The 275,154-nt window shown below is 50.1% G+C and overlaps 18 protein-coding genes across 37 annotated transcripts; 5 read left to right on the top strand and 13 right to left on the bottom strand.

The window, feature by feature from the left end:
- Positions 1-510: 510 nt before the first annotated feature.
- Positions 511-12,327, bottom strand: BAIAP2L2 (BAR/IMD domain containing adaptor protein 2 like 2). Its single transcript, XM_054839931.1, has 14 exons — positions 12,126-12,327; positions 11,110-11,185; positions 10,720-10,806; positions 9,535-9,596; positions 8,866-8,937; positions 8,128-8,244; positions 7,570-7,716; positions 6,943-7,095; positions 6,546-6,684; positions 5,537-5,762; positions 4,497-4,568; positions 3,973-4,153; positions 2,095-2,135; positions 511-1,296 (listed from the first exon to the last, which is right to left on the bottom strand). The coding sequence occupies exons 1-14, from the start codon at positions 12,162-12,164 to the stop codon at positions 1,221-1,223; spliced, it is 1,488 nt and encodes a 495-aa protein (XP_054695906.1). The 5' UTR covers positions 12,165-12,327; the 3' UTR covers positions 511-1,220.
- A 1,249-nt stretch (positions 12,328-13,576) lies between these two features.
- Positions 13,577-29,784, bottom strand: PLA2G6 (phospholipase A2 group VI). 4 transcript variants are annotated; one of them, XM_054849829.1, is made up of 17 exons: positions 29,070-29,206; positions 28,807-28,950; positions 28,318-28,533; positions 27,304-27,484; positions 25,563-25,750; positions 24,214-24,310; positions 23,068-23,250; positions 22,748-22,856; positions 22,002-22,151; positions 20,226-20,316; positions 19,309-19,472; positions 18,638-18,788; positions 18,327-18,463; positions 17,530-17,684; positions 16,622-16,789; positions 15,380-15,453; positions 13,577-14,861 (listed from the first exon to the last, which is right to left on the bottom strand). In XM_054849829.1, the coding sequence occupies exons 4-17, from the start codon at positions 27,415-27,417 to the stop codon at positions 14,720-14,722; spliced, it is 1,923 nt and encodes a 640-aa protein (XP_054705804.1). In that variant the 5' UTR covers positions 27,418-27,484; positions 28,318-28,533; positions 28,807-28,950; positions 29,070-29,206; the 3' UTR covers positions 13,577-14,719. The 4 variants fall into 4 exon arrangements, with proteins under 4 accessions (XP_054705804.1, XP_054705774.1, XP_054705794.1 ...); XM_054849799.1 differs by lacking the exon at positions 28,807-28,950 and having other exon boundaries at positions 29,070-29,783; XM_054849819.1 differs by lacking the exons at positions 16,622-16,789; positions 28,807-28,950 and having other exon boundaries at positions 29,070-29,784.
- A 419-nt stretch (positions 29,785-30,203) lies between these two features.
- On the top strand, positions 30,204-33,714 carry MAFF (MAF bZIP transcription factor F). Its single transcript, XM_054812621.1, has 3 exons — positions 30,204-30,351; positions 31,475-31,528; positions 31,615-33,714. Exons 2-3 carry the CDS (start codon positions 31,493-31,495, stop codon positions 32,026-32,028), a joined length of 450 nt encoding a protein of 149 aa, XP_054668596.1. The 5' UTR covers positions 30,204-30,351; positions 31,475-31,492; the 3' UTR covers positions 32,029-33,714.
- Positions 33,715-34,754: 1,040 nt separating this feature from the next.
- On the bottom strand, positions 34,755-59,659 carry TMEM184B (transmembrane protein 184B). 2 transcript variants are annotated; one of them, XM_054821986.1, is made up of 10 exons: positions 59,486-59,659; positions 52,475-52,735; positions 49,851-50,016; positions 45,763-45,853; positions 45,143-45,218; positions 41,959-42,050; positions 41,493-41,662; positions 40,085-40,279; positions 39,169-39,192; positions 34,755-38,111 (listed from the first exon to the last, which is right to left on the bottom strand). In XM_054821986.1, the coding sequence occupies exons 1-10, from the start codon at positions 59,642-59,644 to the stop codon at positions 37,870-37,872; spliced, it is 1,476 nt and encodes a 491-aa protein (XP_054677961.1). In that variant the 5' UTR covers positions 59,645-59,659; the 3' UTR covers positions 34,755-37,869. The 2 variants fall into 2 exon arrangements, with proteins under 2 accessions (XP_054677961.1, XP_054677970.1); XM_054821995.1 differs by lacking the exon at positions 39,169-39,192 and having other exon boundaries at positions 59,486-59,507.
- Positions 59,660-67,717: 8,058 nt separating this feature from the next.
- On the bottom strand, positions 67,718-90,567 carry CSNK1E (casein kinase 1 epsilon). 2 transcript variants are annotated; one of them, XM_054802513.1, is made up of 11 exons: positions 90,301-90,567; positions 86,141-86,228; positions 80,005-80,115; positions 79,694-79,842; positions 78,773-79,001; positions 72,873-73,043; positions 71,195-71,343; positions 70,493-70,685; positions 70,250-70,389; positions 69,799-69,864; positions 67,718-69,260 (listed from the first exon to the last, which is right to left on the bottom strand). In XM_054802513.1, the coding sequence occupies exons 2-10, from the start codon at positions 86,214-86,216 to the stop codon at positions 69,832-69,834; spliced, it is 1,251 nt and encodes a 416-aa protein (XP_054658488.1). In that variant the 5' UTR covers positions 86,217-86,228; positions 90,301-90,567; the 3' UTR covers positions 67,718-69,260; positions 69,799-69,831. The 2 variants fall into 2 exon arrangements, with proteins under 2 accessions (XP_054658488.1, XP_054658480.1); XM_054802505.1 differs by having other exon boundaries at positions 67,718-69,165; positions 90,301-90,541.
- Positions 90,568-106,317: 15,750 nt separating this feature from the next.
- KCNJ4 (potassium inwardly rectifying channel subfamily J member 4) lies at positions 106,318-122,350 on the bottom strand. Of its 2 annotated transcripts, XM_054813434.1 has the most exons (3): positions 121,983-122,350; positions 109,884-110,062; positions 106,318-108,621 (listed from the first exon to the last, which is right to left on the bottom strand). In XM_054813434.1, exons 2-3 carry the CDS (start codon positions 109,919-109,921, stop codon positions 107,292-107,294), a joined length of 1,368 nt encoding a protein of 455 aa, XP_054669409.1. In that variant the 5' UTR covers positions 109,922-110,062; positions 121,983-122,350; the 3' UTR covers positions 106,318-107,291. The 2 variants fall into 2 exon arrangements, with proteins under 2 accessions (XP_054669409.1, XP_054669408.1); XM_054813433.1 differs by lacking the exon at positions 109,884-110,062.
- LOC129201758 (endosome-associated-trafficking regulator 1-like) lies at positions 112,606-113,724 on the bottom strand. Its single transcript, XM_054813435.1, has one exon. It carries the CDS (start codon positions 113,722-113,724, stop codon positions 112,606-112,608), a length of 1,119 nt encoding a protein of 372 aa, XP_054669410.1.
- A 5,147-nt stretch (positions 122,351-127,497) lies between the features above and the next one.
- KDELR3 (KDEL endoplasmic reticulum protein retention receptor 3) lies at positions 127,498-134,365 on the top strand. The gene is made up of 5 exons (XM_054811072.1): positions 127,498-127,968; positions 128,950-129,050; positions 129,661-129,819; positions 130,138-130,390; positions 133,538-134,365. Exons 1-5 carry the CDS (start codon positions 127,878-127,880, stop codon positions 133,576-133,578), a joined length of 645 nt encoding a protein of 214 aa, XP_054667047.1. The 5' UTR covers positions 127,498-127,877; the 3' UTR covers positions 133,579-134,365.
- DDX17 (DEAD-box helicase 17) lies at positions 134,364-155,097 on the bottom strand. Its single transcript, XM_054811056.1, has 13 exons — positions 154,595-155,097; positions 150,226-150,376; positions 148,035-148,134; positions 147,765-147,898; positions 146,960-147,025; positions 146,522-146,663; positions 144,265-144,425; positions 144,004-144,176; positions 143,567-143,677; positions 143,081-143,142; positions 142,645-142,704; positions 138,203-138,442; positions 134,364-137,532 (listed from the first exon to the last, which is right to left on the bottom strand). Exons 1-13 carry the CDS (start codon positions 154,636-154,638, stop codon positions 137,009-137,011), a joined length of 1,968 nt encoding a protein of 655 aa, XP_054667031.1. The 5' UTR covers positions 154,639-155,097; the 3' UTR covers positions 134,364-137,008.
- Positions 155,098-157,118: 2,021 nt separating this feature from the next.
- DMC1 (DNA meiotic recombinase 1) lies at positions 157,119-190,705 on the bottom strand. Its single transcript, XM_054811162.1, has 20 exons — positions 190,472-190,705; positions 187,794-187,894; positions 186,707-186,874; positions 185,920-185,993; positions 184,010-184,045; positions 181,333-181,405; positions 173,198-173,301; positions 168,744-168,834; positions 168,073-168,117; positions 165,050-165,196; positions 164,665-164,747; positions 164,017-164,069; positions 163,076-163,117; positions 161,793-161,865; positions 161,071-161,162; positions 160,167-160,240; positions 159,953-160,067; positions 159,040-159,100; positions 158,374-158,490; positions 157,119-157,684 (listed from the first exon to the last, which is right to left on the bottom strand). Exons 6-20 carry the CDS (start codon positions 181,393-181,395, stop codon positions 157,615-157,617), a joined length of 1,230 nt encoding a protein of 409 aa, XP_054667137.1. The 5' UTR covers positions 181,396-181,405; positions 184,010-184,045; positions 185,920-185,993; positions 186,707-186,874; positions 187,794-187,894; positions 190,472-190,705; the 3' UTR covers positions 157,119-157,614.
- Positions 190,227-193,729, top strand: CBY1 (chibby family member 1, beta catenin antagonist). 3 transcript variants are annotated; one of them, XM_054811148.1, is made up of 5 exons: positions 190,227-190,366; positions 191,140-191,300; positions 191,756-191,861; positions 191,946-192,061; positions 193,117-193,729. In XM_054811148.1, exons 2-5 carry the CDS (start codon positions 191,223-191,225, stop codon positions 193,195-193,197), a joined length of 381 nt encoding a protein of 126 aa, XP_054667123.1. In that variant the 5' UTR covers positions 190,227-190,366; positions 191,140-191,222; the 3' UTR covers positions 193,198-193,729. The 3 variants fall into 3 exon arrangements, with proteins under 3 accessions (XP_054667123.1, XP_054667115.1, XP_054667105.1); XM_054811140.1 differs by having other exon boundaries at positions 190,236-190,366; positions 191,062-191,300; XM_054811130.1 differs by lacking the exon at positions 190,227-190,366 and having other exon boundaries at positions 190,856-191,300.
- Positions 193,730-193,911: 182 nt separating this feature from the next.
- Positions 193,912-196,014, top strand: TOMM22 (translocase of outer mitochondrial membrane 22). The gene is made up of 4 exons (XM_054811116.1): positions 193,912-194,068; positions 194,182-194,300; positions 194,658-194,775; positions 195,261-196,014. Exons 1-4 carry the CDS (start codon positions 193,961-193,963, stop codon positions 195,333-195,335), a joined length of 420 nt encoding a protein of 139 aa, XP_054667091.1. The 5' UTR covers positions 193,912-193,960; the 3' UTR covers positions 195,336-196,014.
- A 179-nt stretch (positions 196,015-196,193) lies between these two features.
- Positions 196,194-206,058, bottom strand: JOSD1 (Josephin domain containing 1). Of its 3 annotated transcripts, none has more exons than XM_054811083.1 (5): positions 205,997-206,058; positions 204,774-205,586; positions 200,390-200,518; positions 200,079-200,273; positions 196,194-198,682 (listed from the first exon to the last, which is right to left on the bottom strand). In XM_054811083.1, the coding sequence occupies exons 2-5, from the start codon at positions 204,956-204,958 to the stop codon at positions 198,583-198,585; spliced, it is 609 nt and encodes a 202-aa protein (XP_054667058.1). In that variant the 5' UTR covers positions 204,959-205,586; positions 205,997-206,058; the 3' UTR covers positions 196,194-198,582. The 3 variants fall into 3 exon arrangements, with proteins under 3 accessions (XP_054667058.1, XP_054667078.1, XP_054667068.1); XM_054811103.1 differs by lacking the exon at positions 205,997-206,058 and adding an exon at positions 205,885-205,986; XM_054811093.1 differs by having other exon boundaries at positions 204,774-206,019.
- A 1,457-nt stretch (positions 206,059-207,515) lies between these two features.
- GTPBP1 (GTP binding protein 1) lies at positions 207,516-227,221 on the top strand. 5 transcript variants are annotated; one of them, XM_054818437.1, is made up of 14 exons: positions 207,599-207,737; positions 208,320-208,377; positions 213,375-213,486; positions 215,980-216,160; positions 217,178-217,526; positions 217,977-218,100; positions 220,047-220,161; positions 220,622-220,766; positions 220,911-221,093; positions 221,899-222,034; positions 222,607-222,785; positions 223,141-223,338; positions 224,461-224,502; positions 224,936-227,221. In XM_054818437.1, the coding sequence occupies exons 3-14, from the start codon at positions 213,381-213,383 to the stop codon at positions 225,026-225,028; spliced, it is 1,851 nt and encodes a 616-aa protein (XP_054674412.1). In that variant the 5' UTR covers positions 207,599-207,737; positions 208,320-208,377; positions 213,375-213,380; the 3' UTR covers positions 225,029-227,221. The 5 variants fall into 5 exon arrangements, with proteins under 5 accessions (XP_054674378.1, XP_054674387.1, XP_054674412.1 ...); XM_054818403.1 differs by lacking the exon at positions 208,320-208,377 and having other exon boundaries at positions 207,516-207,737; XM_054818430.1 differs by lacking the exons at positions 207,599-207,737; positions 208,320-208,377 and adding an exon at positions 208,398-209,283.
- A 1,435-nt stretch (positions 227,222-228,656) lies between these two features.
- Positions 228,657-239,162, bottom strand: SUN2 (Sad1 and UNC84 domain containing 2). 6 transcript variants are annotated; one of them, XM_054818369.1, is made up of 18 exons: positions 239,086-239,162; positions 238,379-238,557; positions 237,628-237,800; positions 237,347-237,481; positions 237,080-237,175; positions 236,796-236,889; positions 236,505-236,575; positions 236,120-236,244; positions 235,520-235,750; positions 235,358-235,435; positions 235,227-235,270; positions 234,606-234,771; positions 234,293-234,520; positions 233,143-233,227; positions 232,918-233,033; positions 232,572-232,739; positions 232,060-232,152; positions 228,657-231,945 (listed from the first exon to the last, which is right to left on the bottom strand). In XM_054818369.1, exons 2-18 carry the CDS (start codon positions 238,498-238,500, stop codon positions 231,832-231,834), a joined length of 2,139 nt encoding a protein of 712 aa, XP_054674344.1. In that variant the 5' UTR covers positions 238,501-238,557; positions 239,086-239,162; the 3' UTR covers positions 228,657-231,831. The 6 variants fall into 6 exon arrangements, 4 of the variants coding, with proteins under 4 accessions (XP_054674344.1, XP_054674324.1, XP_054674354.1 ...); XM_054818349.1 differs by having other exon boundaries at positions 236,796-236,897; positions 237,085-237,175; XM_054818379.1 differs by having other exon boundaries at positions 239,046-239,161.
- Positions 239,163-241,357: 2,195 nt separating this feature from the next.
- On the bottom strand, positions 241,358-247,242 carry LOC129214526 (extracellular serine/threonine protein kinase FAM20C-like). Its single transcript, XM_054846334.1, has 10 exons — positions 246,764-247,242; positions 245,083-245,258; positions 244,917-244,995; positions 244,335-244,427; positions 244,036-244,151; positions 243,543-243,723; positions 243,308-243,417; positions 241,879-241,960; positions 241,679-241,738; positions 241,358-241,592 (listed from the first exon to the last, which is right to left on the bottom strand). Exons 1-10 carry the CDS (start codon positions 247,240-247,242, stop codon positions 241,358-241,360), a joined length of 1,611 nt encoding a protein of 536 aa, XP_054702309.1.
- Positions 247,243-251,763: 4,521 nt separating this feature from the next.
- Positions 251,764-256,740, bottom strand: DNAL4 (dynein axonemal light chain 4). Its single transcript, XM_054813281.1, has 4 exons — positions 256,681-256,740; positions 255,084-255,290; positions 254,163-254,246; positions 251,764-252,973 (listed from the first exon to the last, which is right to left on the bottom strand). The coding sequence occupies exons 2-4, from the start codon at positions 255,153-255,155 to the stop codon at positions 252,809-252,811; spliced, it is 321 nt and encodes a 106-aa protein (XP_054669256.1). The 5' UTR covers positions 255,156-255,290; positions 256,681-256,740; the 3' UTR covers positions 251,764-252,808.
- A 5,354-nt stretch (positions 256,741-262,094) lies between these two features.
- NPTXR (neuronal pentraxin receptor) lies at positions 262,095-273,407 on the bottom strand. The gene is made up of 5 exons (XM_054827082.1): positions 272,554-273,407; positions 265,046-265,268; positions 264,681-264,925; positions 264,168-264,347; positions 262,095-263,782 (listed from the first exon to the last, which is right to left on the bottom strand). The coding sequence occupies exons 1-5, from the start codon at positions 273,142-273,144 to the stop codon at positions 263,558-263,560; spliced, it is 1,464 nt and encodes a 487-aa protein (XP_054683057.1). The 5' UTR covers positions 273,145-273,407; the 3' UTR covers positions 262,095-263,557.
- Positions 273,408-275,154: the final 1,747 nt, after the last annotated feature.

The following is a 275,154-nucleotide window of genomic DNA, read 5'->3' as shown; positions in this document are numbered from 1 at the left end:
AGGCTAATCGGCTAAAGCCCTGGCTGTTGCTCACGCTCCCTCCCTCATTGCCTCTCCCTTCAGCCTCTGATGGCGGGGCCAGGCTGGTGGGGCACCCACAGGCCCCCGGGGAAGCATTTCCCCCCCCACCCAGCAGCCCCGGGGCACCCCTGATGCTCACAACCTGGGCCAGGAGAAGACAGCCACCAGGCCATGTCCTCCCTGGCCAGCGCTGCCAGTACATGGTAGCCAGGAAGTGGGGGCTTGCTGCCCTCCAGTGGCAGGACAGCTGGGGGGTCTGGGGGGTGGCTGGCCGTGGGTCATGCAGCCCTCCTGGTGCCCTCCATGTCCGCCCTGGCCCCCTGGGCTGGCAGCTGCCCTAGCTGGAGCCACGGCACTGTGGCATTCAGCACCCCGACCATGGGCAGCCATCATGGCCCCAGTGCTGGCAGGGACCCCACGTCCTTCTCCCCCTGCATCGTCTGGCCAAGATGATGTCCCAGCCACTGGGATGGCTACAGAAGCGGCATTCTCCATTTTATTTAAAAAAAAAAAACCCAAACCCAAACAATTTTTTTTCCACAGGACAACAGGTGAAGGAGCAGGGCAGCAGCACTGGGCACTGTCACCTGCCCCAGCCTTGCCCAGCAAGGGAAAGGGCTGTGCCGGGGATGAGAAGGGGCAGATGCTGCTACAAATTGACATGGTTGCCAAAGGGGCTGAGAGCAGAGAGCTACATGCTTCAGACCCCGTCAGCTGGACCACATCGCTGGAAGCTTTCTTGTGGCCTTCTGCCTTTGAGGCTCATTCTTCTGGTAGCAAAGGGACTGTTCAGCGAGTGTCCTCTGCCCACAGTAGGGCTAGGAAAGCTTCGCCTTCCTCATCCTGCTAGCACTGCCCCACACTGCAGGTGATCTTACCTATCCATCCCTCTGCCTCCCAGACCAGCAACATCCCCTCTCCTAGGCCACCAGCATCGGTAACACCAGACTTCTCCCACTCAAGTACAGTAACATCACACGGGGGAGGGGGGGCAGGAGGCAATCCAGAAAAAGCAGCAGGGATCTGCTGCTGGCTAAAGCGTGCCAGATAGCCAGGCGAGACGAGTCCCCATGACCTGGAGGGAAGGGAGGGGAAAAGTAAATGGTAGCACTAGGTTGCTGCCCAGCTGGGGGTCACAGCCCGTCACTTGTATGCCTCCCCTCTCCCTGCTGAAATTCTCCGCCGTCCGCAGCCCTGATTCATCGGATGACGGGTGCCGAGCGGTCGTTGGTGACCGTGGGACGCAGCTTGACTGTGGCAAAGGGGTTGGTACCTCTGGAAGGGGAAAGGAAACAGGCAACCATCAGGAAATCTGCAAAGACCATGCAAGGGACTCGCTGACCAAGGAAAGACTATTTAGTCCTGCCAGACATCTCCTCAGCGTGGAGGTGGCTAAGTGTGGTAAAGGTTTCTGCTGAGTATGTTTTCTCTCCCCTTAACACACCTTGCTGCAGGTTCCCTTGGGTTCGCCTCAGGGCTTCTTGCCCTCCCTCTTCCATCTGGTGACAAAGGGACACTAGCGTAAGGTTGTCCCTTGCAGTAGCACTCTACGCTTGTGGCCCTTGACCCTCAACACAAGGAGTCAGGGAGCAGAAAGAGGCCACAGCACCATGGCAGAAACATGGAGATACCAACCTGGCTGCAGGAGGAAGGAAAGCAGGGATTTATGGCAAGTCTCCTCTCCACAGACCTGACTCATCAAAGCTAAAAGCCATATCCCTTACACCTTAGCCCTTTCCAAGCAGGCAAGAGCTGCACAAATCATGTAGCTCCACGCTCAGGCTGCGAGCTGCAATTGTGGCTCTTCCAGGATGGAATAGAAGGAGCATGCAGGTCTGGCCATCTGCTCAGGGTGCTCAGGTCCTACCTCATATTACCAGAGGTAGGAGAGAGCTTGCCCAGTTAGCCAGAATGGCCCACCTCCTGTCCTGGAAGGTGGGTTGTGTATTGCTTTCCTCCAGATGCTTCCCTGTTCCTCCCACATTTGATAATCCAAAAGAATAAATAATACTAGTATTGTAATGACATCCCCCCATCTGATGATTCCAGAGCACAGCTCCACGCCTCACTCACCGTGGGAACAGCTCAGGGGGCTGGTCAAATACTCCTGATTTCTGCAGTGAAAAGAAAGGCAGCAGTGAGCGATGTGAGGTAGGGAGGAGAATGGTGAGACAAAAGTGGGGCAGGACACACAGCACACATGGAGGAAGATTTTTATAAAACACTTAAGTGAGTTAGGAGTCCAAGTCCTATTAATGGGGCTCTGACTCCTTATTCATTCAAACTTTGCATTATTCACCGCTACAGATAACACCCTGATTTCTGTGGTGGGGGTTGTCCTTACACCACAGGTTCCCTATTCTCCTAGGACACCTCCCTTTGTCTTGGGGAAGAACAGAGAGGCCTCAGATCCCCAAAGTGTCATGTCTGAAGAGCACAGCAAACAGTGACAGTCTGAGCTACATTTCACCCTGCCAGCACAGCCAGAGATGCCCCCCTCACGTTGCCCGCACACCCTGGCAAAGAGTTTATCATCAGTGCTTTCACATGCCTCCTGCATCCATGGGGAACTCAAGAGCTGTAGTGCTGCACCCTACCCTACACCACATACTGCTTAAATGTGAACCAACCGCCCTGCAGCCCTTATTCTTGGCCAGGAGATAACGAAGGATCAGCGACAACTGGCCTGCTAAAGTACACCGGTTTCTGTAGCTGGTGGCAGACAGGAAAGCCATGTGTGGCTATCTGTTCCAGCTGGGAAGTCCAACACACACCCATATGCTGCTGGCTCAACTGGAGAATGTCTTGGGCAGAAGTTTATAGCAAGGCTGAGTGTTTCCAAACTTCTAATGAGGCTCAGTTTCTCTGCCATGGTACTCTAAATGTTGCACATGCTTCATTGCTCAATCCCAGGTCTATCCCTACACCTTAAACCTGGGACTTCATGGAAACCAGTGACCCAGAGGAGAAGATAGCCTGCAGAGCCTGTTCCCCTCTGTGTTGTGCAGCCTGAGGCTCCCTGAAACCACAGGGAAGGGCATGAAGGGAAAAAAAAAGAGTAATTAAATGTTACTTTTTTCAGTCCTTTGAGCCATCTGGTTGCTCGCAACCTCACGCTGGCCTGGAACCAGCAAGCAGAGATAAGGTTTCCCAGCCTCCTATAAGACTGAGCAAGTAAATGGCCCACAGGCAGTACCGTCCTTCCCTCTCCCAGGTCCTTATCTATAACTGTTATCAACTTTAACTTTGACTGTCCTCACCAGTCAATTCTCCACAGCTGGAAGCAGTGCTAAGTGGGGCCAAAAGCCATGAGATGGATACAACTTGTTCTAAGGCTCTCCAAAATGGCTGTGGTCTCAGCCTTTGCCCCAAGCCTTTCCCCTATTCAGCTGACTTTAACCCAACCCTTGCTTGAATTTACAAGAGGAGCCCAACGAAACTCCTCTCCATTCTCTGAAGGGAGAAGAAGGATGGCATCTCTGTTAGCTGGTCACCCACCCCCAGCCCAGCCTGATCACTCCATGGTCCTACTATTAGCAGAAAGAGGTGCTGCCCTGGAGCCACCAGAAATCAGGCTGGGAGGTCATGGAGAAAAGGACTGAACTGAAGGGACCCTGGTGAGCAAAAAGAGAGAGAAATGACAAGGGCAGTGCTGGAAAAGCAGTCCCTCAAAGGAGGAAAGCCAGGCACTGAGGATCTGCACACACAAGGATGACTGGCAGAGGCCACCAGGACATGGTGACATGGGAACAGGCTGGGTGAGAAAGGCCTGTGCTAACAAGACCCCTTAGCTCAGGAAGGGAGAAGGTCACACACCAACATCTGGAAGGTGTTTTTTTTCTTTCTCAACAGGCCAATGCAGAAAAGGTGTGCCTTGGAGGATGAAAGTTAGCACTGCTAGAAAGATGTGGTCCACTCCACACACACATTGGTCACTCCTCCTGCACTCACCTTGGAGCCAGAACTGACTGGGGTGGCCACCCCACTGTGGTGACTGCTGGCACCCACTGACAGGGGAGGTGGGTTCGGCAAACTGGGCTGAGCAGCAGCAGGCCAGTAATTGCTAGAGGAAGGGGTGCTGGGACGGTCCAGGATGTCATCCATACTGTGACTGCTTCGCAATGGGAAGGATCTGAGCAAGAGGAGAAGACAGTGGGGTGAGAGTCAAAGAGCAAGGAACAGGGAGCAGCACAGGTGCTAGCCACAATATGTATCTGTGGGATGTCTCTGGAGAAAATAGGCATGGCTTGGGCTGCCCCAATCACAAACTCCTTGGAGAAGATATTGCATGTATTAGGGGAGCCATCTAGGGTAAGACGATGAGATCTCAGGGCACAGCAAGGCTCTCAGCAGATGCTCCAGCACGGGAGCACTGCAGCTGTCCATGGGGCGCACCCCAAACAGGTAGCCCACTGGCATTAGTGACCTACAAGGAGCCACTCCAGCTCCAGCCTGGCCAAATGCTCTCCTGTTACCTGGTGGCTGGCTCCTCAATCTCCCTCGCATCCTCCAGAGGCTTGACATAAGCTTCAGGGAACCAGCCGCATCTAGGGCACAGAAACAGACATGAATGAGCTCCAGGTAACCATGGTTTGTGGTTCTTCAGATCCGGCTGCCCAGCACCCCTGATCTACACCCATCCCACACATCAACCAAGCCGCTGCTGCCGCTACCACATGTGACAGGGTTTCTGCACATCTTTCACCCTTTGGTGGGGCACGGGGTTATTGTGAGACAGTCCTTGAGCCTGGAGCAGAACTTGCTTATCTCAGCGGCCGTGCAAAATCCCTGCTCCCGGAAGCAATGCTGGTGCAATTCAGGAAGAGATGCTCTGAGCGCAATCACAAGGAATCCAAGGCCAGCACACAAAGCAGCTGTGGAAATCCCTTCTCCTCAGGGCAAAGCAGCTCTACCTAGAAAACCCCCCCAAAAAGAAAGGCACTGCTCTTGCTCATCTCACATCTGACTGTGAGCTTCCCTGCAGAGCATGGTGCAGGAATGCCGTGTGGAACAGGGCAGGCTTTGCACACAGTTGTTGGCCAGCAATGCCACGGGGAGTAATTCAGTAAGCGCTGGGGTGCAGCAGTTTCCATGCCCTGCCTGCGCTGGAGGCTGTGGCGGCAGTTGCAGCGTGAGCTGAGAAATGCCAGACCTCTCAGGTAACTCCAGCAGTTCATGGCCCCAAGCTGGGTCCCATGACAGGAGTCACTCAGTCATGCAAGCCGGGAGGGGGTCACTGCATCCCTGGCTTTTCTACCCAAAGCCCCCTGGAGCTTTCTCAGGCAAGCTCATCCATGCTCGCCCTGCCCCACCGCATCTCCTCCGCTTGGAGAGCCCCCGTGCTAGGCACAGCCCATGGTTAAGGACACCGCAATGTCCCACCCAGATGGTGGGTGAGACACAGTGCCCAGGCCACACCAGGAGAGGAGGGCGGAGATAATTTTGGGCTTAAGCCTCCCAGCTCCAGACCCGACAAGCCTGCATCATGCCAGTTTACAGCACCAAAGTCACATACGTGGACGAGCCCTCCAGCTTGCCATACAGCCAGCCATTCTGCGCGTCCGGCATCAGCACCGTGATGACATCCCCGGGGTCAAACCGTAGCAGGGTCCGGTTGGCACCCGTTGTGTGGGGCACGATAGCCTGCACTCTCACCATGCCACTCCTCCTCCTGCCTTCACTGCCGCTGCTGGCCTCACCGAAAGAACCCGAACGGGAGGTACGGCCCGTAGGGAGCAAACCTGCAGGGAGGCATCAGAGGGGTCTGGCTGGGGTCCAGCATCTTCCTGCAACACCCACACTGCCTCGAAGGGACCAGAGCTTTCCCAGTCAAGTAATTATCCTAGAGGAGCAGATGGCCTTTCGCTGCAGGCAGGGAGCAAGGCATAGCATGAGAAAGGGTAAAACATTCATCTCGCAGGAGAAAAATTACCTCAAGCTGAAACCACTTGCTTTGCACTATGTCCTCTTTGGCCAGATGTCTAGGGCACAGGCACTGCCAGCTAAATGTCCCTCTTCCCAACCCTGCTACAGCAACTGAAAATTTGGGTCGTTTTCCTCTCCCCTTGCCTTTTTTTTTTTTTTTTTAACAATTAAGCTGAAATTTTTCAGGAAAGAAAAGCAGGTGAGACATGAGGTTGGGGTTTGTAGGGCAGGGTAATATTTCATCTGGTAACGCAAGGGAAGGTGCATTACTGAAATGGAAACTGCAGTAAGAACCAGTCCTTGTGGTTCAAGGAGCCTTGAAAACTGCACACCTGTGGGTTCCACCCCTCACACAACCAGCCAGGAAACCTGGTCTTGTGCTGGATGGACCCTGCTCTGGAGGTTGTGCTCAGCCCCTGCTTCACTGAGCCTTGCCCTCCCCAGCTCCCCTATGCACTGTCCTCTCACCATGCCCAGGGATGTGGCTGAGGACCAGTGGTCTGACAGAGTGGTGGTCCCTCCCCAAACCCAACCCTGTTCCCAGAGAGACCCCAGCCACTGTGTTGCTCCTCAGTGTTTCTCCCAGACATGGGTCATACCGGCTGATGGTGTCCTCCGCAGTGGTCGCCTGGGGGGCTCTGGTTGAGGAGACAGTGTCATTTCTGGAGGCTCCGGAGAGAAGATGCTGGATCTACTCCCAGTCATGGGAGAACCAAAGTCTCCAAGGGGTCTCTGGGGCTGTTGGAAGGAAAGGAGACTGAATCCACAGGGGCTGTGTCAAGGGGGAGATGCTCTGAGAGATACCCAGTCCCTCTCAGAAAGCCAAACCCAGCACGTTCCCCCGTTGCAGCCCATACACATGCTTCCTTTCCTCTTGGCCAGGAAAGGACACAGCAAGTGCCATGGTCGGCCAAGGACTGGCCTTGCCCTGCAGCCTGAAAGGGGCAGCTGCAGCCTCGCCACTGCTGAGGCAGAGGCTGCCCGTGGGCTCCTCACCGTGTCAAGGTGGGTGGGGGTGAGCCGTCCCGATGGATACCCCTGGCCGTGGGAAGCCGTGAGAAGACCCTGCGAGTGGCTGTTTGAGGGGTTGCGACTGGCCTCCAGCTGCTCCTTCCACCGTGGCGCCTTGGTCTGGATCATGCCCCGGGCCTGGGGAGAGAGAGAAGAAGAGGGGGTGACGGTCAGGGCAGAACAGCTACAGAGAGAGCCGAGGGCTGCAACATGCATTAGGTTAGGGACCAGGTCCTCCCACAATGTTTGTGGGAATGGCTAAAGAGAGCCCCGCAGGAGTGAATTTCTAGGATGGCATCCTCCAGCAGAGACCCTGTGGCTCCGACAACCTTGCCATAAACACCTACATTGCCCTTCCCTCTCCCACCCCTCACACACCCAGCTAACCCCATGTCAGCACCATCCTCACCCCTGGCCATGCTCTCCCAGCCCAGTACAGTCAGCCTGCACCCCACAGCAAGCAATGAAATAGAGTTTCATGCCCAGTCCACACACAGATGCTGCCTTCACCCAAGGGGCAGCTCAAACCCTGGCTCCCTCCTGCCTACATGCCCCCCTCCAGCCACGCTGCCTGCTCCCCCAGCTCCGCTCCCCGGCACACCAGGGCTGTACCCTGCTGTAAAACTGAAGGAGAGTGTTGTAGAGCATCTGGTGCTTTTCAGCCAGGAAGCGGTAGCGGCGTTTCTCCTCCAGCTCAGCCTCCCTCTGGCTCTCGGAGACAAATGCCTGCATCTCCGAGCGCAGTCGCATCACGTTCTCCTGGGCCACAGGGGAAAGGAGGAAGGGATCAGTATAAACCCAGCAAAGTGGGCTCACACACGGCGAGGGAAGGGTTAAAACAGGTCCTCCTGTCCACCAGTTTCCCAGTCCCCACTCAAGGTGCTGGAGCAGCACAGAGGAGCTAGGGCAGAGTGCCAGGGATTAAGTCCTTGCACGATGAGGCTTGTTAAATGAGGAAAGAACTTGGCAGGAGTGAGCACCTCAGGCCAGCAATACCCTGTAGGAAAGGAGTTTCCTCCTTTCCAGATAAGCCTGTTGCCTTTTGAACGTTGGGGTCAACCCCTCGGCTTTTAAGGAAGGACAAGGTTTCTGAGAAATCAGCCCTGGCTGATTTTCCAGAGAAATCATTCTGTTCTTCTTCCAACTCCCGTTCCTGCAATCAGTGCTCACCTTCATCTCCCGGACATTTTTATCACGGGCCCTCTCCATTCTCCACAGCTCTGCCATGCACTTATCCAGGTTGGTGGCTCTGCGCTGGTACTCCAGCTCGTACTGCTTCTGGCTCTCCTGCCAGGGAGAAACCAGGCTCAGTGAGGAACCAGAGACCCAGCCACACTGTGATGCAGCAAGGGTCCTGCTCTGATGGGTGGTTGAACATCTGAGACCCCCTGAAATCAGACTTCACCTGGACCTCTTATAAAAAGTCTTTCTTTACCTTTCTTTTCATTTTGAAAGGCCCCAGAGTGCTGATGAACCTCAAGATCTTAGGAGCAAGAACTGGCACCCAGCTTCCCTGGCACTGGGAGCAAGCCCCCAGGCTTCTGTCTCCCTCCGTGACACTACCCACCAGCATGGCCAGCTGGGCCACAACAGCACAGGACCCACACACATGCAGAGGCTGTGGTTTGGGGAAGCTGGGAACTCTGCTTTTGGGATGCCGAGTCTCTCAGCCCCATTGAAGTATTTGGCAAGTCCCACTGCACAAAGAACAGTCACCTGCTCTCTTTCGCATCAGCCTTCTCCATCATCAGACAAACTAGGGGTCCATGACTGGAGAAGAAGATAAGTCCCCCTAACTTCTGCTGAGGAAAGTCAAGGAAACACCTCAAGTGCTCAAGCAAAAGCCCTTGCCTGGAGGGGAGAGGGAAACAAGGAGGGTTGAGGAGGAGAAGGGAGTTCATCACTCACACTGATGAACTGCACATCCATTTTGGTGTTCTTCTCCATGTGCTGCAGCAGGTCCACGTGGAAGGTCTGAGCCTGAAAGAGGTGAAGGAGCCATCACCTTCGTCCCTTCGCCATACAGGGTGTTACACGCACTGCAGTGAGGAGTGGCTCATACAACCCACAGAGCTAGCGACTCTCTTGCCACCTGGACCCCATACAGAAGCCAGAAATGGGCACATCAGGGCTACCATGGAGTGGCCCTGCAGTCTAGTGGTTGGCACTCAGCTGACCATTAACCCTTGAGCTTTGGCACAAACAGCAGTGTCTGGAAGAGTTAGCATCCCCTCCACTCCTGTCCCACCACTGCCACCCAGGGAAAGGGAGGGCAGCCTCACCACATCTTCAGAGCCAGGCACTGCTCAGTCTACTGCACACCTACCACCGTGGTTGTGGAGAGGTGGTGACAGTCCACCAGTGGCACCAAACACTGAACACCAGCCGGGCTCTGGGCATGCCAGCTCTGTAACACGCCTCTCTCACATGCAGCAGGGATAGCAGGGAGGCAGGCGCCTGCCAGCAGGCAGGCGAGAGAGGGCGGGAGATGGGGCAAATTGGGCAAGTGCTGGCAAGCTGTGGTTAAGGAAGTCCCTTTTTTCCCCACCTGCACCAGCCCTGAGGAAAACCACTCACCACAACCTCCAAATCAGAGCTCAGGAGTCTCTGCATGTCGGACATCTGCATCAGAATTTCACCTTCAGGGAAAGAGACAGGAGAGGGTGGAAAAATCCTGTAGGTCTTTCCTTGTGTGTCCAAGGAGGCAGACCAGCAGCGTGCAACTCAGGCTGATGATATATAGGTGTGAAAGTCCAACAGATATCACCACACACTGCTCTCTGCACCCTGAGAGGGGCTGGTAGCCTTCCTCCTCAGGGCTCAGCTCCACCACCACTCACCAGGCACTGACAACACGAGGTTGCTCCAGCCCCCAAAGCTGCCAGACCAGTACTCTGCTACAGCCCCAGGTGCCGGCAGGCAGCCTCAGCTCTGCCGTGGGCTCTGGGTGCCGGGTTTCCGCTCTGCCATAGCCCCTACAAGCCCCATTTCTAACCCCAGTGGCAGCCCAGCTGCGGTGCATGGATCTGATTGTCCTACAGAAAAGCAGCTACAGCACCCACTGCTGATGCTGTGCACAGTCCAACTTCATCGGTGTTGGTATTATGAAAGCGGGAGAGGAAGAGCCTGATGACAGGGAGCAGAGGAGCGAGCTGGGTGGTGCAGATGATGATAGGAGTCTGCAGAAGGGACACAACTGCTGGAAGCTTTTTACTAAAATGTTTAGCAGTAGAGCAGTTCCCTGAACATATTTTCAGCAGCCGTCATCAGGCTGCAGAATTATTTGTGCTGCTGAGTATAAGCCCCTCAGCTCTGAGCTGCCATTTCAGCTGGCTGCAGGCTTGGGAGGACAACACCCTATCAGCTGTTGTCAGTCCATCCTCTCCAGCTTTTCCCTCACACCTGCAAGGAGGAGTAAAATGGTTCCTCCAAGATGAAGAACTTCAGCTCTCAGGGTGGGATGCCTCAGCAAAGACTGTTTTCCATGAGAGGTCCATTACTGGAGGTCCAGCCCAGGAGCTGGGCTCAGTCATTGATCTCAGAGAGATACAGGAGAGAGTGCTGAGGCCTTGGGGGATATTCAAGGCTACATAATAATTTTGACTCTCACTGCCTGGACAGGGCCTGGCACTGTGAGACACCATTTAGAAAAGGTGTCTTCCTTCCTCCAGTACCTGGAAAGGGACCAGCTAAGGGGGAAGGCCAAAAAAATGTAACTGTGGCTCATCACAGGACAGAGGATGGTGAGCAGGAAAGCCTTACCCAGCATGTGTGAGGTGGAACTCTGCAGCGCTTGCTCCCCAATCTTCTCGATTGCCTTAAAATACACTTCAGCTGCTTTGGATAATGCTGTGAGGAGAGGAGAGGGGAGGTAAGGTTCTGGCCTGCCTCCCCACAGTCACCAGCCCCAGCAAGCAACGCTCAGGACAGCCACCCCCTGGTATCTCACCTATAGGCAAGGGCACCCCGTCTACCCCCATCTGTGCCTAATAACAGCAGTGGGTCCCAAAGCAGATGAGTACTTAAGAGCAGCTCAGGATATGTCAGAGGGAGGGGACACCAGCAACCTTGCCTGGGGTCACAGTACAGCGGACGCCCAGGATGGATGCAGCAGCATGGTCTGGAGCCCTGGCTATGTGGGACCCCACTCACCGTGGAAGGCACGCAGGTAGTTGTTCCCCAGGTACACCAGGTTCTCCAGCGCAGGGTTGAACTGCTCCAGGATGCTCTGTGGCCAGGCAGAAGCACGTTAATGCCAGTCTTCCCCACGCTCCGGAGGCCTCAGCAGGTTGATACCCTCCTGCTGAGGACCCAGAGAACTCCCCCAGCCACAACGCTGGATGGCTGCGGTGATGTACAGCCGTGCACAAAGTCAGCTCCCTGCATCGGAGCTAGCTGGGACCTTCGTCCACTCTGAGCAATGCCAGAGGGCAAGGTAGCCTGCTGCAGAGCCAAGTGGTCACCTGAAAATGGCTTTCTCCCAAGGTTCCCCACTTGCTGCAGACAGGGGAGTAACTGCAAGGAGATCTGAGCAGCTTTTTCCCTCACCCCTGAGCCTGTTGGGGTGAGGGCCACTGCTTAGTATCCAGGCACGAACATGAGTATTTCCCGGCCAAGATTTGGTGTGTTGCCAGAGTCGGCGGCTTGCTAAGATAACGGATGGACTGCTTCATACCAGCCTCTCTGCTCTTACCTACTGTACATCTTAAAGGTGTATTTTTCCTACAGCAGAGAAGATCACAGGCTGGAATAAGCAATTCCCCCTTCTCCCAGCCCTCACCGCCTTGGTGCAGCACCGATGTGCGTAGGGAAGCGTTCATGAGAGCAGATCGCTCTTTCCAGCAAAGGGGAAAACAGCTGACAGCTCCAGCTTCCTACCAGCAATCAAGGCATGTCACCCTTCGTAAACGTGCTGCGTCCAAACCACCCTGGTTGCCCAGTTCCTTCCCGGATCTGCCTTAAGACCCACACCACCCTCCCCTCCTGCCAGCCATCTGTTCTCAAACACAGCCCAGAGCCCATAGGAGCTGCTGCAGTTCAGCCCAGGGATAGATCCAGCCCTCGGCTGTCCACCCTTCAAGGCAGCTTTTGGCAGAAAACAGCTCTTCTCCTCCAACCCATCTGTCTCCCCTAGGCATACAGGAGCAGCCTCTGGTGTTGGTACTCACCTTATAGATGGAGATGGTGGATCTGTAGGACAGGTCCATCTCCAGAGCCTTTTTGCTCTCCCACGGAGAAGCAAGGAGCAAAGGAAAGCACAGAGTGCTATACTGGCCCAGAGGACTCTGCTTCTGCACAGCCGGCTGGATGGAAAGAGCCCGTCAGTGGCAAGGTAGGACAGGAGGAAGACACCGACGTGGTACAAAGGGAACGGAGCACTGCTGGAGTTTAATAATTCACTAGCCAAGAGGCTGGAACTTGATCTCTGGAAGTAACCAGACTCTGGGGAGAGAGGAATCCTGCAACAGCCAGCAAGGGCATGTGACCACTTCCTTGAATTATTGATTGCCAGCTCAGTACCCAGCTCTGCCTGCCCTGACACCTGCGGAGCCAGCCACCTGCCAGAGTAACCGCCTTATGGCTCGCTGCCTCCATCACTGCCACCCCTCGGAGGTAGCTCGCTTGGCCTCACTGCACTAGCAGAGTATCTTCAGGTCTCTCGCACACAGGCACCACGAGTCAGGAGATCCCTATCAGATTGCGATTACAGGCAGCAAACAGCAGGAGGGGATAAAAAAAAAAAAAAGTAAGGAAAGCTCAAAAAGGGTTTCACCTCTTTGCTGCCACTATGCCCCCACCCCAGGCCTCGGCCCTCTGGCTCTTAGCATCCCTCCCACTCCCAGCGAGACTCCCTAACGGCAGGCAGGAGCTTGCACCTGAACCCTCCTGCTATCCCTGCCTGCACACGTGGAACAGAGCACAGCACTGCTCTGGGAAGTCCCTGCAGATGGTGCAGGGTTATAGAGGGGCAGAGTGCAAACCAGGGGCAAAAAGCAGAAAGGAGCTCACGTTCTTCCCATCCCAGGATGTGGACTTTTGTTTTTCCACAGGAAGGTAAGCCCCTCCATTACGTAGGAAAAAGAAAACCTTTACTCCACATCAAAAGCCCCTTAATTCCACAATCTCATTTGTGAAAGAAAAGATCAGAAGACAATCACTTTTCCACCCTATTTGTGACTCAGCACCCACATTCTGGCCAGCAGCATCCCCTAGGTATCAGTGGGCACCGGGTCCAGCAGGCCTGCAGCAGTTACTTTGTCCAGGAACCACCTGGAGATACCAAAGTTAAAAACCCATTTTGTCTCCCAAGGGTTTTCAGTGTTCCTCTTTTTAGGGCAGACCAGCTCCAGGAGGATTCTCACATGGGAACAGGCACAAAGCATCTCCACTGGCTGCAACTGGTAAGCCCAGCGTGCAATGCTGAGCTTCGTGGGACAGCCAGCCACTTGCACCACACGTACTCCCAGTGCTGGCTGCAAGGACTGGCCATTCACCTCTTCAGCCCACACAAAGGGTATAATCCTGTGTCCTTGTTCTCTACCTGTAACAAATTCAAAGGCTGCAAGCTCAGAACCCCTCAGGGACCTTGCAGGATGGTGAGAGAGACACGACAACCATGGACTGCATGACAGCGGAACCAAATCCAAACCTCTCTTTATTTCAGGTCATGTTAGTTTTGCGTAGAAGCACTGTTCACAACAGCAGTCCATCCAGGCAAAAGCAAATGATTAAGAATTCAGTTTTTCAAGTTACCCTTCAAAACTCCTCCAAATAGATACATAAATTATTTATAAATCTGCAAAATTTACTGCAGAAACACCAAGCAGCATGGCATTCACAATGGAATTTCCAGCAGTAAAAAAAGCAAATCCAAACTGTCACAGGGTCAGCTTCTTCGGTAGGAACAGTTCTCAGAGCATTTCAATTCCACGTTAAGAACAAAGAGAAATGAACTCTCTACCAAGCCAAGGCTATTGTCCCTCATCTTCAGCTTGCTGCAAGCAAAGACAGGCTTTCACATCTCAGCCCTTGAGCAAAGAGTAGCCCAGCAAGTCAGGTGGCACAAAACAGCCTCGGGGTGGGGGTCTGCTCCCACCCTGGGCGCAGTCAGTATCTGTGTTGCCAGCCCACCTCAGAGGAGAAAGGGGAAGGTGCTACAGGAGATAAGTGGCTCAGGAAAGGTACCCCCTTCTCCCAAGGCCAGTTGCAACGTTCTGCGTCGTTATCTACTCTGGAAAGTTGCAGCGTTTCTGCTCCCCTTCAAACTGGGCATGTTGAGGGAAGAATAATCCCTTTTCCCCACACGATACACTCTGAAACACCTTGGCCCCGGTGGGCCAAGTAATCCCTGATGCTTTATCTGGCCTTGGCCCATTCTGTGATGTGGGAAGGCGCACAGTGCTTTGTCAATGCACAGACAGGAGACAGACTCCAGCTGCTACAGCTCAAGACAGGTAGGTAGGTGGGGGCTGTGGCTTTTGGGAAGGGCTGTACGGTCAGATAGCAGGGCAGCAAAACCGAGCACAGATTGGGCTACAGTACAAAGATAACTGTCAGCATTTCACAACTGTCTGGAATACATGGGTGTGTCCTGGAATACAAGTCTGTGTGCACTGTTGTCTATTAAATATCATTAATTTCTCATTATTAGTAGTAGCAGTCCCTCCCCCACCTCAACATCTTGGTTCAAGGGCAAATCCAAGCCATTCCAGCGCCTGCTGCTCCTTGCCACGGGGATGCTGAACAGGAACCTTCAGGTCAGTCATCGGCAGAGATGTTGCACCAGCTGCTCAAACTGCTCCCGCTGCTGGTAGATGTAAAGCTGGGTGTCCCAGAGCGCGTTCACCAGCACTGTGTCGTTCACCTCATCCAACATCACCTCCGTGTGCAGCTGAGGGCTGAGCCTGCATACAACAAGACCGCATCACCAGCTGGGCACAAACATGAGTGTGACAAGGCAGCAAGCCTGCCAAGCACAAGACTCGTGCGAAGTGGCTCCTGCCGTCCTGGGTGTTCACTTCCCCTTATCTAGCAGGCTTGCAGAGCGGAGGCTTTCCTCCTCCTTCAAGGCAAAACCACAATCAAGGTTGAGAAGTTAGTTCAACAACCGCACCACCTAAGGCAAGAGCCTCAAAACACGCTGTGCGTGGTGGGATAGGGCAGGATGCACATCCCCTAAGGACCCTGTTAGACAGCATTCCCCGAGCCCCCCACTAACTGACCCCAGACAAGGTGTGCTCGGTGCACCAGCTCACATCAGCTCCGATATGTCACTGAGGCGTGAGGAGAGGGGGCAGGGGGACAGGTCTGGGCAGGCATGCCGCTGGAGGAGACACGATTTGGGATGACACATGCCACAGCCAGGTCTGAAGTGAGAGGGCTAAAAATAGGTCTGTGAAGAGAGTGGAAAGGAAGCTCCTACCGGAAATATGGGACATCTGTCATCTCACACCAGGCCCTGGCACGATCCACAGCTGGGCCATCTGCGTCAGTGCACTGCAGGAGAAACAGGCCCACAGTCAGAGCCTGACTGTCACACTGCTCTCCCCCTGCCTGCAAGAGGCTCCCCTGGCACCAGGCTGAACTTGCACAAGCCGCAGAGGGGAGAGGGAAAACCAGGAGCAAGTGCATCCTGGATGGCAACGGTCACCATCAAGAGTGGGGGAGGCTTTCTGTTTGTGGGTGTTTTGGGGTTTTTTTAACATAAAAACAGTGCTCCTGCTCCTGGACACAAGGAATCACACCATACAGATCCTCCATCTGTCACAGCATCGAGTGGACTCCCTTAAAGAGATCCCCAGGATGATGTGAATCACAGCTTCCTTGGGATTTCATCTCTATCCATTTCTTCCCAAGCCTAGTACCAGTAGAGCCTGTGACTACTGCAGGCTTTCTGGGCTGTCCTGGGACAGCTTCCCTGGGAGCCCTGAAATAAAAGGCAGGGGAAGCAAAGGGACCTCTCTGGGTATTTTCCAGCTTTAGGAAGCCAAGAGGAGATAAAGCGTCCAAATTAAGATTATAGTCAAAACCTCAGTTCTGATCTTTCTGGTTTTCATTCATTTGGAGTGTTTTCATGGACAACATTTAATGAGCTTCTTTCTGAAGCATCCAAGAACAGATACTTATTACACATTCCTAACCACAGCTCTGAACTACTGCTTTTTATTAGTGCTACTCCCACGTCTTTAGTATTTCCTAATTTCCCCAGTGGGGATAACAAACCTTTTCTAAAGAAAAATGAATTGCTGTTTTCTGAGGCTTTTTTTTTTTTTCCTGGTCCAGGTTGCTCAGATGATAATAAATGCTCCCTGGAAAGATACTGAGTTTCACAAACTCACACCTGCAAACATTCCTGGGGGTCACTGACCACCATCCCGTTCTCGGCTCTCCCACACCTTAGCTCGTTACAGCAGCAGGAACTGCACCTCCCATGGCACTTGAAACCCTGAACAGGCAGACAGGGCTTCGGACCTACTGTGCTTATTGCAGACCTACTGTGCAATTCTTAGGTTGCCCACTAAATCCCTTCCTGGAACATGGTCAGAGCAGTTCCAAGGAAATACAATTTTCTTCCAAAAGGAAGAAGCTGAAGACTGGAAACCTTTGCTTCCTCCCTGCAAGCAGCCCCAGGGGTCTTTCCCCATCCCCTCCTCACGGTACTCACACAATCCACCACCATCTTGCCAAGCTCCCTGGCCCCAAAAACAGTCTTCGCCAGCTCCCAAGGGTTGGAGGGACGGAAAACATCCACAGAGCTCACCGGGACCTGCGGAGGCTTCCCCGTCCCCAGGGAGACCACCAACCCCAATTTTCTTACTTTCTGCCTCTGACCCTGTGGACAAACAAGATTCATTTGCAAGGACCAACAATTAAGGCAGAGCCTGTATTTCACAGCAGTCTTGGGGAAGCTCTGAAAGCCAAGGCAAAAGGTTCAGTAGCCTTTTCTCTCCCCCATCCTCCCCCTTTAGTACTGCCTGGTGAGACAGGTATAATCCATGTGACTTCAACAACTGCACTGTTCTGTCCCTTACGCCCCTGGCTGCACCCAAACCCATGGGATCACCCCAAAGATGAGTCCTGGGACCAGATGACTGTGAAACACTCCCACTCTTATCAGTCATTTTGGCAGCACACCTCCCCTTTCAGCTACCAGGAGCAGTAGCTGCTAGGAGTTAGTCATCTTTCTGAGGATCTTGCCACACGACAGGTGGCTTTCACTCTTCAGCCTTGCAGAGTGCCCTACCATTGTCTTCTCCAATTATTTTTGGTCAGAAAAAGACCCTGCAGAGCTGCGTCAAGGGCCACACACAACCATCAACTGAACCATCCTTGCTCAAAGTAGCAAGGACAGGCTGATGGGGCTGCCTCCCCGTCTCACACCCTTGTCAGAAGAGATATTTCACCTCTCGGCCACCATTGCCAACACATATCCCCCTCCATACACTCCCTTCTAGGGTGCTGCACTGCTAACTTGTTTACCCACTACAGAGGCATCCATTCCCAAACCCTCTTCCCCTTCAAGGGAGGCTCAGTGGAGCCTCAGTTACCAGTCAGGGCCAGGTTTTCCCTCACCTTCTTGATCAGTGTCTTGTTGTACTCGTGGATTTCCGCCATGGCATCAAGGGTCGGGTTGTTGGCTAGCAGCCCGCCATCCAGAAAGCGGCCTATTGGGCGGAAATAAGTGGGAGCCGCACCACTGCAGCGGGCAGCGCGCCATACAAGTTGGTCTGGAGGGAGAGAAAGCATACGGCCTCTTGCAGTAACTGTCCTGTGTGCAAGAAGCACCCCACCTTCACCAGACAAAGCAGGAGGGCTTGCAATCCTAGAAGGCCCTGCCCTAGATAGTTGTGCCTCTTTCTCCCAACAGTAGGCCCTTTGCTTGGATGCAGAGGATTATTTTGGGGGACTTTAAAAGATGTTCTCACCACTTTCTATGTATTCTGGGGCAAATTCACTCTCTAGCAGCTTCATTGCTGCTATACTGATGCTGAAACACTTATGTTTGCTAGACGAAGAAAGAAGCAAGCTGGAGGGGCTATATGCTGCAGTTACACAGCTTTTATGTGTTACTCTACTCCCAAGAGCCCAGGGAAAGGTACTGACTGTACACAGGACTCCTCCAGCAGACCCCTTCCTCATGAACCTCGCTAGCCACCCCCTGCTCCTGGTACAAGAGAAGCTGGGGGAGGAGGAGAGAGGAGAAAAAGGAACCATCACTAGGACCAAGCTACAAGTCAAGATCAGGGATAAGCCATTGCTGGGACACGCTGATTTTCAGAGCAATGGGAGGAAGAACAGGAAATCTTCTGTCTCTGAGGGACGGCCCCCTCCCCTGCCAACCAGCTGGACTGCTGTGTGCCAGCATTTACCTTTTGGCTGAGTGAGTGGTTTGAAGGATGCGCTTGTCTTGTATTCAGTAGAGGTTTTTGTCTCTGGTACAGGGTAATTCCGGAAAAGGTGGAGCTCAGCTGGCTGCCGGTCACACAATGTCCCTGTCACCATAACCCTGGGGCATGACAGGATAAGAGTAAAATGGAAAAAAACTGTACTTATGGCTTCAACAGCCTGTACACCACACTCCTCCAGATCTGCTCTAAGGAGAGGCTGAGCAATTCTGCTGAGAGGGGTCTAGAGCACACTCAGGAGAGCATCAACCAGCACAGCCCCCAGCAGGACTTACTTGGGTTTTTGGACATCTGTCATTTTGGTGTTTTCCCCAAATTCCTTCTTCAAGAACTCATCCAGGGGTTCCGACTCATAGGGCCGAGACCCCCGGAACACCATGTCCTTCATGCGGAAGTACAGGCAGCGCATGTAGTCCATGGACTTCCCTGAGACAGGCAACAGCATCAGCAGGAGCAGGGGGTGGGAGGAAGGGAAGGCAGAAGAAACAGCATATCAGAGCTGGGACCTTCCAGGACTAGCGGGAGATGGAAGGCACCACTCCCAACCCACCCCCTTCCCAGGCTGCCTGTCATCTGCTCAGACCTCAGCAGCACGACTGGGAAGGATTAAAGAGGAAGGGCAAGCTCAGAGCATGGGTTCCCACTACCAGAAAGTGCTGATCACCTTGCTGTAAAACCCCCATGAAGAGAGCAGGAAGAACAGAACATTGCATTCTGCCACCATGCACTTCCCAAAACCCAGAAAGCTGCTCAAGGCCAGCTGATGTGAGAAGCAAGCACAAAGTCAGGTCTAGGCTTTCCTTCATTAACAAACATCCCTTCCCTCCTTTGACAGGGACAACAAATCTCAGTTGGGACCCAGAGAGGCAGCTCCCACCCCACATCCACTCCCCATAGCTCAAGTGTAGAGGAGCAAGAAGGGGCTCATTAATTGCACTGTCCTCACCGTGTACAATAGCCAAGGCCAAGATGCCCCCAGTGCTGGTCCCTGCGATCCAGTCAAAAATCTCACGAATGGGACGGCCCGCAGCCTTTTCGATAGCCAGGAGGAGTTGGATGAGCACCAGGCCCCGGATGCCCCCTCCATCCAGGCACAGGAGGCGGTCGTGACTGGAGAGAGACAGACACAGATGACTGGGAGCTGTGGGACAGCTTACAAATCGCAGCAAGCCGTGTGGCAACACGGCCCTGAGGATGGGAAACTAGGCCAGTAACAAGAACACCGCTGTGGACAGTGTAATCAGTGAACAAATAAATCCAGCAGTGCTTCCTCAGATGCAAATAAGACTGGACATGGCCATGTCTGCCTTGTCAGAGCTGGTGCAACACCACTTGCTCTTTTACCCATCTCTAACCTCTAGAGTACAGAGACATTCACAAGCCAAAAACACATCCAAGTTCCTGACTATGCAGTAATGTAGACTACATCACAAATAAAAAGCAGACAGCCCTCAGCTCCTGCTAGCAGCGCTTCAGCACTAAGCCTCCCTCCGTTCCAAGCAAGGTGAGGTGCAGGCACTGCCAAGGCAGTGCACAGCCTGGCAAAGGAGCTGGGTGAGCGTCAGGGCAGCGCGTAGAAATAGGGAAATCACAAAGCCAAAACAGTGGTTTGTGCCCAGCAGCAGAGGAGGGACAGAGCAGGGGTTTCACCTGCTAGTTTGGGCTCCACTGCAGCTCCAGGGCTGCAGGCAGGAACAGGCGGTGGTCGTTTATGGGAACAGAGATTTATCACAAGGTTCTGGCAAAAACTGCAACATCGATGGACACTAAATAATGTCAGCTCTGAGGATGCAGGCAGAATTCACACACAGATTTCACCCTCCAGTTGCATGGGAGCCTGGACAGAAGCTGTTCCTCACTTACTTTCTTCTACCCTCACTGGGTGAGTCCACAACATCTGGTGCCTCCAACAACTGTCCGAGCGTTGCGGAAACATACAGAAGGTCCTTGTACCCTAGAAGGCCGTGAACATGCAAAAGTAAAAAAATTAGAGACCACTTTGCTACCTGAACCCTCTGATGTGTGCCTCAGAGACAGCAGTAAACCAAATTATACTTAATCAATTAGAAAAACTTCAATTATTCTTCCTTCTTTCTCTCTGCCCCCAGAAAGCTTGGTCAGGGTACCCAAACCTCCCACCCCTGCAGTAAATTATTTCCACCATACCAATGATTTCCATTCCATGGAGAATATCCAACTCCCCAGTTGAATAAAGCTCCCTGCAGGAGACGCAAGCCATCTTACCCATAGCCACCAGGTAGCCCCCCAGATTAAACTCCACCAAAGAGGAGAAACCTTGTCCTTTAGAGCAGGCAGCTGGAGGCGCACTGGCAAAGACAAAGGATTTGTAGAAGCAGATGACGAGCGCAGTAAGCAAGAGAGAAGGCAGAACCTAGCAGCGTGCCCACTACGCAGTTTACTGCAAGCTGTAAGATAAAACCTAAATCTACTCCTGCAAGGTAACCTAGGCAGGAGAGCTGTGGGGACAGGGTGGCTTGTCATTACCCCTCAGCCGATGTACACCCAGGCCACCCTGGGTGCAGGGCACCAATCCAGCCTAGGTGAGAAGCCAGCCTGTGAAACCAAAAGAAGAAAGAACAGGAGGAGAGAAGTTAAATATTCCTGCAAGCACCCAGGCTGCAAGGTGGCTGTGGAGGACAGTGAATGTGGTGAGGAGTTTCTTCAAGGGACAGAGTCCATGACAAAGAAAAGCCTTGCTCTGTAACTGCATCAGAGCTGAAACTGGGGGAGATGCCTTCACAAGGCCCTGGTGAGAAGAAAGTCCCGGTGTTACCAGCTAACGAGACTTGCGCTGACACAGACGCACTCCAGGGCCTGGGAGGGTTCCTCTAGCCCCACGGGAGGGCCTTTGCAAGGGACACCACCAACCTGAGAGGGGAAGTGGACCGCAAGCGGCCATTTTCTGCCTGCATGCCCCTCTCACAAGGGTCAGAGCCTCCCTCCAAGCCAACTCACCCACTGCCCACCCCGCAACCTCTCATGCTGCCTCTGCCTGAGCTCCAGAGCTCCCCAGAGGGGGAAAGTCCAGCACTTAGAATAGACCCACAGGCTTATTCACACAGTCTGGGCAATACAGAGCACAAGCTACGACACAATTATATGTCTTAAGGTAGGCTTTTCCTATGTGTAACGTAAACCCCGTGACCAGGGTCGTTTAGCCTTTGGCTTCATCCCTTCCCTCTCCCAGCTGCTGGCCTCCAGGATGTGAATGAGCGATGCTTCTAATTTCCTTGTGCCGAGCAAGACACCGGGAGAGCCTCAAGGCAGACCAGCAAATACCTCCCCTTCTATACATGACCCAGCGGATAAAATGCATGCAAGCAACTAAGTCCTACACCTCTTCCAGAGGGGTGAGGGAATCAGTCTTCCCTTTCCTTTTTACAGAGCTGCATTATGTCAGGTCTATAAAATAAAAGTTTAGAGTACAAGAGTTTAGAGTACACACACAGGAAAAACAGAGAAAAGAGACAAGATCCTGCAACAGCTGAATGAGGACAGAATCAGCAAAAACTGAGAGCTAGGAGACAGTCCCCAGAGCACAGCCCATCTGAAGAGATCTGAGACAGCGCTGTGAAGCAAGAAAGAAGGAGAGCAAGGGAGGGCCAGGGGAGGCTTTACCTAAGCTGTTGAAGCTGCTCCATGAGGAAGGTTGGCCTTCCAGGAAGGAGGCGGCAGATGGTGCCAGGCTTGGGGACTCGAGATTGGGTGGGCGGCAGCGTTCGGTCCCTACAGTTTGCAGCAGGTCTAAAAGCACTTTCCGGTTCGCACCTTAGGTGACGAAGGGGGAGTCACAGATCAGAAAGGGAATCAGTGCACACACACACCAGCGGGGGGGGGCGCTCTGCTAAATCCACAGCAGCCCCGACCCTCATTAAAGTTCTGGGATGACCTGGGGAAGGGGAAAGCATGTCCCGGGTATCTCTTCCCTAAGACCAGGCAGCAGGACTTGTGCACAGCAGGGTACCCAGTTCTGTGCAGCTTCAAGTGTGTGCGCCACACACTTCTTGTCACTGAAGAACTGCCCATGTCTACTTATGCCTGGGTGGTTCAGCAGCATTGCGTCATCCCGTTGTGAGCCTGCAGTGCCCAACACTGTGGCTTGAAAGAGGGGGAGTGTGTGCCAGCCTTTCCTCTTGCATCTCTGTCTCACAGAAGAGAAATTCATCAAGGGCTATTAATACAAGGCCTACGCCACTAGCTCAGGAAGTACCTGCCCTGCGAGCAACTACAAGCTGGGAAAGCATGTTGGAGAAGCAATACCCACGCTTAGCATGTTTTCACCTCTCCCCAAGACACTGTTTTGGCCACCAAGGGGAGACAGGAAGTCAGGTTCACCCTGCAAGGCTGCTGACATGCTCCCTCACCTTTACTGCTCCTGGCTGCCAACAGCCCTGGTGTCTCCCCGAAATCATTGGGGATCTCGACATCTCCTCCAAACACGACAATTGCCTTGATCATATCCAGGTGGTCATGCTAGGGGACAAGAGAAAGCTCAGTCAAGAGCCACGCTCCCCTTGGCTACATGATCCCTCATTCTCTCCCTCCTCATTAGCCAAAGCACCCAGAAGGGATCATCCAATGAAAGACAACAGCCAGAATTTCAAAGGACTCTGTCCCTGCCTCAACCCTTCAAGAAAATCCTCTCTCTCTCTCTCCTTCCCAGCAGCCTCTGTAGAAAACTCACCTTCATGGCCAGGTGCAGCGGTGTGTTGCCATCCTGACCTCTGGCATTGGTGTGGGCGCCGTGTGTCAGTAGTACCATGGCACAGTCAAAGCGTCCCCTCTTGACTGCAATGTGCAGAGCCATGTCAGCTGTCCGGCTGGTCAAATTCACCTCAGAGCCGTACTCAAGCAGCAGCCGTGTCATCTGTGCCAGGTCAAGAAGAGAGAAAGAGATCGTGAGGACAACCGCCTTGGCGCTCAAACGATCTGGGCCTCATGGCAAGCAAAGCAGGGGAAGAGGCAGGACCCTTAGCCTGGACACGGCTGGCTGGCAGATGCCAGCCACATTGTTCCAAGCACTGGAGATGGGGTTTCTCTAACTTTTATCACAGAAGTAGTTGGTGGTTTCACAATCTGGCTAGAGCTTCTGGATATTTTGGGACTTATATGCAAGCTTAGCAACTGGCTGAGAATAACTGAGAAAAAAAAACATTTCCTACTCAGGCCAGAATCCTTGCCGATTGGAGGGGAAAAGTCTGCTTTTTGATCTTCTCTTTATAAGCCAAGCAGATTTACGTTTCTCTGAAACTCCACAGGACATTTCTGAGAGGGATGTGATACTGCAGGAGGGAAAACAGTCCTGCCATAGGAACATCCTCTGCTTGCAACAAGCACCATTCAGGTGCTCCAGCATGGCATATCACACCACTGATCTGCCCATCTCTGGCAGAAGATGGACCATAACTCACATGCCACCACCCTCTGCACACCTCACACTCTCCCTGCAGTTTTCAAGGCATCAATCTGCTTCCTTCTGTGCAATTGTCAGTAACGAGAAGAGAGCTCCCCCCAGGGGTGGCAGTGACGCTGCTCCAATTTCCCCAACCAAAAGGGAAAAGGGACAAGCTGAGAGTTTCACAGCCAAGCATGACATACGAGGGATGAGCCCCACCAGTTTGTTTCACTGCAAGGCTCCACTGCTCCGTCCCCCGTGGCAAACAGCACTGATCAGCACAGGGCAGAGAATCAAACACCAGGCTGCAGGGTGGGCTCTGACACTCCCAGGGCTCCGTACATGCACTCAGGAAAGGGAGAGGTCAGCAGCAGGAGGAATTAACCGGGTGCTGGCTGGCAGCACAGACCCTTGCCACAGATTGGCTCCATTTACCTCTGCCTTCTTTGCCCAGTGCAGCGGAGTGGCTTCATAGCGCGGGTCCTTGGAGCGAACCTGGCTGGCATCCACCTCGAGGATGGCCTGGGCACACCTGGCAAAAACAAGGAGATGAAGGGACGGGCAGCCGCCGTCTTCACTCAAGACCTCCACTCATATCAGCGCCTGCCTCCTGCCCAGAGCCTTTCAGGAAACCGTTCAGCAGCAGCAGGCTCTCTGCAACACCTGCAAGTTCCTCAGCTGCAGTTTTGTTTTGCTCTTTTTAGAAAGGAAGGGCGCAACAGGAAGCATACAAGCAGCACAGTGTTCAGAGGAAGCAGGAGAATCCCTTCCCAATTCCAAGTTGCAAAGCAACATCTGAATGCTTCTCCAATACAGGAATATGGCATTTCTGGAAACTCTCAAGACCTGAGGGGAAATTCTTCTCTTCTCCCTTTCTCTCCATGGAAACATGGGGATAAAACTGAAATAGTTAAATACTTCCTGAAATTAAGAATCTGTGTACTTCCCTATGAGTGACGAATCACATTTATTGTGACTAGCATCTAGTGCCTGGAAAGTGTGGGCAGGTAGACTTATGAAACAAGCATAAGCTCTCCACTCTGAAACAGCACCAAATAAATCATGTACAAGAGATTGAGCCCCACTGCAAAATAAGGGACCTAAGCACATTTTTGGCTTGTGAATGTATCTTTAATGTTGGAAAGCACTTTTCAAAATGCTGAAAAATTAGCTAGCAGCAGCTAGTGTTGACTTGAGAGCCCTATTTGTAGAGCACAGACGCTCTGTCAAAATCAAGTATTATAAAGCACATACAAAGAGAATCAAATTTCTCCAGGGAAAACAAAACAGGGAGTAAACATAGTGTCTCTTTTGATTCAGTTCCAGAGTGTGTTATTAAGAGTCAAGAGTACCTTTGGCCCACAGGAGACGGGAATAACTAGGCTTTGAAATGAAAGCTTATTAGGATCAGAGCACTTAAAAACAGAGGTATAGCAATTAGCAACACTATTTAAGCACCAGTAAATCGTCTTCTCACAGCTCATTCTGAGAAAAAGTATTTCACAAACATTTTTTAAAAAAAATCTGTGTCTTTCTCCTAATGTCTGATACTAAACAATATAGATAGATAGATTCAGGGATTTATTTTTTTTTTTCTGAAAGTGTTTCCTTCTTTTCCACACCAGCACTTATCTGTTCTTTTGCCAACTCGGTGATGCAGCAGGGGACATCTTCCTACTGAGTGCTGCCCTGAAAGGGGTCCAGTCTTGGACAACCCTGAGCAAGCAGACAGGTCCCCAGACTGGAGGAAGAGCCCTGTTCTGGCAGCCCAAGCGGTTACTCACCCCTTCTGGGAGAACTTCAGCGCTGTGTGGATGGGGTAGCCCAGTGTCCCCACAACGCTGCAGCTGGCACGGCATTTCAGCAGAGACCGAACCATGTCTTCTTTGCCCAGCTGACAAGCGAGATGCAGAGCAGTCAGCCCTTCACGGCTCAGGTGGTCCAAGCCAGCAGTTGGGGTTCTGCCCAGGAGCTGGGAAGAGGAGACAACAGATAAATAGACAAACATGGAAGAGCACCGTCTCTCTTCCTGAGCTCCAAGGACAGACTCTGGGTTCCTCACAATGCTAGAGTCTGTCCTCTCCACCCCTGCTTCCAACACAGTAGCTATGGAAGCACTCCTTGTTTTCTCTCCCCAAAGGGTTTATCGCTGCTCTCTGTGCCCTCTTCATCTGGCCTGGGTGCTTCTGAGATTCCCCTCAGCCAGAAAGGGTTCGCACCACCTTGAGTAACACAGCCCAGTAGACTCCCACCGCCTCCCACCGTGTGAGCCAAGCTCAGCCCAACCAAATGAGGGCACTAACCGAAACTAGTTTCCTCTCCTGCTGTGGCCCCATCAGTTACCACGGCCAGTCAGCAGGCAGGAGCTCAACCGCCCCTGCAACTCCACCATTGCTTTCAGATACAGACAGAATTCCATTTAAAATATACATGTGGGGATATGTTTGAAGGAATTTTCCTATTCTCCCCATAAATTTTAGGCCTGTTACCTGCTGATTGGTTTGTTACACAAAAATATCCCACTGCTGTACTAGGGAAACACTGCAAACCCTGGTGCACACAAGAGAAGTGGGAATTTAGAATTTCTTTTCTCTGGTTTAGCAAGGAATCAAGAGAGAAAAGAAACAAACAGGAGACAGATCAGACCTGGAAATATTTCTGTAAAAACAAGCCAAGTTGCTGCCATCAGACAAATAAAGAAAGAGGATATATTTTTAATACAAAGGTCCTAACTGCCCTGCTCCACAGCACGGCAAGCCCAGATTGTCATCCCTCACCCATCACAAATTAGGAAACCCCAACACAGTCCGGCAGGCAGAGGGAAAGCTGTCACAACAGGTATTAGGAAAATGTGGGGGGGTGCAGCTGCAGGGGAGAGCCAGTCTTACACTCGCACTGGGGAGCCAACAGACCTGAGGAACCAAGGCGGAAGGCCACCCACGCATTATGAACCCTGTTACTCTGCCCAGCACTCCTCAGCAATCCAGAACACCCCTGGCTTCAAACCGTCTCTGCCTTGAGGCTCTGATCGCTGTCCCCCATGCAAGGCTGCTCAGTTCAAGCAACAGGTTCCGCAGCTCAGGAGAGCCCAGGGCAGCTCCGAACTGTCCTTCAGTCTGTGGGCAACACACACTCCCCCACGGGAGCCGAAACACATGCTCCCCCACAGCAGCGCTCTGCCCAGAACTAAATACCCTGCTTGGAGGAGCTGGAAAAGGGACAGCCAAGGCCTTGAGGAAAGGTAGGATGAAGGCCTGATGCAAACAGCAATGAAGGACACTTTCTGAGGAAACTTGCTTAATATCCTTGTTCCACTGCAGGGTGGAATCTGGAGCCTGCTTAGGGGAAACAGCATCAGTAAAGGAGGAAGAAAAAGGCTGAAGTCAGCCTCAAGCATTAACTCAATGCTGCAGAGGGAACTGACTTTCTCCTCCCCTGTCAGCAGTTATTTTCCTGTCTCCCTCCTCACAGCAGAGAGGACTCATTCTAGTCCCACTCCCCCCCCAGCTTTGAAACTGCTCCCACCTCAATGATCTGGGGGCTGTTCCCTCGCACAGCATAGTGGAAAACGGTCTCCCCGTTCCTGTCAGTAACGTCCACCCTCGCGTGGCACTCCAGCAGCTCCAGCAGGCACTCCATGTCTCCCTTGCGGCATGCCAGGTGCAGCGGGGTGCAGCCATCCTCATTGTCCGTGTCGTTCACGCAGCTGCAAGGGAAGAGTCAATGTGAGGCCAAGGAAGGGCTGCAAAGACGAGGACATGCGGCTGCCCTGGGAGCAGATACGAAATTACCTTCCATGTCTGCGACAGACCCAGCTGGTGCAAACCAGGAGGTTCATGAAAGCCTGGCCTCCTGCCAGGGAAGGAGCACGGGGAAGGGCCACCAAGCAGCCCTGCCATGGACCCTCCCCCTGACACGCAGCCCCCTCCTCTGCCCCCCATCTGGGAGCAGCTCCCCCTGCCCAAATGAAGGCAGGAGACCAGTTATAGTCAGTAACCTGGTGGAGGTGCTGCAGTTAGTCCCCCAGTCCCTTAACTCCTCACTAGACATACCTTATCCTAAATAAACTTCCCTATGGAAAGAGGGCAAGGGCTTGTGGCTAAAACTGTTTCCAGAAAGACAGTCTTACTGTACCTCCTTTCTTGTGGTTTACAAATTCAGCCACAAACTCCTCCGACAAGCAGCTCCACGAAGACTGTAATAGTGCCTCTAGCAACAGTTCCATCCTTTAGCTCAAACACCAGAGCTTTGGGCTTTAACATCCACAGCAGCAGGTTGAAAGCCCACCAATAAGCTTACACAGTGACTGTCAGACCCCCTCTGCTACTGCATCTGTCATTCAGGCAAGACACACCAAGGCCAGCACTTTTAAACTCGAAACACTCCTGACAAACCAGGAACCACAGGTGTTGAGGTCCTCCAAGCAGCAGCCCCTGTTGCTTTGGTACATCAAGACAGGATACCCAAATTTGGCCTGGCCTGACCTCCCAAGGTCATTCCTAGCACCAGGTCCACTGGAGACCCCTCCCCGCCCCTTGCCTCAGAACACGGTTGTGCCGGAAGCTCTCACGACGGCCGATTTCCACCGCGACGTGTGCCGAGGACCAGCTGGGATGGTTGCGGAAGCAATCACTGAGCTGCTGGAGATCCTCCAGCGACAAGGGCTGGTGCGAGCTCTCGTAGAAAGGGCGCAGCTGCCCGGCATACTGCTCAAAACGCACCAGGGCATCTGTTTCATTGTCGAGTTGGAAGAGCCTGAAGGAAAGGCAAATGCAGCATTAGTCCTGCTCAAAGCAGCAACCTCCATCCTGAGGTTGTATCTGAGAGAAACAGCTCTTCTCCAAACATTAGTGCTAGGGACCTTCCTATTCCTCCTCATCTGGTGTCATACTTGTTCCAAGGGAAGACGGGAGCCTACTTCATTAGCAGAGAGCATCTCCTCTTCCTGAGGAACGTTAACCTTTGGGATGAAGTGTCCTATGCTCCAGATGCTAAAGCAGCAACGGGCACGAGTGGAAGCACATGTACCTGAGGATGTTCTGACCCAAGTCCCTATTTCACAGTTGCTGGTTTTCAGTGTTTGGACTCTGTCCTGCCCTGTTCTTACAAGCTGTTTTGATGATCCAAGGTCATCCTTGCAAGGCAATGGCCTCCCACTCCTCATGAGCCCACCTGCTGATCAAACGCATCGTGCCAGATCCACAGCCATGAAGCGCTGCGGTTCTGAGACAGGAGATTTCGGGTCTTTAGTTTCACGCTTGAGTAGCAATTGCTAAAGGTCTGTCACTTACCTGAAAGCGACCTGGGGGCTCTGGGGATTCACCAGCAGGCAATCCCACGAGCGAGCGAGGCTGTTCGTATACAAGGCCACCCTGCCTTCCTTCCTCAGGCAGGTGTGAGCAGCATACTCTGCAGCTGGCACTTCCTTCACCCGGTAAGGGTTTGTGAATATTTGGGTGACGCTGTTGATGGTATTCACCAGCCGGCCAAAGAACTGCATCTTTCTGGAAACTCAGGCGGCTGAGGAGGTTTCCCGTCCTGAGGCAAACCCGGCCACAGGCTGTGCCCGGCCCGGCCCCTGCCCTTCCCTGAACTTTGCAACCCAGCGCCGCGAAAGGAGAACCGAAAGGCGCCGGGGTGACACACCACCCGGGAGGAAAGCCCAGCACCTGCGGTTCCTTTCCTGGCTCCTCCGGGAAGAGCACCCAGTTCTCCTCAGCGCCTCACGGCGACCTCCCTCTCATGGGCCTTATTCCATCACCCCTCCCCTCCCCTCCCCTCCCCTCCACAGCCAGCCCCGGCGTCCTGCCGCCTGCCCGCGCTGCGAAGAGCCGGCCGCCGCCGGGGGAGGCGGAGCGGGGCCCGGCGGGCCGGGGCTGGGGGCGGACCCGCAGCTTGGCAGGACCGGGCCCGGCGCCCGGGGTGCGGCGGCGCCCGCAAAGCACGACGGGACCCCAACGTCCTCCGCGCGGGGCCCCCAGGCCGCGTCGCCGGCCGGCCGGCCGCCCGCCCGCCAATCTCTGCCCCGCCCCCCGGGACGGGCCAATCAGCGGCGCCGCGCCCGGGGAGGGGCGATTGGGACGGGGGAGCGCGGCGAGCGCCGCTGCGTCACGCCCGCCGCCATCGCGGAGGAGGGCGGAAATGCAGGGGACGCCATCTTTGTGAGGGGGGGCGTTCTTCTTAAAGCGGCAGCGGCCCATTCCTCTGGGGTTGGGTGGGGGTGTTCTGCGGCCGGGCATGGCCATTCCTTGGGCGTGCGTTACCCCAAAATTTAGGGAAAAACATCAGTTTGGGAGAGTGGCTGCATTCATACGCCGGTGCGTTTAATACTCTGGCAGCGTGCAAGGCGGGGATGTCATCTCGGGCGTTTTAAGGGCAGAGGCCGCTTTAAGAGCAGGGTCCGCCCTGCGTGGCGGTGGCGGCGAGGGGCGGGGCGAAGGTGATGTCACCGCATGACTGTGTTTTTATGAATGAAAAGAATCCGCGGGTGAGTAATCGCGGGGAGCGGGGTTGGAGGCGCCGCCCGACGGCCCGACCCGGCAGCGGCCCCGCGGGGACCAGCGCAGCCTCCCGGTAAGCACGGGACGGGGCGGAGGGGAGAGACCCCGCCGGGGCGCCCCTTCCTCCGCCTCCGGCTTCTCCCCCCGCGGGCCGGCCGGGAGAGGGGGGCGGCGGGGTCCGGCACTGGCTGGAGGCCGCTGAGCGGTGGCTGAGCGCGGGGACCGGGACCGGGCTGGGGGGGGGGGGAGCGGGTGTCGCCGCTCGGGGCCGTCCGCGCTTCCCTCCTCAGTCCCGGCTACCGCCCGGAGGGAGCCGCTGCTGCTTCCCCGGCTCCGGCGGCGGCTCCCCGGCCCGGATTGCATCAGCTTCCAGCCGCCCCGTCTCCACCTTCCCCGCCGTCCTCTCCAGCCCCTCGCCTCCCCGTGGGGCTCTCCCGGCCCCGTCCCGACCCAGTTCGCCCCTCTGGGGGCTCTGCTAACGGGGAGGGGGCTCCCCGAGGTGGGGAGAGGCTGCTCAACTGCAGCCCGGGCTCCCGGCCCTCTCCCCGCTCTCTGAACCCAGGGACGGGGAGGGACCGGCCACCGGCGAGGGGACAGGCGCCGCTTCGGTGACTTTCCCGCCGCCCCCCCCCCCCCCCCCCCCCCGCCTCCCCGGGCTGCTGAATCACGGGGAGACCACTTGTCGCCCGCCCACGCTGCGTGGCCGCGGCCCCGACCGTTCACCCTCGGAGCTTGCGGACACCCGGACCTTGCTCCGGGAGCCGCGGTGCCCTCGCCCGCCGGGCACGGGGGCGGTGGGGTGACACCTCCACGCGGGTCCCGGCTGGGTGGCTTCGCCACAGTTTCGCCCCGTGGGGCTGCTGCTTTTACTTTCTTTTCAGCCTCGGGCGGGTCTCGCCTGAGTTTCGTCCCCAGGGGGAAGCTTTGGCATCCCTGCAGCTCAGCTCGGGCGTTTTGGGTCCCCTGGGCAGAGCAGCATCCCGACCACCTCGGGGCGGGATGAAGGACAGATGGGAGGTCCAGCCTTCCCCCGTTATTATTACTTTTTGCAGTCATTATTACTATTATTATCGTTATTATTATTACTACGTACTTTTTTTTAAAGGAGTAGGGATGAGTCACGCGGCCGGCGGGGGGGATGTGGGCACCGGGCAGGGGGCCAGCAGTAACCGGCTTTTCTCCTGGCTGCTTGGCAGGGCCAGTGCGAGGCAAGGATGGCTGCGGACGGGCTCTCCAGCAAGGCCCTGAAGGTGAGCACCAGAGGACTGGAGGGTTGGGGAGAGGGGGCAGGGGTCTGGTTTTGGGGGTCTCAGGCAACCACCCCTTTCTCTGGCAGGTGAAGCGGGAGTTGGGGGAGAACACACCGCTGCTGTCAGATGAGGAGCTGATGGGGCTGTCGGTGCGGGAGCTCAACCATCACCTGCGGGGCCTCTCCAAAGAGGAGGTGGCAAGGTTGAAGCAGCGCCGGCGGACGCTGAAGAACCGGGGTTACGCTGCCAGCTGCCGGGTGAAGCGCGTCTGTCAGAAGGAAGAGCTGCAGAAGCAGAAGATGGAGCTGGAGTGGGAGGTGGACAAGCTGGCCCGGGAGAACGCTGCCATGCGCCTGGAGCTTGACACCCTCCGTGGCAAGTATGAGGCCCTGCAGGGCTTCGCCCGCACCGTGGCCGCCCACGGGCCCCCTGCCAAGGTGGCCACTGCCAGCGTCATCACCATCGTCAAGTCCGGAGCTAACCAGGCCGCCTATTCCTAGTGTCGGCCTCCGTCCCCTGGCTGGGCATGGCCCCCCAGGGTGCCTTCCCCCACAAATCCCCTCTTACACCTTCCCTGACCTCCTTCCACCAGGAGCTGTGCCTGAAATCCTCCTTTTCCCACCCCTTGACCTCCAGCTCCTCCATGTACACAGAACTGCCACAGTGTGGGTGCTGAGGTGGAGGACAAGGCCCTGCTGGTGACCCCCAAAACCCTGCAGCCCCCTCCTTTCTGACTCAGCCCTGTCCCCTGCTGCAGCCCCCTGGCCAGGCACCCCTCATCCTGGGGGGGGTGCAGGCAGGAGAGGGCAGGCCCACACAGGCAGCAGTGGGGAAACATCCCTGGGCTCCAAGCTGGCAGGAAAACCCCAGGGGGCTCTCTCCTTTTTTTTTTTTTTCCTTGGGAGAGGGCATGGGAAAGCTGAGTGTGGGCCAGGCGCTCCTGGGAGCATGTGCCAGGGAGAGAGGTTTTGTGGTGAGGGGCAGAAGGTATACAATGGAGAGGGGGGTTGGCATTGGCCCTGCAACTTGGACCATGGCTGGAGCAGGGAGGGAGGTGGCAGCATGGCTAGAGCCTCTGGGGATGGAGATGGTGAGGGAAGGTGGCAGGTCAGAGGGGGGGAGAAAGTGGCTTCAGGTTGGTGCCTGGTAAGGGTGAGCAGGATGGGAAAGTGCCGTGGCAGCCTGCGGCGCTGGGAGAGCCCAGAGGCAACGGCGATGGAGGAGGGACCTTTGGGCGGGGGAGAGCTGGGGCATGTGAGTGGGTCAGCCCAGGCTGTCGTATGCAAAGGGGAGAAGCTGTGGTGCTGTTTTATCTCCCTCCGTCACGCACATCCTTCACGCCTCTTCCTGCCCACGGGACGCTCAGCCTGGCTGGGTGTCTCTGAAATGCAGCAGCACTGGCAGGAAGGAAGCGGAGGCAGCTGGAGCAGAGATAAACACTGTTTTACTCAGCACAGGCCAACTTGTACAGCCCCACTAAGTGCTCCCCAGTGCCCCACCGCCTACAAAGCCCGTGGAAAGGTGCTCCTGGCCCTAAGAGTCAGAGCTGTGGAGGCAGAGAGAGGGGTGGAGGTACAGGAGGTAGGAAGCAGGGGTGGAGAGCATCCCTGCCCCTGGGAGTCGCCTGGCAGGTAGGTAGGCTCCTCCCTTTGTTTTTCCTCCAGCTTGGATACCTGTATGGGACAACTGGCTCTTCAGCATGCTGAAATGCTAGAGAAGAGTTGGTTTTGCTAAATACAGGCAGCACAGGGCAGGTAACAGGAGTCGGACCCTTCTTGGCATCTACTGCTGTAGATGATCCCCCCCACCACTCCTTTCTGCCCCTTCCTGGGTATTGCCACGCCAGCCGCCCTTGGCTGCAGCCTCCATCCCTCCCTGGAGAGAGGTGCCCACCGCTTGTGGAAGGGGCACTGGTGAGCATCCCCCCACCCCAGCTCCTCTTGTGTTTATTTATTGCACGAACATAAGTTATTTTCACGTCCTCTTTGCCATTCCGCCTCTCGGCACAGCCAGGATGTTGGTACAGAGCCGTACTTTATATTTTATATATGCAAATCACATTTTATCTTATACTTATATAGAGCAAAAAAAATACTTATTTATTTTCTGACTTACAGTATGTGTCCTACCTGACTCCTCTGTATTTTGTAGACTTTACAAATAAAGCAAGTTCTTTTTTTTCCACAGTGAGAGTGTGTTTGGTCATTCTTGAGCTTCAGGGTAGAGCTGTGTCTCAGTGAGACCAAATTTTCTAGTTCCCTCTAGCTTTGCTGCAGGACATGTTCAAGAATGTGCCCAAAAAAGAGGGGATGGGGGACAGCTTATGACTTTTTCGAACACACACAGACTTGTACTCTCTGGAAGAAAAGGGGCTCAGTAAGCAAGCTTAATGCTGAACATCACCCCCCACACACAGCACTTGCTCTCAGGAGCAGTTCAGCTGTGCTGAATCAATTTTTCCTGGGAAAGATAATATTTTTCACTAGAAATATTCCCTCCAGGTTGCCCTGGGACCTGCTGTGGGAGGAGAGGCAGGTGCAATCAGGGCAGCTCTACCCAAAAACTTCCCTGCTGAGTGACCTCACTGCCTGACTCAAGAACAGAGAGGAGGAAAGCAGGGAGCTCATGCCCATGGGTGGCAAAAGAAGGGGAAGGAAGCATAGCAGGTGCCTTACCCAGAGGTGAAGCCCAACCTCCTCCCCCTGGGGAAAAAGCCACCCTTCCTTGGAGCTGAGGTGGAAGCAAAGAGCATGTTACCCTGATGCCTAGGCAGGCCAGGTCTCAGCCTCCCAGCAGCTTGCAGCGCTCGCATGGTGGTTCTGGGTTTTACATTCATGCTCCCTCTCACCACTCCAAACTGCCCCATGCCCACTGCTGCTCCTGGAAAAAAAGCCCTGAGCTGCTGTTTGCTGTGGCCCTATCAGAGAAAGCAGTCCCCTTTATCCCACAGGCGTTTTGCAAGATCAGGACTCATCTCTACTCCAGGTTTTTGGCAAATGGGTTTTGCTCCTGCCCTGGGCCATCAGTGATGTCTCTGCCCCAGGCTGCTGTAGCACTGCTTCTCATCAGCTCCTGCCTACGCAGACAGCATGAAGCTTTCCTCTCGAGAAAAGGACAAGGCAGACAAGACACACTGACCCACTAAGCTTTGGCCTCTGCAACAAGCCACAACTCAAAATCAGTTTGGAGAAGTCACCCACACAGCACCACACAGAGGCAGCTTAAGTACAATCTATATTATCTCTATATTTTTATTTGTCATCATATTTGCTCATTTCTGCAGAGTATAACATCACAAAGACCAAAATAGAGAGCGGCTTGTCGCTGAGCTCACATCAGTTAAACACGATAGGTACAAAACTAGGTGACTCTGTCTTATTTATCATACATTTTTTTTTCAGTTGTTTATATACAAAGAACTACTCTATATGGAAAAATAATAAACAAATCCCATGGGTATGTTACATGGTAAACAAAAAGGAAGGAAGGAAGGAAGGAAGGAGAGGGGAAGCAGGTGAGGGAGAGCAGCTCCAAGGGCCTACTCCTGGAACCAATATGTTTGTTGGGGCCCTGGGCCATCACAAGCAGACCTGCAAGACCACGGCCATGCCCTGGCCTCCTCGGTCTCAAGCTCTGGGTCTTATAAGATAATGTGTTTCTCCAAGCCAGAGCAGCTTCAGAGCCAGTCCTTGCTCTGGCACTTACCTGTTTAGGGAGAGCAGGAAGCTCAGAGATGATTTTGTGTGGTGTTAAAAATATATATATAAATATAAAATTATAACACATGGCAGCTGGCTGTTGTTTGGGCGCTAGTTCTTCATCAGGCTTCTCCAAAGGCAGCTAGTGCAAAAGGGTTATACTTTAAACCACTACATACAGGAAGCTTCGAGAATATCCAGATCCTCTGCACAGCATATATATGCAGCATATATTTCAAAATAATTTTTTAAAAAAATGCTTTCCCAAGCCTGGATCATCTTCAACAGGGCGAGCCCAGAGATTTCAGGTCTTGGCCACCCAATGCAACAAAGATTGGGGAGAGTCACCAATCAAGTGACACTGGGACATCATCAAGGCCTGCAAATGCAAGGAAGGAGGAGGAAGGGATCATGTCCCATGCCCCACCTTCCCAAGAGAGACAGGGAGTTTAACATAAATACCTCACACTAAAGGTCTATCAATCAAAGCCATGGAAGATGGAAGGAAAGCCCATTCAATCTTCAGCCCTGCTTTCCAGGCGGCTTACAGTATGAGGAAAAGGGAAGCTTTTACAACTTTTACACCAAGCCCACACAAAGCCTGGCACATAGCATTTGCATGTCCAATTAAGCAGCAAAAGATTTAGGAAAAGCAGTAACTAACTGCACGGCATCACAGGATGCGTGCAAATGGGGAAATCCAGCAGCAGAGAAGCTGCTGGATCCACTGACCCTACCTCCAGCTCCCTCAAGAGTCAGCAGCGTTGCTCCCACCTGCTTCACTGTCCCCCCAGACACGCAAGGGCAGACAGAGACACCATCCTTAAGCCTTCCCCTCTCTTATCCTCACAGCAGGGAGCAAAGCCGCCTCTCTTCAAGCTCTTTTCCCCTCCACTCCTGACCACACGCTTGTGGCAGGGGTGCTGAGGAAATGAGGTGCTCTTCACTCACAGTCGCTTCTGAGAAAGTGAATGAGCAAGCACAGAGATTAGGGTACAAGAGGAAAGGTAAACTCCAGGCAGTAAACCAGACCTCACTTCTCCTAGCAGAGCAAGGAGGGGCAATCTGGAAAGGCGCAGGTCCGCTGATGGCAGGGTAGGCATCAAGCAGGAGAGGAAGAGAGAAACTACAGTGAAGAACACAGCAGCTTGCTCCAACCGCTCCGTTTTGCTTCCTGCTTGGGGGTAGGGGCATCTCATCTGTGGCACCTGAGGGTGCTCCCCACTCCTCCCCTAGACAATTTTAAGCAAGCAGAGAGGCATTTCCTGGTCCCTGGACAGATCTACAGAGGAATAATTTTTATTCTGGCTCCACTAAATACCTAGGGGCCAATCCAAAACCCAACAAAAGCAAGGGGAAGCTTCTTTTCCCACTCCTGTGGATGCTGACTCCACCCTTGATAGCATTGCAGTTGCCTCAGGGTCTGTGAAATGTGCAGCAGCAACTGCTGCCTGGGAAACTAAGAGGGACAGTTTTAAGCAGCCAGGTTTCAAGTTTGCTCCAGTTTGGCCCCAGAACAGCTATGGAGATAAAAAGCAAAGGAGGAGTGTGCAACATCCCTTCCTGAATACTCCACCCTAAGGGCAAAACTTGCGCAGCTGTCATGGGAAGCCAGACATGACAAGCATGGGGCGAGCTACCTGCGAGAGACCAGGACCTGTCCTGGCAGCTACCTGGTGCAATCCGCACCTTTAAGAGGGGCAGCTGTGTCAGTGGGGGACAGGAAACGAGAAGAAAAAACATTTTAGTGTCTACATATCTTCCTTTCCCAAGGAGGGATGAAAGGGTCAGAGCTTTACAAACTTTCACCACCTATCACGGCCAGTTCTCAGTCTTGTTAGCAGGAGACAGATGCTCCAGGGAGGCTTCTTGCCACAGGAATGCAGGGGAGATGGGAAGCTTGGACACCTGGTGATTAGACAGTCCTGCCCTTGTGAGACAGAAATTCTGTCCCTGCTGAGCTTCAACAAGCATCAGCTTTGATGGGGAGCAGGGGGGATGCAGGGAGCGGAGGAACAGGAAGAAAGTCCTGGCCTTTTCCCCTCACTCAAGTACAGGACTGCACAACCAGGCGCTTAGGAGGCTGGGGCAGATATTCCTTACTAAGCATTCAGGGCAATAGCTATAGAGAGACCAGTCTCTGGTTTGGTCCTCAGGAATGCTTATCGCTGCGTCCTAATCCCATTTCCCAAGAATCACAGAGATGTTAGTACCAGGGAGCTAGGGGAGAAAACTGTGCCTACATCAACCATTCGGGAAGAGGAATTCAAAGCAGTCGACTTGTCCAGTTGGAAAAAAAAACAAAATAATTTTTGGCCGCAACTCCAGGCTCTGGCCAGTCATGCTCCACACCAAGCTGGGCAGGTGTGGGAGGCCAGAGCCCCAAACCCTGGAGCTTTTCTTCAATTAATTCCAGTCAATTGCTGCTGTAAAGAATGGGCTTGAGAATGGAGTCCTGGCCATCCCCCCACCTCCACACTGCTCATTGTGTCCGTACCCACAAAAGCTAATGAGAAGTGCCCACTTCTGCAATCTGCACTCTCTAGGGAGTGATATGACTTGCGTGTTTCTGCTTCAATAAATTAAAAAAATAAAAAACAACAAAAGAAGGAAAATGACAGCCTGTGTTGGCAGTTTCCCCTCCTAGAATTCATCATCAGAGCTCAGCAAGAGGGTCTTCTCGTTGTCGCGGGCACCCGAGCAGCTGTGGGAGCGCGAGATAACGTGACTGCCGTTGCGCCAGGGTGGACCATGCTCCAGCGTTGACTGCTGGGTGTACTGCTGGTAGGCTGGGGAGAAGTTGTGGATCGCATCTTGGACAATGTCGTGGGGGTTCATGGTCTCCTTCAGGCTGCTGGAGATGCTCTTCATGGGAGCACAGCGACCTGTTGGTGCAAGATGGGGAGGGACAAGTGAAGAATACTGCTGCCTTCCCCCACACCCCTTAACGCGAAGGTAAGGAGATCAGGGAACATGCACTCCTAGATCCTGCAGAAGTTACTTTACAAACTTCCTTAAGCAGCTGCTGAGGAAATGCCACGCAAATGGTGTCAAGTTTTACCAGTAGTGCTCCTAAATCCAGCCACTGCTAGCCAAGTGAATCCACTGCAGCACCAAATGGGAGACATGCCATGAGAATGGGACATACCCACAGCCACAACCTCCACTACACACTACCTGTGCTGGCTTGGGCGTGCAAAGACAGTAAGGCAGGGAGGCGCTCCTGTAAAGGGTTTCAGAAGACAAAAACTACGGAAATTCTAAAAATATAGGAGAAGTGGCATTTGCCATTCTCACTCACTGGAAACTAGACTGATAGGCAGTATCGATGTGCCCGCAGGAAAGAGATCATAAAAGTGGAAAGCAGCACAAAGGAGGGAAAGGAGGGGAACAGGCAGTATTAGAGACAGAACCACCCCATGGGTGGAGGGCATCACAGTGATACTGTGAAGGAAGCAACAGTTGGAGATTGTCCCACCCAAGCGCTGAACACAGAGGAAGGCTGTGTGCCCTTCTAGGAGCTGCCATTTCTCACGGCTTCTAGGTCCCATTTCCAGTGTGGGCTTCTGGCTCCGCTCAGTCCTGGGGATGAGCTCCCCAAACAACCAAAGCATGCTGATCATCTGTGGCAATTATGAAAGTGAAGGGATGCTGGGGTGAGAGAGCAAACTGGCTCACTTGAAAGCCTGTGCAACTCTTTGGAGAGAGGTTCACACAGTACTGACAGAAACGCTCTAAAGCTCGGTGTTATGCCACTGCCCACGGGGCTGTTTTACAACTTAGAATCCAGACAACCCTAAAGCAGCTGCGTGAAGCAGTTGAGTTACAGACCTACAAGGAAGGGGGAACAAGGGACAGAGCAGGCAGTAGGCAGGCTGGGAATCAGGACAGAACAACATCACAGTTAAAAACCAACAAACACACAGAGCATGCTGTACCTACCGTATGGCCCATATGATGGAACAGCTGCATCAGGGACCAGTGGCCAAAGCAAGGGAGAGATAAAAAGAAGAGGACAGACAGAGAAAGAAAGAAAAAGAGAGAGAGGGGAAATAACAAGAACTGAACAAGACCCACCACCAAAACATCCCCCACTGTACTGGCCAGCAGGTTACCCTTTCATCACCCACAGATCTCATCTCCCCCAGCTGCGGCCACTGTCCTTCCAAAACCTCTGGGCTGGCTGGGATGGAGGGATCAACTACATGATCACTGCCCAAGGGCTGCTGTCTTCCTGCACCTCAGCACAGACTCCCCCCGGCAGGAAGGAACCCCTTTATTTGGAGAACATTGACTGTACTTGCATACACTGGGCACAAGAACCCCCTTTCCCAGAGATAACATCCACCCTCCTCTTCCCCAGAATAAGACTTCTAGCAGCCCAGCCCTCACAAAGTCATTACGAAAAGATCCTCCTCCTCCGAGTCAAACATATTGCCAAAGCACAGCCTCATCTTCCTGAGCCAGATTCAAAACAGAGCCTGTTTCAGGCCCTGTCCCTCCTGCCTTCAGTCTGTTGCACAATCTGGAGCAGTGGAGTTCCCCTTTGGGGAGACAGGAAGGAGGACAAACCCACTCTACCAAAAGGATGCAACTTCTTGCAGTCCTCAGGTCTGCAACAAGCTGTCGTGGGTGGCATACTGGGGAACTGAAAAGGGAACGATGCAATTCAGGCAAGGTTTCTGCCCTGAGGAGCCATTGCACAATGAATCTGTTCAGACACCACAGAGGAGGGGATGTGATGTTTTCCAAGCATTCAGGTTGGGAGTCATATCAGTGTGCGGGCTGCCAAAGGGACCAGTCTCCACCCAGTCTCGCTACCAAATAGACATGCCATATGCGCTGGCATATTTCCTACCTTGGGCATCAAGTCTCTTGTCCACATACACCTTGTACGTGAAGGCATGGCGCAGGGCGATGGCTGCAAAGAACATCTCCACGCAAATGATGAAGTCCTGATATCCAGCAGCTACTGTGCCTTCACCCACAGACACACTGGCAGAGTGGATTTTGGGGATGGCGCCACACTTTTCCAAAATGGCTAACAGCATCCCTAAACAAAGCAACAAGCTCATGTAAATGTGCAGAAAACATGATCGCATACTAACTGTAAGGAATGGAAATAACTGTCTGTGCTGCATATGCTAGATGCAAACCCATTTAACACAGGAGCTACAAACAGAGCCCGCTAGATACTCCCATCTACGCTCATCTGTACAACAGAGAAAGGAGGAATAAATGAGACAAATACGTTTAAGCAAAGAATGTTCAAACACTGACCCTCTTCTAGTCTCAACTGACGCACAGTCTGTGGAACTAGAATCAAGTCCAAAAGGGTAAGAAGCAGTCAGATATTTCTGTGAGCACTTCTGTGATCTCAGTGCTTCCACTAGCTAGAGCAAAAATTAAAGTAACAGAGCTTTTCATTTAAGCATAAAGTGGTTTTGACACACCATTGCTAGAAAGATGTTTCTCCCTGTCCATAGCCAGGTGGCTGAAGAATTCCAGAGAAGGCAGAAAGCGTGTGACCAGATGGCTCAAGATGATAACCTAGACAGCTTATTAGTTTGTCTGTCGACAGGGAGGATGGGCCACACTCCAACAGCCTAAATTCCACCTTAGTTCCTACTCAATTAGTCTTTGAAGTGCAACTCAGTAAACCTAAGTAGGGCGTTGAACAGGGAAATGCTTAGAGCCAATTAGTAAGAAGCACTAAGCTTAGGTGGAATTTCAGCTTTCTGAATGTGCCTCTGCATCATGTGTACGTATTCTGAATGTCCTTCCACTTGGTGGTAATTCTGTGGCAGCACACACTGCATTCAGCCAGCTTGCTGCTTCGCATGAATCACAGACATACCATTAAAATTTTATTTATGGAGCACTAAAAAAAAAAAAAAAAGTCCTAAAAATCTTTTTTGATGTACCACTTTAATCAATAAAATGGCAGCATGCAGATAAAATGTTGGCAGTTTGTGCTTTATGATTGTTCCAGGAATGCAAAGGACTCTTCATCCAAACAGCTGATTTTGCCAGGCAGATATGTGCACATGCACAGGGATAGTGAGGATTCAGAAGCATAGAAACAAAGATGAAAATGAGCAAAACAGGTTTCCCAGAGAAAAGCAATGAAGGACTGTAAAACAAATATAATAATAATAATACAAAAAGACATTCTGGCCATTAATCAGCATCTGCTCTATCAACTCTAGTGCCTGAGCCCCTACAGAGAGCTTTGTGCCTACCAAGGGAAGGGAAAAGCAGCTCACCTTGCCAGAAGGACAGGAATATGACAGACTTCACCATGAAGAACTTGAGGACTGGGCTATAGGGACTGAGCAGGTCACGTGTGGCAAAGTAGAAAAGGAAAAGGGCGTACAGTGCCAGGCTGACGGAGATGTTGTAGATGATCGTCACATAGAGGTAGCCACTGGTTACACTGAAAAGAGAAGATATATGAATGCTTGAATTTTCAGCATGATCTTTTCCCCTTGTTGCTGTCACTGGGGTGTTCTAAGACTCCATTTCCTTCCTGCCTCCCTGTCCCATTCCCTCCTGCAAACTGAGGTAGAAAAAAACCTGAAACCAACAGCCTTACCCCCGCCCTCTTTTCTTACAGGCATATTCAGCCCGTGTTGTCTCCCTGTCTTTTCCCATGGCCCAGCACACACAAGGACCATAAGCACAGCTGGGCAGAGAAGGGGCAGCTGAGACTTGGATACTAGACAAACTTACTCAAAGTCACCATCCTGGTACTTGCCGAAGGCCTGAAGGATGACTGTGCTGATCGCCATGAGGGGCTTCACCACACAGAACTGAAGGGTAGCCTACAAGAATGAGAGACAAGGAATGAGGAGGCAGGAGGTGCAAGAGGCCAAGTTCCCAAACCAGCACCATGATGAAACGTCCACTGGGACAACACAGCAAGGTAACGCAGTCCAGCCCCAACAAGGAGTCTGACCCTGCCACTTGCTAATCGATTGTGCTTGAGGACTGCAGCACCTAAAAGGAGATAAAGAAGATTCAGAAGTATGTGTGCTATCTACTTGCCCTGAATGGGAAGAAAAATCTCTCTGTAGGTTGCTCCTAGAAGCTGCTTAGCTGCTCTCTTCCAGAGCTGTTTCTCATAGACTGCTGCAGCACATTTATGCACGGTAACAGCATGACAAACAAAATGATCCCACCCTGTGCTATGGTACGGACACAGCAAGTTTAACAAAGGGATACTGGGGAAGGGAAGCAAACCCCAATCCATAGCTGCCATAAAGCTAGGCAAGAAGGTCCCCAGGATAGGAGGGGAACCCAGCTCTCCGAGGAGGAACTTTGACAACTGCCACCTTATTAAGGCATTTTGTATGCACAGCAATGTGCATTGCCAGATAGAAGTTAAGAGCTTCTGTTGTCACCCACACAACCTTTACTGCATCTCCCCGAAGGCTCTGTGGCACTTGGGATCAGCTCTATCCATTCTGCCAGTATCAATCACTGCTCCTATTGGGACGATTCCTCTCTCAAAACCACCCCATTCTTCATGTTTCTGGAGACGTTGAACCTCAAGGTCCTAGGAGAGTGGAGGGTTGTGACCCTAAAAACATCACTCATGTCTCCCTGAAGAAGGCTGGAAGAGCTTGGGGAGGTGCTGACCTGTGCACATGTGGGGAGGGCTGCGTATGGAAAGAAGGGAAAACCAAACAGGAATAATTGCTTTGGATACGATGCAATTTGTTAGTGGTCATAAGACTTCAAGGAGATTAAAAACCCCAGCACATGCCAGTTAGTGAGTCACTGTAAATATGTGAACTGAAAAAGGTCAAGCTAATTGGTAAACAACTGCGTCCTTGGAGCTTCCCCTCCTTCCAATCTGGGGATGTTTTAACCATTTCCCTGCAATCCAAACCACCACGTCCTATTTTTAGTTGCTTCCCTAGAAGACGCTACAGCATACAGGAAGCACATGGATGGTGTGTGACCCATCTGTGAGAAAGAATCTTGACCAAGACATCTTTAAGGAAACAAGCTGTCCAGATTTTACACCACAGCCACCAGCACACCACCTGACTGCTGGAGGGCCGCAGGCAACACAGGAAGACTGACTGACCCCCAGCAGGCACCTGCCTGAGAACAGCCTGGGGTAGGGGTGAAGATAGAAAGAAGGAACAGTTATAACATGCAGATTCCTTCAGGATGAAAGGGGCTGGAAAGAGCAGAAAACGGACAGGTGGCAGTGGGAGGCAACAGGAGTGCTGGAGATGCTGAGAGCCGGGATAAACTGGGCAAGGTGCTCTTCCAGCATATTCCTCTTCCTGATCACCACAATGGTGAATACTGCACAGATCAGCACTGTTGCCCTTTTGCACCAACCTACCCAGGAATTAGCCTTGAGAGGTCTTCCTCAGCAATCCTAGAAGTACTAGAAAGTGAATCTTGGTGCCGAAGATTTCTCACCAAGGCAACATTTAAGCTTGAGCCAAGAAGGACGGAAGTACTTAAGCATCCCTTTGCAAGACACCTCCCTCATAGTTTCCACAGCAGAGTTAGCAGTTTGCAAAGGACAGGCCTGACTAGAAGAATTGCTGCCAGATAGCAGCAAAGCAAAAGCAAAATACCCACCTAAGCCTGAGTTACCAAGTGAGCTGAGGATTTGTGGAAGCAGGCAGAATCCCGCACCATAACAGTGCTTCTAGTCTTCAATTGTTGTGAAAAGAAAAAATTCCAAGCACAGCCAGGTGCAACCCAAGTGGACATAACTGCCAGAGGCTGCGGGACATCGAGAAACAAGAGGTCTAAGGGAAATTATTTCTCCAGCACTCATTCACCTTGATGGGTGTTACGTTTGCTTATGATGAATTTAAAAGGTAAAAGTTAACATTAGGAGCAAAAAGAACAGATAACGCATCAGATCAAACACGGGGTGTATAAATGAAGCCCAAGAGAAACAGGTGAAGCAGCATAGTGGGAGCAGCTTAGAAAATAAAGTATCAGGGAAGAAAACACGAAAGCCATGAGGAAAGAATATGTGACAGAGAGAAACAGAGCAGCGAAAAGAAATATGTGATCCTTTGAAAAAGGCCAATCGCGCTGCAGAGATTAACACTGGATATTACTATGAGGCTGCATTGTACCTTTGATGTTCTTGCATATTGGTCAAACACAGAAGATGGGGCATGAAGTGGAGGAGAAGCCACGGCAGGTATCTAGACCTGGTGACTAGAATTACAGTGACCTGAGGCCTTTCAGAGAACCAGACCTGCTTCACACTGTCTCCAGAGAAACTTCACGTGTTCATTTCAGCAAGTGAGCAAAGCCTTGAAACCCACCTGCTGTTTCATGGCAGCCAGAGGTGACTGACCTGGGCTGAGCAGACGAGGGCTGTATCAAGGTTTAGATCTCCCCCATTCCCTCCCCCTCGACATACCCAATTCAGCACAGACACACACAATGAGCAATACTCTGTTCCTCCTGCAAAGCGTTGTGTCACGCTTAACCTCCACCCCCTCCTCAACTCCAAACCACAACAGCAGCACTGGGAATTCAGGAGGCTGTTACACAACTGCGGGGTGTCTGCAACACAACACAGCCATCAATTTCTTAAAGTTGGGACCTCTGCAATCCAGAAAGGGAAGAGGAAATCAGAATTTCTTCCCAGGGCTAACATCAGATCCAGGAGATAAATTTGGTCTTTTGCTAAGGCCTTCCTGATGCGGGGTTGAGTAGAAAATGTTATGATCATTCAAAACAAGCAAACAAACCAACTCTGAAACACCCCCTCTTTTCAGCAGTCTGCAGGCCTCTCAAAATGATATTATAAATCCCCTCAAAAGGAATGCTCATCTCAGCTGTTCAGCAGCAAAAGGCACCATTACCACCCACACGTGCTTCATTCATTTCTAGAGGATGGCACAGTTCCTCCAGCCCATACCTGTTTGCAGAACCTCAGGAATCCAATTGAATAGGTCTTTCCCCACAGGCAGCAAGTCCCATATACACAGCTGGACCTGAAAGAGCCAGCACAAGATGACAGGGTTCAGAAGTAAGATTTGGGCTAGAGTGCAAGATTCCTACCCTCTTTGTCTACCTCTCTGTAGCAAAGTTGCAGAACTGATGCTTTCTCCAACCATGATTACAGTTACAGCCACACCCTCTTTCAGAGACTTGTTTAAAACAACACACTCCACACTCCAATCATTTTTGGTTGGTTTTTTTTTTCCCAACTGAGTAGCATGGGGAGAAATACAGATCCTAGAGGAAGCACACACAAGCAACTGAAGATAGAAAAGATTTAAAGGAGAAGGGAATAAGAAAAGAAACGAAGGAGTAAGCAGGTGTCCAGAAAAGCAGTGAATCAGCCCAGCTTGCCTAAGAGGATGCGATCAGCCTGATCTGTCTCAGAGCAGGGTATTGGTAAATCATCACCATCCGTGCTGCCCAGTCCCAGTAGACATTTGCAACCTGACACAGTTTTTCAAGGCAGGAAGAGAGGCATGGTAGATGGGCACAGAAGGAGGAGAGCGTCATGCTGTAAGCACAATAAATACTCACTCAATTGTTTTCCCTCTGATCTCAGACATGATGGAGCTCTCTCCTCCCAAGTACTCATAGCAGAGGCTGAGAAAGTTGTATATTACAAAGGCTGCAAAGACATCAGAGTAAAATGACAACCAACTTCAAAACAGGTGCAAAGACCAAGAGTACAGGCAACAGACCAAACATTAGCAGGGACTGCTTATGCAGCATCTTTCCCTTCAAAGCACTCCAGATTATTTTCACTGTATTTATCATCCTACCTCAGCACTCACAAGACCATCTGAACTGGAGTTTGGCCAAGGTCCCAGGCCAGTTCCATGACTCATGCCAAAAGGGTCACAGGACCATTTAAAGCCATGGTCAGTCTCTGTTTTACTTGGCATCTGTAAGATGCCATTCTTTACAGGGTTTCTGTGCATTATTCCAGGACATTACACTGGTACTAAATAATTTGGAAAAGTTATCTCTGATCCATCCACCATATCTTATCTCCTGTATTTAACCTTTTAGGTGATGAACCCAGTTTCTTTCTCCGAGGTAACCAGACTATAAACATAAGAGCTGGAGAAACAGAGGGTTTTACCAGTCAGTGAAACTCTATGCACATGCCTGGTGGAGATTTTTGAAAAAACAGGCTCTGTGCTTCATTTCTTCAGAAAGCTGAAATTTCTTGCGTACTAAATAGCCACTCCTTGGGCCACCTCTTTTCTGCCTTCCCCAGCAACCTGGTACAGATGAGGAAGAGCCTTCTCAGACTGACCGCTAATACTCTACCCCATTTCAATTCTCCTCGAGGCTCAGTTTTGCTGATACATACAAGCTGAGGTGAAGACACTGTGGGGAAGGCTCTCATCATAACTACAGCCATGTTTCCTTTTCACGGGTTCCAAACCCACTTAATTGTGCATGCAGTAAGGCTGTACGTGCCCTGTCTGCCACTCTCTTGACTTGTAATCACTGTTGGACCCTCCCCACAGTTGTGAGATTTTACAAGGACTGTATTCCTATGTTTGCCATACAGCCTTGGGGCAAAGTGACAGACCAGGTGACCCTTCTTTCAACATTATTTTCGATCATATCTGTACCTGGACATTCTCTGGAATGTCAACTACCCAAATCCTGGTTTTGGCCCCCAGCACTGACATAATACAAAGAGAAAATAACTTGGGATGGAAACAGAAGTCTCAAGGAACTTTGAAATAAGAACGAAAGCATAATAATGTACAGCGCTAAGATGACCTCACCAAGCAGCCAGTTATTAGACCTGAGGTCAATTTTCCCACGTGGATGGACTTTCAAAGTCAGAGACAGACATCAACTCTAATTCTTCTGCAAGTATCCAAACTACACCCTGGAAAAGAGGTACTCAACCCTCCTCAAAATGCTCATAGTCTCAAAAGATTATATTTATGGCTTGTAGACATGCCTAGCTGGCAAGAATGCTACAGCACATAAAAGCCAGTGGTATACCTGCTTCTATGTATGTAATTGGGATATTGTTATTCCATCTGTAATCCTTGTTATTGAACAAAGTTAGGTATGTTCACACAGCAATGATTTCGTGAAAGCTTTAATTAGGACAGAAAACATCAACCATGGAAAACTTAAATAACTGTGGTAACCCCTTTTGCCTGCAATTTTCCTGCAACTAAGCTGACAGCTTCCAGCATCCAGAGGAAGAAAAGTTGAGCTTTTCCTATTGTCCTCCAGTGACCCCTGCCCTCTGATATGGTCATTACAATACTAGTTGCCCATTCCACAAGCACTAGGGAAGAGATAACATCAGAAGAAGAAAACAAAAAAGAAAAAAAAGGGAGGGAGAAAATCCCCCCCAAAAGAAATGAGTGCTAACTATCTGCCCTGGTTTAACCCAGCAGGCAGCTAAAACAACCACGCAGCTGTTCACTCACTCCCCCCTCCCAGTGGGATGGGGGAGCGAATTGAAAAGAAAAAGGTAAAACTCATGGGCTGAAATAAAGACAGTTTAATATGACAGAAAAGGAAGAGAATAATAATGATAAAAGAATATACAAAACAAGTGATGCACAGCACAGTTGCTCACCACCCGCAGCCAACACTGAGCTAGTTCCTGAGCTGCACCGCCTCCTGGCCCACCCCCCATTTATTTACTGACCATGATATCATATGGTACAGAATATCCCTTTGGCCAGTCTGGGTCAGCTGTCCTGGCTGTGCCCCCTCCCAGCTTCTTGGGCACCCCCCGCCTTCTCGTTGGCAGGGCAGTATGAGAAGCTGAAAAGTCCTTGACTGCTTGGAAACAACTAAAACATCAGTGTGCTATCAACATTCTTCTCATCCTAAATCCAAAACACAGCACTATACCAGCTGCTAGGAAGAAAATTAACTCTGTCCCAGCTGAAACCAGGACACTATCAAAGCTCACCACACCAGCAAAAGAACTTTTCTCCCATTCCTGATCCACATTCATCAGATGGTGCTCATGATATCAATGTAACAAAAAAATCTACTTTTGTCAGTGTTACTGACACCCAGGTTTGTACAGAAGCAGAGTCACTTGAAAGAACAACACCAAAATATGTTCATCCTAAGGCATACTACGAAGCCCATAAATGGTCCAAGACAGCCCATAAATGGCTCAAGACAGCTTTCAAAATTTATTAACAGGGTCTTTTCCCCCTGTTCCCTAACAGACCTTTCCCCATTTTGCAGCCTAATACCTTCCCAAAAATGAAATTATAAGGTGGATAGCAAGGGAAGGCAGAGAACAAAAAGACTGTCTCAAAGCGGTCCCCAGAAAAAGTGAGGGAGAGAACCTGCTTTCACCTCTACCTGTAGCCTTTTCGCACAGCCCAACATACTGAGGTGAACTCTGGAGCATGGGCTGCCTCCTGAGCAGATGCTCAGATGTTTGCAAACTTCTTGAGCAAGAGAGGCAGAGGGATACTGGCTGTTGCTAGGAGAGGAGTTTCGCAGAGCAGCAGGCTTCCTGATAGACCTACACACGCATGCAGGGAGGGGAAGGAGGGAAGAAAAAAACCCCAGGCCCAAACAAAGACGCCTTCTGAATCACGTGCGCACATTTGCCATCTGCTCCTGCATCCCAGAGTGTTGTCATGGATGAAGGAGGGCCTGCTGGTCCCTTCAGCTGATTAACTTGTTCACATGGCCAGGGGCACCTCTCTGCAATGCAGATCTCACCAAAAACAGCTGCACCAGCAAGTTATGATTTAATGAGGGTATGGTAATAAACTGTCCTCAAAAATACACTGCTAGAGTGCAGTTTCTCCTGCTGGATGGGTAGAATGCTCCTTCCTGGATGAGATCAGAAGGGAAGTTTAAATAGCATTTACTGGAGAGTAACTATTTCCCTCACATAAAATGCTGGTGGTATCATCTGCAGCAGGTGACCAAAAATCTGCAGCAGATAACAAAAACGAAGCAATCAGTAACTTATCCTGAACACAGCACCCTGTCTCCCGCAAGACTCCAAAGCACTTTACACCTCACCAACACCAGCACACAGTGGCTGTGCTACCCTGCATGATCACACAAGTGGCCGCAGGATGGGACCACAAGAATATGTCACTAACAAACTGTGTCAGGAAAACAGGACAAAGCAAGTGTCTGGCCACTACGTAAGTGTTGTTCCAAGAACCGGGAGCTAACCTATACCTCCCTTTACACATCCAGTTAGAATCAGATTTTTGGCTTTACACCTTCCTAAAGCAAAGGAACCAAGAAAATCACAAGCTTTGTCTCTACAGAACATCGGAGGGCAGGCTCCACACATCTTGTCATGCTCAGAAGCCAGCAAGGGAGAAGGCCGGGTTGGACGAGGCTTTGAGCAACCTGACCTAGTGAAAGATGTCCCTGCCCATGGCGGGGGGGGGGGGGGGGTGGACTAGATGAGCTTTAAAGGTCCCTCCCAAACCAAATCATCCTATGACTCAATGATTTTTTTTTTCAGTCAGTGAGCAAGCCATGGTCAACCAGTCAGGCACACCATAAAACTTTGTCTCAGTAGGTGACAGATGCTTTCTCCATGTTCCCAACCAGAAGCAAAAGTTCTCTCAGGTCAGAGACTTCCCACCTCCCCCATTTTCTGTCTGACCCCTCCTTACCTTCATAGCAGTCCCGCACTGTGCCAAAGTAAACATAGTACTGGTCATTGGTGAAGAACAGGAGACTGAGCCATGAGTCAAAGGCGTAAATGGGCACAATGAAGAGGATCCGAACAATGTAGCGCTGTTCATTTGGGCAGCTATAGCAGCGAAGATGCATGTAGATCTGAGAGGATGGAGAGGGGAGACACTAGGATCAGCAGTATATGGAGTAGAGAGGAGAGAGTGGAACTGGAGAGTCAACTGGGCCAGGAAAAACAAACTCAGTAAATCATCTCTTGATTGCCTCCCGCAGCCTCAAGGTGATAAGCATTAAAAAAAAAAAATCAGTTATCTGATGGCATCCATATAGCATCTCTTAGTTTGCAGAGAGGGGGAAGAAGGAAGAAAAGTGGAAGCATTTCTCATCTAGTTTCTTATAGGCAATTAATTTACTGTCATTATCATCACCTTGCCCGTATTCTTTTCTTCATACCCTTTTCCTCCTGATTATCAATCACATATTCCTGCTATCCTGTTTTAAGTACCTAAGATTCACAATACTGCAGGCTGCTTTTCACTGAAGAGGGAAGGAGCATACACTTATGCACACACTCATTGTAAACACTCTCACACTCTTGGCTGTTTTGGATGCTTTCAAGACTTGCACCTGAAACAACCTAAGAGAGTTCTTCACAGCACTGCCAAGAGCTGAGAAGCCACAGCCCATCTGCTCAAAAAGAACCATTCTGCACATCAGTGACGGCACGGCCACAAAGTGTCAGCCATCAAGCAAGCACCAAGCTTATGCACCGTGCTCAAAGGAACGAGGCAGCCACACTGCTTGTTTGGTCTGACTGTCTGCACACATGCCAATCCCCCTAAGTCACTGGCTGAGGGGACTGCAATGTCCGCACCCTACCCACTCCCACTGCTCAGTTTGTTAGCTGTCATTAAATCCCACACCTAAGATGCTTTTTCACAGAATACCCACCTCCTGGGAAAGGTATTGACCACAAGCATACCCTGAAGATGAGCACCACTCCTGTAATGGCCAGAGCTTCGGCAAGAGTTGCGGGTACGCTCTGTCGGCCATGAAGCCAGCAGAGGGCATGTTCTCTGAAGGCAAGGCCTCTGTATTGCAACCCTCACCAAGCTGCTGCCCCGACTGCTGGGATTAATAACAGCTAGTTTATTACATACGTGCCTCATGACTGACCGATTTTGCTGCCCAAAGAGGCACAGGCTGCTTCACCCTGCATTTGGGAGTGCTGTGAAGTTTCTCCAAGGTCTAACAAAGCATACACTGATGGTCTTGCTTTTCCCTCATAAGGGAGAAGGGGTTGTCTCTCCCCAGCTGTCTGTTGCTCTTCTCTCACTGCCTCTTGGCCAGATCTGGGCAAAATCGACTGAAGGGCTCAGAATACTTCTGTTTCCTCTCCCTGTCCCACAAGGAGGTCACAAAAGCCTCATTTCCTGAGGAGAACAGGTTGAAAATAAACTAAAAAACCTTAGGGATATTTTTTCCTTGTGACAATCCCAGTGACACACCTCACCCAGCACAGGGACAGCTGACACTGGAGTTCAGATGTCTCTAAGCTTTGCCCTTGGGATGTCACAAGAGCCCTGCGATCCACGCGCCTACAAGCACAGAACTGCTGCCTTGTAACAGGACAACAGCGCATTTCAATCAACAGTGTCTCTCTGGCGCTGACCTCCATTGCTTTCTTCAGAGAAGGGCATTAATGCCTAACTGTGCAATGCTATACTGCAGAGGAAAGATTTCTTCCTACCCTCAGTAGGCAATCAATTTGTGCTCTGAAACAGGAGGATCCATAGTACTTGTAATTGTTACCCAAGCTGGTGAAACTGCAGGTATTACTCTTATTCATCAGTGACTAATCCATTTTTGAACTTCACTAGCCCCTGTATTTCATCAATAGGCTGTAGTTTTCTAGATCCTAGTCATCACTCTGGAATCTACGGACCAACAGGTACAAAACACAGGTTGATAAATAACAGGGCTTGCGTTTCCCCACTGTTTTTTTAGTTCACATGACAACCGTATGAAAGAGGTACAGAACAGGATGCAGGGTTTGACTTGTTCTGGCTCCCAGGACACCTGCCCCAGAAAGAGGGGAGGGGAGAAAAATTAAAATAAAACATTTCCTGCTACTCCTTTCCGCAGCGGAGTTCAGCCTGTGGAATCCACTGGCACAGGAGATCAAAGGAGGTATGTCAAACAACAGATGACCACAATCATTTAGCTAACAGCTGACACAATAACAAAATGGCTAGATTCAGCTACAAGACCTGGGAAAGGATGGCTTGAGATAACACACCTTTCTGCAAACACTCGAGATGGCCAAATGTTTTACACCTGCTAGTTTTAAAGAGTTTGCTGCTTCTCCATTCACACTATGGAAATAGTCTGAACCTGGGCAGAAAAGGCCTTCATATAAAAGTTACCACCTTCATCAGCACAGATAATATATTAGACCCCAAATAAGAGGTCCTGGTACCACTCCAGAGCCTGCAACCCTCCATCACACAGTTGTATATGGCAGAGATATGCCAGGGAATCATACACATTCCACCATGTAGGGGAAAGAAAAGGATGAGAAGTATGAGTGACAAGGTTTTACCTGATGGCAGGTGATGAGCAAAGCTGTCCATACAAAGAAACCTGAGATGGCCTGAGCAGCGGTGGTCATGAGGAATATTGGCTGCTCCACAGCTGTGGGGCTGCCATCCTCTGGCATCCAGGAGAAGTTGGGAGCCACAGCTGGAGTGGTGGCAGTTGACCCCAATCTGGGGGCTGCAGTGACATCAGTCATCACTATCATGGTGCCTTTTGGTGTGAGATGCCAGTTGGGATTGCTAAATAGCCGCCCACGAGCCAAGATCTGTTAAGGGAGAGAACCAAAAAGCAATTGAATCCAGCTGAAAGGACTCAGGAGCGTAACAGTAACAGTACTTTGCATCTCTCACATGCCTTTCACCGGGCTGCTCACATGCTTTACAAACAGGACCTGGGTAAGTCTGCTGCTGCCACCCCTCGTGACACAACAAATCATGTGGTACCCAGGAACCTCTCTACCACTCACAATACAGCCTCCCCAAGATCATGAAACACTGCTACCACCATTGTCACCATCCTTCTGCAACAAAAATATTTAAGAACAAGATGAACACAGCATTCACCTGAGATCAGAAGGAAGTATCTAAAATGCCATACTGGGAGATGACAGGCACACCTAAGTTAACAGCTCTACTTTCCACGAAAGCACTGGCTATTCCGCTGTGTCCTGAAAAGCCAGAGTCTTAGTCTTACAGTTTCATGTGGAAGGCAGCAGAACAGGCAGCAGCAGGCAACAAGAACATGCACCACAAAGCGTCAGTGCACAGCAAGGGGGAAAGAACATCCTTATTCTTTCAGTGAACAATCCCCACCTCTTCTACCGCCATTCTGAAAACCACACTCGGTTCAAAGCACCTTCATTGGAAGGATATGCGCTGAAAGCTCTCCTCACCAGAAAGAAGAGCACTAATGTGATACTTTTACCAAACATCGTATGGCATGGTACACTTAGCCAGCCTGTCATTAATTCTACTAACTTAGCATTGTTTTCTACATGACATGAATTTAACCTGACTGGCTTTTAAAAGCCAGTTGACCCATGAAAACACACCCAGAACACAAGGATATGCAATATTTCAAAGCAGCATGATCTGTGGTCATTTTCTGGATGAAAAGCTATTTTCTTTCTATGGAACAAATTTTTGAAGGTCTAAGATCTAACGGAGCTATTATTTTCAATTTGGTTGTAAGCAGGCTCTAATGTGACCTCTGAATCGGAGGAAGATAATCCACTTAAGCCACGATCACAAGCAGGCAGCCATTGGTTCTATCCACCAGAAGAGCTGCTTCTGATGCAGTTGTAGCAAAGACGTGGTTATCAAGGGGAAAGGCATTATATCGCCTCCTCCTGATAACCTCCTAATAGTTTTTGGGATGGCCTTTCTGTAAAAGTGCAAGACGTAGCTCTTACACAGGCCTTTAAGATCAGCAGATGGAAAGGGCTTTAGAAAGGCCAACGATCCATCGCCACAGTTTACAGCTGCAGCAGGGAAGGACACGTCTGTCATTTACTGACAGGTCACAGCACAACACAAAAGAGAACATACATCCACAGATGAATGGCTCTAGCCTTGCTTCACCTGAAGCCACAGCACAAATCAAGGAACAGGCACCCAGTAAAAGCAGAGGGCCAGGAGTAAATAATTTCCACATGCACACTAAGGTGTGCAAATGGCCCCTCTACTACATGCTTTTCCAAAACACACACTTGCACTATCGATGCACATCCCTCTGATGTTACTTATGCCACATTCCACCTCATTTCTGCTTTCTTGTGTAGGAGGAAGAGAACAAATACAAATCCTCGGAAATATCCAGATTTGTTTAAGCCGGCATTATCTTACTATAGAGGGAGCTGCACAACTTTATGGTTTAGTTTACAAAATAATCACCAAACTTGGCTTTTCTTCATTTTTTCCAGTCATTCTTTTCCCAAAATATCCCTGCTCTGAGTTACAGCTTTCCATAACTGCACGTACTGAAGGGTAATTCCTTTCTAGTCCTGATCAGCACAGGAAATATAACTGTTATGTTTTGAGTTTCAAAGCATACACACACACACACACACTACATTATCTATACTATATCTAAAAATTTGGAGAGATGAAGGCTGGATAGAGATGTCACAAGGTAGCAATTGCTTTGAGAAGAAAGGGATTTCTACCCAAGTGACTTCTGAAGCGACTGCACACTTACAGTGCTGAGAGTGCTTCCACTAAGCTCACAAAGGGCACATCTAAAATGAAATCAGAGCAGATGCACCTGTGGTTAACCTAGCTCTAAATAAAGTCCAGCCAGCTGCAATCCTGCACATCCCAGTACACTTTGGAAGCTATGCAAGAGAGGAAGCTGCTAAGCTCTTCCTAAAGTTCATGGGGTAAAGGATCTCTACTGCAGACCACCAGTGACAGGACCTGGAACACCATGCTCCAGCTAATCAAACTGCACCAATTAAACAGACCCAAATGTAATGCCAGTAACGTCAGCAGAACTGAAGATCTGAAAGGGAATTCCTCTGCTTCTCTGCACTCATTTTAAAAGAGGCTGAAATGACAAAAAGTAATCAACAAGCATTTTGACATGTCAAGGGTTACATATTCAGGAGCAAGGACACTTACAAGTTCAAGTAGTATATGTAACCTTAACACTGCCCCCTTGTGATTATATGTCAACTGTCATTAATTACATGATTATGCATCATTCTTCACCTAATCCCCTTTAATTCACACAGTCATTGAAACTAATAGCTCTTTCCAGCACTGTGTTCTGAGAGAAAATATATAAACTTTCTTAACCAAGGCTCCACTTCTCTTCTCCTACCCCAATCCACCTCACCCATGAGCACCCCCCTGTTCCTCAGAGTTGCCCCTGAAGACAACTTCTTAATCGATTTATACTTTTTATTGGTTGTAAGCATCAGCTCGCAGTTCATTCTCCTTGCTAGTGAAACACAAAGGAACACTGTACTCCCAAATCTGCAAAATTAACATATACCTTCCAAATCATCCCTTCTAATCTCCTAAGTCCCATACACTATTGCTAGTGATGGGTATAAGCAGTGCACAAAGCTGTTATGAAAGACTACTGTATGCAAGATGCTGAAACTGTACGAGCAATTCTGTACTACATTTAAGAAACAGATAATACCACAGATGACTAGAGCCTTAACCAGCTGAGTGGATTTCAGCTCGTTCACTACCACCAGCTCAGAGTTTGCTAGCTCCTCTTTTGCTTTGTTAAAAAGAGCAACACAAGGGCAGGCTACGGCAACTATCTTAATAGGCCTTGTTTCTGAGATGCCTCTTCCCCACCGTGCAACAGGACACAAGCCCAGCACAGGCTTCCAGCAAAGGCGGTGCCTGGGAACACATCGCAGCAAACACACTGCCCTGACAAGCTACAGATCCACCACCCTGGTGTAAGCAGCTTCCCTCTTACCTGGCACAGTGAATGTGTTTTCATACTTGTTTCTTGAACACCTACCTCCATCACAGCCCATGTCAGTACCACAATACACACCTTCCTGCTTCCTCTCATGCCCAGGGAAGAAGGTGCTTTCCAACAGCCACAAACCTGTTCCATATTCACCTTGATTTTCTCCATTCTCCCACTTTGCTACTCTAGCTGTGCAACAACCTGACAACAGTTAGGCTGCTGGCTGTGATCTCTCTTCCATGTGCTCCTCCCAATTGGCTGTATTTCTCTGTTGTTTCTTGCGCATTTTAAGCTCCTTGGGACAACTATCTGTTTGTTCTCCGCCTGTACAGTTCCCAGCACTGCAAGGTACCAAACCATGAGGAAGGCACTTGACATTACCGTATGGCAAATTAGGGGCATTTAGAAACCTGAATTACCAATGCAATACAAACCAGACTAACCCAACACATAATAAATTTTGAAGAGTTCTTCACTCTTCTGCCATATCCTGTTTTCTCTGCCCATCTCTTTCACCTCCACCTCACTGCTTCCATTTCAAGGGAGAGTAAAGTTACTTGCACACTTATTCTCCCTCTCTGGAGGGCTCTCCTAAATATATCAAAGGAAAATATTTCAACACTTCTAGATTTCACTCTTGAAGCTTTCCCCATCTCCAACTGACTATCTTGCTCCCCCCGGAGGTAACCTGCAATATAGCATGTCCCAAGCAGGACCAGGAGAACATACAGCCAGGAAAACCACCAAACTTTGGAAACTGGCAACATGCACGCAGGAAAATACATCTGGGTAAACACACAGGGCTTTTGGATAGGAGCCTAGGTGTATTTCAGGATGGCCGCAGGAAACTTGGATCTGATAGTACAATTCCTGTATGTGGGCTACGTGAGCTTCAGGCACTCCTTAGGTCTGCACCCAACAACCCCGAACATGGAAGGCAGAGATAACACTCCCATCCCCAACGAGTTGTTAGGTGTTCCTACCCAGATGCCATTACAAGTTACGCACATTAGAGCGAGACAGGACCTTGTACTGCTAGGGCATTAGCTTAAACACCAACCTAGTGCCAACTTAAACTTATCTAACAGATCTTCTGAAAGCACTTTAGGAGTATTAGGGTCTGCTCTCAATGCAAGGAGGAAAAAAGAAATAAAGCAAAGCATGTGCTATTTATGTCAAGATAACTATCCTGATAAAAACCTAGAGACGCAAAACGCCATTACTGAGATTCTATGATAGCGAAGGGGCTACAACCCACGTGGGGACCAGTTCCATTACAGACACCACACCAGTGTAAAGCTACTGGGGATGTGTCTGCAGGGCCTGCATCCACAGAAAAACAGCAGCACAGTAATTCTCGATCAGGAGCAGATTTTGCCATTCCTGTATCTTTTGGAAACAGAGGCCTTCTGTCTCCAACATTAACATGGCAGCTTCTTCCACTGAAAATAAACTCAGAACATAAACAGAAGGGATGTGGCACAAGTGAAAACAAAAAACTTCACTTTTGGCTTGCGTAAAGGCATGGAAAATGTTACCACCGAGGAGGAGCTATTTCTACATAAAGGTAAACATAAATACGTAACCCCCATTTCTGATGCAACAAAAGCAATGTAAGAGGAGGGAAGAAACATTCAAGCTTGGTCCTTCAGTTCCTAGGGGTACTTCTGAACATACATGCAAATAACAGAGCCTAGTAAAGGAGGAGCAGGCTGCCTGCTCTGAGCAAGACCTGCTCCGTTGTGCTGCTGGTTACAGCATGCTCGCTTTGCCCTGATGTCGGTAGGAAAGGAACCCCAAAATGACATGACTCTGAAGCCGTTCTCTGCCATCTGCAAACGCAATCTGTCGTTTTAAAATAGATCATCTCCTCCGAGGCTAAAAGTATTTCATTTCTAAACTGCTGAGAGAGCAAAGAATGACACACAAAGTTATCCCATGAAAGAGTCTTAACAGCTAAGCCTCCTTCTGCTGTACAAGATACGATCCAACAAAACATGCATGACCTGGCTGCGAGGTTCTCCTGCACAGCTACCAGGCAAGAAATTGCTCCACCTTAAAACCTACACCACACTTACTGTAATTTCAAATATCCACCATGCTCAATTTTGTCTCTGTTAAGATACCACAAAACCATGTTCCACTCCCCTCTTAACTTCTTATTCCTCCAAGATTTTCTCTATTAAATTATCCTTAGTCTGAACCCAAAAAGAACAATGCAGAACTGCCATGTGGTAGGTGATTTAAAGTCTGAATTTTCTGCACCTATTAAGGACAGAAACCAGAGCTTTACATTAATAAAAGCAGGAGCTTTATGGTTTTCAGAATGCCCCTTGTACAAGGTGTACAAGAATACATGACAAAATGGTTCAAGATTTATTTTAGATTATTTTAATTATAAGAATACCGAGAATTGCCAACTGGGATCAGCTCTTTCCATTGTGCTAGGTATATATTGCAAATTCATAATTGATTTAAGATCTTTTCAACCCCCCAAAAGCGTGGCATCATCAGCTGATCTGGCAAAAAAATAGGAAAAGGAGGAGGAAGAGAGTCAGGACAAAAGCGATGTAACATCATACAGTAACAGAGCCACTGGTGTAGCTCAAATCGGTGATAGCAATAAAAGAAAAATCAAATGCTTTTAAATTTATTACCTCTTAAATTGCCTTTGCTCTCTGGGGTGGCATCTAGTTTAGTTAGCTATATGAGACATGAAAAGATCCCAACAGTGCATTTTTAAGCTCTCCAGTAGCATTCCCAAAACAAGCTGTCAGTTAAGTATGTGACCCGGCATGTAATTTCTACTAGTGCAACTTATTTACATTTTATTATTCATGCTGGGCAAAGCTTTCTTAATCTCAAGTCAGTGAAAGTAACCCCACAGCACGCACTTCATACACATGCACCCATACGTAACTCCAAATACGCATGAGCAATAACACCCTCAGCTAGAAGACTGGCATTTGACAAGATTTGCAAAAACATGCTGTGATCGAATCTACAGTTGCTGCGCTTATCAGCTTAATGCACAACTTCTCTCTCTGCACAACAACTTCAGATCCAAACGCAGTTCTTCACAATGTTATTTCTCCAGAGGTGTAAGCAGTCTGAACACTGGAGAGATTTTGCCTGGTCACAATTTTCAAAACGGCTGTCAGTGCAGTCAGTGAAACAAGACAAAAGTGTCACTGGGACATAAAACAAGTAGTGGCAGCACGAGTGGAGCAGGAAGACCATTAGCCTCAGAAGCAGAAGGCAGAGGAGTCAGGCACCTAGGAGGACCAAACCGCAGGGCAAGGTACACACCCACTAAGCCATATTCAAGAGATGATCCGACGCCTACATACACAGAAGAGCATACCATACACACAATTTAACCTTCAACAAGGCCATGCAACTTCTTTTCTCGTTTTAAAGAAATTAAACTCCAAGAATACCACAAAAATCTTTTCCACTTCCTGCTTACACAGCCCCCCATCCATTTTGCTAATCCATACACAGTCATCCAAAGAGAGAGCAGCTTCCCCTTCCCATGCACCCATTTAAAAACTCGGAATCAACAATAAAACCCTTTTACCCTGAACCGTGCACTCTTCTTTCCAGAGTTTTTTTCTGCTCTATTAATTTCTGTTGTCTCGCTGTACTCACACAGCCCTCCTCCCCCCATCCTCCTCCTTTTTTTTTTTTTTTTTTTTTGTGTGTGTGTGGACTGACCCACACTGTGATAGGTCAACATCCAACATCCAGTCCCTTTTTTGGAAGGAGAACAGAAAAAGAGAGAAAGGGGGAGGGAGAGGAGGAGAAGGGATGTTCCCCACCTTCCAACCTCTCCTTTGAGAGCAGGACCAAGCACACTTGGGCCATGTGCTGCGTCCCTTTCCCATATTCCCAGCAGTCCCACTCCACACAAACCAGTCAAGCCCTCTGCTCCCAGGAGAGAAACACAGAGAGACTATAAAGATGTTCTGTAACTGGCAGAGGGGAAAGAGATGACGAGAAAAGGGATGTGTTGTAAACATTTGTGTCCGGCATGACAGAGGAAGTTTGCATTTCATTTTCCAAATTCTCAAGAACAAAGTCAAATCAGAATTTATTCCACCACTACTTGCATCATCCTTCCCTGCCTCCAAGGGCTGAGACAGAGGATACAACAGTTTTAAAGTTGCCACAGGGTATACAGTTACTCTAAGAAAAATCAGAAGTCAAACTCCACAGCAGGATCGAAAGCCACTGAACTTGTGGTAGTCAGTCACACATGGAGGTCAGTTTTTTTATATTAGAGCATACTTTTCCACACAGAATATAACATACAGAATCTATCAGATCAGATCCATACTTAAATTTAGCAAGTAAATGTGCTGGAAGAAGCCAGACATCTTATCACAAGCCTAGGCAACTGTGCAGCGATGCACATGAGGGAGATGGCACATCTAACTTCCCTAGAAATCATTCTCTGATGCAAATATGTAGCAGTGATGAGCATTACAGAAGTAAAAACAGCAATTCTCAACAAAGCACCCAAAGCCACTCATTATGGAGCCATTCTGTTATTGCTAAAATAACATCTGAACTGTTTATTTTTGTTTGTGGGTTGTTGTTTTGTGTTTTTTTTTTTTTTAAACTCTGGACGTAAGACACATACATCCTCTTGTTAATTCCCCAAAATCACTGACTCCTAATTTCATTGCTCCCTCCACACTTGTCTCCTGCCCTGCTACTCCGTCGAGAAAAATAAAAATCCTACAGATACAGACTTCTAAAAGCAAAATTAGGAGCTTTGCATTCCTGGACTCCTCGGAGAGGAGAGTTCCTCCCCACACAAAAATGCCAAGCCCTAGATAAATCAGGATTACAGCTTTGCTTGTTAAAGAATGAGCTCAGACACAGCACTTCCCTTACAGAAAAGTTACCTCTGGAAGTTCACAGGCAGAGAGGAATGCCTGGGGGAGGAAACCATTCTCACCCTTGCTGGCTAAGGCACAGCAAGTAAAGACGGCATCAGAGGGAAAAACCTTGCCCATCATCATCTTCCAAAGGCTACTTACGCCACAGAGGTGGCTAGAAGCTGCTTGCCCTTCCCTGACACAGCACTGAAGGTGACCACAGAGGTTTGCAGAGAAGTTGCCAACACTGTTAGAAGTTGGTGGATGCCAACAGCTACTAAAACACAGTTTGAAGAGATCCTGAAATCCCCCCTCTCTATCCCGGAAGTCAGCAACAGCAATGCATTTTCTCTATACAGAAAGAGGCACACTAAGCGTCCGCCTGAGAGGGTATGTGCTTAAAAAAAAAATACAAAACTTCAACCCAATTTTTCCGGACACTGTAACATTAAATTACCCAGTTGAAGTTGCCTAAATGGGAATTTATATGAGTAACTTCTAGCTTAAAACTCTGCTGTAAAATCAGTGCCATCCCAAAGCCATTGGGACAGGGGAAAAAAAGTCTGAAAGTCAGGAGAGTTTGGAGGAGGAGACAGGTCACTCCCAGCTCCCATGTGACAAGTACCTGCAAATAGCTTTACCCACCACTAACCAGCCTTTCCTAGCAAAACTGGCAACAAGGAGACAAGATGTGATGAGCCATGAAGAGAAATCCATGCTTTCCTAATCTGCCTCAAGTGACTGGCTTGTCCAGGTTCATTTTAAGTAACCTGGACAGAGGCAGAGCTACTTACATTGCTGCTGCCTGTGCTGGATCTGTGCTGGAGATGACCAGGCAACTGCAGGCTCCCAAGCAATCAGCTCAGCAGCCTCCAATAGCATCGATGTCATGTTTCACAGCCTGGGGAGGGAACAATGGGCCGGCAAGGTCAGCTTTTAAAGGTATTATTTCATCTCAAAGCCTTGCTGCTGCACTAGATAACATGTTGCAGTCATTTTCTTTGCTGAACCAGAGACCTTTTTTTACCTTTTTGCCACAGAGTTGATCGAGGGCCAGATGTACAATATACCCAGGTAGAGAGGAACACTTTTGGGTTAGACACAAAAAACCTGAGGCCATGACGCATCTCTATGTTCTTGGTCACTGTCCATTATACAAAGTCCTCAAATAGCTGATCCTTTCAGTATCATCAGACTCCCAGACACTGTGACTGTAAGATAATAATAGCAGTATTCCCATCCTTTCAATACAGAGACAGACTTGACAGTGGGGAGACAAATATCCAGGTATTCCATGAGTTAAAGGACATTCAATGCTGCAGGTAGAGCATGTAAGTTACTTCCTCTTCAGGTTTCCTGTAAATTATGCCCCTCAGGGGGTATAAAGACCTAGTCACACCCAGATACAGCACAGTTCCTTGCCTATACACTGCATTTTCCCTGGACACAGCTTGCTCTGTTGCCTTCCCAGACATGTTAGTTACACCGTCTCAAACAAAAACCCCATTGAGGTTGAGCTGATTTTTAAAGACTAGAGAGAACCTGGCTATAAGCAAGTACTCCAGTTTCCTGCCTCTTCATAGGAAGAAGACTCTGAGGCTGAAGACTCCTGGAGCGTGCCTGCAGCTCACTGCTTTAGCTGGCAGAATTTCACCTCCAAACCCTTCCTGGGGAACTGCTGCTCTGAAAACATGTCCAGTTGCTCTCTCCCAAAGTAGTCCGTATGGGGGGGGGAAGAAAAAAATACCAAAAACTTTTTCATAAGGGTGTTTCCAGTGCAAGTCCTATCATTTTTTACAGTTGTTTTAACTAAGTGTTTTAATCCATCTTATCACAGTGTCAAACCGCTTTCAGAGTCCCAAGCGTTCTGTTAGGGTGTAATGTCTTGGCAGGAAACGGCTCTTCCACCACAAGAAAGCAAACCCCAAAGAGTTTGGGAAGAAGCGAAAACAGCACACAACACATACACCACTTCAAGCAAACAGATGGGCAAGCCAGCACACAAAACCCAAATGCAACGCTATTCTCTACAACACCTCAATTTTCCAGGGCCTCGGCGAGTGCAATCAATCACAAGCTCTAAAACAGAGAAAAGCTTCTGCCCCCAGCCCTGGCTGTTCAATAACACACAGAAGCTTTGTTATGCGGATAGCTAGCAGCATGTACTAGGAAAGCTCTACTGTGCAAAGGTTAAGTGCAATTTCTCTCTGAGTCTGTACTATTCCCTTGATTCCGCAGACTGCCCAACCTGTACATTCACTGCTACTTTATAACCTTGTTTTCCTCAATTTTAGCCTGAAAACCCTGTGAAAACTAGTCACGGCAGTGGCCCTTCAGAATCAATAAGTCTGATTTGCAGCTTCGTATTTTACCTCAACGATCAATACTTTGAACAATGCAACACGGGGCTCCTAAAGCACCTAGGACCAAATAACAAAAATCTCCTGAGAAATTCACTGCTCCCACCAGCCATTGCTGCAAGAGCTCAAAGATATCTTTTGAGCTGCTGGAAAATGAAACAGGTACTTCTGCTAGAAGGAACAAGCAAGAGCTCATCTCCATCACTGCAAACATAAGCCAATTAAACACAGACCCAAAACAGGAGGGGAGCAGGGATGAAGGGTAAGTTCCATTGCATGGAAATAAAAAGGTTGTTGTCTTAAGTCAAAACACGATTATTAGATGTTTTGGTTAACTCAGCAGTAGAACTATGTAAAGAAAGGGACTCACATTTTTAGGGGTGGGGAAAAAATGTTTTAAAAGTTAATTTAATTATGAGTTGGAATAAAACCTAAACCAACCCACCCTTCCTTTATCCATGAGAAGAAAAGAACCCTAATCCCACAACTGTAAACTGCAAAAGCTCATCTTCCAGCCTGCTACCAGCAAACAGGCAAACAATCTGACACGGAACAAGGCAATTTCTAGCTGGATTCTGTCAAATCGTTAGAAACCAGCCAGCTCAGAATGCTTTCGTTATGCCAAACCAGGTAGTCATGCTGAACTTTATTTTCTGACCAGCTTGTGCACATCTAAGAACCTAACCTTCCCCTTTTAACTGCCACGTGTCCCAAGCAGACCAACAAATAAAAGTACAAAAGATGCCCAAGTGATTAAGAGACATTCTTCCTCTTGCCCCACATTTCCAAACACAACCCGTTCAGCACTCTGAACTGATTGTGGAGGCCTGAGCAGAATACAAAGAAAACCATCTTCCCACACCACTGAAGTGGTTAGAAACGCTGACTTCAGTAGCAATGCTTTCTCAATCATTTTACATCTGCTCCAGATGCAGAGGTAGCCACCTGCTGCATACATGCCACTTAAGGTTTACAGCACAACCATAACAACGATGGCATTAAGGACTTAAAAACTGCTCCACTAGACCAGAGCAGATTAGAAGCCCATTTTCTTGGGGACAATGGTGAAAAAAAGCCTGAAGTAGGCCTCTGTGGAATACCTTCGCCATAAGAAAAGCTCTCCCTAAAGCCCTATTGTTTAGTACTTAGCAAACATCCTAAAAGTATAAGAGTTTATTTTTTCCAAAAGTACCACACAAATACAAACCTTTAGTATTAGAAACCCGAATAACATGAGCATTTCTAGAGAAATCTCTGGTCCCTTTTAGGGAGGCTGCTAAGCTCTTAGACTCAAGTGCAACTTCCAGCAACACAAATTCAAAGGAACAGTTAACTGTTGTGTTAAAAAAACAAGTCTTTGCCAGTCAGATGTATGCTTTATTACATTCTCATTGATTGTTGTCTTTTTCTTGCAGGATAGGAAATAGACATTTCTATTCATGCTGTTAGCCTTCACTCTATTATTGATCAATGCCTTCTATTTTTCTCTTCAACAGAAATAAACAGTCTTCTCTCCAGGGAAGCCTGTCTATGTCTTCAATAATTATTCAAGTTCCTTATGTAGCAAGAACAGTTTCAAACTTTCTGTAAGCAGGAACCATCTTCAGTATTTCCTCTAGATTTCCCACTCCTCCTCCCACTCTTGACAGCTTCACAGTGTTCAAGGCAGCTTTCATAGAGCTGTCCCTGAAACCACTCCAGTCTCTTTCCTGGATCACAATTCATCAGAACCCAGTCACGCACACATTCTTCCAAAGCCCTCCTTCCGCTACGCATTGCCATTGCCAAGACTGAATTAGCCCTCATAGAGCAATTGAGATTTCAAGCCACCGCGAGCATCCAAACAAGACCCATCATAACTCACCTGTGATACAGGAGCACACAGGCACAGTAACAGCCTCCTCACACACCTACAGCATCAGCACATATACCTGGTGTCTGTCAGCCCATCCACCCTGAACCACAGCAAACACAAACCTGGTACCCACCACGCTGCTGGGGTCTACTGTGCTGCCAGCCTGCCTGGGGCCAAACTCGCCCTTGCAGACAGTGACACCCATCCATTACCACTGAAAAGCGTGACCGTACAGGGAGTGGGGAGGGTGCGGGGGCTGTGCTGGGGCAACGCGTGTGTGGGCATGGAGAAGCTGCGTGGGCTGCAGCAGGGAAATGTTCTGGAGGGGGAGGGAATTGTGTGGGCTGCATCGGAGGTGGGAGGGCGGGATTGTGGGGGCTGCACTAGGAGCTTCTGGGGAGGCGCAGGGGGGTGCGGGGGGAATGTGCGTGGTGGGGGCAGGCTGTGGGGGCCGTGAAGGGGGAATGGCGGGGGACACACCGGAGATCGTGCGCGGGCTGCACCGGGGAATGGGGGGGGGGGGGGCGCACCGGGTGGAACGTGGAGGCCACGCCAGGGAGCGGGAGGAGGAGAAGGGATTATGGGGGGGGTGGAGGGAGCGGAGGTCGCGACCATGCCGGGCCGATACGGGGCGTGAGTTTGTGGGAGCCTCACCGAGCTCCCCTGCGTCCCCCCCCGCCAGCGCGGCCCCTCAGGCCCGCTCCGCGCGCCCACAGCCGCCCCCGCGCCCCGGCTCCGCGGCCCCCTGCCCCCGCTACGTCTTACCTCCCGGCGGGCGGGCGGGGCTCGGCTCTGCTCGGCTCGGCCCAGCCCGTTGGGGTGAGGAGGGGAGGGGTCAGGTCAGGTCGGGTCGGGTCGGGTCGGGTCGGGCCCTGCCCCGCTGCCCCGCGGGCGGGCGGGCGCCGGCACCGGCGCGGAGGCGCTGAGGGCCTCAGGAGCCCATGGCGACGCCGGGCCCACCCCGGCCCTCCGCGCCTGCGCACGGCACGACACGCCCCGCCCACTCCCCGCGCCGCGAGGGCGGGGCGGCGGGCGAATTGGGTGACGTAACCGCCCGGCTCTTAAAGGGGCAGCACCGCCGCGAGGGTACCGAGGGGGCTGAGCTGCTGCCCCAGCCCTGGCTGTGCTTCCCTGAGCTAGGCACCTGGGGATTTCAGTGCCTCAGCAACTCTTTTACCCCCCCTCCCCCGGCCAGTTAAGGGCAGGAGGGTCCCCCAGGCAGATTGCCCCCCGTACCTCAGGGCCCTTTACCCAGAAACGCTGAGGGGAAAAAACCCACACATAGAGGTGTTGGAAACCAATGCCGTGCCTCTGCTCAAGGCAGAACAATGGATTTTCAATTTAAAAAAGAAAAAAAACCTCCAAAAAACCCACAAACCAAGCCCTAAAAACCTTTAATACACAAGCAAACTGCTTGCAGCAAGGATTGTGTTAGGAAGAGCAGCACTTGCTGAGACTCTCCTTCTTCCTTAGAGGGCCACTTGTCCTCTTCTTCTGACGCACGGATGCCCCCACAGAGCTGCTACCCCCCATCTCCCAAAGCCACAGCAAGTTTCACTCCTGTCTCAACACAGAGCTCCAACCCAAAACCCATCACCCTCTCCTGAATGCAGCCAGACCAAAGCTCTGCCGCCTCCGCCACACGACTGCGAGGCCACGCGCCGCACAGAGCGAAGGCACCACACGGGGATGGGTGTGGTGTTCCACAGAGGCAATGCTCCTCTTCCTCACAGAAAACAAGATTTATAAGGGAAAGAGAGTCCAGTTTCATTTTGATCCCTCAAAAACACACGCAAAATGGAGGCAGGACCAACATGGGATAGAGGCAACAGGACAGTACCCCCACACCCCTGAACTACCCTCCCCTTCCCTCCTACTCTTCCTCTCTCATCTGAGGAGCTGGAAGCCCCACGCAGCAGGCAAACGAAGGAGCAGCTCTTCCTGCTCAGCTGGCAGAGAACAGGCTTGGAAGGAATTTGCAAAGTCACCAAGACCCATCATTTATTCCCAGCAGGTGTTCCTAAAAGTCAGTTTCAAGAGTTTTACACAGGCTGCAAGAAACAGGCCTCTCATCTGGATAATGCAGGAAAGCCTAACTATAGGAGGAGCAATTTAGAAATAAATCAGTATTAAAATTTACTAACGTATTGCCAGACAGGTCAGGCAACCAAAGGAGAAGCCCAAACAAACCACACCACCGCAGACACCAAAGCAGCAGGTGCCACTTTACAGAGAGTTCAGCACGTTTGCACCAGGCACAGCACTGCTGACGGGCACTCGGGATTGCTGCTCTGACCCCTCTTCCTTCCCCTTCCTCCGTGATTTAAGTCCGAGGATAAAAGAAAGCAAGAAAATACAAAACCCACGGTCCACCTCTGTCGAATGCAGTGCACGCTCAAAGCCAACAGCATGGAAAGGTCCGATCTCACTCCTCCTGAAGGCCAGACGCACGAGACACTGGAGGCTCAAATCCAGGAACCGAGAGATCCTGAATCGGATTTCACATAGCTCTCTCGCTGTTCCAAGGCTGCAACTGCAGAGATCAGCTCAGATTTATTTTTAGGTGCTCCAGCCCTGTGCCTTTTTTCCAGTAATTCTGATCAAACTCGTTCCTGGAACTCAGGAACAGGTTCGACTACAAGACAGCGCTTCCTGCGTGTAAGATGTCACACTCAACAAGGATGCCAAGGAAGAAATGACAGATGCTGGCGTCACTTTATCATTTTCTACTTTATTACTTCAAATTAACAACCACGATAAAGCTCAAAAAAGTCCAATATTTACACAGGAAAAAAGTACAAAATCCCCCCCCAAAGTTCTTCAGGTTTTTTTTTGTTTTTTTAAATTACAAAGTAATAAAAAGTTTTGCTCTTTAATTAAAAAAAAAAGAGACAGTAAGAGAGGTAAATAAATTAGGAAAAAAATAGGGAGGAAAAAGAAAGTGTTAAATAGAAAGGATAAAAACAAACAAAACAAAGACTAACCCCACCCTCCCCGCCCTGCCAACAACCCATCGGCTCCACACTACAGTGACAGTGTGTCTGCTACAGGCCATAGGTCGCAGTGGTGATCATTGTGTTTCAAAGCCCCAAGTGCCACAAAGCAGCTTGGGTATTCCTAAATTATATTTAAAAACAACTAAAGTGGGGGGGAGAAGGGGGGGGAGGAGACAGGGGGGAGAGGGCAGGAAGGGGTTGTGCATGTATGGTGGATCTTACTTGGGGTCGCATGAGGGAAGGAGAGAGCAAGAGCCATCGCTCTGAATGAACACCAAACTCCAGTTTCTGTGCGCCCCTCTCTTCTCCTCAAGTCCCACACTCTCTCCGCAGGAATTAAAACTTGTTTTAATTAAAAAATAAAAAAATAGAAAAAACCACGCACAGCCAGATGAAAAAAAAGACCCCGCTGCAGGGATGGGAAGTGAGTTCTCATCTCCCTGTATTTCAGCTCCAGCCTTCCCATCCTCCATGGGACCAGGTGCCTCTCCACAGAGATCCCTTGGTGCGTGAGGACCACTCGGATCAGGGAAGTCTGGCACTTCTGACAGCCAGAAAAAAAAAAAACGCAGAGAAGCCACCCAAGGAAAGGAAGCCCAAGTCAATGATTAGGCCATTGCCACAATTCCCCTCACAGCTTAAAATTCGTTTAATGCTTGAGAAAATAAATTCTATTACAATAATAAAAATCAGACTTCTACCAGCAAGTGTGGCTGGAATCTGATTCCCTCCTGACCCACAAGGCTCCTGGGGAAAAAAAAAAAAACCAAAACAGAAAAAACCCAAACAAAATACCAAACCCCCCCCCATCCCCTGCCCTCAGAAAAAAAGGAGAGCAAAGTTAAAATTTCTATGGCTAAAAACCATATGATTTGAAAATTAACAAAAAAAAAGCAGAAGAAGATATCCAAGAAGAAAAACAAACAAAAAAAAGAAACCAAAAACAGGAGCAGAGAATCAGGAGAGGGAGCTGGGGGCAGCCAGTGGGGGCAATGGTAGGGCCAGAGTGGGGCTGGGGGGGCAGCGGAGATGTTCCCGCACGGCTCCCGCGTCGTCAGCTTCTCAGAGGTGCTCGCGCTGGGGGATGCAGGCAGCCCTCTTGAAAACGGCTCACAGCAGTGCAGGGGCACAGCTCGACTCCTCGTCGTTGGCAAAAAGAAATTCTGTCGGGAATTTTTTTGTTGGTTTTTTAATCTTTTTTAGTTTTTTGTTTGTTTTTGAGTTTTTTGTTTTTTAAAAGAAAAATACAGTGAAGACACTAGAAAGAGAAACAAAAAAGAGAACAAGGGAAGAGGACATTAGGAGAAAAGGCTCTTCCCAGCATTTCCAATGCCAACTGGAGTGTAACAAATCAAATCAGCCCTTTCTTCTACTCTCCTGCCACCCCTTGGAGCTACCTTGTCCAGCTACTGTTGTTTCCTCTAGAACAGGCACTCACTAGCTGTGCCAAGTCTTGCACACCTGATTACACGCTCAGCATTCTCCTCCCCAACACTATCATGCCGTCAGAAAATCATTCATTAGGGACTAATGAAATGGCTCCCCAGCCCAGCACCTTCTCCATCTTTCCTACCCTCCTGGAGAAATGGAAGCTACCTTCACACCCAAGATAATCCATCCCCCTAAGGCTTTCGCAACCAACCTTAATCTTCCCTCTGAAGCCAAAAACCCATCTCCAAGTAAGGTGAAGGGAAAGGAAATGTACCGAACCCCCACAGCAACATCAAAGCTTTACCCTAATCCCCAATGTCATCAATTCCCTCCTTGGGGGATCCCAGGCACAAGGACAAGCTCACCTAAGCAAACACTGGTCCAGTGGCAATTGCTCCTCACTTCCCAAGGTGATCAAATGGCACACTTGTCTATGAAAGAAGAGGAAGAATAGGTAAGGGATGGAGAGGGAGAAAAAGGCATGAAGGACACCAAAACACAGAGGCTGCTTGTTCCTCTCAGGATGTCCTCCCTCCCAGAAGTTTACTGTTTCACTTCTCCAAACCACTGCAGCCTGGAAGACAACCAGATGAAGGCTTACTCCAAGCAAAGCAGAGCTAAGACAACAGTACTGAGCATGGCCCCCAGAAAATATGTAACTAAAGAGCAGAGGCGTAACTTGGTAGCACTCCCCTCACCACACTAGAAGCTTTAGGCTCACATTAGCTCCAGCAGATCAGGTAAAAATGGCTGTGGGACCCGTAGTCCTTCTGGAATATCCAGGCCAAGGCCACAAACATGGCAGCATGGACTCACCTGTGATGCTGAAATCCGTGACACTTCTTGCCGCCCTGTGAGGTCAGATGAGGAGACGTTGGCAGGAGCTCCTCGGTGTAACCTCATGCTGACCTTCCGCTCCCTGTCCACTCTTGAGATTGCTCTGGGGGACGTGTTTCCTATTGGGGCAGAGAAACAAGAGACAAGAATATCAGTCAATAGTTTTAGTTTCCAACCAACAACAGAGGTGGCACCCTCCTCTAGCTCTCCCACCCCACTCACCGGACTGTTGGATTCGGGAGGTGGGGGTGGAGGCCAAGGGCTCAGTGACATTGCGAAGACGGTTGGCAGTGGCTCCAGCAGGTGGGCCGGGGGGCAATGCTCGCGTGGCTGACCCACGGAGTTGCCCCATCCTCTCTTCTCGCTCGTGCTCTCGCCGCTCCCGATCCATATCCTCAGGGTTCCGGGCTGCTCCCTGAGGAGAGAAACCCCCATGCTGTGCACGGCTGTCAGGCAGGAGAGACAGCAGCAGCTCCGGACAGAAAACACACAGTGCTCCATCACACCAAGAAATCAGAGCTCCATCCTCAAAACACCTTCTCCCCCCACCATCTTTCAATCCACCCAGAGGGGGCCTCATTCTCTTCCATGAAGAAACAGGGAAGAAAGTATGCAGTACTACAGCTGTTATTTCAATCCATGTCCGTGTCCCACCTTCAAATATAGTTCTCTCCTGAAAAATTATCTCTACCTACCTATAGCTATGGATCTATTGACACACATGCTCCATCAGACACACTCACTAACACAACAGTAGCAATACCCCCCCAAACAACTCTGCCTCTTTTCACTCTATCTGGTCCCCTGTCTCAAGTTACTCACCAGGGTTAAGTACAAACAGCAGGCAGTTTCCAACTTTCCTCCCCCACCTCCATGATATGAATCAACCCCTGTCCCTCCAGCCCTTTCCCCACACACACTCACAAATTTAAGCATGTTCCAGTCAAAGACGTAGTCATAGGAGAAGCCTTGGCGGTGGAAGAGGTTGCGGAAGAGCTGCCGAAGGTACGAGTAGTCAGGTTTGTCGTCAAACCTCAGTGAGCGGCAAAAGTTGAGGTATGTCGAGAACTCAGCTGGAGGGAGCAGAGAGCAGTTGGTTGTTGAACACCGCCCAACCCTCCTGGTCCCACCACAGAGCTGCCACAGCCTTTCAGCAGCAGCGTGCTGGACCAGGACAGCACAAACACAGAGCTGTGTAACGAAAACAGAGCCTGCTGGTTGCTGTGCTATGGCAACCAAGACAATCGCATCCCTATTTTCACCAGAGGAAATGCTCATGCATCTTTTTTTCTGGCTGCTTCTCCAAGCAAGAGGTAGCAAGTCTGCTGAAGGAGAGTAAGAATGTAGGCCTAAAGAATAAGTGAAGGTGAACTTCCCAAAGCTCACCTCAGACCAGAGGTCCTCCTAGTTCAGTAGCCTGTCTTAAGCAGTGGCTAGAAGTAGACAGCTACAGAGGAGAAAGATCAGGGCAAGCGTGTCTGACGTTCACTAACATTAGCCCAGCCTCCACCTACTTTCAGCTCAGAGAGCTTCCTGATCTGGATGTGGTTTCCAATTATTTAGTAACCCTCAGGAGATTTCTCTTCCACATAGTTGTTCAATCCCTCCTTGAACTCCTGTAAGCTTTAAGTATCCACAACATCTTCTGGGAACGAGTTCCACAGGTCTACTACTAGCTGTGTGAAGAACCACATCGTTTTGTTTTGAAGCTAGCAGGAACCAGCTTTGTTTCTCTTCCAATACAAGAGCTGGGGTCACCAAATAATCAGTTCACATCCAAACTTGTGGAAGCATAGCAAGAGGGTAGATTTCTACTATCTCTCTAATCATCTCTTTTCCAGGTTCCAACAAACTTGTATAGAAATCACCTCACCTCTGATCACCCTTTTGGCCCTTTTTCCAGTTCTACCTCATCCTTTCTGAAATAGTGGGATGGACCAGAGCTGCACGGTGCATGCAAGGTGCAAGCTAGCCATGGGTTTATTAATGCACACTGTTTGGGTTTCTTTTCCTTCCTAGAAATTCCTAACACCTGATCCGCTTTCCTCAGTAGCCACTAAAAGCAAAGTTGATGCTTTCACAGAACCGTCTAATTGCAACAGCTCATTGGTGAGGGACACTGGTCAGCTCAGAGCCTACTACTCTGCACATGACACAAGGACCGAGCCTTCTCCCTCCTCTCACATACATTACTCCATGTTTACCTACAAAGAACTGCATTTGCCACTTCATTGCCTGGTTACTTCTGGGATTCATCAGTCAACCCTCATCCTCGTTACCCAGTAAAAACTTAGGATCATCAGCACACCTTCTCACCTCACTGCCCACCCCCCCTTCCAGACTGTTTCTGAGGTCCTGAAGATCCCTCTCAGCACTCTCATACCCTTACTAACACAAGGCTCGACTCTCCACAAAAACACGTTTCCCACTTCTGAACCAGAACTGTATCACCACCGGGCTCTTATCCTTCTCATCACTGGCGTCAGTAGGACATCCTGGTCTGGGGGTACAGGGCATTGCCGTTCAAGACTCGAAGCTCCACAGGGTTTCAGCAGGAGAGCAAGCCATCAGACAAGACAACCATCAAGATCAGAGCACTTACAAGGGTACCCTTTGCAGAGCACCTCAATGGGCGTTGACATCTTTTTCTCGCTGATCCTCTCGTACTTTTGGCGCTTGGTGGCAGCCTTGAGGCCCTGCCAGGGCAGCGAGCCCAGGTTGAAATACATGAGCACGTAGCCCAGGCTCTCCAGGTCATCACGGCGACTTTGTTCTGTGAGAAGAAGTTACAAAGGGACAAGGAGTGAGCGGCAACCAAAACTACTTTGGCAATCACACAGCTTTGGAGATGAACACGGAACAAAAGAAACAACCCCTCTCTCTTCTTTGGTAGACTTCTATGGATAGACAAACTTGTAGAAGACATTCCTGTGGGTATGTTCATACTGCAAGAGTTAAAGTGCTCCTCTCCCCATACAGCCCAACCCACTTCATAAATGAATAATTACTCTGACTACCTCCTCACCTGAACAAGCGTTAACTCACACAAGAATTCAACAGCTCAAGAAGCGCTGCAGCCACACTGCCTACTTTGCTCTTCCCAGTCCCAGAGGAAGGGCACCTACACTTCTCCACCCAGAATGATACCTCACCCTGGGGATTAGTCATGACAGAGGTAGTCACAGAAAGACAAAGCTAACAGAGGTAAGCCCAACACAACCCTTTCAAGCACATTTTCTAATTAACCTGCTGATACTCTTCACACAGGGCAGAAACAAGGAACTAGCAACCCCTTCTTGTGGTAAACAACTTTGTTGGTAGTTCAGAGAAGCCTAACATGTACTACTGTGCAAGATCTTCCTGGATTGGTGGCATTTTTCAAGCTGTGGAGGAAAGAGGCATGAATACAGAGGTATACTTTGAACACAAGACTCCCCTCCAAACAGGGAATGACTGTGTAACTGGCATCACTACCAACTCTACTCAGAGCAAGAGTTGCCCTTAATATGCCACTGTAAGGGCCTGCTTTTAGATGCTTATTTACAAAAGCAAAAAAACCTGTTTCCCAAACAAAAGCATTCCACATTGAACTTGTTCTCTGGAACGGCCAAGCCATTTTAACTTTGGGTCAAAGCACATGAAATGCCATAAAAATGCCATGTTTCAAGACAGTAGTAGAGGAGAAAGCAGCCCTGCAGATCCCCAAAGCATCTTACTTTGAGCATGCAGAAATAACTGCATTTTTTTTACCTCACCAACTTACTGCCTCAAGTTGTACACTATAAAGGGGCTAATACTTCCTAATCTTATCAGGCTGCTGCCAAAGATAACTACATTACTGGCTGGGAGAAGTTTAGATGCTATGGAGAGAGCAGGGAAAAGAAACCCCACAGTTTTGCATTTGACCTAAGGCTGGGATACCAGAGGGCCACGATTACACACCATGTGTATCAAATAAATAAAACTAAACAATATTTGATAATGACCTATATCCTAAGACAGGAGGCACGTGGAAATGGAGTCAGAATGCAAATCCAGGGCCCGAAAGCACAGGATTGAGGTTACCCTCATCTCCTGCAATTTGCCAGCCCTTGACTTATCCATGCTCTAGCTTTAAAGCCTGTAGCTGTGGGTTCCCCATCTAGAGCACGGTGGTGTCCCTCAGAGGACTAGGGAAAGGCAGAGCAGGAACCAGAGAAACCTACTGAACAAGCAAATCAGCCTTTTATGAATAAATCATGATCTTTCCTCCAAAATCTTACTTGAACTCCACACTGCTTAGTGCAGGCTGGACCACACACCTCCACTTGTGTAGAGCACAGCAGCTTTGAGCAGAGCCACCAACCCTATCCAGAACAGGAGACGTTCTGTGAGCATATGCTTAGGCACAGTCTTAGTGATTTGGGGAAGGCCAGAATTAGAGACTTGAGGTTTGGGAGCCTGAAGTCAGTGGGGGATGCTACAAGCCCTTACTGGAGGCAATGAGAGGGGTTACGAAACAAAACTGGGCAGCTCACTAGTATCCATTACAAGCATGCAAACATACCTTAACTGTGCCTTAACTCAGCAATATGATCAAGGAAAAACAACTGCAGGCACAACACCTAATTATTAAAATGCTGAATGATATGTGTCTGATTGCATTGCATCCCCAATATCCAATATCTCAGGTTCATGTGGTCATTGTAGCCCACTTAAACAATTTCAGTGAGATTCAAATCTATGATGAGCCTGAAGCACGAACATGATAGGTCACAGTTGTCACACTACCTCAAAACACTGTAGCAAAACAAGATCCTGAATTAAACCTTGGGGATGTAGGAACTGTTGTTCATCATCATTGTTTGTTTCATCTTCAGTTACTGTTACACATCTCCAAATTTTTAATCTTTTTTTTTTTTGCCTGACTTCATATACCAAAATCCTCAGAATACTAGGTAACGTTAGCCAGCAAAAGTGGAGTAATTAAGAGTTAGGAAAAAAACCGTTCACCTCTACGCACCAAAGAAACATTATTTAATATCACTACTTTCCACTTCTAGGTGCTTGACAATCACTGACTAACTCTCACAGCATCCCTGGGACATAGATAAAAAAAACAAATAAAAAGAAATCTCACTTTACAATTTGAAAAGAGAAAGAGAAACACAAGTGACGTGAATGCGTGCCCAGAGGAAGTCAGTCCAGAAGCAGGATTACAGTCATGACCTGTGACATCACATCACACTTCCTCTCTCCATTTTATTTCAGATTCTCAGCTCTCCTACAATACAGGGGGAACTGCTACTTTTGTAAGACACTCATCCTTTCCTCCCTCAACCACAAAACCCTCTCCAATAGAAAACACAAAGTTGCCTTCCCACGCAACCCAGTATGACCTCTCAAACCCAACCCACTCTGCAAGCCATCTCCTGCAAGTTCCCTCCCACTCCCAGGGAGGTTCCCAGCCAGCCCACATCCTCACTCCCCTCCCAAAGCAAGGTCCTCAGAAGGAGCTGAGTCAGGAGTGAGTAGTAGGATGGTGAGTTACCTGGGGAAGACATGCTTGGGCAAAGACAGGAGACTGAAGACTGGTTGCATTGGACACAAAGTTCATGGCAAAACTTTCTTTGCAGTTTAAAGCGCCTCCTGGTCCCCCAGGACAGTGCTTCCCGCCACCCCTATCCTATCCAAAGTGATGCTGTTGCCATGCAGGGCTCCCTAGAAATCAGTTGTCTTCACTGGAGCAAGCCCAGCTGCAAGCAGTCTTAACCAAGCAATGTTTTCCTGATTACATACTCAGATCTGATTTTGCACATACTGGGACTATACTTCCCCTTTCTCTCCCCACTGCATGGCAACAGCCTTTAAAAACACACAAAAATCTGGAACGAGTGACAGCGGGCAGGATGAGCAGAACAACTTTACGATCTGCACAGCCTACGCTAATGCCATCTAAGACACACGTTTGGGGAGGAACTGCCCCCAGCCCCCTGTTATCCAGACAGAGCCTACTAGGCTTCTTCCAAGACTGTCTCCTGGGCACCCCAGGCATCTATTTCAGACTTTACAAGCTCTAGAGGGTGCAGGGGACTCTCATCCCCAGAGTATGTGAAAATTGACTGGAATGCGTGAACCAAAGCCTGCACAGTCCAATGACTCCCCCAACAGCAAGTCTCCAGCTGTGGAAACCCTCCCAGATTTCGCCTCCTACTTTTTCCCCCCAGTCACTTGGAAAAGAATGTGTTTCCTCCAGACATCGGAATGCCCAACCCTTAGCTTGCACATTCAAATAAAGGCATTTATTCATTTGCTATTCCCGTCAGACAAATACCCCAGCACCTGGTTCCTTCCCTCTCCCTAAACCACATTAATGTAACATTAAGACAGAGAATTTAGTCTCTGAAAAGCCAAAAAATTCAGAGTGACGGTTCCCATGGCAATGCTGCTAACTCACAAACGTGTCTGTCACACACCCTGTGGCAAGGTCTTGAGAAACAGGAACTCCAGCTGCAACCCTGACGCCCCCATCCCCTTTCCTCCAGGCAAGTCAAGTAACCTTTATGCCATTCAGGGGAACTATCTGCAACGTGGAGATAATACTCTGTGCAACAGGTCTCGGGTGTAACACACCCAGACTTTCCCGAAGCAAAGGGCACGAAGAGACCAACGGCTGTGCTCACATCAATGGCACATACAGCTTACCCTTGGATTAGCGTTCAGACATTGTTTGTTCATCCTGATACGCAAGCCAAGCACCAATAGTAAAGGGCTAAGTTGGGGTGAGATGATAATAAAGTCCTTCAAAAAAGCCCAAAAAAACCCAAAAACACCACCCCACAACCAGACATTTTATCCTCTCATGATCAGTTCAGACAGAGCAGGCATGCACAAAAGAATCGACAGAGATAGTAGTGAGAATTATTTTGTGCACGTCTCCTTGTGGCAGTTACCATGGCTGAGGAAATCTTGACTGAGAATTCAATGGAGAGTCAGTTATATATAAGCAGGTCAAGCCAAAATACAGAAGACCAAGTTGGAGAGCTCTACGAGAACTATTTTTACTACATAGAAGAGGTCAGGAGATCACAGCCCACTCTCAACACACAACACTCCCCATTTTGATATAAATAAAGCATTTTCACAATTTTCACTCTACAGTTATACAGTATTAAGCAAGGAAGACAGTGGGAAACTATTTTCTGCAGTCAAGTCTTGACTCCAGATTTCTAGGAAACTATCTGCAAGAAGGGAGAACAGGAAGCTTTCCCTAAGAAGAACGAGGACATGAAATCTTAAGGAAGCTGTTAGTTTAAAAGGTTTGAGTTCCCTGCTCTGATTTTCAAATTCCCAGTTTACATATTTCAGAAGGTGGTCTCCCAGACACAAACTGAGCTGTGAGCACAGGAGCTGCTTTCCTGGGTCTGCAGGCAGGGCAGCTTCAGTGTTTCTGCTGCTCAGATTTGCCAACCAGTAGCAGAACCAAGTCAGCCTGCTCAGAATGGACCCTATGGTAATTATGAAACTCTCACACTGCGGACAGACAAAGTTTAGCCCAAGCAGGGGTAAGAGGTCACACACTGGAGAGAAGTATCTGGTCAGGGAATGGAAGAGAAAACTGCAAGAGGTTTTCATCTCTGTTCCTCACAGCAAGTGTTGTGCATCAGGGGCTCATTCCCAGGACAAGAGTTTGTGTGACTTCAGGAGGTTTACATGTGGTGGATACTAACCTGCGTGAGGTATCTACAAAGCCTGCAATGGTGCCCATCACCAGCCTAAGACCTGGCTAAACTCTCAGCATTCTTTCCCAGCCTAGTTTTATCCCCACAGTACTAGCCACAGACACTAAGGGCAGAGGCCTACCTCCCTAAAGCTGCTTCAATCCCTCTCAGTGGTGAACAGGGTAGTGTGGTTCACAGACACACACGTATTTTTGAAGGCCCATGACAGCCCATCCTCAATCACAAAACCTGAACGTCCAGGCAGCAGGAAGCCTCCCCTCATTCCAGCTTGTTGTACACTTCCAGCACATGGCTGTCCCTGTCCTCAGCGGTGGGTAACAGGAGTATGACCATATTGCAGTGGGCCTGTATCCTCCAGCTCTGACAGCTACAGAATAAGCACTGATGGAGGCACTCAGGAGTCAACAAGAGAGGTTTCAATTGCACGTATCCTTAAAGGCTCAGTGCCTGCGAGCGTCTCCTTTACATCTATTTAATCACCCTGCAAAAATTGTGCAAGGCATAGTTTAGTAGCAGTAAAATCAGGGAGGTCACAAGCCTTGCTGCTGAAATAGGGCCCCACTGTACTAAGCAGCGCACAAACACAGATCAGTACATAATTTCTGCCTTCAGGAGCTCAGAGTGCCACAAAAGGCAGGAGAGGTAACACAGGCATAACAGTCATTTGCCCAGCATCTCAAGGCAGGTCAGCAGCAGAGCCAGGCACAGAACCCAGGCCTCTCCTTCTGGAGACACACTACCTCCCCTGGAAAGCCCCACCAGTGGGCAACAGCAGACTCACCGATTCCCAGGTGGGTGTTGATAGAGGCATAACGGGCTGTGCCAGTCAGATTCTTGTTTTCCCGGTAAGGGATGTGCTGGTGAGTCCGGGCATCTCGGTACTTCTTGGCCAAACCAAAATCAATGATGTATACTAGGTTGCCTTTTTTGCCGAGGCCCATAAGGAAGTTGTCTGGCTTTACATCCCGATGGATGAAGTTCTTGGAATGAATGTACTCAATACGGCTGATCTGGAAGGGGGAATAAATAAATAGCAAGTCAAGGAAGAAGGAAACTTAACATAACTGCATCTGTTAAAAACAGTACCCTGTCCAGCACACTGGCCTATCAAGAGTAGGGAAAGGGACACTTTGCAGAGAATATCAGAGACAACAGTCAAGGAAAAGACACCCTCTGGAGGCAGAAGTATCTGGAGATGGAATTCAACCCTGCACACCAGCCCAGCCCTCAATCTGGGGAGGTCACCATTAGCACCACAAGGAAGGATGGGAAGCAAGTTTGTACAGACTAAAACTTTGAGCTTCAGCATTGATACCAGTCAATTTTCAAACTTAGCCAGGCTGGTAAAGGAGAGGGTCCGGAACAGCTAAGGGTCTTAAACCCAGGGCATGGGCAGCTGAGTCTATATAGGTAGCAATGCCAGTCATTCATCACCCAGGCAAAAGCATCTATGCATGCAGCACTAACACAGGGTGAGTAGCAGGGGAAGGAAGGAGGGATGGAGATCATGGAAAAGCCAGGAATGCCTAGGTTCCAGGCCTCCAGCTTCATCAAGAAATAGAAACCTGGCAGCCACTTGCTGCAAAATGAAAAAAGCCTGGGATATAGCAGTTCTTGAGCAGAGGGGATGGGAGGGGAGAAAAAGAAAAAAAAAAAGGCATGGAAAAGGAGAGTAGGCACAAATGCTTCTGAGGAAACTCACCATCTGGTCTGCCAGGAGCAGAACTGTCTTGAGACTAAATTTGCGGGAACAGAAGTTGAAGAGATCTTCCAGGCTGGGCCCCAAGAGTTCCATCACCATCACGTTATAGTCCCCCTCTGCTCCACACCACTTAATGGAGGGGATACCCACTGGGGAAAGAGAAAGATTAAGCCCACAGAACAGAGAAAAACTGCTGCATCCCCTGCTGAGAAGATCATATGTAACACCAAATCATTTCCTTTCTAAGGCCCTCCAGAATAACTTCCTTCTTCAACCACTCCCCCAGTCCCATCCTTTCCTTCCCATCTCACCTCCTCCCTGCATCATCTTGTAGAACTTGCTTTCAATGTGGAGCTGGGGATGCTTGGTTTTGACACATTCCAGTTTGATGGCCACCTCTTCACCAGTCGCAATATTGGCTCCTGCATAGAAATGAGGGTAAAATTAAGATTGCGCAAGCTTCCACTGAAGCTAAACACTTTTAACAAGGCCTGTACGGATGCCAAAACCTTAAGATTTGCCCTGAAATCTATTCTCTGTGACAGAAATGAGATTCAGCCACTTCAGCTTCATATAGTTTCCAGCACTGCCATTTGCAAAGGCAAGCCCAGAGGAAGGCACGTGAATAGGAAACCACCTCTGATCCTGCAGACAGGCTAAACCAACAGTCCTACAATGTGTTAACTGCCTCGTTATCTCAAAAAGCACCAGACTTCAGCAGGTGAACCTGTACGTATTAAGCAGTACCTAAACTGTTTGAAAGTTTTAGCTGTCCCTGATCACTAGCCCCTGAACCCACGTTCCCTAGCCCCTGAACCCAAGCCGCCCCCACGGCAGCGATATGGAATACCTCTTCCTGAGCAAAATTAGTGGTTACCTCGGGTACATCATTTCAAAAGAGACAATTAGTTCAGGAGGAGACATTGCTAACATTCCCAGCTACCTCTGATTTCTCCACAGCCCTGACCTGCTCAATACAGGCAATTCCCAAATCTCAGCTTCTCCCTCTCCTGAGAGCTTTAATAATACCTTTATCTTTTGCCAACACAGAAACATTTGCTATATCCTAAATTAGAAGCATGAAGAAATAAACCGAATCTGGTACTGAATTAAGCTACTCAGACGCCTTTGTTGAAGGTATTGCTAGATAGTTTGCGATGACACAAAACCACCACCCCACGCGCTTCTTTCTGAAAACAACTGAGCTGCCAGCCATAAAAGCCAGCAGTCTGGTCCCAAAGTGCACTGTCAAAGGAGGAACGGGCTGGTCTTTCTCTCGTACTAGCTGAGAGGATTCCAGATGTTTCACATCATCCTAAAATGGAAAGAACGAAGATCTGTGCACAGGTCACGGGAATGACACTCAAGATTTGCTTCTCTCTGCTCCCACTCCCATGCCTGCCTTGCACACACAGACAAGCCCTTCCTCGTATCAGGAACTATTAAAAGTTGCACTCAAGCACAAATCAGAGAGCAGCTCTAATCATGAGCAGCTTACGAACACTGTCATAAAATAAACTACTCCATTACACGCATGCTAAACATGAGCTGGAGTCAAAGGTGATGTTTTGTAGATATCCCACAGCTAGTTTTGGTAGGTCTGGCTGATTTGTGCCTCCTGATCCCTGTGTTAAGGCTTCCAGAGTCCACAAGGCCGGCTGCAGACTGATCTCTCCATCCATCCTCTTTCATACACCGCCTCCAGAGCCAAGGACCAAAGAGAAAAAGGAAATGTTCATACAACTGGATCCCTTCTTCCCCTGGATCCTAAGGAGATCCATCTCCTGTTGAAGAGTTCTGGCTTGTACACAAAGTTAGCCAAGAGCTGCCTGCTAGCAAAAAGATGTCATCTGGATACTACAGCATCAGGTCGAGACAGACAAGTTGCTAGGAATTTGTAAGAGAGGAACAAAAATGATTGGGGCCTAGAGGGATTGATTTACTAAGAAAGATTAAAAGAGCTAAATACGTAGCATAGACAAGAGATACAACTAAGAAGGGTGGGGAGGAAGAATGGGACATGACAACAGTCTGCAAATATTTGAAAGCTGTAAACAGTAAGGAGGGAGAGAAATTATTTAGGGTACTCTGAGGGAGGGGAAGGAGGAGCAATGGCATGAATTTAATAAGGGTTTTTACTCAACAGTCAGGAGAGGGGAAGGGGAAAAAGCCATCATGAGAGCTAGAGCCATTTGTCTAATAGTTACTTTTGGAAAGATGCTGGCATTTTCCACTTAAAACTGCTGGCCAGCAAAACAAGTCTGTACATTCCCTTCACTCCACCGCAGGACCCTTCTTACAAGCATCAGGAGTGCAAGGAGGAAAAGAGCAGGAAAAGCGGCTCAGATCACAGTAAGAATGTGGCCCTGAACTATTATTTACCTTCTAAATTAGTGTTCAATCACTGGCCCTCATTCAGCACAGAAACACTCAGGACATCTAAATAGATAAGAGCGCTTCCTCCCCTTCTCTCTTTCCCCGCCTTTGTGAAGACTTTCCTCCAAATCCTCTGCACCAGCTCTCTTGTCTGTTCCCTGGGGGGATTCTTCCCTCTCCTAGTCCATCTGCTGACACACAAGCAATGATGAGTCTTGCTGACTTTTGGCAGCAGTAGCATTAGCATTTCGAATGAACCCTACCCCCCGAAGTTGAACAGTGGAAAGATGAATGAGTTCTCATCTCCACACTACCCTGTGTGTTTAGGAAGATGACGATGCATCCATCTACTAGGCTGTCTGCAGGTGGGGAGTGTTATGTGTGAGCATGTAAAGCAGGAAAAGGGGGGGGGGGGGGGAGGGAAGCATTGTGAAAACTTAGGATTCTGCAAAATGTGAATATGCCATTCAAATTATCAACACGGCCTTCAGCCCTACACTCTCCATAGCCCAAACACAGCTGTTAGTCTCTTAGGAAAAGAAGAAACTACTCTGTGGCCTAGAACAGTAAAAGTAGGACCAATCGGACCTAACGAGGAGTTATTCTTTGCTGAGGGGGTCACCAACTGAACACTTCAGGCTCACTCTTGCCCCAAACCCCCATATGTCTTCAGGCTGCTCCCTCTACCATTTTTTGGCTAGAGATCTACCCAGACAGAGACTACCACACAGGAAGGAGTCTCTCTGATCCTTTGTTCCACACTTTAACCACCATCTTTAAAAAAAAAAGATACAAGTACAAAAGCAACAGTTCTTTGCTCCCTCTCCAGACTGGAAAACACCACATTTCAGACAAATGCAGCAGAGCCTGCCTAGCTTCAGCCACTTGAGAGACGTATGTAGGATTGGGGATAATTCCTAACATCCACCCCCAGTCTCGCTCCGCTGTGGGGGCTGCACAAATTCAACTCATTCATCACAAGCTGTTTGAAACAGGGCCCCAGGGACAGAGGATGTCACTGGCTAAACAGGATCTTTTCGGAGTGGAAGCCTTGCTGCATGCCTGATACAATAAACACCACCCTCCCCGTGCTTCGGGCAAACCAACAGGCACGTTCCCCCACCCACCCTCCCTGCTCCCCAACACCCACTCCCCTCTCCACAGCTTGGCGGGGGAAGAAAGGAGGGTTAGGAACAGATGGAAGAAGTCAGATAGGGCGAGAGAGAGTTAACAGGCCAGGAAACAAAGGGAAGGCACTCCCCTCCCAGCAAGGGAGGAGCCTGCCACCAGGAACTGTCCCCAGCCAGCGCAAGTCCCAGCATGCTTTGTCTGCCCACCGTCCCCAGCTCCTCTCCCCAACCAGCGTCCCCTCCAGTGCATCCCGGCCCCAACCCCAACAATTCATACCATGTCCAGCAACCCTGCCCGGCCTCTTGGCCAAGAGCTCTGACAAAGCACCTCTCCTCTGATGGCCCAAAGGTCTCAGCAATTCCTCTGCAAATTGGGTTTTGCTCTTCTGAGTGAGCATTTTTAGAGGCAAACAGAACAGCCAAGGCCCAGGACAGCTGGATCTCATTTCCCACCCTGGCAAGCCAACACTAGGGGAAGCCCCCAGTGCACATCTATCCCCCAACGTAGAGCATGGAAGCAAGGCATTGTGCTTTAACCCCCAGCCAAGGATTAACAGGAGTCCATCCTTTGTGTGTGCCCATGTGGAAATTTGAGTTTCCTTCTGACAGAAAACCCAAAAGCAAGTCCGGAAGAGCACAGCATGAAGCACCCATTGGTTACAGAGTGGGTGAAGACACTAACATTCTGAGACGGAGAAGCTGGGAGCGAACCATGTAACGCATCCTTGCCTTCAGAGACAGACAGGGCTTGTCTGGCTCTACACCATTATCAAGAGAGAACTGTGAGGTGAATCTGGTGCAGGAGAGAAGTCCTTGTGAATGAGTCCCTCTGCAGAACAGACCGTGAGAGGATAGCATGAGCACAAGCGTCCTCCAGACACACCATCAGAGACTACATGCTTTATCCCTCCAGGCTGGGGAGTCACCCAGGCTCCAAGAAGTCTCGCTATCACTGCTTCAAAACACACTGGCTTGCACCTCAATGAACATCACAAGGGCTTTGATACTGCATTCAAGTAACTTGGTTGAACTCAGCAGTTGGAGGCATCCCGCTGTGCTCACCACACTAGTGCACTGGGGCTTCCTCTGCCTCTCATATTGTTTGGTTACGGGCAAGGTGGGCACAGCCTCTTCACCACCACCTGTGGTTTTTGTGTCCCCTTTTGCACAGGTGTATGACCTGTTATGCAATACAGAGGCCTTTCCATTCAGCACCTCCCTTCTTTCTCCACATGCTTCCCAGATGTTTTTGCAAGATCCTGACAACTTCCACTGTCCTAGAGAGAGTCTGGAAGGCTTTGAGCCATAGCACAGGTGGAAAATGCTGTGTCCGGGCTATCACCCCTCAATTCCCAAGATGTCAGAACTGAAAGCACTGTCACCTGAGACACAAACTGGCTGGAGGGCCACAGAGGAGTGACATACAGGAGTAGGCTGCAGTGAAGGCAGCACACAGTGGAATTGGGATCCCAGATCCATCATTTATCATCTTTGTTCGTGCTCTGGATAAAGGCGGCAAAAAAGCCTGTTACTGATGATTCCCACAGGATACTTAATCAAGAGAGGCTGCCAACACTAATCAAGAGAGAATAATAAAGCAAGAGGGAACTGGAGATAAAAGGCAGAAGTAGAAAACAGAAGGTGATTTACAAACACGGGGAAAAGTAATCCAAACTAGAGGTATTCAACTAAAGGAACTCAGGGAGGGATGGGAAGACACTGCAGAACCTAGAAGAGATCTCCTACAATACAGCTGACAGGGTGGTAAGGCCAATTCTGCAACCCGATACAGTGTTGGTGATTGGGGAAGCCAAGGAGACACAAAGCAGTCTATGCACAGGCATCACGTTACAGATCACTCAAGGGTAGCCCTTTGCTGCCCAGCACTGGAAATGCCACACCTCGAACACTGTGTAGGCTCCAAGCTGCTCAGCAGATGGACAAACTGGGAAAAACTGAAGGAGCAGCAAGAGTGAGGATGGTGGACGTACTGGGAAGCAAAATACAACTCAACTGAGCAAATTAACAGTCAAGGAGCATATGACAGCCATCTGCAAGTACCCAAAGCGTGCAAACACCAAGAAGGGAGAGGGCAATCGTTCTGCAGGCCTGCAGGACTACTGCTAAACAGGTAGTGGTGAGAACTAGATGACAGGAAAAGCCACGCCAGCTCTCATGGAGGGATTGATCAGGCTGCTGGGTAGTCTCGCCACTCCAGCCCCACATGGTTTGAGCCAATAAAAACCATTAGCAGGCAAAGCATCAAGGAACATATCTACACATCAGCATGCTGGTTTGGAAGAACTTCTCCCCAAGTGACCTGCTGTGGTACCAGGAAACCCAGCACCTCATGGGCTCTCTCCACTGAGCTCCCAGTTCAGGTCATTCCAGACATTAACTCTAAATCCCATTACAGATCTAACAGATCTGGGCCCCAAGACTTTAACCAGGCCAGCCTCTCTGACCTGTTCTACACCTCCTGGTCTCAGACCCCTCTCTCACAGATGCTAGACCACCTCTTCCACTACAAACCTTCCCAAAACTTTAGTCCTTCTACCCTGAAGGAACAGCCATCTCCTTCCTTTCCACCACCCACTCTTTACAGAGTTTATATCCACACACACCCAAGCTCAAGAAAAGGAAGCGAGAGAGCTGGAGTAGGGTGTATGACAAATATGTCCTGAATAGTCCAAATCTAGATCAGTCTGATCAAACACCACTGTCTCTCCAATACCTGTGAGGCAAAGCTGAGCTCATCTCACTTTGCCATCAGAAGACCGGCAGCAACTAGCAGTATTCCTTGAAGCTCGCTCTTCTCTCCACCACCTTCAACCTTACACGGTGCCCACAATTATCAACAGGCAAGAAAAACAACCCCAAAACAATGACACAACTGAGGAAAAACAACCTCGCAGGTGGAAGGACAGAGACTCACACTCACCTAGGTAAATGTCTCCAAACGAACCGCTGCCAATCTTTCTGCCCAGCCGGTATTTGTTCCCCACTCGAAGCTCCATGGTTCAGTCGTGCTGAGAAAAGAAGCACAGAAAGCGCAATGTCAGAGCAGAAACAGGAAATGAATCATGTAAGACTACATAAGAGACCTCAACACTTCACCCAAAGGCTGGGTACAGTTTTTAATCTTGAAATACTTCACTTTCTACACAGCCTCTATCACCTCTCCTGATCTCCTTGGATGTCCAGGGACAGCATGAGCTACAAACGCTGCAGGAACGTGACCCTTTCAAGCATGTTTTCCATATTCCCATTATCGGAATGAATAAGGATAGAATCTCTTCCCCACCATTTTGTTCAGAGACTGGGAGGGGGCAGGAAATCCCTCCTTAGAAGGTTTCAGTTGGTGATCACTTCTCACTGAAGTGAGATGGTACTTGCTCCTCGTTACCTACAGTACCTGGCACCAGGACACCGGTAAGCTCGTGAGGCACCAGAAGGGACAGGCATAATGAACACTATGAGAAGGAGCACTCTCTGGCCCAGCCCTAGCCCAGCACCTCGGTGGCGGTGAAGCACAGGACCCAAGGGCTGCGAAAGACAGACAGACTGCCAGGAGCAAGCGACTCCATCGCCCCCAGGCAGGGGCTGGCACAGGGGACAGGGAGGAGACATCTCGCTGAACTGAACCCTGCGAGGCACGCACTGACTAGGAACACCATTTGCTTATCTCCACATGCTTCTACTGATTGGATCACAGCCTCCTTTGGTCTACCTGAGCCTCTCCGTCTCTGCTGCCTACCCAGGTGTGCCAGCTGTTTGTTTTTAGCAGCTCGGGCCTTTCCTCATCCCTTTACCTGAGGTGATTAGCTAACCCTTTGACCTGCTATACCCCATCGACATGCCCAGGCTTAGCCTACTCACCTTGCACAGAAAACCAACTAGGTGGAAGGATCATGACCACAGAGTTTGTTCTCATCGCCAACCTCAACTTCTACTGCAAACACCTTGGCCAAACATGATTCCAGCAGTTCCCCCCTTAATAGCCCCTTTTCCCTTGCCCCTTCCATGGCCACCAACTTATTCTAGGAAACGCAGCTCTTCCCAAGACAGCCAGCATGGCTCCTTTTAGAGGGATTTGCCACAGTCCTAATTTATGCAATGCCACATTATTAGTGTACAAAATGCAGACACAGAGCCTGTTGGGGACAGGAAAGGTGAGGAATGAATCATGTTTTCACAAGTAGGTGAGAGGAACTTTCCCTTGCTGGAACTTGGTGGGAAGGAAGCATCACTGAAGGAAAGAAGGGAGGAATAGCCTTGTGAGGCACCAGCAGACAAAAAATAATCCCAGCTGCTGGATTCTGAGCACACTATAAACCCAGCACTGCTCCTCCTGCCCCAGGAGACGGGATTACAGAAAGAGGAATGGACGGGCGGCAGAGACGTACAGGGAAATAATCCTATCAAGGTATTCAGGGGACATTGTGAACCCTGAAAGCAGAGCTCTTGTCACCAGAAACCACACACAAAATACTCAGAGGTGGAGTCCCCTCACCTAGTATTTACTTATACATGTGGGTTTCTGTGCGTGTAAAGTCTACAAAACCCTGTGGCTATTTCTGACTTTCTTACTACAAGGAATGTAGGCAGAGCCTTGGGAACCGAACCAGGAGGCAGGCGTACCTGGGTGAGGGCGCAGCAAACAGACATGATTTTTATCCGCTGCCTGCTGTTCTGTATAACCACATTAACATACATCTGACTTGCTTACACTCCTACTCCAGTAAACGATCAAAGGTCTGCGTCCCCAGGAACCCGTCACACCACCATCAGGAAGACGGTTCTCCAATCTCCTTCCTTCATGGCCGCGTTTGCCCGGGCCTGCCAACCCTGAGCACTTCCCACCCGAGTCCAACTCCTAGTCGCGACAAGCACAGCTGAGCAAGCTGTGGGTTCCCTCCGCATCAGGGCACAGCGGTTACTGCTCTGCAACACCACAGTCCCAAGCCTAAATTTGGTCCCACCCTTCTGGGACAGGCAGGAGCCAGGTTAAGAAGGGTTTCCTCGCACAACGAGGCAGAAGTCCTTCTAGCTGATTAAGCAACAGGCTCCAAAGGGGAATCTAAAAAATGCTCCGAGGCAAGGGGGTGGAAGCGGGAAGCAGGATAATGGAGTGAAAAATCATGGTCTCGCACAGCTGTCATTTTGCCTTATCTCCCCCCCAACACACACAAGTGTGCTTAGAAAACCTGGGTGGAAGACAGCCAGAGAGCAACAGCCCGGATTCATTGTAAGGGGAGCAGGCAGGACACACACTTCCCACCCCCCAACAACTGCTCCAGGAGTTCAAACATCCACCACATTTGCTTCTACTTCACACATGTACCCCCACCATCTACAGCTTCCGCTCTTATCATCTGATCTTCAGGTCTACTATTACAAGATGAAGAAAGAAAATTTTACATATCAAATTTATATGATTATATATGAAATTTATATTACTCCCTATATATTATTTATAAGTGTAAAATTTAAAAAGCCCTCCCCCCAGCAGGCTTAACCCCCCCCTGCCCTGCCACCCTTCCTGCGCTCTCCGGTGTTCCTAGGGGCTGCAGGGCAATCATTTAGTTAAACCATTTAGTTTTCCATAAGGGATTAACACACATACAACCTCAAAGCAAGTGTGTGCTCTACATGATCGTTTGCATACGTGAATATCCAACATTACACAGACACCTACAATATACTACACAGCCTAAAAAAAAAAATAATAAAATTACTATCCAGCCGCCAGCACTGCTTCCCCACACACACCATTTTGCACCAATCCCCTTTTATATAATATAAAATACCCACGTACAGGCACAAAGGCCATTATATAAACACACGACAGAGTTGATCTCGCTCTGCTGTGCCAGCACCGATGGCGACCGAAGATGCAGGGACCATCTCGGGGAGGTGGGGGGGACGACACAACAGGAGGGCCACCTCAGCCCCACCTGAGGGGGTCGGGAGTGAGAAGATGCCCTGGCTAGCAAAGGCCACACAAAACCAAACCCACAGCTCCGTAATGGAGGCTGCCGAGCCCAGCACCGCTCTGGCGTTCAGTGGAAGTGTGGGGAGTGGGGGCTGTTTTGCCTATAGACCATAAAGGATTTACATGGGTTTTGTGTGTGTGTGTGTATGAGAATAAAGGAAGAGGCTGGCAAAACAATAATCTGAACTGGTTTAAAAATGGGAAGGAAAAAGAGAAAAAAATCACATTTTGATTGAAATGCAAAAGATCAACCACCCCACCCCCCCCCCAAGACCCTTTCACACTTACAAAAAGGAGAGGATCTAGCAGCAAATACGATGGGTGAAGAGAAACCCCACAGAGAGCACTTGGACTACATTTTAGGAACAAATAGCCACAAGAAGAAAACAGGGGGAAACGAAAATAAAAAAAATATACATATATGTCCCTTACACCCCCACCCCCTACAGGCAAAACACTACGCGAAGACAGCCTTACCCAGGCTGATATTTTTCCGGGTAGGTAACAAAAAACAGCCACCCCCAGGAACGGCGGTGAACTTCTCCTCGTCCTCGTCCTCGTCCCCCTCCCACTCCGCTCCCGGCCGTGGACCCCCACACCCCTACCGCCCCCCACCCCACACAAAAGGAAACGCCGACCCCCATACACCACCTCCCCACCAAACGCGGACCCCTCAAACAGGCGATGAGGGGAGCTGGAGAAGGAGACAAGGAGCATCAGCGAAGCACGAGGGGTGGGGGTTAAACCACCCAGGGGCGGCCCCCCGCGGGGACCCCCACAGCCCTCCGCCGAGAACGGCACGTCACCCCCTCCCCGTTCGCCCCGGACCCGCCGGCAGGCAAGGCACCGGCAGGGGGAGAAGCGGGACAGAGGGGAGCCCCCACCCCCCGCAAAATCCGCCGCCGCCGGAGGGGACGACCCCCTCCCCGCGCCCCCACAAAGGGGCTTTTGTCCCCCGCTGCCCCCCCCCCCGGCCCGGCGCATCGCGCCCTGCTCTCCCCTCCCCCGCCCCCTCCCCCTCCCTCCGCGCACACAAAGAGCCGGAGGGGCCGCCTTTCCCCCGGGGTTTGCGCCCCAAGATGGAGGCGGGCGCCCCCCATACCCACCCTGGCGGGAAGGGGGCCGTGTGGGGCTGCTGCTCCGCCGGCTGTCAGGGGGCCAGGCGGCCGCGGCGGGAAGGATGACGGAGGATTGGGGAGGGCTGGTGGCGGCCGTGCCCGGCGCGTCCCTCCTTCGCTCGGCTCGGCTCAGCGCGGCGCGGCGCTGCCTGCCGCCTCCCGCCCGTTCGCCGTCCCCTCCAGCCGGCGTGTGCTCGGCACAGCCCGGCGCTCACCCAGTTTCCATTGAGCCCCGGAGCCAAACCCACTGATGTCACCCAGCGCAGCCCCGGCCCTCCTCCTCCTCCGCCCGCCGTTAAAGGCGCAACCGCCCGCCGCTGTTCCCGCTGCTCTCCCACCCGGCGTCCCCCCTCAACCCCGGCGAGGGGGAGTTCTACTCCCACGTACAATCGTGGGGTGGGGTTTGGGGGACGTTTTCCCTCAGCGGCCCCCGGGCTCCCCGCTGAAGATTTCTCCTTAGCAGGGTGCTGCAAGGGGGAGTGGGGCAACAGCCCACCTGTGGCACCCCGTTGCAGTGGGGGGGAAGTGGGGCAGCCTCAAAATGGTGCCATCAGTCCTCATCCACTTGGGGGTCCTCACCTGAGGGTACGGGGTCCCATCACAGTGGTGGCAGATGCCAAGGGGGGTCTAGCAGGATGGCCCATGAGGCATCATAGCCACCCTGACCCCACAGAGAGGGTCAGGGCTCCTCAGCCTGTGCCCCTCTGGAACAGGGGGCAGCCCTTGGGTAAAGCAGCTGCAAATCCACACGAATGTCAGCAGGCAGACATAAACCCTAACGTGGATGGACAGAGGCCCATGGGGCGTCCACCAGCAGAGAAGTGCAAAGCCAGGGGTCTTTGAGGGCCAGGTGGCCACCGTGTACTACAGAGCAGCTCAGAAAGAGCCAGCTGCGTCAGGGGGAGGCAGCCAGGGTGTATCAGACCCGCTCGGGGGGTGTAGGAGCGAAACCCAGGCTGGGAAAGTGTTTGGCGGCTCCCAGGAGGTGGGAGGTTGGGGCTGGGTGTGCAAAAAGGAATGAGGTGCCGTTGCGAGCTTGGGGAGCAGGAGTGCGGGGGGAGGCTGGAGGCCAGCGCGGGGTGAGAGGGAAGGGAACAGTGGTGGGAACTGTGGAGCAAGAGCCAGACACTTCCAAGCTTTGCAGGCACTGGGATGCCTCATTAGGGAGGAGCTGCTTTGGCACAGTCATCAAAAGTCAAGAAGTGCAGTTCCTGTGGTCGGGCTGAGGGTGGAGGAGATAAGTGTGATGGGGGAGAGCTCAAAGGCCCCCATACCAGGCCAGCCCCTATGTGCATCTAGGCCAGGACCCCCATGTCAACTTCCAAATAACGCAAGCACGGGCTGTTGGCACCAAGGAGCCCAAGTTGCAGCCCTGCTGTGCAGAAAGCAGTCATTGCTTCAAGTTGTACCAAGATGGTGGTCCGCAACGCTCTGAATCCCACTGGCAGTCAGCGCCCGCACTGAGTTGATGGGCCATTGAAACCTGGGAATAGTTCCTGTTTTATGCAACCCTTTGGGAAACAGCACCGTTTCTTTCTCTCACTGCCAGGCCGGTTTTATCACAGAACTTCGTCTCCATTCCGAGACGTTAAAATTTAATTGAGTTTTTCGTAGTAATGACATTTCCTTACACATGCTCCATTGAACCTCTGTAGTTTCACAGCTTACGTAACAGCGAACAGATGGGAAGGTAGGTAATAAAGTACGCGGCCGTTGCTGAATCCGGCCGAGGGCTTGCCCTCCTACCCTGGGTGGTAGAGAGAATTTGCTGGAGCCCGACACCGCTCACAACTTTGCTGCAAGAGGCAGGCCCGTACGGGCACTGAGCGAGGTGGGATCTGCCAGAGGGGCTCCTGGAAGGACGGATCTGAATTGGATCCCAGAGGAGTGTGCTCTCAGCGTGGCAGGTGGGAGCGGAATTTGGGGTGACGCTGCTTGGCAGGTGGGTGCAGGGTCTGGGGGGATGGTGGCCATGCCAGCTCTCCCCCTGTGCTGGCCGAAGTGGCACGAGGGAATTTGAAGAAATTCTGAACGTAGACACAGCCCTTGGGGATGAAATCAGAATGTGTGTACGGACACTTCAGCTACCTTTATTTTAATCATTTAGGGCTTAAAATAAGAAGTCTTTAATTAGAAACATTCCCTTAATTGAATTGTAATCAAGCTTTTAGTGCTGTTAGCCTGGCTAACCATGTGATCTAATAACACCCACCTTCTTCTCTCCAAGCATTGCCTAGTTACACCTCTTCTTATGGACTGATTTATATGAGGGAGCCTGGGCCAGAGGCTGCTGGTTTTGGCTATGTGTGTAGCAGCCAGTGCTGCAGGGACCCTGTCTCTGTCAGGACTGTCAGTGCTCTGGTGGTACAACAGGTAACTCCTGCGCCAGTGTCTTAAAAAAAGGTAGGTGTTATGTATAACACAAGCAGCTGGACCCGAACGAGAGAGGTTGGGTTTGGGTTGGGAAGGGAAGAAATTTGAGGGACAGGCAGAATCCATGCTCACAATCTATGCTCAATTATCTCCGTTCCTCTCCAGTTACCAAACTGGTGTGCAGCAGTAGCCACAAGCATCTTTTCCTCTTTGTGCCCCTCTCCAAAATATGAACATCCCCTCAGGTCTAGCCCTGTATTAGGCACCAGAATACAACAACAAAGATGCATTAAGACTTTGTTTAAACTACAGCACCTGGACTGCTGTCTAACCTCCCAGACCCAGTAGTGAGCTGCAGCTGCACTCATAACCCCATGCCAGGATAAGACCCCAGGAGGCCTTACCTCATCCCTTCTCCCTGGTTTGCCTGGGAAGGATCTTTGGCTGTAGAGCATGGAAGGGATTCAAGGCTCCAGCTGAAGCCCTTAGCTCAGCAACCAGGGGACTTGCACCCGGGACACCTCATGTCTACCTTTCATGGGGTTCAGACATGGCCAAAGCATCCCTAGATGATGCAGGGAGTGCTGCTGCTGAAGGCAGGCAAGCAGAAGATGGATTACACAGGGTGGCTCTGCTTGCAGGCCCTTTGGCTGCTGTCCTGTTCATGTGGGAAGGTCCTCGGGCAGTCCCCAGTGGCTCACACTGCAGCACCCATGGCAGTGTGTCTTGGGCTGAGTCTTGTGGGCTGATGTACCCAAGGGGGCTACACTGGACACCCACCCAGCCTCAGCACTGCCCGCCATGTCATTCCTCAGGTAGGAAAGGAGATGAAGGGCTAGAGTTGCCCTGTTTATTCACAGTGTCCCTGCTGGGTGGCCTTCCAGTGTCACCGTATATGATATTCATAGCACCTAGTAAAACTCGTGGGAAAGCTGAGCTCCAGTGACCTAGGAGACCTGAGAGAACTGCCAGGTTGCATTTGGCAGCTCTGCCTGATCCACAGTGAGCAGAATCCTCTTTCACCCACTATCCAGAGAGGGACATGCTGCTTTGAAGACCAAAGCCACCTCTTCACAGACACATGCCTGTGCTAGGGAAGTGTGAGGAATCAGGGAAAAAGCAGAAAAAACTTCAGCTCTGTGCTGAAGTTCTACTTCTGCAAGGCCAGTGAAAAAAAGCAAGAAAAGATGAGAACAAATGCATTTCCCCCTGCAATTCAAGAGCACAGGCTCCCGAGGAGGAAGGTACCTGTGACTTGAAACATCCAACAGGCAGAACAGAGTTGTTCAAAGCATTAACTCACAGTTTATTCAGAACATGCAGCCCCCACTCAAAAAAACAATGATTAATGTTCACAGGGTCTTTTTACGGGGAATACCACTCTAGTTACATACTCTAGTTTCTCAGTACTTCCCAAATAATAATATATTTGCTGTTTCAATACTCATACCAAGGAAGAGAGTAGCATTTTAGAGAGGACCCAGCATTCCTGGAGGAAAGGCCAAAGGCAGCCTGCAAGGTGGCGATGCTGTTCTGAGCACTTTGCCAGAGCACTCTGCATTTTAAAGTCTTTTCCACAGTCAAGTGCAAGTCCCCATTCACATGCAGCAGGGAGCAGTAAATACTCCTGCAAATGAGACACCAGGATCCCAGGATAGCACAAGGCTACAAACAATGCCAAATGCCAAAAAAAAATAAAACATAGCTAATAGCTACCTCTGAAAAGGTTGCTGTGAGTGACTCGCTCAGCATCAGGTAGGAAATCCGCGGCAAGGGCAGGGATCCAGGCCAACACACAACTGTCTCAGCAATGAGTCACTCCTTTTTCTTCACACTTTTGGGGGGGAAAAAAAAAAAAAAAAGATGATGCTGAGTCCCTGCAAAGAGCCTTCCTTCTTCGTGACACAGCCCAGACTCATCCAGAGCACCATCTAACCTGTGTGCTGCAGGTGTCCTGTGGAAAATAAATCTGCGGCCACATAATTAAAGACTCAACTGTAATTCATATGCATGAGGACATTGAAGGGCAGTTGTACAGCCAGCCTTGGTGCTGCCATTTCTCAGTGATGAGAAACGTGTATTCTGATATAACAGATAGCAACAGTGGCCTGTTGTCCTCAGTGAAGAGCAGAGCTGGTGAGAGGTGAGACTCACTGTCAGGTGGCATTTGGGAGTAGTAAGACTTGGGAAGAAGACTTGGGAGAAGACTCTTGTTCAGGCACTGGAGAAATCTGTGGTCCCAGAAGCACAAGCTGATATGGCTGTCCTCCCTGCTCCACTTGGCCCCTCCAAGCTTTACCACTTTTGGCTTCCCTTCTTCAGGCTTGTCACAAAGCCCTGGCCTCTGGGCTTGGCCATTGCCCCCTCCCAGGTTCACCTCACCTGCCCTTCCCTGTCTCTTCCCCACCACAGCCTTGGGCCCAGTCTCCTGCCTAGACAGGACCAGTCTGGCTCAGGCTCAGCTGTGTGTCCTTGGCCAGTCAGTCCCAGCCTTCCCACCACATGCTGTCCCCCTCCACAGTTCAAGCCTTCCTGGGCAGTTGGTTGGTGGCAGCAACCCTCCATCCCCAATCCCCATCTGTCACCAGAATCCCCCACTCTCCAGGCAAATGGTTTGAGTGCTGCCTGCCTCCTCCCTGTCCACCCTGCCCACCCCACTGCCGATCACCTCTCCTCTGCTCTTCCGACTCCCCATCTCTCTGCCCCAGCCAGCTTGCTTTCTGCTCCCAGTTCCCCTGCTCAGCCAGCCCAAGTCACTCCAGCAGCTCCCAGGCAGTAGCCCCTGGCCAACCAGTCCCAGCAATTCCCTGCAGCTCCCAGTCTCATCTGCCTCCTTGTCTCATTTGCTTTTCCCCAGATTTTCGGTCCTTTCCCTTCGAGTTTCATCCCTTCCCTATTCAAATCAGGGGCTTTCCTCCACCGGGCTTCCCAGGAACCAAAAGAGAGGTGGCCAGGAGCACAGAGCAGAGAGAAGCATCGAGGGAATCAGCCCAGTGCCTGATGCAGAGCAGCAGGATGTGACCCTAGAAGGGAAAGCCCTCCCAGTTTCCTTCAGCCCTGTTCCTCTGTGGGAAAGCCCATACGCCATCACTCCAGCCTCAAAAGCCAAGGGAAGGTTGGGCAGGTTAGCAGAGGCTGAAATCTTTGTAGCTGTGAAGCTGTGACAAGTCTTCCTCCCACGCTTAACAAAACCATGTAATTTGTCCACGCTGGTGGGGGAGAGCTGTGGTGTTTCATGGAACCGGCAAAACACAGCCTCCATGACACAAAACCTGACATCCTGCCCAAGGCCAAGCCCTTACCTGAAAGCCCAGAAGATCCACAGCTTTCATCCCCTGGGCCATATATATACTTCCTGCAGCCTGGGAAACCTAGTGGTGGGCCAATGCTTTCAAAAAGCACTAAATAAATGTGCCAAATTCAAGCTGAGGCAATCACTTTCTATGGAAAATTTCTGCTCCAGTGGTGCAACTTTTGTCAAAGTTATAAGCAAGTGAAAACAGGGGCTCAAAAGGGGAAGTGTCTTCAACCTTAATAATAGGAGCTGCTCCTGGCCACACCTGTAATTAAGGGCCTTTATTGCTTTTTTCCATACACTTCACCTTTTTTATCCTTGTGGTATTCCCAGCTTCTGTCAGTTTGCAACTGACTCTCTTTATTACACCCACATTGGCTTGCTTTGGTTAAAAAAAAAAAAAAACAGAAAAAACCCCACAACCCAATGGAAAAAACCCAAACAAACAGGAATATTCAGGTGCACCCTCACAGCCGTGTCAGGCAGACATAGCAGAGGACCACAGGACAGGGCCAAGATTCCTTGGGAGGAGCTGGATTCAGGGCTGAATCAGCAGGATCTTGCTTGAAGACACGTAACCTTGTCCTCCTCCTCACCTGCATGCTGAGTCCTGGGCACCAAGACATCTGAGTACCTTGAGGGTGATGGAAGAACCTGGCCCAGCAGCCTGGGTAAGATGCAGGGATGCAGGGGAGGTACCACCTCTGCCTTGCCAAGTCTTGTGGATTCCTCCTCACCTTGAATGCAGCACATCTCCTTCTAAGAAACTGCAACCCTCGTATTTTTTTGAGAGAAGGAGCTGAACTGGTCCCTCTCCCTGTTTGGACTTTTGCCCCATGGCCATGTCCTGTGGCAGAGCCATCAGCTGGGGCAGCCCCGTCCCATCTTCCTGAAGGGGTGGGATCAGGCTGCTCTGCTCCCCTCTCCCTTTCTGCATGGCACTGGGGTTGGCTTTTGGAAGCAGTGTGAACTTCTCAAAGCCTCTAGTGAGAGGATGTGCAGCCCAAGGAGAAAAGAAACAACCCTGGGGCTCAGAGACACAGCCCTCTGTCTCTCTTAGGAACAGCGGAAGCAAAGCAACAGAGAACTGAGAAGCCACATTCGTCCCTGTAGGAAGATTTGCAGGTCAGACCGAATGAAGTATAGAATCATAGAATCATAGAATCTTTAAGGTTGGAAAAGACCTCTAGGATCATGAAGTCCAACTGTCAACCCAACACCACTACATGTACTAGACCGTGTCCTGAAGTGCCATGCCTACACACTTTTTGAACACCTCCAGGGACAGTGACTCCACCACCTCTCTGGGGAGCCTGTTCCAATGTCTGACCACCCTTTCAGTGAGGCAATTTTTCCTAATATCCAACCTAAACCTCCCCTGGAGCAATTTAAGGCCATTTCCTCTTGTCCTATCACTTGTTGCTTGGGAGAAGGACAGGTCAGCTGTGAAATGATTTGTGTTTGGGCAGCTGGTTGGAGGAGAGACTGGATACAGAAGTACAGATCAGAGGAAGTCCCCCATGACTGGAGAAAGGCAAATACTGTATTATTCTTCAAAAAAGGCCAAAAAGTTGATCCTGGGAAATACAGGCTGGTCAGACTTGTCTGAGCCCTGGAGCGGGTCCTCTAGGAGCACATTTCTGGACACATGAAGGAGAAGAAGGTGACTGGCAACTGTCGGTGTGGATTTACCAAAGGTAAATCATGCCTGAACAACCTGATCACCTTCTTCAATAAAATGACTGGATTTGTGGGCGAGGGTAGAGTAGTGGAAGTCATCTATCTCTAATTCAGCCAGGCTTTTAACACCATCCCCTGCAACGTTCCTGTATCCAAGCAAAGGTGTTGCAATCTCAATAGGTGGGTAAGCAGATGGGTGAAAAACCTGGTTGGCTGGTCAGGCTCGGGGGGTAGTGGTGAATGGGTTGTACTCTGCTGGTACCCAGTGGGGTGCCTGTCCTGGGACCTGTCCTGTTTAACATGGTTGTCGATGACCTGGAGGAGGTGATGGAGCACACTCCTGCCAGGCTGGCAGATGACACCTGGTTGGAGAGGGAAGCAGCCAAATTTCCTGAGGGCAGGGCTGCCTCAGAGGGACATAAGCAGGCTGGAGGGTTGGGCCTGCAGAAACATTGCGAGTTCAGCGAGGGCGAACACACCTGGGAATGAAGAAGCCCTGGCCACGGTACGGGCTGGGGACCAGCCAAATGGAGAACAACTCTGTGGGAAAGGACCGGGGAGTCTTGGTAAAAGACAGACCCAAGGTCTTCATAGTGGTGCACGAGGGGAGGATGAGAGACAACGAGCGTAAGTTGAAACAAGAGAGGTCCAGCTTGAATACAGGGAAGATCTTTCTGTCCCCAAAAGCAGTCAGGCATGGGGAAAAGTTGCCCAGAGAGGCTGTGCAGTCTCCATCCTTAGAGGTTTACAAGACCAGATAAAGCTCTGAGCGACCTGGTTTGACCTCTTTGCTGACCCTGCTTTGAGCAGGAGGCTGAACTAGAGCTGTCCTGAGGTCTCTTTCAACCTGAATCATCCTACTATCCTATGATGCGCAGTGCCCCATTTGTGTATGATGTGTATTTGGCATGTGCCAGGTACATATGTGCCACACATGTGTCCATGGCAAGGGTGAGCTGCAGGCCTGTGTCCCATGTGATGGGTGTAGCTGAAGGGGTACAAGGTGTCACACACATGATGGGGGATGGGTGAGGAGCACACCGTGGCACAGGGAGCAGCTGAGGCGGTAGCTCTGAAGGCCTGTGACAAGCGTGCCAGTTTTGCGTGTACCAGTGAGCTCGCCAAGCGTCACATGCGTGCAAAGCGCGCTTGCCAAGGAGCTTGCGACGTAAGCGTGCAGTGGGAGCGTGCGGGTGTGTGCCAGGGGAGCGAACATGCGGCCATAGTAGCGAAATGCGTGTGCAGCGTGCAGATACTGCGCGCGTGGGAGGGGGAAGAGTGGCGTTTGTGTGGGCTTGTTATTCACAGTGGTGCAAATCAGTGGTAGCTAAAAAGCCTCCCATGTACGAGCATCTCCCATGCGGGCTTGGGGGGTGGGGGGACGGGACGTAGCACAGGCAGTTATGAAACTAGCTTGCCCAGTCAGGATAATTCACGTACTGCTGTGGGAGGGACAAGAGAGATAAACAACGCACGGGGAGACGGGAGGGCAGGGAGAATGGCTTAAAATGCAGCTTCCCAGCATGCCCTGGTGGATTAGTTCAGCATCTCAGCCCAGCTCCTCTTTAATTCTTATGCAAGGGGTTTCTCTGGAAGGGACAGCCTGTCCTCGCCAGCTGAACACCAGGCACAGGGCACCGATTAACAAAAGGCCATCTCACCACCCGTCCCACGCAGCGAAGGGTGAGAGGCAGCTGGGGACTCGTTCCCTGCAAGGACTGAGGTTGTGGATTTTCATTTCTGCTTTGCTGTTGCTCATCAGGGACCTCAGAACATGCTCATCGGAGCCTGCCATGGCCTCCTGTTCACTTCTGGGTGTGATTGAAAGTACTGATTTGTATCTGCAAGGCCCCGTGTAGGGTATTTTGGGGGAAGCACTGCAGCCCGATGGCTCCCAGTTCCTACATCTGGATGTCTGGAGGCCAAGGATGTCTGTCCATCAGAGCTGCCATTTGGAGTCATAGGCAGTGGTACGAAGGTAAAGGGTGTTGTATATGTACCTAGGGAGGTACAACGTCCTGGCCATGGCTTCACTGCAGCAGAGGACGCAGAATGGGCAGACAGCTATTCCAGGAACCACTCCTGGTTCATTTACCATTCAAAACGTCCCTGGCTGTGCAGAGAGGTGACAGGTTAAACTCACAGCAGCAGGTTAAATTCCTCCTTGTGCCACTGGCTGCTTCGTGATCTTGGGCAAGTCACTTTGCCTTGCTGTCAGCTGCTTCTGTCCCCTTTTGCTTTCTTTCTGGCCAAGACTGGAGACTTTATGGAACAGGAGCTGCCCCTTCTCTTGTGGCTGCAGGAGCAAGCACAATAGGGCCATGGAAGGGCTGAGGGCTCTGGAGGCTTCTCCATGGGATAAATTATCAAAAAAATACAATCACTCAGAAATTCCTGTGTTTTTTACAAATTGCTCTTCCATTATAACAGCTGACAATGCATTTTGAGCTCGTGAGACCATCTGACCGCTGCAGGAGAGCTGTCTCTCAAACAGAGCAGCAGGGAGCATGCAGCTTCATCTGGCCAGTACAACTCCACCAACGCACCTTGTACCTCCTCTGCAGCAACTGCTGCCAGCTGCTCTCACCCTGACTTCCCTCCTCCACTGACTTCAGATTGCTCTGTCCCAACAGCCCCTGCCAGCTCGCCGAGCACTGCTGGTTCCTTGGCACTCCAGGGATCCCAATTACTTACCCCTGGCACTCCGAGTGCAGCCAGTCACCCCACGGCTGCAGCACTCCGCTCCAGAGCTGCTTCTCATCACAGCTCCCCGCCACTTCCCCCACAGCCTCATGCAGCGCTGGATGGGTCACATAAGTTTCTCTATTCAAGGCAGCCTGGTTGCCAGTGAGCACAAAACTGTCCTGGAGAGCAAAAGGCACATGCTATAACCTGGCAGCCTGGAGCTAAAGGATGGCTCGGTTTTGCTTGCATTTAATCAACTCCTTCTGTGTTGTACCAAGTGTTCTGCTATAGGTCTGCATCACCTGTCATGTGCTCGCACCCACTCTACAACTGATTCATTATTTTATCCCTGAGAGAAGCACGTGCAGGCTGCAGGTCATGTTATATATATATATATCTTCAAAGTCTTCTCTGGAGTTTCTGCGTCAGTTCGTCCTCCTCTTTCCAATACCCTGGGAGTGGTTGCCAGGCCTGTGTCGGGTCCCTGATAGAGGTGGAGGGTCTGTGCCTGGGTGAGCATCTATTCACCTGTCAGGAGCAATTTCAGGGTCCTTATTCTCTCAGTTGCACAGCCTCTGTAACGAGGCTTTTTATCATACAGGGCTTCAGCTGACTCTTTCAGTGACTGTAGCACTGGGATATTCAAACAACTCTATCAATGCACTACAGCCAGGGACCTGAATATTACCAGGTCCCAGGTTTCAAGACGTGCTATTTAAAATCTGGGGCCAGCACCAAAATAATCTTGCTAATTTCAGACGTCAAAAAAAAACTTTTAAAGCTCAAATATCCGGTGTCTCACAGACTATTTCAGGATGGTGTTTGTGTCCATCCTGAATTTCTTTCCAGGCATCAGGGCAGTGAAATCACATGGCTCCTCTTAGCAACATGCGTTTCCTCTTTCCACGCTGACCTGACTTTGACAGCCAGTCACTTGGGGTTTGTGTGCCCAGGCTGCTCAGGGAGCAGAGGCATTGCCCACACTAGATGCTTCTTTCTGGAAGAGATGTCTTAAAGGTAAGCAAATACACTAATGGCCCACTGACTGCTCTGCTGGTGTTGCTTTCCCCGGGAACTGGAAGAACTCGAGGAGCTGAGGCTCTGTGCAGTTTGCAAGCCAGGCTGTCGTTATCTAATGTCCCAAGGGGGTATGAAAAGGCTGATTGCCAGAAGAGCTCTCGAGGCATTGCAAACCCTCTACCTGAGAGCCCTCGTGCTGGCGAGGACATGTTTCAGCGGGGCATTTCTCCACTTCCATGCAGTTTCACTGCCCCTCTCCCGCCAGGGGAGAGTGCTCGCTGGCCGCCTGTGGCAGGGGACAGGCAGCAGCACCCTGCTACAGCCATAAGTTGCGTGTGCCGCATCGAGGGACCAAATAATAAGAAAAGGGGAGCAAATCTCATACACTGAGCACATGCAACCAGACAGGGCTGTGAGGCATCATCTGAAGGGCAGGCAAGCAGCAAAGTGACAACCAGAAGGAACTAACTCCGAACCCAGATCGTCTCTGCCTAACTTCCCAGGGCTGGAGCGGCTTTGCAGGCTTCTCCCCAAGAAGAAATCAAAGTGGTAGTGGATAACTGAACTGCTTCCAAAGTCAGTGGCCGTGCTGTGAAAGCCATGGCCTGTCTTTATTGCAGGTTATGGGTGCAGGGCTGGCGGTGGGTACCTGTCCCCTCAGAGCCTGCCTTCCCTCAGAATCAAACGCTTCCACCCCCGACCCCCGGCTCTGACCCACGGCACCGCCCGGGGAGCCAGCCCCAGCCCCAAACCCAGCCCCGCCGTATCACGCCAGCGCCGGGGCCGGCGGTAGCCCTGGGCCAGCCCGGGTAGCCGGGCCCCGCGGGGATGCCGGGACCCGCAGGGATGCCAGCCTTGCTTTCATCTCTAGATGGTGCTCTGAGGCCGGGCAACGGCCGGGCTCCTCCGGCGTGTGCCATGCCACTCAGCCTCCCTGCGAGGCGTCCTGCCGGCGGGAACATACCGGGGCTGGGGACGGCAGGATCCCCCACCCTGCTGACCAAGGCAGGAGGAGAAGCCTGTGTAGCCCCTCCAAGAACCCGCTACGGTCTCAGCTCCTCCTATTGTGGCATCCCCCGGCTGTGGGATACCGTGCCATGGGCGGCTGCATCAACAGACTGCCTCTCCTTCATCCCCATCCTACTGCTGTCCCCCCTTACCTGCCCCAGCGGGGCTGCCCCAGCTGGCCCTACGCTGCCCCACGCTTTCAGCATCCCAGCAGGCTGCCTTTCCTCCTCTCCCCCTCCTGCGCAGCCAGCGATAGTCCGTCCTGGCTCTGTGGATTTAGCACAGGGCCGGTGCCTGCGGGGTTTTCCGATAGTGGTGCTCCATTAGAGCCCGGCTCTGCTCTTACCACAGGCAATGGCAAAAGTCCCATTGACTTCACGGAGGCAAGAGCAAGCCCTTAATGGCCTGGGGCTTTTTTTTCTGGTTTTGTTTTTTGTTGGTTTTTTTTTTTTTCCTTTTGTGACATTTAAAACCATGGCCACTTCATATTGCCTGTCCAAAAGCTGGCAGGGACCTCAGGCCCTCCTGCAAAGGCAAAGAAGGGCTGCTAAAGCTCAAAGCGAGCAGAGGAGGCATTTTGCCACACAGAGACCACGAGCCAGCATATAGCTGCTGGGGCAGCGCCATGTGCCTTGCTCCGCTCCTGGGCAAAACGTGGATGAAACCGAGCTGGTTGAAAAGGAACGTGTTTGTTCAGCAGCACGGACATTTTCAACACCATTTCCTGATCACGGAAATCCAAACCCATTTTCTCCCCGTTTCAGATTATTGTTGTGTTTCTTGAAAATATTTTTAGTCGCAGTGTGTATCAAAATGTTTTGCTGAGCAAGTTTTGGGTGAGTTGAAAGGTGCCAATGACAGTTTCTTTTCAAAAGGGTTGTCCAAAAGTGTCACCAAAAATAAAACATGAAACAAGTTTCTCAAGTGTCATTTAAAAAACCAACAACATTCATCTGAAAGCTGGGAAGAGTGACAGCAGCGTAGTTAGTTGTCATGGGGTGGAGGATCTGAACCAGTGCCTGGATCTTATTCATAGGGAAAAAGTCCTTCCTCTCCCCATTATCTTTCTGGTGTTTGAATAGCTTTCAATAACGAGCCAAGGAAATCATTCAGAAGTAAGACAGGAAAAAAATATAGGTTATGGGCAGATAAACAAAGAAGCAGTGTCTTCCTGCTGAAAAGCAAGCTGCCGGCCCCTCAGGATTAGGGGCAGGTCTTGGGAAAGCAGTCCCTCCATCAGATCCTGGAGGAAGGAGGGAGCCTGGGAACGTCGTGCCCTGATGTGCAACAGAGGTGTCTTCTCTGGAGAACACAGGACAAGAAAGTGTCACTTACCTGAAAGGTGATGCTCCACATATCATTTGTAAAAACCAAAATGTCAGATGTGTTTACGGCTTGGAGAGTCGATTTGCAGAGTCCTTAAAAATATCCAGTCTCCTTTATAGCAAACAGCCTTCCAAGGTGGATTCTCCTGGTGGTCTTTCACGGGTTGCAGAAAGGAGTCCCCAGCCTGCAGCTGGAGTGGTGCTTGTTGAGATGGATGCTGTTGTGACATGGTATTTGTGTGTATGTCATTGGGTGTTTATGGGATAAAGCTGTGATATAGGATGGGTAATGCCCACAGTGTGGCATGCACATGTAGGTACGTGCAGTGTGTACTTGGGCACAAGTACTCTGATTTGAACATGCAGGTACAGAAGTACCCGTGCAGTAGGATGTATGTACTGCTGTGTATCAGCAAAGCCTATGGGCACGCGTGCAGCTTGCAGAGGCAGAAGAGCACTTTTTACTGGGAGGAATGACCGCATCATGCCATCGGATGGGCTATGTGTGCCCAAGGAATGTGCCATTTTGGCAACATAAGCACAGCTGTGGGAAGAGCGCCTGATGGGCAGAGGTTTACCCATCATCTCTGTTCTCCTGTACTCTAGCTGTTCTCCTTCCCTCTGCCCCTTAAGACCCCTTCTTGATCCCCTGCCTCTCCCTTGGGCTCTCTCAACTCTCTAACAGTGTGATGGCGTTGCCAGCTTTCTTCCAATTTTATTGTGAACAGCGAGGGTTTAGCTGGGTTTTCTTCAATGCCTTGTTCTCGGCTCCATCGTGATGCCAAGTGTGGCTGAAAAGGGCCAGCAGGTTCAAACATACAGAGGGAGCTGAGATACCACTGTTCCCTTAGCCTTATTGCAACCTTCTCCCATCTTTCCCCCAAGAATCCCACCATCTGAAGTGAGGGGTGGCAGTGCTGGCTTGTGTGCCACCTCCACTGCCCCAGCTGTACATGCCCATGGCCCCAATGCACCCTAGCTGCCCCATTCTTGCCTGGGCTCCCTGCACGCTCGCTCCTTGGAGATGAGCCTCCCAAGAGCTAACGGGCTGTGGGCACTTCATCTCCACTGGGTGCTGCCATGTGCCTCTGAAGGATGCCGTACCTCTGTGAGGGGGTGCCCACCCATGTGGGTTCCCCCTCTCCTGGGAGCCACGACCCCAATCTGTGTCCTGGATGCTCGTGTCCTCGCACAGAGTCCTTCTCTCTCGGTCCATTAGTTTGTTTCCACTGCCATGGCCAGTGGCAGGCACCCAGCTCTGAAAGCTATATTAAAAGCCAGGTCAATACCAGTTCCTGCTTATTCCCTCTGGGGAACATAAATAAATAATAAAAGGAGGGAGGGACTTCATTAATTAGCAATGGGGAAGAGAGGTGGGACAGCAACCCATGTGGAAAAACAAGGCTGCTTATCAAGTCATACATGGGAAAAGCCAGGAGACACCAGGATCCATGAGATCCTGTCCCCACTCTGTGTCCGATGGGAGGAGACTGAGGCATCAGGAGCGATGCCTTTCCTTTCCCCCTGCCCTCTCCTGATGCTCTGCTCTTCGGATGTCACCTGTCTGCTCTTCTCTCATCCTCCTGCCGGTTCCTCTTCTGTTCTTGGCAAGGCTTGCCAAAGGTGTCAGATCACTGCTTGGGTGCAGAGCAAACCTATGCAGGGCAGCTGTCCCCCCACAGAACCTATGCACCAGGACAACAAATGGCCACGTCTGGGTCTACACCCGTCTTGTTAGTCTATCCCTGCTCTTTCTCAAATGTACTCCCATATTACGTCACTTCCTCATCTTCTTTTTCCCTTCCTCCTCCTCCACCTGCCTCCTGTGCCTGCTTCTTCTTCTCACTCCCACTATTTCCTTCCTTCCCCTTCTGCTTCTTCCCCCCTTCCTCTTGCTCCTTGAACCAATTCCAAATTGATATCAAGATGATGTTTTTCTGCTTTGTAGATCAGGGGTTGGGTGGGACATCGTTTCTTCAGCCATTCCTCCCATTGCACAACTGTTGGGTGTCCAGAGCAGCTTCCTGATCTACCTGTTTCTCCTTCTGTCCTCATATCATCTACAGTTCTGAAGGAGTGATTCTGCTGCTCCTAAAGGAAAAGGCTTGCCAGGTTTTCATGTCTTTCGTGAAATGACAGCAAAGTGATGTTACAGGTCTAGCTCTGGTTGATGCCCTCATTCATTATTTCCCCTAATTCTTACTTGCTTCTAGAAAAAAAAAAAAAAGAGGTTTTGGTGGTTTTTATATGGGGTTTTTGAGCCTTATTTCTAGAGCAGTGTCTTGCATGTCTCTGCCCATACAAGTATATCTATAACCATTCCCTGGGCAAAACTCTAGTTATCTCCAAAGCAAGTAGGATTGTTTGACCCATCCTACTGGTAATTTTAATGCAAATGCTTCCCTCTATATCATACATTTTGTATTATCTTCTCCCCAAGCAAATTCTCTGAGCCTCTTATTGTAGGTCTTTACCAGGGAGGCCCAGAACATGGGAGCCCTCGTGGTGGAGTTTCCAGGCACCAATGCCATACAAACAGCAAACACCAGCACTAATAACTCTCATCAGTCTCTATACCAACCTGCAGCCTTGGGGTCTCTCCTTTGCTTCCAAACCTCCCCCTGGGATATTAGACTTTATTAAAAATAAATAGTTACAAATTCAGTTTTACAGCTGATGGCAGCAGGGAGAAGAACGGAGGAGGTGAAAGGAGCAAGTTGAGGGTCTGCTGTCCAGTCAGGTCACTTGTCTTGTCATCCTGGCCACGCTATGCCAGGGAGCAGTCTGAGTGTGCAAGCACAGGGCCCTGCCTCCTCTGCCAGGCGTCTCAGGAGAGGAGCAGGATGTGTTTTTCAAGAGGACTGGGAGAACTGGGTCTGAGTCCGTGGAGCCGAGCTGCTTTTGGAGGTGACAGATGCCAAAAGCCAAGGAGAGTGCAGAGTAGGCTACGTAGAATGTCCTTGTCTCCTAGCTTGGCATTTGCAGTGGAAGAATATGGATTTCAGTTCTCGTTCTGTTTTATATACAAAGAGAGAGTCATGTGCAACAAGCAATAAACATGCAAGTAAACCCCTCCCTTGAGATCCTTCCCCACTCCCTCCAGGAGTCCTAAACATTCCCGTCCATCCTCATCTGGTCAGTGCTCGGGTATCGCTCCTCTCCTAGTGATGGTCTTGACTCTTGACAGCCATGGGGCCTACCCACGTCAAGAGGGAACAGAAAGTCTGCTGTTGCCTCAGTAGCAGAGATACTTGCTGCAGGTCCTGGTCTGTCCTTTGAGGGCATGGACTCCTGTTGCCTCTCCAGAGATGAGAAACCAGGCGTGCTGCTCTCCTGCCTCTGGGCAGGAAAGGGATCCTAGCACAAGCTGCGCACACTGGAAGAGCAGTGGATCCTCACTCCTCTTCCAGGCAGTACGACTTCATGGGAAAGGGAATATATCAGAGCAGCTCCAGGCCTTGATATAGTCAGGGGCTGAGAGGCAGTCACGGGAGGCATTTTTTGGTGGGCAAGGGACTTATCCAGCTACGTACAGGTGCAGAACAGAGGAGGACACGGTGGGCAACAGGTGTGGAACGGGGAGGCTGGAGGAGTTAGATGGCCGACTCCCTGCGGTATGAGATTGTATCTAGGGGCAGAGTTGCCTGGAGCCGCTCCAGGTCCAGGTGGCTTCCAAAATCCATCATCTGAATGACGCCTCCCTCTTCTTTAGTGCTGCCCCCTAACACCACACCCACTTCGTCATCATCTTCATCTTCGTCTTGGCTGACGAGAGCCAGCTCATTCTCGTAGCAGAAGGCACTGGGAGGTGGGGGAGAAGGTAGGATAGTCATCTTGCTTTCTTGCAGCTCCCGGGCTGAGCAGCAAGGTGTGCCGGCTACCTCGTAGGTCTTGTGAAAGCGTGAATAATCCACTTTGTAGTGGTTCTTCTCCTCAAAGACAACTGGTTCAAAACGGTGACCCCAAAGGATTTCACTAGCGAGGTAAGAGCTTCGTGCCTGTGTGGTCATGGCTGTGGCTTCCACCATTCCCTCCAGGATAACAACAATCTCAAAGTTCTCCGTTTCCAACTCCTCCTTGCCAATCCCATAGAGCGGGCTCTCCTCATCAATCTCATGAACAATAATAATGGGTGAGACCAAAAATATACGATCGAGGCCCACGTCATAGCCCACATTGAGGTCCCGCTGGTCCAGGGGGAGGTATTCCCCTTCCTCTGTCATGTAGGGCTTGATGAGCTGGGCTCGGACATGGGCCTCCACAATGTGGCTCCTCCTCAGGTTGCCCACCCGCCACATGAGGCACAGTTTGCCATCCCGCACAGAGATGACTGCATGGTGACTGAAAAGGAGGGTCTGGGCCCGCTTCTTGGGCCTTGCCATCTTGGCCATGATGGTGCCAATCATGAAGGAGTCAATAACGCAGCCCACGATGGACTGGACCACAACTGCCATGATAGCCAGTGGGCACTCCTCAGTCACGCAGCGGAAGCCGTACCCAATGGTTGTCTGTGTCTCCACTGAGAACAGAAAAGCCCCTAGGAAGCTGTTCACGTGCATGATGCAGGGTTTGAGGAGAGAGGGACCGCCTCCCACTGCCGGTGCATTGAGGTCACCATGGAAGAAAGCGATGCACCAGAAGAGGAAGCCAAAGAAGAGCCAGGAGACCAGGAAGGCGGCGGAGAAGATCATAAGCATGTACCGCCAACGTGTGTCCACACAGGTGGTGAAGATGTCGGCCATGTAGCGCTGAGATTTGTTGCTCAGGTTAGCAAAGTAGACGTTGCACTGGCCGTTCTTCTTCACAAAGCGGTTGCGGTGCTTCCGCCGGGGGGCATGGCCCTTCCCGTTCCGGCTGTGCCCATTCATGCTGCCCAGCGCAGAGACCTTGTGTCCATCCTCTTCAGTCGAGACGATGCTGTACCTGGAAGAGAAGAAACAGGCATTTCCAGCAGAAGTACATGAAGAACAGCAGCAACCACCGAGACAGCGAGGGCGGGAGACACGTGGGTGGCTCACAGGGCTAAGATACTATGGTGTTGAATATCACAACAGCACATTTCTCTGGTTATTGCACCATGGTGCCACCCTGACCAAATTGGTGGAGCTCGGCTGCCATATTCACCGAGTCTTGCTGCCAGGAGGTTGTATCTGGCAAAGTCTAGCAGGGCAGCAAAGCAGGAGAAGCTTGTAGCACTGCAATTCCTTCCAGCCTTTGCGGTGAGGAGGGACCCAAGGCTTTGAAACCTGACAGCAGCTGGGAGAGCCAGGAAACCTGGGAGCAAGCGCCCGCGGTCTGGCCACATTTTGGCCCTGACATTATATAATGCTGTGAGTTTCTATTTTCTCCTCCGTTCTCCTCACTGATTTCATGGTGCGTCGGTGACAATGTTTATACACTTCCTGCGCTCAGGACAATTCTGTTGCCACAGCAACGTGCGTGGCTCCCAGCATCCCGCATCCAAAGCCAAAGGTGTAATTTGGAGATCAACAGACAAAATGCTGGCAGATTTCCCTGGGAGAAGCTCCCCACACACTTTCTGGGAGACGTTTGCCCCTCCAGCTCCCCTCCCTCGCAGGAGGCACTGCTGCTGCCCCTTGTGTGCTGCTGGGTCTATGGTTGCAGATACTCCTTAAAGATGTGATGGCAGAAGATGCTCTGACCACTGAGGAAATCAAAGGAGTACGCAGACCCACCAAGACCACTCTTCCCTCGTGACCACCAAGCCCTGGCTTCCCAGGACCTGTCGGGCTGTCAGTGCCTCCCTCCCACCCCATAGTGTTGACATGTCAGCTGGAGCCCTCCAGCATGGGCTTCGTGACCCTCGTCCTCCTCTTGTGGGAAGAGGGAGCAGGGGAAGCACGTGTGGCTGGAGCTGCAACTCCCGGGGAATCTTGGGGATAGGGGGCTTCTGCAGCACTGTTTGAATCTGTAATTTCTGATCCAGAACCATGCAGTGCTTTGCTTCTCCTCTGTAGCACTCCTCCTCTGAGCACTGCCCACATGTATGGTGTGTCTTGGATTGGAGAAGGAGAGAGGAGCCATATCTTGGAGCAGAAAAGCCCCTGGCAGATAATTTGAGAAGAATATACCAAAAGGCAGGCTGAAAGTAGGGCCTGAGGGGCCAGATGAGGAGGAACAGGCCACCCTGGGCAGCAGCAGTCCTTGAGAAGTGGGTTACTCACCGGTTGACTCGGACGCTGCCCATGGCTCGCTGTATCATCAGGTGTCAGGGGGCCGCGGGAGCTGGGAGCACACGGGATCTCATGCAGCAGCAGCACTCACATGGGACCAGGCGGCTCTGGGTTTCACCTTTGGTGAGCTGGGAGCCGTGCTGCCATTGTGATTGCTCCTGGGCACGTGCCTTGCAGAGAAGGATGAAGCAAAACCCAGTCAGAGCCTCCCTTGACAACACCCGTCCCAGTCCCGGAGCTGGGGGGCACAGGGCTCCCAGCCTTTTGCTCAGGATGGGTTTGGAGGTGTCTGTCAGGCACCGTGCTGCAGCCTGGCTCAGGCAGGTGAGGAGCTGATGGATGCAGACTGGGTTGCACAGCCCACAGCCCCCACAGTCTCCAGCATCTACCACCAAGAAAGGTGCAAGGCTGTTGCGGTCACCGCTCTCCAGATCAAGGGCACAACGGTTGAGCAGCTTGCAGGGCCCTTGCCCTGAGCCCTTTTATTAATATCATAGCTTACACTAGGACAAGAGCTCAGCCAGGCTAAATACCTCGCGCACAAGGACTAACGAAGCACGGACATGCACAGCAGCCCTCAGGGATCCGCATCAGTCCAGCCTGACCCAGAGGGAATTTATTTCCAGGGGGTGCAGAACATCGCGCCCGTTTCAAAGAGGAGAAGAAAAGCGATGGGTAGAGACAGAAAGGAGAACTGATGGAAAGGAAGGGCTTAGGGGTAGCCAAGGAGAAGCCAGTTAGAGCAAACAGACCTTGTGATGTGCCCTGTGTACAGCATCCAAGGAGCGGCTCAGCAGCAGAGCCCTGGGGAGGATGTCCAGGAGATGTTACGTCCCGACCCCGATCCTCCCCGAACTGAAGAACGGGGAAACCGAAGACTCAAGAGGAGACCTATCCCGCCTGCACAGAGCTGCTGGGAAGTGAAATACAGTGAGGGGGTAATGACTCACAGATTAGGAAGGGCTTTGTACACCCATGCTAATCCTGCACTGTAACCTTTGGATTACAGCAGCCAGTGTGGAGTGCAGGACACAGACACAGCCAGCTAGTTCGCTTTCCCCCAGCCTCACCGATGAGCAACCAGTGGTTGCCATATCTGGGACAAATCCAAGGATTTTGGGGTCAAATCCAAGGTTTAGAGTTGCTTGCAAGTAGTCATGCACAGACAGGAGAGATGAACAGCAAGCAATGTTGTCGGGGACAGAAAAGCTGGTGAGAACCATCCTGGTCTCATCATCAGTGATGATGAGTGAATGGCAGAACGGGGCTTCATGTGGCTAAGGGTGACCACTAGTTTTCAGCAGTTAGGAGCACAGACTAGAAAGCAGCAAGTAATGATCTCCAGACATCACTTCTGATGTGCAAGCACTGCCATTGTCATGTCTGGGATGAAGATTAACCAGTAGTATCTCCTCCAGAAACCAAGGTTACTTGAGGCAGTTTAAGCCCTGTGGCAACACAAACATGGTTGTTCAGACCAGGGATATTATAGGACCAGGAGAGGACAGCAACCTTGTAGTCCGCAACTCACCATATAGAGGTAAAAGTGAACCGCTGCCCAAAAAATTCCCATCAGGAAAAAGCGCTTTGGCACTGAACTCTGCCAGCACCCACCTCCTCACTGACCTACAGTGCCCAAGTCTTTAAGGAGGGTCAGTTTGGCCAGATACGAGAAATTTTGTTGTGCAGCTGGGTAAACCTACAGCAGAAACTGGGGTTGGTACCTAAATTCACCAGAAATGTTGAGGCATGGCCAGCTGATGAAGCATCTTCATGCCCACAGATGGCCCCACTAGGATAAAGCTAAGATGTATCTTCAGTGATTACATGGTGAGTTTGGACTGCAGGGTCCCACAGGTCTTTAGGAGGTGACAAAGGTGGGTATTTTAGGTACACTCCTCTATGCCAGCTCCAGCCAGGAGAGGAAGGGCATTCTCTCCAAATGTTCCGTTCCTTAAGCCAGCCCGCATAAGCCAAGCTCATCCTTAGCCAGCACTGACACTGACGCCGGAGGAAAGGCACTGCCACAGCTCACGTACGGATACTTCACAACTTCCCAAAGGTTTCTGACCACCACTACCACCCCTTTCCCCAGCTCCAGGAACAGGTGCACAATTTCTAGAGACTTCGGATTTCTGGCCCAGGTGGTGGTCAGCTCCAAAAGAGGAGGAAGACCAAAGGAGCTTCTGCCCACTGCAACCATGTCTAGCAGCACCCAGATCTCTGCTCTCATCTTCCCCAGCTCACCGAGAAGGGGCAAAGGAAGCAGATGAAATGTAGGTACCTCAAGGGCTGGGCTTGTCTCCGGTTCTGGCTGGTACAGCTGAGGGAAGGGATGGGCGCACTGTTTAAGAGCTCTGCATCCCATGCTGCTGTGCTTCCTCCTGGCTCCCACACGGGAGCTCAAGTCAGCCAGAGCTGTGGCACGGCCTCTTGCGCAGAGCCCACCACGGCTGGACCTTGCAGCTCAGAGCCTGGAAAACGTTTGCTTCTGGCTCCACAGTGCCAGAACAGAGCATCAGCAGCTAAAACCACATCACTACCTGCAATTTGTACTTAATCACAAGAAAACTATTTCCATGAAGAATAAAGGCTAACAATTTGAACACACACATTCCAGCACATGAGAGCAAATTATTTTAGTACAGGCTGTAGTGGGAAACTGGTGGTCTTGGTCCATGTAATCATGCATAAGACCCACACAGAATTAACTTTATAGCTCTTTTTCTCCTTCAACTTCGGAAATCTTGCCAGTGGATTGAAGGACCTCAGCAACAAAATGCAGGGACTCTGCTCCAGAGACAAGCTGTCTGATGGACCAGTTTGCACCCGTTATTATCTTGTGGAGGTTCTGCAAGGCGAAGTTTATGTTGTGCTTCACAGCCCCTAGGTCAGTCATTTGGCCCGCTCTCAGGTTTTCATTCTCCACCTTGGAGCTCTCCAGCTCTCCCTGGAGAATAAAGATCTCCTGCTTCAGCTTCTCCACATTGCTTTCTGCCTCCAGAGCCCGCTGGGTCATTAGCTGGAGACTCCACTCTGTCCGCTGGACAAAGGACTGTAGCTCTTGGGCTTCCCTCTCCTCTTTGGCCAGACTGGCCTTCAGCTGCCTCTCCAGCCTCTGCACTGTGGATGCCTGGCTCTCCAAGGAGCTCTGCATGCTCCTGACCACCCTCCTGAGCATGGCGTTCTCCTCCCTGAGCGTGTCATGGGTCAGATGCAGGGATGGGAGCTCCCTGTCCCCGATGGACTCCTTGTGCAGCATGTGGGGCTCTGCTCCCTTGGTGCGCTCTGGGTACCCCAGATAAGGGTCACTGGCATGGGCCCATGGGGCAAAGGCATCCATCCCCAAGTGCTTGCCCGCGCTACACTGGAAAGAGTCGTAGGAACCGCATGGTGCCATACTGGCAGTTCGGAGAACGTGAGACTTTTGATGCACAGGAAGGTGACAGGTCCAGCTGTGGTCCTCATCTTCGGACAAGCTGCCAGGCATTTCTGTGTCTTTGTAACATGGTTCCTGAAACTCCTGAGCTTCCTCCTCAAGCTCCAGTGCATGCTTAGTCACCCTCTTGGCATATATTCTATTTTTCACTCCATCGTCTTTCACCATGTAAGAGTGCCTGGGATTTAGGGAAAATGGGACGGGTTCCCCTAGATCCTCCACCTGACTGTCACCCGAGCTGTCATGGCTCTTGCACTGGGGTGGAGGACGTGTGGATTGGCAGGGGTAGCTGAATTCGTCATCGTTGTCATCGTCATCATCATCATCTTCCAAGCCTTGAGATTCTGGGCAGACCCTCTCCGTTGTCCCAGAGATCCCAAGCAGCCATGACATTTTTCACAACACTTGGGGCTGCAGCAAGTGGAAGGATCCAAATTATCCTCCCAGAGCCCAGGTCACACAGGCAGGTGACACTGACAAGCAGTGCACCAGCTTCTGCAGCCTTGGCGATGCTCGTGGGGCAAGAGGCAGTCACCAAAATCCCTCCATTTAGATCACCAGGGTGTTTGGGAGGGAGCGGAGGGGAGGACCAGGCATCTCTGTGTCTTTGCTATGGGGAGAACAGCAATCACCAAGGTCTGTGATGTCATCGTGTGACTCACTGCCTGCTGTGAGGTCATGACCGGGGGAGAGGAACCGATCAACTGCAAAAGTGCTTTTTTGGCAGCAAGAGGATGAGCCGGGTCCCCATGGCTGCAGAGGCAAGCCCAGCTCAGGGATGCTGCCAGTGGGCAGAGAGGAGCTCATGAAGCTACCTGAGACCTCCAGCATGCATTAGGGACAGCCCCGGGCAGGCAGCATGGGGCAGAGGGGACAACCATGGCCCAGCAGGTCAGCTGCGGGAAGGTGTGAGATGAGACCCAGAGATCTCAGGCGGTGAGATCAAGCCACTGGCATTTTGGTGCCAGGGCTCACCCTGGGCAGAGGCAGGAGACATCACCAGCAATTTGGCCAGAGGCATCGCACCAAGCTGGCCGGCCAGCGAGGGGTTCGTGCCATGGTGCTGCCGATCTGATTCATCCCCCGCTGCCAGCTGGCGCAAGGAAGCGTTAGTAATACCGGGCGCCACAAACTCAGAGCGGCAAGAGCCAGGAGACGAACGAAAATAAACCCACTTACTGCTTCCACCCCAACACACCCCCACAGCGTGCGGGGACGCCATGGGAAAGACAGACAGGCAGGCAAGAAGCCCTGGGCTGGGGACTGCCATCACATTGGGCCAGCGTTCACATTAACCCCCCCAGAGATGCCACGCCAGGAGGTGATGTAGCCACCATCCCTCCTCAGCAGCTGGTGGCCCAGGGCCATTGCTGACGTCCCTGACTACAAAATGGGTGCCACCAGCTCGGCAAGGCCAGGGGCTAAACCAGGAGCCCAAACTCTATGCCAGCTCCTTTCAAATGGCTGTGAAAGGGTCCCATTGCTCCTTGGAAACCTGAAACACAAATGGGATGAAGGGGGAAGGCTCAGAGATGCCTCTGGCAAAAGGGGACGCTATTCCCATCCTGAACAGGCAGCTGCCTATTGCACAGACCAGGGGGAGGAAAGCCTGGCCAAGGACAGAGGTGCAAATCCTGGAGCATGCCCGAGGACCTTTCTTGGAGGTTTTCTGCCTCCTGGGACCCACATGTGCCCAGAGGAAGCTGGGGAGTCAGCAGCAGCTCCTGGGGAGTGGGATGAAACCCCACCAGCGGGTGCAGCGTGGGACACCCTGGGAGATGCTAGGCAGGAGACTGCGGTTCTGAGAGAGATGCCTCTCCACCCCTCCTGTCCCCAGCATACATGAACACCCATGTATTTCATGGCCTGAGGTAGCCCCCCGGCACTTCAGGAAGCCGCTGTAGTGTGGGCATCGCAGCCCCTGTCTTGCAGCGTTGAAGCTGTCAGCCAGGTGGGTCTCCAGGGGCCAACAGCCGCCTCCTGCCCTGCAGCCTGGGCTGCCCTTCCCTCCTTCCCAAACGCTTTCCCCCTCCTGTGCCCTAGATTGAGCGATGCCGGGGACACCACCGTCATGCTGCAGTCATCCCTGCCATCCCGGGTGATGCCACGCTCCAGCGGCACAGGCCATTGCACCAGCCCACGCTGCCGCTGCAGCGCTGCTCTGACCCCGAGCAGATGCGTGGGGCCAGGCTGCTGCCATCGCTTTCCAAGGGATCTGCGGGCTAATAATAACGTCAGGGCACGTGGTGCTGATGCAATGCCTCCATCGCTCCATCCCAGTGCACGGTGCAGTGCCTCGCACATCCCAGGCTTTCTCCAGCCCCTGCCAGAGCAGATCATATTTGACAATCCTTCCTTAAATTTGCAGTGGAAGAGTCTCATGAAACAGAACAGAAAAGTCCACGCCGAAGTACTCCCCCACTTCTCTTTTTATAACAACCGTATCTGGTGCTCTGGGACGTACACCGTGAACGACGATGATGGAAAAATCCCAGAGTATTTTTACACTCTTAGTCTTTGCTTTATCTGGAGTCGTCTGGCAAATGCTTCCCTCCTGTCTGTGGTCAATACTGCAGCCGCTGGTTGTGCCGCACTTTGTGCCTTTATTCCTCTTACTGACTGGGCAGCACCGTCCGGTTTTGAGATCAGCATCCACAGACCCATCCTGCCGGCTCAGGCATGGTGACAACACGGCAGTTGTCTTCTCACCTCTTGGGGAGTCAGGGTGGAAACACCCACAGCAGAGAGGGGACCCCTTTGGCTTTTTGCAGAGCAGACCCATGACATTTGGTTTGTCCTCTCCATCCTCTTTGTAACTCCATCTCGTATCCTCTTCCTCACAAACACTCCCGGGGTTCATGCCGGGGCTCAGAGGGCAGCTCGGTGCCGTGGGGCTGTCTCGCTGCAAGAAGCAGCGGCCAAGCTCTCGCTCCTCGGTGCCGGCAGGGCTGGGTGCTAGGTGCTGTACAAACACGCGCAAAGGCACAAGTCACCGTGCGGGAGAGTTTTACCATATTAAAAAGGCAAGTGACATATGGAAGGTGAGGGGAGGAAGCTGTAATCAACTCTATACCATTTTTATATACACACTTCTGCCTTTTCGTTCAATAATTATAAATAGATCGAGTAAGTGCCAACAGTCCCCATCTGCCCCGCAAGGCATGATCCGCTGACCAGTTTCTCTCTCCAAAAGAGGATTTTATTAATGTGCCTCTGCCCAGTTCATATTTTGGGGTGGAGTGAGAGGGGGGGATTTTTTCCCCCCACCCCGTGAAGCCCTGGAGCCTGGGGATGGGTAATATGAAAACAAAACAAAATGATTTGAAGTTAAACCATCTCAGTGTGTGACTCAGAGCTATTCATAGCTCCCTGAAGCCAGCTGCAGCAACGGAGCCAGAAGGATTCTGCCCGTATTATTATTCCAATTACCATCTGAATTAAAAGTTTGAGCAGTGATCAACCCACATACTGACGGGAGGGGGAGAGAAGAAAGCGAGAGAGAAGGAGAGAAAGAGAGAGAGGGAGAAAACACAGATAAAAATGGGATCCACACAAAGGTCCCCAGGATGACAAAGTCGGGAAGAGGCACAGAAAGGTGACAGCGTCACCTCCCGCCTGCTCCCACACCGCCCCGGCAATCCCTGCTCCGGCTGCACCGGCTGGGCAACGGCGCTGCAAGAGCGGCCGTCTGCTCCCTGGGATCCCGGCTGAGAGGAGGGGGACCCCACAGCGGGGCTGGTGCGACTGGCATGGACGCTCACCTGCTCTCCTCAAGCCAAAATGGGGCTGGGGGGACAAGAGGCAGGGGCTGGGGAGCGGCCGAGCAGGAGCGTTAAGAAGATGCTGCTGGGGCGGCCGCTGGGGGCAAGTCCCCACTTTTTCTTGTCGAGTGAGGCAGGTGGGTGTTATTTTTTGTGGCTGGCATCACAGGGAAAATTAAATGCTCAGGAGGCCCCTGGCCTTCCCTGGCTGGTGGTCTTGGCCAAAAAGGAGCCGGGCTTTTGTGGCAGCCAGGGCGCAGACCGTGTCTCATCTGCTCCCAGGGAAATGCTGGGGTTGACGTCTGCCCCGGCAGCCGTCCTGCCAAAACCATGGACTAGGCCCTGAAGGGTTGGTGCAAAACCCGCAAAGCTGAAAAAACGAAGGTGCTGGGGTGTTCCCAAGGTCCCCACGTCCTGGGCAGCTGCAGTGTGCTCAAGTCACCTCCTCCAGCTTCTCAGCACGACTGCACCAGTGAAGAGGTCATCTCCCCTAACCCCCCCAGCCCAGGAGCTCCCTTTACTGAGCACCCTGCCCTGCAGGAGCCTTGCCGAAAGGCTGTCCCCAGCAGCGTCCCTGCGCCTCAGCATCTCTCCAGCACGGAGTCCCTCCTGAGCCCATGCCGGCCTGGCCAGGAGGGCTGCCTACATGTGGCCTCTCGATGGCTTTGGGCTAGTTGGGACAAGGATTGTTATCGGTGCACAGGAATAGTGGGGTAAGGGTAGCCAACATCATCTGCCTGCCTGCTGCGGTTGCACTCCTGACAGGGCAGGGACGGTCTGCTGTTGCCTCTGCAAAGTGCCAGCAAGGCAGGTGCCTGCAAATGGGATATGAACAATGATAACAACAGCGACAGCAGCAAAGGGCAAGCAATAGCCGAGGTGAAGCCAGCTCTGCACCAAGCCCCTGACTGAGAGAGGCTGCAGCCGTGGCTCCACACTCAGCTGCTGCGTGAGGGCTGAGTTCCCAGCCTGGCCTGGCTGCTCAGCGCTAACCCATCAGCGATAGGGGGAAAAAAAAAAATCACCGCCCAAAACCCTTGTTGCTACTCTAACAAGGAGCTCAGCAGAGCCACCAGCCTCCTGAGGTGGTCCCAACTTCTCCCCTTTCAGTTATGCCTGCTGGGCTTCACAAACAGCCGAGGGAGCATCCCAGGTAAGCTGCAAAACTGCACTCTGCAGAGAGCGGATCAACTATTTTGCTACAAGCCTGCTGACTGCAGCTTGACCAGTTAAACAAATGCACCTGAAAGACATCAAGCCTAAGCGCTGCCCAGTGCCTGCGGTATGGAGCACCATCCCCCCCTCCTCCCACCTGCCCCCTGGCTCCCCAACATGGTGGGAGCTGCCAGCGTGGACAGGCTCAGGTGCAGGGGGACAGCGGTGTGAAGCGGGACACACAGCTGCATTTGCATGCTGCTACGCCTGCAATATCCCCCCCCCGCCATCACTACAGGTTGCTGTCGTACCCCTGCTCCTCCGGGCTGCGATGCTCGCTCCCGCTGGCGCCCTGCCTGCTCACCTGCCTCTCGCCCGCCGGCACTCGGTGCTGCCCGCAGCGTCTGCCTGGTCGCCTCCACCCAGACACGAGGCTCTTTCTTGGTGGTGGGAGCGACGGGGACAGGAGAGGAGAGGACTTCTGGGACCGCCGGGTCTAGTCCCGTGGCAGGCACCGCCTCTTCGTAATGCCATCGAGCTTTTCGGAGGGATGCAGCGCCTGCCTGTCCAGCCTCTGGGATCCCCGGTGCCCTTCAGCCACTGTGCTCACCGTGCTGCTGGCAGGACCAATCTATACAGTTCTCATGGGGCTCCAGGGCTGCTTTACCCTCCTCTATAGAGGAGTCACTTTTGACATCCTCTTTCTATAAGTCTCTTTTCAGCTGGCCCCTCTGCGTGGGTGCCTAAGCAGGCTGCCAGCAAATGCCATGGCCCGGAGCAGAAAAGGAGCTGGCGAGAAGAGAGGGGAGAGCAAAGATGAAGGCAGGGGAAGGGAGAACAGGCAGCAGAGAGGCAGACGGGACGAGGCCGACAGCTCATTGCACCAGTGCCGCTGGCGGGGGAGGGAGGGAATGAGGTGAGGAGGGAGGCAGGAGAGGTGTCGGGGTCTTTTCTCCAAACCTTTTGCAGGGCACAGAGTGGGGGACGCTGCCTCCCTCGTTTTCCAACAGCACCAGGCTCCCTCTGAAGCATTTCGGGAGAAATGTTGCCATAGAAATAAACCAGCCGTCCAGATTGCGAGGGGCAGGCCCGCCGCCATGGTGGCAGGGGCTGGCGCTGGCGCGGGCAGAGTGGCAGCAGGAGTCCCCAGCCGGTGGCGTGGGGCAGTGCCGGGGCAGAGGATACCTTGTCCTCCATCCTCTGCTCCCCCCTCTCCGGTGAGAGCGGCAATGGTGCTGCCGTGCCAGCGTGGCTGGTGCCAGCCCCAGGCAGCATCTCCTCCCCAAATGCACCGGTGAATGCTGAAACCAGCCCTGCAGGCACGTTGCCTGCCAGCCGGCTCCCGAGAGGACGGGCATGGAGGTGCACGGATGGCTCTTTGGGGCAGTTGGGACAGGATCGCACTGGATCCCATCCCTCATCTGCCCGGGCCACGGCAACACCTTCACAGCTGGAGAACAAGCCTGAGAGGTCTGAGGGTGAGAACCAGCTCAAAGACGGCCCCTGCCCATCCTGAGCCCCCCACTGCCAGAGGATCGGCATCTCTCCCGAGGAAGGGGCTTCAAGACCGACCATCCCCAGTCAAGCCACCTTGTCTGGGGAGGAAAACCGGTGCTGTTGCCTCTGGGGGCTCCATATGAGGCCCCTCCACCCTGGTAAAGCCATCGAGGAACATGAATTTAGCCTGATGGGGTTTCGCAGCAGTGCGAGGCAAGCGCAGACGGCTTCACTCGGTCCTTACCATTCACAGAAAAAGGAGCGCCAGCGGGAGGCTGGGGAGCCGCGCGTGTGAGTAAGGGATCGATCGCTAAGACGCGAGCATCCATCTATTGATCCCCAGCCACACTGTCGGGTTAAGCCAACCCAGCGCAATAACGAGACAGGACAGTGGGAACTTGCTGAGGGCAGATTGCCATTAACCGCTCCGCTCTGCATCTGCACTGATGTCAGTGCGCAGCAGGGACAGGTATCCATCACCGTGTCCTCCTCCCCCTTGCTGGCACCCTACCGCCAGCGATACCACCCTGGGAACACAGCTGCTCCTGGGGTGATGGCCAGCAGCTGAGCTTGGGGTGGCCAAACGGCCGGAGGGGCCAGCAGGGACCCATTCTGACAGCTAACTCCATCCTTCCCTGGCCACCTCCTCGCTTCCCGGCTTTCCTTGTGAACTATGGCAGGGGTCTGCGAGGGGCAAGGACTGCTGCCAGCCCCTTGCCAGCGCAGCACAGCGTGGCGCTCGGTCTTGGCACCCAAGGAAGGGGAGAGATGGAAGAGGACAAAGGTGGAGGAGAGGGAGCTCCACTTCCCTCCGGATCAGCCCTCTCCAGCTCATCCTGTCTGTTGCCAACCCCAGCATCACTCCTCTTCCTCGCCATCCCCTGTCCCCAGCAGGCTCACATTTCCCTCCTCAGGCACATATTCCCCCTGTACTTATTATTATTGTCAGCGGCTACAAACAGGGGTGGCCACGTGCCGGGGTGACTCAGGCATCTGTGGGCGCCACTTCCGATGGCGAATGGAGAGGGGGCACGTCCCCACATCTTCAGCGAGATGTGCTCCCCGTGCACCCCTCCGTCCCCTCCTGGGCTCCAGGTGACCCCAGGCCCTGGGTCCATCTCTACACCTCCCACCTCCCATGGACACCTCCTCCCGAGAAGCCGAGGAGGGCACGGAGCAGGGGTTGAGGGTAGTCTTGGAGTCATGTCACCTCCGCCATGCATCCCCCGCGTGCACTGTCACCATCTGCCCTTCACTGTGCACCCCTCGGCGGGGGCGAAGGGAGGAAGGGGTGAAGAGAGAGGCCCTGGAGCCACCGTTTGCTTTGCCATTGGATGGAGCTAGAGCTGGGTGGTGGGGACAGGAGACTCTAGGCTCTTGGCAGAGGGATTCAGTTGTCTCCAGGTGATTTGCCCAGGAGAGAGGGCATCGGGGGCTGAAGGTGGCACCAGGCATGTTGGAGGTGACCTGCCCACGCCATGCAAACCTGCCTGCCGGCTCCTACCCTGGCAGAGACACTGGCCTTGCCAACAAGGAGCAAGGGCAGAGTTTCTCCTGGGCTCCTTCACCCACACCCAGTATCCAGAAGACCCTTTGCACCCTGCCTGTCTGGAGGATGTTGGCCCATCACCAGCAGGATCAGCCATTCTGGGACTAGAAGAGCTTGAAGGCAAGGGAGAGGGGGGCAGGTCTGGAACCTGAAAAGCTCCACAGGCAGCAGGAAAGCCAAAGCGGCCGCTTCGGCCCCGGTCACACCCCAGTGCTTGGAGAATGGGTGTCCAGCTCCATTCTTCTCCAGGCTGCCTTAGGGAACCGGCCAGAAGCATTGCCCATGCAGAGCAGGAGAAATGAATGGTGAGCAAGACCCAGCTGAGGGCGAGAAGGCTCTAAGAAAACACGGGGAGCCGAAAAAATGAAGAAGTTACCTGCAAAGTGACCGAAGTCAGGGCAGCGAGGGAAGGGGAGGGAAGTTGGGGAGGTTGACAGGCGGGTACCCACCCCTGCCCCTCGGCCCGCAGCCGCCCCGGTAGCCGTATGTGCATACGCCGTGCACACAGGCAACTTTATTATTCACTGGCACGCTCACATGAAGCCACGCATCTCTCCCTAAGTTATATTTATAGCTGTTCCTCAGAGCGAGCGCAGATGAAACAATACATTATTTTCCTAAGGAAAAAAAAAACCCTTCCCGGTCTCATGCCGGTGAGGGGAGCAGCGCGCCCCGGCACCGCCTCTTACCCGGGTCCTGCCGAGGGCTGCCGCCTGCTCCAGCCGTGCCGAGCCAACATCAGAGGAAGGGGAAAGCGGCCGGTTTCTCCATCTCACCATGAAACGTCTCAGCCAGACCGGAGGAATCGGGGAGGTCTCTCTGCAGCCCTCGCTCGCCTCTGGCTTGGGGTTTTCCCCCCCCCCGCCCCCGAGGAGCTACTTCTCCACCGCGACCTGCTCCTCTCCTAACTCTGTCTTGCCCACGCCAGCGCTCTCCTCCTGCCTCTGCCTCTCCTCAGCATTTTTTGCTCCGGGGAGTGTCCATCCCACGGAACGCTGATGTGCCTTCGTGGCTCGGCGACGGGTTCAGATCTTCCCCTCCTGCCTGGCTCCCTCCTTCCCTGTCGTTATTTGCCCATGCCCCTCGCTGCCCCCCTCCTTTGGTCCCCAAATCCCCCCTTTCCCTTCCACTCTTCCTCCCTTTGCGCTCCGCTCCCTTTCCCTGGCTGCCTCTCCCCCTCGCTGATTGCTATGCAGTCTGTAGCTGAGAAGTCAGTAACTCTGTGGTAGGATCCAGCAGCTTTCCGCTACTTTAGCCCATCCTCGTGTGTGAGCTCAGAGCCACGGAGGCACCGCTGCGGAGCTGCCATGGGGGAGACGAGAGCGCAACCATCGGCAGCGAGAAGGGGACGGCGGGGCCGCTGGATGCCCTGGGGAGGTGAATCCTCCCGCCGGGCTGGCACAAGGGGATGAAATATCCACTGTCAGGGGGTTTTTTCCCACCTGGATTTGGGGTGCTGGGCTGACACCTCTCCCTGAGGAAGGACCAGGCTCTCTCGGCTCGTGCAGAGCATTTGCCGCGGGGCATCACCTCTCCGCATCCACAGCCCGGCCTCCCCATCCTGCAGCGCTGGGGCTGTCCTGCGATGCCAGGGACGGGAGCACAGGCAAGGAGGGACCCGACCTTGGCGCTCCAGGGTGGTGCGTGGCCACCCCGCTGGGAAACCTGACCCGGAAACCTCTCCTGGGTCTCCATGGCCGGCAGCATCTCAGGGGCTTTGAAGAGGTCACTTCTTGGTGGCAAGGCGAGGGGCCAGGGGACCCTGCGGCAGCGAAGCTGCCCCTTTCATGCAGGAGGGAAGCCTGACCCCCCGAAGAGAGCCCTGACCCCGCAGGCAGTGGCTGTAGCACAGGCTCCCGGGGACAGCCTGCACCAGGCCAGCGGGGTCCATCGGCATACTTTCCATCTCGGTGTCTCATCTGCCATCTCCAGCATTAAGGCCTCTGCTGGATAGTCAAAAAAGATCAAAAAACCCACTTTTTGAGTGCCCTCTGGGTCTCAATGCTGCAGCAATCATGACCCTCCCTCCCGAAATCATCCCAAGATCCCCTGGCACAGGGATGCCCCCTCGCACAACATGCTGCAGGGACGGCCATTCCCCGCCAGCATCAGTGAGCACCGCTGCAGCGAGCGCAGCCCGCTCTCACCTGGCAAACCCACCCCAGGGGGAGCAGAGGGTATTTTTAGCAGCTCTTTGCACAGATAAGCAGCTGCAAATGGGGAGCATGGCAGCCTCCTGCACCAGCCACCTCACCCCAGCCCAACCACAGCTGCTCCTCACTGTTCAAACCGGGGGTCCTGGGGAGCTGCGGCACCCAGATGGAGCGGGACCAGCCTCCTCCCTCCATCCCCTCTGCAGCCGTCTGTACGGCGACCTGTTCACGTTCCGCTGGGGGCTTGCTTTCCCAAAAGACCCATCCCCAGGGTCCGTGGGGCTGCATCCCAAGAACTACTGTCTGGGAGCTGCACGGGTACCCGGCCGGAAAGCATACCGGCCCTCTGGCACCTCAACAAGCCTTTTCCCTCTGTGCAGTAAAGGGATGAAGATGCTGCTGACACATCTTGCTCCTTCCTGGGGTGGGTGAAGCCGCCAGGCACCCGTGTGCCCCTGCAGCCCCCTCGACTTCAGGTTGGCTTTCACTCCCTCTGCCTTTTGCTCCTCATCGCCGGCTCCCCCCAGACCTCACCGCATTTCCCTCCTCCTGGGCAGCAAGAGGATGAATAGCTGCACCTTGTGCACGGCACGGCACCCTGGCGTAGCCAAGAGGCAGCCGGCACAGCCGGGGCCATCAGGAGGGACATGGAGATGTTGCATCAAGGATGCCACCAGCCCCTCACTGTCCTTGTACCCCTGGGGTGCCATGACCCGGCTGCCCCAGGCTCGCCGGCCCTGGCAGCGGGGTGGCTCACACTCGCCACCCCCGCCCGTCTCCACCGGCACCGTCTTTAATAAGAAGCATGGAATATTTTAGCACCTATGGAAAAGCCACCACAGACGGTGGTGGCAGCCGTTGCCAGGGAGACGCTCCCAAAAATAGCCCCACTCCGCCAACCTTTCCCGATGCTGCTGTGGGGATGGGGGAGGCAGAGGGGCGGAGGGATGGAGGGATGGAAGGGTGGAGGTATGGATGGAGGGATGGAGGAAAGGAGGGAAAGAAGGATGGAGAGATGGGTGGAGGAATGTTTGGAGGGATGGATGGAGGGGTGGATGGAAGGATGGCTGGAGAGGGATGTAGGGGGAAGCAGGAGCTCCTGGGAAGGTGAGCAAGTGCTGCCTGACCTCTCTGCTCCCTGGGGATGAAGACAAGTGCAACCTCCATGCCAGTAGCCCCTGCTTGGGCACATAAGGTCCCACTTTCCTGCAACACCAGCTAAGCCAGCATGAGCCCTCTCTGCCCTGGGCGGGTCTGACTTTGAGTGCTTAAACCAGACAACACAGTTTTGGACTCCTTAGCACCTGCCTGGCTCCCTCTGCCGTCCTCCTCCGGCTGTCCCATCTCTGCCCCAGTGCTCCAGGACTGCCCCGGCCGAGCTGTCCCGGTCACGGGGGCAGAGGTGATGAGAGATGGAGGTGGCCTATGGTGTTCAACCCCATCATGTTCCCCATCCCCTCTGGGAATGACGAATCACTTTCCACTCTGGTCCACTCTGGGATGAATCCTGGGGGTCTGGATGCGGCCTGAGCCACAGCCTGCAGCAGAAATGGAGGGGGAGTCCCAGCCAAGCACCTCCAAGGGCAAAAGCACAGAAGCCTTCCTGCTGGCAGGAAACTAATGCTTTAGTGAGAAGGAAACCCCCTTCTCCCATCTTTTCGCACCATTGCCATCGCCTTGCAGGACAGGCAGAGGTGGGAAAGAGCCCTCAACAGAGCTGCTGCCGCATGGCCCAGAGGCTCTGCAGGAGAAGGAGTCTTCCAGACCAGCAGAGAGAGAAACCCAAAAATAGAACTAAAGCGGGGGGGGGGGGGGGGGAAAGAAACCCAACAACCCCAAATTCCCGTTTTTAATGCCAAATCCTGGCTCGCTCGCCTCCCTGTCACCCTGGCGACATTCCTTGCAGTCACCATGGAAACGGGAGGCATGGAGAGAGCATCACCGTGTGGGGCGGTGGCAGCGCCCGGCATTATTTCGGGAGGCAGGGAGACACCCGGTGCAAGGCGTTTCGTGTTGCGGCAGGGAGGGAGGGAGGAGGGAAGGTTTATTTTTACTTGCTCCCACTTTGTGTGCCAGTTTTTCCTTCTCTAAGCGTCCGGGTGCCCCTCACCCTCCCGGCAGCCTTGCCAGGGCCCTGCTGCATGCTGCACGGGGATGTCCCATGGGGAGATCCCAGCCCCACCACCGTGTCTCAGCTGGGTGAGCTCAGCTGGGCTGCTCCGGTGAAGTCCCTCTCATGGTCACCTCACATGGCGGTTCCTGGTAGCACAGCAGGAGATAACGCCGTGGCTTGGGGCCGATTAGCTCTTCTTGGGAATGCACAAGATGAAGAGAATAAACCTTTGCCACCCACAATGGTCTTACGCCTCTGCAGGCGGCTTCTTTCCCTGGGTGGGACAAGAAGCTGTGAAAGGGAGCAAAGGGACCAAAGCATGACTTGGAAGGGGATCTGTTGGCATAGAGGACCCTAAACCTGTTCCCCCAAAATCTCCCATCCACATCTCAAACCTCTCTCTGCCCACCTGCAAAAGGACCTCAGACACCTGGGACCGGCTGGGTCACCAGGGCTGGGGCTTGGCTTTCACCAGCACCTGCGTGGCCTTGCAGAGCCCCGCTGAAACCCCAGGCGACTCCGCTCTGACGGCTGGAAACCAAATTTCAGCCAGTCCCTACCCCGTCGCTCCTTTGCCAACGCTATCCTTTGGTCTCTCTTCTCCTACCTCCCCAACCTCTGCCTCCGTGCCGTCAGGGGTGGGCAGGGCCCTCCCCGGTTTCCCGGGGCCAAGGGGGTGTTTTCCAGCCCGGCCTGGGAACGTGGTTGGAAAAGCCCGGTGCGGCAGGTGCTGGAGTGGCAGAGAGGGAAAACACGGCAGCCAGCCTAATGGGCAGAGAGAAAATATATGCAAATGTATTCAGAAAGGAATCCGGTGATGCTAATAGACTTGTTAGTCCTCTCAGTAAGCACCGGGAATAATATTTTTATGCTTTAATCATTAAGGATTTTACTCCAAGCGAGCCCATCAGGACGTGCCGACGGAGGGAGAGGCGGAGGGGACGGCTGCGGGTGAGGCTGGGGACCCGGAGGGACGGGGAGGGCGCAGCCACAGCCAGCCCCGGGGCAGGACCAGGCAGGGTCACACAACCCCGGAGTAACCAAATTAGACCCAAGGCCAGACATGATTTGTTTGGGGACAAGGTGATAATTTGAAACGTCCATTTGGTTGTATTAAAGCAGCTTTATATTAGTGATTAGATAATGACTGTCTAATGGTCCCGTCTCAATGCGGAGGTCCACTCACGCTGCCGTGAGACCTCCCTGCATAACCGCGGCTGCAAGGACAAGATTTATCCTAACCAGCCTGGTCAGCCAGGGCTGTTTCTGAATATCTGAAAACTTTATAACCATCACTAGTAAGTTCCTTTCTGTTAAACCTATAAAAACCAGCAGTACCTACGTGCTGCTTTCATGTTTGTAATCCACTTCCAGGAATCCAATTAATATTTTCAGCAAAGTTTGTTTCAAACCAGCCCTTGGGAGGATCTTTTTTCTTTCCTTCGGGGCTGGGCTCTGCACCACTCCAGACAGGACACCCGCGACGGTGGGGGCGGCTGGTGGGGGGCTGCCAGGGAATGGTTGTGCTTGGCCCGCTGTGGAAGTGGGATGTGACATACAGCCGCAGCGGCCCGATAATTCAGCTCTCTCCCTGCTTCTTCGTTTGCTTCAGGAGACAAGAGGCAACACCGAGGAGAAGGTGCTGGAGGCAGGACGGGGCTGGGAAGGGCAGAGGGCAGGAGGGTGCCAGCTGGGAGCAGGACAGAAGTTGATGCCCCTACGGAGAATGTCCCTGGAAAGGGTGCGTCCCCAAGGCCAGAGGATGGGGATCCCTTTCCCTCTGCCTTTTCCCCTTTAACGACACTTCCGTGTGTAACTTGAGACAAGTTGGGGAAGAAAAAAGAGGAAGGGAAAAAAAAGAAAAAGGGAAAAATAGCACAGTTATTCCCGCCTCCGCCTCCTCCTCCCTCTCCTCCCCGGCCAGCCAGGAGCCACGTCACCGTCACCCAGCGCTGGCTTCAGGGCTGCTCAGCAGGCTCAGTCTGGGGCTCTCCAGGGGACAACCCCCAACTTTTGGCCCGGAGCAGGGAGAGGAAGGCCCCAGGGGAGAGAGAAAATCCACCTTGGGGAAAAGTAAGCAAGGGAGACGTCCAGCTTGAGTGCCTGGCAGGGAAACGGCACTTGTGGCCAGAGGAGAGGGGAGCCTGAACTTTTCTCTGCCAGAAAAGAGGGCTCCATACTCGGGGAAAAAGAAAGGTTGAGCCAGAGGAGAGCATCCGCTCGATCGAGGCTCAGGGGTGAAAAACTCCCTGCCCTCGTCCTCCCTGCCTGCAGAAAACACCTCGCTCCCTTCCCTCCGGAGGAGCCCCCCCAGCACCATGAACGTTTTCCGCATCCTGGGGGATGTCTCCCACTTGCTGGCCATCATCATCCTCCTGCTGAAGATCCAGAAGTCCAAGTCCTGTGCTGGTGAGTGCTCCTACACCCCGGGGAAGGAGGAGGGACCTTCTTTGAGGCTCAGCAAGGGGTGCGAGCAAAATGGGTGCCAAAAAGGCTAGCTATACCCCATGCACAGTGGCAGCCCTCCCCAATGGGCTTTTCAAGGGAAGTCATCCTCCTCCTCCTCCTCAGGGAGGTCTCCCTGCCAGGAGGAGAGGGCTGCGTTGGAAGGATGTGATGTGGCAAGGCGTATGGCCTCGTGCAGGTGTTGGTCTTGGGGTGGTGAAGCGAAGGGGAGGACAGCAGGGCCGGAGAGAGGTGGAAAACAAGCACAAGAAGTTGTGGCGGCACCAAAACTGATGATCTTGAGAGAAAGTCACTTTAGGTCGGAGGTCCTGCCAGCCGACGGGCAGGCACCAGAGGCTGCCCTGTCCCTGGGTGAGGAAATCAGGGCAGCGGCTTGCCACAGGAGGGTTTTGCTCAAAGTTCAGGATTTCATCCCCAAGAGACTTCGGGGCTGGGCTGCAGCACCACGGCTGTTATCACAGGTAGAGAAATAGGAGGGTCTGACTGCATCTCCCTGCCAGCGATGACTAAGCTCCGTTAGCATCCCTGGGCCAGTCCCTGATCCCACAGCTCTGCCCTGGTGCGGCAGATGTCACATCACGCAACCCCCTGGAGAAGTGGGCAGGCGAAGGGGGCGAGGGAGGGACGAGAAAGGCATTCTGATGACAGTAAGGACTGAATTGGCCAAAGCAGTGAATGCGCCCACTTAGCGCTGGTCCGTACGAGCCGAGGCAGGGCTCAGGGGCGTCAGCAGCAGCCTGCCCTGTGACTTGGGAGACTCCAGCCAGTCCTGGGGTAGGTCTAGAGCTACCACAGCACCTACACGCCCGACAAAGCAAAATGCATATGTACAACCATTTCCAAAGGAGGCGTAAGGGGAAACCACCATCCTAAGGGTCTTTCCTCTCATCTGCCTTACCTTCCTTTCTTCTCCCTGCCATGCAGGTATCTCTGGGAAGAGTCAGATTCTTTTCGCCCTCGTCTTCACAACCCGCTATCTGGACCTGTTCACCACCTTCATCTCTGTCTATAACACCGTGATGAAGGTAAGGAGAGGGCAGTGTGGAAGCAGAGGTTCCCCTCAGCTCGCCATGCTTTCTTGGGGAGGAGAGGTTACGCAGTCACTAAGTTTTTCAGCCAGAGGGAAGAAGGAGAAATTCTCTCTTTTTCACCTGTCACCAACACTACAGGGGGTTATACAGAGGAAGGGTGGATAAAAATGCTTCTTTTGGTGTCACTGGCCCTCCATTGACAGAAAAAAAAAAACCCTTGCCGCAGTCAGTGAGCAAGCTGAACCCACCACATTTAGTACCACCAAACCAGAAAAAGATGCCATGAAACAAGCCTGGGTGTCCTTGCACAGCAGGAGTGCTGACAGACAGCTGCTACTAAGCCAACCTCTTCACACAGAGTCCTAGAGGGCTCAAGCAAGTGTGATCCCCATGGTGGGGCAATCTTCAGTTGACCACTGCAATATCTCCAGCAGAAGTCAATCCACAAGCCAGCGCAGAAAAAATCATTCACCACTATCTCACTCTGGCACGGCCCCACCAGAACTGAGTTAAAAGATCTTGATTTTGCCAAAGCCGTCCTCTCTTCAAGCACAGAAGGTGTAATCACAGGTAAGGTCTTACCATCTCCCTCCCCCCCCCCCAGGTCATTTTTTTGATATGTGCCTATGTCACCGTGTACATGATCTACGTGAAATTCCGGAAAACATTTGACAGCGAGAACGACTCCTTTCGCCTTGAGTTCCTGCTGGTCCCTGTCACAGGACTGTCATTCCTGGAGAACCACAGCTTCACTGCCTTGGAGGTAAGGAAAACCTGACACAGGAAAGGGGAGGGGAGCAGCAGCCTGACACCAGGCAGCAGAGTTAGCAGCGTGTTGAATAGTTGAGATTTTTAACAGCAAAAGCAGGCAGGAAAGGCAAGGTTGGCAGGCCTTGAAGACCATAGCATCTATAGAGCAGCACAGCGCTGTCTTCTCTCAGCCCCAGCACAGCAAGCTCATTTTCCCCAACTCCAGCAGCACCACTCATCCCGCTCGCACATCGGTGCTCTGCCAGATGAAAAGCTTTGGCTCTTAACACGTATTAACCAGCACCGACTCTCCACTGATTTCACTTTGCAGATACTCTGGACCTTCTCTATCTACCTGGAGTCCGTGGCTATCCTTCCTCAGCTCTTCATGATCAGCAAGACGGGGGAGGCAGAGACCATCACGACACACTACCTTTTCTTCCTGGGCCTCTACCGCGCTCTCTACATTGCCAACTGGGTCTGGCGCTACTACACGGAGAATTTCTATGACCAGATCGCTGTAGTTTCCGGGGTGGTACAAACCATCTTCTACTGTGACTTCTTCTATCTCTATGTTACAAAAGGTAAGTAAAGGGGTTGGTATAAATCATTTGGCACTCTTGCAACGTACGGTGGAACTGCGGCTTGCCACGCATTAATCCTTATGTGGCTTTATTCTTTGCTGTGTTTGTGATGCACGTTGTCTGCCTAAAATCCAGTTTAAAAAAACCCCGTATCTGTTGAATGCAAGTGGACATCTCTGCTCACAAGGCTGTAGATGTGCATGTGAAACAAAGTAAAAGTTAGACCAGAGCTAAGCCTGGTTTAACCCCACCTTGGGAAGTTAACAATTGAGGTATATTCAATTCTACGTACATTTTGAAAGATTATGAATCACGCAAAAAAACCTTTGAGGGGAAAAAAAATAGCTGTAGGCAGACAATGTACCTGAGAAAGCAACTGCAGACATATGGAGATATTATTAAGCCTACTTTTTCTTTTGATGGAAAAGATGTAACATTCTCAAAAACTGATTCTGTAGGAAGACGGGCATCTGCACGGAGAAGACATCCCTTTGTTTCCCAAAATCAGATGCCCCTTCCACTTCAGTGCCGGGCTTTGGTACATGGCTACATGCCAGAGCTAACAAGTGCATTGAGGGCATAAAATTTGGTAGAACACGGTATGGTTGGCTGAGGTTGAAGTACGCTTTAAAACACTTTTCTGTTGAGGAGGATGGAATTTGATGAAATCTAGCTGGGAGAGCAAATATTTTCTTCCTCCTTCATGTTCCTGAACTAGTCTGCCAAAAGCAGGAGTGATGGCCCCCATTTGGTGTTTCAAGGGGTGGATCTTTGGTAGCTTCATGCAATATACCCGCTGATAGAGAGGTGACAGGAGCACTCGGCAGGTGGCTGGCCTTGGCAGATTAAGACTTCCTTCTGTCATTAAAACATTTTTGAGGCCAGAAAAGTACTTTGTAAAACTGCCATCAAGGTGCTCCACGTCAATTCCTTTTTTTTATATATATATTTTATTTTAAACTAATTCCCATTTTAGCTTCACTCAATTCATGTGTCCTGTGTCCTTCTGCATTTTGTGAGAAATCCGTACCCTTTGTAGTTGCGGATGGTGGAACAAAAGGTGGGAAAAAACAACTGCTGGCTTTCAGTCTCACATTGCTAGTGATAAAACTGTGAAATTTAGATGATACGGGAGGCAGAAGAAAAAAACTTTTGTCGCTGGGACATCTCAGCAGGAAGAGAATTGCTTTTTTTTTTTTTTTTTTTTCTTTTACACAAATGTTCTGGATCATGGGAGAGAAAAGGTGACTGAAGATATGCAAATGCTTTGCAGTCATTTATGAAAACTAGCAATATTATAGCAGGTTACATCTCTCATACTCTTGCAAAAAAACATCTTTTCAAAACATTTCTAACACAGAAGAGCTCAGACAAAAGGGCAGCAATGCTGCAAAAAAAAAAGCAAAGATGCATTATATAAAGAAATGTATTTAATCAGACTTCAGAGCCTATACCAAAGCATTGTAAAGGGATTTTTATAGAACACAACTTTTCTTTATCTTGTTTTCAAAACTAGATGTGTTCCTTTCTGTTTAACACAAGGGCCTGAAAGAGATTCCGAGGAAGTTTTTAGCTCCCCAAAGCTGGTATTTCACAGAACAGCTGAGGTTGGGTGCAGCTTGAGGGGGGAATCATCTAACCCACCCCCCTGCTCACAGCAGGATCACCTAGAGCAGGTCGTTCGAGGTCCTGGGTCCTGTCCAGTCAGGTTTTGCGTATCTCCAGGATGGAGGCACCACAGCCTCTCTGAGCAACCTGTGCCAGTGCCCGACCACCCTCACTGTAAAAAGTTTTTTTCTTATGTTTCAGTGGAATTTCCCATTGCCCCATCACTGGGCACCACTAAGCAGAGTCTGGCTCTGTCTTCTTTACTCCCCCATCAGGCATTTATACACATGGAGAAGATGCCCCTGAGCCTTCTCCAGGCTGAGCAGTCTCTTACATCGAAGGCTTAATCATCCTTGTGGGCTTTCTGGACTTGCTCCAGTATGTTCTCATCTCTTGGACTGGGGAGCCTAGAGCCAGACCTGTCGCTCAGGCCATGGCCTCACGAGGGCTGAGCAGCAAGGAAGGACCACGTCCCAGCGGTGCAGCTCCGGAGGCGGTTTGCATTCTTTGGCACCAGGGCACACTGGTGGCTCACGTTCAACTTAGCGTCCACCAGCGAACCCAGGGCTTCTGCCAAGCTGCTTTCCAGCTGGGCAGCCCCCTGCTCCACCCCAGGAGCAGGACGTGGCCTTTCCCTTTACTGACCTCCATGAGACGCCCATCAGCCCATTTCTCCAGCCTGGCACAGTCCCTCTGACATCTGGTGCATCAGCAGCAGATCACAGAGGGTGTACTCTGCCCTTTCCTCTGTCGCCAAGCAGTACTGGTCCCAGTTGCCACCACCAGTGCCAGGCCACCAGCTGGACCCCACACCGTTGACCACCGCACGGCTGGGGCAGACGCTTCTCCATCCACCCCACCTAAACCCGTGTGCTCCAGGTGTTTCCAAAAGTCCTCCCATCCCAGCTTCAGTGAGATGAGGTGGGGCAGGCACAGGGCAGTCTGGCCACACGTTTATTCAGGTCAAGTTTTTAAGAAAAGGAGGGGAGGAAGCAGAGAGTACAGCAGATAGAACAGCAGACTCCATATACCATTAAGAAAAAAATGGGGAAATTAAGAGGGTCCACACATGAGAAAGAGTAACCATGGAAGAGGAAACAACAAGAACCTTTTAAATAGATTTTGGGAGTTTTCCCCCCTTAAAACTTTGTACTGATTGTCTCCCCTCAAGGATCACATAAGTTCTTCTCTTTTCTCTGGATTCCTTAATTTTACCCTTCTCACTAAATTTTCCCAGATGCTCCTTCCACAAGGCACAGGATTCTCGGGAGCCGTTAGCGTACGTACAGTCACAGCCGAGGCCAAGCAGTTGTTACCTAAGTCAGGTACAGGCTTATTCCTCCCCGCCTACAGCGGCACACGGAGGGTGCCTGAGAAGGCCCATTCAATGCAGTAGCCGTAATTTCATTGCCATTTGCAAACCTGGCCATCCCCTACCAAACGCCCTAAATAGAGACTCCAGAAAAATAATTTGTTGAAACAATGAAATGGTTTAATTCCCCAGAGTTCCTTCATTACTTTCTCTTTCTCTTTGCACAGTCCTAAAAGGAAAGAAGCTAAGTCTTCCCATGCCCGTTTGAAGACCTTCCCACAGACAAGGCAAGAAATCCCAAAGATGAAGCTCTTAAGATCACAGCTTCCCTTTCCTGGCCCTTTTTGACCAACGGATGGCTCAGCCGAGTTTCACTCCAGTGCCAAGAAGACAGTGAGGCCTGGAAAGCTGGTGCGCTTGGCATCTGTATGAGACTTTCCCTGGTTTTTTTTTTAATTTTTTTATTTCTTTACTTGAATTTGGTGCTAGGTAGTGCTGGCCAATACCAAAGTAGTGCAAATTACTCGCTCCCGGCTCTTCCCAGCACCTCCAAAATGCACCTCCACCTTGACTGTGAGGCAGCACAAGGAGTGCAAGGGAAACTTACTATCTTTAGTCCTTCCGCCCTTTAACGAGCACCTATGGAAAAGGGAACGTGGTACCATAAAGTTCGATATCATATGCAAAGGCCACCGACCCACGTCACACGTGGTCACTTCTGACAGAGCAGATGCTACAAGCTATTATTTTAACTCTGTATGAACTAATATCCTCCTGAAAGTTACCTCTGCCTGACCCCCTCATTCGACTCAAGTCCAGTAACATTCAGGAAAAATACATTCCCTTCAAATGACATCAATCTTCCAATTCCACAGGTATCCAAACACTTTCGGTTCCTCATACTCTACAAACAGGGATCATTTCAATTAAAATTCAGTGGGTTGCCAACAGGTGTTTCCAACTCCTTGAATTTGACTTTTTTTTTTTTTAAGAACTGGGAAGAACGGGGGCAAAGATGGTTTTACACTCCACAAATAAAGACAAAGTTCACAATTTATTGACAACAGTGTTTTTATTTATACCTACAAAAGAAAACAAGATGGTATCAAAAGGACAATTTACAAACTAAGAATAGTAACATAGCTCTTAGTATCCTGTGTCTGAACACCACAGATCTATGAATCTCTCAATTCAAGTCTTCATTAATACAACAGGAATGTGTTCAGAGACCAGCAGGTGTGTTAAACAAAACGCTGATCCCACACAAAGCCACTAACCCTTCCATTGTTCAGAGAAGTCCAAACAGTAAATTCCTTCAGGAAGTGGGAGGGGAGGAGACACCCAACTCATCTGGCACTCCCACAAACTTTATACAGATTGAAAACAACGCAAACAATACTAGACACTAATGCTCTTATCAACAAGGGCCCTCCAGCTGGTGTACGGAACAGAGCGGCGAGCACCAGGTGGGACAGGGGCAGCACACGCCATGGTGCGTTTATGCGTTCAACAGCCTGGTTAACACTCTGAACTGAGCCGAGACCCTGGACTTCAGCTGACCTTGATGGCAATAAAGCACTGCAAGACTTGGCACAGATGTTTACGTGTGCCAAGTTCCCCCCAAAAATAAGTGAAAGCTATAGCAGACTATAAGGCAGCTTTGGCGGTCCAGAGACCCTTTTTAAAGCCAGTCGGTGAGATGTCCTACTCCTACACCCCTCAAACACATTTCTGCATTGAACTTGAAAATTTAAAAAACCAAAAAACCCTCCAAAAAACCCAAAAGCTCTACATTTGCTTGTGAGGGAGGCCAAAGACAAATCAGTCAGTGCCTGGATAAACGAAATGTTTCTGGCTTTCATTTATCACAAGCAAAGGAACTTCCTGCCCCAAGTACTGGAATTAGAAGACGGGACGAGGGAACTGAGTTTCTGGAAGATCTCTCCCTTCTCCCTCTGTGTCAGCAACCTACCTGTGTACTGCACACAAAAAATGTGCATTCATCCCCCAAAATTTTACTCTGGGAATAAATTAAATTAAAAAAGAAATCACTTCTGTATAAGCAAGCTCTTTTCCTGGGCTATAAGAAGTTCCACTCTGCTACAGGAGGAGTGGGCTGCCTTGTTCATCCATATGCAAGAATGCCAACAAAAAAAAAAAAAAATCCACAAAACCCTGCACTCTCATAATGCAAAGATTATGCTTCACAAACCAGGAGATGTATCCATTCTTTTGTAATGTTACCAGATCAAGAGCAGCCAACTCCTGTTATCATCTACTGTCTCTGAACCGTCTGGTATTAGAAATAACAAGTCAACAACATGCTTTACTAAAGGGGAAACCCCCCTCACACCCACCTTAGCCTGTAAAATAAACAAGTTTTATTTACGTATTTACTAAAATTTCACTCTTCTCTAACATTTTCTAAAATGCTACCTACCTGCGAGAGCTCAGCTCAAAGGGACCAATGGAGCAGGGAAATGCACTCAAAGCCAGGAAAAGCAAGAGTCAGAGCAAGGTACAAAAGAAATAAAGCTTCAGAATCAAGATGCACTAACCAGCTCACCGCTTACCTCATGGAAAGGAGATTCCAGGCAATCTCCTCCTCCTCCTCCCCTCCTCCCCTCGCCCTCCCCCCAGCCCACCCTATTCAAACCTCTTTAAGTGTGGAAAACTCAGTCACGTGTTATTCAGCATAGCGGCATTCAGAACATACCCCCTGGCAAAAGGTACTTTGTTTGTGAAGGACAAATGAGACGCGCTGTTCATCTCGGTTCTTTCTCGTTTCTGGGCTCTCAAATAAGACTTCTCTCAATAAACCCACCAACCAAGAATTTGAGAGCAGAAACTAATTTGAGGATAACCAGGCTCCACCCATGTGCAATGCTGCAATTTAACAATCATAGGGAAAGAACTTACAGCAGCGGTACCTACAGTCACTATCTGGTTTTCAGGTATTGAATCCAAGACAGGTTTGGTCTCAGACACTGGGGTTTTATTAATCCTAACTTCCCTACTGCAGGCTGCTACGGGTACCAGAAGATGGGGCCACTGCTTCCAGAGCTGCAGGAAACGCCAACAATGTACCTGGGTCATTACTCTGAACACCGCCCAGCTCAGACAAATGAGCAGAGTTTTCTCTATAGAAAGTCACCTACAATAGATTACAAGCAATAATTGTGAGCTATTTAAAAAAAAAAATTAAGATTAGGAGAAGTGAGCATTGCTCCCTTGCATTTATCATTTTAAATGAAGTGCTTTTTGGCTCCTCAAAGTTTCCCACCTCTCTTGATACTTCCTGAAATTAAGTTAACGTGTTACAGAACAGAAACTTCCTCCCCTCAAAAGCAAGTTTTCACACAAACCTTAGACACCAAGATGATCAAGCTGGGACCTATCTGCCTTATACCCATTTCTTTTAGAGAAAATAAAATTTCCAATTTCCTCACATGCAAGACAAAAAATAATAAATTTTCCAGTCAACTATATATATCTCTTAAAAAAAAAAAAAAAAAAAAGAAAAAAGAGGACAGGGTCAGTAATGTGGACTGGGGGCCATTTTTTGATGGGCTTGAGGGATTTGAATGGTGAATTCTAAGTCTAACCTGCATGAGAGAGACATCACAATGGGAAAGAAGAGAAAGAAAAGGTTCCTTTAAATGCAAGAGGTCTACACTGGTCACCAGTGGGGAGTGGTCTCATTTGCGGGAGGGGGGAGGGGGAGGGGGAGGGGGTGGATACTGGTAGGTGGCAGTCTGTCCCATATAGCCCATCACGTTAGTGGCAGGGGGCTGCGGAAACTGTTGTGACATGAGCGGCTGTGGCTGCTGGCCCGAGCGCCCCACCATCCCTGCATACTGCTGTTGGGTAGTGCTCTGTGAGGTTCTCCCAGCGGTGGCAGCTGTGGTGCTGGCACCATAGCCACTAGCACTGTACTCTGCAGTGCCATAGCCACTCGTGCCATAGGCAGCTGCTCCATAGCTCCCTTGAGTGTAACCATACTGGCTCTGTGCTGCCCCAAAAGCAGAATTTGGGCTCCCGTAGGCACTGCCATAGGTCTTGTTGGCTCCGTTGGCATAACTGTCACCACGCTCACGGTCTCTGAAGCCACCTGAGTCTCTCCGGCCCTCTTTCACTCCCCGGAGCCTCCTGTCACACTCTTCCTGGTACATCAGGTTAGGGTTGTTTACTGAACTGCTCGTTCGGTAACGAGAACGACCTCCTGGCGATGAATATATTAAGATTTAGTACCATGAACAAGTTTTAAACAATGAACTCTGGTACAATTATGCCACCCTTTCTCCCCCTTCTACATCCACAATTTTGCCCACAAGGAGCGAGTTCTCTTGACTGACTGTAACTTCCCTGCAGAGCTGTGCGTATGTCTGTTCATTTTGTTCAAGGTATAAATATGAAGTTCAAAAAGGGTTCTTAATGCCCAGAGACAAACAAAAAAGAAATTCAGGACTAACTTGGAACACAAAGAAACTTACTACTGCTTCAGGGAATGGGAGCAAAAATAGTCCCTGAAAGTAAAGTCAGTGTATCCCTTTGCTGATTTCAATTTCACATGTGTATGCACACACATCCTGCTGCCTATGCTTAGGTAGGAACTGCAAGGAATTAATTAAATTCAAGCATTAGCTCTGCGAGGGCCTTATCAGGAGAAAAAAAATTCTACAGCTAAGGTGAAACAGTGGACTGCCTCTTTTTTGGACAGAAATCTACATCTACATAATGTGTTGAGATCTCGGGTACGAACCAGCTTTATTACTAATCAGCTGTTTGTTACCTTAGACTCACACTTACTACTTTCCTACCTTCTTTTCACCTTCCCTCCCTCAAAAAGGGGAACCTATTCCCTCTGTAGCCCTTTTCCCAGGTGCCTTTACCTCCACCACCACCTCCTCCTCCTCTGTGGTCCACAAGCTGCATCAGTTTTGGATTGATGGCTTGATTGGCTTCTTCCAACACTTTGATCAGCTCCCTGGCTTGTTTCAGGTTTCCTGGTGTGAAGAAGGTGTAGGCAGTACCTTTGTTGGTACTACGTGCAGTACGGCCAATACGGTGCACGTAATCTTCAGAGCTGTTCGGATAGTCGTAGTTTATCACAAATTTAACATCTTCCACGTCTTGAAGTGCCCAGGTGCGAAGCACAGTGAAGGGGTGGGGTTGAGGAAAGGGGAGAAGAAGAGAGGACGTGCCAACGAAAGGTGGGGAGCACGAATGCAGGTGACAGTAATAAGAAAAAAAAATACAAAGTTAGTAATTGCACAGAATAAATACAAGACAGACTCATCCCAAAAGAGTAGAAGACTCCAATTTCAGATCATCAGGAACAAAGATCAGTGTCCTGAGATACAGTGGTAATTTTAAAGCAGTTTTGCCCTGCACTCAAATTCATCCTCCCCGGAAAGCATTTCTCCATCTTCATGTGTCAAAGACACTGATGCTTGTGAATGAGCTAATCAAATTTCCTATTTTTTAAAAAGCCCACAATCTGGAAAGTGAAAATGCCACCATCATACAGAGCAAACCGGGGCAGAGGAAGGGCAGAACTGCCATGGTAAAGCTTTTACTCTGTTGGGAGAAGTCTAACAAATAATAACGGTAATAAGATCACTTACCTTCCACTTGGTAACATGAAACAAAAGGCAATCTTAAAAATATTTACTTTTACAGTCCTAATAAAATACAGTTAACTACTTTCCCTAGCCTTAAGACACTCCAATTACATTAGTATTATTCAGCCAACTTATTAAAAATTATTCAGACCTAGAATATCTTCACTTAGCTTTCTAGTTACCACCAGAATGCATTGCACTAACATTTCACCATGCTGTTCCGTCCAGTTCTGGCAAGCTTTCGTAATTTGGACAATCCTGAATGCCATTAACAATTCCCTACTTCCAGTGACAGATGAAAGCAGGAAATTAAATTCTCAAAATTGCTTTATATACAAAATAACATTAAAATTCAGGAGATCAGAACTTCACGCCTTTTGGAAAGTCAGATTTCATAGGGGACAAAAACAAAGTAAATGTTAGTGTAACACTTCAGTGAAAGCACCTCAAGTACCAAAAGCACCTATTTGCTATAGTATTTGATACTTTAAAAAGCACGGTATTACAGTAAGTGCCCTAATAGCTCATTAAAAAAAAATTAAAAATCTGCATTTTAAGAAGAATATTCTGAAAATATCCAAGATAAAACACAGATTTTTGTGATTTCTTTTTTTTTTTTGTTTTAAAGAGAGAAACATTCTCTGTTTGTTACCAGACCGATGCACACTCCCTCCTCCTGTGGGAAACCGCTGCAGCCGATCCCGTCTCTTTGCCTTTTATTTTTGGCGGCCTCCTTTCGAAAACTCCGCCCTCTGACACGGGACCACTGGAGCGCGGGGAGCATGCATCAAGGGTCCATGGCAGCGAGAAGTCCCCACACACGCTCGCTCTGTGAACTGGCTTAGACGCTTCTCTGTAGCCCCATTTGGTTGTGAAGCGCCGGAGAACCTGGGTTCAGGTAAAAGTTTCAGGTCCTCCAACGCTTTTTGGCCCCTACTCGGGGTTCTTAAGGGGCAATTGTCAAAAAAATGAAGATACAAAAATTACATCCAAAGGGTCAGACTGCATCTATTGCCCAGACTGCATCAATTTCAAAGGGGTTGTAGGAAAAATAAAAACAAGAGGGTTGTAGTGACAAGAGGGGGACTTTATGTCTGTTTCTTATTACAGCAAAGGGGGGGGCTCCTCAGTCTTTGCTGACTCCAAAGTCCTGAATCACACCAAAAAAAAGGGAGTGAGAAGGCAGGTTTCACAGGGGGCTGCGCGAGTCTCCAGCTAGGGTCCTTGATGCAACAGAGTGTTTTTTTTTAAAAGGGGAAAGCAAAGTAAAGAGAGGAGTACATATGACAGATTGCATCTTCACAGCCAGGGTTGTAACTAGTCTGACAAGCTGCAGGCTACATGATCCTCAGTCAGTCCTGTTTTGCACATCCATCAGTAGCAAAGCGACTTGAATGACCACAGAGGATACAAGGACGTGCTTTCCCGGCAGAAAGCACAGGGAATTGTAGCTACCAATGTAGACGGAATTGACTTGACTGGGGAGGAGCGGGAAGAATGGGAAGGCAGGAAGAGGAAAATGCAAGGGTGTTTTCCAGACTAGAAAGTGGTCCTGGTAGAGCACACAGCTCGCTGAAGAAAGACCAGAGCAAGTACAAGACTCTGCTTCTCCAGTCTAGCATGCTCCAAAGTCTTTGCACACACTCGCAATCTTCCTGCGCTATTAGAAGATAATGTAGCAGGATCAAGAATTGAAACTGTACATCATTTTTGACAGCTACCTGGGAAACATTCCCTTTGTCAGACCATCAGAGTACCCTAAGGCACAGACAGTCTCCAATTATTAATCAGGAGAGATATAAACTAGCAAACATGCTAGTCTAGAGAGCTGTTTAGACCATCAATGTAGATGTGCCCCCACCCCTGCACTGAGAATGATCTGCAGCTGATATCAAAGCTTCTGTTAAAGAAAACAAAACAAAACAAATTCAATGTTTTTAGTTTAATAGACTGAACAAAAAAATAAAGTAAAAAAAAAATATCAGTGCAGAGAGAGGACCTCACTCCAGGGAATTATCACAAAGAAGTCATTATGGGACTCAGAACTTACCTGGAAGAAGCTTTTTTGAAACCAATGTTCCATTAGGAAGAGGGAAAGCCCTGGTGACTCAGCCAAAAGGCGCGCGCCCCTGTTTTATGTTATTTAGGTAGAAGCCTTCACTTTCCAGGATCTTGGAGGAAGTCGTCCAGAAGTTTGCCAGTTAAGTGACTTATTTTAAGAAGCAGCAAACTCAGGGCCCCAAAATAAGCAGAGATGTTGTTCAGTAACAAGAAACAGACTCTGGTACCTTTCCCCCTTAGCTCAGGTGAAGTGGAAGACGGGAAGTGGGGAGACTGTTTTCTGAAGTGTTATCCAATTGAGTAGTTTTGGGGGGAGTGGTTTTTTGAGGGGGGTGAGGCCGTTTTAAATGTCTAGGCAAGATGCACAAAGAAGCTACCAGCACATAGCAAGCCTGTTTAAAAAACGCTGCTAGAGAAAGCAGCTCTCTTTCATACAAACTGGTTTCAGGCCTCAGTCCCTTCTCCCAACAGGCCCAAGTTCTAACTGCACAGGTCCAGACATGACCCTAGAGGGCAGAGACTGAAGTCCATACAATCACCTCTCCGAGGAAGTGTTGGACATTTTTTGAGGGGGGAGGGGAAGGAGGGGTGAAGGTTGTGTGAACAAAGGCTGCCAAGTCTAGTAATGGTCTGCCTGTATTAAAGTGACCATGTGATGCACAGCACAGCCACCCTTTCCACACATGAAAAAAAGAGAACTCAGATAACTGAGATGTTTAACAGCTAGAGATTTTTCTGAGCTTATTTGCAATGACTTGCAGTAATTTTGTCTAAAATTTACTACAGTGAGACATCAACCCCCAAGTAGTTCATCTTCTACCAAACTCAGGGAGGGGACAATATTCAATGTCCATTATTAAACTCAGAGCACTTCAGAAGTTATCCTCCTCTTCTAGAGGGGACAGATGTGTAAGAACTGTGCTTAGCACACAAAGTGTTTCACAATACAAATATGGTTCTTAAAAAAGGGGGCACGACTGATGCATCCAGACAGATCATTTTCATACCACCAGAATAGAGCTGTGGAATTTTGATTCAATTACACATTTGGGTAACACGATGTTAAAGGCCATATATAATCTCAGTGGTCCTGCCTAGAAGGAACACAGAGGAGGGAAGGTTATATGTCAAGACCAAAGATCTGGAGCAGTGCTTTCTCAGATGTGAATACATCTGGGGGCGGGGGGTAAACATGCATGTACACTGGGGTTGGTATGTTCAAATCTGTGGTGTGTCATATGGGGAGAATATTAGCTATTTGCTGTTGAAATGCTCTCCCACAACTTCCTACTTGAACTTTATCTGACACGCTCTGAACTGAGAGCAATCCATCCCTATCATCCAGCAACAAAAGCTGGATTTGGGGAAGAAGTGAGTGTGGTGGAAGGGTTGGGTTGCATAATTGGACGTCTCTTCTCCCTCTTGGCGATCGATTGGTCATGCCTAGGCCTTGCTGCAGACCAAAGCCTGTTCATTAGGAGCAGGAAGAGACTTTGAATATGAAAGAAAAAAAAAAGATTAATGTTAAAAAACGTATTTCACATGTGGGGGAAAATCACGCTTTGAATTTTTTTTTTAAAAGAAAACATATTTCAGTCCAAAGAAGAAAAATATGCAGCAGTAGGCAAGAGTGGTCTATGTGTACAAACCTAGCCCACGAGATGCAACGTCGGTAGCAATGAGGATAGGAGCCTTTCCAGAACGAAACTCTGTAAAACAAAGCATGCTATGAAGTAAGATTTTTCAAAAAGGTAAAAGTTACCTGAACTTGATTTACACTAAATGCTCACTTTCCAGAATCTAGGGAAGATGGGTCAATTTCAGAAACCCCAGCAAGTCAGGATATAATGTGTCAAGTATTTTTTAAAATCCAGCTCTCTGGGTTAAATAATTTTTCAATTGTGTTGTCAAAAAAAAAAAAGTAAACACAAATACTGAAATTAACAGTACAAAGACAAAGGAAGTTCTTTTGAAATATATCTATTGGATAAAGAAACAAACAAAAAAAAGACAACTGGAAAAAAGCACGTCTTGGTAAATTACGTACAGCAGCCCGAGTTATTGTCCCCTCAGTGATGGACTCACCATTAAGCACCCAATCTCTTTCTGGCTGACTCTTGTCTCCATGGATACACATAGCTGGCCAACTGCCAAACAGAGATGCACATTAGTACAGACAGAAATTACATATATTAAAGGCAACAGGAAATATTTTATTCCCTGTCCTCCTCTGGCCTTTATCTACCTAGCACGTATACTGGTTTATTTCTTGCATGTTAAAGCCACTACCTACATCAATCACCTAAGCCAAATCGCATTTGCTGTATTGATACAGTCCCGATCAGCGTATCCATATTCTGATACACTAAAAGCTGCCCAGCTTACAAACTCTCTTGCACTAATGCTTTGATGGACTGGAACCTTCTGAGAAAATAAGACTGAATTCAGCCAAGAAAAGAACGGACAAGTTGTTCCGAACAATAGCATCATGAACATTTAAACCTTACTGCTTTTGATTACAGTTTCTGTTTCGCACTAGAAACAAGGGGAGGGAGGGGGGAAGCTAATCACCCATCTCTGCGCATCCTTCGAGTGAGATCATCACATCGTCTTTTTGTCTCCACAAAGATGATAGTCTTGTTTTCCTTCTCTGCCATGATTTCTTCCATCAGTTGTATCAGCCTAAAATAGACATGAGAGCCAAGATGTATATCCACGTATACAAGAATATAGAAGCACTCTCTCAACGTAGACTGAGAACATATACAAGATGCATCCATATAAATAAGTCAGTATCACTTACACAGAATTTAGGTCTGTTGTACAACGGTATGCTTTAGAATATACGCAACAGACTAGTTAATTACAGGACTTACTTATTTTGTAGCAGTCAAAGGTTAAATAATAGTACAAGTAACTTCACCATTTGGAATTCATATTTCGCTTTCAAAGCAACATAGATTTTTTAAGTACAAGCAAAAACTGAAACAGTAGGAAAATCAGCTTACTTATGGTCTTTCTCACTTTCCATGCATACATCCACTATCTGCAGGATATTGTGGTTGGCACTCAGCTCCAAGTTTCCCACATTGATCTGAACGTAGTCCTGCAGGAAGTCCTCGGCAAGCTGGCGCACTTCTTTTGGCCAGGTGGCACTCCACATCAGAGTCTGTCTGTCAGGCTAAGAAAAAGGGAAAATGGATTTATTTAAGGTACTGGACTTTGAATGGGAAACCAAAGGAGGTTGTCCTTTTACAAGGTTCACGCACCCTTATCTGGTCAACAATTTTACGAATTTGGGGTTCAAAACCCATGTCCAACATCCTGTCTGCTTCATCCAGCACCAGGTATGTACACCGACGAAGGTTGGTCTTTCCTGCCTCAAGGAAGTCAATCAAGCGACCTGGTGTAGCAATGCAGATCTCCACACCTTCAAAACAGAATGAGGAAAAAGAGTAAGGCTCTTCATTTGAATGTCAATTGGTATTTTTAGTCAGAATGAATCACCTTCCAGAGCAAAACTGTGTTAAAAAAAAAAAAGCACCACCCTCATTCGTACCCAAGATTGAGTCATTTCAGTAGAAGCCCTAGTTTCTTTTAATATTTTTTCCATTCTGAAATTACTGTTACAGTGCAATTAGAATAATAAATGCAGTATAGAAGCTAAAAGCTTATGTCAGAAAACACCAGCATAGAGCTGTCCAAAAATCAGAAGTAAAATAAGCTTCTACTCAAGCCTGACCCACCTTCATCCAAAATTATACAGTCTAAAGAGCTCTCTACAAAAATGAGAGCGAACTCCAGCTAAACTCCCCATGTTAAACAAACATGAAATGCTCCTCTTGCTGTACAAGTCAAATTACTTCCACCTTTTTTTTTTCTTTCTTAATATATAAAGCCAAAACATGGCTTTAATACTGAGTAATTATGCACCAATAGTGACAGACAACCACCCTGCCCATATCTGTTAGCATAAAAACAGAATTCAAATATTCATAAACTAGTTTCAGGTATGGCAATTTATACATTCCTTAGAAGAAGGGACTGGTTTCCACCAATTCCCAAATATTACAGGTGAGTTCTTTAGTGTCACTGAAATGTCCACAGAAGGCAAGTTTAGGTAAGCAGTGAGGTGAAAAAGAGCAAAACCCAAACAGCTTTCTTGATACTACACTTACAGATGCAGAGTATTTTGTGGCAAACCAGATATTATTGTCTGTGTCAGCCTGGACTCCTCAGAGCTGTGAAAGCTGGGCATACTTCCAGTTTCTATAAAACTCATGCAAGAATTAGATTTCTAATGCAGCCATTAGTCTGCCAGGGAGACTGAAGAAACTGCAATCTCTGTTGTCAACAATGTAATCCTCCAAAGTAAATTCACTGAATACCCAAAAAATCATAACTGAGGAAAAAAAAAAATGTTTTCTGGACTCTATCTATTCAACAACCTTTGCTGCAGAAAATACTAAGTGATCATGCGAAGACAGTAACGTCTGAAAGGACTGAAAGCACCGAACCTGCCCACATGCTCCAACCAAATGGTTCTTCATAAGCAGAACGTGTATTTTACAGCACTCCAGAAAGGTGTGCAAAACCCCACTGAGCTGATCCTCCCAAGGACTCTTCATGTAACCTTTGACTCTTCTACTGAAGATACTACTTTTGAATTGGAATGCACTACCATTTTCTTCAACAGAGCTACCCCACAGACTTCTACCACACATCCCTTTATCCAATTATGGCAGTTTTCAATAATGACTCTGCAAATTGCAGTGGTAAGTAAAATTTTCTGATTTCTTGAGTAGATCAGTATACATAAGCTTACTTTGATAATACTTCTTGCATCTTTTCACAAAATTCTATTACTTTTTTTTTAAATCTAGTGAAGATGAAAGCCAACAGCACATTCCCGCATTTGAAATTGTATGTTACCAGCCCTTGACATGAAGGTTAGGTCACTTGAGTGCTACTGTGTTACAATGGTTGCTGTAGAACCATGGTTCCTCATCATCCCCAAGTCCAGTCCCTTGCTACGTACAGAAAGTAAGTTATAGAACGTAATGGGGTTCATGAACAGAAAGAGAGTTTAGTGCTTAAGAACAATAAAAACCCCACAAAACCCACTGTCTAAAGAAGTTTCTATACATTCAGAAATTAAGTTTGATTATTTGAAAAAACCCCTGCAATCTGGCTTAAGGGAAAAAAAATAATCATTCTTTAAACTTGCTGCTACTGTATTTCCTCAAAATAACCTGTTCTCTTCCTGGTAAGGTTCCTTTCCCCCTTCCTATGTCCTGATGATCTTCACAAGTGGAAAGTTCAAAGACAAAACAGAAAGGAAATCTAATATCCAAGTAAGTCGCTACACAACAAAGAAGATAAATACTACATGCACCATCACTGTAACTGCAGAAATAGTCGCTCATTCATGTGCACACCCCTTCCAAACAGGTTTTAAGATGATAGCTTTATTTATTTTACAATACCACTTCCTCCAGAAACTACAAACACTTGTTTTAAAATTACCTCTTTCTAGATCTCTGATTTGGGGACCTTTGGGTGCTCCTCCATAAATGCAGGTACTCTTCAGTCTTGAACATTTGCCATAATCATCAGCCACCTGCTGCACTTGCTGGGCCAACTCTCTAGTAGGTGCTAGAACCAGACACTGCAAAAGGAATCAATTCAGGATAGCCAAGCTGCACACACACCCCTAAGTTGAGGGCTCCACACAGACACCATAAGCAAAGTTGGACCATCTGCTCTTTATTAGCTAAAACATTTAAATATCTTTAGACTATGTCAGCAATTGCACAGAATTTCAACTAATGAGTGGGACGTTCACATTGCGATAGTAAACATTTCTCTACTTGCTATCCTGATGTACCAATTAAATAAAGTACACATCTCATTAATGATGCCATGCCATACACACAAAAACGAAGAGAACTGACAAGCACTTACAATTGGGCCATCCCCTCTCTCCAAATATGGCTGGTGGTTGATGTGAACAATTGCAGGCAACAAGTACTGAAACAGAAGAACTTTACGTCAAGACACAGGACTTCAATATTCAGTGCCCATGATCACCTGCCATGACAACTGGATCACAGCAAGAGCCCACTTAGCCTAACATCCCTTCAAGAAGCCAACACCTGATGTGAGGGACAGCAAGAAATCTTGGCTATATACAAATCAGGGTTCTGCAGACCCAGATACTTGTTATCCAACGGAATATAAAATCTTCAGAGCTGAACAACCACACCTGCTTTGACATGAGCACAAAATATAGTTGCTCGGCACCTCTGAAAGGCAGGCTCATTTAAATTTGGAGTCTAAGTCAGTAGCATCAAGCAATGCTGGCTGTAACTAATGCTTTTCATAAAGGATAAAATTCTTTCTCAACAACTGCAGATTAATTATAGCTTGAAGACTCAACTATTCTTTACTTTAACTTGCATAGTTAAAACAAATATGCTAAAGAGCACCTACTGGTTTTTTAAACCACAATGTAAGCATAGACAAAAAAAGAAGTGACTAAGCATGCAAAAAGAAAGGCGCACACAAAATACATGCCTGTGAATAGGACAGGCTAGTTGAGTTGATACTTCTCACCCATGATGCAATAAAGCAAGCTTTAAAAACATGTAATCATCTCACTTTATGCTTGTAGTACTGACAAGTCCAAAAATTACTAACAAGTAGCCAAGGGTAAGTTTTGCAAAGCAACTAGGAAAAATTAACCAAATAAATAAAAGGGAATACATACTGCTAGTGTCTTCCCAGAGCCAGTCTGTGCAATGCCCACCATGTCACGACCACTGAGGGCTAGTGGAAAGCCTTGGCACTGAATTGGAGTGGGTTCTGTGAAGTTCTGGTCCATCAAGGCATCCATCACATACTCTAAGAATTTAAGAAAATAAAAAAATTTATTAAAGGTTAACTGAGGCTTCAGAAGACCTTTTAGAAACAGAACAGGCCTAAACAGTTATTGTTTCTTAGAAATTTTCATTATCTTAAAGAACAGCAAAATACTTACGTGGAAAGCTACACTGGTGGAAGGCAAACACAGGCTTGGGGCAGCCCTCCATTCCTCGAATTGTTATCTCTTTCTTTCTTCGCAATTCTTCAACTTCATACTATTTATGTGGAAAAAAAAATAATATGCAAAGACAAAGGTCAAACGTCAGCATGGACTTAAAGTGCACGTTTCTAACTATTAACTCACTTCACACCTCTATGTAACAGCTTCATTAGAGAACTGAACTGAAACAGAAGCCTAAAAAGGACTGCTTTCCTAAGGATTTTGTCTTGAGATTGAGCTATCACACAGCTTCCGCAATATTCAGAGGTATGAGCTATGCAGTCTAGAAGGACTAATGTCTGTCTCTCCTTCCAACCAGCCCTTTTTAATGAAAAGTATATTAATATAGTATTTTTAAGAATTTTATTCTTCTTCCAGAGGTCAGAAATGATCAACAGCTGCAAAAGTGATTAGAAACAGAGGATAAGAAACATGTTTTTTGTGGCAGTGATAAGAATTAAACAAAATAAATAGGCTGCAATATACTACGAACAAGCAGAAGGCAGGACAGTCCCACTCCTTCAATTAACACATTCCAGAGGTGCTTAAATACAGAGCTCTTGCTGGACAACTCGCAACTCAGAAATGTTGCTTGGAATCTTTTTGGAACCAGCACATTTTTTCCTGCATGGAAGAAGTCCAGGCAAAGTCATAGTGATGTCCTAGGACCTCACAATTTTTTTTTATTAATGGAACTCCTTAAAATATTTCTGAAATGTGTATCTACATGACCATAATTTTAGGATTAGAAAAAGTGGTTTATCTTTGTCTAGGTTACCTTGCAAGTCCAACTGCATTTTGCAACATGCTTCTGCCATTCATGACCTTATTCTAATGCTCATTAAAAAATCAATAGAAAGATATACATCAACACCAAACACGCACTTTATCCAAAGCAATAAATTTACTGTGAGAATCTCTTGAGCTTGAATGAAAAGGTAAAAAAAGAAAACAAATTCTGGGAAAAACATGAAAATCCTTTTAGCTGGCTAAGGCAAAGACAGCTACAGCAGCTAACACTAACTGTGGTTCAGCAGTTCAAGTTGTTGTCTCTTTAAAAAGCCAAGGACTCCTTCAGCTCCTTTATGCTATATAAATATCTCATTAATATTTCACATGAAGATTTGTAAGTCTACGTAATTGGATAATAACATTTTGTTTGTTTCCTTGTGCTGAAAATGAAATCTCTTAATTTTTGAATATAAAAAGATATTAAAGAGGAAAAAATACTCTAGACTCAGGTGGGGTAGGAAGGGGAGACTACTGTATCTACAGAGTAAATACGAAGTACTGCATCCAGTTTTGAGCCCCCAGTGTAAGGAGGACATTGTATTAACAGGGCATGTCCAATTATAGGGGCAAAGCTAGAGGTTGGAGCACAGGTGGTACAAAGAAAGACTGGGAGCACTGGATTTGTTTAGCTTGGGAAAGAGAGACTAACATGGGAATTTAACTGCTACTTTCAACTACCCAATGAATCGCTACAGAGCAGATGATGTTGCAAGTAATTACTGGGGGGGTGGGGGAGAGGATGGAATACCATGAGAAACATTAAGCCCTGGGACAGCCACCCAGAGAGGATATAAACTCTCCCCATCCCTGGGGAATACTCAAACTCAAAAGGACAAGGCACTAAGCGAGCAACCTGCTCTAGTTTTGTAGCTAGCCCTGCTCTGAGCAGGGGATTAGACTACACATCTCCCACGGCCTCTTTTAGCCTGAATTACTATTATTATTATGATGATGATAAAATATTATTTCAAATGTTTATCATATATTTCTGCCACTCTTAGTTCATTATTTTAGGCTCTTTCAGGGCCTCCCCAGTACTACAGCTCTCAAGCCCTCTAAGTCTTATCTACACTGATGAATCGTTAGACCAAACAAGCATTATGATGCTGAAATACAAATGACTAAATGTAAAATATCTCTCATAAAACCAGCTAAGAGCAGAAGCCTCACCTTTGCTAATGTTAAATATTGAAGGCAACTAGAACTGGTATCCTGCAGAGTGCACACATACCAAACAAGTTTAATGAAAAGACAGTTCTATTAGACTCTGTCCCAGACTTCCTAGGACAAGTTTTTCCACTTGTGACACTTCCTGTTCTAGGCAAAATTGAATGGACAGGATCTGAAAACTTACCGGAGTAAGCCTGGCCACTTCCGGATGTTCCACGTAAAAATTCTTCTCAAACTTGGGCAGTTCATTCAAGTCCCATTTTTTCTTACGCAAACGTTCCCCTGGATTACCAAATTTCTTTGGAGGAAGAGGACCTCCACGACTTGCTCCAAACCTGAGAATGTCAATGTTGGTTATAAACAAGAGTATTTAATTACTCTAGAATTTGCAGTTTTCCTAAACATGTTCCACCCTTTTTCTCCTCTCCTCAAGTTCATGCATGAGCACAATATTCTAGCAAAAGTCACTCTGTCTCTCCCTCCTCCAATCACTATGATGGCATACAACTTCTTGAAATAACACAAACCTGCTCTAAGTCAGTTCTAAACCCAAAACCATTTTAAAGTTTCCCTCCAATACAGCTATTTGTAAGTCAATGCCTTAAAGCTCCTGTCTCTAGGTTTCCACCTCAAGGTTCCCTCCCTTGGGAAAATGCTTTAGGTACAGCTACAGCACTTATCTTTTATTGAAGCTGACAGTACACTTAAAACATGGTTAGATGAAAGGGATGAGAAAAACCTCTAATCACAAGCTCCTTCTATCTCTCTCAAGGTTCATTTTACATAAAAATAGCTACTTCACTGTCTCCCCCTCCATGTCTTCTTTCTTATCAAGCACTATGTCTCAAATGAAAAACAAAAGGGTGAAGAACTGAAAGTAAACAAGTCCAGCCAAACCTGCAAGTCCCTCTGTAATTCTGGAGCCAAAGAAATTAAAAATAAAATTAAAATCTTTTTAAAGCTGAGTCTAACAAAGCGGAGGGGGGAAGTACCCGGGAAAAGTCATATCCTCTCTCAAATGCTTTTGATGAAGACTCAGTAGAGTAAGAAACTAATGTTTATCCTGCTAAAAAATGCCTAACTAGCAGAACTACTCAGAAGTTACTGCTCTTTCTCTCATAAGTTTTCCTCACCCAGTTAATTTAATACACTTAAGAAGGTTAAGAACTAACTGTAATGACTAACTGATGCATTAGACAAAACACAAGCTTCTAGCAATAACTTGTAAGAGTAATGGAAAACCAAGTGGCATAAAATGATTATTTACTGCAACTATTAAAAATTATATATTTCAAAATTGCACAAAAAAAGTTATAGCTGTTTCATTAGTATCATAAACACAGCAGAAGGTACTTTTCAAAATACCATCAGATCAAATTTTGTCCTGATTCAGATTTGGTTAATAAAGGTAGAACTTTTTGCAAAACATGAATTCATGAGAAATGCCCGTTTAAAACAAGAGTTTTATTTAGATAGCAACTCCAAAGTGTCTGCACCTTACCCAGGCAGACCGCTATAAAAAACTGTTAATGAAACAAAAATCCCAAAGCAATCTTCTTACACTAGTAACGGGGGGGTTGCTAAAAAATAAAGACCATCGAAATAAATTTCTGAATTATCTTAAGGACAAGACTATCTGTTCAGACATTAACTACATTTGTTCTTTAAACCACTTCCCAATGGAAACTACAAATTATAGTGACTAAGAGACCAAAAAAATCAGAACTCAAATCAACATTATTAGCAGGAAAAAGGGGTTACATTGTTGGAAAAGCTAAGTATGGCAGATACAATTTAACTTAAAATCTGCTAAGTTAGTTATAAAATGTTTGCTTTGTTGCAACTGGTTCATTAAATCTCTTCCCTCTCCTATAAATATCCCTTATTTTCCCATTAGTATGTCGATCATATCCCCCAGACAGCCTGCGCAATCAGCAATTTTTGTCATACGTAAAGACTGTGAAACACAACTTCAAAAATGAATTTAAAAGTTATTTTCTTTCACGACCACGTTAAAAGCAATAGTATAGATTTTCATTTACAGGGTCATTCACATTTACAGAAGATGTCTGCTACTGATCAGGCTAACTTGAGGTCAAACTATTTCTGTATCCAAGTAGTTCTAACAAAACCCACGCTCTCACTGAAATCAGCTGGAGGTTCAAAGGGTCAATGAGTTTCTTTATGAAAGGAAACATATGGAAGAACTGATTGCAAGACTGGACACTGAAACAGCTGGGTATGATGAATATTTGCTCCACAGCTATCCAGAGGGAAGAATCAATATATTTTACATAGAAGTCACATAGTTTCAGTTCTCCATTCTTATATGCAATATGGCTGTATGCTGACCTGAAAGAAGTGAGCCCTGCAGCAGTCCTGAAACACTGCCTCTGAAGTTCATCCGCTAAACTGGTAGCGACTGACACTTTACATTCCGATTACAAGTAAAATGAGATTCCAGTTCCAGTTAAACTGATTTAAATCTAAGATTATTCCACTGGTTTGCCAAGAGTTCTCTTTTCAAGTGTAAATTCAGACTGACCCAAAACATTCTTCTCTAATACTACTGGTGTCATCATTTCTGGGACAGAACTGAGTGAATTTGTTAAATTCCAGAGCAAAACAGTACAACTTTCCATTCTAAGAAGCTGCCTACAACTCATTCCTGACAGAAAGAAAACAGAAAGCCTGTATTTATTTAGTTTACAGAGAATCAGGACTGAGGTGATAAGCTTTCAAATGGCACTTAACTAGCATGCTGGGTGGCCCAAAATTTTATAGAGTTTATTTATGCAGTATGATGGGTGTTAGTGGCTACAAATATTTTAACACCTCAAATGGACATCTGTAACCAACTGAATCCTGATGCATTAAAGCTTCCAGGATAACATGCCAAGAAAACGATTTTCCATGCAAATGTCCAAAAAATTCACAAAGAAGTGCTCCTTTTACTTATGCAAAACCCCAGATTTAAAAAAGAAGCATCTGTCTATAATCAAAGTCTTTAAAATGAGATTGCACAAATTTTAAGGCACGCCAAGTGTTGTGACAATGCTTTGGACGGTGTTAAATAAATGTATATAAATCTGCATACTCAAACTCACTCACTAAACTCCAAAAACAGCTGAGGTCTGAACTGTCTCAGACTTGCCAAAGCATTTACTCCAATGTCCTTGTGTTAAACTGAACTGGAAATCTCATAGTGGAAAAACACCAGAACCCTCCTCTCTGAAAAAAAATGAAAGTATCTTTTAATTTCAGAGCATGAAATGTGGGAGTAAGATAAAGCAAGGATACAACTATCTCTCTCCACAGACGAGAAACTCAATGTTAAAATGCATTGCAACATATAAACAAAATATTCCTGAATCTCCCAGTGGGTAGGGAAAACAAGGGGGAGGGGGGAGGAGGGAACAAAAAAAAGAAAAAGAGAAGATATATCAACTGAGATCTAGTCTGTCATATTAAGAATAACAGAACCCACATGATATGTTTATTGTTAATCCTTGAGGATTATTTCCTTGAGAAAGGAGGCCTAACTACTTGTGATCTAAAGGACAGAAAACGCCACCCTCCTAAATTAGTTCTAACTTTCTCTCTAAAAAGGCCTGGGATGAATGTCTTATTACTTTCAACCCTTATAAAACCTCAAGTCTCACACTAGTTATATACTACACTGCCACTATATTTATTGCTGCCATCCTTGGAAGAAAAAAAATAAAATCAAACCTGTAAAAATCTATTCCTTTTAATAGCAGAATTAAGAGTATGAAGCAGTAGGCCTCTGCAGTGCCACACAGACAACTCCTGTCTGACTGCTACATAAGCTTGGTCATGCTCCTTAAGAGTCCAGGGCCATGTTTACTGAGATCACCCTCCCGAGTACTCAAGTTCCCTGCACAGCGGCACTTTTCAATCTCATTTCCTCTCACGATAAGCCTGGGAGTGCAATTGAGAAAGATCTTTCACCAACTGCCATCTTTCTAGCAAGTCGAGAAGGAGCAATGACAACCAGAAGGGCAGAGTGTCCAACCACCCTTGCCCGGGCCACCAAGACCTTCGTGGCTTGCAGGAGGGGGGTGGCGGGGGGGGGGGGGGGGGAGACCGGAAGGGGGGTAAATAGGGTAAAGGAGGAGAGGCCTGGCAAAAAAATAAATATAGCATAGGGGAAAAAGGAAAAAGCAGGCCTTAAAATTGAAAGCAAGGCACACAAGGTTACACATGAACGATGGAAAAGATAAATAAATAAATAAAAAGCCAACCAACCCATCATCCCTTGCTGCCAAAATCGTACTAATAAAGTCTCCAGCTACCCCCCACTCCTACCCGGGAATTTTGGGGGAAAACGCTCCCCTCAATACAGCAAGCAGAACGCGCCCCCCTCGTCCCACGACTCCTTCCCGGCCTTCCTCCCACCAGGCCCCCAACGCGGGGGAGATGGCTCCCTCCACCGTCCCCCACACCGTGTCGACCCGCGCCGCGCCACCTCCTCCCCCCCATCGGCCCGGCCTTCCCTTCCCCCTCCCCAACACCCCCCCCTCCCCCCTTACCCGCCGCGGTCTCGGTCGCGGCCCCGGTCCCCGAAGCCCCTCATCGCACCCGGAGGGGTGGGAGAGAGGCAGCGGAACGCCGGCCGTGGGGACGGCGAGGGACTGGGGGTACGGGGAGACGGTCCAGCCAGGGGCGGCTGTGTCTCGGAGGAATCGCTTTGCGCCACCTCGCTTCTTTGGTGGGATACAAAAGGAGAAGAGGTGGTCAGTGGGTCAGAGACCCGCTGGACGTCGGCGGAGGGAACGGCGGGGCTCTCGGTCGACTCCAGGGCCCGTGAAGTGTGGAGACACCAGCGTCTTCTTCCTCCGGGCTCCCGGCACAAAATGGCTGCCGCCGCCCCAACCCGCTTCAGTTACGTTACGGGCGGCCCGGCGCTGCGTAAACTGCGGCCCTCGAAAATACCTACGCCTATTCCCGGAAGCCAACTACGCCCTAAACTCGGTTGGTGAAACAGTGCTCCGCGCCGCAGGCAGGATACGAAAGGTGCGTAACGTTCTTTACTTGAGCCGAGTCCCCGTGTGAGGAAGGAAGGGAGGAGAGTAACGCTCTCCCTATTCCTCAAAGTCTGCTACGCAAGGAGTCAACCTCGTAACCCCTTCTGGGCGGTAGGGAAAACCTAAGCTGAGGCGTACGTTACGTAAATACACGACGTACGCAAGTTGTGTAACTTAGGCTGGCGTAGGCCAGGAAGAGCCCGTGCGGTTTGCGTAAAATTCTTCCGCGGACTGTGCAGGCAGGGTCGGAGGATTACGTTAATTTTGCAGCGTAGTCGGGTTTAGAGAATACGGCCTTTCGCCCATGCGCCCGCTGGCCCCGTGGAGGGTGGCAGCGGGGTTGAGGAGACAATAACGGGAGCCCGGGGTGGCGGTGGTGGCCCGGCACGGCGGGGCGGGGAGCAGCCCCTCGGGCCTCCGCGGCGGGTCCGGCGAGGCCGCGTGGGTCCGGCGGGTTTGGGTTTTTCCTGCGCTTTTTTTTTTTTTTCTGGCAGATGATGTTGGCGTGGCGCCGTAGCAGGAGCGACAGCAGCCATGATGTTTGCGTTCGCCTGAGTACCATGAGGCCGGGAAAAAATGGCATAACGGATCCCAGCGTGGGTCGTGCTGGCAGGCCCTGGTCACACACACCCCTCTGCAGCTGCAGGAGGTTCTTGGCAACCTCTCCAGAAAGTAAATGAACTTTGCTCACTGTGGCATTACTGCAAGTGGTCAAAGAAATGATTTGAAGTACTCGATGCCGGGCACAGCATGTTCATGGCCCGATTCCCAAATCAACCAGAGACTTCTAGCTAAGACATAAAATAAGCCATGAGGCAACTACGTGGCATAGGCCATAAATTCTTTAGTGCTGAGTGCATATTTGTAGCACCTACCGACAAGTGGCTGGTTGGTGCGTCCTAGCACGAGAAGCCCTGTCTGGTGGGTGATCAGTGTACATCAGCCAAACCCAGCCTCAGTCAAGTAATGCCATGAGCCCTCACTGACACTGATGCTTGGTCTGGGAAAGACTGGCACATGCGAAGAGCTAGATGTTGTGTTAAATAACGACGGCTGATCTAGTCAGGGCTCTTTCAGATCAGCCAATCCCCCTGCCTTTGTCTCTAGACTTCTCTCCACTGTGAAAAATAGGAAAAGTATCAAATGTAAGAGATGTTAAGAAACCACTCAAGCAAGTGGTTTTCTCTCTAGCTCTGTCACAAGGTAAAACCTGGCTTACAGCATCAGGCTTTTCTTGGGTGAATTTCTGGTCACTGCTGCCTTTTTACTTTATGTTCTCCTACATGTGTTAGTTAATCAAAATGAAAAAATTCTTGTATCAGCGAGGAGAAGCTTTCTAACCAGACACCAAAGTCAGACCCATTCTAATCAGCATTTTTATACAAGAGGACAAAGTAAGGCCTTCCCTTAAAATGTCTAATACATAAATCTTTATTTTAAAACAAGCAATTCTGTTAGCATTGGAGGTAATGCAGATTGAACTGGTATTTTGTCCTCTGATCCCCCATTTCTTTTTTTATTCCCAGCTTCTTATCTTGCCCCCCATCATATACACCTCTGGCTAGTTTGGAGGTCTGCCTGTGCTGGCTGGCCTGCAGGCACGCTCCCTCAGCGAGCTAAGTCGTAAGTGCCTTTCCCTCTGTGTTAAGTACCTGGGTCAGCCTCTTTCCCCTGTCTAGCCACTGGGTTTTTTTCTTCTGCTTTTTAATAATAACATAGTAATCTTTAATATTCTTACATATATTAGGAGACTGACAAGGCAATTACATAAAGTTTGTTTCTTTAGAGAACTAGGTTTTAAAATGTTGGGTTGCATCTGGTTTATTTCTGTCATGAAAGATCAGTGAGATTATTGAGAGCAGGGTTTGATTCAAAGCACCCAAATATAAGCAGAGAGCTGTTCTAATTCATAATCTTTATTTTTAACTTTAGTAAGAACAGTTTTAAAACATTATCTCCAAAAAGTAGAAAATGCTAAATAAAAATATAAAAATTATCTAGTTGAAATAAAAATGCTTAAAAACATATTTTCAAAGCAACTTACTCCTCTATGGTACATGAGAGTCCATCAAGTTCTTAGGCTGTTCCTCCTGCCACTGCCTTTTCTATCCATTTATGTCAAATTTATAAATGAGTTTATTCCAATTCCGTTCCATTTCACACTATTGAATTCTACCACATAGACACCCTCTTTGAAAAAAAACTAAAAAAGAGTATATTAATCTCATGTGAAAGGACAGCTTTGATTTTCACAAAATATAGGAAAAGGATTCTTTGAACAATTCACAAGCTTTTTTCTTAAATCTTTGTGGAAAGTTCAATCGAAAAATTAAGACCCTAAATGAACCAAATTCTATTAAGATCAATAAAACTGAATTGTACAGAGTTCATCCCAATGTTCTCCCAAAATATCCCAAATGGTTCCCAAAAGATAAAAATTCAGCCAGGCAGTCGGTGACCTTGCAAAAATCTTCACCCCAACTGCCCAGGTGGTTTTCAGCTGTATATTTACATTGCTTTTCTGCCTATTCTTTGGCATCCCCAATCCCTCCAGAAGTTATTGCAAATGTGGCTTCATTTTCAGGCATCTCGGGGCTGGGGAGAAAAAACAAACCCAAGAAACTTGTGGGTTTCCCCATGTTAAATGCAGCTGTGAAACAGTCCCCAAAATGTTACAAGTGTAAACAACCTGGAATACCTTCATGCCTATGTGCAAACTTTAGAATGTGATCAATATTATCAAGATCAGAAAATGTGAAATCCACCTCTTGGAAAATAACAAACATGAGGGAGAGAAATGGAAAAGGTGCAGGAAAGGGAAAGATTCTGTCTGCAAACTCTCATTTCAATTTCTTAGTTCATGACCAGCGCTCTCCCCATGCAGTTCCACTAGTGTGAATTTTAATGACTTGTGTATGCCACAGCTTACCAGGTAAACTGAAACTAATTGTGTCAGCAAAACTTAAATTACTAACAGCTCTGGAATTTTCCTGCCAAGGGACCACCAGTATTTCCAAACTATTTGATGGTCATCTTTAAGAGGTGAGCATCTAGGGAGATTTATGATGAAAGATTATGTCATGTAATGTATGCGATATGCAAGACAACTTTAAGTCTGTTAATTAGTTTGTCCTTTCAGATATTCTTTCAACTTACATCCAGAAACATGGTTAGTTTGAAACCATGAATCAGCTGTCAAGCTGTTATATTTCAGTACCATAAACTTTGTCACCTTACGGTTGCCCATGACACAGCTTCCTTTCTGCGAAGGAAAGGTGATTTACCTGTCGTATATCTTTGCAATACGCAGCTCCCCTCTCCCTTTCCTCAAACTAATCCTGGTAGTCGAAGCATGAGCAAGGATGTGGCCCCCAATGGGCTTTTTTGGGTCTGCCTGAAAGCTAAATTAGCAAGAAAGTTGTGATGATTCATCACTGTGCAAATTCCATAGGTTAATACCATGATTAATTGTCAGATGAGGCATATTGAACTCAGTAATGAATAATAAACAGGTAAATATATGAAAAAAGGACTTTAACACACTTGCCTCAAGATAGGATGTTCAAATGTTCAATGCTGGCATAATTTTCCTCTCGTTAAATTCAAGAGGCTCAAGAAATACACACCTTAAACTTCATATATAAGCTGCTCCAAAACAAAATGGGGTGCTTTTTCAATACTACTTATGGCTTGTTCTCTTCATTCAAGTCACATTGAAAGAAGCCATCATGCCAGGCAGCAGGTAAACATAAAAAACCTCATTATGAAAACAGAGAGAAACCTATAGGTGTCACCCATGAATGATTCATCATGCCAGAGGGACCAATGACCAGTCTGAACCTTCATTTTGGTGCCTCTTGCTCCATACAATCTCAGTTCTCATTTCTGTTAAATATGTAATATAAAAGAGAATAATTTTATTTTTTTAAAAAAGAGAAAAAGTATCTTACGTCATAGTTGCTCCTGGATCAGCAGTCATCTGGTTGGTCACAAACACAGCCACATTATATTCTGCAACAGAAAACAAGGCAAAGAAGGTGGACAATATCCAATTAGAATTCCAAAATATTCTCCCCTTCATGCTAAAAGCAAGGCTGCTGCTGAAGCACTTCAAATTTCAAATGAAAGAGAAGCAAATATTCTTTATGTCTCATGGCTGGAGTTAATCAGGAGACAGCCTAAATTTGTTCCTGCATGACTTCAGCTGAAATATTTATGCCAAAAATGAGCACTTTTCAGAATTCCACTGAACAAGTCTTTCTCAGTTCCCATCTTCTCTGTTGGCTCCCTGCCCTCAGCCCCCTCCCCCCCACCCTTTGTCTGTTTGCCTTTTTTAAATTTATTTACTGCATGAAAAAAAACATTTACTCATTCCTCATCAACATTTCCGAGACATTCCAGTGAGGAGGAACCCTATTCATCCTGTCATCATCCCTCAAAGCATTGCAAAGTACTGGGAACATGGCAATGGGCATGGCTTTTTTATCTATCTGCGCCTTCATCCTTTTTTCTGTTCTTCGTGTTTCTTGTGTATTTAGACTGTCAATGTTTGGGTAAGACAATTTCTGTTACTGGATATTTGTCCAGTTCTACAACCTATTCTCTCATTTAGGACTTTTCTTAACGGTATTTCTAGGAAAAGTCTAAATGTTGAATAGTTCCAAAGACTCCTTAATCTATCATCCTGAAATAATATATCAATTTGATCTTTTTGGTATTTGATAGAGGTGTAAAGTGAGGAAATATTCCTGGGCCAGTGCCTGATTGATAATACACTCAGACTACTAGGTGGTAATGCTACCAACAGCTACTGTTTCAGTAACTCCAGTCCATGTTTTCCAAATTTTGCAATGTTTCCCTTACCTTCTGATATTTTTTGGAGCCTTGACAGCATCTGAGCCAGTTTCTGTTGTCGTTCAGCCAACTCTCCACGACCACTGAAATCCACACGGAAAAGTGCCATTATGGAGTCAATGATCTGCATTGTAATTATGCTAGATAAGTAAATATAGTGAAAGAAAATAGGCAAACGTATTCTGAAAGCAGTAAGCATACAAAAAAATAATTAGTCTTGTACCAGTAGCTTGAAAATGCCAGCTTCCTCATGGAACTTGGCTGCTACGTAGTCAAGCAATTCCATCTGATGTTCACCTGGTGAGAAGTACAGGTGCCAAAGGAAATTAGGACCAGGAAGAGCTCTGAAGCAACAAAAGCCTGAATTTTAAAATTCTGCTTTAAATGTCTGCACTGTTTATATTTTCACTGCCAGCAGTTTTAAATCCAGTGCCCAGTAACAAGCTACAATAACCAGCAGTGCCTGTGCTTCTGTGGGTTCCAGTTTCCACTTGCCCAGCTAACAAAACTTTGTGAAAAGCTTTACAACAAAACTATGCATGAAGACAACTTTTTTGTTAAGAACTGAAAAGCAATATAAACATTTGAATTTAACGTTGAATTAAATGACACATGGAAATTGTATTAATTACATTATTCATGTTCACATTGTACTCTCAAAGTGCAATTTAAAACTTTCTTCAAGTTTTAATGCACTGTCTCGTGACAGTGTGTGTTGGAGCTGTCCCTATAAAGTTCCATTCCGAAGACCATAGAGAATATCTCAACAGTATTTATAGAATTAACTTACATGCAAGCAATCGCAGTTACATTAATTGCTGCTTCTCTTACTAAGATGCTATGCCGACACCCATCATATACATGGCAGAGTTCACTTAATGTTGTGGCAAACTGCAAAGCTTTATTGCTTATGTAGTGCAGCTGAGCTGGGATACTTATGCTGAGCAAGTCTGCTCAGCGTACAAGAGAAACAGAAAATGGAAGCAAGCTTACGACTTCCTTTGTTAGCAGTACAACATTCTTTATGATCCTCAGTGGGCAATCCCAGTTAATAAACCAAAAACTATTAAAACAGAACCCTTAGAGAAAAAACATAGATATCATGCCAGTTGCCATAATGGTCTTACTAGTATATGCACGTGCGTACAGCACGTTGTCAAGTACTGCATCATGGTCAACATTGAAGCGATCAGCAATGTCACGAAGACGGTCTGGTCGGCTGACATTAGTCAAAGTTAAGGATTTCTCTGTACAAACCATGCTCTGAAAATAATAAAACTCCATTCCAAAATAGAACTATGGAAAAACAAGGAAGAATATTTATTTTGGTCCTAGAGAAGACTGCATTTTTCTCTTCACACTGTCCCACATACCCTAAAGATAGCTTGGGGCTCATGGTGCTAAATGTTTTGTGTTTAGGGTTTGAGGCGGGGGGTGACACATGGATATCTGTTCTCTAGGAATTTAGCTGTGAGCAAAACCTATTTATACACAGTCTACCACAGATATGAAGTGTTAAAAATAGTGTTTAGATTAATTTCTCTTAAAGGAAATAGAAAAGGTTCTATCACCTGTATCATTATTAAAAAGGCATATTAGATCTCAAAAAAACCCCAGTTAAAATAAATTCTGTATCCTAACTCTAATTTTTCCAGGTTGGATTACATCAAATGACAGAGAAAGAAGTCACTGCCTTGTGGGTCACTATGCAGTGTGCTCTCCAGGCTTTCTGTGTCAGTCATCATGTTTTACAGGTATGAAGCTATCTGGAGCCTCCTACTTGCTTATAACAAAATGAACTGTCTTTCCAGTTCATCATACCTGTAGCTTTTAGCAGTCCAAAAGATACAAAGTGTTTTCAGTATCGATGAAGATAATCTTTCCACCTGTGTAGCCATTTGGTCCTGGCAGCTGAGCTGTCACTACAGTGAATCATAGAGGATCAAAATAAAAAGCAGGACAAATATTTTCTTACTCCCTCTATTATTATTTTTTTAATAAAATATGACTATTTATCCATATCACAAAGAACCACCAGTTTTAATCAATGTGGAAATCAGGAGTATCTGAAGTCTTGCTGCCATCTTGAGAAGAAACTCAAGCCACTTGTCTCGATTGGAGATCAGATGAGATTTAATTAATGGTGTCAAAATTGTGTTTTACTCAGTACCATCACTAAATCTGTTTATTTTATATTGAAAATAGGTAAGGATATTATTAATAAGTTCTTACACACAAAGCATCCTCTTAATCCTCTGCCCAAATTAATGGTATTGATTTAGTAGAGGTTTTTTTTCCCCACTGTAAATCATATGATCAAAAATTCTTTGGATACGAATTTTCCTGATACATGAATAGTTACTGATTGTGGGTTTAGTCTCTTTGGAGCGAATAAGCTAAAATACTCAACTCATTCAGTTGCAATCATTCATGCAAAAGGGTATGACTGCTGACCATCAGACTGTACTAAACAGAAGAGGCTTTATTTTTCCAGAAGGTGCCATAATTTCCTTTATAACGTTGGGTTCATTTAAGGGAATGTTTGCCTACCCAGTGTCTGGTAACTATTTTTCATCAGCATTAATAGTTAAATTATTTATTATTTACTACTATTTACACTTTGAGATATATTGCTGGGAAACCAGAGTCCTGCAGTATTTGGCGCTGCCCAAATATGGTGGCTGCCAGAGTCTTTGTTTATCCAGTTACTGTCAGCCAGTAGTATCCTTTCAGTGCCCTTTCAGAATGTCATATTCAGCAAAACCTCTTGAAACCAGGAAATTAAAAAAAGAATCTTGCCTTTGCCCTTTTCTGAGCAATGCCTCTGTCCACCTGTAAGTCATATTTGTGCTCTGCTTTTCCAGGTGGTGTGTTTCACTGGTTTCTCTAAGACAGTCTATTATCTTCTCGCTCCTTACGGCAACACTTACATTGATGTGCGCAGTATTAAAAAGTAATCATTTATAAGAGTTATCTACTCAAAGACAATTAATGGACGTAAGAGTCACCAAGGTCTGTATCACTGTATTTCTAGAGATAAAAGATTCTGACTTGTCTCTTATGTGTTTAATTCTGATATAGTTATAAAGAACGGAGAAGAAACAGCTGTCTGTTTTAAGGTAGTACACCTACCACAAAGGGTGTGAGATAGCTGGGTTTTGCCTGTCCGAAACTCTGTTAAATAAAGAAAAAGGAAAAAAAAAAGTCAAGGTTTCTTTTTCTGAGTTTCCCAAATTCGGGAGTTACTCCAGTTAGAAACACACTTACTTAGAAAATTCACCTCTATCTCTACCTTTTGAAATCATTTAACCCCAATTTATAAATCATATTTTGTGCAGTAGAAATGTGTTACATGAAAAGCAAAATCTGAAATGCCTTAATTTGATCATGCTTGACTGCTAAGGTCATTTATTCTTTTCTGTGTAGAAGTTAAAACCACATGGCACCTGTGGAAAAGTGTTGAGGGATGGGGGGAAAAGAAATGGTTGATGCCACTGACCTGGCCCAGTTTCATTTTCAGTAAAATGATCAAGGAGAAGCTTATGAGTTTATTAATCTCATTATATCAAGTTGTGTCAGTCTGCAGGTTATCTTTTCTAGAGTACTGTGTTTTATGAACTCTTATTGTTGTTGAAGTGTTAACCACTAATTGATCAAATTTACTATAATAGTAGCTTAACTGTGATTTCAAAATCTTGTATGAAATGCAATGTATCCTAAGTGTGCATAAATAAAGTATCTTTTGTGGCAGCTTTGTTACTGGAAAGGAATACAGATCACATCAGAGAAATCTTTCCTATATGACATGTTAGTAACAGTATTAATAATGTTGTACTGAATCAGCATGCCCCAAGTGTAATGATTACTCAGCTCAAACTTAGTCCGTAAGCAAATGAAGAAGAAAAATGGGAAAACACTAAAAGAAGTAAATTCTTTCTTCTTACCCTCATGCAGGTACTTGTCTTTAAGACTACAGTGTGGTAAGTTTGATAGAAGTAATCCAGCTTGATTTAAAATCTAAACTAAGTTGCAATTCTTTGTTCAGTAATACTCATTTAACATGGCTTTCTCACCTCCAAAGGCCTCGGTGATTGCCATGCTTTCAATCCCACCACCCAGAAGTTTACTGGAGAAAGGGAGAGGATTATGATACAGTTAAACCCACAAAATCACAAGAGGAAAGTAAAAAAGAAATTTTTGCTACTTTAAGAAAAATTATTTCTGCCCTAAAGCCCCTGCACTTGATGCAGGGCACTAAATGATCACTGATTCATAAAGAATTAACTGTGCCTCAACCTTCCTTTTTGTGTGCAAGAGAAAGGTCTATAGAAATTTATTACTGGAAAGAAAGAAAACAGAAAATACCTTTGAAAAGATAACATTCCATAAAAATATCTCAAGGGAGGTCTTGCAGACTTATAATTTTGACCTGAGACTTGCAGGTTGTTTTGACTAGCTGAAAAAATGATGATATGTTCAGGATTTCTGGATGCAAACTCTGTTTATTTAGGACTGTACAAAGTCTAGTTTCCCCTCAGGAAAGGAGTTCGTTTTGTTGCTTACTGATGTAGGCATCTTTGAGCCAGCACTAGCTCCGAGTGCAAGGTAACCTACGTGTCCTAGCTGAATATTTGTTCCTTTATATTTTTGTGTCTCATTAAAGACAATGAATATGATTATTGGAACAATTTGGACTAAGGAAGGATTTAAGTAAAGCTTACTCAAATTCCTGGCTGCCAGTAGTAATATGAAATACCATCTTCCGTTTTTCACTGTACTCAAAGGCGGTCAGGAAGCCTGGTTCCTAAGGAAGACCAAAGAGAACATGAGAGGTTTATTTTAGCTTTAACCTGAAGGTAAAGTGCAACATCCCACATAAGTATCTTCTCTCCACCCTTAGCCTCACTTACACAGGTTGGGTATGAAAGGGACCATAGCATTTGTCCACTTGTTGTAGAGTATAAAGTATTACTCCTTTAGAGTAACGAGCAGAATGATTTTCAAAATTACCTTGATGTAGTGAAAAAAATCTGTTAAGAGAAATGATGCACAGCATTTTGGAGAGGACAGCATGAGTTTAAACCATCGAGAAAGTGACTGGCTTACAATAAGCTTGTTTGCAGCTTCTTTGATCTTGTCCACTTTGGCCTCTGAAAGCCCTTTTACATTGCACAGTGCCCGTCTTGTGGTCATCTGTATTCCTTTGATCGTGCAGATCCCAACTGACTTCAGTTTTTTAATATCTGCTACGTTCTGTGAAGAAAGTTCCCTGCTATGAGTACTTGTGACAGTTAACAACTAGAAGGCAAAGTAAATCTTTTCATTATACATTCATATGCATGTGTATTTTCACCAAGAAAGGAACAGATTTACAGTAAACTCTTCATTATGTAGTTCGTGACACCAGCAATAGAAAAATTTGAGTAACACTGGTGTGAGGGATCACGGTGCAAAGACATCCTGGTGCTTTCAAGAGAAAGGTGGCTTGGGTGCAGCTGTATTTACTTGTCTCTGTTCAGTGCCAGTCTTTCCAGATCTAGGCTGGTAGTAAGGAAACAGTACGGATTATTTCAGATAGCATGGAGCCCGGCCTAGTAAACCCTGTAACACCCAATTTGTCCTTGATTCCTTAGCACAGATAATCTGTAAACCAGATAATCTGATCGTGGATAATTGGGAGCTGGCTCGCAAGGATCGTTGGAAGCCGACTCTAACTGCTGTGCTGTTTCTGCATGTTCACAGTATGTCCAGTTTAAAACAAGCGTATCCTCCAGATCTGACTGACACTTTGGGCCAGAATGAATTTACTAGAGAGTTTTTCATAAATTGGGTACAGCAATTACTTCAGTCAGCACCCTACTTCTTACCTCATTTTATGATTCTGACATCACAGGAAACTTAAAGGCAAGCAACAGATTACTCACAAGAAAACATAGTATGTGAAAGGTTTAGGATAATACTTCAATTTACCATTTTGAGCCAAGTTTTTTCTTTGAAAAAAACTATGAACTGTATGCATCATCTATTTATCTAGTGCGTGTGGGTGCATAGGACATAAGAATGGAGGGGGACTATGTTAGAAATTAGTCATGTTCATGGAAAGCTTATTTCTCATCCTGTGATGAGGTTTTTGATTATTCCATTAATAGAGATGGATGAGGTAGAATAATTTACGAATAAAAATTACTCTTCCACCCAAGAGAATAACCAGCAGTATAAAAAGGATTGAACTGTTTTACTGTGTTTTTCTAGTAAGACAACAGACTACTGCTGCAAAGATCATTTTTCTAGACCAAAGCTTTAAATGCATTACCCTGCTTCTGCATTTCTTCAGTGGCTTTGTCTTTCTGGTCACATCAAACTTAAGGCTGTTCTGCATAACAAGTCTGTGTGGTAGACCTGGTTATAGAAGTTCTTGTTCTCTCCCGCACAGATACACCTTTCACCAACAGCGTACATACCAACCAAGGCCCTAGGATATATGCCTCCTTAGACTATAGTTCAATACTATGAAGTGTTCAGCAGTACTCCTGGCTTAACATACTGACATGCCTACCCCTTTACACCAACTGCCTGTCCCGATCCTCTACCTTACGTTGCAGCCCTGTCCCAGTTGTGTGCCTCTGAGGTGGAAAAGGGAGCAGACTGAGGATTTACAAATAAAAAAACCTAAACCACATTTTTGGCTGTGATAATTTTTGGACTAAGTGATTAACAAATCCAGTTCACAGGGTGTACCAGAAGAAGGGATAGCGTGCTCCAGGGGCAGGAACACTCAGCGAAGGTCGCAGGGTCACAGCACCTTAATTCCTACCAAACAGTTTTGAACATCGAACCACAGCCTAGGTTGTGCTAATCTGACTCTCTTTGTGGCCACACTGTCAGATCTAGTAAATATTTCTCTCTGTACTCCTAGGAAAAAAAATTCTAAACCCACAAAAACTATTTCTTTAAGCAAATGAATTTAACAGATATGGGTCATCATAAGTTCACACAAAGATTTTAACTGGCACAGCTGACAACAAAAACTTCCTCTGGGGTGTACGAATAACCACTTGGAAAGAAGAAAAAAAAAAAGAGGAGGAAACAGCTATTAAGCCAGAAGAATAGCCTAAGTCATTAATCTTTATTTTCAAGATCTTTCATACTTCAGTATCATACTCTGCATACCATGCCTCATTTGATATTGACAGGCTAGTACAGCCCCCTTCCAGCTCACAAGGTCAGCCTCTTTGGTCAACTTCTTAAATTTTTAACACAAGAATTTGTGTATTTTTCCTATGTTGCCCCATAGTTTGAGCTCCCAACTTCATGATCCGTCTTCAGAACTCTCTTTAAAACTGTCAATGAATTGCCAATAAAAAAGTCAACAACATTTACACTGCTGACATGCCAAGCCCAATAACTATAGTGCTGACTAATGCTGTCTCATTGTGCCCGTGTCCTCCCCATTTGTATCTGTCTGCAGTCATTTATCTTAGAGTTAAATCTTACATTACTATGGGCAAACCCAACTTTTTATCCTGCTTCTATAACACTGAACGTAATAGGGTTCCAATCCATGAGCCAGTCTCCTGGATAAACATATAATAATGGTAATTCAAATAAATAGGTGGTGTTTATGTGGTGATAATAATAATGATGATAACGATTATAGGAATTCATATTTGATGAAGAAAACTAACCACTTATTTCTCTAGCTACTAATATTTCCCTCACTCCCACTCTATCCCCTTCACCAGAATGCCGAAAATAGTATGGCAACAATTGTCGCAGTGTAATTTCACAGGCACCAAAAATGCAGGAGTAATTACAAAGATTGGCAGGAACAGGAAGTAATCTATCACACAGTTTTCAAATAAATTAGCAAGTAGTTGGTTTTTCAAGAGTGCTGGGTGCTAAATACTTTAAATATCTTGCCACTTTATTTAGGAATCTGATGGGAATGAGATTTTCTGAAAACCTGTCTTATCACCAAAGGCAAAAATTTGTCTTCACATGACTGACTCAGAATTCATTACAAGGAGGAATTTCAGTTATTTGTATCAACGAGTATATGCTTTTGGAAATAACCTTACAATAGCTTTACATGGACAATTCTGTGCAGTAAAGTCATTGCTAATACTTACAATTCCATGCTTCTGTAGCAGGTCAATATCCTGAAAAAATGATTCCTAAAAAAAAATAGCAGAAAAAAATAAAAATAGGGTTTGTTTTTTTCTTGTAATTACATCTATCTTACTATGTGTCCATTTCAAATATGTAACCATTTAAATGATTTTCCCTAATATGTAACTTGTTGGACTACCCAAATAAGCAAAGCCATAGTGAGCCAAGGAGGCCTACACATTTCCTATCACCTTCTTCATAAAGTCTGTCTTCACAGGCAAGCAATCCTCTGCTGTGCTAATACAACTTGTGTTACGAACATCGTCTTCTTGATTCCACCACAGTTCCTCAGTCTTTTCAGGCTAATGACCATTCCTTGGAAGCATAAAATTAACTGATAGTCCCCTTGCATTTAATATATAAGTGTAAAATATAAAGAAATAATGATAATCCCATTAAAAACTGTGAATAGCTTTTGAAAGGCTAATGAAGAGTACTTGAAGAGCAAGGCTCTACAGGGACTAGGAGAATGAGATTTTCTTGGTATTAGACTGGAACAAAATTTTAAATGCATTGAACTTCCCGATGGTTTTTGAGGGACCTTCTGTCTCTCTGTGGACTTCATAACACTATGAAAATACCTTCAAACAATATTTGCTGCGCATATTTTTTCAATGAACCATAAATTTACCTCATCATCCTGGTATCCTGGTTCTTCTTGGACTACTTGATCCTCCATGGCCTTCATCATGAAAAAGCAGGCAATAAAGTATTGATTGCTACTGGGAAATGCAAACAAAGATAGTATTGGGGTGGCAATAAATGAATAAATGACTATAAAAGGACTTTTAAGAAATCCTTGAACTACAGAACCTTCTCAGTATGCCATCGCATATGGACTTAAACTCGGATTCTGCTGCCAACTCTTAATTACCTGACCTACCAGATCAAAAGGAGAAAATCTACTGTATTACTCTCAGATGAACCAGTTTGGCTAGAAAGGGTTTAACAGGTGTTCAGAAAAGAGATCTCATTCCCTTGCGAGAATCTTGGGTCAGAGACAAGTTTGGAGGTGGGAATATTTAAAATCATTTATCACTAGTGGAATTTATTCAGGTAAGAAAGTTAAAGACAGTATGTATTTTTATAACAAAAGTCAGCAGAGTTGCAGACAGAATGGTTAGTGGAAAGGCTATGTTATATCTTAGCTTCCCCGTCTTTATGTGACAGAAAGCCCACAAAACAGTGCCATTGAGAAGGCTACAAGTCTTCAGTCATGTATCTTGAGAGTTGACTATAAAGCTGTATTTGTTTTCTAGTTCTTGCTGGAGTTCAAAATACCTAATAAATGCTGAAGACATGCAAGTAACACCCGTAAGAAGAGAATAAAAGAAAGGTAATAAACATTTGAGGCCTTTATTATGCAAAAATGTATACACAGAGCTTATTTCATGGTTTTTCATGGTTAACTTGCCATGTCTGTACTCTACTGCACCTTCACTGCCCTCTTCATGTGACTTCTTATAAGCAAGGCCTAAAGCCAGAATAGGTACTTAGTGATAGCACGGTTAAATAAAAAGCAAAATATGACCTCCTTAAATGTTACAAATGTTAAGAAAAATGAATACAAAGTTGTTTCTTAGAAATATGATCTTATAACCTGCTGTATCATTTTTGTGATTTTCTAAATGGATAGTTTGCTTCTGTCTTAACTGTGAGTTTGCCTTCACTGTTCTAGCTAGGGCTGATAAAAAGTTTTGTAAACTGCTTCATACAGATGTGTATATATGTTTGCTTGCTCATCCTTAATAAAATCCATGAAAGGTAAGACAGGTTTGTTATGAAACTGCAAGATGGGCTACATCTGACAGAGGATGGGATAATTTATACTAAATATCTGTAAATAGCTTTCTTCAGCTTCTGAATGGATACTTAAGGTCTGCCTAATTTACTTACAAGAATCTTGCGTATACAGAGTCTGGGAGAAGTAAGAAAGAACATAGTATCATCTTAGAATGAGCTTATTTGGTTTTGGAGTGAAAATACAGTGGAATCGCTGCTGTTATTATTTATTAGAAATATTCCTATAAAATCAGTTGTTTCTGATAGTGTCAGCATGTTTTTCATTTCTATTTCAGAACCCTGACAACTATGGAATAAGAAATCATGCCTTCACATCATGCCTAATATCAATCAGAAAATTACAGTAAAACATTAATTAAAAAAAACAGTTGAAGAGACTTTAAAAACCCCTTAGCTTCAAATACTAAAGGAAGAAAAAAAAGTAATGCAAAAAAAGCATTACAACCATATTACAATCCCCTTCTCCATTAAAAATATCCTCCTGAAATGCACATAATCCTGCACTCCAAGCACAGCTGAACCAGTCACGGGATCGTTCTACTCCCCATCCTTAGGCAATTGGCATCTCATAGCAGAAAAACAAGGCAGACCCAGACCTGTGCCTTCCTGCAGGCTACGAGGGAAAATGGAGAAATTATACCACACCCTACTGAAAGCTTTAGGGATGAACAAAATCCTGTTCAGTGGAGGGTCCTCCTGTTGCTGGTGTGTTGGTGCACCGAAGACCCAGAGGATTTTAGCCGCCACTGCCTGCAATGAACAAGATAAAAGTGAAAATCTGAGACAATACAGCTAATCCATGAAGAAACGAGGATCTTTGTGAGGAAACACAAACGCTTTTGTGCCACCTCGGGTGCCCCGACCCTGCTGTTACCGCCTGGGAGCTATTCATGAGGATGGTGAGGAAGACCTGCGTGCTGCTCTCCTTTCAACAGATAGGGGCTGTTGTGAGAGGGACCCAGCGCTGAGTGTTGTTTAATGAGTGGGTGTTGATCTGACAGAACGATGGCCGTTGACTTGGCTGGAGGGGAGTTTGGGCCTCACGTTAGGGGCAGGAGGCGACCCGACCTGCCCCGAGGGGCACCGCGGTGGAATTTCACATCTATTGACTCAGAGGAAAATAAATGATTAATCGTGTATCAACATACTGATTTATTTGGCTTTTCTTTGCCAGCTGCCTTTTCAGTGGATGTAAATTTCTGTTCCCAAAGGGTGAGGCACCACAGAATTTCCCTCCCCCGCGGAGCACCAAAATTCCCCGTCAAAATTACAACAATAATTCAAACAGCTCATCCCCGGGCACCTCCGGAAGCTGCGGAGCCGCGAGTGCTTACGGTGCCCCAGCCGTAACTGGGATCCGAACTCCCTACGCCCGCCCAAGCCTCCTGAGGGAACAGTCCCGGCGCTTTTCCCGCCGCAGCGGGGGGGCGGGGCCGCGAGGGGAGGGGGGAAGCTGCCCTCCCGCCAAAACGAGGCGGCCGTTAGCTGGCGCCATGCGGGGGGAGCGCAGGCTCCTGACAGGAACGGGGACTGCCCCTTTCCTTACCCCTCCGCGCTGAAATACGGTTGAATTATTGTCTTCAATTACTTTATCTTCTAAAAGTTATCAACTACTATATTTAGCATCTCTAAGGAATATTGTATTACCCTTATTTTACAGCTGGCAAAGACAGGCTTAATTAAAACCACAGAGTGGTGTTGGTTTGGAGGATGTTCAGTGCAACACATTTTATCGGGGTGCAACGCGCACGTCTTCCTAAACAAGGCACATGGCATTTTTGGATTGGATGGCCAAAACCTGTCAGCATCTGTTTCCGAAAGCTAGAAGTGACCTGCTTTATGTCACAGGAGAAGAAAATGAGGCTGAGTCATACACAATTTAATCTGCCATTTTAAAAGGACAGAAGAAGTGCTTTTTAGGATATGAACACTTCTACAAGTCTGCAGTTTTCTTGGAGATGGTATTTGGAAAGCAATCACCCATGTTAGCTCACCTCTGGCTGCACAGTTGGTACAGGATTGGGTGTAAAGGAGACATGGGAGTACTGCTGTGAGCAGGAGCTGCTGGCTGCCCCTCGGGGTGAGGACGGGCGGCAGAAGGGATAGGAGCCACATCTCAGCCTGTTTGAAGGTGCTTGCAAAAATTTCCTCCCCACCTTCCACCCGTGGGAGGTTAAGAGTGCACACAGGTGTTGTCAGTGCTTAGCCAAGTCCGGAAAACAACGCACAAAACACACAGCCCCTAACCATCATCAGCACACCTCAGAGTCACCCTTTGAGACATCAAGTGATTTATGTAAGTACCTGAAGCCTAACTGGGTGCCCAAGGCTTTGTCTATACAGAGGAACTGGCTGGCACTGCTTTTGAAAACTGCATTATTCCGCAAGAGGTATTCCAGAAGAGCACTTAGGCAGACAGTCCTTTAAAGACAAATTCCTCCACAAAGTATGCTTTTATTCCAGAACAGAAAGCACAAGCAGAGCACTATCCTTCTGGTGCTGCTGAATGGCCCTGCAGCAGCTAATACCTCTGTAAACAACCTTCCCTCCATTATCCTTCGAGTTCATAAAATTGTTCTTAGAGGGGTCAATGAACAAACAGAATCTGAACATCTTTTCCCACCCCATAGTGCTACTTTGGGCAACAAATTACATTCTACATCTTCAAAATATTGTGTGATCATTAACTGCTTATTTGGCTTCCAGCTTCCACACACCCATCACATTACACACCAGCCAAGTGAGTTGAGGCATCCCAGAATCTGTTCCTTCCCTCTTACAGGCTCTGCTGCTGACCAGAGCACCTCCAGCTGTAGGTCAGGCACCGGCGTAAGACACACCACTGTGAGATGCACTTCTCATGTGAAATCTTACCCCAAATTGGACAAGACAAGAGCCAAGTCAAATCACTGCCATAAAAATACTAAGTATCCAGCTGATTTTTGTCATCCTCATAAACCATTTTAATCCATGGTTGCAGTAGGGAAGTCACATGGGGTTTTTTTGGTTGGTTGGTTTTGATTCAGATTTATGAGGATCAAATGGACTAGAGTCAAATATAAAAGCCCATGCCTTCTCTGAACTTTCAAGTTGGCAGTTTGCCTGTTTTTAACCAGGACAGAATAATCTGATATTTGGCCTTCCAGAATATAACCCATGAAGATTCAGCCTGGGATATGAGTGTACATTTATGTCTGAATTGTTTTGGAAGAACTGTGTCTTCTGGTTTCCATAGGAATGCATTTCACTTACACTTGGTCCCAGACTAAAACTGTGACACACCTGAAATCTTCCCAAAACTGCAGAATGCTGGGCAAAGTTGCAGCAATTTCTTCATATTCTTCAGCTCTTCCTCCTCTATCAGCAATTGTTTGGGTTTTTTTCCCCTGTAAAGTTGAAAATACATGGGGGAGAGAGAGAGAGGGAAAGAATACTGAGTATTTCAAAGGTAACCCAAGTATTAAACAAGTAAAAACTTTCTTCTGTCTCCTACAACAAAGGAATATACAGACTGAGAATTCAGCACCACTTTGGAAGTTAGATTAGCTATTACATCCCCAAAATTACGCAAATCTGCAAATCATGATAGCCTTGCATTGATGTCTCACTGTAGCTACTCCCTTAGTCAAATTGGAATTAATGATCTCCACTTCCAAAACAAACTCTGACGAAAACCTTTCTGCGAGGAAAAGTCAGGCAAACATTCTACCTTAGTCTCAGGGAAAGGCCATGCTGCTTTAATGTGCCCCGTGGAATTTGTACTAACTGCACACATCACAGCTCACTCCTCTTCCTCCACATGTGAAAGCTCTTCTGAAAACTAATGTTAGCTAATGGGTTATACCTCTAGCAAAAGAAAAGATTAGTGTCCTGGTTTCGGCAGGGATGGAGTTAATTTTCTTTCTGGCAGCTGGTGTAGTGCTGTGTTTTGGATTTAGGATGAGAACAATGTTTATAACACACTGATGTTTTCAGTTGTTGCCAAGCATTCAAGGACTTTTCAGCTTTTCATACTGCCCTGCTAACACAGAGGCAGTGGGGGGGACCCAAGAAGCTGGGAGGGGGCACAGCCAGGACAGCTGACCCAGACTGGCCAAAGAGAGATTCTATACCATACAACATCATGTTCTGTTTATAACTGGGGAGTGGGCCTGGCACAGCAGCCAGGGGTCTTGCGCAGCCAGGGAGAACGGCCCTACCTGGAGTCTCTGGCACAAAGCACCAGGGCAGACTCGAGGCTGACCCTTGGGGTTTTGGAGTCAGGGATACAGAGGATCCGAGGCCTGCTACACTCCAACTGAAAAAGAGATACTGGCAGCATATGAAGGGGTTCAAGCTGCTTCGGAAGTGGTTGGTACTGAAGCACAGCTCCCCCTGGCACCCCGACTGCCAGTGCTGGGCTGGATGCTCAAAGGGAGGCCCACTCTACACATCATGCAACTGATGCTACACGGAGGAAGTGGGTCACACTGATCACACAGCAGGCTTGAATAGGAAACCCCAATTGCCCAGGAATTCTGGAAGTGATCACAGACTGGCCAGAAGGCAAAGATTTTAGAGTATCACCAGAGGAGGACGTGATGTGTGCTGAAGAGGCCCCACATATAATAAACTATGACAATTAGCAGAATCAAATTAGGTTATTAGAACACAGTAGGATGAATCCACACAATTTTTTTGTACTTAAGGAATTCTTGCTTATCTTTCTGCCGCTCCCAGTCCAAATCTCTCATTTATCTGCAGTGTCTCTGGTACGCTTCTTTGAATGCTGTGTCCATCTTGTGAATATGGCTGAAACTGTCTGTATATGTCACGGTATATTTTTAGTTTTACATAAAGGAAACTACCTTGCCTATGTTTTCCTTCTCTTTGGTCAGAACTAAGATGAACTGCAAAGCTGTACGCATACAAGGGGTCTCAGGATAGGACTGGCAAAATAGCAGACCAGCTATTCATGGTTCAAACTGGAATGAGGGCTACATTGTTAAAATGGAATTACTGGAAGGAATAGAGATGGTACTGTGAGACTGAGTGATGTCTGTGTCCCAGTCTTGAAATCCTTAGGCAAAGCCTTGCCAAAATATTCAATACCACACTGTTGGGAGTGATCCTGCATTAAAAAGACACAGGTTTTGCCACCTCTAATTTACTTTAAGTTAATCATTAAGGTTATGGTAGAGGATTAGAGATCTACTTCTGTATATCAAGATGTCCTCTCCAGACCACAGTCCAGTGTTGCAGCTCTGGAGGAAGTGATGAATCTGAGGGCTGTGCCCGTTGATATTAAAGAGGTGCCAGGTCAAGTCAGGACTACAACAGGTTGGATGTGACTGGAGAAGAAAAGATGCCAAAGATAGCTTATTAATATCGAAACACAGACTAGACAACTCAGGCGTGGATATTTTTCTAAATGAAAGAAATAAACTGTATGTCAACTATACAGATACAGTAAGTGACAGCAGTGCTCATGATAGCTTGCACAATGAGCTGCTTTTTCTTTGTGATCATTTTAAGAGGTGACTGTGAAATAATTAATTTTTGATATATAATAAAGGATGACATGATTTAAAAAAAAAAAGCCAACTGGCATAAATAAGGCCACTTTTAAGCTCTGCAAAACCTAAATCCAGTTAGAGGCTTTCTGGAGACACACATCAGTATATCATATGCAGAGTCCATCAAAAAGACAAAGGAGGCAAGAAAAGCAATCCCTTTTGAGAATGCATAAGGATTTTTTTATTTAAGAAAAGCAAACTAGTAATACAGAACAATAGGACTGAAAGGGACATCAAGAGATTTTCTAGCTCAAAGCAGAATCAGCTAAACTTGGCAGATGTTTATTTGCCTGGGGTGGCTGTGAATTTTCTTGTGTCAGAGGTATTTTGAGAAAGAATCCATTTCAGTGCTTGACTACCCTTGCCATTACCCTTGTTTTCCACTGTTCACTAAGTAGTGCAATTTTGTTTTTAAAATATACAATATACTTTGAGCTAACTTCCAGTTTTAAGAGGTCAGGTAACTGGGACTCTTAATTCTTGCATTCTTGGGTTTTCTACCCCAAAAGAGAAAACAAGCCACCCAGCATACCCAATTCTAAAAAAAAAAAAATTGCTGAAACCTGATGGATTATCTGGTAGCGTGTACAGCTTGCTTTTACCTGCTCAGGGCTTTTGGGGGCTAAAACATTGTAACCATGGCAATACTGTATTACAGGGCTACATTCTCAGTAATTTGCTATAAGCTTTGTACAAATTTGCAAGACCTGAGGACTGAGGCTTATCAGGCTTGCTTTGCTGAAACTTCTCTCAGCCCTTCTGTACCTTTGTTTTACTTGCTTAGCTGTGACAGCAGTTTCCATCACTGACCAGGTCTACAGCTAATTTGGTTTACTTCTGTTTATCTGTGTGTGGTACAGCAATAATTTTTTATCAATAGCAGTAACAAACAGTTTTTCTGCATAGAATGAGAGATTTATGATGCAGCGTAGAGAAGTGCAGGCCTAGTGCAATAGCAGAGGCCTTGAGAAATGGGGACACAAGATGCAGTGCAGAGGAGTACAGGCACGCAAAGGTAACTGGCAAGGCACAGGCTTGGCACTGGAGACCTGATGGCTATAAACAACTCAGCAGTGATCAGTCAAAGAAACACTGACCTGGAGGTGGAAAAAACTGGTTTTAGGGGTAACAAAGAGAACATAAAAATAGTAACTAACATACGTAATAGGCACCACATACCATAAAATCAGGCATAGTGTGGCATTGCAGACCAATGAAGAAAAGTAAATGCGTGCTAGCAAACATGTAAAAATGACACCAAGTGGATCCTAGAGCAAGGAAGGAGAAACCATCAATATGAAGATCATATTCTCCCAGCAAAGGACTCCAGATGCTGGCAACTCTCCCATATCACCCCCCACCACACACACCAGAATGAAACCACCAACCTTATGACCCAGAGGAGCCATGGAAGGGCGAGTGAAATAGAAGGAAGAGGGGTAGAAGCTAAGAGGCATATCTATCACCATTTTATAGAAGTACTCTAACTGCATTATTATTCTTTCTGTAAGTTATATCTGGATCAATAATCATTAGACTCTCAAGATTTCAATTACCCTAACAATAAATTATTGGTTTTAATTATATATAAGGTGGGCTTCCTCTTTGTCCACAAACAAGCTTTTGAGTGTAGCTGTGTCACTAACTAGTGGCTGACATACCAACTTCTTAATTTCACCACTAGCTGGTAAGTTAGAAGAAACTCAAGGACTGCCTGAGCTAACAAGCAGGCTAGTAGCAAAACAGACAGACATGGATTAAGCACATATCTGGCTGCAGCCAAAATTCAGTCCTTTAAAATCTTTCACTGAACACATTCTAACCTATGCTAATACATATTTTTTTAAAAAAAACACCAAAAAATCCCCAAACCAAGACTATTTGAAAGCAGCTTTTTTCATTTTTTAATAAAATAATTCTTCCTGCTTGGGAAGCTGGTGCTGTGACATTATGCAGTTTATCAATCTCTGCACATAAATCTCTACTGCAAGAAATTAAATGCAGTTGGGGAAATATGTTACTCTGAATCATGAAATGTATACTTTGGAAGATACAGGTCTTTTTTAAACTGGGAGGGCTTTCTAAATAGCTTTTGCAAATTCCAAAATAACTGTTCTTGACTAACTCCACGTACGTAGATTTTTGTTCTGCAATAAGTGCACGTTGTTCTACTTTAGCTTAATCAACTTTATGATAAACAGGAATAACAGACTAATTATGAAATAAGACTGCCCACATATGTAGCTAATTGGGAGCAGTAATTGCAGTTAACTATATCTTTGTTCATTTGAATTAACCTCCAAGGTCAGATGAACTTTACTATTGCTTTCTTCATCCTACTTTTATTTCCTGTGAAATTGTTATTAGTCTTCAAAATCAGTGACAACGCCACTGACAAGCTTGCATTTGAATTAAAGCACAGTCACAGACTTTGTTAAAGTCCATGGGTGAAATATCTTCATTTCACTAAGGAAACCAGAAGAACTGACTAAATATTCCTCTGCTCACAGATGAAACAGGAAGCTACCACCTAAGGGAATGAAGTACCCAATATGGCCAGTCAGGCACTAGAGCTCAGCCTAAGCAGGCTACAGAGCATGGCCAGGCTCGCGCGCTCCCTCTAACTAACGTCTCCTGTCGCAGCTCTGAGTTAACTAGAGCTTTGGTCTGAGCCAGCAGGGCATTGTGCTCTCCCTTATCTAAATGGCTTTGCATTTCTCCTAGTTGTATGCACTCTGGTGCTCATCTGAACAGTAAAAAAAAGAGACCATGGGATCAGGCAGGGAAAGACTGTCTCGGCAAGGTGTTGCATCAGTTTTGCCATTTGGTGGACTCTCACTGTTCCTGTAGACGGAGGGACTTCTCTGGAACTGAATGCAAATACAGGAGGTAGAATTTGCCTGGTGGCAGCTGTACACATTAATGTGTGAGATGGGAAAAGAGAGAGAAGCAATGGGGATTATTGCTTTAGGAGGAAGCTGAGGCAGAAAACTTGATTTAACTGCAATAACTCATCAGAAAGGGAGTTAAAACAAGAAAATTGCTAATGGATGGGCCTACCATGCTGCAGAACAAAGGACTCTGTGTGCATTCTTCACACCAAAGAAATTCTGACTCCTAATACAAACAAGCTGGAAGTACTGCAAATATTGTCTTAACTGTTATGGCTAAAAGAGTCAATCCTTCTCTAATTTATTCACACGGAGAATTAATCTGAAAAAAACCCACAAAGCAAAGCTGCTTTATCCACAGAACATAGGAGAGCAGAGTTTTCAGTGTTGCAGCTAAAAAAAAAAAAGCATAATTCATGGAAAGTTTCGGGGTTTTTTCCCCTCCAATACATTCCAGCTCACAGAAGCTGAGTGCTTCTGTTGTCAAGAAGGTTGAATAATGACTTTGAGTACACTGCTCTGTTTTATACTCAGGACAGCATTTTCATTGGCATGCTTCAGAAAGAAGAATGTATTTAAAAGTGCAGCTAATCAAAATTTTTTCATATCCAGGTCCCAGTGGAATTCACTGGTCACATCAAAGAATGGCATTTTACAAGAAAAACATTTTTAAATTCACACTTGGAAGAGGTTCAGCACCAGTATTCAAGACATTTCTTCCTTAAAAAAAAAAACCAAAACAACAAACTTTGAAGAGCCTCCACTTGAAAAACTAATCATTTTCACAGTGTTTCCATGTACCCTATGAGTTTGGAAAAGTTAGGGCTTTCAAGCTCAGCCTCTTGGCAGCAGCTTTTCTTTTAAACCAGCTATGCTACAGAACTGAACATGCTCTTCTTTTGGCCAGTTTTCTACTCTTGGCTTTGCCTCCTGCTTCTGCAAGTAAGTTTGTATGTAAACCACAGAAAAAAACCAATCTTGTTGCATTTGTATTCCATATGTTTGGCAGGCTAGTGGCCAGAAGAGATCATAAGTTTGTTTTTCAAACCCTAAAACTTGGATAGGCATTGACTGCATCATCACACAGTTATATTTAGCTTAGAATAATATTTAGACCTCTCAGGAGTTGTAATTAGCTTTAAAATACTGTTTCCTTGATTTCCCTACACATAGAGCATTTATTTTCAGTAATGGTCCAGCTAATAATTTTCTTCAATCCTTTAAAATTTGGAGATTCATTAGCCTGGTTATTCTTGTTTAATCCAAGGAAAGGGGAACAAGGGATAATCATGGTTTCTTTATCAGCCCTGCTGAAAGTGGATCTATTTCTTAAACATTTCCTCTGTCCATATCTGAAGAAAGCTTTTAATGTCTCCTGTTATGTTTTTGCTGAATTGGTGATTTTAAGTAACATATAGGCGTCTCTGAAACTCAATGCAGGTGCACAACTCCCACTCGGTTCGATATATCCCAGTTCTTCCTACTGCAGCCTTTCTTCCCGTTTTGTCTGTGGTCTGTCCCCGCTGTAATTTTCCCATTGGATTATTAAGGCAGCACTTCCTGCTTGAAAGGCCAGGCAATCCTAGACAGAGGAATAGGTCAGAGTTTCTGAGACCAAATTTCACACACGACCTCCGTCCGTAGGGCAATGAGACAAGTAGGAAACCACATGACACTCAAATATTCGATTTCAAAATAGCATTCAGTATTGTAACTGCAGCCATGAGATGTTTCTAACTGACCAGACACTGTTCCCCATTCCCAGCTGCCACAGTGCTAATGCAGCAAAAGCAAACTGGAGATAAGAAGCTGATGAGAACAACAACCATCTTTCATCCCAGGCATTTGTAAGGAATGACCAAGTGGCCTTGAAGGAACTCTCTCTAAACTAAAAGTGACTGTGAATCAGCTCAGGAGTCTGAACTATCTGGATGGAGGACATTTCTGGGTGTTGCTTCAGGAGGAATTTGCATACATTTGATAGAAAAAAGGCAGGCAGGGAAGGAAATTCCAGACACAGCTAAAATAAGTATGCAGTATATAGTTTGTCACCAATACTACATTAAAGTCCCTAAAGAGCAACTGCTGAAGGAGGCCTGTTGAAAGGCACACAAGGCTTCAAGAACTGTCATCATTATGAGACTAAAAATATATTCAGAGCACTAAGGTTTGGAAGCTGTACTTGTGTTGTGTTGAACTATTGACAAGTTGTTTCAACTCTCTTGGAGGACCTGCTTCCAGAGAAAGGTGTAAAGTCCTCTCACCCATTCTTCTCAGGAAGATGAAAGGTTTTAACGGGGGACAGGGAAGGGACCTTACTGGCTTAGGGACAGAATCTGTGGAGAAAAAAAACCCAACACTATGATGTGCAAAGCAATCCCACTTCTACACTCCCTTTACACGAGCAACTGCCCTTAAGAATCTTTTCTGTATTGCAGGGCATATGGTGGATGCCAACAAGATCAACTATGTCAGTGGGAGAGAGAAAAATTCACTCAATCTACCACATCATCTTCCATCCTTCTCCAAACACTGCATCCTCTGGGATGAGGTGCTATTTTTGGTCTTCTAGTTTTAAGCATATGTTGACACTGCTTCCAAACACTTTCCTTCTTATCCTCTTGAGCTTGGATCTGGAGGTCTGAAATATTAAATATCGGCAGTCCGGATTCCCCTCACCTAGCACACATCAGTGAATCCAATACCTAAGGAAGTATTTGCACTAATTCGACACACACAAGAGGATACACACGCAAGCAGTTTGGATGGATTCCAGCTGTCTAGCACTGACAAACATATACCCATATACATACACACACTCCTGCTTATCATATGGAAAGCGTGCTCCCCATTGTAGCATAGCAAAGGCCTTCAGAACAACAAGCCTGCAAAAGCTTAGTAAATTAAATAATATTTTATCTTTTTTCCCCCCCATTCTATACCCTGGAAAAGTCACTGGTTTATATTTTACCTGTTTGGACTTGGAAGACTTTACTTGTTTGACGAGGCTGGTACTTGCTAGAAGCTTGTCCATGTCTCAGTTCCTACAAGAAAAATGAAAGAAAAAAATTTAAGTAATTGACCATGTTAGTAGGATCAATGCCTTAATTTTCAGGTATTCTCTTTAAAAAGTCTAACCCATCCACAAGTGAAACATAACTGCTTCTAGGGCAAAATACAGCAGTCACTAGTGCTAGCAGCACCACACTGCAGTCATGGAAAAAGAAATAAAAACATCCTCTCCTGCTGAAATGGCAGGAGAAATTTCAGGGTCATAGAAGGCAATTATAGGCTTGCAAAATAGCTACAACACCAGGGTTATGTCCTTATCTAGTAAAAAGTAACTGATGGAACTCTTTCATAAAACACTCATCCAAGTCAGCTGTCTCTAACAGAAGCAAGTGTGGAAGATTTCTTCCCTCAAGATTTATTGACTCCATGGATTGCTTTAACAAAATTAATAAAGCACAGCACACTCACATGTTTCAATGTGCAGATCTGGGTAAAAAAAAAAAAAATGGCTCTAACATCACATGGTTACTGCATTTCTCTAAGCCAGTTTTATAAGCAAACTAATCTCTCCCAAATATCCACTACCTGCATAATTACTCAGTGAAATATGTTTCCCCCCATCACTCCACAGTGACAAAGCCGCACTGGTAAGGGGTCGCCTTCTAACACTCTGTAATGGCAAGACCCTGGCTGTGGTGAGACAAATTGATATGCTGGCAGTACGGCAGTCTCACTTTGATATTTAAATATAAGCAAAGACAGGAATTCGAAAGAATAAAAGTGATCTGGAGCCTGGCAGGATTGCTCTAATAGTGTATATTAAAAGAAAAAATACTTGATTTAGCTTAGTCAAGAGAAACGGAAGTTGTTGCTTCCACTTGTTGACAGACATGTGACAGCACAAACTTTCATTACAAAAATATGTAGAAATCAGCAAGATTCAAGCTAAATTGTGTGCTACACAAAGAGAAGTAGAAGTCCTCTGCAATACAAGTAAATATAAAAGAAAATGCTTGATATACATAATTTCAGATTTTAAGGAGAATAACTTGCTCTCCTGCCAGCTTGTTTTCCAAGGCTCTAGATTTTAACACTATGGGCAGACCTTATGACTGATCACCTATTTCTTTTTTCTCTCTTCAACGTACAATACAGGAAGAAAACCCACAAAGTGTATAACAATGTAGACATTGTAAGAAAAATAATTCAATTTATCTCCAAAGCATTCGTAGAGAAATAAATGACTGATTCTGTCATTACTGACTTTGAACATTCTCACTGGCCTCTATATCAGGTTCAGCATTCCCAGCCTCCTACTCAGTGCAGCCTCTGTGTACATTTACCACTACCATTCCTTCCACTGTTCATACTTTTTTCCATGCTACTTTGCCCAAATATCATTCTCTTGCTTTTTTCCTTCTGCCTTACTTTCTTTGCTCTCTGTGCTTAGAACTTTTCCCTTGTGTGACAAATAACCATCTTTTTCCTTTCTTCATAACCACTAACAAAACCACATCTAATAAAGAACAATGTATTTCTATTAGACATTTCAAAGCAATTTGCTACTCTGTATCCAAGTACAGCAGGTAATGCCCTTGCATCAGTCCATCATCCAGGTCATTCAGGTCCCAACATTTCAAACCAGAAATTCAATCGGAGGCTCACAATTAAACAGCCAAAGCTTAAGTGCCAGACACCTGCAGTTCCCATTGACTGCAAAATAAATGCTTATAATGCAGCATTTTAGGAAGTGTCACTACCTGTCTAGGTGACTACTTATCAAATTAGGACACCTGTTCAGAAACGACAATTTTTTACTGACTTGATTCTCCGTTTTTGCAGGCTGCTGAACACTGGCTCACCTGTCTCAATTTCAATTACAAGCTTTCCCGTGTTCTACACAAGGCTTGACATACTGACATGAACCCTGACAACACGTTATCAGTACCAGTTGTTTAATCTTGGAACTGAAGTAGCACATTACTTCAGCAGTAAATGAATGAATGAATTGTGAGAACAGCCTGTCTGCTGACCCATGAAAACAATTTAGCTTTCTTCCAGACTGACAAGATTTAAATCTTCAGAGACTCAAATTTTCATCTGCTTTTATTTCCAAAATGAATCCAATTACCTAGATGTGTGAGCTGGGAACCAGTTTCTAAATACGACACCCCTTCCTTCCCAGCAATGTTAAAAATACAAGATTCTGCACAATATTTAAGCACTTGGTGCATAAGTCAAAACTAAGCGTCATTTTCCCTGTGCCACATTCAATGGGTGCTGCCTGTGGAATGATGACCTGCAATGAGCGAGAATCCCTAAACAACAAGGGAAGTGTAAAAGATGCTTGTGGGACATGTCATGATATTAGTAAGAACTTAGAAAATTAGAAGATTGCCGATGACTTCAGGGAATTCTTTCTGAACGGTTAAGGAAAAACTTTTTCATGTCATCTGACAAATTGATCTAAAAAACCCCACCCCCAAACCAACAAACTTGTCAGTAATAGGAACAAAATGAAGAGGTCAGCAATGGATACTCTTAATGAAAGCCTTAGTTTCTATAACACATTCAACTTGTGGCCACGCATCTTTGTGAACCTATTTTTATCTTACATTCTCGTACGGATTGCTTACCAGTCTTCTCTAGACTGCTTGTCATCTTGACGCAATCTGGGGAAGGGAAGCAGAATGAAAAACACAGTCCGTAAGTTTAGAATCCAAGACTTAGAAGCAAGTTGATGCAGAGAGAGCACCCTCCATATGGCTCATTTTGCCCGGATATTCAATGCAAATTCAAAATTTGTACTTTCAGGGTTCCTTTTCCTTTGTGAGCCAATGAAGATCCTGCTTCACTGCTACTGAACACACTGACGCCATTCAGCTATTTATATGACAACCGTTGAGCTATGAAGACCACCTTCTACCTGGTCCTAGTAGGTCTCATATTTCACCCCTTGCTACCCCAGGGAAAAACGCAAAATTAAGACAGGAAAACAAAACAAAAAAACCCCAGATCTCCCCATTTACTGCACTACAGTACCTGGCCTTCACAGGTCTCACAGGAACACGTTCTAATTCTCCAGCATATCCCTGAATAGCTTTTACCCCAGGCTAGTTCAGGCCATTGGTAAGCAGTCGTCTGCATTCCCCAAAAGCCTGAAAAGTTACCTCTCCTGCACATGAGCTTGCAGCAGATACTCAGGACTGGAAAGGACTTTTTGGGCGACATAGGCCATTCTCATGCCACTGCAGGTACCACATCATCTAAAGTCCACGTTATTTCCAATTTTTGCCTTTGGTTAAAGGTCATCCCCAGGCATACCTTTCTAACACAAAGAATCAGTATAGAGTAAGACCTGTAGGTCAAAGCATCCTGGGGAGAAAAATGACCACCTGGTTTGGTTATGAAACTCCTATTTAGATTAGCAGGGACTAGGGAAAACTATTTACACCAGTGTTCTTACAACTGTCCTCTCCCTTTGGTGACAGCAAAGTGTTCATCTTGAATTTTTCTGGTTCCAACTGGGAATATTCCCAGTTAGTGTAGCTTCTTGGGGTTGGTGGTGTGCCTAAGTGGAGAGGAAGAAGGAATGGTGAAAGAACACGGAAGAGAAAAGAATACTTAGCACTTTTCTCCCATCTTCATAGTGCTATACACATTAAGTGTCACATTTTCTCATGATGCAGTATCGCTTGTTTGTACTGACAAAGCACAGTTGATGTTCATCTAAGGCATGAGATAAAATAAGCTTAGAAGGAGATTTAGAAGGTGGGCCCTGTTTGCCCTTCCGCATAACCACAGCAGCTCAGCCCAAAGGCCCAACATCTTGTCTCCAGCAGCTTCCAGCTGTGGAGGGTGACAACAGAACATAAGAAACTGACCCATACCGAGATTCTTCCCTTGGCATAGACTCCCTGCACCCGCTAATCAGGAATCTACAGACTAGAGGTTTAATATTTCATCATTTCCTGGAAAGGACAACTTAAGTGACCCACCAAAACAGATGGCTGTGAAAGAGAGAGAAGAATGAAAACACAGACACAGAAGCAACCAAGGAGTAGCCAGAACAGAATGAAATAAAGATTAACAGAAGCTTTCACCACTGTGTGGACTGCACGTGTCCTCTGAACCTTCGGTCTCCCAATCACCAAGGACAGCCTCGTGGCAAACTCTGTCAGGAAGCAATGGATTCTATCCAGGGCATGTGAGCGGCAGAAGTGCTGGTATATTTGCTTAAACTCTTTAAGGTGAACAGTGTGGCCAGAATGGCGAACAGTGATTGGAAAACCACTTCAGAGGCCTGGGAACTTTGTATACAACATCATGGCTTCATATACATTTTTTTTTTTTTTTGCTTCTTAGAGCAGAGGATACATGTTTTACACATTAGTACACATAAGAAAGGCCCAAGTAAACAAATGTAAATGTGTAGAATATATACGTGTGAATTCAGGGAAGGAGGGCAGAAAGTGAGTTTGAAAGACAAAGGATAACTCAATTTGCAGCCTACAGCTTTTCCTGACAGGAACAAAACCACTCTCACCTATCATCCATTCTGAAATTGCATCACAAAGCTGTGTCTTGCACTCATCAGTACCAAAACGTGATCTTGGGAAACTGGAACAGCAGCAGATAGACAAGGCTGGATTCAGCAGTGAAGACAGAAAAAACTAGGGTTTATGGAAAGAAAAATGACAACTCTACAGACTTTTTAGTTAAGAGAACACGGACACACTGTTCTTTTGAATAACAAAGTCTACGTTCCAGCCAAAGCAATGATTGCAGCTTTGAAGGGCCAGTGATTCAGAAAAGAAGTGCACAATTTACCAAAAAAGGGATGAAAACATTTCTCTTTCCCCCTTATTTTAAAGAAGGTCATGACAGCAAAAGAGAACAATCAGACAGACTGTTAGTGCAGATATTTTAGGCGACAATAAAAGCATGCTGTGAAAAAATGGAAGAAAATTACAAACCCAGGAATAAGTAAAAAAAGAAAGCAGAGGTGAATTAGGTGAAGGCATATTCTTTAGGTGAAAGATAGAGGGCAGACCTGAGTGACTAGAAATCAAAACCGTGCTTTACTCCATTTTATTGTTTTACTTATGCTATTAAGAGCTTTACTATACAGAATACGACAGCATGAACTTTCTTGGCTATCACTTGGTGATTCGATGCAGGGATACCACCCATGACACCCCATTATCCTCAAAAGTTACAGTATAACTGATGGTTGGATATTAGAATTCCTGCAAGAATCAATTAATAGATGCTTGCACAGCACTCCGAAAAAAAGATCTCTATTTATAGGATAAGTATTAGTTTCAGATTACCCCTGTGAGGATGGATTTCTCCATCTCATTTCACTGTTCTTGTGTTTTCTTTGCCTTAGCTATAAGCACTTTAATGAGGGCCTCCTGGTGGTGGAATCTGTGATAGTCAAGCAGGATGAAATTCTTTGCAATGCGGTGAAACAGCTGTTCTTCTATCTCTTCAGTTGGCTGTAATGAAAAGAAGAAACAAATAGAGAAAGACACATTTGCTATGTCAATAAAATACAGGCAAGATATTTATTCTAATATCTAGGATATTAAAAGAAGGGACATAACTGCAGAGTACTGAGACAACAGGAATTATCTCACTGCTGAAGAAATTAGTTAGGCATGGAATTAATTAAAATTTATTTTTCAGGTTTTAAACTGTTTCATTTAGCCTACCAATCAATGTAGCAAGTTTCAAGCAGGAATAATTACAGTAAATATTGTCTTTGACATCAGAGTAAGCCTGGAGTAAGTCTACTGAATTCACCAGTCAGTGGGGTTTCCCTATATTTATTCATTTAATAGAGAACAATAATAATCCCATGGTGCACATGAAAAGAGGCATGAGAAACACTATGGAGTTAAAAGCAGCTCTGAGACCATCTAAGCTATAGATTCTGTATTGCTTGTGAACCAAAAAGCTGAAGAAGATGCTCCAAATTAAGCTACCAAGAAAAACAGCTTGGGTCTATTCCAAAATTTCCACACTGTCATGTGCTACAGCACTATCTTTTGTCCTGTCACTCTCTCAGCCTTCCACCAGCATTCCCAAAGATGTCTTCATAAAAAGATACGCTGTTTCCTTACACGATGACTGCAATATGCAGGTTCCTCACTGTTTAACGAGCTTTTGCAGATCCTAAGTGATATCTCTAGTTATTGTACAGGAGGGAGGGAGAGAGAGTGAGCACACGGGCGCACGCTAGGTGTTCACTTCTCCACAAAGTGACAGGCACAGAAGGATGCACAGTGCTACACTGTAATGCTTTTAACATCACTTAAAATCATATGTCAAACTACCCGCTGGTAGGAGAACAATGCAGCATATTGAGAGGCAATGCTAGAAACAGCAATGGTTGGCTCTTGTCTCAATATCTACCTGATGTAAATGGAGAAATAACCACCAAAAACTGCTGCCAGAAAAGCCTGGGAGGTTGGTGCAGGGAGGCAATTCCACAGCATTTTTCGAGGAAATGGAGTCTGGGAACAAATGAAATTTAGTAAAACCCATGCAAAGGAAGAAAGATTCTTGAAGCAAATCACACCGAAAAAAACCAGACACTGAACCTCTTTCTCTTGCTCTCAAACTTCTGGAGAAGCTTTCTGAAGTCTCATCACAAGCCCTACCAACTGTGAAACTATTCACATACATATTAGCATCTGTGCAATCAGGCAAACAGAAGTACGCATTCACCTCACATGCCAAGGCAGTTGTGATAGGCTGCTCGGCTTTTTCTGAGTCTCTGCCTCTGAGAAAGAGGCTGTCAGTGATTCTCTCTGTCAGAGAATCATTGTGAGACCTTGGATAGTTTAGTTTTACAGTAATAATAATGTATTACTACAATACTCACCCTGGTTAGGGCAAGGAGAGCTCAAGCACACAACTGTGCTGAAACATACAGGTTTCTTCTAGGAAGGTGAACATTACTACCCCTGTGATACTGGCAGGGCGTGTCCTGACCAGACCTTCTTAACATCTGCTTTTTCCCCAGTAGTTACAACCCTCTGAAGTATTTATAAAGGAAACATATGTGCTTTTGAGCATCTCAGGGAGATGCTTCTCTCATTTGCAGTTCTTCAGGTCTGAGTATTTGTTTGGAAACTCAAAATGTTTCAGTGCATTTAACAACTGAAAAACACACGAAAGCAAGTGGTAAGAGCTCTGTTCCTCATACAGTGTCCTGTATGGTCTTTGACTCTTATAAGCCCCTAGGTTAGCTACAGTTTTTTTCAGTTCAAAATTGTAATTCTGCATTCTCTCAGTTTTTCTTCCAAGGTTCCTGCCCTCATTTCACTTCTGGCCCTTCATCTTTCTTATCCAATTTATGCAAATACACACATATGGATGTGAAATGCCAACAGGAGCCACAACTACTTCAAATAGCCCTTGTTCAGAACTGCAAACTTTTGTTCTACATTTCAAGGTGCTGATCCTCCTGCATGCACTGTCATTCCTTCTCTTATAAAAAAAAGAATGTTAAAAAAAAATCACTAATTTCCAGTGCACAGACTCTAGCACACAGGGTCAGAAGGCCACTGTTTTTATAGCATGTGTCCTGGAAGAATCAGATATTGCTTAACTGGACTACCAGAAGATACTGCAGCACCAGAGATTTTTCTTGTCTATAGTCACCAGGTTGGTACTGTGGTATCTTTCCATTTCTTATTCCAAGTGAACAATTTTTTGGTTCACTTTAGGCAGGGCGCCAATTAAGCACTCTGAGAATGGAAGACTGTTAAAGAACTTTTTTTTGGTGGAGTATTAAAACATGTACAAACCAAATTAAAAGGTTGGTGATTCTCTTATTTTCTCCTCTCTTTCCTGGCACTTCTGATTATCTGCTCCACCCCTCCCTTCTTTTTTCTCCCCTTTTCTTTATTGTTCTCCTTTAACTAAAGTCAGTATCCTAACACCTCATTAATCTGTAATTTTCAGGAAAGCCTCCCAGAGTCCTCAGCAGAAGCTTTTCTAACAATGAAGCAAGTAATTTCAGGTCACTAAATTCTAAGAGATTGGAGAATTATTTTAAAATTTAGACAAGGATTGGTATTTTGCCTCTTTATATAAAAAATATTGGTGATATGTACCACATACCCCTGCCATTCAAAGTAATATCCAAACCAACTACCAAAGCCACCTCCCATGGAATACAAGACAGCAAGTAACAAAATAAAACTAAATTTATCCCATCATGTGCTGAGAAGGGCAGACTTTGCAACATGCACAGAAAATCAGGACAGTGGGCCTGCCTCAGAGGACAGCTTATTAAAGAACCGCCTGGTCTTTTCTCTCCAACTTCTAACCCATCATTCCTCAAACTTGGGGAGCCCAGGACCCCAGACCTTCTCCACTTTTTCTCCTCCTGTTCCCAAGCAAGAAGGGATTCTCTGCCTAATGGTGCTTCATTGTTTACCTGCAAAAACAGTTTATAAAAAAGCCTTCCAACCAATTCAAGCATTTTAGGAACCAGTGGGCAGAACATCACAGGTTTGATGCAGCCTGACTATGACAGAGACCCATCTCCGCAGCACCAGCTCCTCCACACTCCCCCCTCTCCACCAAGGCCAGCGGGCCCCAGACAGGGGGCTCGGGGGCTGGAGCAGGGTGCCGAGCCGGGACCGCAAGAGCCCACCGAGGCTACCCGAAGGCCCGCCAGCCAGGCCCTCCGGCACGGCCTCCTCGGGCTCCCTCGCCCTCTCCCGAGGCGACAGCCCCGTAGCATCCCCCGCGGCCATCCTCCTGACGGTAGCCACCGACCCCGCGCAGCCCAGGCCTGCGGGCCGCCGCCTCCAGACGCTGCTGCGGCAGCGGGGAGGAGCGGCAGAGCCCCGCCATCGCCATGGCAACGCAACGGCCGCAAACCGCTCCCGGGGCACGCGGCAGCGGCGGCTGAGCCCACCGGCGCGGTGACAGACGGGGAACGCTGGGAGCAAGCGCAGCTCGCCGGAAAGGTGCTCTTTCTCCTTCTCGTCCCCGTCCCCCCCCCCCAATAATTAAGGCAAACCCCGATGGAACAGCCAAGCCCAGCCGCCCCCGCACCCCGGGGCTGACCCTACCACGCTGGGGCGGGAGGGGGGAGTGGGTGTTCCTCATCAGCTCTGCCCTCGCCGAGCCCGCTGGTTTCGCCAGTGAGATACCGGGAGGGAAAGCAGAACGAGGGACCATCCCGGTGGCGGCCCTTGCCTGAAATAATACTCTCCGGTTCCCCACTCCCTTCTCTTCAGCGCTCCCGCTGGGTGGTACGGCCCGTACCCCCCCCCCCCCCCCCCCGGGCCGCGTGGCGCTGGGGATGGCTGCCGAATGCGCCTGCGCGGGGGCGGGAGAGGAGGGGGCGCGCGCTGGGGGCAGATGGCGGGGGGGGGGAGGGGGGAGAGCTCGCTTTTTTCTTATGGTGGTGCTGGGGGGGGGGGGTGACGTAAGGGGCGGCCTCGCGCCGTTCGCCTCCCCCCCCCGGCTCGGTCACATGGCGGTGGAGGTGCGAGGGGAGCCGCGTGCCGGCGGGCAGGGGCGCCGCCTTGTCACGGTCCTGTCAGGGCGGGGGCGGGTGGGTCAGGCCCCCCCCCCCGCCGGCGCCGCCGCCATTTAACCCTCTTCGAAGGGCGAGGGCACATGATGTGAAGGGAACTGGTGGGGGGTCTGGTTTTAGGTGGAAACAGGGCCACCAGAGGAAACCTTGTCCCTGCTGACGTGGCCATCCTGTCCTGTCGCTGCTGCTGGCCTACAGCCTCGGGCTGGCCGTGTCCTCCCTGCTCGGGGAGCAGCGCGAGGCCGTCGGGAGCGCCCTGTACGCCCAGCCAGCAGCGTGCGATGCCTCTCTTTGGGAACACCTTCAGCCCGAAGAAGACCCCCCCCAGGAAATGTGCCTCTCTCTCCAACCTGCACTTGGTGAGTCCTGGTGCCTGTGGCTTGCCTGCGGGAAAGCTCGCTGGGTCGTAAGGGGTGAGTGGCTCCTGCTGGAAGCACCGCAACCCTTACAAGAGCTCCCAACTGTGCCTCTTTTCCTCCTGCGGTATGGCACTGTTTCTGATCACGGATTACCAGATACGAATGGTATCTGAGGGTAGGATCATCATCACCCCACCTGCAGCCCAGAATTGTTTCACGTAAAGCTTCTCACCAATGGTCTCTAAACTCAGGGAGATGAGTATAAGTTCAGGTGGGAGAAAGTGCAAGAGGAGCCAGTCCTCTACTGCAGTAGTACAGGACTCAAAGTAGGGTTTCAGGCTCCAGGGCCAGTCAGACCAGCAGCTTCTATTGGAGTGTCAGTCACTAAGGAACGGGAGAACACTGGCGTGGCGTTGGATTTCTGTATGATGCTGAGTGTGATCTCTTCCCTGAAGCTGGATAGATCCACTCGTGAGATTGAGCTGGGCCTGGAGTATGGCACCCCCACCATGAACCTCGCTGGGCAGAGCCTGAAGTTTGAAAATGGCCAGTGGGTGGCAGGTAGAGTGCAGCCCAACTTGCTTTGATCTGAAGAAGCCGCAGTTGGCTGGCAATCGGTATTCTGACCTCTTTCCTTCCTTCCAGAATCAGGAAGCTTCACGGGGGATCACAGGGAAATGCAGCGCTTGCGCAGACGAAACCAGCAGCTAGAGGAAGAAAACAACCTCCTTCGGCTGAAAGTGGATATTCTGCTGGACATGGTGAGTCTTTGCCCAAATGTCACCTGCCCATAGCTGCAGAAGTGCCCAAGCAAAGGGTGCTGGGACCTCCAAAGGCAGCCGTTCTTGCTGCACCCCACTCTTTCTGCTTTACCCTGCTATGTGAGACAACTTTAACGGCAAAGCGAGTGTGGGAGTAGAGCCTGATCCCCTCTGGGAGAAGAGGGGAAGGTTCCCCCTGCAGCAGAGCTTGACATTCGTGAATACTCTGATGGATTGGAGAGGAGCCCTTGCAAGGGCTGCGGCTCCTCTTTCCCTTTCCGTGTGGAGTATGCCATTTTCCTGCCCCTCTGGCCTCTTCCCTAACCGTGAAACCGAGTTAGTTGTAGCCACCCTTCTTTGTCACGGACTGTGACAAGTAGTGTGACATCTGTTCTCCGTGTAAACCTATGGATGAAAGAATTCCCAAGCCCTAAATAAACCGCAGTTCAGCCTTACCCAGAAATCACAGCTTTCATGCTTAAAGTCTGGAGACATTTTCAGTGAAACAGAATACATGCGCATTCTCAGCCTGTTAAGTGATTTACCCTTTATGTCAGTCCCAGCAAACACTTACTTACTCCATCATTTTCCTTCCTTACGTTCTTCCCGTGTTTTAAAACTGGCAAGCGGCTTTTGTGGCTGGAGCGCCACACTGAGTAGAAGCCCCAACCGCTCTCCAGGTTTTCCAGGTGATGTCAGTGAAGTGTTGAAACCTCAGCTTCCCTCCCGCTCAAACGGGAATAGATTCCCTTGCACGGGTGCTGGCTCGTGGCTGTAAATGTCAGCAACATCTCTTGGAAAGGTTGCGCCATGAAATCAGAAAAGATTCCAAGGCACAAGTTTTTTGCTGTGTGTGCTGCTGCCATGTAAGGTGCTTCTCCGGAGGGAGAGCAATCTCTGATCCCTCTACAGGGCTTTTGTGTCACGCCACGCGTGTCCGACGTACGCCACAGACTGCGAGGTCGCAGCTCCAGTGTTGGCCTTGCAGCTGTAGCACGGGGTGGAGGTTGGAGGAGGGGTAGCTCACTCTTGTCATCGTTGGCGGTGCGTTGCAGCTCTCCGAGACCACAGCCGAGTCCCACCTGATGGAGAAGGAGCTGGAGGAGCTGAAGACCCGCAGCCGGAGGAGGAAGTGAAGACGACGAGGTGGCTGGAGGACGGGGGAGCCAGGAGCCTGGCTCTGTGCCTCAGCTGCTCCTGCGCTGGACGCCGGGGCTGGCCGGGGCCTCCTAGCTGCCTCGGTACACTGTATAGGTACTTCGTTCCATGGGACTGCGAGTAACAAGGTGCCTCCAGCATCGCATGGTGCTGTCGGTCCCACATAACGGCTGGTTTGGCACCCCAACAAGTCACGCCATGACGCTGTCAATTAACACGTTTGTTCTCGAAGCACTTTACCTTGCTACATTTCCTCTCCGCAGCCCAGCTGTAGGTACCCTCTTTCCTAAGGCAGCCTGACAACAGGCGGTGGAGAAGATCCACCTCCGGGTGGGCCCCTCCTTGCTTTCTGCGCTTAAAAACGTGGGGAGACCCCTGCCCCCCCAAATTGTCCCCTTGGGGGGGCCCTGGGGGCGCTTGTACAAGTTTCACCGCCTGCCTTTGGCAAGCAGGATGCTGGAGTTGCTTGTTCTCAAGAGTTTTGCATACTTTACATTAAAAAAAATTACATTTAAGACCAGATTCTACGAGTGTTTCTTATGTGAAGGGTCGTCCTGCGAGCCGGAGGGGGGGGGCGGGAGGAACCGGGCCGGGGCTCGGTACCGGCGGGCGGCGCTCCTCCCGGCCGCCAGGGGCCGCTGTCTCCCTCCGAGGCCGGGCGGCGGGAGCACCGCCCTGTTTCCGGCGGCGTTCCGGCCGCCCTTCCGCTGGCTCGCAGTCCCCTCCGTCCCTGGATCCGTGATGGCTGCCCCTGCGTCCCTGTCTCCGGAGGAGCTGCTGCCCAAGGGCGGCTCGGGCAAGGCCGAGGAGCTGGAGGACGAGCTGGAGGAGGAGGAGGACGACGATGAGGTAGCGGGGCGGCTGGCGACGAGTCGGGCCGGGCTGGGCGGGCTGGGGAAGCGGGGTGACCCCGGCGGGCGCGCAGGGCTGGGCGGGCCTGACGCGGTGCGTGCCGCCCGCAGCTGGACGAGACGCTGGCGGAGCGGCTGTGGGGGCTGACGGAGATGTTCCCCGAGAGCGTCCGCTCGGCGGCCGGAGCCACTTTCGACCTGTCGCTGACCGTAGCGCAGAAGATGTACAGGTGAGGGAGCGGCGGGCCGGGCCGGGCGCGGTGCCCGGCAGCGGGCGGGAGTCCCTCGGGAGCGGGTCTCGGTGGGTGCCGGGCGGCTCCGCCGGCTCCCGCTGCGGCTTTGGCTGCTGGTAGCGCAGCGTGGGGCGGGCGGGGAGCGGCAGGGCCGCGGTCTTTGTTTCTCGGCGGCGTGGGCAAAGCCGAGCGGTGGGAAGGTGCTGCGGATGGCCCATCCATCGCGGGGTTCGGGGCTGCGGCTGGGGGAAGGCTTTTGTCTGAGACACGGGAAGTAAACACGGGAGAAGCCCAGTGCCGTAAGAAGCAGCCAAGGAACCGATTCTTATTCCTAATGTTCTTTCTCCTCCCTAGATTCTCTAGGGCAGCTCTGTGGATTGGGACCACCTCCTTCATGATTCTGGTTCTTCCTGTTGTCTTTGAAACCGAAAAACTGCAGATGGAGCAGCAGCAGCAGCTGCAGCAGCGACAGGTGAGGCGGGAGCCCCCCAGCCCTCTCTCCTGACCCCTCAGAGTTGGCTCGGGGTACCCACACCTCCTCCCAGTTCCCAGCTGTTGGAGGAGCTTAAGGAACAGAGCACAGGTTGTTATAAGTTGCAGCCTTGTTAGTCTCACCAGATGACCTGGTTGGATTTCCTAGTGGGCTGATCTTGCCGATTCCCAGTTAACAGTCTGGTGGCAAACTCCGGCAAACACAACCTGGCTTTCGCCGGCCCGAAACACGCAGTTAGGACTGCATAACTTAACTGCATAACTTAGCACAGCAGCGTCCAAACCCACCCTGTTTGCATTTGGTGTGGTCCAGCATTAACCTTGTTTGTCATAGCAGGGGAGGAATTGATATTGCAAAATGCCACCAGTACCTTTGGTGCCCTGATGAGGTGGGGGGGAGGGAGGGCAGCGTGCGGCAGCCGCCCTGCATCCTTGCGGTCCCTCAACTGACCGTTTTCCTTCCAGATCCTACTCGGACCCAACACAGGGCTGTCGGGGGGAATGCCAGGGGCCCTGCCTCCGCTCTCTGGAAAAATCTAATTTTTGGAAGCTGCGTTGGATTCATACCATGTGGGAAGACCTTGAGATGATGATACATTGAACTGTTGATTTGTTGGGTCAGGGCATTTTTATTTTTTGTCGGTTGTTTGTTTTTATTTTTGGTTCTCCTTTGGGACATTGACCCATTCATAATGGGGGGGGAAGCCCCCCCCCCCCCCCCGGACCTGATGACGGCTCCTGTCTGCATCCTTCCCCCTGTAGAAGTTGAGTTTTTCCTTTTATTCAATCAGTATGCCATAACCAGTTACAGACTTGAACTGGGTGAGTACCTCTCCCAGCCTCCTTGGCCCCCACCCCCCTCAAAACCACCCCAGGGCACAGGCCAGGCTTTGAAAGACAGCAGTCAAATGAAACAGATCCTTTCCTGGCCGATTTGGAGCCAAAGGACAGGGACGACAGGAGGAGGAGTGACTTTCCCAGCAGGCGAAGCAAAGGAGGAGCACGAGTAGCCATACCCTGAGGAAAATGCTCTCCGGGAAGACACACGTGCAAAAATATTTTCACCGCAACTGTGTGAGTAGTGAGGGAGCAGCGGGCCAGGTTCAAGACGATCGCATCCATGCTGATCCTCTGCCTCATAAAGTAGATATCGGCTGCGTATTTTTTGTATTGAATATTAAATAAATCCAACCTGAGCAGTGTGGGTTTAATACACGTCCTTTAGGGAGGCTCAGTTCTTTCAAAGCAGACAGCAGGGGGAAGGGACAGACAGAGGGATTTGTCATCCTCAGCTGGCAGAGAAAGCTTTGTGTGGCTTAGGGGGCTCTCAGGGAGGGGATTCTACCTCAGCACCACTGACCCAACTTTTGTGGTTCTTAACTTGCAGAAAGATTGCAGTTTTATAACCAAAGAAAAAAATTTATTTTTCCTTTACATATTTTGTTACAGAACAAATCAGTTGAACATACAGAAGTGATAGGACATTTATATGGAAATGTTTTTTTTTCCATTTTTAATATTTGGCTAAACAAAATACATCTCTGTAAACAAACCCAAGACAAGGCTCTAACAAAACCAAACAAGCAAGAAAACAAACACTGGCTTCCCCACTCCCTAGCAGTGGGACTGGACCAGTTCGCCCACCCTCAGGTGCAGCAGCCTCCCCTCCCATGGGGGTGTGATCATGCACTTTCCCTTTACCTGAGCAGCTGGTTCACACTGTTTCCCCCCCCCCCACGGGAAAGGTGCTGACATACAAGGAGAGGAAAGTAGCCCCAAAATATTTTAAAACATCTTTGCATATTGTGCACTGATCCATTGGCTTGCAGTTTCCATGCAAACAGGGTTTCTCCAAAGTGCGACTTTAATCAGCATAGAAAAGTGTTGCTGTTGAGATTTTTTAATTTTTTTTCCCTTCTTGAAGAAATGGCTTCAAGTCACGAGCAGAATGCCTGCAGGCTTTGCATCCTGCCTGTAAAGTGTTTAAAAACAACAAAAATCAAACTCTGCCAGCTGGTATTAGTCAGTGGAATGTGTTACGAAATAGGACTTTTTATAGAAATGTTGGGTCTTTAAAACATAAGAGCCATTTGCCCTTGACTGTGGGAGGCTGTGCTCAAAAGACTGCAAAACAGTGCTTGCCAGATGTCCAGGGGTCAGCGAACATCATGGTCCTGTTGTCACGTGGCCTCTGTTCTCCGTTAGGAAGGTGTGAGTTTGGTGGTCTCTCGGCTTCAAAAACCCACTCATGCTTTGCAGAGAAAAATAACTGAGAAAAAGTAGTTACAACCCCTCCTTTCGTAAGCTCAACCACCAGTAATGAGACTTCCCTGCATGACAGAGCAGGATCCTTCAAGCTCCATCACGTCCCAGAGATTGCTGCTGTTGAACCGAGACATCCCATGCATAGAGGAGGGAAGCAAACGGCAGCTCGGCCAGGAAGAGCTAAATGCAACAAACTCTTTTCTAAACTCAGCATTTCTTCCTCCTGCCGTGGAAGGCCTGACTGAGTGACAGCTCGCCCGGGTGACTGGGAAACAGCCGGCAGAGATTCCCCTTAGCGTCTCCATGTCCAAGTCACTCTTCCCCGCAGAAAGGAGGGGAGGAAAAAGTGATTCGTCCCTTAATGGAATGTTTGTCGGCCAACACTAAGAGAGAGGTTGGTTCAACTACCAGACCAGGGTCTCTCTAACGCCCGAAGGTTCTGGTGGACCCTCTGCATCTCCCCACGTTATCAGCTAGTAACTATAAAAAGGGAGAACCTGACTGTTACCAAGGCTTCCCTCCTCAGCCGATTTTTTGCTTTGTAACTTTACCTCTTTCTGGGACATTTCACGTGACATTCACAACTGTGGGCTAGGCTTCTGGAAAGAGGAAAATAAAAGGGAATGCATTCCTCTCAAAACCCCTTCAGTTCTATTCCTCTCTCCAAGCAGCCCCTAAACTACTGGGTGACCATGCAGAAAACCAAAATAGATAGTAAAAGAAAAAACCAAACCAACCCAACATAGCACAAAGAAAGCCAAGCAGACTACAGCCTCTCTCCAGTCCAGAAACTCGATACTCCTCAATTAGCCTGTGCTTGCTGTTTCCACATGGCTTTAGCCAGCCGCGTGCTGCTGAGCAACTGCTCACCACATATGTAAACCCCTGGAGATGCTGGGGAAGAATCCTCTAGCTACCTGAAGAATTTCTTGGAAGATGACACTGTTTTTATTACTGTTTTCTCATTCCTGGCACAAACCATCCCTAAGAAGCAGAGGGTCATGCTGAGCACCGTACCATTCCTAGTGTTTTGAGTGTCCTGAGACCCTTAGGAATTGCAAACGTCTTCATGACAACTTGTTTTGGAGGGAGAAACTTGTGAAGAGGTGGCAGCATGCTCGGCCCCTGCTCCTCCCCAGCAAGCCCCGGAGGGAGCAGCGTCCTACCATGTGCGGCCTTGAATGACGCGGGGAAAGGGAGGCCATAGGCTCCCAGACACCCCAGCCCCAAAGCCTGGTTTTAAAGAGCGCAATGCCTTCTAGCTAGCTGAAGGGCACACAGCTCATCCGCCTTTGCAATTAAAGTGATTGGCTTCCAGTTTCCTCCACTCTGCCCTCCATTCTTCCCCACCCCCCCTCCCAATGTCCTACGCCGTTGCCCTATTGCACCAAGGAAGGAAGAGAAGAGCCTAACAAAGGAAGTTCCAGACGAAAAGAATCGGGGCACCTGTTATCCAGGTGTCGGGACATCAGGAGTTCAGTGAAGGGGAAGAGCTGTAGTGAGAGGACAGAGTCAGTCTGGGTCACATGTCAGCTCTCCAGCTCTGATGTGCTTCCACCTCCTCTGGCACCACCAGCAGGAGTTCACAGTTCTTTCCTCTCAGCTGGTGTTTCAAAAATTTCCTATCGTAAAGGGAAACAGAAATAAGCGCTACTGAATGTAGAACTTTGTTGTCTTCTATAAGAACTAAATGCAACTAACTATGCAAACATGACAAGAAATGGGAGGAAATCCCCACACACTGTCTTATTTTCTGACCAATTATTCCCCCAACATTAAACGTGCCCAACTAGATTCAGCACACCTCTACACAGCAAGTTATTGCAGACTCAGATAGACACGATCTTAACCTCAGCAGAGATAAGTCTACGTAGATGTCACTTTCCAATTTTCCAAGGAGGCAAAAATAGAACTAAAACCAAGTTCAGTTTCTTCAGATCTCTGAGATCAAGAATCCCACCATATTTTAAAATAATTCCAACAAATCTGGAATACTTGCGGGTAAAAAACCCCCCCATCATTTAGATGTGCGTATCACAGCTCGTAGCAGCAGCGTACCACCTGGTCATCTGACACAGTTCTGCAGCCCCTTTCTGCCCATACACCTTTTCTAATACCAGACTTGGATTATCTCCAATAACTATGACAGTCAAATCAATGTTTTCTCCAATATCTTTCGGCCCAGATTTCCAAAATTCCCTATATAGGAAGCCCTTATTTATTGCTGAAGAACAGCACACCCAGGATAAAATCCACCAGAAGCTCTGCTCAGTAGTTCCAGAACTGTGTTACTTTATCCCAGAATTCACAAAAGTCTGACATTCATTTTACCAAGATTTTAATAGCATGGTAGGCTCTGCAAATGTTGCTTGTGTGCAATACCTGCCTCAGAACACGTCTAGCTGAGGCAGCAAAGCTGCTAGTAGGCTTTAGAACAGGACAGAATGGAAGCTGAAGAACAATTAAGAGCAGGTCAGACTTTACAAAGTAGTTACACCAACCATCTCGTGTTAAGATTAAAGAGGGGAGGGGAGTCAAGAAGCGCAGTGTTTGCTTACACAGGAAGTGATTCCTTAGCAAACGGCTTTCACTGCTGTCGGGGATGAGGCTTTCAGTCTGGAAAGCCTTTCCTTGGGAACATACACACGGATCACTAAAAAGACAAAGGATACTCTCACGTTTGAGGAGAGCGCGAGGCACAGCACATCTCATTGCAGGTGTCACCCGCAGGTCACACCAGGCTTCGCCTCTACCTTCGTCACTAGTGACAGAGCCAGCCATGTAAGAGACGAAGTCAGGTTCTCCTGAGCTCACAGACATCGCTGCCAAAAGCATTTTCCTAGCTTTGTGCAAACGGGGTATAAATCTAAGAGGAGGCACAAGAACCTTACTACTCTCAAATCTTTGCTATTGAAGATCAACCATAAATGTTTCAATCACTAACTGTTTAAGGACAGATTCCCCACCTCCAACAGGGAAGGATTTGAGGAGGAACAGGATACAAAAAAAAAATCCTACCTGAGCTCACTTTCACCTCCAATCCATTCGGGCACCTTGAGTTTGGAGTCGAGGTTGTAGTAGGTGCCTCCCACCTCCCGGACGCAGATCCAGTGCTGTCGCTTGAGGGGGAGTTTCAAGGGGCCCCAGCAAAGGCTGGAGGGCAGATTCATGATGAAGCCCATCACATTAGACAGGGCAATGACGTTAACATCCCTGAAAGAGCACAGAAAACAAGACAGCACTAAGCTTATATTCTAGTACTTTAGCTTCATCTCTCTCTCGTTTTTACAAACAGAAGCCATCTCCAGAATTGCATGACTTCTCTGTACCTGCGCTTGTCCCACCAAACCGCCTCATAGCCTTTGGTCTGAAGTGCTGCCATGATCACGTTCACATCATAGTTTCCATTTCCCAACATGCTCTTCTTGTGAGGCGTCACCATGGTGTTGGGAGACAGCCTGTGAACAGAACAGGAGACTGGTCTAGTGGGGTTTGCTGAACCTATATTCCACAGCTGGAAGGGGCTACTAGCTGTGTAACTTGAAGCCCATTTTCAGGATTTTTGTGTTTAAACGCAAATTATTCCATTCCCCCTTCTCACTCAGATGGGCTGAGAGGGCTAAATAACACATTAAGATTAAGTTTGATGTACAAAGCCTCCCAAGATCCTAGCTTTGCTGTGAAAGAGACAGCAAAGCAGGAAGCCTTCCCCTCCCCTCGAACTGGTACTTCTAAAGGATGCTTCAATTATTTTTTCCTCCAATTCACGGTTGGAGTAAATGCCAGTCTGCCATTTAGAACAATGGCTATCACAATTTCAAGAGTTCAATGGTCAACAACAGTCTTGAAAATTGGCTGAGATAACAGGAGGCAGGAAGGGTTGGAAACTGGGAAGATACTTTAGTTTAGGAGCTTTCTAAAGCATTGCCATTGCTATAAGATAAAAAAAATAAAAATCTGTTGCTGTAGGTAACTAAACAGCTAACCTTGTTGCAAACAAATCTCTTCAGCTTTAATCCATAAACTTCCCTAGACATCACTTGTGCTACTACAGCATGTAAAAATCCAGAATCAAAGTCCACAATGTTACATGCAAAAATATAAGACAGCCTTTGTACAAATGCAGATAATGGAAGCAAGGCATAAAATATGGAGACGTGGCAAAAAAAAAAAAAGTTAGACACTTTTATTTTACGGTCCCCCTCTCCGTGCCCCCCCCCCCCCGCCAAGAAATTCTGTAAGGAGGGGAAACAACAAGGGGGTGAATTATTATGAGGGTGAAAGATGGGCTTCAACAGCTGGAAGAGAAAGCACAGGGAGAAACTGGGAGCAGAGAACAGCAAGGTCATGCAACGCCAAACCAAAGAAAGTAAGTCTGGGATTGGTTCTGTTGTGATGAGTTGCTCTTTTGATTGGTAAGAACTCCATTAGTTCTGCTGGCACAAGGTTCAGATGCTTCATATCATCCAAATATTCATATTTCACCTGCCTCTCCCTCACATCAACCCCGTCTCCCAAAACTCCTGATGTTCCCACATGTTTTTCACTTGGCCCTTAGCACAGCACAAGTTCTGCAGGCATATTTCATCTGGTGAAAATCCCTCAGCCCTTCTGCATTCCTCCCCTGACAAGACAAGGCATTAGAAGAGAAGAAGCAAGCAGTGGATTGAGCAAGGAGTTGCAGAACAACCAAGGCTAAAGAGGCTACAGACAGGTGGCTTTTTGCATCAGCTGTGAGTTTTCTTGCAGTGGAGCAGACTGCAGCAGAACAGCCTGGGAAGCAACTTAACTACGGAAGGGAGAAGAGTCCAAAACAATGTGGTAATAGGAAAAGGTATTACTACCCACCACTGGGCATTTCTGGGTGAGGCAGTGACATTTTCAGAGAATCATGGTTTCCAGTCTCCAAAGCTCTGCTGTATTTTACTAATCACAACGATGCAACTGTAGCTTGTCACAGCTCTTCCAGCATCTTCATAAAACAACATCACTTGGCTACAACTAGTTTCTCAAGATCATTGCTTCAACCTATTAACTCTCACGAGTGCCGGCAAGCTAAGGAATCCTTCCAATTAACAGAGCCCTTCGGGTTGCACAAGCACCCTCTTGTGGCACCGTTTTCCAGAGACAAGCTTATCTGAGAGCTGAAAGAACACATTTATCTTTGTTCGGTCCCGTAACTTTCAGAGCCCCGGAAATGAGATGAAGAGACCAACAGAGGTGTCACGCTCAAAGAACTGGTACCCTGAGCAAACTTTCACTAAGAATTGCCTCAATGCCTCCACTCACACAGACCTAAATAGAGTCCACAATCATCAGCTGAAGGATTCTGTTTCAACAAGGAATTAAGTTGCTTCCCCAAAGTTGTGGAGTTTTTGGGGTTTTTTTGGGTTTTTTTTGTTTTTTTTTTATCTAGAGACTAAGCTGAGGAAGACTGACAAAGTTGGACAGAAATCCAGGTAATAATCCTCCTGAGCTTTCTAAGTCTCAAACTTTCGTCAACATGTTGTCTTAACACAACAGGCTCCAAGATTCCTGCACGTAGTTGTCTTTCCTAATCAGTCTCAATACACAGACTCTAGCAAAGCAAAGAGATTTTTGTTTTTATCTCCATGCAACATTTGGAACATGCAGTCTTAATTCTTGCAACAAAAGCCAGAGGAACATCAAAAATACATTTCTTGTGCTAGAGGAAAGAACAGAGGAAGGACTACAAAATCAGAGGGGAGCTTGGACCAAGTTTTGGCATACACTCGAGATAATAATCATCAGACTACACTGGTCTTATGCAATGGGATGCAGCAATGCGGTTCAATCATTCTTCAAGGGATGTGGCAAAAGCTACAGAAAGCTTATTTGTGATTTTGTTACCTTGTCAACACTGGGTTTAAAAATCACACTTTGCAACATTTTTGTAGCTTATTAGAAATATTCGTCAGTCCTTTACCAGAGTCATCAACACAGAGAATATGACCAGATGTAGGAAAGACATACAGAAAAGTCATATGTAAAGGTCAACTAAACCCACGCTTCTCAAAGGCAAGTCAAAGAGCCAGACATGAGTAGCAATCCAACATAGATGCAAAGGTAGTGGCAAATCTTATGCATATCTTGTAGCTCATCTATTTCTGAGAGGAATTTCCACATACACTTCCATACTGCCGTGGGGCCGAATCAACCTGCGTATCTTGATCCTAATATTAGGATGGAACAATACTAGGTTGGAATCAAAGACAAATTCTCCCTTCTAGGGCAAGAGGTCCAACAAGATTAACATCCCAGTTCTTTCTGAGAGGTTTCATGCTCCACAGTAATTCTCTCACTGAACCCAATGAAAGCCAACTAATTAGATCATCGCACTCCTTCTACCACATGAACTGCCTTTGTTTGCTTCAGGCCAATAGCAATCCATCTGCTTAAGATTCTGACAATTGCTGCTCTGGAACAAAACCACAGCGTCTTTGCACTGGACAAAGAGTGCCTTGAGCCTGCCGTGGACTAGCTCCACTTCACCAACAGGAATTTTATTTACAACGCTATCATAAATAGCATTTCAATCTGGCATTTGCTGTTGTCCATCACCACATTTCTTTAAGACAGGCGTGAGTTTGATGAGTCAAGCACTAGTTCCATAAATCTGTCGATTTTCAGGACAGCAGCAACAGGCTCGCAGCTCCCTGCTCACCAGCACAGGGTACCATGTCTGCCTTGCCCAGCAGTACCTGCGTAACCACTGCCACGAAGTGCAATTTCCTACCTGTCACAAACCCAAAATGCCATCAACCGCTGGTAAAGGGTATTCAAGCGTAACCTATGCAATGAGTACAACATCCACAGATTGAGTATCAGAGGAGACCCCATTGCATATTTGATTACTTCGCTTCATCAATGAAAGGTCATCACAATTTTCAAAGGCATGCTCAGAATTTCCACAAAGCGCCAAAACAGCACAAAGTAAACATTTAGCAAAATATGAGCTCTTTTACAGGCCACATTAATAATTTACATTTATCCCAGTGAAACTCAAAACCTGCTTTTATTAATTATTTGAAGCTGCTGGGAAACATTTAGCAATGCACAGAAAATGGGGATCTAGCTACTGAAATTAAATCCAGTTTGACAGAGTACACAGGGAGAGAAACTGCATGGATAAAAACCCCATAACATTTGAAGAATTTCACTTAACCGCTTGAATAAGGAGTCACTCATTTGGCAAAGCTCCTAATTTAAAAAAAAAACCCAAACCTTAGAAGTATTGTGGTACTAAATCAAGAAGTTTTTATGATGACCCATTTGTCATTCCTGCTGCCTTCGCTCTCCCGAGCCAACCCCAAAATCCGTTATTAACATCAAGATAATGTATCTACACAAGGCAGGGGCAAAAATATGGAAGATGGGTAGAAGATGCATTAAAGTGGGCGGGGGAGAAGACAGCAGTCCAACCACATGACAGCATCTGCAATAAAGCCCTTGGACCCAAAATTGGCAGCCAGAACAGTTTAAGAAACAAGTAAAAAGAGAGAATTTCTGCATGGAGAGGGGAAAAAAAAAAAGGGGGGGTAGGGATTTAAAAAAGAAGCAATATTCAGTTCAAAGCAGTGGCATATTCTGAGCCCCTCCTTTGCTCTATTTTTCCCCACAAATAAGATCTGAAAATTCCTCCAAGCAACAGAGGACAAGGGGAAGCTAATGCCAATGCAGAGAGCATCCTACCTCTGAAAAATCTCCTGCAGGGTTTCCCTAGTGAAGGCGTTGCTGTCCTGGAAGACATTGTTGAGGGCATGGAGGGCACACAGCTCCCTACGCTGCTTCTCATGGTAAATATGCAGTGGTGGTAGCTGGGGTGGCTCTGGTGATTCCGTTTTGGTCTTGTCACCTTTCCATGGCATGCAACTCATTTTCTCGCAGGGTGGATGGAGAGTAGGTGGTGAGAAACAAAGGAGGCTGAAGTTTCTTCCTCCACAGTCACAACAGCAGCCCACTGCCCCTTTCTTTTGTAGGCTAGCACTGCTTCCAGCTCACAAACCCTCCTCTTGTGCTTCAGTTTATTTAGTAATTGCCTCTGATGGCTGGTTTTAAAAACCACATAAAGATTTGCAACATATTTTTCCTCCCTCCTCCCATACCCCATAAAATGTAATACTTCCCTCCCCCCTCACAAGAAAAAAAAAAAAGTCAAAAGATATGAATCCCCTTCGTCTCAAGGTACCAGCTGGAATTTATCACATCGCTCCTTTTCTTCCATCTCCTTTGGTCTATAGTGCCACTAAAAAGGGAGCCAGAGCAGGTAACAAAGAGACGCCCACCCCCAAAGTGCCAAAGTGGAAAAGGTGAAGCCAGCTTCTGGTACTGCCTATAGGAGCACAGGGTGGTTAAGGACTTATCAGCTGCATTCCTCCATTCCTTTGGGAATGACTGAATCCAGGCAAGAAGATGCCAACAGCTCGGGAAAGGAAACCACTTCTTGCTAGGCCACAAAAAAACCCAGGTCCAGGCTCCAGGGAAGGCAATTCCTCACAAGTCACCCTGCACTCCGACAAAGGGAAGTCTCCATTAGCAATGAGAAGAGGCAGCACAAAGCCCGTGGGAGCGAGGGGAGGGCAGGCAGCAGGCGGGACCAGCCCCAAGGCCTGCCTCGCACCTTCCCACCCCGGCCCTCCCCACCCCGCGCCGGCACAACAACCGCCACCAACCCGGGCGGCAGCCGCCTCCCACAGCCAAGGCCCAGCCCCACACCCCCACCCCAGCAGCCCCGTGTCCCCCTCACGCTGAGGAGAGGCCCCCACTTACCCCCCCCCCCAACACCCCACTTCTCCCCTAAAACCTCCGCCTGGCAGCCTTCCCGCCCCTCGGTGCTCGCTGCCGGGCCGAGGCGCCGCCCTTCCCCTCAGGAGGGACGCGAGGGAACCCGTTGGGCCCCGCCGCCGCCGCCTCACCCGCTCCTCGGCCCCGGCCGCCCCACACCGACAGCCCCCCACGCATGCGCGCGGGGCCCCTCTCGCTCCGCTCTTACACACACACACACACCCCGCCTCTCCGCCCCGTGACCCTCTCCCCCCGCGGCGCGCGTGCCCCGCGGCCCGCCCCACACGCGCCGACGTCGCGCGCCCCCGCCCCCTGACGTCAACGGCCGGCGCAGGGCGGCCCAGGGGCGGTCGGAGGAAGAGGTGCGAGGGGTCCCGGCGCGGCGGTGGGATGGGCTTTTCCGTGTCCCAGGACTGCGGCGGAACCGGTGCCCGCCTCATGAACCGCAGCCGGCTTTTCGGTTCGTCCCCGAAACGTCCCGGGAGCCAAAGGGCGGCGGGGATACGGACCGCTGCGTGGCTCGTGGGCTTCGTGCCCGGGGAGAGGCAGGCCGCCGGCTGGGTTTGCTACCGGGGCGCGGGCAGGGGGAGTGCCCCGGCGTGCAGCTTAAGGGTTCGTTCCTGGCCCGGCGGCTATTTTGCTGCATAACCTTAGGGGAGTTCATTTCCCTGAGCTTCAATTTCCCTTCTCGCCTGCTTAATTAATAAGAGCGTTGAGTCTCACGCTGCGATAAATAAGCCGGGACAACTGAAGTGGTTTACCGCCTGCTGAATAAACATAAACCCTCCCCGACTTCGCTTTGTGCCAAGCTGGAGCTTGTGGCGGTTGAGGAGCGGGTGCGTGACCCAGCGGAGGAACAGGACCGACAACTTCCCCGCCGGCCTGCCCGCCGCTGCGGGATCACCTGCCAGCCCGCAAAACCCCTCGGCGGGCGGGAGTTTCTCCTTGGCGCTGGCGTCCCGCGGGCCTGCCCCTCACGGGATGAACACCATGGGCTCGCATAGCGAGCAGACGTAGGCGGCGGAAGGGCTTTCTGTCAGGAGCCCAGGGCCTGCGGGGGCGGCGGGACCCTCTACCGACCCCGGGAGCTGCCGGCACGCCGGGCCCCCGACGCCCGGGCTGCTCGGTGACACCCGTCACCTCAACGGAGTGCCCGGTCGCAACAGCCGGGTCCACCGCTTGAAGGGACACACCCGGCGCCCTCCTTCCTCGTTCCATTGGCTTAGACAACTGTCCGTGAAAAATCTCTTTCTCATTGGCTAGCCGGAGAGAGTACCCACCCATCGGGGCGGGCCCTGTCCATCTGTGGCAGCGGCTTAGTCCCACCCAATCGTTCGAGTCTTCTTATCCGATTGGCTTTTAGGGTTGTTTGTAACAAAGACCAGCTCTCCTATTGGGTAGAAAGCACCAGACACGTCTCTTGTGTGTGTATATATAGAAAACAAGTCGAGCTGGCAGTGGTTCTCCCATTGGCTTCGCGCGCTTCGCGGGGGCGTGGCCCCCCTCATGAATAACAACTACACCGCCCGCCATCGTCATGGCTACAGGTTAATTGCCCCGTTCTTCCGCCGGTGATTGGCTGGCTCTAGCTTGGCGGGCCGGGGGCGGGGCCGCCGCACCTCCCGGGACGGAGGGGCGGGCGCGGGGAGGGGGTGGGGCAGGAGGGCCGGGGCAGGGAAGATGGCGGCGGCGGAGCGGAGCCGATCCCCGATGGGGGGCTCCCCGGTACCGGCCTGTATGTTCGCCCCGGAGCCCGGCTCCCCGGGTGGGGGGCCTCGCGCAGCGGCAGTCGCCTGTCCCCTCCGCGCTGCCTTCGATGCTGAGGACGGTGAGGCGCTCAACGGCGAGCCTGAGATCGACCTCACCAGTAAGGTAGGCCCGGCGGGGGGGCGGGCGGCGGCGAGCGCCATCACTCCGCCGGGCCCCGCGCTGCCCTCTCCCCGGCGGCCGCCTTGCCCGTGGGGCTGCCCCGTCCAGCCGGAGCGCGGCGGCCCGACAGCCGGGGCCAGCCCGACAAGCCGGGGCCAGTCCCTCTCCTCGCCGCTCCCCTCACCTCAGGAAAGCGAGGGGCTGGGGGGCCGCCTGCCTCAGCCAGGGTGGGGGTGTCAGCCCGGGGCTTCCCTGCGGGCTGGAGTTGGGGCCCGGGGGGGGTTCTCTCTCGCCTCAACAGCACCCGGCCGGGAGCGCAGGGCCGGGCGGCGGAGCCCACCGTGCCGAGGGGAAGCGGCCGGGTGAAGCGCAGTAAAGTTGAGCTACGAAGAGCTAAGAGCAAGCTGTGCCCCGGTTGGGAAAGGAGGGTGCTGGCTGGCTTGTCTGCCCTGCTCCGTCCCCTCCTCGGTTCCCTGGGGAAGCGCCTGCAGCGGGTGTTGCATCCTCTCAGCAAGCGCGGGGTCTGAAGCTGACAGCTGCTTTCATGTCTCACTAACGTTTTTCCTCTGTGCTGGTTCTCTGTAGTTATCTCTGCTGCCAGTCGTACTAGTTCCCGGGACTTTCTTCACAATCTTAAAAGCAGGTCAGAGCTCATAACTTTTGAACATAAGGGCTCAGCGACAAGGGTGCCTTGCTCTTGCAAACCGGGTTAAGTCAACACAAAAAGGTTTGTTCACCTTGTGCAGTTCCTTTCTAGGATCCAAGTGATAAAACTGTGTGGTGATCTTCTGTCCGAATCCATTCTCACTTCTATCTTGCAGGACAGTACATTGTAGTAATACATGCATGCCAGAGCCTGCCACAGACTATATTAGCTGCCTTTCCACAGTCTTCTATTTTTTTCCCAATTGGCTGATCTCTTTAACTGTATACCTTTTGCTGCCAAGGGTTTGATATATCATGATGACATCTCCCGCTTTAAAGTCTTCCGAAAACTTAATTCGGTCCATTTGTAATTATGTGATCCAGAAGTCAGCATAGCTGGTGTTTCCTCCTGTTCTCCTGCCATCCCTCCTCTTCGTGCTTCCAGCTGGAGTTGTTCCAAAGTCCTGGATTTTCTTGCCCTCTGTGGAGAAATGAAGAGAGAGGAGTTGTGGTGTGTGGATGTGGAAATGTTTGGTTTTGAGGGGATGACCGGATATTTTACAATGTGGTGCTGTATTAAAACGAATGTTATGAAGATGTCTTATAAGAAAGTAAAGAACAGAAATCAAATCTGCAGTATCTATTGAGCCACCTGTTCATGTCTTAGTGAGCTGGACAAGATTTTGATGCAGGATGCCAATATCGATCTGTGCTTTGTCTTGGACGTGGCTGATGTAGAAGAGGGCGCAGGAGGACACCGAGAGCTGTGTCACTGATTCTTGACAGCCAGGAACCTGACCAAAAATCTGACGAAGAAAGAGGAATGCTTTCTCCCACAACCTCCATTGGTGTTGTCAGCCTGTCTTCCATTCCTAGAAACCTGCAGGTGCTATGGAGGCAATAGGTAAGCATTTTTTTTTTTTTAACCTTTATTACAAGTTACTTTTCCATACGGCAGTGTACCCCTGCTCTCTTTTCCCTAGACCTTTCATTCATCCCCATCTTGGACGAGAGCTAAGACTATGAGCTCTGCCCCATCTCTCCAAGATAGTCTCCCGCTTTGTGCTCAAAACAGCAATCACATATGGTGAGAATGCAGTAGCTAACCTGTCCCCCCTGCCCCCGATCCCCCCATCTTTTCTGTCTTCCCAGTTGAATTGCTGTCCTCCAATTCCTGCTTAAAATGGTGATTCCCACTGCAGTCAATTTGTTTGCTAATTGCTACTTCTGTCCCAGTCTGACCCACTCCCTTGCTGTGTTACATACTTTTTTCCCAGTCCTTCCTCAGTGTGTTTGTTGTAAGGTGTGCTCTTTTTAGAGAGGAACACTTTGGGATTCAGTTATCAAGTGCACCTTGCCAGCTGGTCAAGCAAACAGTTCCATTCATCAGCACAAATTCATTATCATGTCAATCTTTATGGGTGTTTGTTTTCCCTTCAGTACTAACACACTGCAGTAGTAATCATCTTTCAGGTCAAAACCGTATCACACAAGGCTGTTAGTGAAGCTGATGCTTATATTAGATTACATTGACAACAGAACATTAATAGCACTTGAACTATGTATGTCCATGGGAAATAGAAAGCAAAATATGACATTACAGAAGGTGCTTTTCCCCTGACTTCCCAATGGCTGGTGGTGGCCTTCCAACCATGCGAGATGTCAGGCTCTGTTATTCCAATAAAGAGCAGCACTACGTACCACATAGTATTTGGCTTGCCCTTAATGTTTATAGTTTATCTGCCTCATGGATATGGGATTCTTCTTTTGTAAGGACTGCCTGTAGTAGTGCTGATATAACCTTAGCTCAATCTCACTGGTGTCTTGAAATTGCTGTTCATTAACACTTGAGCCTCTAGCTTGCTCTTGGGCAGTGCAGAATGGCACGGTCCAACTTGTCCCCCGGAATAAGCTCGGACAGCTGTAGATACTACCCACCTCTGGTGTATGTTAATCCCAAAACCGATCAGAGGAAAGGTGGGAAAAGCCACCTCTCCTGAGACTGGGAAGGGACTTTAGACATGGCATCTCAAACTTGAGAGGTATATTTTCTTCTGCTGTCACAAGAATAAAACAATAACTGGTTGTTACTTTTTTGCCCTATAGGAAATCTGAGGTTGCTAGACTCACATGGCTCCTACTGTTAACTGCTCAATGCCTGGCAAAGTGGAAGGAACAAAAGTGAAAATTTTTGACTTTGTGAAAAACCTCTGAAAAACAAGAATACATAGTGCGAGCATGGAGGGGATTGCACAAAAGGTGAAAAGCAAAAAAAGCAGAGAGGCCGAGATGGAGGGCCTCTCTCCGACCAAGGAAATGGCAAAGAACAGGCTCCCTCTGTCCAGGAAGCTAGTTAAAGGGATCTTCAAAACAGCAAGTAAAGGCTTGCAGTGACCTAGGAAACTGCAGAACTGGCTGGGGGCTGCAGGCTGCTGAAGCAGCCATTAGAAATACTGAACGGCATCGGAAGGTGTGATCTGTGAAAGCTGCTACTTGTTCTACACATCCTTCTCTTGATGTCCCGCTATATCACATCAGCTGTAAGCTTCATCGGCCCCAGGGTAGGCTTGGGAGGCAGTCTGCCACTGGAATACCCTTCAGCAGCACCTTTGCATGGCAGTGAAAGCAGCAGTGTGGGGGAACAGTGTTTTGAGCTGATGCGTGTGAGTACTATGATGTTTGACCCCTCCCCCAGCCCTCCTACCTGGCACCGAGAAGAAAGACTGCAGCGAGCAGCTCAGCTGAAATGTCCCCTGGTACTTTAGACAACACCCTGCCCACTCACTGCTGAAGCTTTTGAACTTGTAGAAAAATGAAGCTGGTCATGAGACTTGAAGAAACTGAAGTTAGTGTGCCTCTACACTGGTGGCCCCTGTTATTTTATTGATCTTTATGAGTATAACAGTGTGTTTAAGAGATCTTCCTGACTCCTGATGTGTGCTGGTGCACTAGCCTAAACAGTGAGCCTGTCTGCTGTGCTTCCAGGAATTCCTGAAAGTGCTCGCTGGGCAAAACAAGCCCTACACATCAACACACAGCCTTCGATTCCTGTCCTGATCAAGCCTCTAAACAGTTGCCGATTTCCCTCTCAATACATTTACAAGCAGTGGTCTCCTTTAAGAAGAAAACAAAACCAGAAGAACAACTAATAAAGGCAAAACTTAATCCTTTGTAGCACAACATAGAAAGACTATGTAGCCTTCCAGATCAGAGTGCTTTGCTACCCTTTGCAGACTATGGCAAGTAGTTCAAAGCCTTAGGCAGGGCACACATCTGAAGTAGGCATATGAAGGTGATTGTCTCTCTCGTAGCTGTCTGGCCCTTGCAGACACATACATGCTCTGTGTGACCCTTAATGTTTGAGGAAAGTGTTGCTTTGGCTGCCTTAAACCTTCTAACCAGCACTTGCTGTCTGTGCTTCAGTTTTCCAGGTGCATACATCGCTGTAGTTTTGAAAGCTGCTTAAGCATTAGTGTGGGCTCTTTGGTTCCTTTATGCTCTGGATTTCTAATCAAGGTCTTAATCACCTATGTAGTAGTAGTAGTAGGTGGTAAAGCTAATGCACGTTTTGTTAGCTGTGCTAGCAAGTCAGGCTGCGTTAGTAGAGAGTGTTGGGCAGGCTTGAAGATGTAATCGTTGTGAACTGCCATAAACCATATGTTTTAGGCAAATCAAGCACAGATTTCAGGCTGGCCTTAGTGCATAGTGAAGGGAACTACATCTTTCTGGGCATGATTTTGGAATGTGTATGTAAGGACAGCTAGTGGAGGTATGGATTTCACTGAGTGTTGTGATGTGGCACAGGCGTGCCTAACCATAGCGCTATCAGTAGGTGATAGCCTTTACAACTCATACTAAAAGTAACTTTTTAACAGCAATGCCTATCTCAACAGCTCTTGAGCCACTGTGCCAGGATACTCAGCCGCCAACAGATTTGTAATGACAGAGGCAGCTAGAGAGCAGGTCACCAGCCCTGAATGGGTGATAGTCTCCTTGGTCTGCCATGCCACTGTTGTGGTCACGCTGTGTGAGTGTCTTCACCTGTACTGTATGAGCAACACAGGTTTTTGCCAGAAATGGTGCTACACCATTCTGTTGTATGGAAAATCCTTCCTGAAGCACTGTCTTGTCCTCATTTTCTGCTTTGTTTCTGTCTACTTTTTCCTTCTCTTGATGCCTCTGCAGGGAAGGGCAAAGGAAGTTGTGGTTGTTGCAATAACTGCAGTCAAAGCTTGTTGGTAACACAGCTACTGGCTTGCAAAACTGCAGCTCTCCACTGGTGAAACTTCCAAAAATGCTCATACAAATTGCTTTGTATGTCTGCCTCTCAGAACTGTAGTGTAAAGTACCTAAAGTTTTGTTAGGAGTTTGAAAATAATGCTTATTCTTGTTCTCTCCTTCCCCTCTACCCCCTCAGAAAACAAAAGGGGGATATCAAGTATGTGAAAGACTTACGAGATGCTCTAGGTTTTGATGCCTAGGTGTGCTCTGCAGCGAGGTCTGGCTGGCTTCCTCTGGCTGGCTGTCACGCTTTGTGGGGAGCAGCAGCACTCTGTGAAGTGGAGTCTGTGGAATACCCAGCTAAGGAATTTCTTTGGAGAAAATATCTGCTTCCCTTTCTGTTTTCCTTGCATGGAAACATGTATTACACAGAAGTAGAAGTGGGGTGTTCACTTAAATGTGGCTTTTAAACATTGGTTACCTCACAATGAGATGCTTGGTATTCTTATTTGCTTTGAAGTATATCTTCCAGCATAAATGAACTCTGAGCTCAGACAAATAACCTTGTGCAGCGTCACAAGGAAATAGCTGTCAGTGAAGCTGTTCTTAAAAAAACCAAAACAACAAACCCCAAACCAAACCACTAGAAAGCGGTCCTTGAAAAAGAACCCTTCTTTTTCAATAAAGCACATGGATTGATTTTCCTTATAACTGAAGCTGGTTTTCAAATTGTTTGCTTGACATCTGCAAATGGATATTTAATCTTTTTTCCAGCTTGTGATGGTGAGTCCAACTTCAGAGCAGTATGACAGTTTGCTCCGGCAGATGTCAGAGAGAATTGATGAGGGATGTGGGGAGACCATCTATGTCATTGGTCAAGGATCAGGTGAGTATAGCTTCCTCAGGAAAACAACAATTAAAATTATAACAACAGTTAAAATTATAGGAAAAACCTAATTCATCTAACGGGGTTGCTGCTGAAGGTAGTACTTACTCCTCCAGAATAACTTGGAAACCTCCATAAAGTATAGCAGAACATGTGGGACAGATTATTTTATTTTATTCCTGCCAGCAACTGTCTTATGTAGTAGAGCTAAACATATTTTTTGTATAAAATCATACAAGTTCTTTTTGGAAATAAGGCATAAGTTGTCTGGGCACACTAGGAAAAGACAAAGGATCTGAAATTATAACAACAGGTTTGGTACAGATATCCTTAATGTCTGATGGAGATCTTGTTCTGTCTGGTTTTGTTCACTTCTCCATTGTAAATAACAGTATTTTTACCCTACAGGAATGTATTGGAGATACTTCAGATAGCCAACAGCGTATATTTTGGCTTTCTTTGATAGTGAATGTCTGTACTATGGAGAGAAAGGTTTTCCTTTTCTCAGCACGAGGCCTTTATTGTCACATTAACTCGGCTGTGACTGCAGTCATTTGCCTTTGCAGATTTTAGCAGTTAGCATGGGTTACCTTTTTGTTCTTTTTCACAATTTGAATATTTGCATCTGATGCTGGTAAAATAATATTGAACATGGTCTTGCTTTGAAATTGAAATTTCTTTTTCGACTACAAAAAATTGTCTATGGCTATCATAAGGCTAAAGGCATGTTTCAAATATAGTAGATATCTGCTGGATATCAAGTTGTTATGATGAGACATTCTGCTAGTTACTGTATTTGAGGAATAATACAAACCCCATGTTGTCAGTGCTAGGGTTGGCTGAGATAATGGAGGGAGAGAATTGTGTTACCTCAGAACTGTGTGCTTTTTGGGTTTTCTTGGTATCTTGCAAAGCGGCTGACATAGAATAGAAGCCAGGATTAGATGACCAGTTGTCATGCAGCCAGTATCACACGGATAATGCTCTCGTGTCCAAGCGAGCTTCCCATGTGTAGTCTGGATCCTCGGTGTTTGGGATAACCACATCTGCAGCAGGGATCTGGCTAGTTGGGCTACTAACTGCTTTCTGTTCTAGGATACCTTGTGAGGGTGTTAACTGGTGGTTGTTGCAATGATGTAATTAGAAGTAGGCATTTGTCTCTTGAAAATATGAGCTAAAACTTGTGACTTGATTCCAGATTACTGTATAGCTGAGGAAGATAGGGATCTTTTCTGTAAATTGGAAACAATAGTGAACTGAAAATAAATCTTCATCTCCCTGCCACCATCCCTCCTTCTCATTCAGTTTGAGTGTCTATGATTTTGATCATCATGGATACCCAACTCGGATGACTGAGTGAAGACTGTCAGGTGGGCCACTGCTTCATCAGTAGTGACACTTCCCTTTCTCCCTTGCCTCTTATCCTCTCCTATCCCCTACTTCTCATTCCCCTTCTTTTGACCCAAGACCCCAGCTGTGGTGCTTTTTTTGTTTTCCCCACCATCTCAACAGCTTCTCTGCCAGCTTATGAGCTAGGTTGGAAGTCACCCAGCAACTCTACTTGTTGTAGAGCTGTGCAGTAGTTAAAATGCTGATTAGTTTATGCAAACTGCAGTTACTGCTTACCGGCTGATGAGTCAGCCATGCATATGAATGCGCAAACAGCAATAGCTTTGGTCATCCAGGTGCTGTGTGGCTCTCCACCTTTGTTTGTTTGTTTGGTTTTTTTTAACCCACAGAGGAACCTGGGTTAGGAGATAAGCTGAGAGCTGTGGTGCCCTTTAAACTGTCTAGATGGTTGCCACTGGCTTACTCTGACTGTCAGCTCTTTGCTTGGGTGGGCTGTTCAGAGGCAGCAGTGCCTCCTTGGTTTTTTCTGGCCTCATGTGCTGTCAGCATTTCTTTCAAGTGCCAGGATGAAGGCAGTGAGACATGCCAAAAACATTGTTTTAACTGGAGTATGTGGGGGCTAAAGAAATTGCTGCGCAGGCCAGACTTGCAGAAAATGTGCACTTGGGATGTGGTTTTGTAAAATAAGCTGATTGTTTAAATTGGTCCCATATTCACTCGTTAATTGTGGTGATATTTCAGTCAGAGCTTTCCTTTTGTTAATGCTTTTCCCTTTATCGCAATGTGAGAAGAGATGTTTTATTTGACTGAAGGAAATTGTACGCAAAGTACCTTTAGCACATGGAGTAAGGGAATTAGACAGAAATGTGTCTTTCTTGCCAATCCTTTAGTATTGGCTTGTAGAAATTGTGAAGAAAACTCCTCTAGATGAAAGATGGTGCTTTTCTAGTATCTTTGAAGACTTAGAGTGAAGTGTCCTTTTTTATTTTGGGCAAAGAGTGCTTATTCTTTTTACATGTCTGACATCTCCAGTCCACGTATAAATCCCGGTCGGTGTGAAAGTCCCAGGCAGAATGACGTTGCTGCTGGCTGTTGCAAGGTGATGCTCACTGGCTGTCCTTTGTCTCCTCAACATCGCACTAGATGGGACTGAATACGGTCTGAGCGAGGCAGACATGGAAGCATCCTACGCCACGTTGAAGAGCATGGCAGAGCAGATCGAGGCAGATGTGATCCTACTGCGGGAGCACCAGGAGGCAGGGGGCAAGGTGCGCGACTACCTCGTTCGGAAACGTGTGGGTGACAACGACTTCCTGGAGGTCAGGTGAGGAGCTGGGTGGAGACAGGGTTAGTCAGCAGCCCAGCTGCATTTTTACCGTGTGAGCCATCCGTGATGCTGAGCCAGCAACGCTGATTCGAGTCTGGGTGTTGTAGCTACCCAACAAAGGGAATTGAGCTTGACCACTCCTTGCTAATGAAATCACCTTTTTGTTGTTGTTGCTGTCTCTTTTGTGAACAAACTATTTGTGGAGATTTGCCAGTGTTTAGCTGAGGGCTGTTGCTGTCTGGGTGACAGCTTTGCAGTTTGGGGATCTTTTGTGGGCTGGAATCCCAGTAGAAGAGATTCACGTGTGCACGTGTGTCTGTATGCGTGTGCATAAATGCACACTGCTGGAACACAATACTTTAAGGGCTCAATTCTATTCCAAGACTGTGGTGATCCAAGTCACCTTTTAATGGTGTGTAACAGCTTGTGTAACATGACTTGAGAGTCTGCCCAGACCTGGATGGAATGGATTTCCAACATTTGCCAACAGCCATAATAGCTACCTGTATCAGAGACAAGGAAAGAGTCTGCTGTAGGAGAGGGTTTTCCCCTAAAACGTTTTATTGTTGTTTGACCTTTTCCTTTTCTAGGAACAGCAATTTAAATTTATGTGCTCTCCCTAGCACCTGGTGCTATTGCAACATGAGGAATATGAGAAAGGCAGAGGTATTCTAGGGATTTAGTCTTTCTTTTCAATTGCCACAGTGTATATGTTGGATTGCAGAGACTAGGAGTCGGAAGAGAGATATTCTGTATGGTCTCAAGCAATGGCGTGTTCAGCTGACTCTGTTCCGGACACCAGTGGCATGTTTTCACAGCCTTCCACGCCCCAGTCGCCAGAGTCTGGGACCTCTGCTGTTAACTAACTGCTCTGCTTGTGAAGATCTAACATTTTCGAGTCTCTGTTTGAAGCTAATTATTTGCAGGAGCAGGGGTGTTTGGGGTTTTTTTGATTGCTTGTCTGTTTCTTCAGGTATCATATTTTACCAGGTTCCTTTTTCCTTTCCCCTCCAGGGTTGCAGTGGTTGGCAATGTGGACGCAGGAAAGAGCACATTGCTGGGTGTCTTGACACATGGTGAACTAGACAATGGCCGAGGCTTTGCTCGGCAAAAGCTCTTCCGTCATAAGCACGAGATTGAGTCAGGCCGCACCAGCAGCGTGGGCAATGACATTCTGGGCTTTGACAGTGAGGGCAACGTGGTGAACAAGCCTGACAGCCACGGTGGCAGCTTGGAATGGACAAAGATCTGTGAGAAATCCACCAAGGTCATTACTTTCATTGACCTGGCTGGTCACGAAAAGTACCTGAAAACCACCGTCTTTGGCATGACCGGCCATTTACCTGACTTCTGCATGCTTATGGTAGGTAGCAAGAAAGATGTACAGTACCAGCAGGAGCAGGGCTGTTCACAGCTTTAACAACCTCAACTTCTTTCCTATGGCAAAGTCCCTGTGGGGTTGTGGAGGGACGCAGCATCTCCTAGAGGTGGAGAGCAGAAGCCACTGTGGGTATCTCGCCAGGATCCTGAGGCAAGTGCCCCAGTTCTGTCAGTCCTGGACAAGCCCAAGGTGTGTGATTCTTGAAAACGGAAAGATTTCTAAATTCTAGAAAACCTTGTTAAAACTGAGGAGAAATGAGTCCTTAGCCAGTGTCCAACAGCATTTGAAATGAGCTGGGTCTGCTGATACAGTCCAATGATGTATCTACAACCTATTCACAGCCTACTGCATGACTGACACAAGACCTTGTCTGTAACCCAGCTCACTGCAGGAGGAACATTTACAACCCTGTATCTTGTATCCCTGGTGTAGGTTGGCAGCAACGCTGGGATTGTTGGAATGACCAAGGAGCACTTGGGCCTGGCACTTGCACTTAACGTTCCTGTCTTTGTTGTGGTGACCAAGATCGACATGTGCCCTGCCAACATCCTGCAAGGTGAGTCCTACAAACTCTCTCCAGGGCTGTTTCTTACCTCTATATGTGCTGTTGTTCTCTGCTTGGGTTGAGGAATTACTGCTGGAGGAAAGCTGCATTATCTAGTTTTGACTGCATCTTTAGCACCTTCCAGAAATCTATCCTTTTCCCTTGCCCATTTTGCTAGCAGGTCACTCATAGTCACCATCTCAAAATTACCTGAGTTGGGGGACTCCGCTGGGCAACCCAAAAGCGTTAGCTACAGGGTTTTGCTTAATTGAGCTCTAAGGGGAGAAGCAAACAGTTGTGGTTGTGGGTTTGCTTTCTCTCTGGGTATTTAAGCGTGGAAGTTCTCTCGAAAGCTGCTTTCCTCTTTGCCCACGGTTTGAGTGTGATCTTAAGCTGTGATCAAACTTGTTCTCCGGCAGCCGTTAGGTTAAGGGGCAGCTGCTTGTTACATCCTGCTCACCTGGGCGCTTCTCAGATATGTTGGTATAACTACAGCAGCTCCTCCCTCTGTCTGAACAACCAATGAACACTTAATAAATCATGGTTCAAAGCATCTGCATATGTGGGCTATGGTAGCAGGACTGGAATAGACACAAGCAGGGATGGCAGTGAGCAGCAGGGGCTAGTGAATTTTTTGCTCAGCAGCAGTTAAAGCAGCACCTCTAACCCCACCAGTGTCCCTTTAAACTATGCTTGACATTTTTTCAGGCTGTGACCAACTCTCACCTTTAAAATTCTCTTGATGCATTTCTCACACCTTCAGGAACACACTGTGGTTAACTGAAGCAATGTTTTTTTTCTATAATCAGTCCTAAGAATCAGGAAAGTGAATGCTCCCGGTGCTGTCTGTGGTTAGTTCATTATTGTAAGAATCCTCGATATGTTTCGGGTAAACAGATGCATGTGATCAGAAGATAATCTAAATGTCTCTGTAATAGATGTTTGGCAAATAAATGTAAGGTCTGACCATAAGATAACAACTGGGAAGGAAGGAGAATGTTTGGTTTGGGGTGAGGAGAGAAGAGCTGCTCTTGGGAGAAGCCACTCCTGTGTCATGTTCTGTTTAAATTAAATAGACACAAGATTTGGCTCAAGTGTATCTGTGAAGAGCAGATGGCATGATTAGATGTTTGTGTTTCTGTATCCAAAACATTACTTTCCCATAGGCAATCATTTGTTCACAAAAACCATCTAATTGGATGACAATTGTAGAATATAAATGATTTGCTCTTTTAAGCCCTTGCTAGCCTTTTTTTTTTTTTTTTTCCCCTCCTCATTTATTGTAAGGCACTTTGCAGGAGGCTGATGCTAGTGCATCAGGTAATGCCCCTTCTGGCTGATAGATATGAGGCTTAGAAAATAAAGAGAGGCAAAAGGTCATGGGAGCCCTGACATTTGTCCTGAACTATTTATTTCTGGATCTGGTCTACCTACGCTGTCCTAGTCTGTGACGGTGATCTTTACCTCTTTCATGCTTCTCTAACCTTTTAGGGCAGGTTGATTGCCAGGGAAAGTGTGTCGAGGTTTGTTTGGTCAAAATTGGTTTCTAATTCACATATTCTCAAATATTTCAATTCCTGAGTGCTGCTTGTTTTCATTGAATTCAATATGAAAAATCCTTTAAAGGAAGAGGAAATACCTTGTAACTGCTTAAAGCTACTTAATAGACAGCTATAAAATGTCTACTTCACAGCATTGCACTTGCAGATGCAAACGCGTGTGTCTGTTCATATGTGGTGTCGCTTGGCAGCAGGCTAACTGGCATGAAATGGAAGATGGAATGGCTCCTACGTCCCACCTGGGCTGCAGCAAACTTAGTCTCACTCACGCACCTTTAGCCATCTTCTCCTGTCTTATTTGTGGCAAGAGCACCAGTCTCCCTTCGGGAAGAGACCCCACAAAGGCGATTTGTAAAGACGGGAGATGCTGCCCTAACAATATTCATTTCACCCTTTAAGAAACCCTGAAGCTGTTACAGCGACTGCTGAAGTCCCCAGGGTGCAGGAAGATTCCCGTGCTGGTTCAGAGCAAGGATGATGTCATTGTAACAGCCTCCAACTTCAGCTCAGAGAGGTAACGGGAGTAGAGGAGAGTCATTTCTCTTTCGATCCTATTTGGAGACTGGGTGAGAAGAATTCAGAAAGAGAGTCCCATTGTCTAGATGTGTGAAGGTTGCATCTGCCATGTGGTGTAGTGATTCCATAAGAATGTGTTGGTTCTGAGACTGACCTGCTTGTGTTCCCCTCTCTGAGACAGAAATGAGAGGCTGCTTCTGGGCAGTCTGCAGAAGATGGCAGGGTATTCGCCTTCCTTCAGTCCCGGAACCTTACACCCATTCCTGAATGTCATTAGAAGGCAGAGGCAATGTTGCAGGTTTTCAAACACGGGGTGTTGTGCATCTGACTGCTTGCCAGGCTCTCCCTTCCTAGCACTGTGTATTGAATTCAGTCCCAAGATTTTGGATGTCTCCCTACACATGGAATTCCAGGCAGGGAGGTGAACTAACTCCACTTTCATCAATTTTCCTTTACAGGATGTGCCCAATTTTCCAGATTTCAAATGTCACTGGGGAGAACCTAGATTTGCTGAAGATGTTTCTTAATCTCTTGTCTCCACGGACCAGTTACAGGGAAGAAGAGCCAGCAGAATTCCAGATAGATGATACTTACTCTGTCCCGGTAAGGGGCGTGGTATATGGAAAAATTTTTTTGCTCCCTCTTTCAGGTTGATGAAGGCATCTTCCCTGGAAGAGGGGAGTTGTAGAGCTCTTCTGCTAGCATGCTCAAGCAACCCCAATTACTGTTTTTTCTTTTTTGGCATAGGGCGTAGGAACCGTTGTGTCTGGGACAACACTGAGAGGCCTAATCAAGCTAAATGACACCCTGCTGCTGGGGCCAGATCCCCTTGGCAACTTCCTACCTATTGCTGTCAAGTCCATTCACCGCAAGAGAATGCCCGTCAAAGAAGTGCGGGGAGGCCAGACTGCCTCCTTTGCCTTGAAAAAGGTGAGATGATCTGCTCTAGACTTCCAGAACAGGAACCACCCTCATAATTTTACAGTTAGCTGCAATCAGACTGCTTCTGCAAACCTCAGCTGCCTCATTTCATAGCACATTAAAATCCTACAGAATCTCTGTGGGTCCTACGTCCCGGTTGCTCCACCTGACAGCTGCCAGGTAATAGTGGGACCCAAGGTCATGAGGAATAGCGTTGGAGATGTGTAACAAAGCGGAGGCATTGCAAGAAAAGTCTCCTCTTGTGCTGCAACTGCATTAGTGTCCTAGGCAGGATATTTACACTATTCCTCTCAATTTGTAGGACCAGTTGCATGATTTGGGGTTTAAAAATGAGCAAAATTTTAATGTGATTCCTCTGGTGAAAGGTTCCTGTTGATAGAAGCTCTGCTGATTTTAAGGGGATATAGTTTAAGCTATACCAAACTTCATGTGTTCAGTCTTAACATTTCGTGTTAACAGACATCATGCTTTTGGAGAGATCATCTGCTTGGGTAATGTGCAACCAGGATGCATGTTTTGCTTTTAAAGGATCAGTGAGTTAAAACTTCTGTGTCAGTGTCCATTGTTCCCAGCACTCTCACTAAAGCTTCCTTTGAAACTTCAGTTGAACTTGATTATTGCAACTTTTGCATAATATCATTACATACTGCTAAACAGCTTTGGCTTTGCCTTTTGGTGAGCACGAGTTATTATCTGTGAAATCCCTTAGGATCCTTCTGGATGCAGTCAGCCAGAGAAGCAAATTTCTTCCCTGGAGAATCACACTAAGGTTTTTTGTGTCTCTGCTTTTCAGATTAAGCGTTCTTCCATCCGGAAAGGCATGGTAATGGTGTCGCCCCGCCTGAATCCACAAGCATCGTGGGAGTTTGAAGCAGAGATTCTGGTGCTCCATCACCCCACCACCATCAGCCCACGATATCAGGCCATGGGTATATCTCAGTGTTGTCTCACCTATGTTTCCAAGTTTATATCAGCTCTATCCTGAGATTATTTTTCTCCTGATGGCTCTGTCAGCCTGAATATAAGCCATAGTTGCTGCTTTGACCTTTCCCAGCAATGCATTAGAGAGAGAGGAGGGAGCTGACAGAGGAGAGTGGCAAAGGCTGCAGGTAAAAAGGAGATGTGAGACTCCAAGTATACTTGGAGCCTGCCTGAGCCAGATCTCCATGGTGCAAAGATTCTTCAGCTTCAAATGCTGACCGAGAGACTCGTTTTAAGTCCTGCCCTCTAGCCTGGCTGCATGGCATGTAGGATTCTGTTGAGAATGCTTCAGGAAAGTCTCCATTTGAAGGCAACTGTTCTAGCTTATGTGTGTTTTGTTTTTGAGGACTGAACAAAGGCAGCCATGAAACCCCTATAGTCTCTGATACACAGTGGATTTTTATATTTCCAACTCAGTGCTGTTAGCTGTTGGGTAGCAAGAGCTGCCTTAGATGTCTGTCTGAAGCTTATTCCGCTAATGATACTGGCTGTTGAAAGTCTTTGTGCATTACATTCACAGTGCATTGTGGCAGCATCCGTCAGACGGCCACAATTCTCAGCATGGATAAGGACTGCCTGCGGACAGGGGACAAAGCCACAGTGCACTTTCGCTTCATTAAAACCCCGGAATATTTGCATATAGACCAGCGCCTGGTCTTCCGTGAAGGCCGCACCAAAGCTGTGGGTACCATCACTAAGGTAAAGGCTGAAGAGTCCAACATTTTTTTGCCCATTAGCTACTTTTGGCGCTGAGAAGCCAGCAGGAGAATGTGGATAGCTCTGGAAAATTGAAGGAAGAGGCTGTCCTTCAATCACAAACATCAGCCCTGACATGGGTTGCACATGACTAATGTGCTTTGTGTGCTGGGTCTTAGCTGGTGTGAATGAGGGAGTGTGAAAGCAGCCTAGATTTCTTTGAACAGCTGCATTCTTCTCCCAATGGCTATTGGTATCAATTCTCTCAAAGCTTTTTGTTAAAAAGCAGCATTGAACCTTGCCATATTGGCCTAGCTATTTTAATGCTGATTTTGGTCTCTACCTCTGTAATTTGCAGTTACTCCAGACCACCAACAACTCACCAATGAACTCCAAGCCACAGCAGATCAAGATGCAGTCAACCAAGAAGGGAACTGTTACGAAACGAGAGGATGGTGTTCCCCCAACTGGGACGGCAGCTGGAGGCCCACCAGCTGGGGATGAGGCCCCCTCAACAGCTGCAGCGCCACTGACACCTACTGCCCTGCAACCATTGGTAAGTGAGGAAAATATCGTGTCTGTCCTAGCTGTTTGCATCCTGGTTTCATCTGTTGGAGGAAGGGCACTCTAAACCACAAGCGTTATCCCCTCATACCCTTGAGCTCACCTTGGGACTCAATGTGCAACAGAAACAAATAGAAATATAAGTAGTCTCACAGCAGAAATCAGAATTCTTTGACTGGATGACTCCTCATGGCTGACCTTTCATCAGCTGGCAGCTTGGGGTGCTGGGACAGTTCAGGTTGGGCTTCAGGAAGTGTCTAGTCTAACCTCCTGCTCTAAGTAGGATTTGCTGTGAGGTCAGACCAGGTTGCTCAGGGTTTTATCCAGTCATGTCTTGAAAACCTCCAAGGAGGAAGACTGCACAACCTCCCTTGGCAACCTGTTTCACAACTTGACTATGCTCACGGTGAAGAAGTGTCTCCACGTACTCCATAGCTGAACTACTGAAGCGTCTGACAACCAGTCACAGAATGGGTCTCTGCTGTCTGAATGAGAGGTAGAACATCCCTACACTAGAGAAATTACAACCTAAGTAGTAGTATCAGACACAGGTCTGTCAAGGAGAGAGGATGGAGATGTCCAAGGAGGAGGAAAGGCTTATCTCTTTCAGGAGAAATTTATCCAGGTTGTTTTGTTGGTTAGGACTTCTCAGCTCAGCTTGTCCAAGAAGGATAGCTGGCCTTTCTGTTCTGAAAGGAATGGAAATTCAATTCTAACTGTGGGCTTTGGGAGCTATTTATCAGCTTTATTCCATGAGTCTTCTCCTTTTAGTGTACTTATCTAGTAAGTGAAATGTTTGGGAACTTGACTCTGTCAAGAGACCTGGTCAGTGTTCCTCCTCTTAATTTTAGCTGCCTTAGTTGTCATTGGTCAAATCTTGCCCCCTTGAGCCAGGCTGGCTGCTGAAAGAGAGCCCTCTGGCAGGGGTTCTCTCCCTTTGCATATGCCTGTGGCTTCCTACTGATCCCCTGTCTCCTCCTTGTCTTGTTGTAGCATCACTGTGGTTGTAAGTAGTGCTCCCAGCTTGCTCTTTGCTTCGTCCCTCCCCCTGAGAGTTTGTGTTGCTTTTGTTCTTGCTTACCTCTGCCTCTCTCTCCTTGCTGCTTCCCCTCAGCCTGCGCTGGATGAAGAGCCCCACATCCGTGAGGGCAATAAGGTATTTGGCCACTTTAAAATAGAACGGTGGGCTTACTGGCCTAAGGCTGGGAACAGAGTCAGGTTAGCAAGAGCGCCCTGTGGGGGGGCAGGGGGTTCTCCTTCCATTCTGCACAAAGCCTGAGGCTTCGATTTCCCATATGCCGAGCCCCATGGCACCTGCTGACTCTCACGGCAATGAAGCGTTCAGAAAATTGGGAAATCAGGTCCTCCCCAGCTTGAAGGGCTGAACTTCATAGTGTATCTGTCTCTCCTCCTTCCTTCATGGCGTGTGTGTCTGCCTTATCTCCTTCCTGCAGCGCTAGGAAGCTGATCAGTCACAACTGCCCTCCTGCTGACTGGACGTGTGTGTAATCCATCTGAACTCCTGCTGTGTTGATGATATTCTGATTCAGAGGTCACTGCACACTGAAGTGTATCTTCTTGTTTTGCAGTCAAAAGTTGGAGGAGGAGGCCGGCGACGTGGGGGTCAGCGCCATAAAGTGAAGTCTCAGGGAGCCTGTGTGACTCCTGCCAGTGGCTGCTGAATTTCTTATTCCTCCTCCCTCCGAGGAATTCCGCCCCTTCCCTTCATTTCTTATCCAAAAGATCCAGAGCAGCTTAAACCAAAACCCATCCCAGCTGATTGGCTGCAGAAGAATCATCCCTCCTCCCTGAAGAAAGTGATGGAGAGGAGCATAATTTATAAGCTAATGAAGGTGGTAAGACACACAGAACTGAATAACTGACACCTTCCTCCTCCCCCTGTCGACACATTTTTGTACATCATGGGCTTAGTTTTTATTCTTATTAGTTTTTATTATATTTTGTGTGCATGAAGATGAGAGGAGAGTCTGGATAGAACTGCGAAGAGCCAGTTAGCTGCCTCCCTCCTCCCTCACCCCATTCTGTCCTCAGGACTTGCTGCTCTCCTCCTGTTTGCTGTCTCAGATCCAGGGGTTATCAAACGCCTGAAGTTTCAGACTTGCAAAGGTTAAAACACATTGCTTAGGATGGCTCCACAGGGCGTTGTTTCCTCACCACTGTGGCCCCGTGCCAAATATGTTTCTGGATTCCCTCCATCTTAAACGATTTTTGAGTGGGTTTAATTTAATGTTGTAGTGACTGAAGTTTGAAGGAGATGGTAAGAAACTTTATTAGTTGGAGATCTAAGAGGTAAACGAATTGGAAAGCAGTTCTTGATGCTAAGTTGAGGAATCCTATACTAAATGTCCTTGTCAAGTACATTGATAGCACTTAAGATTTTAATTACAGACAGAATTAAATGGGCAGTCATTTGCCCATCCTGTTCCCCTTCCCATTGTGCTGATTCTCCTATTGTTTGTTCAGTGCACGTTGGAGCAAATCTAACCTGCCTCTCAAGGCTGCGGCAGCTTGATTGACAGTATTAAGAATATAGTGCAGGAACACTCGGTTCGTCCCTTGAGCCAGAGAAAGCCTTCTCACCTCGACGGACAGAGAGCACAGGTGGTAATATACCTGTGGAACAGAGACACCAGGCAAACATCGACCTCCCCTTGATTTTGTTTATTCCAAGATTTCCCAAATCTTTTCTGGAACTCGCTGGCCAAACTTTGCCATGGCAGAGGTAGGATTTGTCTTCTCCCCTCTTGGCTGAAGAGGGCAATGATGAATTGGTACCAAACTTATAGAAGTGCTTTCAGGTTTGGAAGTACGTGGTAATTTTTTTGACTTTATTTTTTAAGATTGTATTTTTTTTAATGACAAATTGTGGCTTCTCCAGGAAGGCCGTGCAAGGACAGTCTATGAATTAACTCTACTATTAACATGTTTTTTAACTCAGGGTTGTTCAAGTGATCAATACCCTGCTTATTTTGATCTCTTTTCTTCTAACCCTTCCTCTTTGCTTTGCTTCAGTGAGGACAAGAATTATCCTTGCTGGCTTCTGGTGAGCTGTGGGAGTGTGGTAGTATTTTGAGGGAGGGGGTGGCATCCTTAGCAAATCGGTGTTCTCCCCGGCAGGTGCGGTCAGCCTCGGTTTCTTTGAGGGCTTTCTCCTCCAATGAAGGACTTCTATTTTTAATTAGAGGGAAACTGAAAAGTTTCTGTCCCTCCTTAGCGGGTTGTTCCTGTTTCTCATTTTGTGGCACCTGTGTGGAGTTCATTCCAGTTCACCTTGCGATTCGAGGTAGGCTTTCAGGCAGGCTTGGGGAGGGGAGAGCGCATCTCCCGATGCCAGCACCAGCACTCCAAGAGCATTAAGCAGCATGGGAGAGGTGAGGAACGTAGTTTGGAGACGAGGGTACCTTGCCTTAGAGACTACAAGGGCCTGAGCGCGGGTGGAAGCGGGAGGTCAGACAGTCCTTTCCAAGCTATGTGCCTAAATACCAGCACTCTCCTGGCGAGGGAGGAACTATAGGCGGCTACAACACTAATAGCACCCGCATTGTGAGGGGGTGTGAAGTGTGGCTAAGCAGGGCACGAGGGCCTGGTTCATTTTGTCTTCTGGCCCCGTAGCAGCATCAAAGTGCATCTGGTTTCACCACCCTCCGCTTCTGAAGGGAGCGGTGAGCTCCAGGCGGTTTTCTTTCTCCATTCCTTGTGCTCCAAATGACGGAGACTGCCGAGACTGGAAGAGGGTTTACTTCAGTTTGTACAAAGGAGGTGGTGTGATCTCTCTTTTGTGACCAGCATTCAAAGATCACTCAGGCTTGTGTGATCTATAAAATAAATTTTAAAAGAGTTTGTTCCAAGTTAAAGTATGTCTTGTTGCTTTTTGTCCCTCCGGAAAAACCAGCAGTTGTTGCTTTAACGCCATGCTCCTTTGCTGGCTACAAGAGGAGGCTGCGTTTGTAGTGACGGCAGGGGAGGGCATGCCGTGCCGCAGGGGAGCTGCTGCTGAGCCTCTGGCGCAGTGCCGGACAGCTTTTTCTCTGCCTAAGATTTAGCGCCTCTCGGTGGCAGAGTGGTGAAATGAGAACGCTTGCATGGTGTGAGCTATGCTGTGTGAGAGATCGGGGGTGGGGGTGTGCCTGCGTGAAGATCTGCCACGGAAAATCATTTGGGTCCAACTCTTTTGGAGACACTTTGCTAGAGGATGCAGTTTTAGCACAGCACTTCCACTCCCTGCATAAGCTTGTGCTTCCCTGGGCCCTTGCAGCAATTTGCACCTCACCTGTCTCTGTAAATACAGTGGGAGTCTCCTGCCTCCTTGGTTGATCTCAGAGGTTCACGAAGGCTTTTCCTGCCCTGCATGGCCCTTTCCTAATGCAGGTAAGTGTTGGGCTGGGACCTGGTGGTAGCTGGAGCGAAGACCCATCCAGCCCCTCTGCTCATGTCTGTGCTGGAGTCCTTGCTCCTGAGCACCCACTACCCTGTCCCTTCCCATTTGTTGTCTGTATCAGTCCCCCTCCACCTTTTTCTGGGTCGTGTCGTGTCGTTCCCCCCCCCCCCCCGGTGGGACACTAATGTGCCCAACCCATGAGGGCAGATCCAGAGCCAGCAGAGAACAGGCCCTTCCACCTTCTGCACAGAGCTGCGAGGGCACCGAACGCGAGCTGCCTCCAGCCCGTCCTGGTTAAGCAGAAACCAGTGTGACCCTCCTCAAGCTCCAGGCAGTCCCATTTCCCTTTTTTGCAGCCTTTTTTTATGCTCTAGGTTAACTTCCTCATGCTAAGGACAATTAAGTAGTTCCTTTCTACTCGCTCTTAGCTGCCTGCTGAGTAATTTACAGCCCGTGTTAAGAGAACAACATACAGCTACCCTTGATGGTGGTTTGTGTCAGGCTGAGCCTCATTTGCCACTCCTCAGAGCCAAGCGGGGCTCTGCTCACGGCCATGACAAGGCAGAGGACAGACTGATGCCCAGGGACAGCTTCACGGTCACTGTGGATGCTCTTGAGCATGCCGCTGCAGTCTATCACTGACCTTGACTGCTAGAAGTTAAAGATGCAGTATTTTTAAGTGTCCCAAGATATTCAAGTTTTTAAGAGTCAGTCTGGTTTTCATCATTGCTCCAAGCAGCTTTTGCAATCCAGAGCCTGCTCGATGACAAGGTGAAAACTGCTGACCTTAGAGTTAGTATGTCAGGCTGGAACATAAGGATTTGCTATGAGAATACTTAAGAAGAGCTATCTATTAGCTGTGCATTGTTCCCACCAGCAAACTCATCTGCAAAACACCCAAAAAACTCACAGCAGTTTTGACATAATTTATTTGTCTTGGTCTTTTTTTTTTTCTTGCATAGGCATAAATTACAGTCTGTTGATTAAAAAATAAAATGAACAAAACAGTGCAGCATTTGCAACAGGCTACAGCATCAAATACAAACTCGTCTCCTGCCTGTAACCATCTGTTTCTGCAGGGCTAATTCTTAACACGTGTGTAGAGCAAACTGAGGAGAAGAGAGAATAGAGGAGGGAAAGGGAGTAAATAAGGGAAATCTGCTCTGACAGCTGTTTTGCATTTCTCCTGCCTCACCAGGCTCATCTTCTGCATCAGCACAAGGATTAAATACCTCTGGGCAGCGATGCACCGTGCTGAAGCAGCAGTTTTATGTGCCCTCTCTTCCTTTGCAGCTTGAGAAAGCACTACAGCAATACTGCGAGCTGCTGCTGGCGCTGGGCAGCTGGTACTGCTGCAGAATTTGGGAGATGAAAAACCACACATAACCTAAGCATGTCTTCTTGGAGATCCTCATGTAAGGCCTCTGAAACTAGCACTACCCTCTAGAGAAAAGCATAAACCCCCTGGGTGACCTCTCATCTCCAAGGGGTTTTACCCACAACAGCAGAGACTTTCATCTCCAAAGGACAGTGCAAGCTCACCCTGTAAAACCAAATGCTCCCTGCCCCAGAACTAGTGGTTAACACCCCCACAGAAGGAGCAGAGACCCTCCTCCAACTCCCTTCTTGGGGAAAGAGCTCCCCCTTTCTCACCAGCACACCTCATTTAGCAAGAGATCATCCACCCTGATGGCCTAACCCACAGACCAGGGGTTGAAAAGGGGTTTTCCAGCCTCATGGTTATGCCATTTGCTCCAGCAGCCAAAGAACCCCTGGGGAAGGGGGTTGATCTCTGCTCTCTTTATCATTCAATTAAATACAGGAGCTGTTCTACCAAGCCCAGGACAGGTCTAGGCATTCAGAAAAGCACAACTCTGTGTGCAGGGCACTCACGGACATGACTCCAAAGCAAGCAGGCAGCTGTAGACAAGTTTAAAATAACTTTGGCTGCGGATGCCAAGAATTAAGACTACGCTCAATATAGGAGAGAATTTATCGTCACTGGATCTGGCTGCGGGTCTGCTTTCTCCCGGCAGCAGGGCCTCCCAGCTCTGCAAGGAGGCTCCATGGGGTAATTTTAACCCGATGGAGAAGGGGCTGTGCTCTTGCTTGGAGGAGACCCCCTCCAGAAGGGCTGTGCTGCCATCATCCCCCTCCCTTTGGGCTCTGCCCAGCACACATCAGGGTGTGCTGAAAGGAGACACTTCTTCAGCCCCTTCCTCTCCTCTACGCCCCTCATCCTACAGAGCTTCAAGCAGAGACCAGAGTGGGAATTTGTGGTGCTCCCCCAGCGCTCACAGTGCTGGGGGAAGACAACGCCAGCATCAGACAGGGCTGAAACACTAAACAGGAGCCCCTTAGCTTTTCTTTCAACAAAATGCAAGACAAACATGGAGGTTATAAACACCATCCAAGAACATAAGCTAAACTAAGTGTGCTGCAGGCAGCCAGGAGGTGCAGTGGCCAGATGGCCCTGGCACTCCTCAGCCCGGGGAAGGTCCCCACGCATCCTTCCTGTGGTCCCCCGCCACAGGTCCCCTCCATCGCGTGATGGGTGCAGGCAGGATTTACATGCCTGCTGAGCCATGCTAGCGAGGAGAAGGCAGGAGGGAAAGGGAACCCTTCCAAAGGAAAGCAGATCAGCCCATGGCAGATATTTGCCATGGGAGGTGACGGAGGCGGCCCTGAGCACCGCAGGTGCCAGGAGGCCCTGCTGCCCCCCGGGGTGAAGCGGTGTGCTGGCACCCACAACCCCTGGGAAAGGTGGTCTCCCCTCTGCCCTGTCTCCCACCCAAAGAGCCCACGGAGGCACAGAGAGTCATGCCGAGCACCAGGGCAGCGGCTCCTGCTCGCTGCAATCGCCTATATACAGATGTGGCCATGAGCCAGAGGCCGCAGTCACGTGTTGCCGTCTCACAGCAAGGCGGGCAGAAGTGCCTCCGGCACCCCAGCAAGCAGCAGTCCAAAGAGAACCTTGTTTCCCAGGTCCAGCTACCAAGCCACTGATGACCCTTATTTTAAACAGCTCTGCTTATCTTATTCTAGCTTATCCTACTGCACGCGCTATTCTCCTACTAAACAAAGCTCTAGTCCTCTCTGCATCTAAGCCACTCACTTGAGCGGCACCACGTAACATTCTCTGGTTAAGTAGAAATTGCATGGAAAAAATATTTTTTCCTTTGTTACTACAAAAAAAAAAAAAAATCCCCAACACCCCAACTGGAAAATAACCCCCCTCCCTGCCCCCCCCTTAAAAAAACAAAACAAAACCAACAAACAAAAACCACAGAACAAACCCAAAAGGGGAAGCAGGCGACAGTTTTCAATAGCATTGTCAAGCTTAACACCGGGGAGCCGGCCAGCCGGGGCAGGCCAACAGCATCGCCAAGACCCAACACAGCCACCAGCGGCAGGAGGGCTCGAGCAGATGGACGGCAACACCAGGGCAGGCTCTGCCACCAACGTGTGCTGAATTTCTCCCCTCCTGCTGCCCCAAACCGTTAGTTTTATGTTAATACTTCATTAATACTGTCTTATTTCCCCTCTGCCAGCCCAGCATCAGAGGTCTAGAGATCTTTACCTAAACCAACACCAAGGCAGGAGAAATGACCCTGTGTGGAGGGGAGAGACTCGGTGGCCGTGACCGGTGGCTCTCACCTATTCCGGCAGCACTGAGCCGGTCACTGCGGTCCCGTACGCTGTATCACGCCCAAGCCCGCGTGAAGCACATCGCAAAATTACATACCCCCTTCCCAAGCCCCAGCAATGCTAGGCACACCATCAGAGAGAAACAGGGCAACGGGGACAAGGGGCTGTGCAGACCCGATAAAAAATTAGCTTAAAAAGTTAAAATGTCCGACACGCACTGAAAACAAGCCAGGCTGCGCTAGGATCCACGTGGGACACTCTTGCCTCACCACCCAGGTCCTTGGAATAGTGAAAGCCTCACCCCTTAAACACCAGCTCTTCTCCTTCCGGGGCGGCTGCTGGTGCATCCCAGGATTTCTACGTGCGAAGCGGCAAACCGGACGATTTCCCTCCTGCTGTCGGCCCGGCAGCATTCTCGTCCCGCGCGGGAGCCGGGGGTCAGTGCGCCAGCTCCCCGTGCACGCGGAAGCGGTAGATGCAGGTGTATTCGGGGTGGCCCCAATTGCTCAGCACCCGCAGCTCTACCAGCTGGTACGTGCTCACGCCATCACCCTTGGGGAGAGGAGGAAGGAAAAACCTGAGCCTTCGAGAGCTCTTGAGGGCTCAGAGACCCCAGGAGCCCCGTTTTCTTCTCGGGGTTGGGTGCTCTGAGGGCAAAGCACTTACCTCCAAGTAAAATGTTTGGATGGGGTCACCGTCATGGTTGTAGGTGAACTGCCCCAGGAGAAGGCCCTCCTCCTCTCCCTCCTCCTTCAGGCCCTAAGAGGGGGCAGGGAGGCAGAAAAGGAGAACCAGGGGTGGTCAGAGAGGGAGAACCGGAGGTGATGAGCACACCCAGGGTGGAAGAGGGAGATGCAAGCACGCTTGGCCCCCACTCCTGCTCTTCCAGACCAAAACAGACAAGTGGGGACAGGGGCCAGTGGGGAAGGATTGGGAGGGGGAAGACCAAGAGTTACACCTACTCAATCCCTTCTCTCACAGTGTCCCTCAAAACCCTTCCTAAAGCCTGGTACTCCCTCTCCCTCCTCCAATACTGATTCTTCCTCCTCTTCAGGATAACACCCACCTCCCAGAGCACCCCACAGCCATGTATGGGGCTCACTAGCCCTCCCCTCCACCATGGCACCCTCCCACCACGTCCCCCCGCTACTCCCTCAGGTCCAGGCGACAGCACTCACATAGACAGCAAAGTCCTTGGGGGCGCTGGGGATGGTCCCCTGGGGCGAGAGGGCTTTCGGGATGTGCTCCAGAGTCACGGCCGTGGGGTGGATGATGCTGGAGAGGCGGATGACGGCAAAGCCCTGGGACCCACGAAACGCCCAGCAGTTCCCGGGGTTGACATCTGGCTATGAGCGTGGGAGCGAGACACCAGCAATGTTATCGCTATCAGTGCCATTTTTCTCTCCCCAACATCAGCCTGGCTGCTTGCTTGGAGCGACAACGAGAACCCAATAAAACCCACCAAGCCCAAGTGAGAACCAGCCCGGCCCCCCCTCAGTGGGGTCTCATCCTGAGGGTGCCCACCTGCAGGATGACACGGGGGGACTGCGAGTGGTACCACAGGGGGATGCCGAACAAGCTCAGCAGCGCCGTCCGTGTCTCGTAGGTCTCTGAGCAGCGGGTGTTGATGACGCTGGCCCCTGGGCCGGAGAGGGGAGGGCAGAAGGTAAGCTGCATGCCAGCACCCTGCGGTCCCCTGCCCAGGATGGCTGACTCATCCCGGGTAGGCGAGAGCCCCCCAGCACCTACCCGCTGACTCCAGGGCGTAGTCAACCATCCCCACGCGATCCTCGCTGTAGCGCTTCAGGGCCTGGCCCACGATGAGATGCACTTGCTGCGGCGGGAGCAGAGAACGTGAGAAGGGTGAAGGGCCAGGGCGGGCATCCTGCCCCCCACCCGCCTCCACCCTGCGGGGGCGGAGAGGGCGCAAGGACCTTCCCACAAAACAGCCGGGGATGAATCACCGTGGCAAAAAGGAGAGGACACGCGTTTGGCTGGGAAGCCTCATTAGAGGTTGCTAAAAATATCTCAGACGAGAGGAGCTGTGCAGTGAAGGGGCAGCTCCCAGGCACACTGGGCTCACCCATCCCTATCCCAAAAGAGGGGCTGGCCCCAGGGGAGGAAGGGTATCCCCCAGCGGGTACCAGACAGAACCTGACAGCCCACTCACTACTCCCCAGCATTGTCTGCTGGTCCCTCCTGCCCCATCCCGCAGGATTGATGGGAGCTCCCCCCTTGTGGAAAAGGGGATGCCTGCCAGAGCATCCTTCTAGAGCCAAACCCAAACCCAGGAGCTGCGATCCTGCAGCACCGCTGTGGGTCTAAACTCTATGGCGTGCATGAAGCTTGTGCAGACTGCAGGGACTGCTAATCCCAGTTTGATCCCTCCCTCCACTACCTCTGCAGGGAATTGCCAACAACTCTTTCCAAAGCAAGCAGGCTCATTTTTTCCCTTGGTGTCATTCTGCTGAAATGCTTTGTCCAAATGACTCAGTGGCACTGCTGAAGGACAGGAGGAAGCAAGATGCTCAACCCGTGGAAACCTCGCTGGCACCTGCCCTGCCGTATGGGTGAAAGATGCCCAAGCAGAAACTTGGATTTTAAGACAGCAAGAGCCTTGCAGGCATGTGGACATCGCCGTCTGTGACCCCTTCCAGGGCAGGGCACTGGCACAGCCAGGGGAGGATGGCGGCAGAGAAGGGATGGAGAAGTTTCAGGGATGCTCTTGCCAGGTGGGATGTGAGCCCAGGACCAATGTCCCAGCTGTAATGGCTGTCCCGTGCTTTGCCATCTGCCAGGCATGTGTGCCAGCCCCCCCTGCACACACAGAACGGGGCACAGCCCCCGATCCCACCCCTGTGGTCACCATTGTGTCCCTGGGGCTCAGGCCAGCGCTCACCTCCTCCGTCACCCCCGCACTTCCCCCTTGCTGCAGGGCCACTCCGATACCGCCTGGAGCATCCCTTGCCGACAGCCTCCGGTCCTCCAAGACTTTGGCCAGGATCTTGCGCTCCAGGGCCTGGAGCTCTGCTTGCAAGTCTTCCCGCTGGAGGACGAGGCCAGCGGCACCGTCCCGCTGGGACTGCGACAGGAACCGACTGATCCATGCTGGGAACTGCGCTTCCACCTGAAACGGTGGGGACAGAGCTCAGCCCCAGGGCACAGACCCTCGCACCTCCCTCTGCCAAACAGGGTGGGGACCGGGGACTCACGTCAGCCCGCACCGCCTTCAGCTGCTCCAGCATTCCCTCCACATGCTTCCCCATCACCTCCTGGTCTGACTTGAGGCCGGCGAGCTCCCTCCTCAGCGCTGCCACCTCCTGCTCCAGCTTGCCCACCTCCTGCTGGAAGCTCCCTCGCAGGCCCTCCTGCACCGAGCTGCACCGACAGAAACGCAACAAAATTGTGTGCCAACAGTTCCAGCTCCCCTCTACAAACTGGGGGAAGAGGTTCAGCCCCCATTGCCTATGCCCCACCCCATCTCCAGCCCCAAACGGTTTTAATTCCTCTGGCAATGACCTCGTCTACTGCATCCCATGGAAAAGCATCCCCAGCTCGCCCCTCAGCTGAAGGGCCACGTTCCTCATGGTGATGCAAAACGATGGTGGCAAAGGTCACTTGCTGCAATCACCCGCTGCCAGCCAGGGCACTTTCTTGTCAACACACCCACGTATCCATCCCTCCTTTCCAATCAAGATTGTACTTCTCAACCTCTCCTTTGCCCCGAGCAAACCAGACCTGGAAACCTCTCCTAAGCCTCGCTGTGGGGATTTCCCCCTGCCATCTGCCTGCGCCTAACAGAGCGGTGGCTCTGCCCGGACAGCCAGCGTTACCTCTGCCACTCCGCGTTCAGCTCTAGCAAGCGTGTCTCCATCTCCTGCCAGGAGAAGGGGAAGGGGTGAGACTTGCGATGCCGGCAGCGAGGACATCCTGCCCGGGTACCACCGCACGCTCAGCCCCTTACCTGAGAGACTTGTGCCATCTTCCCTAGGTGCCCGTCTAAATCCTTCTGCACCTGAGCTCGGAAGGCATCCAGCTCGCCCTGCAGGGTGAGGAACGGGGGAGGGGGACATCAGAGCCCGGCCCTGCATGCCCCCATCTCCCCAAGTGTCCCCCCACCCCTCACCTGGAGGTGGCTGGTCATGTCGGTGTGGAGGTGCTCCTTCAGCCCTGTGTCCCGGCGGCTCACCAGCCCCTCCAGCAGTGCCAGAACGTCCCCCGGGGGTGTCTCTCCCCCTGCTGCCACCGCTGCCGCTCCCCGTCGCAGCTCCCACTGTGACATCTCGGCCTCCAGTGCCTCAAAGCGCTTCTCCAGGGCCTGGAAGCGAGCCAGGAGCCGGTGCTCCCCCCGCAGCCCCTGTGGTGGCAAAGGCAGGGCATGGTGCAGCCCCCCGGGGAGGTGCAGACCCCCAGAAGGGCTGTCTGCTCCACAGGGACCCCTGTGAAAAGGGACCCATGCCACCCAGTCCCCAGGGTCAGTGGCATCTCATTCATCTGCTGCTTCCCAGGAGAGGGCAGATGTTCCCCATGCTCCATCCCTGGGACACCCTGAGGGTGAGATGGCCACATCCACCATTTCCACCAGCATGCAGCCACCTTTACCCCATCCTCCACCACTTCCTCATCCCCTGGAAGGGCTCCTTCAGCCATGGACCATACTGTCCCAGCTCTCCCTGCGAGGCACCCACACCACCTGGGCCACCACTGCACCTTCCCCAAGGCTTACCTGGTCCAGCGCAGTCAGGTCCCCTGCCTCAGGCACGTCAGAGGAGGAATCCTTTCCAGCTCCCCACCACGGGAATGCGGGGAGGCTGAGCGTCGACAGCCCGTAAGGGTAGAAGTACCAAGCTCCTGGGCACACAGGGGAACAAGACAGTTAAAACAGCGGGCTGGTAATGGACCACAGCAGGGGATAGGGTGGACGTGCCGAGGTTCAGCCATCAGCATCGTTTGGGGTTGCCAGGAGGTCCCAGTGGAGGGGTGCGGATGCACCAGGGTACCAGGAACCATGAGCACTAGATCTCAGGGCCATCCCATCCCCCAGGTACAGCAGTGGGACGCTCTGCACTGCCCCAGATCTCTGGGCAATAGATCGAGCCAGGCCGACTCACCATAGGCAGCAGCAGCGAGGAGCAGGAGGAGCAGCAGCAGGAGCAGGGACCTCTTCAGCCATGGGTAGCGCCTGGAGCGAGGAGAAGAAAGAGGCGCCTGTAGGACAGCAGCCACCTTCCCCCACTGCAGTGCTCCTCTGGATGGGGGCCAGAGGGAAAGCAAAGCCCAGCCAGACTTTGGCACAAGACACCCACCCCATGCGTGCCGGGCTCTGTAGGGCACCCTGTCTCCAGGGTCCTGTGGGTTTTCCCCATGTCTCCCCCATCCCAGTGTCCCACCACCATGCTCACCTGGAGAAGGGGACGCTGCCCAGGTGGGGAGCCGTGCCGGTGAGGCGGTGCCAGGCAGCTGCCAGCCCTGAGAACAGCCACCGCACGAACCAAACTGCCGGGAGAGAAACCAAGCCTCAGGCGAGGTCGCAGCAGGGATGTCCCTTCCGTCCCTGAGGATGCTCCCACAGGGGGATAAAACCCCTCCACCGATCAGGGAACAGCACACACGGCACGTGGGGCGTGGAGGTGCTGGCAGGGAAGAAAGATGCTGCTAGAACCCCCCTCCCCAACCCTCCACTCACCCGGGGAGGTGAGCACCTGCCAGAGGAAGGAGCCCACGCGGGAGGCTGCGGTCCTGAGCCCTGACCCGGAGCTACTCTGGCCTGAGTATAAGCGACCTGGAAAGAAAGAAGCGAGACAGTAAGTCACCAAACAGTGCCTGCATCCCTGTGTGTCACGCAGGGCAAAGGGTTTGCCCAGGGGGTGGCATGCTGGGGGAGCTGTCAGACACCCTTAGGGACATCTCCCCCAGCATCGCTGTCACCACAGAGAGGCTGGTGCATCCCTACCAGTGTAGTCATCTTCCGAGGAGTACCCAGACGAAGAGGCGTAGGTGTCGTACGTCTTGCTCTCCAGCAGCCCGTTGATCTTACTGGACTCGGTGTCCCCTGTGCCTCTTCTCCTCCTGGTGGAGAGCTCCCCACCTGAACCCACAACACAAAGCCCCCCCTGAGAAACCACCCACCGCCAACCCCACAGGGGGCAACCCAGTCAACCAGTCCAGGGGGTTGCCCCGACACCCTTCCAGTGCCCAGGGAGGTCCCTGGCCACCACAGGAGGGAGGGCTCACCCCAGTACGTGCTGCTGTCCAGGGCATCGTCCAGCATGGAGCTGCCCAGGGCGGCGAGGCCCCGGCTGCCCCCCAGGTATGACTCGCTCATCATGGACTCGCTGTAGTAGGAGGTTTGGGTGCTGGGGGAGGGAGAGAGGCGCTTCGTGCTGCTTGATTTCCTCCTGATTGTCCTGCCAGGGGCGAGAACGGGCTCGTCAGCCATGTGTGGTTATGGAATAGGGGGACATGGTGCACTTGTGGGGGAGAAATGGGGAATTCACCCTAATCCCTTGGCCAGCATCACTTCCCTTCACACACCCCCCCACACACACACACACTGGATGGTGGCAGGTTTCAGGGGGTGCAACCGCTGCTTTGCGAAAGGCCCTCCCGCCCATCTCTAGGCAGCTGCCGGCACCACTTCCGCTCACACCGCTGCGGTTTTCCGGCCCGGCACTTGCAGCACACCTCCCTCCCGCCATCAAGCCGGAGGCGGCCGCAGCTGGGAAGAAGCACACAGCCACCCCGAGCCGCCCATGGCTGCCTCCCGTGCTGGCGCAGGGAGGTCCCAGGGGTGGGGAGCACAGGGCTTTTGCCGGAGCGCGGACAGCCATACCAAAACACAGCGAGCTCACCACCGTTCTCCCTTCTGCACGCTGCCCTGATGCCCCCCCACCCTCCCCAGAAAGGTGCCCAGTCCATGATGTGGGATGGAGCACCCCAGCCACATTTGGGAAGGGGGATCCCCCCACCCCTGCACCCCACTAACCTGCCACTGCTCTCCTTGAAGGGGAGCTGCTGGCCCCCCAGCAGGGAGCTGCTGCTGGTCATGGCATCGTCATCCCCGGGGTAATAGCGCGTGGTGACAAGGCGCTGGCTGCGGCGGGACATGGCGGTGGCACAGGGGGGTGGGGGTGTCACAGGTCACCTGGGGGGGTCACAGTCCACCTGGAGGGGCAGGGAGAGAGGAGACCGTCAGTGGGAGGGGACCCACCTGGAGAGACACCACTCACGGGGGACCCACCCCTGCAGCTGGGGTCCCGGCACACACCGAAACCCCCTCCCGTGCAGGCGGCCATGGGGTGCCCGGTGCGGCTGGGGGTGCTCCGAGCCCACCGAGGGGCACTGGCGGGGCACGACCGGGAGGGGCCGGGAGGAAGCCGCCCGCCCCGCCACTGGCGCGGCCGCCTCCCCTTATAGGGTTGTAAACCCCTTTCCTTTTCCTTTCCTTTTCTTTTTCCTTCCCCTCCCACGGGCCACCCACGCGTGTACCCACCCGCGCGCGGAGCCACTGCCCCGCCGGACCCTCTACACCCCCCCGGCCCAGCACCCGCCGGACCCGGCTGCCCCCGGCCCCGGTACGAGTCAACCCGCCCGCAACTCCCCGCCCCCCAAAACCCTCCGTGCCTTCCCCTGCCCGCCCCACGCAAACCCACCGGCAACACGCGACGAGCAAAACAGAAGAAGAACCCCCACCGTCCCTCCCGGCTGCCGTCGCCGCTCTGCTCCCTTTTGTTTTGCAGGGGAAGGCGGCCCCGGCCCCCGCCTACCCCCCCCCCCCCCCCCGCCGCTGCCGCCGCCGGCCCGCCCCGCTGCACCGCGCGCGCGCGACCGCCGGGACTGCCGCCGCTTCCGCGGGGGGGGCCGCACCCCCCCCCCCCCCCCGGGGCCTCTTCGGTATCCCCTTTTTATTAGTATTAGTATTAGCATTAGCATTAGTATTATGATGTTTTATTTTATTTGGATAATTTTATGATCATCATTATTATTTTTGGGGTAGCGATGGGGGCACCCATCCCTGCCCCCCAGCTGCCCAGGAGAGCTGGTCCCCAAATGCCTCAGCCCCAGGTGTCCCCCCGCCCCCTCCCATGCCCACCAAGGGCCGCAGGCAGCCCACACTGCTAGGCAAGGGCAGGCCCCCGGGCAGGTCCCGTGGGTGATGCTGCCCAAAACGGAGGGGCTCCCAGGTGCTGGGTTTTGCTGGGGCGGACGGTTTGCCAGCCCCGGTGGGGTAGGAAATACCCGGCACCCCCACGCACCTCGTGGCATGGCAGCGCGGCCAAACCTGTCCCTGCGGCGGGGGCAGCCCCGCTCGACGCCCGGGCACCCACGCCGCCTCAACCGGGCAGGCGGGTTCTGCTGCTCCCCAGGCCCGTGGCCTCAGACACCACGTTACCCCGTTACCATCCCTCTACCCCCATAGGCGGCCGGGCCGGCTCAACATGGGGGTGTGAGCCAAACAGGCTGCTCCCATGGGATCTCGAGCTGGCAATGGTGCAGCCGGGACCTTGTGCAAACTCGCCGGGCTGAGAAAACAGCCACCCTCCCACGCCGTGGTTTCTAAATCTGATGATGCCTCGGAAAAAGATTTGCCTGGGGGGGGGGGGCTTGGGGGGGGGAGGAACGGAACCGTCCGCCTGTGTCTGGACACAGTTGTGGGGCTGCGTCTGTGGGGCGTGGGGTGGGAATGGCCCTGCCGGCTTTGGGTATGGCAGCAAAAAGGCATTTATAGAAAGGGTTAAAAAAATAGGAAGCCGGCAGAAGGGGAGTAACCTGTTGCAAAACAGCCCTGAAACCTTTTCCTCCCCATGCCAGGGTTTGGTGTGCAAGCCGGAGCAGCGGCAGGAGGACGTGCTGCTGGCATCGAGGGGGGGGGCACAACGCAACAAACCCCAATTCAGAGTCCCTGGCCCCGTTGTGTAACACAGACAGATCCTCTTTGTCTCCTTTTTTTTTTTTTCCCCCTCCCTTTTGAGCCCATTTTTTACTCTGGCCTAAATCTCTGCCTGGCTTTTCCAGGGCAGCTCCATCTCCTGCTGCGCCAGCCGCCCTTTTTCACTCTTTTCTGTGGCTTCCCATCGCTCCACGGGTGACCGGCCAGGCCAGGGGACATCTCTCCTCCCCGGTGGCACCTTTATCTCCAGCCATGCCGACGCCAACCCCGTGCCCCATCCCGGGGACGCTGGCGGTGGCCGTAGCGGTGGCACCTGCCCCGGCTGACGTAACCCTGCCGCGGATTAACCCCCCTGGGAGGCTCAGGGGATAAGCTGGGTGCTGAGCCACCAGGCACTAAATAGGGTGCATGGCCCTGGGTCAATCCATTCCCTCCCAAGGGCCCCCTTTTTCAGGTGGGGAGGGAGCTGGTGGCGGTTCCCAGGGGATTTGGGGGGATGCTGAGGGGAGGAGTGGGTCTTGTACCCCTTGCTGTACCCCCAGTGCTGCAGTGGAGGCGGCGATGCTGGAGCCGTGGGGGTTTTCAGGTGGGCATGGGAAGAGTGGGGCAGGGATAAGTGGCAAATGGCTGGGAGCCCGTGCCTCAGTTTCCCCACACCAGCAGTACGGAGCCTCAGCTCTCTTTTTGGGGGTCATCAGGGCATCGCCATGCAGGGGTGGGGGAAGAAGGAGCTTGACAACTGCTTGAGTTTGGAAGCTCTTGCTGGGGAAAGGCAGGAAAAATCCCTACCCTTTCCTAAAAGGCTTTGGAGGGCTGAAGCGACACGTCCAGGCACACAAGGACAGGCCAGGGCTGGGGAAGCAGCCCCCGTGGGGGAGATCTCAGCTCATGTCTTCTCCACTAGGCCAACCTTTTTATTTAAATACCCTCCCCATCCCGGCTATCCTTACCGCCCGCTTTCCTGGTGCATCGCACCACTGGCTCCAGCGCTGCTGAAAACCGACAGAGCTGCACGCCGGTGCCCTTATCGCCCTCGGCAAAACGCCCCAACCCAGCGGGGTACCGAGCTTCCCATCAGACCCATGACCCCACATCATCCACCAGCACCTCCTCCGGGCTGGCCGCCCTGGCCAGGCAGCGTCCCACCACCGCCAGCACCTTCCCCAGGCGACGGTCCAGCGCCCGCAGGTGAGGTTCGGCCAGGACGGGGGCCAGGGGGTCGGTGGCCAGCGCCTCCCGCAGCAGGTCGCTCAGGCGGTAGGGCTGGGTGGCCAGCAGCTGCAGCCGCAGGTAGGTCGACTTCTTGATGCTGACGAAGGTGAGGAGGGAGAAATCTCAACCCGGGTGACTCTTCCCAATGGCTGTTCCCAGGGGGAAGCAGTGGGAGCCCCTTACCTGCAACACTGCTGGAGGGGGGCCAGGATGGACGGTTCGTCGCGCGAGTGCGTGCCGAAGCTGGGAGGGAGAAGCCCATCAGCGGGCATCAGGGCAGCATTGCCTCACGGCTCAGAGCCAAACGCGGGGCATGTTTCAGCAAGACCTGCCATCTCCCCTCACTCCTTTGCCAGGATTGCTTCCCACCCCCTCCAATTTACCCGCGGCCGTTGTCCAGGTGCAGCAGGAAAGTGTCGTTCCCAAATTTCTCAAAGGTCTCGTAGTGGTGCCGGTCCATGTTGCCTGTGGTGGAGCAACAAATTTGCCATCAGCTGGTGGGCCAGGAGGTGGGAGCAGGGACATGGAGCATCCTCTTGGTGCAAGACCGAAACCCAGAGCCTGTGGAAAAGGGCTGGGGGCACCTCTAAGGTGCCGGTCTGGTGGCCATGGCCATCGGGGGACCAAAGCAGAGCCCCCGGGGCATCCAGACCCCTTAGCCCGGCAGCCCCACAGAGGGACAACAGCAGCAAATGGAGCAGAAGTAATGGCAAAGACACAGCTGTGGCAGCCAGGGACGAGGAGACGGGAAGCTCTCCAAGTCAGATGATGGCGGGAGTACAGCACGGGGAGGAAGGAGCAGCCCTGGGGATGGGAGAGGCAGCATGAGCCCTGGGGAGCAGCACCACCGGCCCCGGCTCCCCAGGGGCTGCACGTGGGAGCTTGCTGGGAGGTGCTTCCCATGCCCAGGGTGTTTAGTTGGGATCTCCCGGATGGCATCTCTCGTCCTTTGGCTTCTGCCCAGGGTATGGGCACAGACCTTTGCTCTCGTTTTGGGTAAGAGCACAGCTCTCTGCAGCCTGAGCAATGGTTTGGCCAACAGACAGATTCATAGATTCACAGATTCACAGATTGGTAGGGGTTGGAAGGGACCTCTGGAGATCATCTACTCCAACCCCCCCTGCTAGAGCAGGATCACCCAGAGCAGGTTGCACAGGATGGCGTCCAGGTGGGTTCTGAATATCTCCAGAGAAGGAGACTCCACAACCTCTCTGGGCAGCCTGTGCCAGTGCTCGGTCACCCTCAAAGTGAAGAAGTTTTTCCTCGTATTGAGATGGAACTTCCTGTGTTCCAGTTTGTGCCCGTTGCCCCTTGTCCTGTCACTGGGCACCACTTGAGAAGAGTCCGGCCCCTTCCTTTAGACACCCACTCTTTAGATATTTATAAGTGTTGATGAGATCCCCTCTCAGTCTTCTCTTCTCCAGGCTAAACAGACTCAGTTCTCTCAGCCTTTCCTCATACGAGAGATGCTCCAGTCCCCTAATCGTCCTCGCAGCCCTCCGCTGGACTCTCCCCAGTAGTTTCCTGTCCTTGAACTGGGGAGCCCAGAACTGGACACAATATTCCAGGTGTGACCTCTCTAGGGCAGAGCAGAGGGGGAGGACAACCTCCCTCTACCTGCTGGCCACACTCTTCTTAATGCACCCCAGGATACCAGTGGCCTTCTTGGCCACAAGGGCACATTGCTGGCTCAGGGAGAGCTTGTTGTCCACCAGGACCTCACAGGGTGCGGTACCATGGGACACAGAGCCGTTGGGGCCTCTCGGTCCCGAAGGCCCCCTGCAGCCCCAGCGCCGGCGCAGCGGGGCTCACCCATAAGGAAATCAAGGACCGTCATGTCGATGAGGTCAAGGAGGCGATGGCCCCTGTCGTAGGGCGGCGTCTCTCGCACCTGAGCGCAGTAGTTGGGGTTCAGCTCCCACCTGCAGGCAGAGGCCAGGGCAGGGGATAGGGCTGTGAGAGTGGCCATGGGGCAGCCCCATCCCGTCCCATGGCTCTGCTCCCCCACGCCCCCCGTTCCCCCCATGTACCCCATGCCCCAGCTCACTCAGCCTTCTTGCTCTTGTGGTAGGAGCGGCGCCAAGGGCTGCGCCAGGAGTGGCGCTTGGCCAAGGTCTTGTCAGGCAACAGGGCGGCCATGGAGCCCTCCAGCTGGTCCGGCTTGCCGCAGAGCGCGTGCTCGGTGGAGCAGTAGTAGGAGCACTCCCCATAGAAGCAGACGTTGCCCGCTGGCCGTGAGGACAAAGCAAACATTGATGAAGAGCAGGAGGGAAGCTGGCCTGCTACCCCCATGCGGGGTGATCCGGCAGGCGGCCGGGTGAGGATGCTCCATGCACTGTGGCCACATGCCACCAGCAAAGCAATGGCAAGAAGGCCTCCTTGAAGACCAGAGCCCTGCGGCAGGGGACTCGGGGGGAGCTGGAGCAGTTCCCAAAGGGACAGTTTGCCCCAGCGCAGGGGGACCCAGGGCAGGGTCAGCCGACTCCAGGTGAGCTCCACGCAAGTGGCCACAGGAGAGGATGGACGGCATGAAAGCTCACCTGGGGAGATGAAGAAAGTCTTGGCCAGTTTCTTGTCCGTGGTGATGTCACGAATCTCCTTCGTTATGTTGACCAAACGGCCAGAAACTGGGGGGATTCGCCGGAAATCCAGGATCCTGAAACACAGAACTTGGAACCATTTCTTGCTGACCCTGTCTGGTTTTCACAGCAAGTTACTAAAACTGCCATGAGATGAAGGTATCCCTCACAAAGGGGAGGAAGTGGTGGGATGAAGGAGCAGTTTCTCTGCCACTTCGCTGTCACACGAGGGCAGAGGTGGATGCAAAGCTTGTGCTCACCTGTCCAGGTGGAAGGCTGCAATCTCTGCATTGTGCCGCTCAAAGTCTGAGAAGTAGAAGAAGTCAATGGGGGTCTCCTGGTCCCGGGTCTGCCTGGGAGGAGAGGGGAAAGTGGGGGCAACGGCCACGGATGGGGTCACCCCAAGTGCAGGCTTGGCCCCAAACCAGCCCTTGCCCTGGTCAGTGGTGCCACCAGAGACGCGGCCAGACCCAGTCACCTCCAGTTGCTCCAGGCTGGGTGGTGTGGCCCCAAGCCGCCCCCAGCTAGGCCCCCATGCACCCCCTGCTCCTAACCCAAGGGCTGGGAAGCCCTCACGGACTGCATGGTCCTCCTGGACTATCTTCTTCTTTCCACCACTGGAGGTCACTACCTCATCACTAGCTGCACCCAGCCTGACGCAAGCACCACCAGGGAAGGCAAGGGGAAGGGGGGCCATCCCGTTCACCCCAATTTTGGGGTGGGGGGGGCCAAAGCCAGGCAGCGCATGAAGCATTTCTCCCTCTGTGGTCTCCTCCAGATGCTCCTCGTCACCTAAAGGGACCGTGCAGGTGGGGTATGGGGTTGTCCCCAGCTCTACTCACTTCATGGGCTTGAAGAGGGCCTGCCCATAATTCGGGAACGTCATGATGAGCTTGAGCTGGGTCCCACCGGACTTCTGGACTGGAAGGGGGCACATGGGAATGAGGGGGGCAGGCAGCAGGCAGGGGGGCAGAGGTGCGGGCATGGGTGCAGACAGGCAGGTGGTACCTGAGCTGACGATCCTCTGCGTGGCCAAGTCCCGGAGGAGGGTGGGCATCAGGGGGTCCCGGCGGGGGTACAGCTCGTAGCGGTTGATGCCAACGTGGAATTTGAGCCAGGTGGGGTAGGTGTCATAGGCCGTCTTCCCTGTCGGGAGGAGCGTCTCGGCTTTACTGCTGCTGACCCTGCAGCCCGATAGCCACCGCCACCCCAACAACAACAACAGCGTTTAGTTGGGACAGAACAGGTCCCACGTTCCGAGGCCCTTCCCGGGAGCTGGTGCATGGAGGGTAAGGCGGGGGGAAGCCCAGCACAAGCCCTGGGTGGTGACGAAACCCCCTGCCCCATGCACCTTCCTTGGGGCTCCTGGCACCCTGGCAGGTCCCACCCATGGCCGGTGGCCAAGGAGACCCACTGGCACAGCCGAAGGGGGCTTGGTGGCTTCCCTTGCATCTGCCATGGAAAAGCCCGAGGCTGATTCTGCTCCTCTCATCTGTGCCTTTATTTCCCTGCCGAGGCAGCTCATCTCATCGTATTTCCCCAAGGGATTAGCTCCTGGGAATACAACTGGCTACACACACCCACATGCTCACTGGGGACATACATGTGTCTGTAAAACAGAGGTGGGAGAGCAGGGTCTTCCCAGTCATCCCCAGCACCGACCTGAACTCCCACCCTCAATATCCAGTTGCTCTTGCAGAGGTTTATCGCACCCTCCTGATTTCCCTGGGGCGGGGGGATGAGTTTGGGTTAGCACTACCCCTGTCTCTGCACCTCCTGAAAATTTGCAGTTTGCTAGCATTCAAGGGGGGTTCCTGGGGGTACCTGCCCCTCTCTGCACCAGTGCCCACCAGCACTGCAATGGGACAGTCCAGCACAGGGCATCTATAACTCAAATCCATGTCTATCTCTCTAGGAAAATGCAGTCTGTGCCCCAGTTTCATCAAACCAGACCCATCTCTCATGGTTATCCATAGGCAAGGTGGTCCTCAGAGACAAGGCAAATGCCCATTTGTGGAAATCAGCTCTTAAACCAGCTTTTATTCTCTCCCAGTTTTAGCAGTCACCATGTTTGGAAGGTGTGCTTTCCGTAAGGAAGCTGCTATGTGTTATCGATGCTAAAGCTTTTAATATCTTCCTAATTAGAGGTTAGTAGTCCAGTGACAAAAATAGGCTGCCGGCAGTGGTGAGCTCACCGTACAGCCAAGCCTAAAGAGGTCAGGCGATGTCCTGCGAAATGCAGGACGGGAACAGTCTCATGGTTAGAGATAACCTACGTTGTAGGCTTCGCATCTCCGACATGTCAGGAGAGGGGGATAAAACTGGTTGGAAATCTGGAGTGGGGACTTCCTCATATATATATATATAGAGAGAGAGAGAGACCAAAGGCTAGAGTCTGCATTGGGGAAGGAAAGGAGATGAGGAGATGACCTAAAAGATACCCTACATAATACTATGAATAATTCAAGAGCCTTCTTTGGCTTTGCCTTGTGCTACAGACTCCCAGGTAGCAGCCCAGAAATTCAGGGCTCAGAGAGGATTTGAGGCGCAAGAAGAGCGCGCTCAGCAATCGGAGACCCTCTGGGGTGGGATGCTGGTCTATGCAGAGAAACGACGTGTTTGGTCCCTGCTTCTTCTCCCCTGAAACCCACAGATGCCCCAAAAGCAAGCCAGGGCTGAACTCGCTCACCATTCGTCACTCCCGCTGCTGCGCAGGCTGAACTTCTCCATGGGGTTGACGACAAACAGTTTGTCTTTCTCTGTCACCTCCGGGACTGGGATGTTGTAAAGAGGATGCTCAAAGAGCGCCACCAGCTTTGATCCCTCAGTCCGCCCTGCATCTCCATCTCCGTGCCGGCGCTGGACCCCCAGCTCTCCAGCCCTTGTGTGCGGCCCCGCTCCCTGCAGCCGGGGGCTTTTCTCCAAGGAGCCGTTGCTGCCGCTGAAATCCTGAAGGATTCGCAGGCTCAGCTTTTTGGGGCCGGCCAGCATGATGCTGTCTGATGGGACACCCAAGGCTTTCGGTGCTTTTGCATCGCAGCCGCAGGGCCCGCGGGCTGCGGGGAGAGCCAAATCCATCGCCAGGTGCACCAGGAGGGCCAAGAGCAGGAGAAAGAGGAGGCCAACTTTAAATTTCCTTTGCAAAAGCGTTTGCAGCTGGCGCCGCATCCTTCCTTGCCCGAGATGCTCAGCAAGGGGTGGGCACCCACCCGGGGGCTAAAAGAGAGTTGGTGTGGCCACAGCCTCCGTGCAAAAATAGGGGTGAGGTGTCCTGGATTTAGAGCATCACAGCAAAAAAGGAACGGGTGCAAGGGCAGAGCCGGGGGAAGAAAGATCTGTCACCTCACGAGGCGGCACCGCCGGGCCAGCAGCGGGACAGGACGGGGGTTGCGGTGGGGTTTATCAGCACTGATAAGGGGTGAGCTGGCACCGCCAAGGTTAGCGTGAACAGGGCAAGTTCCAAATCAATAGCCGCAAAACTGGCTCGGGGACACAGATGGCTGCAGATAACCCTTGCACCATCCCTTCCCTCCGTGCTGTCACCCCCACAGGGCTGCAGAACATTTCTTGGTATTCAGCGCATTAAAGCGGTTCTGCCCCTCTGCAGCACCCATTCCCCATGTCCATTGTGTCTGCAGGCTCGTAATCCAGGAGAGTATTTCTCCTGCTGCTCAGCCAGAGCAATGTTATCACCCTCTCCCATCTATTCAAAATCACTTGTACTCAATTCCCCTTTCAAAAACCATTCAAATTAGGTAAAATGAAGGTGATGTGAGGATCAGCATCACTGGGAGGGGAAAAGCTGGGCAGGCAGCGTAAGAAAGGGCTGCCAGGCAGGTGAAGTTCACGGGCAGGGATGTTCCCAGGGTCTCTGAAGCAGGCAGGGGAGGTGGGTGGGCAGGCAGCAGTGGGGATGCTGCCTGCTGCCTTGGGCATCAGCACGGATGGGCAGCGGGACCTACCAAGCACTGGAGAGGACTGGCAGCTTGTGGAAGGGAAGGGCAGCCAATTTTTACAAGAAATTCACTTTTCCAGTGATATCCAGGGACACAGAGCTGGGCTGCATGGGCAAAAACAGTTGGTGACTTGTATGGAGAGAGCTTTGGATTTGTTAAGGAACAGAGGAGCACGGGACCACCTGCAACAAGCCTTGGTGCTTGGGTACAGAGTCCGGAGTGATGTTTTTCCTCGTTTCAATTTCCCAAAGGATGCAGAGGGCACATGAAATCCTGTACATCATGCAGTTCTTCCTCGCTGCGTGATGTACAAGCAGCCAGCTTGGACATCCTCAGTCCAAGCAAGACAGGGTAGGATGAGCAGTGGGCAGGATGGTGTATGGTGGAGCCCCCTCCTCTGCCACATCCCTGCACTACCCTCTCACTCGTGCTGCCCTCTCCGCACCCTCCCATGCTGGCTCTGTCCGTGCGGGGCTCAGCCCCCTCCCAGGTGGCGCGGCGAGAACGCAGCGTTCCCAGTGTTCTCGACTCGCCGTGTCCCACGGCGCGACAGTTGCCTGGAAACCGCCTCCGGCTGACACCATCAGCCGCCCCAGATTCAGCCAGCCCTGCATTCCCTTCCTCGTGCCTTGCGCTAACAAGATGGCCGAGGGGAGCCAGGGCGCGGGGAGGATGAGGAGGAGGAGGAGAGCTTTCCAGCCCGGCTGGCGAGCTCGAAGCCCTGCAGAAGGAGCCGGGCGGAGGGGAGCAGATGGCTTCCCCGGGGAAGGGAACACGGCGTCTTCCTCTGAGAGGTTTGCTGGATCCAGTCCGGACGTAGGGTTTGGAAAGAAGGTGCCTAGGAGGGATTGTAGCTGGAACACAGGATCATTAGGTCATTGCTTAGCAAAAAAAAAAACCACCAACAAAACCCATGTGCTAACCACTTGCATCAAAGGAGCTGGGCTCAGCTCCCACAGCAGGGCCACAGATTTCTTTATTCCAGAGCCAGCCGTGGGAGAGCAAGGGAAGACAGAGACCCCCCTCCTTCCAGTGCCCCAAACCAGCTCCACACTGAGCTGGATGGGGGAGGAAGAAACCTCCCTCCCATGCCCTAGAGCCAGATGAGGACAGGGACCCTACAGGCTGAAGCCCCCCTTCTGACTGGGAATCCCATCCCTGGGCTAGGGGAGTTCACAATCCTCCTCCTTGTCCCGATTCAGCATCCTGTTGGACAGCAGAGGCAGGGGGAGTAGGTGGGGCACTTGCCACACTTAGCACTTCAATGCCGGCATTAAATATTAACCAACAGCTTTATCAGGGGCTCAGACACGAGCCCACAGCAACGGGAAAAAGCTGGAGAGCTTCAAAGCCTGCCCGGATTGCCTGACAGCATGTTGATGTACCTTGTTGCCATGACATCATCGCAGAGAAGTGGTTGAGTTTGCACCTCTTTATTCCCATCTCCCCCCTCCCAGTTCTTCCTCCATCTTCCCAGCACCTTCCTCCCTTCCCAGCAGGTTCGAGTCACCCTTGGGGCAGAGGAGGATCCGTACATCCAAGGACATTTCCACTGCTGGCGCTGAGTCAGGACTCCCCAGCAGCTGATAATGATGTCGCCCATCTCCCCTCAGCAGGGAGGGATGAAGTCATGAAGCACAGCCCTCTGAGCTGCTATCGCAGCTTTCCAGGACGGGCAGATAGAAAGGGTCATTTTGGCTGGCAGCAATGCATCACCCTGTGTTTTTCATCTCCTTTTCTACATCTGACTCAGCCTTGATGCTTTGATGGGTAACGGCAGCAAGATGCAGGGGGCAAGAAACAAGAGGGAGAGAACACAATAGCGAGCCACCTGTTGCCAACTTCCCCAGCTTTCTGCTGAAAATTTTTAAGGTAAAATACTTCAGAGATTTCTCCTCCGAGAGACTGCAATTTTATAGTCAAAAGCAGATAGACCCTAGAGGCTCCAAAGTGTCAGCCTCAGAGGGGTCTCTTGTGGGAAAACACAGGACAAGGGATCAGCTCTGGTCCATGAACCGTATTCCCCTGCGAATTACAGGCATGCCTGAAAATGCACCAGTTCCACAGCAAAAGGAGGGCGAGTCTTTCTTCTAACACACAGGGGCCAGCACAGCATGGCTCAACTTGCAACAGGCAGGAAAATTGATCTGTCTTATTGAGCGCTTGCCTCAGAGTAGGGGCTATGACATGCACAGCTGAATTTTGGGAAGCTGAGGTTCGTGCTTTTGCGTACAGCGCCGAAGATGGGCATGCAAACCAGCTAAGATGGGTTGGCTTCTTCGTGGTAACTTCTTGTGGGAAAGCTGTTACCCCTGGAAACAAAAATAGCCTGCTGCTCTCCTGTGAGCCACCTTGCGCATACCTTGGGGGAGTCAGCGTGGGAGGTGGCTCACTGCAAACTCACACCTAGCTCACCTCAATCTGTTTGCACGCTCCTGCTTCGAGAACGCTGAGGAGCGGTCAACGTTCACTTATTGCCGATGCGGGTCATGGAGACATTAGCTTTGGTTAGTTGGCGGCCAAAGAGATAACAAATGGGAAGCAAGGCCAAAAGATTGTGTGCTGAGGTAAACAGCTCCCTGTGATCATCTGCAGGTCACCACGACCCTGCAGAGATCCCCATGACCAGCACGTCTGTGCACATGCACACAGCAGTTAATTATTCATTAGTGTGAAAGAGGCACAATTAAAGAAACTATGGTTTGGCTGAAGGTATCATCACGCTCCAACGTGGGGAATTTCAAAGACACTGGCTTTACCTTTTCCTCTCAACCCAGAGATAGAAAGTTGTGGAAGAGAAAATGATCTTTTCCACCTGCCAGCTGCAGAAAGCGCCAGTCAACAGTGCTATCCTCCTGCAAAGGCAGCCAGCTGGAGCGAGACAGAGTAACCACTCCAAGAGACAGCTCTAAGGATTTGGACTCTTCTGCGCTGCACAGTGATCCTGCCACCGTGGTTCACCGCACGGGGGCAGGTATCATGGTATCAACTACTTTATGATACCAGTTAGGTGTGTGTCCCCCCCACCTTGCAATTCTCTTCTACCTGATCAATAAGGAATTATATGGGAAGACATCAGGCCCAGCCAGCACAGATGGTCCAAATTTGAAATAATTTCTTCATATTACTCTCATTCCTGGCTTATAGAGGAGCTCCTGACACGATGAAATGAAGGGAGGACATCTCTAGCATCACACCAAGGTTTAGAGAAGGAATTGTAAGACCCTCCACCAGTTTGATCCACTGCAGGCACTAATGCAGAAAGCTCCTTCAGAACTGAGCTATGGACTAGAGCGCAGCCTCTCATAAAACAGGAGGTACCAGTGGAACTGCTGGCGACATTCTGAGAGGAAAGCCTGAAAAATCAAGGAAGCCACAAATACAAGACCCCGAAGGTGAGAGCAGAGGCACAGCGGCTGGGCAGAGGACACAGGTACACTCCCTTGCTGCTACTGCTTCGACAGCTGTGTGGACCGAGGACTTTGGCCAGCAGCACTGTGGGCCTGGCAACCTTCCTCAGCATCGTGGCTTGCGCTGGTGAAAGGAATCGAACAGGGAGGATGAGAGCGCATCTCTGGTACGAGTCGCCCAGGAAACATGCAGGAGGGAGACTTGTCACTGTCCTCCGCCTGAGCTACACCATTGCTTACTTACTTCCATGTTTCGTGAGCTACTTTTCCTTCTCATCCTCCCCTTCAGGATTTTTATTTTAGAACACACAGAGAAAAGGACATTTTAGGAAATTTTTATTGTAAAAACAGAGTTCCCCAGGTTTATATAAATAAGCCATATACGTAACATACAATTACGTTCATTCCATCCTCCAACATTGACAGCTTTAAAAAAAATGAAACAGGCTAAAAGAACGCAAGTCCAAAAAGATGTTAGATTTGTGATGACCAAGTGATATCTCACATGGAGCCTCCTTCCTCTACCAGCCTCCAAACAAGATGCTGAAAGTACACAGCACTTGCAACACCCCCAAGAACTGACAGGGAGGCATTCAAGCCTTATGAAGAGTTCTCACCCACTCCCCAGGCGTCGTCAGCCGCCCGTGTTTTCATGCTATCTCAGTGTGCAGTGGGTGAGAAAGGAGGGGGCAGTTTGCATAGCAACCTCCTACATTCAGGCAGCTCAGCTGTCGTACCCCCCCAAAAGACGCAGGGAAGGGCAAGCCAAATCTGCTTCCCTGTGGCCAACGCCTCCATGGGCAGCCCGAAGGGACACCCTTGGCACTGCCAGTTCTATACGGACATTTTAGAAGGGGGGAAGAAGGTATTTTCGGCATTCAGAGAGAGGAGAGACAGGTGCTGGTCAGAGCCATAGCACATGGTAGTGGGGAAGGCAGAGACAAGAGGATGCGATGTGGAACAAGTGGGAGGAAAAAAAACAAAACCCAAAACCCAACTGTAGGGCTAAATAGCACCTTTTCTCTTTCGCTTCCCCCTCCTAACGCTGCTGTACAGCTCTGCAGCATGTCACGAGAATACCTATTCCCCATCTCCTTCCTGCTTCGGCTCAGACACCAAAGAAAAGAGCCACAGAGAGACAAGAAATCCCACGAGCAAGGACAGGACGGCTTAGCAAGTTTATACGCGCACACACCACCACCCCGCCCCCCCGACTATATGTGTCCCACAGAACTGGTACGTCAGTATGAAGAAAAAAGGCTTGACATTTAACTATTAAAAATAAAGCCCCACCTCCAGATTGTACAAAACCTGTCAAGAGAAGGAAGAAATCTCTTGTGTGCAGCAAGTCTGGGACCCGGCCAGATGTCAGGAGCACTTCCAGACACACACGGCCAGGCTGCCACCAAAGAACATGTACAGCAGATTCTTCACCTCGTGAGTGATCTCAAAGCCAAAGCCTTCCCCAATCACCACGTGCCAGGAGGACCCAAATTTCTTGTCCATCATCTCTTTAATCATCTTGGCAGCGCTCTGGAGAATGTTAAGAAGGAGACCATAGGGTGAGACAGAGCAAGCAGTGAGTTTTCATGCAAACATCCCCCAAGTGTTCTCCTCCCTTTAACAGACTACTCAAGCCATGGGCAACAGGTATAGCAGCTACATTGCAGGAACTGGGAGCTCCCCAGAGCGACGCCCAAGGGTAAAACAGGTTGCTGTGTTTTCAGCGGCCTCCGACACAGCAGCTAGGAGAAATTAAAGAATGGCATCTAGCAATCACTTCTCTCATTCACACAGTCTGAAGCAAGAGTTCTCGTTCAGACGCTGATGGAGTTATGCTGGGTACAGCAAGCGTGAGAGGAGATTCAGGTCACTAAGCTGCAGCTATTTTTACAGGAGTCCATTTTTTTTTCCCTCCAGCTAATTACCAAAACACTGAAACTAGGGTGACTTTTAAAAGGCTCACCTCCCCCAGATCACACCCTGCTTGATCTAAAAAAAGAGACAGGAAGATTTTGCAGTGACATGCAGTGTCTCAGGCAGGATGGGACAGAAGGAATCTCTGGCTTTGTAGCTCTGCCTTGCTCTAACACCAAACTGCCCTGACAACAAGCAGTCTGTGCCCTCCCCACGGAGCAAGGCGTGTTTTCCTTTATCATTGGTTCTCAAAGTTAAGGGCAACCTTTCCAAAGACCATAACTTCTCCATCACCCCCAATTAAATGGTCTCATTTAATTACAGGAGGCTGAAAGCCAAGAGAGAAGACTTAACAGACTGTACCTAAAGGTTCAAAGACTTTCATGTACTCATTCCCAAAACAAGAGTCTCTTCCCCACTCTGGTGGGGACAGCCTTGCTCAACACTGAAGAGCAGACAGGAAGGACACATCTCCACACAGAACCAAGCCCTCAGGACACAGGGCATGTTATCAACAGGGTGGAAGCATGTCACAGGCAAGGCAGGATCAGGAAGGAGGTAAGGTTTGGGAGCCAGCCTCACTACTAATCTCTGCTTCCTGCAGGACAGCAAAGTGCTATTACGGATCTTGCTGACAAAGGGAACTGAATCCGAGATCTAGCCAAGCTCTTTGCCTTCTTCTACCCTTGCTCAGTGCAGACAGAGAGAAATAGGATGTCAGGATCTGACTGCACTCTGCCCTGCACCCACAGGTTCCCTGAGCCACAGTAACTGAAGGCTGCCCATTTTGGGATTCGGCTAGTACCTCGTTGTTGGTGGCGTATTTCTCACATGCCGTGACACACAGCTCCATGGCCTCCACACGCATCTCCTCCGGCATGTCTGTGTGCTGGAAAGAGCAAACAAGCAAGAGAAACTAAGCAGAAAAAGATAAGCTAGACTCAAGACAGTAAGTAGCCCTTACTTTGCCCCGGCTGTAGCAGGGGCCTAGACTGCTGGGCGTGGGCAAAAGGCAGCTAGTCCCTGTGACTGTTAACGCTTGCTTCAAGGTGGGAAGCATCACCAGCAACGCGGGCTTGTCTGTACACCAAGGATTTCCACTGTTTCAGAGAACGGTAAATATGAAAATGGCTTATTGCATTACAACTGACCCCTTCGCTCCTTTGTCCCAGCCAATGCAGAATTCTTCTCTACCTAACATTAAGACTAGCACTAGGTAAGCACAGCTTAAAGGAGGAGATAAATATATTTGTCAGTTTTTCTGTTATAAGATGAAGGGAAAGCATGTTAATACTGCTCCAACCACAGTCCTAGTTATTGCTATAAGCATAACAAAGAAGTCTAAATTACACAGCTTTTTCTTCCTCTTCTGCTATCTGGCTGGCTAGCAAGATCTTTTACTCCAGCTCCTCTAGGAAAAAATGCAAGCTGCATCCAGAACACAGGAGAGGGCTCCAAAGGCAGCATGTTAAATCTATTAGACGGATCACTTTGCCCCAGGCTTCTCCTGGCTGATGGGGGAAACAGCGGTGCTAATAAGTCTCCCTGACAGAAGACAAGGAGAAAGCAACAGTGATGACTGGGATCCTTCCACAAGACCATCAGTACACACATTCTCACAACTACTACTCAGTGGGAGAAATTCTAGTTTGGAAGGTTGGTAAGAATGAAGGTAGAATTTCATATCAGTAACACCAGTAAATGTGTAATCCATCCCTCTTCTTACCCTAATCAGTGGAAAGCTGTGAAGTCTTTTATAATCAGCTTCCTCCTTTTTCCCCTCCCCAGTGTCTGCCATGGTCCTCCCACAGTGACCCCAGGAAGGGGCAGAGGGGCTGTCCGGAGCTCAGCAAGGTGCTGCAGTGCAGACAGTTGAGAGGAACACGGGCAGAGCAGCTTCAGCAGGAATGGAAACTTCTTGGCCCAGAGGATGCTGTTTAAACAAAAACAAACACAGGAAAGAAAAAGAAAGCTTTGAATTAAAATTGAAGGCAAACAAAACTATTACAAGAATATTATCCCATCTCAGTTACTTACTGTTTCTCAGTACTGTCTTCACACATCATGCACTTAGAGAGTGATTTTACAGACCATTAATGCAAACAAATTTTTAAAATGTATCATTTTCCATAAACAAGGCTTGAAGAGCACAGCACTTTCCCAGAAGCACCAATTGAGCTTGAGGTAAGAGCTGAGTCAGGATACAGCTTCCGACAAGGGAGGGGAGAACAATACATCAGCCGTTATGTCCATTGATTAATTCCAAAAGGGTTTTCCCAGGAGGCTATTATCTGTGAGAGTTTCAAACTGCACATGACAAGCAAAGGGTAAGAGTATTTTAGGAACAGGATAAGCATACACATCTGGATGGAAATGTTTAACAGAACATCTTGGTCTGGTTTGTGCACTTGCTCCTCACATCCCAGAGCATTTTTCAGCTGGGGAGGACCATATGGGAAACGCTGGACCATGCCTCTGGGCCTAATTACCAACCAGCTTCTACCTGAGCAACGCAGAGGCACAGCACTGTCTGACTGGCAGATTCAGAACATTTCACTGTGGTCTTCCCTCTGGTTCTCTCATCCAGAGCAAAGCACTTTCTCCTACCCAGAGGAAACAAGAGTGATCCCATATTAAAGGGAAAACAAAACAAACATGGTGTCTGGCAACACCACGCAGACCAAGAGTTTATGCCAAGCATGTAGAGTGCCTGGGTAAAGCACCAACTCTGACAGACTACTGGCTCTCACACAAGGGATCGTGGGACCCGTAGACATCCCCACCACGAGCTCCACAGAACAGAACAGCTGCCTGCTTGGCACCAGCCTCCCGCAGCGGAGCAAATCCCGGGAGCTCCTTCAATACCCAGCTTCTCCCCGAGACGTGGCCGGGACCACAGACCAAGACAGGCCGCCGGGGGCTGCCCCATGGGCCGGCGGCGGTTTCCCCGGGGAGGAGCCGCCGATGGGCGGCTGCGTCGGTTAAAAGACAGGGCAGGGAGGCGGTCTGGGGGCAGCGCGCCAGCCGTGGGTCCGGAAAGGCACGCCACAGCCCCGGCGGCGGTCGAAGGTGAGAGGCAGGAAGCGGAGGACACGACAAGAATTATTCTTCCCCAGCCCTTCCCGCAGCACCACCAAGGGGTACGGAGCGGGAGGCAGGCAGCGGAACACGGTCCGAGCGGGCCACACACTCGAAACGGCCCCCTCGACACTGGCCCACCACCCTCAGCCCCACGGAGAGGAGGAGGAGAAAAGAAGGGTTCGGCAAGCAACCCTGAGCAAAGCAGAGGGAAGGGGACGAGAAGACTCCGGGCGCGGCCTCACCTCCGCCGCCGCGGCCCGCACCACCACCCTAGCGCCGGTTGCTAAGGAAGGGCAGTGCTTGTCGTAGCAACCGGCGCAGGAAGTCCCACCCACCTCGCCGTCCATTGGATGTGAGCCCGCTGCCCGACGCATCTGATTGGCGGTCTGCCTTGCCGGCTACCGCGCGGGCACTTGGGGCAGCGGCGGCAGTAGTAAGGTGGCTGCGGGGGGCCTGTCCTGCGCCGTCCCCAACCTCGGCCCGGCGGCCCCGTGGGGGGTGGCAGAGCCCGAACCGGTGCCCCCGACAGGAGACCGGAGCGCCCGGGGCTGGGGAGGTTAAACACGCCCACCGTGGCTAGTGGAAAGGCCCGCGGCCTCGGTCCTGCGTGGCCGCAGGAGTCACGGCTGTGCCCGGCGAGTGCCGGGCCCGGCCTTGCGCGCTTCCCTTCCGTCGGACGCCTCCGTGGCTGGGGCAGGAGCTGCTGGGAGGGAATACCATCTCCCGGCAGCGAGGAGGAGGCATGTCTCCCCTGGCCTGGTCTTGGAAAAGGGGCTTCCAGGAGGCTCCTTTCCCTCTGAGGGTTTTGGGGTGGGCAGACTGCAGTGACAGGCTCTGAGCCGCACCCACAACCAAGCCGCCTCCATCTAGAGACTTAATATTTTTCTGACTTAAAACCCTCTCGAGGCCTAGTTCTACCTTTTGATTTAAACAGCAAGGATAAATATTGGAGCAGTTTGAGGCAATTCAGGGGGTTTTTTTTAAAGTGTTTCCATTGTATTGGAGGGGCAACCACTCATGTTGGCATATTGATGCAACAGGAAAGAAGGAAATGATGCTGTGACAATGGGTCAGGAGTTTGCAAGCAGCTCCTGTAACACAAACCCCTGTCCCCACTGAGCTTATCGCCCTCCTACCCTGCGTGGCCTTTATATTTGTAATGTCTGTCTGCTTTGAGGTTTTCCTTGACTCTCAGCTCTCTAGGAAACTTGTGTTGTCTCTGCATCCTGCTAGCCAAACACTGCTTCTAAAACAGGGCTTAAATAATTTCCTGGGGGTCTAGGATTGTATTTGCCTGAAATTAATACAGGTGGAGAAGCAGCAAGCTCCAGGATAATACCGAGGGGAAAGACTTCTCCTGTGCAAAGACCCAGTTGCTGGGCGTGATGCCTGGGTTTCCATCAGGGCCCGTCCTTGTCTTACAGGTTGGCTCATGGGCCAGGTCTTCCGTGCAGTCAGTCTGGCGTATATTTGAAACTTCATCATTCCTGGCTGTTTGCTGAAAGAAGAATTGCTTTCTAGCTGTCCGAGAAGGAAAAGAGTGGGGGAGGAACAAGCTGGGCACTCTCTTGCCCCTGCTAGTTAGTGAAGAAGTCCTCTTCCCTTACCATAATCTCCTGTAGCTGTAGGGAGGACATCTTGTTGCCTCTTTTCGCTGGTGTGACAGTGAATCAGACCTCTGGGTTGTCATTTGCGTGATGAAGCAGTGGTGGAGGCAGTGGAGCCATCCCTGGGCTCGGAGAGACAACGCTGCAGTGATCATTTATCTTCCCCTTTGCCTTCGCTACCGCTGGTGACAGGAATAAAGTGCTGCCTCCTGTCCCCCTCGTTCTCCTACCGCTCCTACCTCCTGTGCTGATTCCTTCTCCCTCCTTTCGGTAAGCATCGGCCTCTCGCAACAAGGCAGGCGCAGCACTAAAATTATCAAGAGATAGATAAAAGCTGAGAGGTCTTTTTTTTTTTTTTTTTCCAGAGGAGATAATTAGGAATAGACTCTCTGCGAGGAAGAAGATCTTTCCATCATCGTTACTTTATCTCCAGGCAGCTACTCTAATCTCTCTGGGGACACAGCGCTTTCAAGCATCGTATTCTTGCTGTGGTTTTTTTAATGCTTTAATCCCTATGTAGTTCACCCACTTTTGCTACTAAGCAGCAAGTCAGTGCGAGCTGGTATGTTTGTGTGCGTATGCTTCTGTTCGGGGGGGCGGGGGGAGAGGGGAGCGCGCATGCGTGTGGGATTCTGGGTTCAATTAAATGTGCTTTGGTTTTGATCAATGTGTCCCCTGAGAGCGTTTCCCTCGGGAAATGCTGGGACTGGTTGTAAGGATTATTCATCAGCGGCTGCTAGGTGAAAAGCTAAGGAAAAATGGCCAAACCCCAAACTGCAGAGGGCCCAAAGTTAGGAATGCCGTGTGTTTTGTGATTGCGGTGGGCGATACAGCGGGGCTGCGAGGTAGAGGTGCCTCCTGAGGAAGGAGAGCATCCTGCTGGCCTGTCTCCGTCTGCTATGGCTTAGCAAAATGCGGGCAGCTCGTTTCTGGACCCTCAAGCGCCAAGTTTCTGCGGGCTGCCTCTCCACAGCACTGCAAGCCAGGCAAAGCCTTTTTGGGCCAACGCAGCGATCACGTAGTGGTTCCTGAGCTGCTAGCGCAAAAGGCAGGTACACGTCTGGCTTCACATCACCCGGTCTTTAGTTTCCGTGCTGAGCGACCGGGTGCCCGTCTGTAGATGGAGAGAGCAACCCGCTTTGGGACAGCCGGATCCCCTGGTCTGCTGGGCAAGGCAGCACCAACGCGTGATCCCGTAGCTGCTACCTCTAGTCACGGCTGCTGCTGCAGCACTAGCAGCCATGCAGGGGCCGTTCCTGTGCCAGATGCTCTGGAAGCACGGCACGGCACGTTCCCCGTGCGAGTGCTGCACGAGTCTTAATGAGCCTTCCTGGGGAGGGGAGCGGAGGAGGCTCCCGGCAGGATGGAGAGGCGCAGGAAGGCAATTAAGGCAGCCCCCCCATTGCTAGGGCACTGTGAGTAATGGGGGCTTCGGAAGTGTCACCTCCCGGAGTCGAAGTACGAGCTGGCTTGATCTGGTTTGAGGGGACCGGGAGGTTGACACACCACAGGCCTGAAGCTGAGGCCACAGGTGTCAGGGAGCACAGGAGCTCCCCAAAGCCTGCCCCAAGGCAGGGGTCCCAGGGCTGCCCGTGTCCCCGGGGAGGCAGAGCCTGCATGGCTGGTGGTGCCCCTCCAGAAAGCTGGGAAGGGGCTGGAGGGGTTCAGGATTTGCTGTGTTTTCTTTTCAAACCTGATAATTAATAGCCATCAGGCCTGAAGGTTTCCAGTTGCCATGTTTGACCCGGTCTTTGCTGCAGGACAAAGCCCTTGTGAGGGGGAGTGTTGAGTCTGGCTAAGCCCCTGGCCTGCGCAAAGCCCTGCAGCAGTGCGTCCTGCAGATTAGGAAGGGAAACAGCCGTCCCTTTCCTCCCCTTGAAGTGTGCTAACAGCCCCTTGGTGGGGAGATGGAGGAGAGCGTGCAGGCAGTATCCATCGCATCCAACAGTCTCCCCCACCATGTCCTCTTGTGCTAGCCCCCCCAGAACCGCCGTAGCCTGACGGTGCCTCTGCTCTGCCCACCTCTTGGGTTTCCTCCATTTCTTTGCCCCCCCATCTTAGGTATCCAGACACAACCCAGCATCCCAGCTGAGCGCACCTACCAAGCTACCCCAACAGCAAAACCTTTGCGTCGTTGGTAAAAATGTCCTTCTTTAACCCCTCCCAAGGGTGACTTTGTTGTTCCTTGTCTCTTTTGCACACAAGGCATTGTTTTCCATCCAGCTGCCCTTAGAGAGACACGCGGGTCTTCTCCGGAGTGCTCCTGGTTAATTTAGAAGCAAGCAATATGTGTAAGTCATTGTAATTACTCCTTCCAGCCAGCAATGCCATTGATTTGTTGTCTCCTCCACCTTTTAAGCCCTGTCACAGGTTTGCAGCTCTTGCGAGGCTCAGCTTACCAAAAATAAATGTTCCTGTCTTGCTCTCCTCCTCCCCAGATGGGTGAGAAGCAGCCGCTGCTTCCCGCAGAGAGCCGGGGCAGAATGGAAATCAAATATTTATTCCTACTCTTGATTTTCTGTCTCCCAACCAGTTTCTAATCTCTCTGTAATGCCTTCGGTTCCTGAAGAGCCTTATATGGAGGTGTTTGCTATAAGCTTTTAAAACGTCTGGATAAATTATATCAAGTTTTCCTGCGTACCCCCTCATCTGCCCAACTGGCGGTGAGTCTCTGGGGGGAAAGGAGGTGGCCCTGCAGAAGCCGTGCTGCTGGGCTCCCCCCTTTCTCCCATCCCAGCAGTGACAGATCCACACGTCCCAGGGAAATGGCTGGGGTTGGGATCCCGCTGGCATCGTCTGCCAGGGAGGCAGAGGGCAGCACCGAAGTCCCTGCCTGAGCATCTCCTGGCGTCCCCTTTGTTTCTGCTGTTCTGAGCGGAGTTTACACAGATTTCAGCGTGGGATGGGTTTCCGGGCTCCGGAGGAGATGGGTTTTATGCCAGTAGCCTACATCAGCATCCAGGCTGTTTCCATCCTCGTGCATCCTCCCGCGTGTCTTCTGCCTTGGCCAGCAGCCCCAAAAGCCCCCTTGCAGGCCTCCTGCAGTTTTAATTGGGGGGGCCTTCTGGACCAGTCCCCCCTCTATTTCACCTCCTCCTAAGTTTGTGATCCCAGCAACGGTTTTGGACATTTCCTTCTCTAAAAAGTGCTGTTCTTCCTGATTATGTTGCTGTTATTTGGGCACACAAGCAGAGGTCACCTGCTGAACCCCCTCCTGTTACTGATGTGGGGGTGAGCCTCCAGCTCAGCAAAGCCCTTGAGCCGTATGCTCCAGCTGATGTATGTACTCAAGAGTTATTTTTTTTTTCCTTCAAAAAAACCCTCAACTTTGAGATGGGCTGAAGGTGAGAGCCCCAGACTTTGTTTTATGGCATTAAATACCCTCCAGAAGGAGAAGTGGGAGCTGGGGGGATGGTTCTGGCTCAGCGAGGAGACCCCACTGGCATGCCAGCGATGGCAGGACCCTGGGGAAAACTGAGTCCTCAGGCTTTATGCTCTGTTTTCCCCAAATATTGGCAAGGTTGTGTCTTTCCTAGGAGGGACAGGAGCCACTGAGGGGCAAAAGCATTGTGCAGACCTGGCCATGGGTTGCTCTAGAATAGGCGGCTCTAAGAGCTGTGCTGAGGGTGGACCAGCTTGTGCCTAGCTAGGTCAGGAACTCATTACTAGTACTTAATTAGATTTATACCCAACGTGAGCTCCTCACCATCACGATCTGACCCGGAGGCCGTGATTTCCCACTGGTTTCTGCTTCCCTGTTGTCAGGATGGGGGTTCCTCTTCTATGGAGTGGTGCTTCCCTCAGCCCCCCAGCAGCAGCCTGTACCCCATGCTGCTCCATGATGGGGTGCCCAGACTGTGACACCACCCTTCCCTGGGGCAACGATACCCAGACCCTTGGGATGATGTTTCTGTAATGCCAGCTACACAACTGCGAGCCCAGCTGTCTCCCTCCGGGGATGCCACCCTGAGCATCCCGGGGAAGGACACGGCAGTTCGGGCACGCTGGTCCCCTCTGTCCCCACAGCGACCGTGCACCTTGCGGGAGGCTTGAACAGAAAACATCACGTTTATTCACAATCAATCAGCTTTACAAAAGAAACGTCCCAACATGGGCGCGCATCAGGGGCCCCTTTCACGAACGTGCATTAGAGAAAGCGCGTGAGCGAGCGAGGGAGAGGGGGCAGCTCAGAGGGGTGCACGACGGTCACAGTGTTTCCCACTTGGCACAAGGGCTGTGCCCCATCCCCGCCACGTCCCCCATGGCCGGCTGAGCTGCCCCAGCGTTGGCAGGGACCCTGCGGGGGACACACAGGGCAGTGGGGCTGTCCCCTCTGCCTGCTTTGCCTCCCCCGGGCTGGGGGGCAGCCATCGATGAAAGTGCAAAGTGAGACTTGGGGTATGGAGGAGCACTGGAAGCTGGACACTGCAATGAGCAACCATGAGACCCCCAAAATAACCCTCCCACCGCCCCCCCCCCGACACACACACGCACGCACACGCACACACTCGTGTATTGAGACATCGGTGACCACGCGGGGTGGAAACAGCGTATTCTCAGGCACTCCACGGGGAAAATACCAGCCCACCCCATTGCCCCCACACCAGTTCCATGGCCATTGGTGGCCCCATCCCTGGCCAGGAGCAGCTCAAAGCAGGGGACCAGGTGGAGGTGAGGGCAGCAACTCAATCCAGCGCCCAAAAGGCCAGAGGACAGACCGCAGGGCTCCTCCAGCCAGCACCATCCTCCATCTCCGTTATCTTCTTGCGTGCTGCATTCCCTCCCTCGCGGCCAGGGCTGGGGGAGATGCTTTGCTCCTTTCCTTCCGTTCCCTCAGTGGCTGGCCGACTGTGGCTGGGGGGGGTCCCACTCTGCTTCCCTCTGACTCCCCTCGGGCAGCTCTGCCCGAACAGGCAGCAGAGGCAGGGGAAGGGGTGCAGGAGAGGAGCACTGCCCCACGGACCCTCCACCATCCTTCCTCAGCCTCCCTCGGGCAGCAGGATAAGAGGGGATGGGGCCAGTGGGGGAGATGCTCACAACCATTTGGAGTACGGGCTCACAAAACCAGGTAGTGGGGCACTAGAAATAAATAAGGAAAGGGGATGTGCTCGGGGGATGCCTGCACGCTGGCATCCCACCAAGCCTGGACCATGCTTGGGGCGGATGGAGGTCTCCTTCCCACTCCCCATTGGGGCCAACAGGGCAGGGACCCTCACTGTACCGGAGATGCCTGCAGGTACAGCAAGGTCCTCCAGAAACACAAGCAGGGCAAGGCAACACCCAGGAGCAGACATGCCGGAAGCGGGGACAAAGCCACGCCACCGGCATGAGGGCAAGAGGGAGGCTGCCGGGGCCCCCCCCCACTCCCAGGACACTGGTGTGGGGGGGCTTGAGCATTGCCCCAGTGCGGCGGCAAGGCTCGGCGGTCTGGGAAGGGAGAAAGGGGCTCCCCGCTGTCTCCTCTGGGGCTGCCGTCGGGCTCCTTGGTGCTGGGGAGGGGGTGAGGGGCCACTCACGCCTTCCTCCCTTCCTCACAGGCAGCAAAGCCCCCCTTGCTGGCACCCCCGAAGACCTCCACTGCCTGGTCATCCCACTGGATCACGTTGCCTTGGAGGTGGGAGGTGCAGTTGGCCAAGCCCAGGATCTCCGCCGGCGCCAGCATGTGGTCCCACACGCCGAACTGTGCCAGCTCTCCCACGAAGGCCTGCGTGGCGTCAAAGCGGCCGCCCAGTGTGTCCTGGAAAAGAGCGGGAGAGGTGATGGGACAGGGGTGGGGACAGGGATGGGGATGCACATCCACCAGGCAGAGAGGGTGGAGAAGAGGGGGAGAAGCAGAGGGAGATGCCCGAAGGCAAGGAGGGGAAGGGATGGACATGTGGGGGGGATGCAGACAGACAAGGCAGGGAGCAAATGGGGGACAGTGGGATGGGGAGAGGGAAGAGAAGATGATGAGCACACATGGCCTGCCCGGAGGTTGGATGAGCAGGCAGGAGATCCCGCACTGCCAATGCACCCTGCCTGCACTGCCCCCCACCCTCGCCCCATTTGGGAGTTCCCCCCCCGGCCAGCTTTGTGGCGGAGCAATGTGAACTGGCAGCCCTCGGCGGCGGGCCAACATGTACCTGCTCCTGACCCAGGATGATGACGCCCTGGGGCTTGATGGCATGCCAGGAGGCCAGGTTCTCACCGGCACCCCGCTGCTCGCCGTCCTGGTACGCCGACCACTTTCCGTCCCGGGTGGTCCACGCCACGCAGACGTGGTGCCAGGCCTTGTCCTTCAGGCTCAGTGGCAGCTGGGCAACCTTCACATGAAAAGCAAGAGCCTGGTGCTTGGTGGGACTGCTGGAGGACCCCAATATCCCCCCAGCCCCTCACAGAGCAAGTGGTGCACCCCAGTGGTGGTGACACCCAAAATTCTACAGACATCTGGATGTGCTGCTTCTCCTTCTCAAGACTCACCTTGGTGAGCCATCCTCCCCATCCTCTTCATCCTCCTGCCTCCCCCCTCCACCCCGGGTCCCTTCCTCCCAGCTTCTCCATGCCGGTACCCCCAGAGGCATCATTTTCCAGGGGAGTCAAAGGGGAGGGCATAAGGGCAGGAGCTTCCCTCCCGTCCCACCTCCAGTTGGGCTGACCTTATCATTGATGAGCAGCTCCAGGGGGTTGGTGCCCCACTCCAGCAACACAATCTCATTGGCTTGGCTTGGAACGGAGTAGGAGAAAGGGGTGCCGAGCCCTGCCAGGGCCTTGGACTTCAGCCACATGCAGATGGTGAAGGCATAGAGCTCCGGCAGGCTTTTCTTCATGCGGGCATACATGTAGTTGTTCTGCACTGGGATGGTCACCTTGAAGGCGTCAGGAGGGCTGTAGCCTGGAGGTCCTGCATGCCGAGGATGGGGAGGAGAGAGGAGGGTCAGCACCCATCGCTGGGATGAGGGTGGCTTGTCCTAGGAACCTCCTGCGCCACCTTCATCCCCGTTGGGCAGGACTCAGGACTCACCATGCTCCAGCTCCGTCACCCGGTTCTGGAGGGAGTTCAGCTCCTTCTCGATGTCGTGCTGCTGCTGGCTGCGGTCGGTGCTGGCGGCCTGGCGTTCCTTCTGCAGGGTCAGGATCTTGGAGAGGAGCTGCTCCTCCAGCTGCTCCATCTTGGTGTGGAGGGCATCACGGGCAAGCGCCGGGGCGGTGGGCCCCGAGCCGTTGGTGCGGGCTGGCAGCTCCTGCTGCACTCGGCAGCAGCCGCAATGGGGAGGAAAGCAGGGAGAAAAGAGAAAATTCAGCGCGGTGTCACCATAAAAGGTTAAATAAAGACGTGCCCAGCCCACACCACCGTGGGGAGTGCTGAGATCACAACCCCACATCCGCAGCCGGATCTTCTCCAAGAGCCTCCAGCTGACTTCGTACCTCCCCTCTCAGAGCCCCCATTGAGTTCCTTACTGCAAAACGAAGCTTGGCTGCTCTTAATGACTTTCTGCTGCTTCAGAGACAGAACAAGGAGGGGATGCACGGGTGCTTGGGTCATCCCTTGGCTCTGCTCCTGCAGGCAGCCTCTCACAAGGCAGGAACAACGCGGGAAGGAGCTCGGATTTCCCATCCCTGCCGCTCCTGAGGCTGCTTCACCACGGCCGGTGCGTTAACATCACATAATGGGGCTGTAATCCTCTTAGCCCGGCTCAGTCGGCACGCGGGGGTGCGTGCACGTGTGCCAGGTCGGGCAGGTAGCTCTCCGTAAGTGTCAGCCAGCCTCTCCCAGGCCATCAGGATGCCATGCAGAAGTGGGGCCAGTGGCCAGGCTGTCGCACCTCTGGTCATCGAGACATGACCCGTCACTTGGGGACATCGAACGTGTCTTGTCCCATCTGGGTTAAAACCCAGACCAAAAATCTTCCCTTGGCTGATCCAAAACCCGACGCCTGGCGAGGAAGCTCCCAGCCGCTACTGCACCCTGCAAAGACCCCAGATCCCACCTCAGTGGGAGACCCCATCCTAGCTGGAAGAAAACCAGGCTGGAAGGGAGAAGGTGGTCCTTTGCCACACTCCTGGGCTTTCTCCATAAATAGCAGCCCTCTCCCTTCCCCATGTCCTTGGGGCATTAGGCTCTCTGCCATGGGTTTGGAAAGATGGTGGCCAACTTCCCCGTGCTGCCAGACCTTCCCCAAAGTTCTGGCAGAGGCCAAGCCAGGGGTCACCATGGCCACTCTGGCACTGAGAGGGATCTGCATGGCTGCTTCAGCCCTGGACATTTGCACAGCTTGTGCTGGTGGGACACGGGCTGATGCCAAACCTGCTGATCTGGTCAGTTCCCCCCAGCCTCAGAGCTGGCCTGGAGGAGGTCACCACGCTCATCTCTGGTTATGGCTTCCAGCTTTTTCTTCTTCCCTATGCCCCGCTTTTCCAGGATGGACAGGACTTGATGATCACACACACAAAGATGCAAGGGTCCAAAGATGCCCTCCATGTCACCCCCAATCTTTGCTATATCCATCATGAACAAGGAGGGAGGGAAAGGCAGGGGGAATTTGTACGATTTCCAAATTGCACGTCCCCTGATTTGGAAGAGGGGAAAGAAAAAAAAAAAAAAGCAGCAAAGTCCTCCAGGAGAGGAGCAGCACCATGTGCCTGGGGTAGGGTGTTTGGACACGCCGATCCCAAGCCAGAGCCCCCCCAGTTCTGGAGCAGCTGCCCAGGGATGCTGGGGAGGGCAGGAGGAGGTCAAGGTCCTGATGGTCAAGGTGCCACCTGATCCATGTCGAAACCCCAAACCCATCCCCCCAGCTCCTTCACCGAAGTAGGATTTTTGCTCTAAAGAGAAAAATAAAAAGCAGGACATCATCAATCCGTGCTTGAAAGCCTTCGGAGGTGTGGGATGCAGATCCCGCCAGCACAAGCCATGCTCTGCTCGGGTGATTGCTCTGCTCCCACATCCCCGCAGCAGACAGCTCCCCTTTCCAGAGGAAAGCCGGGTTTGTCCGGGCAGGATGCAGCCTTGGCAGATGGGAACAGCAGGGAGAAGGTAACAGGGAGAGGGAAAGCGAGAAGATGGTGTTGGTGTGAGCAAATGGCCCCGCATCGGGCAGGAACACACTCAGGCTGCAAATAAAAGGGAGGCTGCGATGCTCCAGGGTCCGGAAGAGCCTCCAGTGGGGTCTGCCGGGACAAACCCACAGGTTTTGTCAGGAAAACCAATGCGAAGAACCAAAACCCAGCAAGAAAAGAGAGGTTGTGCAGGGGACATCTGCCAGCCCTGACCAAACGCCAGGTCTCACTGCTGGCTTGCTCCGGTGGCACTCTCTTGTAGAGAGCAAAACCTCTCTGAGCAGGGAAAAGCGCCCAGCAAAGGGCACCCTACCTTTGGTCTCAATAAACAGGGAAGGATTAGCTGATGGGGAGGGGGCTTTAGCCCCTTTTTTAGGGGCGGGGTGTCTTGGGGACCCACTGGTGCAGCTGGCTGAAAGGCAGGGAAGGATGGCGGGAGGGAAGGAAAGGCGAGTGGAAAGGTTAATTCTCATCCTCCCGGCAGGGATAATTCCCACCCGGGGCTGCCCGTGCTCATATCCAAGCGGAGTTGGCTGTGTTGGCGGGGGGCAGCGCAGGTGGGGTGGGGGTTTATTTTGCCTCTTTGTCCGTGCCCGCATCCCATGGGCTCCGAGAGCTTTTCTCATCCCTTCAGGCTGCCTGGCTGCAGGGGAGGCTGGCGTGCTCCTGTCTGCTGCACGCTTTGATTGCTCGAGCTGCGGGTTTGGAGCCTACGTCCCTGCTTTCATGCACGGCTCCATCTGTTAATGACGAAAAAAGAAAAGGCTGGGAGCTTTTGTCACTCTCGCTAGCCCCCAATAGCCTGCCCTACATTATTCAGTAGTGACTGAGCGCTTTTTTTTCCTCCCTCTTTCTCCTGCTTTTCTCCCTGCTGCTATTTTCTTCCCTCTGTAACTTTTCTCCCTATGGCTTTTTCATTTCTCCAGTTTCGGAGTGTCTCCTGATGCACACACACGCTGTCTCTCCCCTTTTGCTCAATTTCTTCCCCTTTCTTGAGTTTTTTCCCCCTCCATCCCTCTCTCCAGCTCACCCTGGACCCTCCAGTCCAGCAACTGGGGCACCGATAGCCAGACCCACATGGCCAGCCAAACCATTGCCAACCCCATGTTCCTCATGGCAAAGGATGCAGCCAGTACCCTCATCTGGCAGAGTTTGGGGGCCACTCCATCATCCCAGGAGCATCACAGCAGACACCATCTCCATCCCTGCATCCAGACCACGACCGGACAGGAGACCAGATCTCCTCATCCCACCCCCCCACAGCTGGGATGTGCCAGGTGATTCCCCCAGTGCCGGGCTGGGCTGCATCCCCTAACCATCCTCCACATCTCCAAGCTGCCACTCGAGCATCTTTCTCTCAAATTAAATTATTTGCAAAATTATTGATGCTAGATGTGCAGCTGTTATCTACCGGTGACCTTTGGGGAGGGGAGGGGGGGGAGCGCCTTCTCCCCGGCTGTTCGCAGGCGCCCGGCTTCCCATCTGCCGCCGCGCAGGCAGCAGGGGAGTGGGCAGCGGGTGCGGGGGAGGCTCGCTCGACGCTTTTTGGCCACCGGAGCCAGCAAAAAAAAGATTGAATGATGCCAGGTAATATTAATCACGTTAAATGTCAACGGTTGGTGGGGGGGGGCAGAGAAGGGGAGGCGGGGGTGGGGGGCCATGGGACCCGGGCAGCGACATCGGCGTGCGCTCACTCAGGCTGTAGCCCTCGGTCAGCAAATGCACTTTGATTTATGTAAGGCGATCAGAGCCTCATTTACTAATGCACCGGCAAATCTGGGCCCTGCCACTCCCCCTCGGCCGCCAGCACATGAGTGCCCACCTTAGCTGCCACGGGATGATGCCCCGGCACATCCCAGGGATCATGATGCCGAGCTGGGCGCACACACATAGCAGCCCCATCCCCTTCCCCAGACCCATGAATCCTCGCAGCCTGCCCGCAGCTCCTCCACGGGACGGTCAGCACCACGGGATGGCACACGCGCTGTGCCGGGGTCTTGCGGACCCCGCCACCCTTTTGGACCCACACAGGAGTTTGGGGGTCATTAAACTCCAGGAGGGACTGCCTGGGTAGGGAACAAGCAGGGGTGCATCGGCCTTTCCCCTCCTCCTCCTCGCAAGAGAAGAGCTCGTTGCTGATCCCGTCCCCCTCAAGCGTTGCTCGGGGCTTGGGGCGGTCACCATTTGGGGCTCTCCATCCCTGCTCTGCTGGAGATGGAAGCCGGAGGGAGGCAGCCAGCTCGCTCCTGTTCCCATGCCCATACCCACGGGTTTCCTGCCAGCAGCCAGGTTGCCAGCCACAACGGCACAGCCGGCACGCCGGCTGAGGAGCAAACAGGCTGTTACGGTTCCACTGGGGCCAGGCCCCCCATAGAGCCCATTGGGCTGACCTCCCTCCTGCTCCGCTCCCCTCCAAGGGATGATGGCAAGGAGGGGGGCATCTGCACATCGGCACAGCCCAGGCGGCCAAAGTGATTCCCTCACCACTCTGAAACCGCTCCGTTTCCATTTGCAGCAGTAATTAAAAGCGTAGAAATGTAGCATCTGGGCCCCCTGGCCCTGTGTGCCAAGATGTGCCCAAGAATATGAACATGAGAATGTGTGGAGAGCAGGGGGGACCCTTCAAAACCGGGAGGAAAAAGCCCAGCCAGGCTCCTGTGCACAAGGAAAGGACAAGTGATGCCTTGGGGAGCGGGGGGGAGTAGGATGAGGTGGGGGAAGATGTCCCCGTGTGAACACTGCACCAGCGCTTGCCTGTCCCCGCTGTAATGGCAGGGGGCAAAGAGCAAGCCCGTGGGGGCCCTCCCTGCATCCCTCCCCAGGAAACCCTGCTGCCACACCACCAAAATTAAGAATCAAATGACTTAATAGGTTTTTTTGGCCCATCAGTAAATCTTGTTATGCCTCACAACCGGGGCCGAGAGCGCCCGGATTAGATCAGCGATCTTCCGCCAGCCCCCTCCCTGCAATCCTGGCTCCGGAGCCTCCAGCAGTAATCCCTGCTGGCAAACCCACCGGGAGATGCCCTGGGACGCAGCCTTCCTGGGGGGGTGGGCACGGCATTTTGTGTCATCCCTCTCCCAAGACGGAGCTACCCCAGGCTTCGCCAGCGTTTCCTCTCCTTCCCTCCCTCCCACAGGGTTTCGCAGAGCTTCCGGCACACTGGCAGCCACCCTGGGACTGTCCCCTTCCAGGTCACCTCTTGGGGTGATCACTGCCTCCTTTTAGGAGAGCTGCTGGGGCTGGGGGTGCCCCCCATGCCATGGGGTACCCCAGGAAGGTTCCCAGGGCCAATGGATGGAGCCATGCAAGATGGAGAGGCACAGGCACCCCGCTGTCAAGTTTTTGGGTGTCTGCTCATACACGGGGGAGACAAAGGCAAGCTGGGGAGGGGGGCTATAGGGGGGGCACACCATCACTGCATGGCTGAGGTGTGACCCCAGGGCTCAGCTGGCCAGGCTGGGGCCGTCACAGCAGTCCAGGGCCAGGACAGCCCAAGTCCAGCCCACCTGCGACACACTGCCCTATTTCCTGAGCTGGCAGGGCCCTCCGAGCCACGGGCTGTGTCTCCCCTGCAGAGCACCCCTGGGTCCCCAGCAACATGAAAGGGAACATTTTTGGTGATGTGCCGCTTGTGTTCCTCATCGGCGTGTGTGCATGTGAGCCCCGACCCAGCATCGCTTCAGGCTCCCCTGGCGCACATGAGAGCCTGCTCCAGCCCTCGTGAGCTTCACCCTCCTCCACCCCAAACCTCCTGCGATCACCAGAAACCCCAGAAGAGGGGCCAGGGCAGCTCACGGGTGACACAGCCCCTCAGGGAAGGGGGAGAGTGTGACCAGAGAGCAGCTAAAGGCCCAATGATCCCAGGTTCAAACTGATGTGCCAGGCACTGTCCCACCATGCATCACCTCATGCACACCCAGGTGGGGGGGGGCGTGCAAGGGCTTATTTTTCCCCCCTTTTACTTCTGGGTGAGCACATCCGCTGCCTGCACATGCATTTCTTAGCCCACTTGTGTTATCCTGCTCGTGGGAATCTCTTTATTTGGGGCTGCAGGAGGGTTTCAGGGTGGCTCTGTCCCTCCCTTCGGCTCTGTCAGGCTCTGGGCATCATGCTCAGCCGGCTGCACGTCCCCCTCTCCCCACACATGCGTGGCATGTCTCTGTTTTCGTGTGTGTGCATGCATTACCCTGACAGCTCACAGGTGCTTCCTCCAGTGCACAGCTCTATCCCTACACATGTGCATGTGTTTACTTGCCTTTCCCGGTCTTTCTATCCCTGTTCATATCTCCATCCATTACAATAACCCTCTCTCCCGGTCTCATTTCTCAGCCTGTGACCTTAGTGGCTCTGAATTTTCTGCCCGTGGCCTGCCATTACTGTGCCCACATGGCTGCCCTTTGCAGAAGGGCAAAGCTAGGGAGAAGGACCTCATGGGGTGCTACCTGACCCCCCTCCCAGCTCTGCGCTCTGGGGAGGAGCAGAGAGGGCAATAGGGAACCAAACGGGAAGATGAGGAGGTTGAGGACTCACAGGAGGCTCCTTGCAGGTGGCTGTGGTCCCCGACAGACCTCAGGGGACAACACAACCCCCAGAAAAGATGGGACATCTGAAGCAAACCCCCCAGGGAAACCAGACAACTCCTCTCCAGCAGCTCCCATGTGCCCAAACCATTGCCCTGGCTGTATCCTGCAAATTCTGCTAAGGTTTGTGCAACTGCTGAGCCCACATCAGCCCAAATAAATCAACACACAGATGTGCCCTGTGATGGGACCCATCCCAGGCATCACCACAGAGCTTTAGGTGCTGCTGGCTTGCGGCTGGGCCAGGGCTGAGCCTGCCGGGCACACACTGCATGGATGCTAAAGAGCGGGACCGAGGGTCAGCATCCTCGGTGCCAACAGCTTGATGCCACAGTGATGGCCACAGCATGCAACTCCAGTTGCCCCCTTCTCTACAGTTCCTACAAACCACACAGGAAGGGGTGCTGCACTTGCGGCAGATGGCACCACACTTCACTTTTGAGACATCCCGTCCATAACGGTGATGGTATCGGGTGGGATTTACCTTTCTGCTAAAGGGCAGGATCTGGCCCTGAGCGGGCGACCTGCTGCCCTCGCTCCAGCGGAGGCCTTGGTGGGTGCTACAGAGCAAGCGAGGTGCCCTACCGGGGTGCAGGTGCGGGGGGGAAGCAGGGCAGCCCTGGTCCCTTGGGACCACCCTGCATAGAGGGAAGAGAAAGGGGCTGAGGGTGAGCCGCTTCCCCCCAGGCAGAGATCTCAGGGAAGAGTTGGGCAAGGACAGCCCGCCTGAAGCCTCGCAAGGGGGACGAGCTCATTTGGGGTGCAGGTGGTAGCAAGCCTGAGGAATGGTGTGTGCAGAGCATCCCTCCCCGGGAGCATCCCCCCCCAGACCCCTGGGAGCATCTTTCCCCGGGAGCATCCCCCCGACCCCCGGGAGCATCCCTCGCACCTCTATCCGGTCGATGCGGTCCTGGAGGGCGCGGACGGCCTCCTCCAGCTCCCGCACGGCGGGCGGCTCTGCGGGGGGGTGGCCCATAGTGCCGGGGCGCGGGGCGGCGCGGAGCCCGGCGGCGGCGGCGGCGGGGGGGGCGGCGGCGGGAGGGGTTCGCAGGCCGCCCTCGCAGCGGCTGAGCTTGCCGGTGAGCTCCCGGATGGTCTCCTGGTCCATGCGGATCCGCTCCTTCTGCTCCAGCGCCGTGCGGCGCAGCTGGGCCGCCGCGCTCCGCAGCGCCAGCAGCTCTTCGGGGCCGGGGCCGGCGGCGGGGCCGGTACCGGGGCCGGTGGCCGGGCACTCGGCGCTCAGCGGCGTGCAGACGAAGCGGCTGAAGAGCGGAGGCGGCGGTCCCCCCGGCAGGCGCGGCCCGGCGCTGGCCAGAGCCTCGGCGGGGCCGTGCAGCGCTCCCAGCCCCTTGTCGGCGGCGGGCAGGAGGGCGGCGGCGGCCGAGTCATTGTCGGCGGCGGGGGGAGCGGCGGGACCGGCGGTGCCGGCCGGGTGGACACTGGCGATGATGCAGATGATGGCCCCCAGGAAAGCCAGCATGCCCGCCGCCAGCAACACCGCCAGAAACTTCAGGGTGGCAGCGGCGTGGGGGGCCCGAGCCCGCGGACGGCGAGAAAACAAAGCGGGAAGGGATGGATGAACGGAGGGAGGGAGGGAGGGACGGACGGCCCGAAGGGAGCCGGAGGGGAAGGACGGTACCGGCAACAGCACCGGCGCCGGGGCCCCAGCGCGCCGCGCCGCGCTTATATCTGCCGGGCGGCGCCGCACGCACCGTACCGCCCCCGCCGCCGCCCCCGCCACCGCCCCGGCTCGACCGTGCGGCCCCGCTCGGCCCTGCCCCTCTCAGGGACCCCCTCCCCCGACCATCCTTTCCCGGGCTGCAAGTGCGAGGGGCCCGGGCGGTGAGAGGGCAAGAGGCGGCGGAGACGGGGAGGAGCGGGCGGGGGGGGGGGGGTGGCGGCACCCCGGGGGCACCCGGGGACGGCGGCAGCCGGGACTCGGGCTCGCTGAAAGCGGCCTGGCGGGAGCCACCACCAAGAGGATGCTCCCCCGGGACAGCCCATGGGAGGATTTTTCCCCTGCGACATGCTCAGGCTGGAAGTAAAGTGGCCCTCGTTACCCTGAGGTCAACACCTCGCAATCAGGTGTCCCCCCCGGGAGGGTCGTTCGGGCCGCTGGCGGGCCTTTCTCTCCGTGCCTTTCTCCTAAAAATTAAACCAGCAACCTTCCAGCTCTTGGAAATGCCTCCCCGGGGAGGGTGGCGGGGCAGCTGCCCTGCTGTCCCACCCCAGACACGACTGTTGCAGACGGCAGCCATGGGATGCCTCACCCTCTGTCCTGCATGCCCACATCGTCCGTTTGGGAAATAAATACCTGTGTTTAATCTTCCCCTACCATCGCTTTATCCTAAACCACTCGTAAAGAAGATACTTCAGACACCTGCTTTCCCCTTGTTCCAACAGTGCACTCGCCCATCCGATACAAGCTATTTTGTGCCCTCTCCCCTCCCCAGGCACGCTGGAGCTTTGGCTACGCAGCCCAGCCGAGCCAAGAGGAGCAGTGGAGGGAAAGCAAACAAAATCGATTTTAAGCTCTGCTCAGTAATGGCAGGAAATCCTTCCTAGCCAGCAGGGAAGCAGCAGCATGTGTGTTTAACACAGCTCCAGCGCTGGATATGAAACACCAGTAAAGATGACATCTTCTCCCCCCAGGCATGGTTGAGTGGATAGCAAGGGAGCCAGAGCTACAGACTCCTTGAATTTGGCTTCTTGGGAGGAGAAGGCAGGGAGCGGGATGCCACCAGTGGGGCATGGCCACCCTCTCTCCCTGCAGAGCGCATTGCACCCCAGCCACCCCAGAATCCTCACCCAGGAGCCAGCAAAATGCCATGAGGAGGAAAAGCAGATGTGGGCATGGAGGGGGGCGAGAAGGTGGGTGTGGAGAAAGCCCAGCGACAGGCACCTGGCCCCGGCAGTCTGCAAGCACTCTGGACAGACAAGAGCTCAGAGCACTGGGACAAGCAGGTGCTGGTGCAGGATGCAAAGAAAACGGAAACCTGCACCCTGCGGCATGAAGCAAGGCCACCGGCCTTCAACCTGCCCTTTCCTAGTGGTGGCAGGGAATTGCATCCCCCTGCGTCACCCCCTGCCTGCAGCATGGCCACCCTTGTCAGCAGCGGGTTCAAAATGAATCCACGTGAGTGCTGGAGCAGCCCACCCTACCCCACGGTGTGCAGATTAGGATGGGAAGGGCGTCCTTTACCTGCATGCCCTGTGAAAAAATTGCTGTATGCTTCTACGATGCTTTTCAGGTCCCAGGCTGGGGGCAGCGATGCTGTGCTGGGGACTTTGCACTGGCCCAGCCAAGGATCCTTCTTGTGTCATCCAAATTTTATTGCCAAAGGCTGCGGGATCGCCATGGTGAGGTTTATCCCACTGGCTGATGACACTGTGGCAGTGAGCGGGGCCGGTGAACCCCTCCACGGCAGCCCCGACCCACTTGCCCATGCCAGGGCCACGGGAGGTGGAAGAGCTAGGTGCCGCAGTGGGC

This window comes from Grus americana, chromosome 1 (genome assembly GCF_028858705.1).
Source record: "Grus americana isolate bGruAme1 chromosome 1, bGruAme1.mat, whole genome shotgun sequence".
Classification (NCBI taxonomy): Eukaryota; Metazoa; Chordata; class Aves; order Gruiformes; family Gruidae; genus Grus; species Grus americana.
This window is presented reverse-complemented; position numbering and strand designations above follow the sequence as displayed.

Bases quoted from the DNA above. Each gene is read 5' to 3' on its own strand.
- BAIAP2L2 (XM_054839931.1), bottom strand. From the start codon at position 12,164: ATGGACCTGTCCTACAGATCCACCATCTCCATCTATAAG. The intron at 7,717-8,127 runs GTGAGCACTGAT...CCTGTGGCCCAG, and splicing joins AAAATGTCCGGGAGATGAAG to GAGAACGTGATGCGACTGCG. The intron at 4,569-5,536 runs GTATGTGACTTT...TCTGTGCCCTAG, and splicing joins AAGCTGGAGGGCTCGTCCAC to ATGCGGCTGGTTCCCTGAAG.
- PLA2G6 (XM_054849799.1), bottom strand. From the start codon at position 29,278: ATGCAGTTCTTTGGCCGGCTGGTGAATACCATCAACAGCGTCACCCAA. The intron at 28,534-29,069 runs GTAAGTGACAGA...CCTTTCCTTCAG, and splicing joins AGCCCCCAGGTCGCTTTCAG to GCTCTTCCAACTCGACAATG. The intron at 16,790-17,529 runs GTGAGGGAAAAC...GTTTGTCCACAG, and splicing joins ACAAGACACTGATCAAGAAG to GGTCAGAGGCAGAAAGTAAG.
- MAFF (XM_054812621.1), top strand. From the start codon at position 31,493: ATGGCTGCGGACGGGCTCTCCAGCAAGGCCCTGAAG. The intron at 31,529-31,614 runs GTGAGCACCAGA...TTTCTCTGGCAG, and splicing joins TCTCCAGCAAGGCCCTGAAG to GTGAAGCGGGAGTTGGGGGA.
- TMEM184B (XM_054821986.1), bottom strand. From the start codon at position 59,644: ATGTTGACCTATCACAGTGTGGGTCAGTCCACACACACACAAAAAAAA. The intron at 50,017-52,474 runs GTAAAACCTTGT...CCATCCTCTCAG, and splicing joins TGCTCATCACCTGCCATCAG to ATCTACATGCATCTTCGCTG. The intron at 45,854-49,850 runs GTAAGGAGGGGT...ATGTCTTTGCAG, and splicing joins AGTGCGGGACTGCTATGAAG to CCTTTGTAATATACAACTTT.
- CSNK1E (XM_054802513.1), bottom strand. From the start codon at position 86,216: ATGGAGCTTCGAGTGGGGAACAAATACCGGCTGGGCAGAAAGATTGGC. The intron at 70,390-70,492 runs GTGAGTGGGGTG...CTGCCCCAATAG, and splicing joins CTCCCGAATCCAACAGTCCG to GAAACACGTCCCCCAGAGCA. The intron at 69,865-70,249 runs GTGAGTCCATGC...CTTCTTTCATAG, and splicing joins CACGGATTTCAGCATCACAG to ACAAGTGTGCCATTTGATCA.
- LOC129201758 (XM_054813435.1), bottom strand. From the start codon at position 113,724: ATGTCATGGCTGCTTGGGATCTCTGGGACAACGGAGAGGGTCTGCCCA.
- KCNJ4 (XM_054813433.1), bottom strand. From the start codon at position 122,032: ATGTTGGCTCGGCACGGCTGGAGCAGGCGGCAGCCCTCGGCAGGACCC. The intron at 108,622-121,982 runs GTAAGAGGCGGT...CTTCTCTTCCAG, and splicing joins CAGCCCTCGGCAGGACCCGG to GTACAGCATCGTCTCGACTG.
- KDELR3 (XM_054811072.1), top strand. From the start codon at position 127,878: ATGAACGTTTTCCGCATCCTGGGGGATGTCTCCCACTTGCTGGCCATC. The intron at 127,969-128,949 runs GTGAGTGCTCCT...CCTGCCATGCAG, and splicing joins GAAGTCCAAGTCCTGTGCTG to GTATCTCTGGGAAGAGTCAG. The intron at 130,391-133,537 runs GTAAGTAAAGGG...CTCTTTGCACAG, and splicing joins CTATCTCTATGTTACAAAAG to TCCTAAAAGGAAAGAAGCTA.
- DDX17 (XM_054811056.1), bottom strand. From the start codon at position 154,638: ATGAGGGGCTTCGGGGACCGGGGCCGCGACCGAGACCGCGGCGG. The intron at 150,377-154,594 runs GTAAGGGGGGAG...TGACATTCTCAG, and splicing joins CGCGACCGAGACCGCGGCGG to GTTTGGAGCAAGTCGTGGAG. The intron at 143,143-143,566 runs GTGATTAGCTTC...TCTGTTTGGCAG, and splicing joins CGAAGGATGCGCAGAGATGG to TTGGCCAGCTATGTGTATCC.
- DMC1 (XM_054811162.1), bottom strand. From the start codon at position 181,395: ATGGACAAGCTTCTAGCAAGTACCAGCCTCGTCAAACAAGTAAAGTCT. The intron at 164,748-165,049 runs GTAAGCCAGTCA...GGTCTTCCTTAG, and splicing joins AAGCTGCAAACAAGCTTATT to GAACCAGGCTTCCTGACCGC. The intron at 158,491-159,039 runs GTAAGATACTTT...TTGCTAATTTAG, and splicing joins GATCCAGGAGCAACTATGAC to CTTTCAGGCAGACCCAAAAA.
- CBY1 (XM_054811148.1), top strand. From the start codon at position 191,223: ATGCCTCTCTTTGGGAACACCTTCAGCCCGAAGAAGACCCCCCCCAGG. The intron at 191,301-191,755 runs GTGAGTCCTGGT...TCTTCCCTGAAG, and splicing joins CTCTCTCCAACCTGCACTTG to CTGGATAGATCCACTCGTGA. The intron at 191,862-191,945 runs GTAGAGTGCAGC...CCTTCCTTCCAG, and splicing joins AAATGGCCAGTGGGTGGCAG to AATCAGGAAGCTTCACGGGG.
- TOMM22 (XM_054811116.1), top strand. From the start codon at position 193,961: ATGGCTGCCCCTGCGTCCCTGTCTCCGGAGGAGCTGCTGCCCAAGGGC. The intron at 194,301-194,657 runs GTGAGGGAGCGG...TCTCCTCCCTAG, and splicing joins GTAGCGCAGAAGATGTACAG to ATTCTCTAGGGCAGCTCTGT. The intron at 194,776-195,260 runs GTGAGGCGGGAG...TTTTCCTTCCAG, and splicing joins AGCAGCTGCAGCAGCGACAG to ATCCTACTCGGACCCAACAC.
- JOSD1 (XM_054811083.1), bottom strand. From the start codon at position 204,958: ATGAGTTGCATGCCATGGAAAGGTGACAAGACCAAAACGGAATCACCA. The intron at 200,519-204,773 runs GTAGGATGCTCT...TTCTGTTCACAG, and splicing joins CTGCAGGAGATTTTTCAGAG to GCTGTCTCCCAACACCATGG. The intron at 198,683-200,078 runs GTAGGATTTTTT...CCTTTACGATAG, and splicing joins GGAGGTGAAAGTGAGCTCAG to GAAATTTTTGAAACACCAGC.
- GTPBP1 (XM_054818403.1), top strand. From the start codon at position 207,546: ATGGCGGCGGCGGAGCGGAGCCGATCCCCGATGGGGGGCTCCCCGGTA. The intron at 216,161-217,177 runs GTGAGGAGCTGG...TTTCCCCTCCAG, and splicing joins AACGACTTCCTGGAGGTCAG to GGTTGCAGTGGTTGGCAATG. The intron at 218,101-220,046 runs GTGAGTCCTACA...TCACCCTTTAAG, and splicing joins CCCTGCCAACATCCTGCAAG to AAACCCTGAAGCTGTTACAG.
- SUN2 (XM_054818349.1), bottom strand. From the start codon at position 238,500: ATGTCCCGCCGCAGCCAGCGCCTTGTCACCACGCGCTATTACCCCGGG. The intron at 234,772-235,226 runs GTAACGCTGGCT...CTGTCGGTGCAG, and splicing joins CTGAACGCGGAGTGGCAGAG to CTCGGTGCAGGAGGGCCTGC. The intron at 232,153-232,571 runs GTGAGTGCTGTC...GCCCCCTCTTAG, and splicing joins CCAAGGACTTTGCTGTCTAT to GGCCTGAAGGAGGAGGGAGA.
- LOC129214526 (XM_054846334.1), bottom strand. From the start codon at position 247,242: ATGCGGCGCCAGCTGCAAACGCTTTTGCAAAGGAAATTTAAAGTTGGC. The intron at 244,152-244,334 runs GTGAGCACAAGC...TCTGTGTTTCAG, and splicing joins GCAGCCTTCCACCTGGACAG to GATCCTGGATTTCCGGCGAA. The intron at 241,593-241,678 runs GTAAGGGGCTCC...CACCTTCGTCAG, and splicing joins CCCCTCCAGCAGTGTTGCAG to CATCAAGAAGTCGACCTACC.
- DNAL4 (XM_054813281.1), bottom strand. From the start codon at position 255,155: ATGGCAGACACTGGGGAGGGGAAAAAGGAGGAAGCTGATTATAAAAGA. The intron at 254,247-255,083 runs GTAAGAAGAGGG...TGCTCTTTCCAG, and splicing joins ACAGCTTTCCACTGATTAGG to CACACAGACATGCCGGAGGA. The intron at 252,974-254,162 runs GTACTAGCCGAA...AACATTCTCCAG, and splicing joins AATACGCCACCAACAACGAG to AGCGCTGCCAAGATGATTAA.
- NPTXR (XM_054827082.1), bottom strand. From the start codon at position 273,144: ATGCTGGCTTTCCTGGGGGCCATCATCTGCATCATCGCCAGTGTCCAC. The intron at 264,926-265,045 runs GTGAGTCCTGAG...CTCGGCATGCAG, and splicing joins GGTGACGGAGCTGGAGCATG to GACCTCCAGGCTACAGCCCT. The intron at 264,348-264,680 runs GTCAGCCCAACT...TTTCATGTGAAG, and splicing joins AGCTGCTCATCAATGATAAG to GTTGCCCAGCTGCCACTGAG.